Raw genomic sequence first — 288,358 nt, forward strand, 5'->3', positions numbered from 1 at the left:
GCATAACTGTGTTCCCATTTAGTTGATTCCAAACACCAAGCAGGCTGGGAACTCCAACGCGTGCCCATCAAACTCCTTGTGGCAATAACTAGAGGCTCATTGGCCATTTGCAAGTTCTCCAGTGTTCTGTCAATGTGTCATTTTGGTTAGCGCTGTAAAATTCTCTTGGAATCAGAACTTGAGAGAGTAAAAGTTGAGAGGTGATTTTAATATGTTTGATTACTACATTCAGTGCTCAAAATTTGATCTTCCCCTGCTCTGGAGAAATCAAATGCAGATCGGGCTAGCATGATAGAGAATACCTCCTTTATTCTGCAAGAGTGCTGCCAGACCTGCAGTTGCCTGTCACTTTAATTCTCCAGCCCATGGCCCCTTTGTCTCTGCCTCTTGCACTGTTCAAATGAAGTCGAAGATAAAGTCAACAACCCGCACTGCAGGCCTCCAGGACTCAACACTGAATTAATTTCAAATAGCCATCCTTTCCAGTTTATACCAGAAGTGTCCTGTTCCGATCAAGGGTTATCACCCTGCGATATTCCCTTCTCCACAGATGCTGTTGCCCTACTGTGAACTGTAGTTACTGGAAAGTGGAAGTAAAATGCAATACTTTGTCTCTTGCTCTACCAGTATTTTTTTCTGCTTTTGCCGCCTTCATTCATCTCCTATTTCTGTCTCTTCCAGAATGGATCAGCTGTGAGTAACAAGCCTTTACCTCTTCCTGTCAGTCAGCACCAGCACCATCTGTGTCATTCACCCTCTTTTAGTCTCTCTCTTTCCTACCTTGTCTGTGTTCTCTCCACCCTTCCATGTTTCCTCAACTTTGCAAATTAAAACCTGTTTAGTATCTAACTCTTGGTTAGTCTGAAGCGTTATCTTCGATCTGGTCAAGATGCTGCATTTTCTGCTTTTATTTCAGATTTCCGCTGTCTTCAATTTTCTCTTTGCCTGTTTTTCTCTCCCTCACAAAATGCCCTGATCCTCAGTCGACATCATTAAAACAGATTTATTGTCATCACAGTATGATTATGTGTGGATCTTCCCATGCCTCATTTAGTAGGCACATGTCTGCCATCTTCCATTTTGTATTTCAGATTTCCAACATCTACAGATTTTTTCTTCTTTGATAGACATCAATAAACATGTAAATTGAAGTTGCCAGGGAACAGGAACCTCAATGTCATGGCAGCTAGTGGAGTGGGTGTGGGAAAAGATTTTGTTAAGCCTACATAAAAAAAAAGCAGGACTCAAAAAGGTTGAACATGCTGGGAATAATACTCTGAACTGAGTCTATTTCAATGCAAGGAGTATTGTAGGTAAGGCGGAAAAGCTTAGACTATGGATCGGCATGTGGAATTATGCCAATTATAGCCTATAGTGGCAAAAATGGATCCAGAATCAAAATAAAACAATTGTTGCAAACCTGCAGCTCCAGACAGAGTTATTATACTTGCGTGACACCCACAGCTCCAATGATTACTCCGAAGAGTTGAACTCCCTATTCTGATCCTTTATTAGCAATTAGCAAACATACGGTTAAGCATTATGGAGCACTATCACAGCGGTCAGCAGAGATATGACCTCTGTCGGTCCCAAGCTACAAACTGCAATTAAATAAGCATGAAGATCGCTTTTACCACACCCCCACTAATGTGACTAGTTAGCATAATACATGTAATAAACATCAGCAGAGACTACATGGCTCCTGCATAGCCACTAGTGAGACTTGGCTGCAAGAGGGGCAGGACTGGCAGCTCATTGTTCCAGGGTTCTGTTGCTTTAGATCTGATAAGAGCGGGAGGGATTAAAGAGGGACGGGTGGCATTACTAGTCAGCGCTGGATGGGATAGAACTTGTCAAATGCATTCAGGAAAGTTTCCGTAATCAATATGTAGAGGTCCCAACTAGAGAGAGTGTGATCCTGGTCTCCTATTAGAAACAAAACCGGGAAGGTGACAGGAGTATGTTTAGGGAAACAACTTTGCATCTAGTGATCACATTAGTTTCAAGCAAATTATGGAGAAGGAAAGGTCTGGTCCAGAGGTTGAGATTCTGAGTTAGAGAAAGGACGATTTTGATGGTATCAGAAAGGTTCTGGCGAGAGTGGATTGGGGCGGTCGTTATCTGGCAAAGGTGTGCTTGGTAAGTGGGAGGCCTTCAAAAGTGAAAATTTGAGAGTACAAAGCTTGTGTGTTCCTGTCAGAATAAAAGGCAAGGCTAACAGGTTTAGGGGACTGGTTTTTTGAGAAATACTGAGGTTCTGGTTAAGAAAAAGAAGGAAGTACCTAGCAGACATAGGCAGGTAGGAATAAATGAGGTACTTTATGGAGTGTAAGAGAGCACTTAAAGGAAGAAATCTGGAGGGCAAAAAGAAGCCATGAGGGGTGTGTGTCTGTGTTTGTGTGAGAGTGTCTCAGGCACAGAAGGTCCCAACACCTAATCAGTATTTTAAAAGTTATTGGCGTTATGTTTTTCACAATAGACTGACGTCAGCTCTCTTTCCTTTGTGTACAGTGTACTCTGTGGTTTCATTTGGAAGGATTCCGTTAGAACTGTTCAGCTTGGAGAACATGCACTTTAACTGCTGAGGACATCTCCTCCTCCATCTTTTCGCCATTGAGTCTGAACACAGGAGTGTGTTGTTACTGAAAGGAAAAGGTTGCAGTCTGATCACCAAAGCTCATGTCAAGCACAGCCACAGACTCTCCTGCATTCCAGTCTGCCGATGAGAATACGAGACAATGTGACATCTCAAAATGGAATTGCGATCAGTAAATGGGGAACTAAATCTTAATTTCAGTTGATCCAGATTTGCTGATTAATCTCCTTAACCCATACTGTACTAATCTTCTTGTCTGCCTTCTCCCACACAAAATCTCTGAGCCATGAGGGGGAATCTCACTCCCAGAACATAAAAGGAAGAATCTAGGATAAGTAACCGATTTTGTTGGATTGACGTTGAGCAGGCAATGAGGATCGAGGACCTCAGTGCTAGGGCTATGACCTGAGACCCAGTAAGAGAAAGCTCCCAATAAACTGCTGGCAAGCAGCCGTTCCTGTGTCGAAGAGAGGGGGAAAGGGGCCCCAGTGAATTAAATGTTCTGCTCCAGGAGGAGAGACGGCAGGTGGTTGGTTAATGTGGCAGCGGCTGATATCCCATCCTTAAAGAGGCACGGGCACATGGATCACGATCTGACGTGCCACCCTTGCCAGGCGTTGGCTGTGATGCACGACATGAGGCGGGACAGGCAGCTGTGCGACGTGACGCTGCGCGTGACCCACAACGGGAAGGAGCAAGTATTTGCCGCTCACCGGCTGGTCCTGGCCGCCAGCAGCCCCGTCTTCCGGGCCATGTTCACCAGCGACCTGAAGGAGCACCAGGCCTCTGAGGTGGAGCTGGAGGGTATCGAGCCCAGGGTGATGGAGTCCCTGATCGAGTTTGCCTACACCTCCCTGATCTCAGTGGATGAGCAGTGCGTGCAGCAGCTGATGCTGGCCGGCAGCATGTACCAAGTGGAGGGTGTGATTAACGCTTGCTCCAACTTCCTGGTCAAGAACATGGACTCATCCAACGTCATTGGCATCTGCCAGTTTGCTGAGCAAATTGGCTGCACCAAGCTTCACCAGAAGGCCAAGCAGTACGTCAACATACATTTCACGGAGGTAAACCTGGCAAAAAGGGGTTTAGCTGTGGCCGTACAAGGTGCTGGTTTCCCTTGACCAGTTCAAGGGCATTCGGGGTTGGACAGTAAAATTGGTCCACCCGGAATGTCCGAGTCCTGAAAATAACATGAAAAGAATTCCTTGTTGAACCCGAGGTTAGGGTTAACTCACTAATTGTCGCCCCACTGTTCTGTCGCTGCTCCTCAAAGACCATACCAAAGGCATCAATCCTGATCAGCTTCCCAGTGTTTTCTCAACAGATTGCCCATTTCACCAGACATACCTTGAGTCCTTTTCCTCTGAATAATTATATTTGACTTCCATGTGCTCTTGCTTCTGCACTTAGTGGTTTGAATTTCAAGGAACCATAAACCAGAATCAGGTTCATTATCACCGGCATGTGTCGTGAAATTTGTCAACCAGTCGCCTAATAGGGTAGGTAATGGAATCCTTAGTCGAAGTTACAGTAGAGCAACATCTATAAATTGGAAATATATTAAAACTGATCGGTGGTTTATTTCAACTAGCAATGTACTTTCAGTGATCAGCTACTAGTGATGAGAGTTCTGCCCCGTCAGCTTCTGCATCCAACACCTCATCCTCTGCAACTTATGCCACCTCCAAAGGGATCCCACCATTAAACATATCTTTACCTCCCCTTCCCCTCTCCACTTTCCGCAAGGATCGCTCCCTCTCCGATTCCCTTGTCCATCCGTCCATCCCCGCTAATCTCCCTCCTGGCACTTATCCCTGCGAGTGGCCTGAAAGCTTCACCTCCTCCCTCACCTCCATTCAGGGCCCCAACCAGCCCTTCCAGGTGAGGCAGCAGTTCACCTGCAAACCTGCTGGGGTCGCCTATTGTGTCCAGTACTCCTGATGGGGCCTCTGCTATGTTGGTGAGACTCTTTGTGAATAGGCGACCGCTTCCTCAAGCTGCTCTACTCTATCCGCCACAAGTGGAACCTCCCAGTGGCCAAACGTTTTAATTCTGATTCCCCCTCCCATTCTGACACATCGGTCCATGGCCTCCTCTTGTGCCAAGATGAGGCCACCCTCCGGGTGGAGGAGCAACACCTTGTATTCTGCCAGGGTAGCCTCCAATCTGATGGCATGAATATCGATTTCTCCGTCTGGTGAAAATTTTTCCCTCCCCCTCCCCTCTTCTTCTATTCCCCACTCTGGTATTCTACTTCTTCTCACTTGTCCCTGGGTCCCCTCCTCCTTCCCTTTCTCCCATGGTCCACTCTCCTCTTCTATCAGATTCCTTCTGCTCCAGCCCTTCACCTTTCCCACCTATTTGGCTTCACCTATCACCCTCTAGCTAGCCTCCTTCCCCTCTCCCCACCTTCTTGTTCTGGTGGCTTCTCCTTTCCATCCCAGTCTGAAGAAGGATCTCTCGGCCCAAATCGTTTACTGCTTATTCATTTCCCTGGATGCTGCTTGACCTTCTGAGTTCATCCAGCATTTTGTGTGTGTGGCTTAGTGCTTGATCAGCCTCATTCCAAGATTTATGTAGGAAATAATTTACTTGAATTTCCAAAAAGCGTTTAAGGCACAAGAACTGAAAATCTTAAGGAGGATTATAACCCAGATAAGATGTAGAATGCGGAAAAGAAAACAAGGTCGGCATTTGTTACCTGGAGTGGCAAATGATGGCCACAGGGATGGGATCTGGAGTCACTTTGGTCCCTTACTTACATTAATAGTTTGAACTTGGGAGTTGGGACTGCAATTTCATAATTTCCAGATGATGTTGAATGGGGGATGTACCTGTATTGAGGAAGACATTGGGAAATTAATGTTGGAAATTGGTAGTACAGTTTATTATAGAATATAAGGGTGTAAATGATTGAAGGATCTGGGCACATACAACACAATCATGCAGGCTAACAATTAAAAAGACACCATAACACTGAGGTTCGAGAGGGATGGAGTTTAGCTGTTAAACCAGACTTCTGCAGTGTGTACATTTCTGGTTTCAAATGTTACAAAGAAAATGCAGTGACACTAGGGTACATGCAAGAAAAGATTCCGGAACTTGGAGATTGTACCTGTCTGAAGAATTGAACATGCTGTGGTTGCCTTCTCTACAGCAGAGAAGGCATTAACCAGCCCTGGCAGAGTCCAAAGATGTTCCCTCTTGTGACAAGAAACTGCAACTGGGGACATCAGTGCAAGGTACATTCTGCAGGAATATTTTTCCTTTGAGCGGTAACTCAACGCCAGAGACACAGAGTGAGGTGAAAAGCAGAAGTGTGATTAAAGGAAAGCTGGATAAATAAATGAGTTTTTTTAAATTAACAAGGATATGATGTTTTGGAGAGGATGTGGGAGATGGAGATGGATGCTTATGAAGTGCAGAAAAGTCAACATTGATCACATAGTCTATATCTTTGCTGCAAATACTTTGTATCACCTGCAGACTTTAAAACAGCGGTTCCCATCCTGGGGTTCATGAACACATTGCTTAATGGTAATGGTCAATGGCATAAAAGGAAGGTTGGGAACCCTGCTTTAAAATGATGTCCAGTTTGCTAATGTATATCCAAAAGGCATTGGTCCAAGTACATGCTTCCCTCCAGTCTCCGAAATAACTGTGTTAGTTATCCTCTACCAATAACTTGGTCCGTTCAGAGGCTACGGCCTCCTTTAAACCCTTGCCTTGCCTTTTGTTAAGCTGTATAATGTGCTGCTTTATCGATCAGAATGTTTTGCAAGTGCCAATACGCAACGTTTAATTCTCTCTCCTTTATTCTTGGCTGTCCTCTCTGCTTGTCTCATTTTCATTCTGACTATGTTCCATTTCTCCACTCTGCACCACACCCTCCTGTACCTCCTGTGAGCTCGTCATTCCCCACTCCCTCCCTGCCCCGACCGCGATACCGTCCCAGGCTCTGCCCTGAGCTATGCTTTGTCTTCATCAGGTGATCAAGGAGGAAGAATTTTTTAACCTGACGCACTGCCAGCTACTGGATCTCATCAGTCAGGATCAGCTGAATGTCCTATGCGAGACTGAAGTCTACAAGGCGTGCATGGAGTGGGTGCGCTGGGATCTGGAGGGACGAGCGCAGTACTTTCATGCCCTGCTTAATGCCCTGCAGATCTATGCCTTGCCCCTGCGCTTCCTCAAGCACCAGCTGCAAGTGTGCCCAATCCTGGACAAGCTGAACCTGTGCCGGGATTTCCTCTCCAAGATCTTCCAGGAGATGAATCTACGCAAACAGCTGCCCCCAGTCAGGCAGAGGGGGAACAAGCTGATCTACGTGGCTGGTGGCTATTGGCACCATTCTGTGGCCAACATGGAAGCATTCAGCCCCAGGACAGGACAGTGGCTGAAGTTGGCAGATATGCCAGTGCCAAGGAGCGGCACAGGCACCTGTGTGGTACTGGGGCTCTTTTACACAGTGGGTGGCAGGAACAACTCGCAGGGTGAGAATGTGGACATGGACGCGCTGGACTGCTACAACCCCTTGACCAACAAGTGGACCCAGAGGGCACCCATGAGTGTGCCCAGGAACCGGGTTGGAGTCGGGGTGATCGACGGAGTCATCTACGCTGTCGGTGGCTCCTGTGGCTCCTTGCACCACAGGAGCGCAGAGAAGTAAGTGACCATGAGAGCCATGGGCACACACTGGCAGTGGGCAGCGTCTTTGTGCAAATGACACGCTGGATGGGTTGAGGGACTGGGTGGGGAGGACCAAGTAAATTTCCACCTTCCTCCAGTGGTTTTTGACACAGCAGTGTAGATGCAACAGTATTGGTTAGAGACACTTATCTTTGAAACGGGCTCAATATCTATACCAACCATCAGGTTTCTAGCCTACTATGCCTTGTGATAAAATAATCCAATAATGAATATGAAAATGAGAGCCACAACGCTGATGTAGGAAATACAAAGACAATTATTTTATAGGAAGATATAAGACAATATATTTTATAGGGATCATGAGGTATTTGAATACATGAGTCATTAAACATGTAAATAGAAATATTCTGACGAGGCATCGACTCATCAGAATATTAACTGAGGCTCAGAGTAGGATATTTCTTTGAACACAATTTCTGCAAATGCCAGGACAGGTGTGAAGGAGCTCTGTCAGAGTCAGAATCAGGTTTCATATCACCGGCATATGTTGTGAATTTGTGGTCTTTGCAGCAGCACTACGATAAATACATATTGATAGAAAAAACTGAATTACAGTCAGTATATATACGACAGTTAAATAAGTTGTGCAAAAATAGAAATATAAAAAGTAATGAGATAGTGTTCACGGGTTCAATGTTCATTCAGAAATCGGATGGCAAAGGGGAAGTTGCTGTTCCTGAATCGTTGAGTGTGTGTCTTCAGGCTCCTGTACCTCCCTCCTGATGGCAGTAATGAGAAAAGGGCATGTCCTGGGTGATGGAGGTCATTAATGATGGACGCTGCCTTTCTGAGGCAACACTCCTGGGTACTCCAGAGGCTAGTGCTCATGATAAAGCTGACTAAGTTTACAAATCTCTGCAGCTTACTTCAATCCTGTGCAGCAGCCCCTCCACACCCCATACCCCATACCAGTCGGTGACACAGCCACTTAAAATGCTGTCCACGGTACATCTGTTAATATTAGTATTTACAAACTAGAGTTAAGAAAAGGGAATTAAGCAAACATATTCTGAAATATGAGAGTTAAAGTTTTCATAGATTCCCTTAAAGTGCAAAAGTTAATTTTCATCCTGCTGCAAAGCTACACAATATGTAAATACAAAACCAGCAGGTTGTCTATTGAGCTTAGTCCACAGAGCATTCTGTCTGAGTTAAGAGGTCAGGCTCTGGAGCTGCTGTGCAAACTGTGCCTTGTTTAGGTTAAGAAGTTGATCCTGTCAGTGGTCTGTTTAGAGTCAAGGGGCACACACTTAAACTTAGGGCAAAAGATAAGGGATTGTGAGGGAAAACAGTTTTTAATATGCCAAGAGCAGTAATGATCTGAAACTTGTAGAGGTGTTGGAAATAATATCAATCGATTGTTTCAGAAGACATTTAGTTAGACGCTTCAGAAAGAATAATTAACAGGGTAAGAGTAAGACCATAAGACATTGAAGCATAACTGGGGCATTCAGCCCATCTGCTGACCATTTATCAATGGAACTAGGATTGCAAACACACTACACAACTCATAATTAATCAAAGTTCACACTTTATTGGCTCTGCACAAACAACAATGAAACTTTGTTGACCCCGGGCCAACAACTTAGAACATAAATTCTACTGTTCTCTTTGTATCAATACTCACTCAGACCACTTCTCCAAGTTATAACACCAGAATTGGGTACAGTGGCATGCAAAAGTTTGGGCACCCCTGGTCAAAATTTCTGTTACTGTGAATAGCTAAGGGAGTAAAAGATGAACTGATTTCCAAAAGGCATAAAGTTAAAGATGACACATTTCTTTAATATCTTAAGCAAGAAAACTTTTTTATTTCCATCTTTTACAGTTTCAAAATAACAAAAAAGGAAAAGGGTCCGAGCAAAAGTTTGGGCACCCTGCATGACAGTACTTAGTAACACCCCCTTTGGCAAGTATCACAGCTTGTAAACGCTTTTTGTAGCCAGATAAGAGTCTTTCAATTCTTGTTTGGGGGATTTTCGCCCATTCTTCCTTGCAGAAGGCTTCTAGTTCTGTGAGATTCTTGGGCCGTCTTGCATGCACTGCTCTTTTGAGGTCTATCGACAGATTCTCGATGATGTTTAGGTCAGGGGACTGTGAGGGCCATGGCAAAACCTTTAGCTTGCGCCTCTTGAGGTAGTCCATTGTGGATTTTGAGGTGTGTTTAGGATCATTATCCTGTTGTAAAAACCATCCTGTTTTCATCTTCGGCTTTTTTACAGACGGTGTGATGTTTGCTTCCAGAATTTGCTGGTATTTAATTGAATTCATTCTTCCCTCTACCAGTGAAATGTTTCCCGTGCCACTGGCTGCAACACAAGCCCAAAGCATGATTGATCCACCCCCATGCTTAACAGTTGGAGAGGTGTTCTTTTCATGAAATTCTGCACCCTTTTTTCTCCAAACATACCTTTGCTCATTGCGGCCAAAAAGTTCTATTTTAACTTCATCAGTCCACAGGACTTGTTTCCAAAATGCATCAGGCTTGTTTAGATGTTCCTTTGAACCTTTTGAATAGAACTTTTGCTCCGGGCCCTTTTCCTTTTTTGTTATTTCGAAACTGTAAAAGATGGAAATAAGAAAGTTTTCTTGCTTAAAATATTAAAGAAATGTGTTGTCTTTAACTTTATGCCTTTTGGAAATCAGTTCATCTTTTACTCGCTTAGCTATTCACAGTAACAGAAATTTTGACCAGGGGTGCCCAAACTTTTGCATGCCACTATCCCCCACTGGCCAGATGATTGATCCTCCTCCCATCTCCTGGCATGGGGGTTCCTCCTTGTGATGGTGGGTCTCTGGAGAGAGTTATCGCTATCTGGTATCTGAAAACCTCTGCTTTTATATTCAATCCTTACCAGTTGTTGCATTTCAGTGTTATTCGTGATAGGTCATCTGACTGACCTTTATCACCTTCTCATTGGCTCTAGTCCAAGCCAGTGTCCATTTATTGACCTTCTTCCGCAAGTGACAACTGACAACTGGTAATTTACGGCTCTTTGTTTAAAATCAGTCACAAAACCAGCAACCAGCTTGAATCATTCAGGGCAGACCCAGACCCTACAGTCACAAACCTGCATGCTATATCCAACCAAAGAACACCTCACAAATATCTCCATATGTGGAAATGATCTCTGCTCCATCAGATTACCAGGAGCATCACTGTGTCCACTTTAAAACAGTAATCAAGCCAAGCAACTTCAGTCCACAAGATGGAGGATGTAGAGCCACTTTACAAAATGGCAGCCTCCATTCCTTCGACCTCATTTTAAGAACAAAGACAATTGGTTCCACTGTCTTCGACCCATTCAAATTAGACCTTTTCTTCCCTATTTTAATTCTGCCATGTCCAACACATTGAGTCTGCACTGCCTGTCTATTATCCCCCTCAACGCCATTCTCCTGCCTTCTCCTCATAACCTTTGAAGCCCTTACTGATCAAGAACCTATCAAACGCTGCTTTAAATATACCAAATGACTGGGCCTCCATAGCCATCTGTGGCTATGAATTCCACAGATCCACCACCCTCTGGCTGGGTAAATTCCTCTTCATCTCTGTTCTAAAGGGACGTGGCTCTATTCTGAGGCTGTGCTCTCTGGTCCCAGACTCCCCCAAAACAGACTCGAAGAGCAATGTGCAGTGGAAACAGGTTCTCCATCCCAGGATACTGATGGATCACAACATTAGGAACTTCTTATGTGCTGTGAGATTTTAATGAAAATTTGGAAAAATAACCAAAAGCTCCCGAATAATTACAACAACAAAAAAATATAATGGATGCTGATTTCCATTTCAAAGCAGATGGATGTCATGTTCTGTAGTGGAGTGATGAAAGTGTGTCTGTGTACTGAATTCTGCCTGGTTATTGCACCCAAAGGAGGTTAGGCTTAGATCAGGTGTAGGCCGGATACACTGGAGTGCATATAGGCTGGAAAGGTTGGATAATGAGGACAATTTGCAGAGACTGTATTTTATTTCTCCTAGATTAAGGGATGATTTCAGGTAAGGTGAGTAAGGTTGAGGCCTCGTATCTAAGAATGGTTGCACTGGCATTGGAGAGGTTCGAGAGGAGGTTTGTGAGAATGATCCCAGGAATAAACCAGTGTGTGGAGTGTTTGTTGGCTCTGGGACTGTGCTTGCTGGAGATTAAAAGAATGAAGGGGGGTGGATCTCATCGAAAGCTAGTGATTTCTGAACGACATAGATAAAAGTGGATACGGAGAGGATGTTTCCAATAGTGGGAGGGGCTAGGACCAGAGAGCACAACCTCAGTATACAAGAGCAGATAATTGGGAGGAATTTCTTTAGCCAGAGGATGATGAATCTGTGGCATTCATTACCACAGGTGGCTGTGGAAGCCAAATCATTGTGTATACTTAAAGCAGAGATTGATTGGTACTTGTTTAGTAAGGGCGTCAAAGGTTATGGGGAGACATCAGGGGAAAAGGATTGAGAAGGAAAATAAATCAGCCATGATCAAATAGCAAAGTAGTTTCGATGGGCTGAACGGCCTAATTCTTCCTGTGTCTTATGGTCTTATGATCAGTCAAGTTGCCTAGGTACAGAGAGAAGGTATCTATTGTGGTTGGGGATGGTGGATATCAGGAAGTTCTGCAAAAACTCGAGGCTGGGGTTGAATTGAAGTGTATTGAAACTGGGCTTGAAGTCTTGTTGGGTGAGAATAACAATTCTTCAGAACCATGAGTCACCAGTTTCTGCTTATGTGTTCCTGTATCACTTCGCTCTGATTCTGTCCCCATAGGGTTCAGCTAGACTTGCTTGTGAAGCATGAAAGGGCTAATCATTGCAATTGTGGGAATGTAAGAAATAGGAACCAATGTAGTAGGTTACGTGGTCCTTCGGGCTTTCTCTGCCATTGCCCGATATCATACTGATCTTCCTAAAATGGCATTTTCCTGCACCATCCCTAAACCCATGATTCCTTTGATATCCAGAAATCCATTGATTTGTTTCGAATGACCTTAGTGAATTAGCCTCCACGGCCCTCTGGTTTTGAGAATTTCAAAGACTCTCCACCCTCTGGGTGAAGAAATATTTCCCATATTAGTCCCAAGTGGCTTTCTCTTAATGCTGAGAATGTGGGTTCCATTCTGCAGTCCTCACTCAGAGAAAGCACATTCTTTGCATCCCACCTGTCACTTCTGTAGTAATTTTCTTCTAAAGAATTAGTGCATATATAGGACTTGTCCATTCAACCAGTCCTCACAGAGGAAACCCGTCACCCAGGGAATCATTTTATTATTCCCTGTATGTAAATACATCTTTTATGTAAGGTGATTAAAATTGTACACACTAGTCCCAGTATGATCTCAGCAGTGTCCTCCACAGATGCAGCAAGATTTCCTTACTCACATATTCAAGCCTTTTGTTAATAGCAATTTGCCTTCCAATTCGCTTATTGAACTTGTATGAAAGCTTTCTGCGATGTGTGTGTGGGAACACTTGGACACCAACATTCCCAATTTTCAGCATTTAAGTAATAAGTTTTTCTTTTTTTTTTGCACCAAAATAAATAATTTAACATCTTTCCATATGTCATTTGCATGTCTGTTCCCACCTTGAAGTTTCCTCGCTATTCACATTCCCACCTAGTGCAGGAAATCATAAACACAAGAGATTCTGCAGTTGCTGGAATCCAGAGTAACACACACAAAATGCTGGAGGAACTCAGCAGGTCAGGCAGCATCTATGGAGAGGAATAAAGAATTGATGTTTCGGGCCGAGACCCTTCATCAGGACTGGAAAGGAGAGGGGAAGAAGCCAGAATCACAAAGTGGGGGGAAGGAGAAGGGACACAAGCTGGAAGGTGATCGGTGAGACCAGAGGAAGGGGAAGGTGGGTGAGTGGGAGAGGGAGGATGAAGTGAGAAGCTGGGAGGTGATAGATGGAAAAGGTAGAAATTCTACACCTAGTTTAGTCAAGAAATGTGCCATTTGACCCTCTCGACTAAATCACTGAAATGGATGATATAAAGCAGGGGTCCAAGCACCAGCCCTTGACACACAGAGAAAGATTTGTTTCCCCCCACTGTTAGCTAGCTGTCCAATAACAAATTCTCAGTCTGCGTCAGTATATCAGCCCCAGCTCTTAGTGCTGTGACCTTGTTGATCAGCCTGCATAGACCTAACTTAAAGTTTGAAACTCCAAATACCATTATGCAGTTTATCTGTGCTCTCACCATTTATCTCAGCCACCTGGCTTTCATGGGCAATGAAGGATGCCAACTGCGTTAGGATTGCTCAGAAACGTTGCTGATGTACTTTGCTCCATTATTCGAAGCATAAACCTTTCAATTAACAATGTTTTCTTACTCTAATATTGTTTAGCCTTGCAGAATCGATGTGAAATGCAACAAACATAGATCAAGTGAATGAAAATTTAAAATTCTGCCGATGCTGGAAATAAAAACGGAAGATGCTGGAGAAACTCGTGTCAGACTGTATCTGTGAGAAGAGAATTAATGTTTCAAGTCAAAGATCTTCCAGCATGTTAACCCCTTCTCTTCCCACAGATGAGAATTTCCAGCACTTTCTGATTTTATTTTAAAATTGATTGAATACCCACATAAAATACCGAATCTTCAAAGATGCTCCTGCTAATCAAACAACAATTGCACTGCCCTAATGTATAGGCATACTGTAAATAAACCAGAAGTGCCTATTTGCACTTATTTTGCATAATCTCAAACAGGAAATTTTATTTCATTATTTTCATAAAATCAAACTTTCACTAGTCAGCTTAGAATTCTGGACGTGTGAGAGCTTGCTATAGTTATGGCCTCAGCCAACTCCAAAGTATTTGTCAAGAGTGATTTTCCATTCATAAATCCAAGTTAAGTCTGACCATTTTATTTCTCTATTCAAGGTGCTATGTTCCTTCATTCTATATTCCAGTATTTTCTCTTGTTAAGTTATCAGGTCGGTAATTCTCATTTACTTTCCTCCGCGTTGAGGTAGTGAAGTTACGTTTGCTATCTTCCAACTGCAGGAACTAAATTTTGACCAATGACAACCAGATCATTCACTATATTGACTTGCATTCAAAACTTGGGGAGCCGGTTATTTGGTCCTTGGAGTTCATTTGCTTTTGTTAGTGCCGCTAGAAATGTGTGAATGAGCTTTGGGTGAATAAGTTTCTGTGCTTCCTGTGAAGTTAACCAGTCCTAGCATCCAAAGGCCAACATTCACTTGGAGGAAGATGTCTTGGGCAAGTCCTGGTCAATTCGGCAGTCCGCTTGATTCCCAAACTCCCATTCACTGTAAGGAGAGAGGGGAGGAGCATTTACCACAAGGCACTGGGGTCAAAGTGAAAGTGTGGAGTCAGGAAATGTTACTGCCAAGATTATAGTGTGTGTACTTGCATTCATTCACTTATAGGTATGACCCAGAAACAAACCAATGGAAACACATAGCGCCAATGGGCACACGACGCATAGGAGCTGGTGTGGCAGTGTGGAATGGACTTCTCTACGTGGTGGGTGGATTTGATGGGAATAACCGATTGGACAGTGTGGAATGTTACTATCCTGAGAGGGACGAATGGAGGTCGGTCACCCCAATGGGATCTGTTCGTAGTGGAGCTGGTAAGGCTCATATTGGAATATACTGGGGAAACTCCGGTACCTTCTTTCATAATTACTTCGCTTACAATCACCAGCACTCCCCAGTGAATGGTTATCGACCTGAAACGTTAACTCTACTTCTCCCTCTGCAGATGCTGCCTGACCTGCTGAGAATTTCCATCATTTTCTGTTCTGATTTCAGATTTAAACCATCAATAGATTTTGACCACCAATTTCTTTCTTATTACCATCTTGTCAATAGTTTTTTTTACTATTTGTTGGATGCAAGTAACCCAAAAGAATAACAGAATCTGTTCACAAGGCTCACTTGTTTGGGGGTGTGGAAATTATACTTGTCACATAAAGCTCTTGTGTAGAGCCCCATCTGGGCTTACTGCATTGGATGTGGGAGCTCACACCTCAGGAAGGACACCTTAGCCAAGGCAATGATTCACCAATTGTTATACCTCTGATGAAAATGTTGAATTATGCAGTAGCCTTGCATTCCCTTCAGTTTCGAAGGTGACGGGACATGGTGGTGGTGGTTTATATACCATCTCTGTTTGACCTTTCTTCATTCCTTCTCAGGTGTTGTCACATTGGGCAATCATATCTACATTGCTGGTGGTTACGATGGTCGGGAGCAGATTTCATCGGTTGAACGTTACTGCACAGAGGATGATAGATGGGAGTGTGTTGCCAGTATGAAGCACAGTCGGAGTGCAATGGGAATAACTGCATTTCAGGGAAAGATTTACACGCTGGGTAAGAGCTTTGTTGATAAGCAATTGAAACGTCATGGGATTGCCTTGCTCTCTCTATAGCCCAGGAAGGAGGACACACTTGGCCTCTAACCCCTCTATACACTCACATCCACATACAGTTAATCAGTTAAAATTAGCCTGCACCTCTTAATCCTTTGTATTCTACAGCCTCTCCAGTTAATGAAACTTGCATTCACAAAATGCTGGAGGAACTCAGCAGGCCAGGCAGCATCGAGGAAAAGAGAACAGTCGACTTTTCGGGCTGAAACCCTTCTGCAGGACAGCGAAGGGTTTTGGCTGGAAACGTTGACTGTACTCTTTTCCTAGATGCTGCCTGGCCTGCTGAGTTCCTCCAGCATTTTGTGTGTGCCGCTCAGAGTCCCGGCATCTGCAGATGTTCTCTTGTACGTAACTTACACTCTTAGCTCTAGTAACTTGTTCCTTACATTAAATATTGCACATCGTATCAATATTTCCCCCATATGATGAAGTCTCTATTTTTTCACGAGGTACAATAAACCCCAAGGTGTCTAAGCCACATAAGGAGATATGAGGCAAGACTTCAGTATTGGTGTGCTCCATGCTCCTGAATTTTCTCCATAGCCTCTTGTTAACCACGTCCTTCTGGGGTTTGACTCCAAAAATACATCTCTTCAATAAGGACTCTTGCTGAGAACTTGGAAGTTGTACTACGGTTGCAATCAAATGGCTTGGACTTGTCTTCGAGGAATGCTTATGAAACAAAATTTGACACCAAGCACAGAGAGAGAGAGAGAGAGAGAGAGAGAGAATAGTACAAAGGCAAAACCTGAAGAGGCTGTGGAGAGGGAAACAGCAGGCGTTGCATTGGACATGAGAAGATAATCAGGGCAGGTGACCTTTTGTTTGGTTAAAGAAGTGGATTTTAAGGAATGGCTTAAAATAAAGCAGAAGCTGAGAAAATCCGGGAGAGAATTCCAGAGCTTAGGAGCAAAGGGCAGCAATGGTGCAGCCATTAGATTCAGGAACAAGCAACAAGCCAAACTTGGAGGGCTAGGTTCACAGAGGGTTGCAGTGATCTAACAGTGTTGACCTGGCTTGCTTCAGAACTGGATGTGGCGGAGATAAAGTTTAACTGAAGGAGCATGATAAGTGATGTACACACACAGGGCTGTCAGGTGAATGCACAACTCCCCGTGTGTGTGAAGACCGGTATCTAAAATCGGCATCAGAAATGATCACCAGGTATTGAGGCAGAATGTTACATATTCACAAAGCATCAGGCATGGTTGGTCTTTACAGTGCAATTATTGGCATGATGGCTTCAAGGAGAGTTGGGGGACTAGGAGGATTTTCGTGGGAGCAGACGTTTTTAAAACATCCTTGGAAATTCATTGTGATATAGAGTTTACTAATGAGAGAATAGAGTCATTTCTTCACACAGATTTTGCTCAGGGAGTGATTGAGGAGAAGGTTAATGTATGTGGGAATAATGAGATTAATATACAGGGGATTAGTTTCGGACTGGACCATCTAGAGAGAATAAGAGAAATTAGTTTTGGATTGTTCTAGGAGAGATGCACAGATACAATGGGCCAAATGGCTTCTCCACTGGCAGCATTATCTCCTGTGTCCCATTTGACCAGTTGAATCCCGCCATTGACATTTCTTCGACTTCATTTTCTTGACGTTAATATTTGAACTGTCATTTTCTCCCATGGCATAGGTGGTTTTAACCAGGAAGGGTTCCTGGACAGTGTTGAGTGTTACGACCCAGAGAAGAATGAATGGACCGAGGTGACCACCATGCCTACTGGGCGAAGCGGGGTGGGAGTCGCTGTCACCATGGAGCCCTGTCCGAGAAACCTGACTCCCACCCAGACGATGGAGACAGTTGCCCCCACCCTCATTCCCAGCTGATAGTGTGGGAAAATGACTGGGGTTGGCCATCTCCCCTTCCCTCCTCCGCCGTCCCGGCCCACTCACTGCTGCGGGGCCTCAGACTGTCTGGCGCAGTACGAAGCCCTGCAGAGAAGGAGGAGTGAAACCAGAAGAGATCCGTCCCCTGGGACTGAGGCTGTGCCGTAAACAGGAAAGCAGGAAGCTGAATTTGGCAGAGAATGAAACTCTGCTTAAAAGCACCAATCAGGATTGGAAATGACTGAAGTCTTGTTATTTTTGTCTTGCCATTTGAACAGGAGCTACAGGGATATCTGGCAATATACGAGGCAAGATTTCCAGGGCAGCTGCACAATATTGTTAGTAATTCGCCAGCATATCTTTACTTCATTTGTTAATATTTTGTACAGTAGTATAAAGGACTTTCACTAAACCCGGTGAGTGTGAAGAGTGTGGCAGACAGAACTGGCGAGTTTCAGCTTGAAACATTACAGGCTCCTCTGACGCCAGTTTTCGATGCACTCAGTCTCTGCTGCTATACTTGATCCCTGACCCACACTCCGCACTAAAGAGTGAGCCAGATGCTGAACTGTCAGGATTTCTGAATAATCAAGAGTCTCAACCTATTTGCCACTGCTATGCTGAGGAAATGGATCCCTCATTTCAGCCCCACGTGACCTGTCTCTCATTTTGAGACCTTTCAAATCAACGGCCAAGGGAGAAGTACTCCTTCCATCTCTCCTATTGACAATCTCATTGTAAATACTGTTGATAACTGTACATTACTTCAGAGATAAGTTATGTTTCTTGTAGAAAATTCTCAACACTTCAACAATAAACCATAATGTGGAATTTGCCTGTGCCCTGGTTCATGCCTTTACACTTCAGGACACCATGCCATCCCAGGAGAGATGTTTCCAATAGCGGGAGAGTCTCGGACCAGAGGGCACAGCCTCAGAATACAAGGGTGTCCCGTTAGAACAGAGGTGAGGAGGAATTTCTTAGCTGGAGGGTGGAAACTCAGTGAAATTCATTACCACGAATGGCTATGGAGGCCACGTTATTGGGTATACTTAAAGCAGAAGTTGATAGGTTCTTGATTAGTTGGGGTGTCAAAGGTTACTGGGAGAAAGCGGGAGAGCGGGGTTGGGAGGGATAATAAATCAGCCATGATGGAATGGCAGAGCAGGGTCGATGGGCAGAATGTCTTAATTCTGCTCCAGTGCCTTTTGAACACAAACCCTAGCAGGCATCTGGGTTCCTGTCCAATGGCAATTTCTTGTGTAGGAATGAGTTAATGTCATCAGTATTTAGGATCGCGAATGAACTTACAATTAAACGGGAGCCCATATCCTGGCAAGCTGGCCAGTACGTTTGGGACCGATTGCTCAGCAAAGTGCCGTTCCTTATATCATGAAGAGTGCGGTGTTTGGAGAGGGATGATTCTTTTTAGGTACATTGCCACTTTAAGTGTAATATGATAAGGAGCTGAGCCGATCCCTTTCCACTTTAAACAGTGAGGGTGCCTGGTGACTGCCAAGAACCTGGCAATGACAATGTGAGGAGTCCGTTTCAAGGATCCCCTACACAATGTTGTGGGCCCCACTGGAAAAGGTGAAGGATAATTGAACTGGCCCCATCAAACCTCGGTCAAGGCCAATCTCGTGATACCTTGCGCCCTCTCCCTCTCTTTCTACGCTGGTTTATCATCCCTCTGTCAGATTCTGTGATTCTGTCTGTGTAACCTCAGTATTTCACAAATCTTAAATCAAGGAATTACCAGACTGGGGGCTGAGATAAATCTCCCGAATTGTGAGTGGGTTAAGAAATATACTATATGCAGCAAGTCAGGCTCCTCAGTTAATGTACGGTATTTCAAAAATCGTTCTGTCTGTGTCCCAACTTGCCTTCAGCCTGATTACTGGTATGCTGCTTCCTGAATAAGCAAAGCCAATAATTTTCCCCTCCGTTTTAAATTTTCATGGTTGCCTTTCTTTTCTTAGGTGTTGGATGCACCTCCCATCCTGCACTCATCAATACCTCTGCTCCTTCGATTATCCCCAGTTTCCTTCGCTCCACCAGTGGCAGAGGGTTTAACCTCTGCAGCCCCAACCTGCCAACGCTCCCTCCCAGAAACGTGTTCCTTAAAACCTACATTTTTTTATCCCCAGGGTTCGGTCTCCTGTCCTGATATCTCCCTGTGCGGCTCAGTGTCCGGAATTACCTGATAGCCCGGGGAAACACCTTGGGATGTTGGCGATGTTATATCTCAGCAACCGTCCACTCTTTCCCGCTGCGAAACCTTTGATCTCTGAAGGGAGGCTTGGGAGTGGAGCTTGGGAACTTCAGGGTGGTCCCCGGAATGTGTCCAATAACATTAGCAGCCTGTAATTAGCCAATCTGCAGGAACAAAAACAATCTGTAAATATAATACAAGTTGGAAGGAGGCGTGGAGGATCGATGTGAGTGAGTGGAGGATTGGTGACGTGTGCAGGGCGAGTGTAACGTGAAAAGCGTGTGTGTAATGTACAAAGGGTGATGTTTATGGAGGCGTGGAGCCTATTTACCGTTCGGGCTGTGGGATACGGTCGGGGCTTGTCAGAGAAACCAGAGGGGGCTGCTGGTTTTGACCTCCCCGCCGGCATTCGGAACACCGAACACGGGATCACAGCCCCAATGCACGGGGAGGTAATACATTGCCGGAAGGAAGTGTCGAAGGAGTTCCCTGTGCTGCACTGTCAAAGGGAATGTCATGAAGTGATACAGTACTAAAACAGGCCCTTCGGCCCACCAGATCGGTGCTGACCAAGTCCCATTGATGCTAATCGCGTTTACTGGCACTTGGTCCACGTGCCTCGGTGACTCCAGTGTTTGTCAAGATGCTGCTTAAATGTGAGAGTACCTGCCTCCACCACCCACTCGGGCTGTGTGTTTCAACGTTTAGCCTCCCTCTCTTACTTGTGCCCTCGGGTTTAGGACAGCTCGCTCCCCTAGCACGGCTGTCATCATTTTGTATGCCCGTTGACTCATCCCCCGGCCAGAGTAACCTGCTGAGTTTCCCCTTACAGCCCCATCCCAGGCGACATACCAGTGAGTGTCAGTCCATGGCCTCCTCTGCTGCTGCGAGGAGGCCACACTCAGATCGGAGAAGCAACACCTTATATTCCGTCTGGGTGGCCTCCAACCTGATGGTATGAACATTGATTTCTCCAGCTTCCAGTAATAGCCCCCCTCCCCCTCACTATGCCCCATTCCCATTTCCCCCTCTCACCTCATCTCCTTACCTGTCCATCACCTCCCTCTGGTGCTCCTCCCCCTTGCCATTCTTCCATGGCCGCCTACCCTCTCCTGTCAGATTCGTCCTTCTCCAGCCCTTTATCTCTTTCATCCATCAGCTTCCCAGCTCTTTACTTCACCCCTCTCCCTCCTCCCAGTTTCATCTACAACCTACCGCCTTGTACATCTTCCTTCCCTCCCCCACTTCTTACTCTGACCTCTCATCTTTTTTTCCAGTCCTGACAGAAACATAGAAAACCTACAGCACAATACAGGCCCTTCGGCCCACAAAGTTGTGCCGAACATGTCCTTACCTTAGAAATTACCTAGGGTTACCCATAGCCCTCTATTTTTCTAAGCTCCATGTACCTATCCAAAAGTCTCTTAAAAGACCCTATCATATCTGCCTCCAACACCGTCGCCGGCAGCCCATTCCACGCACTCACCACTGTCTGTGTAAAAAAAAACTCACCTCCGACATCTCCTCTGTACCTACTTCCAAGCACCTTAAAACTGTGCCCTCTCGTGTTAGCCATTTCAGCCCTGGGAAAAAGCCTCTGACTATCCATACGATCAATGCCTCTCATTATCTTGTACACCTCTATCAGGTCACTTCTCATCCTCCGTCGCTCCAAGGAGAAAAGGCCGAGTTCACTCAACCTATTCTCATAAGGCATGTCCCCCGATCCAGGCAACATTCTTGTAAATCTCCTCTGCATCCTTTCTACGGTTTCCACATCCTTCCTGTAGTGAGGTGACCAGAACTGAGCACAGTACTCTCAAGTGGGGTCTGACCAGGGTCCTATATAGCTGTGACATTACCTCTCAGCTCCTAAACTCAATCCCACGATTGATGAAAGCCAATGCACTGAATGCCTTCTTAACCACAGAGTCAACCTGCGCAGCTGCTTTGAGTGTCCTATGGACTCGGACCCCAAGATCCCTCTGATCCTCCACACTGCCAAGAGTCTTACTATTAATACTATATTCTGCCATCATATTTGACCTACCAAAATGAACCACCTCACACTTATCTGGGTTGAACTCCATTGCCACATCTCAGCCCAGTTTTGCATCCTATCAATATCCTGCTGTAACCTCTGACAACCCTCCACACCATCCACAACACCCCCAACCTTTGTGTCAGTAGCAAATTTACTAACCCATCCCTCCACTTCCGGCCCAAAACATCGACTGTACCTCTTCCTATAGATGCTGCCTGGCCTGCTGCGTTCACCAGCATTTTTTGTGTGTGTTCCTCCACTTCCTCATCCAGGTCATTTATAAAAATCAAGAAGAGAAGGGGTCCCAGAACAGGTCCAAGGCCCAACCCTGGTCACCGACCTCCATGTAGAATATGACCCGTCTACAACCACTCTTTGCCTTCTGTGGGCAAGCCAGTTCTGGATCTACAAAGCAATTTCCCCTTGGATCCCATGCCTCCTTACTTTCTCAATAAGCCTTGCATGGGGTACCTTATCAAATGCCTTGCTGAAATCCAAATACACTACATCTACTGCTCTACCTTCAATGTGTTTAGTCACATCCTCAAAAAATTCAATCAGGCTCTTAAGGCACAACCTGCCTTTGACAAAGCCATGCTGACTATTCCTAATCATATTATGCCTCTCCAAATATTCATAAATCCTGCCTCTCAGGATCTTCTCCATCAACTTACCAACCACTGAAGTAAGACTCACTGGTCTATAATTTCCTGAGCTATTTCTACTCACTTTGTTGAATAAGAGAACAACATCCACAACCCTCCAATCGTCTGGAACCTCTCCCGTCCCCATTGATGATGCAAAGATCATTGCCAGTGACTCAGAAATTTCCTCCCTCGCCTCTCACAATAGCCTGGGGTACATCTCATCCGGTCCCAATGACTTATCCAACTTGATGCTTTCCAAAAGCTCCAGCACATCCTCTTTCTTAATATCTACATGCTCAAGCTTTTCAGTCCACTGTAAATCATCCCTACAATTGCAAGATCCTTTTTCGTACTGAATACTGAAGCAAAGTACTCATTAAGTATCTCTGCTATCTTCTCCGGTTCCATACATACTTCTCCACTGTCAGACTTGATTGGTCCTATTCTCTCATGTCTTATCCTCTTGCTCTTCACATACTTGTAGAATGCCTTGGGGTTTCCCTTAATCCTGTCCGGTAAGGCCTTCTCATTGCCCCTTCTGGCTCTCCTAATTTCATTCTTAAACTCCTTCCTGCTAGCCTTATAATCTTCTAGAGCTCTATCATTACCTAGTTTTTTGAACCTTTCATGAGCTTTTCTTCTTGGCTAGATTTACAACAGCCTTTGTACACCACGCTTCCTGTACCCTACCATCCTTTCCCTGTCTCATTGGAACATAACTATGCAGAACCCAACACAAATATCCCAAAACCTGTTCCCACTCTATGCTTCCAAGTTCCTGTCTGATAGCCTCATATTTCCCCTTACTCCATTTAAACGCTTTCCTAACTTGTCTGTTCCTATCCCTCTCCAATGCTATAGTAAAGGAGATAGAATTGTGATCACTATCTCCAAAATGCTCTCTCACTGAGAGATGAAGGGTCTCGGCCTGAAACATCAACTGTTTACTTTTTTCCATAGATGCTGCCTGACCTGCTGAGTTCTTCCAGCATTTTGTGTGGGTTGCTTGCATTTCCAGCATCTCCAGATTTTCTCATGTTTGTGATCCCAGTGAATCTCCTCTGTACAATCTCAATGCAATCAGATCCTTCCTATGGTTTGATGGCCAGTCTATAGTTTATAGTCTAGCCGATGTTCTATAAAATTGTACCGTAACCTCCCAGTTGTTATGGACTCTATCCCAATGAATGGAGGCAAGTATCCAAGATGCCACCTTCACCACTTTATGTGCTGATATCTGCAGGGACCCTTAGAATTTCCCACCAAAGTCCCTCTGATCTGACCACTCATCCTGTACTTATGTCCTACCCTTAATGGTCCCTCCAAAGTGTATCACCACATACCTATCAGGATTAAGCAACACACGCAAAATGCTGGAGGAACTCAGCAGGCCAGGCAGCATCTATGGAAAAAAGTACAGTCGACATTTCGGGACGAGACCCTTCCACAGGACTCTACTTTTTTCCATACAATACTGAGTTCTTCCAGCAGTTTGTGTGTGTTGCTTTGATTTCTAGCATCTGCAGATTCTCTCTATTTTCCTATCAGGATTAAATCCATCGGCCATTATTCTGTCCATTTTACCAACGGATCAATATCATCTGATAACCGGACTATGCCCCTCACTATCAATAGCATCATTTTTTGTCACCTGCACTCTTACATTTCATATCTAATATGTAATATTAGGAATTTACATATTTCCTACATTCCTGTCTAAACCATTAGTGTAGCTAGCAATCAGTAAGGGTACCAGCAATGACCCTCATAATGGACCATTGATTAAGATTAAGATTGGCTTTACTTGTCACATAAACATTGTAACACACGATGAATTGTGTTATTTGCATCAACAGATGTGCTGGCGATAGCCGGCAAGTGTCGCCATGCTTCCAGTACCAACATTACATGCAGACAACTTACTAGCCCTAACCTGTAAGCTTTTGGAATGTGGGAGGAAATCAGAGCACCCAGAAGAAACCCACGGGGTCATGGGGAGAAGTTTACAGACCCCTTACAGATAGCCACTTAATTGAATGCAGGTCGCTGGCGCTGTGGGAGCGTTAACACTATCCTGCTGCACTAGTCATGGGCTTCCAATTACAGAAACAACCCAACACAATCAGCAACAGTACTGCGGGCTGTCCCAGCACATCCATAGGCTGTGTGAGAGCTGACCGCACTGCTAGTGACACAGTGGTGAGGTAACTCTCACCGCCAGAGCGCATGCTCCACGGCCAGGGGAATAGAACTGCCAGTGTGTCTCGTGGTAAGAGCAGTAACTACTGTGTGAGTTCTGCATGGATGAAGTGGATGGCGATGCTGCGGAAGCACTATACTGTCAGAGATACTGTACCGAGGGAGTGGCACCCTGTTGGAGGCGCATCATGAAGGAGCACGGCACCAAAGGACCAACCAAATTTATTAATTGGCAACTCATGAAAACATGGTATTACAGGAAAGATACTAGCACAGACTGCCTGACTAGCAAGAGACAAACAGGGAATAAAGGGAGTCTTTTCTGGTTGGCTGCCGGTGACTAGTGGTGTTTCGCAGGGGTCAGTGTTGGGGCCGCTTCTTTTCACGTTATATGTCAATGATTTGGATGACAGACTTGATGGCGTTGTGGCCAGATTTGCAGACAATATGAAGATAGGCAGAGGGGCAGATAGAGTTGAGGAAGCAACAGAAGGACAGATTAGTAGAATGGGCACAGAAACGTCAGATGGAATAGGGTGTAGGGAAGTGCATGGTCATGCACTTTGGTGGAAAGAATAAAGGGGTAGACTATTTTCTAAGCATGGAGAAAATTCAGAACTCACACCTGCAGGCTGGTGGAAAGGAAGATAAACTCAATGTTATCATTCTTTTCAGAGAGGACTAGAATATAAAAGCAAGGATATAATGCTGAGTGTTTTTAAGGTATTGGTTAGACCACACTTGGAGAGTTGTGAGTGGTTTTGGGCACTTTATCTAAGAAAGGATGTGCTGACATTGGAGAAGTTTTGAGGACGCTCACAAGAAGTATTCTGAGGACTGTTTGATGGCTCAGGGCATGTCGACAAAAACTTCTATAGTTGTACTGTGGAGAGCATTCTGACAGGCTGCATCACTGTCTGGTATGGAGGGGCTACTGCACAGGACTGAAAGAAGCTGCAGAGGGATGTAAATCTAGTCAGCTCCATCTTGGGCACTGGCCTACAAAGTACCCAGGACATCTACAGGAAACGGTGTCTCAGAAAGGCAGCGTCCATTATTAAGGACCTCCAGCACCCAGGGCATGCCCTTTTCTCACTGTTACCATCAGGTAGGAGGTACAGAAGCCTGAAGGCACACACTCAGCGATTCAGGAACAGCTTCTTCCCCTCTGCCATCCAATTCCTAAATGGACATTGAATCTTTGGACACTACCTCACTTTTTTAATATACAGTATTTTCTGTTTTTGCACATTAAAAAAAATCTATTCAATATACATAATTGACTTACTTGTTTTTATTTTATTTATTATTTTTTTCTCTCTCTGTTAGATTATGTATTGCATTGAACTGCTGCTGCTAAGTTAAATTTCACATCACATGCCGGTGATAATAAACCTGATTCTGTTCTCACTGGAGTTTAGAAGAATGAGGGCACATCTCATTGAAACCTATTGAGCATTGAAAGACCTAGATAGAGCGGATGTTTCCAATAGTGGGGGAGTCTGGGACCAGAGGGCACAGCCTCAGAATAGAAGGACGTCCCTTTAAAAAAGAGTTGAAGAGAAATTTATTTAGCCAGAGGGTGATGAATCTGTGGAAGCCAAGTCATTGGGTATATTTAAAGCGGAGGGGATTGATTGGTAAGGGTGAGGGGAGAATGGGGTTAAGAGGGATAATAAATCAGCTACTATGGAATGGTGGAGCAGGCTCATTGGACCAACCGTCTAATTCTGCTCCTACATCTTACGGTCTTAAAGCTGTGCGTTCTAATTTTTTTACTTGTATACCTTGGGGAAAAGTTCCTGACTGTCTATGCTCCCTATGCCTCTGATATATTCCAGAGAAAACAGCCCGAGGTTGTCCGACCTCTTTTTGTAGTTAATACTGTCTCGTCTAGGCAGCGTCCTGGGGAATCTCCTCTGCACCTTCTCCAGACCCTTCCTGTAATGTAGCGAACAGAACACAGTCAAAAGACGGACTGACTGGTTAGTAGTTTGACTGATCGATGTAAATTGTTGGGGAGTCTTACAGAGGCAGTTTCCTTGGTGAGCAGAAGTCCAAGAGGTCACGAGGGGTCGGCCTCGATTTAATGACTGAACAACAGAATTGTCCCGTGATTAAACTGGATTTAAATCAGGGTGGTGCCGCTCCAAGGACTGGAGGGGTCTATTTCAAACTGCATCTGCAAATAAGTAGATGTTCCAAATGTGCTTATCAATGTTTTATACAAGTACCATGTCTTCCCCTTATGTCCAATGCCCGACCGATGAAGGCAAACATCCTTCTTTACCACCTATGTTTCTACTTTCAGGGAGCTTTGCACCCAAAGATCCCTCGGTATCTTAAATACTCCTACCATGTACTGACACATTTGATCTCCCAAAATGCAACACATTTCCTTTCCTGGAGGAATTCCTTGCTTAGGGTGTATTTCCCACATGGAGTACTTAACTGTTGAAAAGTCCCACCAACACGCCACGATCACCAGCGAGCGAGCGGCTTCTGCTCAAATTACTCACAATCTTACCTACCTGGTACTGACTCACAAGCTGCTGATTGATTCAAATATAGAATAAAAGCAGAAAATGCCGAAACCACTTCCCAGGAGTGGCAATGCTGAGGAAGCAATGTATGTAGAAGGAGAAATAAAGTTAAAGTTAACATTACACAGATCGGCAGACCGAATTCAGCCAGCAATGTGCATATGGGCACTTCGACTCATTGCCGCTAGAGGGAGCTCTGGGATCAATTATGGGTCTGCTCCACATACTCTGGCTGGGTGAAATGGGTGGGCCGCGGGGGGAGCCAGAGTAACATCAGATCAATGTTCTGAATTCAGTGTTTCAAACTTTCATAGAAACATAGAAAATAGGTGCAGGAGTAGGCCATTTGGCCCTTCGAGCCTGCACCACCATTCAGTATGATCATGGCTGATCATTCAACTCAGAACCCTGTACCAGCCTTCCCTCCATACCCCCTGATCCCTTTAGCCACAAGGGCCATATCTAACTCCCTCTTAAATATAGCCAATGAACTGGCCTCAACTGTTTCCTGTGGCAGAGAATTCCACAGATTCACCACTCTGTGTGATGAAGTTTTTCCTCAACTCGGTCCCAAAAGGCTTGCCCTTTATCCTTAAACTGTGACCCTTCGTTCTGGACTTCCCCGACATCAGGAACAATCTTCCTGCATCTAGCCTGTCCAATCCTTTTAGAATTTTATATGTTCCAATAAGATCCCCCCTCACTCTTCTAAATTCCAGCAAGTATAAGCCGAGTCGATCCAGTCTTTCTTCATATGAAAGTCCTGCCATCCCAGGAATCAATCTGGTGAACCTTCTTTGTAACTCCCTCTATGGCAAGAATGTCTTTCTTCAGATTAGGAGACCAAATCTCATTGTTAGTGTACCCCGAAGTATAGCCAAAGCCCCTTCCCACCACTGTATTCAGCCTGTTAATAATGAGCACATCCTGAACCTGTACCAACCTCTCAAATTAATCTTACCCTGTACAGGAGACCCAAAGACGGATCTTTTTGTCAACGCCTCCATCCTAAAAAATCTATCCCTCAACACTTGCTTCCCCACATGCAGCACTGAACAGGGACATAACAATGAAAGGAGGCCTTGCATCCCACTGCCATTTCCAAAATCCAGTTAGAAGATCAGAGTTTCCCTTTGCCTGTAAATCTCAATCCCTCTGGGTAACAAAAAAATCACCTCATATTGCTTTGGAAATTGAAAACTGCAGTTTGAATCATTTCCAGAATTCTACCTCTGTGTGGAGGGATGCTGCTGTGTCCTCAGCTGAAAGGCCGGGACCCAGGTAGAGTGATGGGAACAGTCGCAGGCCTTGCACCTCCCAATGGTCACCACAGTGTGTAATTCATTTTCTGAACTGCAGAAAGTTATGAGTACCATGTTGAAGACAGTTGGAGCGAAAGTAGGGCGAATGGACCCTGTTCGAGGAACAGTACTGAGGGAATGTTGGAGGGACAGTACTGAGGGAGACGTCACTGTTGGATGGACAGTAGGGGGGAGTGGACCCTATTTGAGGAACAGTACTGAGGGAATGATGGAGGCAGAGTACTGAGGGAGTGTTGGGGGGACAGTACTGAGGGAGGGGCCACTCTTTGAGGGACAGTACTGAGGGAATGTTGGGGGGACAGTACTGAGGGAGTGATCACTGTGGAAGGGACAGTACTGAGGGTGTGGTCACTGTTGGAGGGACAGTACTGAGGGAATGTTAGGGGGTGTCACAATAGGGTGCTGTAAACAGACCCAAATGCAAGACACAAACACTGAAGTACAAGGAACAGGACTTGACTAGAGTAGGGAGGTGACAGGATTCAGGCAAGAAACAGGGACAAGAACGCAGAGTTGGGGTAGGGAAAGCGGGACCAGGACTAGGAACCATGGACTAGGAGACAAGGCTTGGAGTCCGAGCCCGAGACTGGACAAGGACCCAGAACCTGCGTCTTGCCTCAGGCTCGGACCCCGGAACCAGGCAAGGACATGACATCGCTTCAGGACAGGACATGGCTGGGGTCTAGAGGCCTGAGCTTGGAGACAAGACAAGGCTTGGACTCCAAGCCCGAGACTGGACAAGGACCCAGAACCTGGGTCTTGCCTCGGGCTCAGACCCCAGAACGAGGCAGGGACATGACATGGCTTGAGGCTGGGGTCTTGGGTTTTGAGCTTGGCTTGGGATCCTCGAGGCTTGGGGTCTTGGGTCTTGAGCTTGGCTTGAGATCCTCGAGGCTTGGGGTCTTGGGTCTTGAGCTTGGCTTGAGATCCTCGAGGCTTGGGGTCTTGGGTCTTGAGCTTGGTTGGGATCCTGGAGGCTTGGGGTCTTGGGTCTTGAGCTTGGCTTGAGATCCTCGAGGCTTGGGGTCTTGGGTCTTGAGCTTGGTTGGGATCCTCGAGGCTTGGGGTCTTGGGTCTTGAGCTTGGCTTGGGATCCTTGAGGCTTGGGGTCTTGAGCTTGGCTTGATATCCTCGAGGATTGGGGTCTTGGGTTCTTGGAGCTTGGCTTGAGATCCTCGAGGGTTGGGGTCTTGGGTTCTTGGAGCTTGGCTTGAGATCCTCGAGGGTTGGAGTCTTGGGTTCTTGGAGCTTGGCTTGAGATCCTCGAGGGTTGGGGTCTTGGGTCTTGAGCTTGGTTGGGATCCTCAAGGCTTGGGGTCTTGGGTCTTGAGCTTGGGATCCTCGAGGCTTGGGGTCTTGGGTCTTGAGCTTGGCTTGGGATCCTCGAGGCTTGGCGTCTTGGGTCTTGAGCTTGGCTTGGGATCCTCGAGGCTTGGCATCTTAGGTCTTGAGCTTGGCTTGGGATCCTCGAGGCTTGGCATCTTGGGTCTTGAGCTTGGCTTGAGATCCTCGAGGATTGGGGTCTTGGGTTCTTGGAGCTTGGCTTGAGATCCTCGAGGCTTGGCGTTTTGGGTCTTGAGGTTGGCTTGGGATCCTCGAGGCTTGGTGTCTTGGGTCTTGAGCTTGGCTTGGGATCCTCGAGCCTTGGCATCTTGGGTCTTGAGCTTGGCTTGGGATCCTCGAGGATTGGCGTCTTGGGTCTTGAGCTTGGTTGGGATCCTCAAGGCTTGGGGTCTTGGGTCGAGCTTGGCTTGGGATCCTCGAGGCTTGGGGTCTTGGGTCTTGAGCTTGGCTTGGGATCCTCGAGGCTTGGCGTCTTGGGTCTTGAGCTTGGCTTGGGATCCTCGAGGCTTGGCATCTTGGGTCTTGAGCTTGGCTTGGGATCCTCGAGGCTTGGCATCTTGGGTCTTGAGCTTGGCTTGAGATCCTCGAGGATTGGGGTCTTGGGTTCTTGGAGCTTGGCTTGAGATCCTCGAGGCTTGGCGTTTTGGGTCTTGAGGTTGGCTTGGGATCCTCGAGGCTTGGTGTCTTGGGTCTTGAGCTTGGCTTGGGATCCTCGAGCCTTGGCATCTTGGGTCTTGAGCTTGGCTTGGGATCCTCGAGGATTGGCGTCTTGGGTCTTGAGCTTGGCTTGGGATCCTTGAGGCTTGGGATCTTGGAGCCTGGCTTGGGATCCTTGAGGCTTGGGATCTTCATCTTGAAATGCAGAGGCTAATAACTCGGAGAGTGGAGGTGAGAGACAGACTGGGAGCTGAACATCAACATAGAGCCAGGACTTATCCTTCGACAAGCTGGGACTCAACTTTAAAACAACACAAACATGAGATAGGACAGAACAGAACATAGACAGAGTCGGGACTCAACTTCATCTCCACACCAAGTTGGGAGATGTCTCTCCGTCAGGTAACGGCAGAACGGCTGGACTTACCCAACAGAGGCAAGGACAAGACAAGTCAGATCCCCCTGCAGGGCAACGGAAAAACAGCCTGGCTTACCCCACAGAGGCGAGGACAAGAAGAGACAAACACCAAAGAACGACAGACAGTTCCATCTCTGCTCCGGGGAAGTTCCGAGTCTCAGTTCGGCCATCAACCTTAGCTGGCTAAAGGAACAGCCAGATCCCTACCTAGCTTGGAGTGGCTGGCAGCCACTCAGCTGGCCCGGGAAATGGCCAAATCCATACCGCAAAGACCACTCCAACGAGTGGCCACAAGGCTCCATGAAGCGGTGGTCCTCCAACCAGGCCTAGAGATCACAAATGGTTTCACTAGCCTTCCATCAGCAGGTTGCTCCAAGGGGGACTGACAAGACAAACCAGCAGCCCATACTCAATCCCAAGACTACTTACATTGCAAGCCCAAAGATGGGAATCAGGTGCCTATGATTAATTTAAACAAGGTACAGCTGGAAGACCCGGAGTCCTGAGTCCACGGACCAGACCGTGAACCGGAATGCAGACTTCATGGACCGGACCATGACAGGGGACAGTACTGAGGGAGTGGTCACTGTTTGGGGGAAAGTACTGAGGGAGTGGTCACTGCTGGGGGGACAGTACTGAGGAAGCGGTCACTGTTGGGGGGGACAGTACTGAAGGAATGTTGGAGGGACAGTACTGAGGGAGAGGTCACTTTTGGAGGGACAGTACTGAGGGAATGTTGGAGGGTGTCACAATAGGGTGCTGTAAACAGACCCAAATGCAAGACACAGACACTAAAGTACAAAGAACAGGATTTGGCTAGAGTATGGACGTGACAGGATTCAGGCAAGAAACAGGGACAAGAACGCAGAGTTGGGGTAGGGAAAGCGGGACCAGGACTAGGAACCATGGACTAGGAGACAAGGCTTGGAGTCTGAGCCCGAGACTGGACAAGGACCCAGAACCTGGGTCTTGCCTCAGGCTCAGACCCCAGAACCAGGCAAGGACATGACATGGCTTCAGGACAGGACATGGTTGGGGTCTAGAGGCCTGAGCTTGGAGACAAGACAAGGCTTGGACTCCAAGCCCGAGACTGGACAAGGACCCAGAACCTGGGTCTTGCCTCGGGCTCAGACCCCAGAACGAGGCAGGGACATGACATGGCTTGAGGCTGGGGTCTTGGGTCTTGAGCTTGGCTTGCAATCGTCAAAGCTTGGGGTCTTGGGTTTTGAGCTTGGCTTGGGATCCTTGAGACTTGGGGTCTTGAGCTTGGCTTGAGATCCTCGAGGATTGGGGTCTTGGGTTCTTGGAGCTTGGCTTCAGATCCTCGAGGCTTGGGGTCTTGGGTTCTTGGAGCTTGGCTTGAGATCCTCGAGGGTTGGGCTTTTGGGTTCTTGGAGCTTGGCTTGAGATCCTCGAGGCTTGGGGTCTTGGGTCGAGCTTGGCTTGAGATCCTCGAGGCTTGGGGTCTTGGGTCTTGAGCTTGGTTGGGATCCTTGAGGCTTGGGTCTTGGGTCTTGAGCTTGGTTGGGATCCTCGAGGCTTGGGGTCTTGGGTCTTGAGCTTGGCTTGGAATCCTTGAGGCTTGGGGTCTTGAGCTTAGCTTGAGATCCTTGAGGATTGGGGTCTTGGGTTCTTGGAGCTTGGCTTGAGATCCTCGAGGGTTGGGGTCTTGGGTTCTTGGAGCTTGGCTTGAGATCCTCGAGGCTTGGGGTCTTGGGTTCTTGGAGCTTGGCTTGAGATCCTCAAGGGTTGGGCTTTTGGGTTCTTGGAGCTTGGCTTGAGATCCTCGAGGCTTGGCGTCTTGGGTCTTGAGCTTGGCTTGGGATCCTCAAAGCTTGGCGTCTTGGGTCTTGAGCTTGGCTTGGGATCCTCGAGGCTTGGCGTCTTGGGTCTTGAGCTCGGCTTGGAATCCTCGAGGCTTGGGGTCTTGGGTCTTGAGCTTGGCTTGGGATCCTCGAGGCTTGGCATCTTGGGTCTTGAGCTTGGCTTGGGATCCTCAAGGCTTGGGTTCTTGGAGCCCGGCTTGGGATCCTTGAGGCTTGGGATCTTGCAGCCTGGCTTGGGATCCTTGAGGCTTGGGATCTTCATCCTGAAATGCAGAGGCTAATAACTCGGAGACTGGAGGTGAGAGACAGACTGGGAGCTGAACATCAACATAGAGCCAGGACTTATCCTTCGACAAGCTGGGACTCAACTTTAAAACAACACAAACATGAGACAGGACAGAACATAGACAGAGCCAGGACTCAACTTCATCTCCACACCAGGTTGGGACAGGTCTCTCCGTCAGGTAACGGCAGAACGGCCGGTCTTACCCAACAGAGGCAAGGACAAGACAGGTCAGATCCTCCCGCAGGGCAACGGAAAAACAGCCTGGCTTACCCCACAGAGGCGAGGACAAGACAAGACAGATCCCCCTGCAGGGCAATGGCAAAATGGCCTGGCTTACCCCATAGAGGCAAGGACAAGAAGAGACAAACACCAAAGAACGACAGACAGTTCCATCTGTGCTCCGGGGAAGCTCCGAGTCTCAGTTTGGCCAGCAACCTCAGCTGGCTAGGGAAACAGCCAGATCCCTACCTAGCTTGGAGTGGCTGGCAGCCACTCAGCTGGCCCGGGAAATGGCCAAATCCATACCGCAAAGACCACTCCAACGAGTGGCAACAAGGCTCCATGAAGCAGTGGTCCTCCAACCAGGCCTAGAGACCACAAATGGTTTCGCTAGCCTTCCATCAGCAAATTGCTCCAAGAGGGATGGACAAGACAAACCAGCAGCCCACACTCAATCTCAAGGCTACTTATATTGCAAGCCCAAAGATGGGAATCAGGTGCCTATGATTAATTCAAACAAGGTACAGCTGGTAGACCGGACCGTGAACCAGAATGCAGACCATGGACTGGACCATGACAGAGGGACAGTACTGAGGGAATGGTCAATGTTGGAGGGGCAGGATTGTGGGAGTGGTCACTGTTGGAGGGAGATTACTGAGTGAGTGGTCACAGTTGGAGGGACAGTACTGAGGGAGTGATCACTGTTGAGGGACAGTACTGAGGGAGTGATCACTGTTGAGGGATAGTAGTGAGAGAGTGGTCACTATTGGAGGGAAAGTAGTGAGGGAGTGATCACTGTTGAGGGACAGTACTGAGGGAGTGATCATTGTGGGAGAGACAGTAGTGAGGGAGTGGTCACTGTTGGAGGGACAGTACTGAGGGAGTGGTCACTGTTGGAGGGACAGTACTGAGGGAGTGGTCACTGTGGGAGGGGCAGTAGTGAGGGAGTGGTCATTGTTGGAGGGACAGTACTGAGGGAGTGGTCACTGTGGGAGGGGCAGTAGTGAGGGAGTGGTCACTGTTAGAGGGACAGTAGTGTGGGAGTGGTCACTGGTGGAGGGACAGTAGTGAGGGAGTGGTCACTGTGGGAGGGACAGTAGTGTGGGAGTGGTCACTGGTGGAGGGACTGTACTGAGGGAGTGGTCACTGTTGGAGGGACAGTAGTGAGGGAGTGGTCACTGTTGGAGGGACAGTACTGAGGGAGTGGTCACTGTGGGAGGGGCAGTAGTGAGGGAGCGGTCACTGTTGGAGGGACAGTACTGAGGGAGTGGTCACTGTGGGAGGGGCAGTAGTGAGGGAGCGGTCACTGTTGGAGCGACTGTACTGAGGGAGTGGTCACTGTTGGAGGGACAGTAGTGAGGGAGTGATCACTGTGGGAGGGACAGTACTGAGGGAGGGGTCACTGGTGGAAGGACAGTAGTGAGGGAGGGGTCACTGGTGGAGGGACAGTAGTGAGGGAGGGGTCACTGTTGGAGGGACTGTACTGAGGGAGTGGTCACTGTTGGAGGGACAGTAGTGAGGGAGTGATCACTGTGGGAGGGATAGTACTGAGGGAGTGGTCACTGTGGGAGGGGCAGTAGTGAGGGAGTGGTCACTGGTGGAGGGACAGTACAGAGGGAGTGGCCACTGTTGTCGAGTCAGTACTGTGTGGGTGGTCACGGAGGGAGACCGGTCTGAGGGAGTGTTTTACTATTCAGTAATGAGGGAATACTTCATTATCAGATGTGCTTCCTCTCGGGGGAGAAACTGAACTGGCAACCTGCCTTCTTCTGTATGAGTGTGGTCAATATTGGAAAGGGAGGTGGGCTCTTCATCCTCCGCAGTAACTAGGAGCATGAGCCATAGGTATGACTTTCTACAGCCATAGTATCAGCTAACCTTTTATTGTCTTGCACCCCATGCCTCTGTCTGTGCTGACCAGCTAACTCTCCGATGTAAAAACCTCCAGTTTTGTTTTCGACCCTTTCATGACCCTTTAAGTCTGGTACTCCCTCAACTGTATTCACTCTGGAATCCACGCTCTTCAACTTCTTAAACATCTGCAGTTCTATTTGCTTCAGCACTAGTGCAGCTGCCTGGAATACAAGTTCTCGAATTGCCTCTCTAAAGTTCTCTTGGAGAGAGTCAGTAACTTTAAATTCCTCGGCGTTAACGTATCTGAGGACCTGTTTCGGGACTCACATATAAATGCCATCACGATGCAGGCACCATAATACCTCCGCTTTCTTGGAGGTTCACATAAATTCAGCATGTCTCCAAAAGCTTTGGCTCCTTCTACAGATGCGTGGTGCAGAGTATCCTCTGGCCTGGTATGGAAAAGGCTGCAGAGGGTGTTGGATATGGCCCAGTCCATAACTGGCAAAGCCTTCCCCACCACCGACACGGAGCGCTTCCACAAGGAAATGGCATCCATCGACAAGGACCACCGCACCCTGGCCATGCACTCTTGTCGACGCTACCATTGAGAGGGAGGTGCCTGAGGTCCCACCCCACCAGGTTCAGGATCAGAATCATGTAGAATATCACCAGCAATATGTGTTATGTAGCAGCAGAACATTGCAATACATTGTAATGAAAACTGTGTCAGTCTGTCTGTCTAGGAACCATATCCGATGCGGACGTTGGTGACCATGGTTTTCCATATAGATCTGTCCTTCATTTTTTGGATGACTTCCATTTCCTCGATGTGTAGCTACCTGGCTATGCTTTTGATCTACCTAAGCCAAGGTCTTCCTCTAGGTTTGCTCCCCTTGATCTTTCCAGAGTATGAGTTTTTCTAGTTCATCTTTCCGCATGATGTGTCCTAGGAGTCTGAGTTGTCTTTCTCGTATTGTTGGTATGAGTGATCGGACTGCTTGGGCTCTCCTGAGAACTTCTTCATTTGATGTGTGTGTGTATATATAATGGTTAAATTAAATTAGTGATAAAAGTAGAGCAGTGGTGTTCATGGGTTCATTGTCCACTCAGAAATCAGGTGGTGGAGAAGAAGCTGTTCCTGAAATGTTGAGTGTGCATCTTCAGGCTCCTGTACCTCCTCCCTGATGGTAGCAATGAGAAGATGGCAGGTCCTGGGTGTTTGGGGGTCCTTAATAATGGACGCTGCCTTTTGTGAAGCATCGCTCCTTGAAGGTGCCCTGGATGCTTGGGGGGGGGCAGCTAGAGCCTATGATGGGGCTGATTGAGTATCACCAGCTCCTGGACCAGCATGGGGAACAGCTTTCAGTGCAACTCCGAACTTATTCTACGATGTGCAGTCTCACCCTCCAGGACTGGTCTCGGTATCGCTCTTGTTTGCAGTTTTTACATGTTGTTTTTTTGTGTTTATGTAAAGGCGTTTATAAATTATATTAAATTTATTTTTCTATAACTATCAGCAAGAAAAATGAATCTCAAGGTAGTACATGGTAACATGTACGTACTTTGATTAAAAAAAATAATTTGAACCTTGAATTTTGCTCTCTTCACCCCAGGAGAAGCACATAATTTTAAGAGAGGCAGATCTGCACTCCTATAATGAAAATGATTACTGCGCTGACGGAGCGCATTGCCTCATCTGATCCATGCAGTTTCCTGGTGGAGTAACCCTGGCAGTCCCACAGTCTTGCAAATCATTCTCCCTCACAGCGCGACTATCAAATTCCCTTTCCAGAGCAGCCGTTGACTCTGCTTTCACCTCCCTCGCAGGCAATCAGCGCCAGGTTCTAACTATTCCCTCGGTATCTTTTTCCACACAGCCTCGTTGTTTCTTTTTGCAAAATAACTTAAATCTAGTCCTGACGAAGGGTCTCGGCCCGAAACGTCGACTGTACCTCTTCCTAGAGATGCTGCCTGGCCTGCTGAACTTTTATGTGTGTTGCTTAAATCTATGTCCCTGGTCTTCAACCATCCGCTTTGGGGGCAACTTCTTTCTGTTAACCCTGAATAAATCAATCGTAATCTTGCACACTCTTATCGAACAAATCACTTCTGGATCTCAGAATCTTACAGAGAATTCCTCCCCGAACCCCCCTCCCGCCACGATCTTCTCCAAGAGCGCCTATTAATTTCAACCTATTGGTGGAGAGAGGGGTCTTGCATGCATCCCCCCGACTCCATCTCCTGTAAATCTCTCCTGAAATGTTTATTCTTTGACCCAGCCTCGGCTGGCTCGCCGTCCTGTGGTTGGCCTCAGTGAGCTATCAAATCCAGTGAACGAACTTCCTGCTCCCGGGCTGCCGGCGCGGAGCGTTTCTCCCGACAGAGGGAGCTGGCAATCCGCTGCATGCGAGAGAGAGAGCGAGGGAGAGAGAGGGAGAAAAAACATTCACATATAGAGTTGGAAATCCTGCAGATCGAGTCGGTTTCAAGTTGCCCTTCACAGAATGTGGCTGTGCGTGCCCATTGGTCTGGGAGCTTTGCTCAGATGTATCTATGGAGATGGCAAGTCGCTGGTTCCTTTGACAGGTGTGTGTTTCAGCTTTAAGAGACAGACAGCGGCTATGTACAGCAAAGGGAAAGGATGTGCGGTTCCTTCGGACGGTCAGGCAAGGGAAAAGTAAGTGGCAGCGAAAGAGGGAGAGACAGAAGGAGAAATAGGAGAAAAAGAGAGAGAACATCTGTGGCTCTCGCTGGAAGCGCTGTTCAGGAGAAGGGAATTTTTCGGAAACGGGATTTACCCGGGGAATGCTGTAGGGGACGAGGAGGGAGGGATTTTCTTGTAAAGTTTCCATTTAAAATGTAAACATTTATTCTCCGTTGCATTTTAATTATTTCAATTTTACAACATTGCGGAATATAACGCGTTGCGAAGAAACACCTCGCTCGATGCGGTTTAATTCCGGTCAATGCTGATTTATTTCCCCATTTTATATATATACATATATATTAAAGCATCGTTCAGTTTCATGTGGGAATTTCATAGCATCCTATCCCGGGAAGGGAATCTTTCCGTAGTCCCGGGAATGTTTTGTTCCTGTAATGTATGTAAATATTTGGCGTGTGTTTGTGTTTTGCATCTCTCTTTCCGAAGCGTGATTTACATTTAATAGAAGTGCTTGTTGCAAAGAAAAAGTTAATTCCTTCTAATGTGGCGCGTTTGTTCTCTCTCTCTCTCTCTCTCTCTCTGTAGGTTGGCGTTGTATGTATACGAGTATCTGCTCCATATTGGGGCACAGAAATCTGCACAGACTTTCCTCTCAGAGGTGAACCCACTCTCCCGTGTTCTAAGGTTGAAATTTAGCATTATTGTTTATGACTCTTTGCAGTTTTCCTGATTTCCTTCCTTCTTCCTTATTTTCAGATCCGCTGGGAAAAGAATATTACTCTGGGAGAGCCTCCCGGCTTCCTCCACTCCTGGTGGTGGTAAGTTTTAGTTTCATTGGTATAGTTTTATTGGAAAGTGTTTTCCGATTTTGCAGAAGATCGGCTCCTCAAACAAAGGCAGCCTGTTTCCAGATGGTGAGGAGGGCGCTCCTCACCTCTGTATCCTGGTTGTTTACTTGCTGCTCCCCTCCACTCCACCCCGCTTCCCCCTTCCCTCTCCCCCCTCCCCCGTTCTCCCTCACCCTCCCCTCCCTCACTTTTGCTCTTGCGCCCTCCAGCTTGCCTTTGGCCCTCCCCTCCCCTATCTATTCTTGTCTCCACAACTCCCTCCCCACTGTCCCTCCTCTCCCCTCATTCATTCAAACCCTCCTTTTTTCTCTGTCATTCTTTTCCCCCTTTACCTCAGCTCCCCTCATCTTTGCCCTTCTCCTATTTCACTTCCTGCCCTCCTCACTTCTTCCCTTTCTCTCACACCTCCCCCCACCTTCTCCTCAATGTCCACACCTCTCTCCTCATTGCATTCTCTTCCTCACCTCTCCCACTCCTCCCCTTCCCTCCCAATCTCTCTATGGATCTCCACCCCCCCCACCCCTTCACTTTCCATTGCCTTATCTCTCCAATCACAATCTCAGACTCACTGGCATTGCCTGGGCTCTCCAGAACATTTATCAAAGTTGTGGTCCTTGCACATCAGCTACAGAGCAGGACACCACTGAGCTGCAGCCACTAGTGAAGGCTCCAGACCTCAGTTCACTGTGCTGTGGGGTGCTGATCGTGCTGGGATCCCAGACTCCACCCCCAAGCCGGTACAAGGTATCCAACTGGGACAGTCATAGAATCTTACAGCGTGGAAGTCCAGCTCATCCTTGCCCACTGTGTTGTCCAATTGGCCAGCATTTGATGCATAACCCCCGTAAACCTCCCCCGGTCCATGTACATACCTAGATGCAAACACGAGGAAATCTGCAGATGCTGGAAGTTCAACCAGCACGCACAAAGTGCTGGTGGAACACAGCAGGTCAGGCGGCATCTATTGGAAGAGGTACAGTTGACGTTTTGGGCCCGAAACATCGACTGTACCTCTTCCCATAGATGCTGCCTGACCTGCTGCGTTCCACCAGCATTTTGTGTGTGCTGCTTACATATCTAGATGGTTTGGTTTTTAAGTGTTGCTAATGAGCCACAATTTCTGCCAGCTCATTCCAAATACGCAACACTCTTTGTGTGAAGAAGCTGTCTCAATGTTCCTTTTAATTCACTTGCCTCTGATGTTAAGCCTTCTTGCTCTCAGTTCCTCCTCTCTGGGAAAAAGACTATGTGCTTTCACCCTCTCTATGCTTTCATGATCTTATATACCTCAGTCAGGTTCATCATTCAGTAACCTATATTCCAGGGAAGTAGGACAGTGATTAGTCTTAATCGAGCTTCCTCCTCCCCACAACACCCTTAGGCAGGCTTGAAACTCAGCCTGGGTTCTAGATGGTGAGGAAGACATTTGCTGTGCCCCCCTTCCCCACAATCCATCTCACTTCCCCTTTCCCCCCTCCCCTTCCATCTCCCCCCCACTTCCACTCTCCGCCCTTCAACTTCCCTCTGCCCCTACTATCCCCTGCCTCCCCAAAACCCACCGCACCACCCCTCCTCCTCTCCCCATTCTCTTCCTGGATTCATATGCCCACTGGGGAAGGGCAAGGTTGGCAAAGGTGCCAACACAGACAAATATCCCACTCCTTCTGGCTGGTATCAAACCAGGGCAACTTCTTACAACTAGAGGCGGTGCCTTTAAGAGAGGTGAGGAAGGTAAAGACAGAGCAAAGTTTGCCCAGTTAGTCTTGCCACCTCTCCCAGCCTGCGCCCCATCACCTCCCCCCAAACATCTGAGGGGACAGTAATTGCTGAGCTCATATGGAATTAACTGGAGTGCTTTCAAAGAGCTGACATCGGTATGCTGGGCTGAATGGCTTTTCGCATGTGTCATCTTAGGATTCTAATCATCCAGGTCATTTTTTTTTTGTTAAATTTCTTCCACTCGCCTCAGGAAACCCATTCCCTTTCAAAGCAGCTCACCATGTTAAAATGTTTTCATCCTCCAGTGGTTCTTTTGCCGTTCACCTTCACTCTATCTCCTGTATTTACTGATCTTCTGCCAGCGGAAACAGTCACTTCTCATTACGTTAAAATCCTCGGTGGTTTTGAAAAATACCTTTAGGTTCCCCTACTCCAGGGAGAATAACCCCAGCTTCTCCAGTCCCTCTGCCTTGCCCGAAGTTTCTCATCATAGTGTGACTGGTCAGAGGTTTTGTCCTTTTATCCTGGGCTACATAAAGTCGACCTGGGCCAACGTTCGGGTAACTGTTCCAGTTAGGCCCTGTCTTGCTCTCAGCCAGTGGGTTCATGGCCATGCTGAGTGGGGAAGTGGTCCATGGAACGGTGGAGTGCTGTGAGGCTTTATAAGGCAATGGTCAGAGCATAGCCGGAGTGTAGCCAACAGTTTTGTGCCCCGTATCCAAGAAAGGATGTGCTGGCATTGGAGAGGGTCCAGAGGAGCATTACGAGAATGATACTGGGAATGAAAGGGTTAATGTATGAGGGGTATTTAATGGCTCAGGACTTGTATTCACTGCAATTTAGAAGAATGGGGGGTGAGGAGTCTCATTGAAACTCACTGAATATAGATAGAGTAGACATGGCTTATCCGTGTAAGCGGAACAAGTGCTACACATGCCCTTACACTTCCTCCCTTACCACCATTCAGGGCCCCAAACAGTCCTTCCAGGTGAGGCATCACTTCACCTGTGAGTCGACTGGGGTGATATACTGTGTCCGGTGCTCCCGATGTGGCCTTTTATATATTAGTGAGACCCGACGCAGACTGGGAGACCGCTTTGCTGAACATCTACGCTCTGTCCGCCAGAGAAAGCAGGATCTCCCAGTGGCCACACATTTTAATTCCACATCCCATTCCCATTCTGACATGTCTATCCACGGCCTCCTCTACCATAAAGATGAAGCCACACTCAGGTTGGAGGAACAACACCTTATATTCCATCTGGGTAGCCTCCAACCTGATGGCATGAACATCGACTTCTCTAACTTCCGCTAAGGCCCCACCTCCCCCTCGTACCCCATCTGTTACTCATTTTTATGCACACATTCTTTCTCTCACTCTCCTTTTTCTCCCTCTGTCCCTCTGAATATACCTCTTGCCCATCCTCTGGGTCACCCCCCCCTTGTCTTTCTTCCCGGACCTCCTGTCCCATGATCCTCTCGTATCCCCTTTTGCCTATCACCTGTCCAACTCTCGGCTCTATCCCTCCCCTCCTGTCTTCTCCTATCATTTTGCATCTCCCCCTCCCCCTCCAGCTTTCAAATCCCTTACTCACTCTTCCTTCAGTTAGTCCTGACGAAGGGTCTCGGCCTGAAACGTCGACTGCACCTCTTCCTATAGATGCTGCTTGGCCTGCTGCGTTCACCAGCAACTTTGATGTATGTTGCTAGATATGGAGAGGATGTTTCCAATAGTGGGAGAGTGTAGGATTAAGAGGGCACAGACTCAGAATAGAAGGACATCTTTTTAGAATTCCTCCGTTTAGGAAGAATTTCTTTAGCCAGAGGGTGGTGAATCTGTGCGATCCACTACCATGGACGGCTGTGGAGGTCCAGTCATTGGATATATTTAAAGCAGAGGTTGGTAGGTTCCTGATGAGTAAGGATGTCAAAGGTTATGGGAAGAAGACATGAGAATGGGGCTGAGAAGGAAAATAATCACCAATGATCGAATTGTGGAGCAGAGTCGTTGGGCCGAATGGCCTAATTCTGCTCCTATGTCTCATGATAACAGGATCCTTGTTGTAAGTGGTCCTGAACACTGTGGGCTGTGGGAGTCTGGATGGAACCAGACTGCATGATCCTGGGACAGATTACCAGGCTGGGATTTGAACTGACAGGCAGTGGCTTCTGCAGTTCCAGGACAGGGGTTGGAATCTGAGATCAGAATCAGATTCCACTATACCCTCCTTATCAGCAGTTGGATTTTGATTAAACACCAGAGCCCATGGATTTGGATGGGAATTGAGATTGGGATTGAGGACCAGGGTTGTTTGAGAACCAAGGGCCCATTGTCTTCCCTGTGGAAACCAGTGGGATGTGAGATTTGTGGGGAACATGATATTCAGCTCGTTCCCTGTTTGTCAATTTTATCAAATATGTGACGATATGAGCTAAGAGAGCAAGATAAATGGGAGAATTTAATGATGGTCTTGTCTCCCCTCTCTAGTGTGTTTTGGGATCTGTATTGTGCTGCTCCTGACAGACGGGAAACCTGTGAACACTCCAGTGAAGCCAAAGCCTTTCACGATTATGTGAGTTTTATGCTAATTTTATTCATTATGGAAAGAGGTTCTCTGTCTTGTTGGAGGAAAATATCATTGCTGGCAGGAAAGACTGTGTGTGCGTGTTTCTCTGTATCTCTCTGTGCATGTGTGTCTGACTGTGTGCCTGTGTGCGTGTTAGTGTGGATGTGCATGTGTCTGTGTGTCGTTTCTCTCTCGGTTTGCTGTAGGTGTCGTGCCCTTTATGTCAATGTGCTGATGTAGGGCCACCTGTGACCGTGGCTCCATTCATGTTAAAGGGAAGATGGACCTTAATCAGAATTGGATTGTGCCTGAATTAGTCTTCATCAGAATATTGTAAATTTTGCTCTTCACTTAAGTGGTTTAATTAAACTTGTGATCATTTCCAGGTATTATAATTATTAACTGTTATAATTTTTCGAATTTACCATTTGGGGAGGAGGGCTGGTTTAAACCAGTGGTTTCCAAACTTTTTTGGGTTACCGCCTCTTTGGCTTTCAAACTACATCCCCAGTGCCCCCCTCTCCCTTTCCAGCCATTACATTAATAACTATAAAGAATTTTTGATTAATGATGCGCTCTGAAAGAAAATAGGAACTGCGAATTCAAAGCAGTGACAAATAATTGCAAAAATTAATCAGACCTATTTAAAGCTACGAATGAAGTTATTTCTTTATTTAATTTCAGCAAAGATAATTTTCAACAATTTTAGGGACTACATGAGTAGTCCAACTATTCACTACTTCAAAGCTTTGTCACCTTTCAATGAGATGGATGGGCTTGGTGCAGTGACACCAGCTCCTCAACATCTGGCTGATTGTCACTCAGGAGGAATCTCGGATATCTGCGCTCAGTAATTTGCAGTCTGTTTCACGCTTTGAAAGAAGTTGGACAACTGCACTGAAACCGGGCTCCACTAAATATGATATTGGAAAGGCAATGAAGAACATCTTGACCTTTTTCCACAGTTCAGAGATTTCTTTCTGCAGTCAAAAGTCTTGATATGATGTTTTGAACCTCAGCTTCAGCACAGTCATTTCACAGTGAAATCAGTTCTTCCTCCATCCTTCCTGTTAATTCCTCATGACAAGTGTCCAGGAATGGATTTATTACCCAATCTAGAATTTGGATCAAGAGAAGATCCTGAAATCTCTCTGACATGTCTTTATGCAGCTCACCCAGGTGGGCTCAGTAAATTTGAAGATCATCATCTGATATTCTTTCTTTCTCTTCCAACTCAGAGTGGCTCAGAAATTGGAAAAGGTCGCGACGGCCAAAATTGCACTTAAATAGGGTTAACTTGGACAGAAATGTGGAGACGACTGATCTGACTTTGATAAGATGCACATCATTTCTTTGCAATTGAAGATTGATTTCATTAAACTTTGTGAATAATTCTGACAAAATATCATAACTAATATTCTTGAGTTGATTGCAGAATGAAGCTTTTGAGTCTTCAAAGAATTTTATCGCAGTGTCAAAAACACATAAAAGCATCTCAGGCAGTTTCCTTTAGAGAGCCATCTGACTTCTGTGTGCAACAGCAAGTGTTCAAACTGTTTATCATTTTTTTATACAAATCTCTCAAAATAGTCTAGAATTGAGAGCATGGGGCTTGATTTTATTTGCCGCTGTGATAAAAATATTTAATGTTTGTGCAGCCGATCGCTTAGGTTTTTTGCAACAAGATGTTGTCTGTGAATTACACAGTGAATAGTAAATACATTAAGTACAACATTTTTAGAAGAAATTAATAACTCCAGAGTTGTGTGCTGTCAATGATGGTGCTCCAAGAGTGTTAGTGAGTGGAATGTCCTTCTCTTTGAAAAACTGCTCAATATTGACTCCCGCTTTCTAGCCCCCTTGCAAATAACAAGTCTTAAACCATGCTTCCATCTTTTATGAAGCAAAAATAATCAAGAAGCAAATATCTGTTGCCTGGCAAAGTTGATTCATCCAACTGCAGAGCAAATTCTGTACCCCCGAGTATATTGCAAAATGTGGCTTGGATGTTCTCGGACATTTCATCTACTCATCTTTGAACAGAGTTGTCGCTGAGTGTTATGTGGTTATATGGAATCACTTCAATTATTTGGTCTGGTAACTTATGTAAAACTGTAATCAGAACCACCCTTACTGCTGGCAGAATCAGTTCTACTCCAAAATTGTACGGGGCTTTCCAGATTTAGCAATTAGCAATGAAATGTTGTATGAAATACACAATCTGTTGTGAAGTGCTGGCAAAGATGTTTTGAAGTGTTTTCAGTTTCTGAAAGTTTTCACAAAGTGACAGAAAATAAGCCAAGTCTGTGCCTGCTTTATCAGAACTTATTCCCTTCAAATGTTCAAGGAGCCTGGACAGTTTCATTGCCTCATTTGACAAAACTTTTTCATACAACAGACACATTAGCTGCTGTTGTTTGCTTGGTGCTGGTATAAATTCATATTTCAGATACTTCACATTATACTGTCTACATTTCTCTTTTGTTTGGTCTGCTTCTGCCATTTTTGATATAGATTAATGACTACGGTCAATCAGCTATTGTTTAGGCCTGACCTCAGTAAAGGGGAAAGTTATGGCATCATCTTTGCTCAGGCAGAACCTGACTCTGGATGAAGGTGCATGAAGTGGGGCCGTGATGCCATGTTTGGGCTGTGGGGCTAGAGAGAGGCAGTCGAAACCATGCAAAAGGGTGGATTCCGAACTTTACCCCATTGAACACCGTAATCTAACTCACAGGAATTGCGTCACTGCATAATCAGACTGTGGGACGCATACAAGCTAACACTGCACTGCAGTAATGATGCCCGGGCTGGGTCCAGATTTCTCATGATATGCCAAATAAAGAAATGATGCATTGCTTTTCAACAACTATAATGCTCTTAGAGCAAAGTCTATGAGAACAGTGGCTTAGCAAGAGATGAGGTGATTATGTGATCATTGTAATCAATTATAAGGCACTGAGGATCAAATGCTTATAATAAGTAATTCATTTCTTAAATTATGCCTGTAATCCCTCAGCTGCCCCCCTTGCTACTGAGGCTCCAGCCACTACCCCTTTACCTTTATTGCCCCCTAAGAAACTCCCACCGCCCTGTGGGGGTGGGGGGATATCGCCCATTTTGGGAACCACTGGTTTAAATGGTGACTTCTTAATGACAAGTTTTGTTGCATTTGGAAAATAGATTGCATTTACAGTCTGATTTTCTCAGCCTTTTGATTGTAATTGAGGTCTGTATGTATTGTCACTGTTTGCCATGTGGTATAACCAACAGGGACAATTACTTTCCATTTGGTTTGTTCATAGTGTAAGTACTCAATTTTATTCTCACTGATGAAGTGTGCTCTCCTTCTATTATCAGTTTATGAGACTCTTAATCGTTATAGTTTCTATACAACGTGTTGCAATGTTTTAGTCTGTTTAAAGGCGCTACACAAAAGCAAGTTGTTGGTGCAGTTATCTTCTATATTCTCTGGTGCATATTGACTTGAAGCAAACTGTAAACTTGTATGTCAGTGCTGGCTCAAGGGATGACAGGTATGAATAGCAGCGCTGACAACTTTTCTTCTTTCACCTTTGATTACGGTTTCTCCAGCTCTTCTGGGAACTGCTGAATATTCTCTTCTTGTGGGTCCTGCGGCCACTTACACCTCCTGGGATATGGGATCCCACTAGGACATTGAGCCCACTGTTACTTATACTCACTGGGGTGTGGATCCACAGATGGTGACTCTCACTGGGTGTGGGTCAAATAGACATTCTCCATCATTGGGTTATAGCCCCAACACACTTGACGTTCCTTGTGGTGTGGGTAGCATGGACACCGATTCTCACTGGGGGAGAAGGGCGCACAGACTTGACGCCTACTGGTGGTACAGCTCCCATAGACATTGGCTCACACTGGGGGATGGGTTCCAAAAACCATGGCTCCCACTGGGGGACAGGTACCACAGACACTAGCTTCCACTGGGGTTCAGGTTCCACAGACACTAGCTCCCATTGGGGTCCAGGTCCATGGGTACTGGCTCCCACTGGAGTCCAGGTCCCATGGGTGCTGGCTCCTACTGGGGGATGGGTCACAAGGACACTGGCTCCTAGCAGACTCCAGGTCCCATGGACATTGACTCCTAATGGGGGAATGATTCTATTGACAATGATTGCCTCTGGGGGAACAGGACTCACTGGCACTGACTGAAGTTCTGGTCCCACAGACTCTTGACTTTCACTGGGGTACAAGTCCCACAGACACTGACTCCCAGTAGAGTTGATGCTTCCAGGTTCATAAATCACTCAGTTGTCTGTAATGATACATAAAAATTGAAGGAACTTTATGTCAGATACATAATAGTCCAAAGAACAAACCAGTCACTTCTCAGCTTGTGAGATGCCCCTGTCTGAGACTTGAATAAATGTCCTGTGTGCCAATGTTCTCAACCCATTGACGCTTATCTCCAAGGGCACCATAACGTGGTGTTGGTGGCTGGGGTGAAGTTATTCAGGGTCAAGTTTGTGCCAGTGAAAGAAAGGGATTTTACATTGTTATAACACCTTTGCTCCCTCAGAACATCCAGAATTGCTTTGTAGCTAATGAAGTGCTTCAGAAGGGTGGTTACTGCTGTAATATAGGAAATATCAAAGCCAGTGTGTGTCCAGGAAATTCCTACAAGCAACCTTTCCAGTAGTAACAAGGTGGTCTGTTCTGACTGTCTAATTTGAGAGGTTGCCGGTTCAGGAAACGAGAAGAATCCATCTGCCCTTCTGAGATTTAGTGCTGTGGATCCTTCTAAGCATCTTGTCTCATCCCAGAGACAGCTCCTCCAGCCAGTATTGCACTGAAACGTTGCAACTGGTTGTCTACTCCTGCCTGTAATTTTAAATGTTTTAGATGTGATGCTCCAGAAATGCTTCATGTCACCATCTAGAGGTTTAGTTGGTTTCACGTGTCCAGAAGATTCATCACTTTATGAACTTCCTGACCTCATTAAAGGAGGTCAAACAAGCACAGGGGCTGATGAAGAAAGCATTGGTCAGACTCTATTTGCATTAAGTGTGGATATAACCGGAGGAGAGACCGGCCAGGGACTGCTCAATGATTCCAGAAGGCTAAGAGCATTAAGTTATGAGGGGGATTGCCATGATGGTCCTTGGATTCTGAATCAGAATCAGAATCCGGTTTATTATCACCGGCATGTGACGTGAAATTTGTTAACTTAGCAGCAACTGTTCAATGCAATACATAATATAGAAGAGGAAAAAAAATAATAAAAATATAATAATAAGTAAATTACAGTATACAAATAATGAATAGATTTAAAAAGTGCAAAAAACTGAAATATGGTATATTAAAAAAAGTAAGGTAGCATCCAAGGGTTCCATGTCCATTTAGGAATCGGATGGCAGAGGGGAAGAAGCTGTTCCTGAATCACTGAGTGTGTGCCTTCAGGCTTCTGCACCTCCAACCTGATAGTAACAGTGAGAAAAGGGCATGCCCTGGGTGATGGGGTCCTTAATAATGGACACTGCCTTTCTGAGACACCACTCCCCGAAGATGCCCTGGGTACTTCGTAGTCTAGAACCCAAGATGGAGCCGACTAGATTTACAACCCTCTGCAGCTTCTTTCGGTCCTGTGCCGTAGCCTCCCGCCCCCCGATACCAGACAGTGATGCAGCCTGTCAGAATGCTCTCCATGGTACATCTATAGAAGTTTTTGAGTGTATTCATTCCAAACCTCTTCAAACTCCTAATGAAGTATAGCTGCTGTCTTGCCTTCTTTATAACTACATGGATATGTTGGACCAGGTTAGATCCTCAGTGATCTCGACACCCAAGAACTTGAAACTGCTCACTCTCTCCACTTCTGATCCCTCTATGAGGATTGGTATGTGTTCCTTCGTCTTACACTTCCTGAAATCCACAATCAGCTCTTTCGTTTTACTGACATTGAGTGCCAGGTTGTTGCTGCAGAACCATTCCACTAGTTGGCATATCTCACTCCTGTATGCTCTCTCTTCACTACCTGAGATCCTACCAACAATGGTTGTATCTTCAGCAAATTTATAGCTGGTATTTGAGCTATGCCCAGCCACACAGTCATGTGTATACGGAGAGTAGAGCAGTGGGCTAAGCACACACCCCTGAGGTGCACCAATGTTGTTCATCAGCGAGGAGGATATGTTATCACCAATCCGCACACATTGTGGAATTCCGGTTAGGAAGTCAAGGATCCAATTGCAGAGGGAGGTACAGAGGCCCAGGTTCTGCAACTTCTTAATCAGCATTGTGGGAATGATGGTATTAAATGTTGAGCTATAGTCGATGAACATAGATGTCCTGACATAGATGTTTGTGTTGTCCAGGTGGTCTAAAGCTGTGTGGAGAGCCATTGAGATTGCATCTGCTATTGACCTACTGTGGTGATAGGCAAATTGCAATGGGTCCAGGTCCTTGCTGAGGCAGGAGTTCCGTCTAGTCACGACCAACCTCTCAAAGCATTTCATCACTGTCGATGTGAGTCCTACTGGGATTCACAAAATAATAGTTACTGAGGTGTAGTTGAAGGGTGATGGAGAGAAGATGTTTCCTCTTCACTGTGTGAGATGGGACTTAGACACAGTAATAATAAAGTTCAAGCCAGTTCATTCCAGAGTGACACACAGTCAGGAATAAGTAGTTGATGTTACAGGCCAAGATGCTTCATCATTACTAGAAAGGAAGGGGGCAGAAGTGGGGGTGTGGAAGGAGTACAAGCTGCCATGTGATTGGTGCATATGGTCAAAAAGTTGGAGAACAGTAGAGATCACAGAATGGGGAGCAGTGAGAGAGGGTCTCACAGAACCCCATCGAAGAGAAGATTTAAACTTCTTCAGGATAGGCATTCCTCGAAGAAACTTCTGAGTGGAGCAGCAAATCATAAACACCGACAGATTCTGTAGTTGCTGGAAATCTCGAGCAAAACACACAATATGCTGGAGGAACTCAGCAAGTTGGGCAACATCTAGGTGAGGAAGCTCTTCTTCGTGCAAAGGGCAGTGAGAAGCCAGAACTCGGTCCCCTGAAAGGTGTGGACACCGAAGGTCAATGAGACCTTCCAAAGTCAATTTCTTTCTGGTGGTGAGAGTTTCAGGGCACATGTACCTAGAGTGGGCAACTAGAGCTGAATTGTGTATCAGTTAATAACATAGGGGCAATAGGACTGAGGGACTGAATGGCCCAATTCTTCCCCTGTAGTCCATACTGTATTAGTGCCTCTTCTTATTAATGGTGCACTTGTTTATAGCAGGTTATGTGTATGTGGTGCTTTAATGCTGAGAGAACATTACTAGTCCTGTAATTATTGAAACTACATCTGATTTCTTTCCCCGTCGCCCCTCATTGCCAGCCAATCCCTCCCTCCACACACACACCACACAATGATCAGCTGGGTTCAAGAGGAGGTGCCGAGAGGCTATTGACCAAGGATTGATGCTCTGTTCACCTGACCTCTGACCCTGACTTTGGGCCCGTTGCAGCAGATGGAAGGGCTGTTATTGATGGGATGTCCTGTAAAATGGTTCCCTGGGTTCCTGTGATATGTTAGCTCTGGGGACAAGCAACTCTTGCTATTTCCATGACAATGTAAACCCTTATATAAAATATCTTTGTTTGAACTAAAGAGTGCCGCAGGAAATATAAATAAGATTATTGAATATAATGTTCCTTTACCTTTCTGTAAATTATCTATTAGAATTACCCTGTTAAAGAAACAGACTCCATTTGTTGACACTGGGGCAACTCATTGACTCCTCATAATTAATTTAACAAAAATCCTAATTATCAAATCCAGCAGTATAATCTTTACCATGTTCAGACCTTGCCTTTCTCTGAGGTAATATTTTAATTTCTTTCCTCTCAATCTCTAATTCCCCTTCAGCTTAAGAAGAGAATGAGACCATTCAGCCCCTTGTCCAGGATACTATCCAATCTGAGCATGGCTGCTCTTGTGCCTTGCACTCTTTCACTTTGTTCTTTCTATCCAATAAATGTCTTATAGATCTTGGTTTTGAACCCTAATGCCAGTATCCAAGGCACTTTAGGGGCTGAATTCCAGATTCCTCTCCATTTGGGATGATGTGTTTCCTGACTGCAATGCCCAAGGGTTCCTCTCTGTACCACTTTTATTAAGGGAAGCAAATAGTATGGAGCCTCTAATCAAACATCCTTTATAGATGGTAAACAACGCCCAAGTAACAGCTGGGATGATAAAACAGTGTCACAGCACATGGTACACATTCAGTGTTAGATAGATCCAATATACTAGTCTGCCATCTCTCCATGTCCTTTCTTTTAAGACACCTTGTTCCAGGACTCCCATGCGAGAGCATATATCCATACCCAATCATCCGTTTAATCCACTTAAGCATCCAATAAGACCACCGCTACTCTTGAATTGAAAGAACACAAAGTTGCCTTTACACAATATTGTCACATATTAACCTTGAAACCATGGCAATATTCTCAGTGCTCTGTAGTTCCTCTGAGGCCAACGCCTCCTACCTGAGCTGTGATAGACCCAGAACTGTTTGCAGAGCACCCAGGCTCCCCCATGTATTTTAGACGTCTTGACCTAAAGACCAATGCGCCATTAGTCTGTTGGTCTGACCTTCTCCTGCCATTCAGAGGTTCACCCACACCTCTCTGGTTTGAAGCAATTTTCAGCCTTTGGCCACTAAGATAATCTTCCTCTGTCCTCATGCATATCCTTAAGACCAGAAGACATAGGAGAATAATTGGGCCATTTAGCCCATCCAGTGTGTTCCGTCTTTTGATCTTGTCTGATTTACTTTCACTCTCAGCTGCATTCTCCTGCCTTCTCTTCATAACCTCGAACACCCTTGCTAATCAAAAGTAGTCCTGGCTTTTACAGATGCTTGCTAAGCTTTGAGACCTTGCAATGCTCTCCACAACTTCCTCACTGGTGCAGTGGGGGAGGTTAAAGCAAAAGCTGGTAAAGATTGGAGGGTCAGCTAGTTGTTCCAAAGGTCAATAGTGGTGTTGTAAAAGGTTGATATACATCAGCAAGCATGGAATCTTCCTGCAGAGAAGGAGGAGACTTGACTCACTTTGCCAGTCCTTGGTAAATTAGGTCTGATCAACACATCCTTACAAATCAGGCTTTTTATTTTGCTACAGTACTGAGCAAAAGTCTTGGGCACACATATATATAGCTAGTGTTCCTGAGGTTTTTGTACAGTACGGTATTTGTCAATGTAGAGCGGAGTGCGAGTTTGTAAATCTGATGGGAGCAAAGGATATTGGGAATGGTGAGGGCAGAGCTCGGCATGACGGGTGTGGGACAGGTGGCAGAGATGGAGTTACAGGGCAGAGGGGTGGCGCAGGTGAAGACACACCCAGCCCTGAGACACCAGGCAAGGTCATTTGATTCCAAACAATTGGTCTATTGATCATTATAGAATGTCTCTCTGGTGCTTTTTGCTCTCTTCCCTCTCCCTTCCCTTTTTCCCAACCATGATTCCCCTCTCCCTGTCCCTGTTCCCACTCTTAGTTGACAAAAGAATTCCATATCGGAACCAGGTTATCATCACTCAGATGAGGGACCACCTCCCCTTCGTACCCTATCTGTTATTTATTTATTTATTTATTGATTGATTGATTGATTGATTGATTCTTTTTTCTCTCTCTCTCTCTCTCCTTTTTCTCCCTTTGTCCCTCTCACTATACTCCTTGCCCATCCTCTGGGCTTCCCAACTCCCCCTTTCTTTCTCCCTAGGCCTCCCGTCCCATGATCCTCTCATATCCCTTTTGCCAATCAACTTTCCAGCTCTTAGCTCCATCCCTCCCCCTCCTGTCTTCTCCTATCATCTTGGATCTCCCCCGTCCACTTTCAAATCTCTTACTATCTCTTCTTTCAGTTAGTCCTGACGAAGGGTCTCGGCCCGAAGCATCGACTGTACCTCTTCCTAGAGATGCTGCCTGGCCTGCTGCTTTCACCAGCAATTTTTATGTCCATCACTCAGATGAAATATGTTTGTTTTACGACAGCATTACAGTGCAACGCATAAAATTACTACAGTAGTTATATATATGTGCTGTATATGTGGCACAAGCTATGGATAGTAATAGATTAAATTACAATAGGAATTGACTGTACAGGTAGGGAGTACTGCTACAGCTATGAGGGGCATCAGTGATACCACACCTGGAATTCTGAGAGCAATTTAACTATCCTTAAGGAGGGATGTACTTGCTTTGGAGGCAGTTCAGAGAAGTTTCACAAGGTCATGTCTTGGGATAAAGAAGTTGTCCTATGAGGATCAATTGAGCAGTTTGCACCTGTACTGTTCCAGAAGGTGTGTTCTGGAGTGCTCTGAAAGGGCCAGCTTGATAGATACCAAGATGTTCCGCTACTTAGGAGAATCTAAAAGGGCCACGGTCTCAATCTGGGGAGCATTCCACGTTAGAAAGAGATGGGGTAGAATTTCTGCTGTCATAGAGTAGTGAATCTTCGGAATTCCTCACAGGAGACAGCTGTTAATGCAAGGCATATAGAAGATAAGTTGGGTAAATATTTGGAGTATGGGGAAATCAAGGGTAATGAAGAACAGGTGGAAAGCTGAAGTTGAGGCCAAGATAAGATCAGCCATCATCTAATTCAGTGGCAGAGTGTATATCTGATCCCTTATTTTTAATATATTGATGTTCAGGAGCAAATTCTCCACTCTCACTTTCTTGCATTTGCCAACTGATTATCATAAACCTGGACCACTGGAATCATTCGCTTACTTACTCAATGAAACCACTCTTAAGCATGTCTGCTGAATATTCTCTTAACCTTCCCAGCTCCAAGGGGAATAATCACTGCTCCAGTTTCCACGTTGCCTGTAATTCATCACTGGAACTGCTCCCATAAATCTCTCCACACCTTCACCACGTTTCCTAAAGTATCCAGTCAAAATTCCAACTGAGGGCTAACCAGTGATTTGTAAAAGTGTAACTTCTTTATTTCTTTATTTTCTGTTTCGTGCCCAGAAAGAGAGAGGATGTGGAGTACCAGGAATTTGCACTAGGTTTAAAACCTCGACCTATCCTTCCAGAATAGCTGAGTCAAGCCAAGTTCAGTCAGTTTGGAACCAGGCTGAGATACAAAAGATGGGATCTTAATGTCTCAGTCCATCCATGTGGTAAAGCCAGAGAATGTTAGAATGGGTTGGAATATTATTGCTTCCCTCCACACAATTGCAAAGGTGCTGATTGGACCTTACTGATTGCAAGACGGAGATAAAGAGACATTTAAACAACAAAGCAAGCTTTAGAATGATTCTTACAGCTGTGAGGGGGACCAATGGTTTTATACAGAGAGTGACAGGCACCTAGGAATGAGTTACAGGCTCGAATCTAATGGAGAGGGTGAGGATGGAGCAAGTTAGCAAGAATATAATCAAGGTTTTTGGGTGTTTATTTATAACAGATACCAGGTATTGGTTACAGGATGGAATCAAATTTAGTGGTATGGAGTAGAGGGGTGGAATGTAGAGCAGTTATACTGTAGCACGTATGTGCGTGCACGCACATGCACACACACACGCAGATTTGTGTGTGCACATGCACATAGGAACACATGACCGCAGTAAATAGGCAGTGCAATGCACCCTGAAATAGTTAATACTCTAGGACGGGGCCAGAGATTTCTCCAACTACAGGAATGGTGTAGCTGACCTACTTAATTCCTGTAGCACGATTGCTAGCTGGATCTCATGGGGATCTCTTCCATAATTCCAAGCAAAATCTTCCAACTGGCATGAGCATGCAATGGAAATTCAAATGTATTCTCCCCTGGCTAACTGGGAGAGTCTCTCCTGAATGAGTGACCTGAGCTTCTTGTGGTGGTCCGGGTGAAGTGGCTGGGCTAATAAAGCAAATATCTTCTCCCGCCCACCCTCTGCCCTCAGACAAAACCTTGTAATTTTTCAAACGCAAACAACAGGAATTCTGCAGATGCTGGATTAATTCAAGCAACACACATCAAAGTTGCTGGTGAACGCAGGAGGCCAGGCAGCATCTGTAGGAAGAGGTGCAGTCGATGTTTCAGGCCGAGACCCTTCGCCTGCTTATTGCACACAGGAGAGGCAAACCTATGGCGTGCATGCCAAAGATGATACGTACGAAAGTTTTGTTGGCATACGGCATGCAGGGCTGCCCCATATTCATGTTAGTCATTGTTTTCAGTGGTGAACTTGGTCAGGTCTAATTATAGGAGAAGGTTTACTGATGAAACTTGTTCTATATGCATAGCTCTCAAAAGAACCAGATACAAGCTGGATATAAAATATTTGTCATAATTAGTGCAGCAACAAAAGTCTCACTGAGAATAAATTGTATTTATTTAACTTTCCTTGATCTTTAATGAATATGCACCAAAGCTTATAGTTTCACATTTGCATTTCTTATGTTATATATGAGGTACAAAAACAATACTATTTACAAATGATGTTATTTTTCAATTGCTTTTTAAAATATTAACATTAATAATTTTGAACAGGTTTTCTAAAATGATTTGTTTATTTCAATTTGTCTCTGAAATACTTCAATAAAACAATGAATATACATAAATAAAGAAAAAGACGTCCTTTTTCCTTAAAAAAAAGTCCATAATTATTGTTACTAATTACTAATTCAATAATCAATGGTAATCTCTGTTTAAAATTACCATGACACACAAGAATTTTTTTTAGATTATCGCCAATTTAGGCACACACTCTCAAAAAGGTTCACCTCCTTTGACGCTGGAAAGGTAGTAATGGGGATCAAAGAAATAGTGGACAAACTTAATTATTTTGTGTCTGTCTTCACTGTGGAAGATGCTAGTAGCATGCCAGAAATTGTGAAAGTGTCAGGGAGCAGAAGTGAGTGTAGCTGCTAGTTCGAAGAAGTCCTGATAAAGGGTCTTGGTCCGAAACATCAACTGTGGACTCTTTTCATTAGAAGCTTCCTGGCCTGCTGAGTTCCTCCAGCATTTTGTATGTATTACTAAGAAGGTGCTTGGGAAGCTGAAGGTCTGAATATAGATAATTCACTTGGACTAGGTGGGCTACACACCAGGGTTCTGACAGAGGTAACTGAAGAGATTGTGGAGGCATTAGTAATGATCTTTCAAGAATCATTAGATTCTAGAATGGTTCTGGAGGACTGAAAAATTGCAAATGTCACTCTATTCTTTAAGAAGCGAGAGAGGCAAAAGATTTGAAATTATAGGCCAGTTAGCCTAACTTAAGTGGTTGGGAAGATGTTGGAGTCCATTATTAAGGATTAGGTTTCAGGGTACTTGGAGGTGCAGGATAAAGTAAGACAAGGTCAGCATGGTTTCCTTAAGGAAAAGTATTTCCTTTCAAATCTTTTGGAATTCTTTGAGGAAATAACAGTCAGGATAGATAAAGGAGAGCCAGTGGATGCTGCTTACTTGGACTTTCAGCAGGTCTTCGACATGCTGCTGCACATAAGGCTGCTTTAACAAGAGTGCATGGTATTACAGGAAAGATACTAACATGGATAGAAGATTGGCTGTTTGGCAGGAGGCATGTTTCATTGTGGTTGGTCATCCACCCATATATTTAGTCTTATTTTCCATTTTTTCAAGCAAATGGCTCATTGAATGAGTCACCTTCGTTACTGATAACTTTGAGGTCATCATTGCAGAAGCTTTTATCTTGGCTGCATTTTTTTATATAATTGTTCTGATCGTCGATGTAGCCAATTTTAAAGAGGCACCAACATCAACCTGGTGCTCACCAGCTTCCGAACGTCATATCTCTTGCAGTTTCACATCCATGCTAATGCCATTCCTAGGCATCCTAGGTGTACCACTCTCACTGGAATTTGCAGGCCGTTTTCCAGACATTATGGGTGAAAAAAAATGGAATAAATTGGCGAGGGAGCAAGAACGTTTACAGACACAGGGGAGGCAGAGTGTGAACTAATACATGATTGGCTGTGACTGGCTGAGAGCATACGTAAAGCGCTCTCATAGGCTGATTGAATGTTTACTGTAATAGTGGCCGCTCTTGAGAAGTTTTATGCATTGTTTAGAATGAATTTTTGTAACTTTAATAAAGAATTGAATAACAACATTGTTAACGAATCAGTGCCATGTGGGTTAGTGTTATGCGGGGTCTGAGTGTACTGGCATTGGGGAGGGTCCAGGGAAGGTTCATGAGAATGATTTGTTGAATTAAAACGGTTAGCATATGAAGATCATTTGATGGCTCTAGGCCTGTACTTGCTAGATTTTAGAAGAATGAGTGGGATGGGGGTGGTCTCATTGAAACCTTTCAAATATTGAAAGGCCTAGACAGAGTGGATATGGAGAAACTATTTCCGATACTTGCTGAACCTGGGACATCCATTTAGAATGGATTTCTTTAGCCAGAGGGTGGTAAATCTGTGGAATTCATTGTCACAGATAGTTTTGGAGGCTGTCGTTGAGTATATTTAAAGCAGAGTTTGATAGTTTCCTTCTTTGTCAGAGTGTCAAAGGTTACGGGGAGAAGGCAAGAGAATGGGGTTGAATCAGATTTGAGGAATGGCAGAGCGAACTCGATGGGCCAAGTGGCTTAAGTCTGCTTTAATGTCTTATGGTCACCCCTGCTGCAGAAGTCCTGAGATGTCTCTCCAGGCATGAAGTGCTGTATGTGAAGAGGGTTACCTCCTTTCTTTGTCTGTCTCAGCTCATAAGCTGCTAAAGCCACCTTTTTTTTCTGCCCCTCGACTTCGCATTTCCTTGCTGGTCTTTCTGTTCCACTCTTCATGAGCTCTCCTTAGCTCTCATCTCTATTGAGACTCAGCTCTGCCTGTGCCCTCATCACTCCTGTGTGTGCCAACCTCCCTGTCCAATATTGCCTTGATTTCCCATCCTTTGGTTGGCTCCTTGCCTGACAGCAGATTTCTGATCTTCATAACATTGCAACATCCTTCACAGCCAGTAAGGTACATGATAAGGATATTTGTGGGCACAGCTGATCCCACAAACAGCAACTGACTGTGCCCTTTGCGTTGATTCAGAGAGGAACATTGATTGGGGCACTGAGAAGAAATTTCTATTTAAGCGTTGTGGTCCTTTATGGACTAAGCTTGAACCCAGAGCAATCTTACTTGAAGCCAGAACGTTAACTACTCAGAGGCCCAATCAGAGTCTGCATTATCTTTCTTTGTGACAGTAATGCTGAGAAATTTATATTATCTGACCATTTAGTGGATACCAGGGAAGACTTGTGTGGTTTTGAAATTTGCATCCCAGTGCACATAGGGTTAATTCTCAAGGTTCTTGGTTTACTGTGGGGGTGTAGTTTTTATGCCGTGCTCCCTCATTTACAGGAGGTGTAGGCATGAGATTAATATTTAGGATTCCCTAATTTACTGAGGGAGTGCTGATGTGGTTAGCCCTCTGCGTTCTCTGGTGGGCTTGTTGGATGCTGTTAATGCTCTGGATTCCCTGATTTACTATGGCAAAGGAGTTAACAATCAGGCATTACTGGTCTACTGAGCGGGTGATATTGGGATTAATACTCTGGGTCCCCTGGATTACTGTGAAGGTAGGGTTAATACACTGGCTTTAGCAGTTTGCTAAGGGGGCTATATTGGAGTTAATATTCTGTGTTCCCTGTTTTACTGTGGGTGTAGAGTTAATACACGGGCTTTACCAGTTTACTGAGTGAATAGTGTTGGGGTTAATACTTTTGGTGCCGTGGTTTACTGTGGGGTGGGCTTAATATTCACGGATGCTGCTGTGCTCAGTATTTCCTGAGTAGTGTTTGTACTGGCTGGGTCTGCAAGTTGGTGGTCTTTGCAACATTTGCCTTGCGAAACTGATGGGATTCTGGCCTGAGGCCAGGCTCCCAACAATCCAGCAGCAGGGCTGGAGGGGGTGGAGCAGCTGCTGAGGGGTTCAGAGATGTCTGGGGATTGCAGAGCTGTAGAAAGGGGGAGTAGGGGAGGGGAAAAAAGGGGGGAGGTGTGGAAGAGGGGAGGATGGAGTAGGGTAAGGGTAAGTCAGTGGGGGCTGTATTAAGGTTTGTTACCAGCATTTGTGGATTTTTTGATATTTTCCTTCAGTGCAGCTTGCTTTACAAAGACTCGACTGAGCAGACTGTTCAGTTACAATCTGCTCATGTCCACTTGCATCATCAGACCTTGAACTGTTTTTGCTTCTTGCCTAATGCGAACCCCCACTGCTCCCTCTGAATCTCACCACAAGCCTGCATTCCTTGATTAAGAATTACTGTTATACAGCTCTTGTTTGGGCACAGAGAAAGGATTCAACAATAAATCACATTCATAAAGCACCTTAGACCAAGTTAAAGCATTCTGTGACACTATACAAGAGTGTTTTAAAAATTTGACCAAGCCACTTAAGATATTGAAGCAGTTGACCAAAAACCTAGTTAGAAATTGACTTGAAGGAACATCAAAGGTGGAGGGAGAGGTAGAGACTTAGAGAGGGAATTCCAGAGCTTTGGGCTCAACTAGCTGACTAATTCCAGGAGTAAGCAAGGAAATGGAATCACAGGAGTGCAGAGACCTCAGAAAGGAGTGGGAATCATAGGGGAAGGCTAGAGAGGGACTTAAAAGCACAGTGAAATCTTCAAAATTGGTTCCCTAAGTGGGGTGATGGGGGAGGGGCGGGTTTAATGAACTGAATGCAAGTTAGGTTAGGGATAACAGCCTGTGGAATAACCTCAAGTTTCCATCAGGTGATGGTTGAGAGGTCAGTCAACACTCACAATGCGCTGGAGGAACTCAGCAGGTCAGTCAGCATCAGTTGAAAAGATTAGTCGACATTTCGGGCTGAAACCCTTCGTCAGTACTGAAGGAAGAACTTTGGGGAGGGTTTGAAGAATGCTGGTAGTTGAAAAGATAGTTGAGAGGTCAGTCAGTTTGGTGTGGAGGTTACGGAGGCAAGGCACAGTATTTGTTTAGCGAATTCCAGAGGTTGGCCATTGGAGGCATGGCTGCAAATGGCTGAACAATTACGTTCATTGACTTGGAAGAGATGAGAATTGAATTGAATGAGAATAAGGTTAGAATGGACTGGATGGTGTGCATGTGAGTGTCATACCCAAGCAATTTTAATTCCTCTTTCCATTCCCACACTGACATGTCTGTCCATGGCCACCTCTACTGCCAAACTGAGGGTGGATGCAGTCTGGAGAAATACAGATCATATTCTGCTTTAGTAGTCAACATTTAGATGGTGTCAACATTAATTTATTTAACTTCTGGTAACCACTGCCCTCGATCCTCCCGTTTCTCTCTGGCCCCTTTATCCTTTCTCTTTCCCCTTCCCTGCCTTCAAAACTTGCCCTTCATCCACACTTTCTTCCCTCTACCAACCTCTTTCTCTTTATTCCCTGATCCACTGTCCTTTCTATCAGATTCTATCTTTTTCAGCCCTTTAAGATGTCACCTCCCTACTTCTCACATCATTGCCACTCTCCTGTCTCCCTCCCACACTTATCCATCTTCCCCACCCCTCACTGGGTCTCACCTATCATCAGACAGCTTGTGCCCCTCCCTCTCCCCCCAGCCTTTTATTCTGACTACATCCCTCCTCCTTTCCATTCTTGATGAAGGGTCTCGGCCTGAAATGTCGACTGTTCATTTCCCTCCATTGGTGCTGCCCAACCTGCTGAGTTCCTCCTGCATTTTCTGTGTGTTGAGTTAAAGCTGATCTCGTTGAATCCCTAGTGAGCAGCGGCACACTTATCACAAGATGCTCACTCTAACTTGTCACACATACTCGTTCTTACACATATGCATGATAATTTGTTCAAATGTGCTCTGGTATGACAACGTACATAAACCCTCTCCAGCTCACAAGCATACACTTGTTTATACAGACAGGGTCACGGGTAAACACATTTAAGCATACAACTCTGCGCCAGAGAGGGGACTGTGTCCATTTTAACATCAACCAGTGTCAGGGAATGAGCCTTTTTCGTTCTGGTTACACCAGCAATGTCTTTGCTTGCTGTGCCATGTGGGAGTTTGAGAAAATGTGATGGCATCTCCTGTGTCTGTTTGCTAGCTCTTTCCTTATGAGTTCTGCCTAATCGCTTGGCTGCTTTTGACTTCATGTCTCCCAGATGCTGTTCCATAAATACTTAAAGAGAGTGTTTAAAATATTCAGATTTTAAAAATACAAATGAAGTCTCCCAGAGTATTAGAGCTGCACAGAAATCTCTCAGTGACTGGGTTAGAGGTCAATCTTCTGGCTATCATAACCTGTAATTAGGTTTTATCTAAATAGTTCCTGATCGGTATGAAGCTATATTTCTCTATTTCTCTCTCTCTCTCTTATCTCCCCAGCACACACTCACTTTCTCTCTCCTCCCTCTCTCCCTCCCTCTCTCTGTCCCTCACATTCTCACTCCTCCCTCTCTCTCTCCCTCTCCCTTTCTCTTTCTCTCTCTCCTGTCTCCCCCAGCACGCACTCACTCTTTCTCTCTCCTCCCTCCCTCCCTTGCTTGCTCTCTCTCCCTCTCACACCAATTCTACCCTAATTTTTCCATATTGTTCATCCTGGCCTCTGGGGCTGAGCATGGTATGTGAGAGACTGTATATTGTTTATATGTATCTGTGTGTGGACTGCTACATATGTGCCCTTACTGTATCTAAGTATACGTTTATTCATAGGTGCCCGTATATCTGCACAGATCTGTCTCCCTAACTATCATATTCTATGCTGTTTTCTGCCAGTGATTCTCACCACTTCCACTGTCCCCCACTCTCTTTTTGTCTCACCAACACTTATTTGTTTTGATTCTTTTTCTCCTAGTCTGCCTCTTGGACTGGTTGATAGTGTTGCTCCACTACAAAGCTTTCAGCATTTAATCTAGGTTGGCGATTCCAGTGCATAATGAAGGGATTCATTTTGTCAGCGGGGCAATTTAAGGAACTCTTAAATTCACCTGGGAGGGCTGAAGGGCTTCGATTTAACATCTTTTTGGAAAGATGGCATCTCCAGAAGAGCTCAGCACCACAAATTTCCAGAGTCAAGGCTTCAAAACACTAACCCACTAATTTAGGGATGATACTGGTATCTGACAAACTAAGGAAAAACTATACCTTTCTAGCTCAATCTCTTGATACCTGCGCCCAGTTAAACAGTCCTTTCGGCTCAACGGTGTTAAAAGGAGATTATTTTGCTTATTGTCCGTATTCTCTAGGGATTTTTTTTCTCTCTGCAGGAGATTAATCTTCAATTGCAGAAAGCTCCAGGATGGTTCCCTGGTATACTCCCCTGAGCCCAAGCAGGAGACTCTCCATACAAAGGTTTCAGAGAGATCTCCACTGCCTGCATCTATTTTCAGAATGAGTCATAGCATTGACGGTCCGCTCGAGAAGCCGGGGGAGTGGGGCTAAACATGACATCAGTAACTTGGTCTCTATGTCTCTAGTTAGTGCCGGCTGGAGGGTGGTGGTGGGGGGGGGGGCGGGGGGGAGTGGGGTGGTAACAGCAAGGAAAGCTTATTTTGCTGTTTCTTTCAAAATATTTATGACGGGGCACTGCAAGTAATTTGCAGCTATTCTGAGCCTTCATAAATTCTGAATGTTTGGTTTAGGATCAGCTCAATATGCTTTGCAATTCGGGCTCCAAATGAAGTTTTTTTTATCTCTTTTGCTATTTTTTACTTTTTTTTGATGCCTTGCTTTTAATAAGAATATTTGTGTAAGTAGGTATCTATAGAATTTATTTGCATACATAAATCAGTCTGCAGTCGCTCCAAGTTAATGGGATTCAGTGAAGTACTAGCTGACTGTTTCAGAAGCTAGTCTGCCTCACAGGTCAACTTGCTGATTTAGGCCTCGTCTCCATGGCAACCCTGGCTTGCATATGTAAAGTCTGAGCACTTTGGGACTTCTGCAGACACTCGGCAGCCCCTCACCCACTCCGGGTTAGTCATCACAGGCACAAACAATAGACCAGAGGGGTTAACGTGGAGACTTGGCACATGGGCAAGTAACCTATTCCTTGCTGGATTGACTGTCTTGAAGATTATTGGAATGCTTTACACCTTCACAGCTCAGCCACTGGAGAGAAAAAAATGAGTAGTGTGGCTTCAGGTTTGCACCCACTTCTCACCTTCCCACTCCCAGCCCTTCCCCTCTCCCAACCTGGTCTCACCCCTGCACTAAGGTTTAGATTTCATCAGGCCAGCAATGGACTCTATCCTTTGGAGTGGACAGATACCACGATTAAGAGATGGGCAGGCATTACCTTTGGGGCCATCAGCATTCCAGGCGTATTCTGGAATCTCCAAGATTTAACGGTTAAACTCCTGGATGCTACAGGCACAGAATTTTGAGGGATCTTAAAAAAAAATCTGTTGAGCAATTCAGACCCGGGTGGTACCATTAAATAGACCATGCATTACTGACTGACTTCAGTGCAACTGAGCATGAGGAGTGGAAAAAACCAAAGGTAAGGCAGGGATATATTTCCAGGCAATTGTGCTATCCTGAATGGTCTTTTAACACTAATTTGTGTCGCTGTTGCCAGCATTCACTCTCATCTCTGTTAGGGATTTGAGGCCCACTCCAGAAACCTGAGCAAAAGTTGCAAATTGCTGTTCCCAGTGCAGCATGGTGGGAATGCTGCAACGCTGCACTGTTGAAGGTTTCTTGGATGAAACGTTAAACCAGGAGGCCCTCAGAAGGATGTAACAAATGTCATGGCCAATAAATGGAAAAAAGTTAAGATGTCCTCTCTGGGATCCTGAGCACTAGTAAACCCAGGAGCTCAAAGTTCAAAGTAAATTTATTATCAAAGTGCATATACGTCATCATATACAACCCTGAGATTCGTTTTCTTGCGGGCATGCACAGTGATCCAAAAAAATAGAATAGATTCAGTGAAGGACTACACCTACCTAACAGGATGGACAAACAACCAATGTGCAAAAGACAACAGTACTTTTTCTGGAATTTAGTAGAAGGAGGGGGTAGGGTATTTCATTGAAACCTATCGAATGTTGAAAGGCCTATACAGAGTGGATGTGGAGAGGATGTTTCCGATGGTGGGAGAATCCAGGACCAGAGGGCACAGCCCCAGAGTAAAGGGACGTCCATTTCGAACGGAAATGAGGATGAATCTTTTTAGCCGGGGTTGAAAGTTCAAAATAAAATTTATTATCACACGTCATCACATACAACACTGAGATTCTTTTTCCTGTGGGAATACTTGGCAAATCTGTAGAATTGTAACTGTAAACAGAATCAATGAAAAAACAAAAGCATAGGAAACAACAAACTGTGCAAATGCAAATATAAATAAGTAGCGAGAAACTAACAAGAGCATGAAATAACAAGATAAGGTGTCCTTAAAAGTAAGATCACTAGTTTTGGGAATATTTCAATAGATGACTACAGTTAATCCTCTTTTGTTCAAGAGCCTGATGATTGATAGGCAGTAACTGATCTTGAACCTGGTGGTGCGAGTCCTGAGGCTCCTGTACCTTCTACCTGATGGCAGCAGCGCAAAAAGAGCATGGTCTGGGTGGTGAGGATCTCTGATGATGGATGCTGTTTTCCTGTTAGTGTTTCATGTAGATGTGCTCAGTGGATGGGAGGGCTTTACCCGTGATATACTGGGCCGAATCCACTACTTTCTGTAGGATTTTCTGCTCATTGGCTTTGGTGTTCCCATTCCAGGCCATAATGCAGAGGGTAATGAACTGTGGAATTCATTGCCACAGGCAGCTGTGGAGGCAAGGTCATTGAGTGTATATAAAGTAGAGGCTGATAAACTCTTGTTAAGCCAGGGTGTGAAAGATGACGAGGAGAAGGCAGGAGAATGGGGTTGAGAGGGAAAAGGGTCAGCCACGATCAAATGGCAGAGCAAACTCGATGGGCTGAATGGCCTGATCCTTCTCCTATATCTTCAGGTGTTATGATCTGTGCAAATAAAAACAAAAAAAAGTAAATAAATAGTAATAAATTATCAAGAACATGAGATAAAAGTGAGTCCATAGGTTGTGGGAACAGTTCAGTGATGGGGCGAGTAAAGTTGAGTGAATTTATCTCCACTGGTTCAAGAGCTTGATGGTTTAGGGGTTATTACTGTTTCTGAGCCTGGTGTTGTGCTCCTGAGGCTCCTGTACCATATTCCTGATGACAGCAGTGAGAAGAGAGTATGGCCTGGGTTTTGGCGGTCCTTGATGATGGATGATGGATAATGGCTTCCTGCATCAGCGCTCCATGTAGATGTCCTCAATGGTGAGGAGGGCTTTACCCGTGATGGATTTTTGTAGGATTTTCTGTTCAAGGGCATTGGTGTTTCCATACCAGGCTGTGAGGGAACCGGTCAATAGACTCTCCACCACACAGCTATGGAAGTTGTCAAAGTTTTAAGTGTCATGCCGAATTTTCGCAAACCTCTAAGGAAGTAGGGATGCTGCTGTGCTTTCATCATAATTGCACTTATAGGCTCGGCCCAGGACAGATCCTCTGAAATGATAACACTAAGGAATTTAAAGTTGCTGTCCCTCTCCACCTCTGGCTCATGGACCTCCGGATTTCCTCTTCCTGATGTCCACGATTAATTCCTTGGTCTCGCAGACATTGAGTGAGAGGTTGTTGTTGTGGCATCACTCAACCAGATTTTCAATCTCCCTCCTATATGCTGTTTCGTCACCACCTTTGATTTGGCCAACAGCACTGGTGTCGTCAGCAAGCTCAAATATAGCATTGGGGCTATGTTTAGCCTCACAGTCATAAGTATAAATTGAGTAGAATAGGAAGCTAAGCACACCACATTGTGGTTCACCTGTGCTAATGGAGATCGTGGAGGAGATGTTGTTGCCAATCCAAACTGACTGGGGTCTTCAAGTGAGGAAATCAAGGATCCAATTGCACAAGGAGGTATTGAGGTCAAGGTTTTGAAATGCTTTGTTTACTTTTGAGAGGATGATGGTATTGAATGCTGAACTGTAGTCGATAAAGAGCATCCTGATATATGCATCTGTCCAGATGTTCCAGGCTTGAGTGAAGAGCCAAGGAAATAATATCTGCTATGTACCGGTAGACAAATTGTAGGCAAATTGGAGCAGATCCAAGTCGCTTCTCAGGCAGGAGTTGATATGTTTTATCATTAACCTCTCAAAGCACTTCATCACAGTAAGTGCTACTGGCCGATAGTCACTGAAGCAGGTTTACACATTCTTCTTAGGCACCGGTATAATTGAAGCTTGCTTGAAGCAGGAAGGGTACCTTCAGCTACCAAAGTGAGAGTTTAGAGTTACCAGTGAACACTCCGGCGCAGGTCTTTAATAGTCAGCCAGGTATCCCATCTGGGCAGGAGTGTTAATGCACCTGAGTAATTATACCTCCCCTAAACTATTGATACAGGCAGGCATTATCTACAATGAGTCCAGATGAAGAGCCTCAACCCTAAATGTAAACTCTCAATTTTCCTCCATAGGTGCTTCCTGACCTGCTGAGTTCCCACAACATTTTGTGTTGCTCCAAATTCCAACATCTGCAGTCTCTTGTGTCTCCTTTATTATATTTAAAAAAATATGGCAGTTGCTGGAACTCTGAAATAAAAACAGATTATTAAAAATGTATTCTAGTGGTGTTTTATAATTCAACTTTCAAGCTCTGGGTCCTCGGCTGGCCAACTTTCTCTGCAATATTCCCTGACATGTGGTTGGCTGTGTTCTCTGATGCGTGATGTACTGGCTACTGCCAGCCAACACTCCTTGGCATTGCTCTTGACCTCCAGTTCATGCATGATTTACCAACATCTTGCTTTGCTCAGCAAGATTTTTTTTTTGGGGAAACGTAGAACTTGGGAAAGAACAAAATTGAAAGGGTGATAATTCTAAGGTAAAATTTACAGCAAATGGTGACCTTGAGGTATCCTTACTGCTGTAATGTTGAAAATATGGCAGCCAGTTGGTTAAGAGATGAATATTCAGCAACTATGGGGAAGAACTTGCTTCCTTTTTATTAAAAATGCTGTTATGGTACTATTTTCACCCATGCTTTTGCTGCTCTTATCCTTCCAGCTGGTAGAGGTTATGCATTTGGAAGATGCCATCTAAGTAGCCTTAATGAGTTGCTGCGGTGTATCTTATAACATTGTATAAACTACTTTTACTGTACATTGGTGGTGGAATGAATGAATGAACGGTTGTGTATGGGCTACCTAGCTAGCTGGCTGCTATGTCCGGCTTCATGAGTGTTGAAACTTTCACTCATCCAGGCAAGTCAAGAGTATTCCATCACTCTCCTGACTTGAGCCTTTGAGATGGTGCATGGGTTGGAGATAGGGAGACAGAAGGTAGGAGGTGAGTTATTTGTCTCAGTTTTCCCAGCCCCAGGCCGGCTCTTTGTGCCACATTGATAGATTGGATGAAGCTTCAGTTGAAAAAAACCATCTCAAAGGCAGCACCCCTCAGTACCGCACTGTTTTTCAGTTCATTCAGGGAATGAATGTGGCTCGCCGGCTGTGGTTGGCAGCTCATCCAGGAGAAGGAAAACTCTGATCGCAAACCTCCTCTGCCTTGTGGCTATACACACTCCTGGGGAAGGCTTCGGGAGTAAATCCCGAGGGAAAAATCCAAAGCTGGAGTCCCTAAGGCAGTCCTACACTGAGTTCAACGCTGACTGGCAACTCCTGTGATGCTGCTGGTACCAATCTGTCTTGGTCTCTGCTGTTCCTTTGGGTTAATTAGATGCGTGGTGAAGGGGAGCTTGCTACATGGGCAATAGCTTGCTCTCAACATCATACTGCCCAGGCTTGCATATCTAGAAAGCTAGGACACCACATCCATGGTCGACCCCAACTGATGGAGGCCTCACTCAAGGAATGTAGCCAGCATTTAATTGTCCACTTCTAGCTATCCTTGAGAAGGTGACAGTGAACTACCTTTTGCGCTGCTGCAATCCTTAAAATGTGGGTATGCTCACAATGCTTTTAGGGAGAGAGTTCCCAAATTTGACCCAGTGATGGTGAAGAAACAACAATGTATTTACAGAACCACAAGAGATCCTGCAGATGCCAGAAATCCGGAGCAACACAAAAAGTGCTGGAGGAACTCAGCAGGTCAGACAGAATTCTTGAATCAAGTCAGGATGGAGTGCGGCTTGGAAGGAAACTTCAACGTGGTGATGTCCCCAGGCTTTTGTTGCCCTTATCCTTCCAGCTGGTAGAGGTTATGCATTTGGAAGGTGCCGTCTAAGTAGTCTTAATGAGTTGCTGCAGTGTATCTTATAGCATTGTATAAACTGCTTTTACCGTGCATTGGTGGTGGAATGAGTGAATGAATGGTTGTGTATGGGCTACCTAGCTAGCGGACTGCTATGTCCGGCTTCACGAGCATTGTTGAAACTTTCACTTATCCAGGCAAGTCAAGAGTATTCCATTACTCTCCTGACTTGAGCCTTTTAGATGGTGCACGGGATGGAGATAGGGAGATAGGGAGACAGAAAGTAGGAGGTGAGTTATGTGCCGCAGTATTCCCAGTCCCAGACCGGCTCTTTGTGCCACATTGTATTTATGGCAACTCCATTTATGTTTCTGGTGAATTTCTTTTTTTTTCCGATCAATTTGTTACCCCTCAGGATATTGATAGTGGGGGATTCACTGTAATGTTAATGTCAGGGTGATACACGGATCTTCCCTTGTTCCATATCGTCATTGTCTGGCACTTGTGTGACACGCATACTACTTGCCTCCTGTCAGCCAAGGCTTGGATATTGTCAGGGTCTTGCTGCACGTGGTTATCCCTGGACAGGGATTTGAACCCACAAACGTCTGAGGCAGGAGTATTGCCCACTGAACCACCGCTGACTGTAATAAAATGGGTCAACGCTTTGGCTGCATGCCCTTTGTCAGAACTGAAAGCTGTGCAGTGAGCAGTGGAGGCTGTGAAAGATACAAGAGGAGAAAAGCAGCCCAACAGGATACCCCATTCGCAGAGAGGCCATCAGTGAGCTAATTGCCAAGCAAATAACTTGATAGGAAATAGTGAGGTGATAACAAAGTTCCTGAGCGTGTGAAGGGTGGCAGTTTCAGATTGGAGATGAGGCATTATCAGTATTTTAAGATTCACTTCCATCAGTAACTAAATGTGAAGCAGTTTGAGATGATTTTCATGCATGTGCAAAATGATGTGTTTGTACTTTTTTGCTATTTTGCTCGTGAAATTTTTTTGGAATTACTCACTGATGTGTGTTTTGCAAGAGTTACAGTACTATTAAACTGGGTTGAAGGTCATACTTTATGTGTTGCAAACAAAACTCTTCAGTCTGCAGGTAACATCTGCTTTTCACTCTTCTTCGTTATTGAGAGACTGCAGATATTTCAGACCCAGTACTGAATGAAAAGTTCATAGGAGCCCGCAGGTCTGTGTCCTGGGCCCCCTCCTTTACTCCTTATACACCCACGACTGTGTTGCCACGTGCAGCTCCAATCTGCTGATCAAATTTGCAGATGACATGACATTGATAGCAAACAACAGGAATTCTGCAGATGCTGGAAATTCAAGCAACACACATCAAAGTTGCTGGTGAACGCAGCAGGCCAGGCAGCATCTGTAGGAAGAGGTACAGTCGACGTTTCAGGCCGAGACCCTTTGTCAGGACATTGATAGGCCTGATTTCCAACAATGATGAGACAGCCTACAGAGGAGAAGTCAGTGGTGCCAAGAAAACAGTCTCTCCCTCAATGTTGAGAAAACAAAGGAGTTGACCATGGATTACAGGAGGAATGGAGACAGGCTAGCCCCTGTTGACATTAGTGGAATTGTAGTTGAGAGGGTGAATAGTTTGAAGTTCCTCATTATGCACATCACCGAGGATCTCACCTGGACTGTACATACCGGCTGTGTGGTGCTTTTTTGCACAACAGTGCCTCTTTCACCTCAGAAGGCTGAAGAATTCGGTATGAGATCCCAAATCCTCAGGACTTTCCACAGTCGAGAGCATCCTAACTGGCTGTGTCACCACCTGGTAAGGGAACTGTACTGCCCTCAATTGCAGGACACTGCAGAGAGTGGTGCGGACAGCCCAACGCATCTGTGGATGTGAACTTTCCTCTATTCAGGACATTTACAGCAGCAGGTGTGTAAAAAGGGCCCAGAGGATCATCAGGGACACCAGTCACCCCAACCACCAACTGTTTCAGCTGCTACCATCTGGCAAACAGTACCACTGCAATTAGGCCAGGACCAATAGGCTCAGGGAAATTCACCAGGCTATCAGATTTATCAATACATATTGATCTGATTGCATATCTGACTGTATATACACATATACAGAACAATTGTGTGCACAATATGAGTGCTTGGGCAACATCCTCCCGCATTTCCCCTCTATTATTTATGCATTGTGATGGAGACGCAACATAAAGATTTTTACCCCCTTGGATGTAAGGATTATATAAAATTAATAAGGTCCATTTTCTCTGAAGGGATGTTTGTCATGTAATCAAAGCAGCAGCAGGAGAAAGGAAGGACAAACTTGCATTTCTGTAGTGCCTTTTGCAACATCAGGATGTCCAAAAGCATCCTATCTGGCTTGGTAGGTCAAAGATACTGCCTGACCTGCTGAATATTTCCAGCATTTCTGTTTCAAACAACTATTTGGGATTTCGCCTTTCCCACACTTCTCCCCTCCTTCCATTTGCACCCTCTTCTGTCCATCCTTTGGCGCTTTTTTAAGCAACCATTTGGGGCGTAGCACGTGTCCCACCATCATCCAGGGAACGAAGCAGCCCGTCCAGGTGAAGTAGTGATTCACGTACACCTCTCCCAACCTGGTCTATTGTTGTGCTTACCGTGTGGCCTCCTCTACCAAGCAGTGTCTAGCTTTGAAGAGCACTTGCACTCTTCTGCAGTGGCGATCTTGAGCTTTCAGTTGCATGTTATTTCAACACCAATCTGTCCATTCTCTTAGCCTCCTGTATTGTCAGAGTGTGACTAAACACAAACTAGAAGAATGTCACCTCATATTACAGTTGGATAGTCTGCAGCTCAATGGCAGAAATACTTGATTTTCCAAATTTTAATTAACACGCTTTCCCTGTTTTCCTTTCTAACTCCAGCACTTCATTCAGAGCCTTACTCCCTTTATTCACCTTTTCCATTGACAACCCCTCCCTGTATTATTTAGCTCATCGCCCTCCCCCACTGGGTTCCACCTGCCCATCATTTGCATGCCTCTTTACCTGGGCTTCTTCTCCTTCCCTCCTCATTTGATCTGCCCATCATCCTTCCACCTGGTTCTACCTATTTTCTACCAGCCTTTTGTCTCTACCCTGCCCCATTCCTACATCCTGCTGGATACACCTGCCTATATTTTTCCTTGTTGCTAATACTTCTCCCACCTACAATATCTCCTACCAACCCATGTCTCAACACTCTTCACCTCCCTCACCTGCAACCATCTGGTCACCCTGACTTATCCACCCCTCCCCTCATCTGGATCCACTCTTCACCTCTGTCTTACCCCTCCCTTTCATAGTAACACAGAAACATAGAAAAACTACAGCACAATATAGGCCCTTTGGCCCACAACATGCCGAACATGTACTTACTTTAGAAATTACCTAGGGTTACCCGTAGCCCTCTATTTTTCTAAGCTCCATAGACCTATCCAGGAGCTTCTTAAAAGACCCTATCATATGTGCCTCCACCACCGTCGCCAGCAGCCCATTCCACGTACTCACCACTCTCTGCATAAAAAACATACCCCTGACATCTCTTCTGTACCTACTCCCAAGCACCTTAAAACTGTGCCCTCTCGTGTTAGCCATTTCAGCCCTGGGAAAAGGCTCTGACTATCCACACAATCAATGCCTCTCATCATCTTATACACCTCTATCAGGTCACCCCTCATTCTCTCCAAGGAGAAAAGGCCGAGTTCACTCAACCTGTTCTCATAAGGAATGCTCCCCAATCCAGGCAACATCCTTGTAAATCTCCTCTGCACCCTTTCTATAGTTTCCACATCCTTCTTGTAGTGAGGTGATCAGAACTGAGCACAGTAATCCAAGTGGGGTCTGACCAGGGTCCTAGATAGTTCTGAAACTCAATCCCTCGGTTGATGAAGGCCAATACACCGTATGCCTTCTTAACCACACAGTCAACCTGTGCAGCAGCTTTAAGTGTCCTACGGACTCAGACCCCAAGATCTCTTACCATTAATACTATATTCTTCCATCATATTTGACCTACCAAAATGAACCACCTCACACTTATCTGGGTGAAACTCCATCTGCCACTTTTCAGCCCAGTTTTGCTTCCTATCAATGTCTCATTGTAACCTCTGACAGCCCTCCACACTATCCACAACACCCCCAACCTTTGTGTCATCAGCAAATTTACTAACACATCCCTCCACTTCCTCATCCAGGTCATTTATAAAAATCACAAAGAGCAGGGGTCCCAGAACAGATCCCTGAGGTACACTGGTGACCGACCTCCATGCAGAATATGACCCGTCTATAACCACTCTTTGCCTTCTGTGGGCAAGCCAGTTCTGGATCCACAAAGCAATGTCCCCTTGGATCACATGCCTCTTTACTTTCTCAACAAGTCTTCCATGGGGTACCTTGTCAAATGCCTTGCTGAAATCCATATACACTACATCTACTGCTCTACCTTCATCAATGTGTTTAGTCACATACTCAAAAAATTCAATCAGGCTCGTAAGGCACGACCTGCCTTTGACAAAGCCATGCTGACTATTCCTAATCATATTATGCTTCTCCAGATGTTCATAAATGCTACCTCCCAAGATCTTTTCCATCAACTTACCGACCACTGAAGTAAGTCTCATTGGTCTATAATTTCCTGGGCTACCTCTACTCCCTTTCTTGAATAATAACAACATCTGCAACCCTCCAATCTTCTAGAACCTCTCCGTCCCTATTGATGATGCAAAGATCATTGCCAGAGGCTCAGCAATCTCCTCCCTTGCCTCCCACAGTAGCCTTGGGTACATCAAGTCGGGGCCCGGAGACTTATCCAACTTGATACTTTCCAAAAACTCCCAACACATCTTCTTCCTTAATATCCAAATGCTCAAGCTTTTCAATCCGCTGTAAGTTATCCCCACAATCGCCAAGGTGCTTTTCTGTAGTGAATACTGAAACAAAGTATTTAAGTATCTTCTCTGGTTCCATACATACTTTTCCACTGTCACACTTGATTGGTCCTATTCTCTCATGTCTTATCCTCTTGCTCCTCACGTACTTGTAGAATGCCTTGGGGTTTTCTTTAATCCTACTTGCCAAAACCTTCTCATGGCCCCTTCTAGCTCTCCTAATTTCATTCTTAAGATCCTTCCTGCTAGCCTTATAATCTTCTTGATCTCTATTATTACCTAGTTTTTTGAACCTTTCATAAGCTTTTCTTCTTGACTAGATTTTCAACAGCCTTTGTACACTGTGGTTCCTGTACCCTATAGTACCATCCTTTCCCTGTCTCATTGGAACATACCTATGCAGAACACCACTTAAATATCCCCTGAACATTTGCCATATTTCTGCCGTATATTTCCCTGAGAACATCTGTTCCCAATTTATGCTTCCAAGTTCCTCCCTGATAGCTTCATATTTCCCCTTACTCCAATTAAACGCTTTCCTAACTTATCTGTTCCAGTCCCTCTCCCAATGCTATGGTAAAGGAGATAGAAGTGTGATCACTGTCTCCAAAATGCTCTCCCACTGAGAGATCTGACACCTGACCAGGTTCATTTCCCAATACCAGATCAAGTACAGCCTCTCCTCTTGTAGGCTTATCTACATATTGTGTCAGGAAACTTTCATGAAGACACCTAACAAACTCCACCCTATCTAAACCCCTTGATCTAGGGAGATGCCAACCAATATTTGGGAAATTTAAATCTCCCACCACGGCAACTCTGTTATTATTACACCTTTCCAGGATCTGTCTCCCTATTTGCTCCCTGCTACTACTGGGTGGTCTATAAAAAACACCCAGTAGAATTATTGACCCCTTTCTGTTTCTAACTTCCACCCACAGAGACTCAATAGGCAATCCCTCCATGACTTCCTCTTTTTCTGCAGCCGTGACACTATCTCTGATCAACAATGCCACGCCCCCACCTCTTGTGCCTCCCTCCCTGCCCTTTCTGAAACACCTAACGCCTGGCACTCTTAAGTAACCATTCCTGCCCCTGAGCCATCCAAGTCTCTGTAATGGCCACAACATCATAGCTCCAAGTACTGATCCACGCTCTAAGCTCATCCGCTTTGTTCATGATGCTTCATGCATTAAAATAGACACATCTCAAACTATTGGTCTGAGCGTATCCCTTCTCTATCACCTGCCTACCCTCCCTTTCACACTGTCTCCAAGCTTTCTCTATTTGTGAGCCAACCAGCCCTTCCTCCATCTCTTCAATTCAGTTCCCACCCCGCAGCAATTCTAGTTTAGTCTCTCCCCAATAGCCTTAGCAAACCTCCCTGCCAGGATATTGGTCTCCCTCTGATTCAAGTGCAACCCATCCTTTTTGTACAGGTCGCGCCTGGCCCAAAAGAGGTCCCAATGATCCAGAAATCTGAATCCCTGCCCCGGCTCCAATCCCTCAGCCACGCATTTATCCTCCACCTCACTCTATTCCTAAACTCACTGTCGCGTGGCATAGGCAGTAATCCCGAGATTACTACCTTTGAGGTCCTGCTTCTCAACTTCCTTCCTAACTCCTTGTAGTCTGTTTTCAGGACCTTCTCTCTTTTCCTACCTATGTCATTGGTACCAATATGTACCACAACCTCTGGCTGTTTTCTTTCCCACTTCAGGATATCGTGGATGTGATCAGAAACATCACGGACTCTGGCACCTGGGAGACAAAGTGCCATCCGTGTTTCTTTCCTGCGTCCACAGAATCGCCTGTCTGACCCCCTAACCATAGAGTTCCATATTACTGCTGCCTTCCTCCTTTTTCTACCCTTCTGAGCCACAGGGCCAGACTCTGTGCCAGAGGCGAGGCCACTGTTGTCCCTCGCCCCCCCAGCAGTACTTAAACAGGAGTACGTATTGCTAAGGGGGACAGCCACAGGGGTACTCTCTGGTATCTGACTCTTGCCCTTCCCTCTCCTGACTGTTACCCACTTATCTGTCTCTGGAGGCCCCGGTGTGATTACTCGCCTCTAGCTCCTTTGTATCACCTCCTCACTTACCCTGACTAGATGAAGGTTTCATTTGTATATATTCCCTATCTTCCTTCTGTGCTTTCAGTCCTGATACAGGATTCCTTTACCTCTACAGATGCTATTTAGTGCAAGACCATAAGACATAGGAACAAAATTAGGCCATTCAGCCCATTGAGTCTGCTCTGCCATTCTATCATGGCCGTTTTATTATTCCTCTCAACCCTGTTCTCCTGCCTTCTTCCCGTAACCTTTGATGCCCTGATTAATCAAGAACCTATCAACCTACGCTTTAAATATACTCAATGACCTGGCCTCCACTGCCACCTACTGCAGTGAATTCCACAAATTCACCATCCTCTGGTTAAAGAAATTCCTTTTCATCTCTGTTCTAAATGGGCATCTCCTCTATTCATGAACTCTGTCTTTGGAGTTTTCAGTATTGGATAGGTTTCAATGAGATCCCCCCCTCATTCTTCTGAACCTCAGCGAGTACAGCCCAGAGCCATTAAACACTCCTCATACGTTAACCCCTTTCATTCTCATGAACCTCCTCTAAACCCTCCCCAAAGCTAGTATATCTCCTCCCTGATAAGGGGCCCAAAACTGCTCACAATCCTTGATCCCCTGGGTCCATCCAGTGGTTTATTTTTGCTCCAGATTCCAGCACCTGCAGTCTGTTACGTTTCGATTCTTCTGTGCCCACTTTGGAGTGCATTTGTGTGTAGCTTCAGTGTCTTGACCAAAAGACGGCACCAGCAATTCGTTGTATTTTGTCACTAAGAGGGTGGAATATCAGTCTGGATTCTTGTGGTTAAATCTCTGTGGTTCGAGCTCAAAACAAAACCTCTAATGCAAAGGAAGGATAGCAACTCACTAAGGCAAAAGAAACAATCCTACTATTGGCAGATCTGTTCTTTGCATTGAGTTTTACTAAAAAATATCTTGGTGTGTGTTACATTTCAAACATCATTAAAATATTAATGATAATCATCAAAATATCAGTGCATTTAGCTCTTAGCTTGCATTTAAGAGTCATGAATACAGCATAAAATATTCATTATGAGTAATAATTTTGTGAGTATTTGGGTAAGTTTATATGGAGATGTATATTGGACTCTGTTTAGTACAATTGACAGCCAGTCATATTGGCTGATTCTGATCTCTTCAAGATAATTTTATTGGTTAGATGACAAGTTTGTAAACATAGTGGAACCAATCAGGTTTTGCCTGCACAACTTCTGGTTACACATTGATGGCTTCAAGATGACTGGGTAGTTTCTGAGAAGCACAGTTATTTTGTGTCTTTGCCTTAAAATGTTAGAGTAATTGAACTGCAGGTCAGCGTTATGGAGGGAAGTAAATGGGGGTTGAGAGTTAGTCAAAGCATCATGGATCCGCCAAAATCTTTAAGTTCATTAACGACAGATGCTTATGTTACATATATGCTATAAGCATGTGCTTAAAATGTCCTTCCAAAATCCATTGCTTTACTTCTTCACTTTATGCAGGAACTCAATGGTTTTAAATTCCCGATGAAGGGTCCTGGCCCAAAACATCGACTCTTTATTTCCGTTCATAGATGCTGCCTGACCTGCTGAAATCCTTGAGCATTTTGTGTGTGTTACTCTGGATTTCCAGCATCTACAGAATCTCTTGAGGTTTTAAATTCTATCAATATCCTCATTAAGATAGATTTTATATATTTAAAATATATGTAAATGAAACAGGATTCACCCGTCAAGCCTGCTGTGCCATTCGAAGATCCTGGCCAGAATTATGACTTGTCCTGTTTGCTACTTGATCCCCATCCCTCCAGGGGGCAGCACGGTAGTGTAGTGGTTAGCACAACGCTTTACAGTGCCAGCGAACTGGGTTCAATTCCTGCCTCTGCCTGTAAGAAGTTTGTACGTTCTCTCCGTGACTGCGTGGGTTTCCTCCGGGTGCTCCGGTTCCCTCCCACAGTCCAAAGACGTACGAGTTGATAGGTTAATAGGTCATTGTAAATTGTCCTGTAATTAGGATAGGATTAAAATCAGGTGATTGCATGCCTTGAAGGTCCAGAAGGGCCTATTCCATAAGATTATGTTATATTCCCAGTTGATGTGGTGAGATTTGAATGCACCTAGGTTACCCAATTTGCTATCTACCCAAAATGATGACCCAAAATGATGCACAACAGCTTTACTGGTGCCCTGGTCATTTTATCAGAGTAATTGCTTTCAAAAATTACTTTATTGCCTGTTGTACTGTTCTTGGTCACTGACAAACATTGGCTCCTTGTTTAGTTATGTCTGCATTTTATAATTCTCAATTTTGTTTACAATCCCTATATGGCCTCCTCCTCTCTACATCTCCACATCTCTGTAACCCTCTGAAATCTTGGCATTTCAACATTCTTGGACAATTGGTCAACACACTTCATGGCATTGTCTTCAGCTGCCAAGGCCCCAAGCTTTGGAATTCCAATTCGAAACTTCTCCGCCTCTCGTTCCTACCTCACTGATCAAACATTTGCTCCTCTGCCTGAACGGCTTTTTGTGTAACTGAATGCCAAATTTGTTCTGACCTTCTGAGAAATGTCGAGAGATAATTTACCATGTTAACTGTTGAATGTAAATTGAGGCCATTGTTCTAAATTGCTTTTGGATATCCTGAGTTTGCAAGAGACACTTTATGGACAGTATAACCTGATCAGTTTTGGTGTTAGTGCATCATAAGGGACTGTGTATATGTGTGTGGGAGAAGGAGAGAGATATGCTAGTGAGAATCAGTGCCCATAGGTCTCTACCATAGGCAGTGTCAGTGTTTGTGGGACTTACGTCCCAGTGATCTGTTGCTCAACAACTATCAGTGCAACTGGGATCAGTGTCAGTGAGACTTACTGAAAATCAGCACCTTCAGCAATTAAAATGGTGAAGATATTGGGGTAGATTTTCTGAAACTTTTATTCCTGATTAACAAATGAGGAGTTTTTGATAGCTCTGGGCCTGTACACGCTGGAGTTCAGGAGAATAACCATATAACCATGTAACAATTACAGCACAGAAACAGGCCATCTTGGCCCTTCTAGTCCGTGCCGAACACTTACTCCCACCTAATCCCACTGACCTGCACTCAGCTCCATTCCTTTCCTGTCCACATAGCTATCCAATTTAACTTTAAATGACAATATCGAACCTGCCTCTACCACTTCTGCTGGAAGCTCATTCCACACAGCTACCACTCTCTGAGTAAAGAAGTTCCCCCTCATGTTACCCCTAAACTTTTGCCCTTTAACTCTCAACTCATGTCCTCTTGTTTGAATCTCCCCTACTCTCAATGGAAAAAGCCTATCCACGTCAACTCTATCTATCCCCCTAATAATTTTAAATACCTCTATCAAGTCCCCCCTCAATCTTCTACGCTCCAAAGAATTAAAGACCCAACTTGTTCAACCTTTCTCTGTAACTTAGGTGATGAAACCCAGGTAACATTCTAGTAAATCTTCTCTGTACTCTCTCTGTTTTGTTGACATCTTTTCTATAATTTGGTGACCAGAACTGTACACAATACTCCAAATTTGGCCTTACCAATGCCTTCTACAATTTCAACATTACATTCCAACTCCTATACTCAATGCTCTGATTTATAAAGGCCAGCATACCAAAAGTTTTCTTCACCACCCTATCCACATGAGATTCCACCTTCAGGGAACTATGCACCATTATTCCTAGATCCCTTTGTTCTACTGCATTCTTCAATACCCTACCATTTACCATGTATGTCCTATTTTGATTAGTCCTACCAAAATGTAGCACCTCACACTTATCAGCATTAAACTCCATCTGCCATCTTTCAGCCCATTCTTCTAACTGGCCTAAATCTCTCTGCAAGCTTTGAAAACCTACTTCAATATCCACAACTCCACCTATCTTAGTATCATCTGCATACTTCCTAATCCAATTTACCACCCCATCATCCAGATCATTAATGCATATGACAAACAACATTGGACCCAGTACAGATCCCTGAGGCACACCACTAGTCACCGGCCTCCAATCTGACAAACAGTTATCCACCACTACTCTCTGGCGTCTCCCATCCAGCCACTGCTGAATCCATTTTACTACTTCAATACTAATACCTAACAATTGAACCTTCCTAACTAACCTTCCATGTGGAACCTTGTCAAAAGCCTTACTGAAGTCCATATGGACAACATCCACCGCTTTAACCTTGTCAACTTTCCTAGTAACCTCTTCAAAAAATTCAATAAGATTTGTCAAACATGACCTTCCATGCACAAATCCATGTTGACTGTGCCTGATCAGACCCTGTCTATCCAGATAGTTATATATACCATCAATAAGAATACTTTACCTCAATTTACCCACCACTGACATGAAACTCACAGGCCGATAATTCCAGGTTTACTCTTAGAACCCTTTTTAAACAATGGAACAACATGAGCAATACGCCAGTCCTCCGGCACCATCCCCGTTTCTAATGACATTTGAAATATTTCTGTCAGAGCCCCTGCTATTTCCACACTAACTTCCCTCAAGGTCCAAGGGAATATCTTGTCAGGACCCAGAGACTTATCCACTTTTATATTCCTTAAAAGCGCCAGTACTTCCTCTTCTTTAATCATCATAGTTTTCATAACTACCCTACTTGTTTCCCTTACCTTACACAATTCAATGTCCTTCTCCTTAGTGAATACTGAAGAAAAGAAATTGTTCAGAATCTCCCCTATCAGAATGAGGGGGAATCTCATTGAAACCTACCAAATATTGAAAAGCCTAGATAGAATGAATGTGGAGAGGATGATTCCTATAGTGGGAGAGTCTAGGACCGGACGGCACAGCCTCAGAATAGAAGGATGTCCCTTTAGAACAGAGAGGTGGGGGAATTTCTTATGCCAGGAGGTGGTGAATTTGTGGAATTCATTGTCACAGACAGCTGTGGAAGCCAATCATTGGATATATTTAAAGTGGAGGGTTGATAGGTTCTTGATGTCAAAGACTATGGGATAAGGAAAATGGGTTGAAAGGGAAAACAAATCGGGCACGATGCAATGGCAGAAAAGACCCTATGGGCCGAATGGCCCAATTGTGCTCTTTTGTCTTATGAATCTTTCCAGTTCCCCCCTCTCTGTGTCACTGTACTGGTGTTTCTGCAACTTCTTTCTCTCCTCTAGCCTTTACCCATACTCCCGCCGTCTCCATTCCCCACCATCTCCTTCCCCCTCCCCCTTCTCCCTGACCTCATTCCCATTCTCCAGCCTTCCCTTCAGATTCTGCCTCTCCCCCAGTGTTTCAGCACATCCCTGTACCATCTCCCCTTCAGCCCACTCCTCTTAGCCTCTCCCCTACTCCCCCAACTGCAACACCACCCCCCCCCACCATTCATTTTTCTTCAGCCTCTTGCCCACACCCCAGGCTTCTGTTACCTTCTACCCACTCCGCCCTCAGTCTCCCCCACTTCCTGGTCCTCTTACTTTCCACATCGTGATTGTAGATTGGGAGGCAAAGCTGTTCTTTTCATTGTCTGTGAAGCACTGAGGATTGTCTGAGAAGGAAAGAGTTAATGGAAGAGGCTGGTGTGGCTGCCTCACTCTGACCCCAAGCTCCCACCCTGGCAGGCCGCTGCAGCTCTCTGCAAAGTGCTGGCAGGGCGATGGGGGATATCCTGTTTGAAGGAGCTATGATTTGTTGCTGGATGGAGAGGAATCAGCCTCCAGGCGATATTTAGGGGGCCCTCTCTCAACAGCGTTAGTTACAAGATAGGATTTGGCAGGAGTCTGGCTCCCCTCCCCCCACCCTCTCACTTGCCTGAACCATTTCTCCACGAGGCACAACGGCAGCAACTCAGTCGCAGACCAACACTCAGACGCTGCAAACAGAAACATCCGTGGTGGATGCAGAGGCAGGCTTGTGCTTCCTCTTGGTGCCTTGGGACATCCCGGAGCAGCATGCAGCCTGCAAAGTGCAGTCACCGTTGTGATGTGCAAAAGGTGATGCACAGCCATATCCCACTAAACTGCAGCACGACAGTGACCAGACACACTGTTGGTGTTGGCGGTGTCAGTCGAATTTGAATTTAAATTGACTTTATTTTTTACATCCTTCACATTTATGAGGAGTAAAAATCTTTACGTTACGTCTCTATCTAAATGTGCAATGTGCAATCATAGTAATTTATAATAATTTATAATAAATAGAACAGTCAATGTAAGATAGAGTACACTCAAATCAGTGTAAGTTCATCAGTCTGATGGCTTGGTGGAAGAAGCTGTCCCGGAGTCTGTTGGTCCTGGCTTTTATGCTGCAGTACCGCTTCCCGGATGGTAGCAGCTGGAATAGATTGTGGTTGGGGTGACTCGGGTCCCCAATGTTCGTACGGGCCCTTTTTCCACACCTGTCCTTATAAATGTCCTGAATCATGGGGAAGTTCACAACTACAGATGCGCTGGGTTGTCCGCACCACTCTCTGCAGAATCCTGCGATTAAGGGAGGTACAGTTCCATACCAGGCAGTGATGCAGCCAGTCAGGATGCTCTCAATTGTCCTGTAGAAAGTTCTTAGGATTTGGGGGCCCATAACAAACGTACTCAACTGTCTGAAGTGAAAGAGGCACTGTTGTGCCTTTTTCACCACACAGCTGATGTGTACAGAGCACGTGAGGTCCTCGGTGATGTGGATGCCAAGGAACTTGAAGCTGTTCTCCCTCTCAACCCCAGATCCACTGATGTGGATAGGGGTTAGCCCGTCTCCATTCCTCCTGTAACCCACAACCAGCTCCTTTGTTTTTGTGACATTGAGGGAGAGGTTGTTTTCTTGACACCACTGTATCAGAGAGATTACTTCTGCCCTGCAGGCCACCTCGTTATTGGTACTAGCATCAGGATATCGGGGACAACTGCTCTGATATTACTCAAATTGGAGCCAAGTCATTCACCGCAAGGGGGTCAGTTTACCAAAAGGCAGAGCCATTGGCACCCAGTCTGTGGCCCCTCTGAGACAGTGCAGCCTCATTGGTGCTGGATGCCAGTCTGGTTTGAGGGATAGGCTTCAACCCCTGTGGCCCATTCACCCTCCACATCTCTGCTGAGCTCACAATTGCTCACATATTTATCAAAAGCTTTGCCTAATTGTTAATTCCAGCAACAGTCTGACACAGAGACCACCACACACAGCTGTTTACGCAGTGAAAGGGTGAGGAATTCCACTCAGTGTGAAGCAGCCATATGCATGTCACCCTGACTGTCCACACTACCGTCAGGGATGGGAGGGTGAAACTAAAGCAGCTTGCATTTACAGAGCCGCTCAGTTTATGATTTGACACGGAGCCACATAAGGAGATATACATGGCAGAGCACCAGAAGCTTAGTCAGAGTGGTATGTTTTAAAGCGATACTTAAAAGAGCAAAGAGAATGGGTGAGACATTTCGAGAATCTGTTTAATCAGCCCACCTTGTGGAGTGAGACCAGTAGGGGTGCTTTGTTGCAGATCTGGGGCTTGGGAATGGACAAAATACTTCGGAAAATTGGCTAATAAAAGATTTCATATCTCTCTCTCTCTCTCTCTCTCTCTCCTCTCTTTCTCTCTCTCCTCTCCTCTCTCTCCCCTCTCTCTCCTCTCTTCTCTCCTCTCTTCTCTCTCTCTTCTCTTCTCTCTCTCCCCTCTCTCTCTCTCTCTCTTTCTCTCTCTGTCTCCCCCCTCTCCCTCCCTCTGAGGCAAGGTCTCTGTTTCTGTAGATCCTTATCTCCCTCTCTCACTCCACCTTTCCCTTTGTTCCCCCTGACATGTTTTCTCAGGGCTCCCACTATCTCTCTGAATCTTAACTCACAATCAAATTCACTTGCTAAGATGCATTTCAATGGCATTTTACGTTCCCAATTTACATATATGCCTGCCCAATAAACCAAGAGAAATAACAGCTGAAATTCCTGAAGTTGTGTGTTTGTGTATGTGTGTGTGTTTCTGTTTGTGTGTATGAGCACATCTGTGTGGCCATGCATGCTCATGTTCACGTGTGTGTGTGTGTGTGTGCTCATGTTCACGTGTGTGTGTGTGTGTGTGTGTGTGTGTATGTACGTTTCTGTGTATGTGTTGGCACATTTGTGGGTGAGTCTCTGGGTGTGCACACGTCCACAGCTCGGAATATGCAACACTACCAGAAACCGGGCAGCTAATAGTGGATTCTATTCTTCTTGATATTGTGGATGGGCTACGTGAAGAGTAGAAAGAACTATTTGCATTGAAATTCTGTGTCTCAGGTTCCCTAATGCAGAGTTAATGTTGTGGAAACCGTGTTCACATTCTATTTGAATCGAGAAGCAGCCGTGCTTTCTCACCTTTAATTTCTCATTGCAGCAAGCAGATGCTGCAGCTGGCAGCAACTTCACCAGCCACACAGCTCATGAGTGTACTTGTACAGAGATGCACAACTGTGCCCACGTGAGTGTGCATGTTTGCCTGTACACCCACCCACTTGTTCATGTGTGGGAGAGATACTCGGCTGGATCTGTGGGTGATTCAGGTGGATACCCTACCCAGTGTGGTTGGTGTCTCAGTGAATGAAGGGCAGAGTCAAAAGGAAATCACTTCTAAGAACCATGGATTATTTATAGCTGCATGTTTCATGCACAGACTGAAACTGGACAGGCAAAATGTCCGCCTGAGCACGGAGGTAACATATGGGAAAAGTGGGCAAGGCCGAGAATGTGGGAGGAAAAATCTCTCAACATCCTGAGCTTCATGTCATCTCTACATAAAGAAAGAGCTTCTGCGCATTTCTACAGCCTCTGGGCATCCCAAAATGCTTTGCTGCCTACGAAATTCTTTTAGAAGTGTTAGCACTCTTTGTGATGTAGGAAGCATTGTGGCCGATTTAGGCACAGCAAGCTCCCACTAACTGCAATGTGGTAATGACCAGATAGACTGTTTCTAGTGACCTTGTTTGAAGGATAAATTTAATCTTAAATCCAGCCAGTGCGTCATTCAGTCCATGTTCTGCAAAAATCCATCTGTGGCAATCCCCTGCAGATCTTACCCTTTTAAATATTTATCCAGTTTTCTGTAAGCCTTGTCTTATTTCTGGTTACCAATCACCCAAAAATTGGCTTTTCCCTTTGTCCCACACAAGCAGTTGATGTCACATTATGGGAACGCCATTCCACAAGAATTGAGTATATTTCAAAGAGCACAAGGGGAGGGAAGGAGCGATGAGGGGTCAGACCTTTGCCCTACCAAACTGAGCTTTACTGGGAATTAGCAGGCCACAACCATGATTTAATCTCTGGCTCTGGCTGATCCCTTGGAACACGTACACAAAATGCTGGAGGATCTCAGCAGGCCAGGCAGCATCTATGGAAAAGAGTACAGTTGACGTTTCGGGCCAAGACCTTTCATCAGGACTGGAGAGAAAAAGAAGGATCCCTTGGACTGGCTAGGGTTAGTTTAATAGTGGTGGCACTGCTGTCTCACTGTTCTAGTGACCTGACCTCCTGTGCTGTTTGTGCAGAGCTTGCACATTCTCCCCATGGCACACACGTTTTCTCAGTCCTCAGGCTTCCTCCTAAGTCGTGAAGTCATAGGTTAATTATCTCTTGTAGACTACCCTTGGTGAAGTTGAGTGGGGAAAAAGGGAAAGTGTTGATGAGCAAGTGTGGGTGTATGGACTACAGGGAAATTCAATGGTTTATTATCGTCATATGTGCAGTGAAAAACTTACCATTCCTACAGATCAAATCATTACGATGGTGCATTGAGGTAGCACAATGTAAAACAATAACAGAATGCAGAACGCAGATGTAAAGAATGTTCAGTGCGGATAGATAGTAAGCTGGAAGGTCATAACATGGTAGATGGTGAGGCCACGAGTCCATCTTATTGTACTAGGGAATTGTTCAGTCGGTTTATACCAATGGGATAGAAGCTGTCCTTGAGCTTTTTGATATGCGCCTTCAAACTTTTGTAATTGCTGCTCGATGGGAGAGGGGAAATGAGAAACTAACGGGGTGGCTGGGGTCTTTGATTTTGCTGGCTGCTGTTCTGGGGGCAGTGAGAAGTATAGACGGGGGAGGGGAGGTTGATTTCCATGATGTGCACAACTGTGCAGTTTCTAGTGGTCACGGACAAAGCAGTTGCCGTGCCAAGTCATGATGCATCCTGATAGGATGGTGTGTTGATAAAAGTCAGAATCAGAATCAGGTTTAATATCACTGGCATTTGTGGTGTTGTATTGTGTATATGTAGGCAGAATTGGCAAGGGTTAACATTGTTGAGGTGTTGGTGAGCTTTCTTGGCCATGGCATTGATGTGGTTGGACCAAGACAGACTATTGATAATGTTCATTCCTAGGAAGCTCTCAATCCTCTCAACTTAAGCACCGTTGATAGAAAAGAGAAACATGCACATTGCTCCCCCTTCCCGAAGTCAATGACCAACTCTTTTGTTTTGCTGACCTTGAAGGAAAGGTTGTTGTCATGACACCACGTCACTCGGATCTCTAACTCTTTCATGCTCCGACTCCTTATTATTTGACATACGGCCCACTTGTTTCATCTGCAGACTTGTAGATGGAGTTAGGGCAGAATCTGGCCATGCAGTCATGAGCGTACAGGGAGTAGAGCAGGGGGCCAAGGATGCATCCCTGTGGGGCACCAGTGTTGAGAATAATCATGCTGGAGTTGTTGTTGCCTGTCTTACAGATTGTGGTCTGTTGGTCAGGAAGTCCAGGATCCATTTGCAAAAGGAGGTAATGAGTCCCAGGTCTAGGAGTTTGCAGATAACTTGCTTGGAATTATAATATTGAAGACAGGGCTGTAGTCAATAGACAATAGTCCAACATGGTTGCAGGGATGAAGCTCAGAACTGGATTAGACTCAAAGGGTGAATGGCCGCTTTCTGTGTTGTGCAAAAACACAAGAGCAGATAGGGTTGTGCTGTGGGATGCTCCCTTCCCACTCCATTCAGACACCCTTCGCATCTCCATGAGCCCGGAGAGCTGGATGACCGTTCAGCCATGAAGAACATTGTAGCTGACCTCACTCCCACTCTCTTGCCTCAAGCTGTACCCACCTGCAGATTTTTCACTGGAGCTGGAAATTCCTGTCCTCTCTTTGACACGCATCAGCACATTTCACACCCACACATCTAACAGTTCCTGGAGGGATCCTTGGCCATTCTCTCTCCCACTCTCAGCTCAAGGAGGCACTCAGTCATTGCAGTTCAGCCGGTCACATTTTCTCACCCCTGACTCAGAGGGATAGATTTAAAGATAAAGATTATCTTTATTTGTTATGTGTAGAACAGTGAAATATGTTGTTTACATCAAATCAAATCAGTGAGGATTGTGTTGGGTAGCCCACAAATGTCGCCTCTCTTCCAGCACCAATATAGCACTGTGGTGTAGGAGGTACAGGAGCCTGAAGGCACACACTCAACAATTCAGGAACAGCTTCATCCCCTCTGCCATCCAGTTCCTAAATGGACATTGAACCCATGAACACTACCTACTTTTTAATATATATTATTTCTATTTTTACACAATTTTAATCCATTCAATGTACATACACTGTATTTATTTTTCTTCTGTGTTATGTATTGCATTGAACCGCTGCTGCTAAGTTAACAAATTTCACAACACATGCCGGTGATAATAAACCTGATTCTGTTTCCGATGCTGCTGACAATTCTCCAACCTTAGCTGTACATCTCTGGAAGCTGGGAGGAAACCAGAGTACCTGTTGACCACATGGTGATGGGAGAACATACAGGCAGCAGTGGGAGTTGAATCCCAATCAGTGACTGCCGGCACTGTGATAGCATTACTCTAACCCCTACACTATCTTAAATCCAGCCAGTGCATCGTTTAGACCCAACCCAAGATTTGTGTATACAATTCAAGCTAACCCTCAAGCACGGTACTGAGGGAGAGTTGCTCTTCAGAGTCACAACACTCAGGGAGCATGGTATTGCTAGAGGGATGGGAATGAGGGAGCACTGCTCTGAGAGAGGGCCAGTATATGGGTATGCAATATATAGAGGAATGTGAGATCAATGTCACAGATGGGACTAGTTTAGATAGGAATCTTGGTCTGTTGCCGTGCTGTATGACTATGACAGGACCATGGTACTGTTGGAGAGACAACACTTGCAGTGATGTTCACTGTCCGAAGGGAGGTACTGAGATATAGGAATAAAGGAGTTCGGTTTTATTGAAGGGGTGATGCTCTATCAGAGGTGCAGTAGTGAGGGAACTCAGCTCTATCAGGGTTGTGGAGTATTTAAGGAGAGTACTGTACTGTTCAGGGACAGTGCTGAGTGCATACAACACTGTGGTGGAGTTTAACCCAATCAAGTGTGAGATTTTGCATTTTGGGAGATCATGTGCAAGAATAAAGTATACTGTAAATGGCAATGCCCAGAGGGATCTCAGGCTCCACACCCCCATCTCTCTGAAACTGGGAAAACAAGCTGTTCAAGTGGTAAAGAAGGCATACAACATGTTTGCCTGAGAGTATGATAGTAAGGCAGTCATATTGCAGCTGTATAAAGCTTTGGTTTGGTCACATTTGGAAGAAGGATTATGGAGGCTTTGCAGAAGAGGTTCGCCAGGGTGTTGCCCGGATTCGAGAACAATTAGCTGCAAGGAGAGATTGGGCAAAATTGGATTGTTTACTCTGGAGTTTCAGATGCTGAGGGGCGAACTGATAGAAATATATAAACTGATGAGAGGTGCAGATAGTCAGTCTTTTTCCCAGGGTTGAATGAAATGTCAGATACCAGAGGGCATAGCTTTAAGCTGAGAGGGGGCTTAAAGCATGAAATAAATTATTTACAAAGTATATTAAGTGCGTGGGACACACTGCCAGGGGAGGTAGTGAGAAAGGATCGGATAGTAACATTCATAGAGCATTTAGGCAGGCACACGAGCAGCCAGGGAATGGAGGGAATTGACCAATCATCAGGCAGATAGGATTAGCTTGGACATTGTTGGTTCAAAAATACATATTGGATGTTCAGAAATCTTGCTCTTTAGTACCTTATATATTTTGCCACCAAATAATCTCATTTTAATTTCTGATCTAAGAGACCAGTGAGTCTTACTTCAGTGGTTGGTAAGTTGATGGGAGAAGATCCTGAGAGGCAGGACTTATGAACATTTGAAGAGGCATAATATGATTATGAATAGTCCGCATGGTTTTGTCAAATGCAGGTTGCGCCTTACGAGCCTTATTGAATTTTTTGAGGATGTGACTAAACACATTGATGAAGGTAGAGCAGTAGATGTAGTGTATATGGATTTCAGCAAGGCATTCGACAAGGTACCCCGTGCAAGGCTTGTTGAGAAAGTAAGGAGGCATGGGATCCAAGGGGACATTGCTTTGTGGATCCAGAACTGGCTTGCCCACAGAAGGCAAAGAGTGGTTGTAGATGGGTCATATTCTGCATGGAGGTTGGTGACCAGTGGTGTACCTTAGGGATCTGTTCTGGGACCCCTGCTCTTTGTGATTTTTATAAATGACCTAGATGGGGAAGTGGAGGGATGGATTAGTAAATTTGCTGATGACACAAAGGTTGGCGGTGTTGTGGGCAGTGTGGAGGATCAGAAGGATCTTGGGGTCCAAGTCCACAGGACACTCAAAGCTACTGCACAGGTTGACTCTGTGGTTAAGAGAGCATACGTTGCATTGGCCTTTATCAATTGTGGGATTAAATTTAGGAGCCAAGAGGTAATGTTGCAGCTATATAGGACCCTGGTCAGACTCCACTTGGAGTACTGTGCTCAGTTCTGGTCACCTCACTATAGGAAGGATGTGGAAACCATAGAAAGGGTGCAGAGGAGATTTACAAGGATGTTGCCTGTATTGTGGAACATGCCTATAGGTTGAGTGAACTCGGCCTTTTGTCCTTGGAGGAGCGGAGGATGAGAGGTGACCTGATAAAGGTATATAAGATGATGAGAGGTATTGATCGTATGGATAGTCAGAGGCTTTTTCCCAGGGCTGAAATGGCTAGCACGAGAGGGCACAGTTTTAAGGTGCTTGGGAGTAGGTACAGAGAAGATGTCAGGGATAAGTTTTTTTACACAGAGAGTGGTGAGTGCGTGGAATGGGCTGCCGGTGACAGTGGTGGAGGTGGATACGATAGGGTCTTTTAAGAGACTCCTGGACAGGTACATGGAGCTCAAAAAATAGAGGGCTATGGGTAACTTCTATAGTAGGGACATGTTTGGTACAGGTTTGTGGGTCGAAGGGCCTGTATTGTGCTCTAGGTTTTCTATGTTTCTATGGTTGGCACAGGCATCATAAGGAAGTGTGTGTTCCCTTGCAGTGCTCTTTGTGTCCTATTGGGGGCAGTACTGAGAGAGTGCTGTATTATTAAGAGAAGCTGCCTTAATTTTTAATAGATGTTCACACCAACATCTCACTTACCCTTTCACATGGACGTATATGATCACACAGCCACTTCAAGAAGGACAGGAAAACATCCTAGATCCAAAAACAGGATTTGCCCCTCAACCTTTGCAGTAAATCTGATCCCTTCTTTACTGTTGCCTCTCTAATTGAGCCAGGATGCTGTAGGCAGGTTACCACAGACAACCCCATGTATAAATTTGCAGCAGTAATTCCATCCTGCAGGAACAAATCTTACCCTCACTGGTGAGCTATCCTAATTTCATTTTGTGAAAGAATGTGGTGCAGATTTTAAGTCTAAAGTGTTGTTCAGACGTCATTTGATTTTGTTTTGGGTCCTCCCTCTCCTGAGTTTCTTAAAACCCTGATACACAGTGCCCAAGATTGGGAAACTGTGTGGGCATAATAGGTTCGCCATGCCAGGAATTGGTTTGCTGCGCAGTATTAGTCATGACCTGCACCCCGAGGACTGAGAGAGGAAAAAAAAATTTACAATTTGCATGGTAAATGTTTTGGTGATAAAAGAGAGTAGGGGAGAGAGCAGGCAGACAGAGATGCCCCAGTAAAGAGAGACAGAGAGAAAGAGGGAGACAGGAACGAAAGGCAGAGCGGAAAAACAAAGCGAGAAAGGACAAGTATCACGGAGGCAGAAGAGGAAAAGAAATAGAGCCAGACTGAGAGGTAGCAGAGAGGGAGAGAAGTCAGAGACTATTTACATGTATGTGTGTGTATATGTGAGTGAGAGAGAAAAACACATTTACAGTAGTCAGAAACAGGGTGTGTGTGAGAGAGATGGAGAGATATACAGGCACATCAGGGACAGGGGGGGGGAGAGAGAGAGAGAGAGAGAGAGAGAGAGAGAGAGAGAGAGAGAGAGAGGGAAGACAGTACAAGACAAACAGACAGGAGAGTGTAGTTTTCTCTGTCATTGGAAGGGAATTTTACTATTTAAAATATTTTTCACTGAATTCTTGGCAACCAGCCCCTGGATTCACTGACCCTGCAGTGAGTGTGGGTCGCAGGCCGCTTGAACGTTACGGGCTGGTGGTGGTGGGCAGTCAGTGTGAGGGGCTGCCTCTCCCTCACAGCAGGGTATCGCTGCCCCTTGGACAGCTGCCATGGCAACGGCTTCTGTCCACCGCCCAGCATTGAGGATACCTGTGATTGACGGGCAATAAAGGACACGGAGTTTTGGCGGTGGGCCGGCCTCCCTCCTTTCGAGCACTGATGACTTGCAAATGTTCACCGTCTGCAATTTGCATAAGGAAACACTTAAGCCTATATCACAGACAGCACAGCATTCCCTGGGTCCCCGTATCCATCCTCTCTCAATATGCCAGTCTTATTTTTAACACAATCTTAAATTCACTAATATTTACTTCTTCTGAAGTGGTCCATTGGAATCAAGGGTGACTTCGACTCTGGTCCCGTGTGTTCTGAGATGAGTGATTAGGCCAGTATGGGATTCACAGACTGTCACAGAAGGACACAGGAGCTAATGGGATAAGGTGGTTTGTGAGATGGTGAACTTCTTTCATCACTTATGCTGAGCTTCCCAGCATACCCACAGCCTGGGCTCAAAATACTTGGTGCCATCTCAAATGCTGTCTCTCCATTTTGGACTATCAGTGCCCAAGGATTCTCCAGACTTGAACACACCCTTGACTCTTACTTCTTTTGTCATTCTGCTGATCTCTTCCCATGACAAAGTTTGAAATGGAGTCTCTGTTTGGGGATGTGACATCAGTGTTGTGATGCAATGTTTCCAACAAAACCGATAGAGTGTTACTAGGGCCTCAGGGCTGCAGATTTATTTATTTATTTAGTGATCGATCACAGAACAGGCCCTCACAGCCCAATGAACCAGCAACCCACCTATTTAACCCGAGCCTAATCACATTACAATTTACAATGACCAATTAACCTACTAACCAGTATATCTTTGGAATATGAGAGGATACTAGAGCACCCAGAGGAAACTCACGCATTGACGGGGAGGGACGTACAAGCTCTTTACAGACGGTCGGAATTGAGCGGCCCAAGCTGTAGTAGCATTATACTAACTGCTGCTCTACCGTGGTGCCATGTTGGTCTGGGAGGGGATACTACCATTGGTTTTCCTTTTCTCTCAGTAGATTCAGAAGATTTTGAGAGTTCAGCTTTGTTTACATGCCCTTCAGGTGTCTTACCTCACTAACCCAAGTGCCAGAGGCATATGGGAGGGTAGAGATCACTGTTGCTCATTCTATCATCTCAATCTTCAAATAACCTTTCTTCAATTGGTCAAAGGCTGTGAGGTTATGGGAAGAAGGTAGTGGAATTCGGAGGGATAATAAGTCAGCCATGACTAAATGGCAGAGCAGATTTGGAGGGATAAATGGCCTAATTCTGCTCCTATGTCTTGGGGTGCATTGAAGATGTTGCTGTATTTCATTATTGACCTCTGCCTCTGTTGGGATGTGGCTACTGAGATCTAGAAAGCAGTGTTGTTGCAGTGGTCTTCTGGTGTCTCACTGCAAACCAGCCAATGAGTTAGAAGTCATGCAAACAGAAGATAGTTTACCCAGAAAACAAGAGCAAAAGAGACGGCCTTCTGGACCATTTCTCAGTTGAAGAAGGCTAATTTCTCCAGCAATAAATGCACTGACTGGAATATAATTACATAAAAAGTGAGCACAATATGAGCATTCTCAACCACTCACAGCAGTGTGGTCACCAAGGTGGATTGCCAGGAGAATTACCAAACCATCAAAAGTCTGGCTGTACATATTTAAATAATTTACTCACAAACAAGAGAAAATCTGCAGATGCTGGAAATCCAAGCAACACACACAAAATGCTGGGGGGGACTCAGCTGGCCAGCCAGCATCTATGGAAAAGAGTAGATAGTTGACTTTTCGGACCGAGACACAAGGAGTAAAAATAACTTATTCCTTGGTTTTTTCTTACACAGCGCTCCTCAACTTCTCACCTCTTGACCACCTGATCGGAGTTGTTCCACTGTTGGCTTGTATATCTTCAACTAGCTGTACCCAAATTGTGGAATTGCCCCCCTAAACCTCTATATTACTCTTCTCTTTCACACAATAGCTGAAACCAATCTCTTTTAAATTTCTTTTTGCTGTTTGGTTACCTGAGCTTAATATCTCCCTCTGTGGTGTGGGGTCACGTTTTATTTGCTTACACTCCTATGATGATGCTTTGGGCATTTTGTATGTTAAAGGATATAAGCTGATGTCATCTGACTTCATAGTGAAGTCAATCCATGTTCTTCTATGCTGCTTTCCTTCTACACACTATCGTGACTTTGTCATCAGATTTCATCTTCTTCTAACCTTCTCTGCTCTAAGCAGAACAACATCCATATTTCTAACCCCTTGATGTAACTGAGGTCCCTCTTCCCTGGCACTGATGTAATAAGCATCCTCTGCAGTGTCTTCAAAGTCTTACCATCACTCTTACTGTGTGAAACACGATATTGGACACGGTACCCAATGTGGGATCTATTCGGTGATTTATACTGGTGTAGAATAACTTCCTGGCTATTGTATTCTCTGCCTCTGGTTACAAAGGCAATAATCCTGTGTTTTTAACAGTCTTCTTTACATGTGTTCCATCTTTGTGCATTCATGTCAACGTTGCTTGTCTTGCACTTCTCTAAGATTTGCCCTGTTTCGTTTATCGTGCCTCGTCTCGTTCTCATCGGAATGAACCACTTCACTTTACTCTGCATTACGTTTTGTCTGTCTTTGCCCATCCAGGCGCTATGGTAGTGTCGCGGTCAGCGCGACAGTTACCGCCCGGGGTGTTCCGGAGTTTGGAGTTCAATTCTTGCGCGATCCTGCGGGGAGTCTCTGTACGACCTCCCCGTGGAATGCCTGGGTTTTCTCAGGGTCCTCTGGTTTTCTCCCACAGTTCACAGAGGTTAATTAGTCATTGTAAATTGTCCTGTGATTAGGCTTGGGTTAATTGGGGGTTCCTGGGGCAGCAATTCTTGAAGGGCTACTCCGCGCTGTATAGCTAAATAAATAAATATATTACATCCTCCACTTCCACTCAGTAGAGGGGGGAGGGGTGGGCGGTTTTGGAAACTGAGAAGCTGTTTGAAGGAATTTTTCATGAGATATTAATTTGCTTAAAGCTGTTTCTTTCAGCGTTATGTAAATTCAGGTTACTTCCTGTCACTCAGGGCATTTTGGGTGAGAACGGGTGCCTGTTGGGACCTGTACCTCAGTGAAATTCAGTGTGTATGGAATCTGTCCCCAATGAGAGACAGTGACTGGTGCAATCCTTCTTATCCAGTGAGAGATTAGAGTCCCAGAGCACTGCTGCATAGAAACAGGACCTTCAGTCCATCTACTACAATTATACTGTCTAATTCCATCCATCCACACCTGAACCATAGTCCTCTGTATCCCTCCCATCCATGTGCATATCCAAACTTCTCTTAACTGTTATGTATGTGGGACACATACCCCAGTAACTATCACTGGCAATGGGACCTATAACCCAGTGAGAGTGGGAGTGCGTGGGATTTGTACCCCTTCGAGAGTTAGTGACTCCGTGAAAGTCAGTGTGTGAAGAATCTGTGCCCCAAATGAAGTTCAGTGACTGTGGGACCTGAACTCCAGTGAAAATCGGTGTCTGTGGGACTAGCTCCCCAAGTGAGAGTTCGTTACACTTTTTCCCCAGTGAAGGTCGATGCCTGTAGCATTTGCACCCTAGTGAGAGCCTGTTTGTGGGACTTCCTCGGTGAGAGCTGGAGTCTACTTGTAGCTGCAATTGCAGGGTTGAGAAATGCAGATCAGAAGCTACCAGCTGAAAATGCCATTATCATTAGTCAGCTGGTGTCCTTCCTGTCTGCTGCTTTTGGAAGTGGTCATAGAAATGTACTGCAGGCTACAGCAGTAATATTGAAAGGGTTAAGGTGATTCTCCTACAGTGGACGCTGCCATGTGGTTTCACATCAACACAGAGGCTGGGAGGTGACTGAAGAGGGTGGGATCGAGCTGAACATGGGGGTGACAATTGTGTCAAAGGTCTGAGGTTGGTAGAGGCTGCGGCTATGGGAAGGAATGATGATTCCAGGAATGAAAGGGTTATCATACGAAGAACATTTGATGTCTCTGGGTCTTGCTGGAATTCAGATGGATGAGGGGGGATCTCATTAAAACCTTTCGAATGTTGAAAGGCCTAGACAGAGTAGATATGGAAAGAATATTTCCCTTGGTGGGAGAGTCTAGGACAAGAGGGCACAGCCTCAAAATAGAGGGGCGCCCTTTCAAAACAGAGATGAGGAGAAATTTCTTTAGCCAAAGGTTGGTGAATTTGTGGAATTTGTTGCCACATGCATCTGTGGAGGCCAGGTCGTTGGGTGTATTTAAGGCAGAGATTGATAGAATCTTGATTGGACATGACATCAAAGGTTATGGGGAGAAGGCCAGGAACTGGGGTTGAGGAGGAGGAAAAAAAGGATCAGCCGTGATTGAATGTCGGAGCAGGCTGGATGGGCCAAATAACCTAATTCTGCTCCTATGTCTTATGGTCTTATGGAATGGATGGAGGAGAGAGGAAGGGAAGAGGATAGGTGAGAGCAGCTAGGGAGTGGGAAAGGACAGGGTGAAAAAGCTGAGAGCGTAGAGAGAGCTGGAAGAGCAGATGGGAGGGGCAAGAGGAAGTGGGTAAAGTGAGAGTGGCGAGGGAACTGGAAGGGAGGGGGGTGGGGTTATTGCAGCGGGGTCAATAGTGTCAGATGTTTGGGGTTCACAGATGCCCTCTCAGACTTCCTTCCATCCTTGGGATGTCCTTCCATTGAACTGTGTGGATAGAGTAACAGGTCTTATTGCACTGATTTCTTGTTCTCTGCAGACACCAGGGTTGTGTGTTGAGTGGGTGTGCAGCCCATACTCAAGTGTGAGGTATTAGACTGAGTCCATACGTATGACCCCTCGGGTAGATGCAAATGAACCCAGAGCCACTATTTCAAGCCCAAGCAATTTTCCCCAATATCTTGCCCAATACATATCTTTATCCTTCTACAAGCATCACTAACCAAGTTCTTTCACTTTGTTAGTGGGAGTTTAGTGCATATAAATTAGTTGCTCTGTTTCCTAAATTGCTGCAGTGACTGCCTTCCAAAGGCGCATCACTGGCTGTGGGACACTTTGAAATCTCCTGAGGTCATGAAGAACATGACAGAAATGGAATTCTTTTCATCTGGAAAATTTCTGATCTCCGTGTTACAAGCAAGTTATTAAATAGCTGAAGAAGGTCCAAAAAAATTTACAAGGATGTTATCAAAATTGAAGGGTTAGAATTATCAGAAAAGGCTGAACAATTTTGATCTTCTCTTATGTGGATGCTGTGCAGGAACCACTTAATCCTTTGGCAGATTTCTTGCCAATACACCTTTTATTAATGTAAATTCAAGAGTCATGGAATCATACAGCACGTGATCAGGCCCTTCAGCCCATTGTATCCAGACTAGTCATCAAGCATCCATTTACACTATCACTTTTTATTCTTCCCACAATTCCATTCTCTCTACAGGTTCTACCACTCTCTGGGGAGAGTGTGCAGTGGTTGACATACATTGAGCAAATATATGCAGGTTAAAACTGAACCAACATGGTCCTAGAGGCAACATACAAACTCTTCACAGTGCCAGAGGTGTGATCTGAACCAAGGTTGTTGGGACTATGAGGCAGCCCCTCTATTAGGGAAGAATGGAAGTGTCCCATTACAGGGAGAAATAAGATCCCGCTTCCAACATCTAGTTTGTAGAGTAAGAGAGAGGAGTCAGAGAGCTTTCTCATATTTCTATTTCTAACTCTTAATTTTTTACTGAGGAGGTGAAGGCTGAGAGAAGAACCAATATAGCTATCTAATATTAGACAAGCCTGAAAAAGGGTAGAAGATAATTTTGTTTCTGAGAGAGTCCATAACCAGGAGCCATCAAGAAAAACAGCCATAAATCCAAGAGGGAATTCAAGAGAGATCGCTTCCCCAGAGAGCAGATAGAATGTGAAACCACTCTGGTTACAGTAAGTAGCAGAGGCCGAGGTGGGTTGAATAAGCACAAGGAGGAGAAAGGAATTGAAGTAAAAGGGGATGGGGAGATTCAGAGGGCTGGGAGGCAGCAGAATCAAGGGCAGGGAACGGTAGATGCCAACTTCTGTAAAGCATCTTTTTCTTACAGAGTGTACTCCTTCCTGTCTGATGTTTTGTACCAAGAGATGGTGCATCATAAAGGGATTCCCCAAAGGATCATCTTGTCCTGATGCACGTGTCCAAGCGAAAAGGCGTCTTCATTCTAATTAACTCTATTTAATTGATTTCATTTTCAGGAGCCATTATTGGTTTCAGTGGTTTTCTTAAAACCTCAAGCCATCTCTCAGCAGGGTGTATGTTTGTTTATTTTTGTGATGGGGCATCACTGGAAAGACGACATTTATTACCCTTGAGTGGTAAAGAAAGGCTTTCACTGTAAGAGCTCTTGACTTGTCCCCAACACTAGAGCGAATAATGAGCCTCAAGTAGGGTACTTAATGAAGCAATGTAAGTTCATGCATGGTAAGATCCCATAAAAAGCCACGTTCTTCGGATGATCCTTTAATGACATTCATCAAGGAAGATGTTGAGAAGAAGTCTTCAGTCCTACTTTTACAGCAGTGGTGCGTCGACATGCCTACCAGAGCCGCTGCCTTAACTCGAGTGTCCTGGGTTCACTCCCGTCCACGGGTGCTGTATGTGTGGAGTTTGTACTATGCAGGTTTCCCCTTGGTGTTCCGGTTCCCCTCCAACATTGCCACGGCATGCCAGCTGGCAGGTTGATTGGCCACTATAAATTACAGCTAATGCACAGACAAGAGACGAGGGGTAGGATCTGGAAGGAGCTGATGTGAATATGGGGAGAGTTAAAATTGAAAAGTGGAAATATGTGCCTGATGCAGCAAGGGCTCAAAGGGCTCCGGGGCCTGTTTCCGTGTGGTGTGATTCTATGGCAACACACGCAAAATGCTGGAGCAACTCAGCAGGCCAGGCAGCATCTATGGGAATCATTGATTCTATATTCAAAGCTAATAGGACCATGATTTAACATATTATCTGATTATCAACCTCTCTAAAAATGAAACAATGCCTCATACAACACACATCAAAGTTGCTGGTGAACGCAGCAGGCCAGGCAGCATCTCTAGGAAGAGGTGCAGTCGACGTTTCAGGCCAAGACCCTTCGTCAGGACTAACTGAAGGAAGAGTTAGTAAGAGATTTGAAAGTGGGAGGGGGAGGGGGAGGGGGAGATGCCTCAGTTGCCACAACAATGTGTATCAGTATCTGTTTCAGTATCACTCCTCTGACAGTGTGAGATTCTGTCAGGACTGCTCCTCCAGCAATGTAGTTCTTCCTCAGTATCATCTCTCCCACAGTGCAGCACTCATTTGGTACTGCCCCTCGAACAGAGCAGCACCTCTTTAGTTTCTGTGATTTTATAATTCAGTCCCTCGAACATTGATAAGCACCCTCAGCTCGGTCTTTCTGATAGAACAACACCCCTTCAGCCCAGATCCTCTGACAGTGCAGCATTCCCTCAGCCCAGTTCTGACAGTGCAGCATTCCCTCAGCCCAGCTCTGACAGTGCAGCATTCCCTCAGCCCAGAACCTCTGACAGTGCAGCATTCCCTCAGCCCAGCTCTGACAGTGCAGCATTCCCTCAGCCCAGCTCTGACAGTGCAGCATTCCCTCAGCCCAGAACCTCTGACAGTGCAGCATTCCCTCAGCCCAGCTCTGACAGTGCAGCATTCCCTCAGCCCAGCTCTGACAATGCAGCATTCCCTCAGCCCAGCTCTGACAGTGCAGCATTCCCTCAGCCCAGATCCTCTGACAGTGCAGCATTCCCTCAGCCCAGATCCTCTGACTGTGCAGCATTCCCTCAGCCCAGCTCTGACAGTGCAGCATTCCCTCAGCCCAGATCCGCTGACAATGCAGAATTCCCTCAGCCCAGCTCTGACAGTGCAGCATTCCCTCAGCCCAGAACCTCTGACAGTGCAGCATTCCCTCAGCCCAGCTCTGACAGTGTAGCATTCCCTCAGCCCAGCTCTGACAGTGCAGCATTCCCTCAGCCCAGATCCTCTGACTGTGCAGCATTCCCTCAGCCCAGATCCTCTGACAGTGCAGCATTCCCTCAGCCCAGCTCTGACAGTGCAGCATTCCCTCAGCCCAGATCCTCTGACAGTGCAGCATTCCCTCAGCCCAGATCCTCTGACAGTGCAGCATTCCCTCAGCCCAGATCCTCTGACAATGCAGCATTCCCTCAGCCCAGCTCTGACAGTGCAGCATTCCCTCAGCCCAGCTCTGACAGTGCAGCATTCCCTCAGCCCAGATCCTCTGACAGTGCAGCATTCCCTCAGCCCAGATCCTCTGACAGTGCAGCATTCCCTCAGCCCAGATCCTCTGACAATGCAGCATTCCCTCAGCCCAGCTCTGACAGTGCAGCATTCCCTCAGCCCAGATCCGCTGACAATGCAGAATTCCCTCAGCCCAGCTCTGACAGTGCAGCATTCCCTCAGCCCAGCTCTGACAGTGCAGCATTCCCTCAGCCCAGCTCTGACAGTGCAGCATTCCCTCAGCCCAGCTCTGACAATGCAGCATTCCCTCAGCCCAGATCCTCTGACAATGCAGCATTCCCTCAGCCCAGATCCGCTGACGGCGCAGCATTCCCTCAGCCCAGCTCTGACAGTGCAGCATTCCCTCAGCCCAGCTCTGACAGTGCAGCATTCCCTCAGCCCAGCTCTGACAGTGCAGCATTCCCTCAGCCCAGATCCTCTGACAGTGCAGCATTCCCTCAGCCCAGGTCTGACAGTGCAGCATTCCCTCAGCCCAGGTCTGACAGTGCAGCATTCCCTCAGCCCAGGTCTGACAGTGCAGCATTCCCTCAGCCCAGATCCTCTGACAATGCAGCATTCCCTCAGCCCAGCTCTGACAGTGCAGCATTCCCTCAGCCCAGATCCTCTGACAATGCAGCATTCCCTCAGCCCAGATCCGCTGACGGTGCAGCATTCCCTCAGCCCAGATCCGCTGACAATGCAGCATTCCCTCAGCCCAGCTCTGACAGTGCAGCATTCCCTCAGCCCAGCTCTGACAGTGCAGCATTCCCTCAGCCCAGATCCTCTGACAGTGCAGAATTCCCTCAGCCCAGCTCTGACAGTGCAGCATTCCCTCAGCCCAGATCCTCTGACAGTGCAGCATTCCCTCAGCCCAGCTCTGACGGTGCAGCATTCCCTCAGCCCAGATCCTCTGACAATGCAGCATTCCCTCAGCCCAGATCTGCTGATGGTGCAGCATTCCCTCAGCCCAGCTCTGACAGTGCAGCATTCCCTCAGCCCAGCTCTGACAGTGCAGCATTCCCTCAGCCCAGATCCTCTGACAGTGCAGCACTCCCTCAGCCCAGATCCTCTGACAGTGCAGCATTCCCTCAGCCCAGCTCTGACTGTGCAGCATTCTCAGTTCAGCACCTTCCCCCTACAATTCAGTGGCAAGTTTGATCCAAAATTAGCTGTGTGTCAAGAAGCAAAAGGTGTTGCTTAATAGCTTTTGGTGACTGGAAGGCTGTTTTTAGAGAGGTTTGGCAGAGTTCTGTGATGGGACTTTTATGAAATTTGTATCAATGATTTAGAGTTTAATATAGAGCTATTCATAGATTGCCGATATAACGTAAATTGGCAGTGTGGTAAACAGTAAGGGAAAAAGCAATTCAAGTTATCAGAAGGTTGATCTGAATGGAATTGGATTTGGAATAGGTTTATTATTGTCACATGTAGTAAGGTACAGTGAAAAGCTTGTCTTGCATACTGTTCATACAGATCAATTCATTACATGGCGCATTGAGGTAGTACAAAGTAAAACAATAACAGAGTGCAGAATAAAGTACAGAGAAAGTGCAGGGCAGATAGACAATAGGGTGCAAGATCATAACGAGATAGATAGTGAGGTCAAGAGTCCATCTTATTGTACTAGGGAACCATATAATAGAGTAGTAAATGGAATTCAACCCACAGGGTGTGGAATTCTATATAGGGGAGGAAAACACTGTAAATGTTAGGATGCTGAGAAGCACGGAGAGGCAGTGGGACTTGAAATGCATGTCTTCACTGTCTCAAGCTTGACATCCAGTGTTGTTTGGGTAGGCTTCCTCCAGCTATTGGGTAGTTTAAAGCTCGTGTCTCTGTTTCTGACTATAGACTCCAACCCTCTCCATGGCAACAGCTTGGAACTGAGGTTTGAATCTCAAATCCATGACATTTCTAAGACCAGCCATTTCCTCTCTGTGCCAGTACCTTTCTAAGCCATTTGGGACTTTGTAATGCTCTTCTTAAATCTGAGGTCATCTGGCATTCTACTGCCCCAGGTCATCCCACTTGCTCATCTGTCCTGTGACCACTCGGCATGCAGCTCTCATTTAACTCTTCACTTTTAAAATGCTCATCTTCGTTCCCTGTCTGTGCCACAGGATCATGGAATTGTACTGCATGGAAATGAGCCTTTCAGCCCGACCCATCCACGTGGTCCTTTCTTTGAGCACCTTTCCGTATTAATCCCATTTGCCCAGCACTATGTCCATAGCGCTCTTTGCTTAGACTAGTTTAATGCTCATCTAGACATTTCTTAAGAAGTGGCCGGAGACCCAGCTTCAACACTTCCTAAGGCAGTACATTACAGACTCGAACCACTCTCTGGGTGAAGAAGATTCATTCCTATCCCTTCCAAATCTCTTTACTCTTATCTTAAACCTACATCCTCTACCCCGATAGAGAAATTTCTTGAGGTTTACCTTACCTAAACTCCTCATAATGCTATATTCCTCAATCATTGACCCCTCTTAACCTCTTCTACTCTAGGGTCTCTAGATCTACCTTCTCCATAATAATGGTACTGCTCCATCCTAGGCAATATCCTAGTGAATCTCCTTGGTACACTCTCCAGACCTATCACATCCTTCCTATGCCTTGGTAATTAGAATTGCATGCAGTAATCTGGCTGAGATCTGAACTAAGGTTTCATAAAATAGGAACATTATCTTTCTATTTGTGCAAATTGATCCTCGATTCCCTTACTTCCAGACCCCAGTCAGTTCAGATTGGCAGTAACCTCCATCAGCACAGGTGCACCACAAGGCTGTGTGCTTAGCCCCTTGTTTTATTCGCTTTATACTTATGACTATGAGGCTAAGCACAGCTCCAGTGCCATGTTTAAGTTGCTGATGACGCCACTGTTGTTGGCCAAATCAAAGGTGGTGCCGAATTGGCACGTGGGGGAGATTGAAAACTTGACTGAGTGGTGCCACAACAACGACCTCTCACCCAATGTCAGCAAGACCAAGGAATTGATTATTGATTTCAGGAGGAGGAAGCTGGAGGTTCCTGAGCCAATTTTCATCAATGGATCAGAGGTGGAGAGGGTCAGCAATTTTAAATTCATCATTGTTATCATTTCAGAGGGTCTGTCCTGGGCCTAGCATGTAAGTGCAATTACTTAGAAAGCATGGCAGCACCTTTACTTTCTTAGAAGTTTGGGAAGATTCAGCACGACATCTAAAACTTTAGCAAACTTCTGTAGATGTGTGATGAAGAGTATATTGACTGGTTGCATCACAGCCTGGTATGGAGACACCAATGCCCTTGGAATGGAAAATCCTACAAAAGGTAGTGGATATGGCCCAGTCCATCATGGGTAAAGCCCTCCCCACCATTGAGAAGATCTATCTACATGGAGGTCTGTCGCAGGAAAACAGCATCCATCATCAAGGACTCCCCACCACCCTGGCCATGCTCTCTTGTCACTGCTGCCATCAGGAAGAAAATACAGGAGTCTCAGGACCCTCACCACCTCAACCATCAGGCTTTTGAACCAGAATCAGGTTTAATATCACTGGCATTTGTTGTCTCTGTGGCAGCAATGCAATGCAATGCATAATAATAGAGAGAAAACATGAATTACAGTAAGTATATAAATATATTTGTTAAATAAGTAGTGCAAAAATAGAAATAAAGAAGTAGTGAGGTAGTATTTGTGGGTTCAATGTCCATTCAGAAATCGGATGGCAGAGGGGAAGCAGCTGTTCCTGAATCATTGAGTGTGAGCCTTCAGACTTCTCTATCTCCTTCCTGTTGGTAGCACTGAGAACAAGGCATACCCTGGGTGATGGGGGTCCTTAATGAGGCATCGCTCCTTGAAGCTATCCTGGAGGACATCTACGGATACTATGGAGGCTAGTGCCCATGATAGAGCTGACTTCCCTCTGCTGCTTATTTCGATCCTGTGCAGTAGCCCGTCCCCCCCATACCAGACGGTGATGCAGCCGGTTAGAATGCTCTTCACGGTACATCTGTAGAAGTTTGCGAGTATCTCAGGTGACAAACCAAATCTCCTCAATTTTCCAATGGAGTGTAGCTGCTGTCGAGACTTCTTTGTAGCTGCATCAATATGTTTGGTCCAGGATAGATCCTCAGAGATATTGACACCCAGGAATTTAAACTTGTTCACTCATTCCACTTCTGTTCCCTCTGTGACGACTCAGGTGTGTCCTCTTGCCTTATCCATTCTGAAGTCCACAATCATGTCTTTGGTCTTACTGACATTGAGTGCAAGGTTGTTGCTACAACACTACTCAACCAGCTGATTGATCTCATTCCTGTATGGCCTCTCGTCACCATCTGAAATTCTGCCAACAATATTTGTGTTGTCAGCAAATTTATAGATGGCGTTTGAGCTGTGCCCAGCCACACAGTCACTTGTGTAGAGAAAGTCGAGCAGAGGGCTAATCACACATCACTGTTGGTGCGCCAGTGTTGATTGTCAGTGAGAAGGAGATGGTATTTCTGATCTGCACAGATTGAAGTCTTCTGGTTAGGAAGTCAAGGATCCAGTTGCAGAGGGAGGTACAGAGGCCCAGGTTCTGGAGTTTTTCGATCAGAACTGTAGGAACAAATGTGTTAAATGCTGAGCTGTATTCTATAAACAGCATCCTGACATAGGTATCTGTATCGTCCAGGTTATCCAAGGCTGCGTGAAGAGCCAATGCAATCGCCTCCATCATAGAGCTATTGTGGCAACAGGTAAAATGCAGTGGGTTCAGCTCTTTCCTGAGGCAGGAGTTGATTCTAACCATAACCAACCTCTCAAAGCACTTCACCACGGTAGTTGTGAGTGTCACTGGACGATAGTTGTTAAGGCAGCTCACCCAGCTGTTCTTGGGCACTGGTATAATTGTCGCCCTTTTGAAGCAGCTGGGAACTTCCGACTGCAGTAACGAGAGATTGAAAATGTCTTTGAACACTCCTACCAGTTGGTTGGCACAAGTTTTCAGAGCCTTACCAGGTACTCCATCAGGGCCTGTCGCTTTGCGAGGGTTCACCCTCCTGAAAGACAGCCTTACATCGGCCTCCAAGATGGAGATCACAGGGTCACCAGGTACTACAGGGATCCTTATAGCTGTAGTTTTATTCTCCCTTTTTCAGAGCAGGCATAAAAGGCATTGAGCTTGTCTGGGAGTGAACCACCACTGCCATTTATGATGTCGGGTTTCGCTTTGTAAGACGTAATGGCCTGCAAACGCTGCCAGAGTTGACATGCATCTGATTCCATCTGCAACCCCATTCAAATTGTAACTTTGCTCTTGGAATAGCCCTCCACAAGTCATACCTGGTTTTCCTGTACAGACCTGGGTCGCCAGACTTGAGCGCCACAGATCGAGCCCTCAGCAGACGACGAACATTCTGGTTCATTTGCGGCATTTGACTTGGGTATATACAGTATATTCTCATAGGCACACACTCATCCACACAGGTTTTAATGAAGTCAGTGATGACTGTGGTGTACTCATTCAGACTTGAATATGAATCCCTGAATACTGTCCAGTCCACCAATAAGCACTCCTGTGCTTCCCTTGTCCTTACCTCCTTGGTCCTCACTACTGGTGCTGCAGTCTTTGGTTTCTGCCTATACTCAGGGAGAAGAAGTACACCCAGGTGATCAGATTTTCCAAAGTGTGGGTGTGGGATAGTATGGTAGGCAGTCTTGATGGTGGTGTAACAGTGGCCCAGTGTGTTGGTTTCTCTGGTAGCACAAGTGATTTGTTGATACGAGTCATTTGGAGACTTTTTCAAGCTGGCCTGGTTAAAATCCCCCAAAATAACGGGAAGCCATCAGGATGCGCTGGTTCTTGCCTGTTTATTACGTCGCTTAGTTCGTCTAGAGCCTGATTTTACACTGGTGTGAAGTGGGATGTATACCACTTCCAGAGGGAATAACTTCACTCACCCATCACTGAGTTGCTCCCACAACCTATGGACTCACTTTCAAGCACTCTTCATCTCATGTTCTTCTAACTTATTTATATATTTATTTATATTACTTTCTCCTCTGTATTTGCACAGCTTTTTGCCCTTTGCACATTGGCTGTGTGTTAGTCTTCTTGGTGCAGTCGTTCGTTGATTCCTTAGAGTTTCTTGGATTTTCTGTGTATGCCTGCAAGAAGACAGATCTCAGGGTGACATATATGTACTTTGAACTTCTGTGTTCAATGTCCCAACTATGTTCCATATGTCTTTCCCTGTACATTATTTACCTGTATATCCATCTACGTGGATCCTTAGACTGGCACTTCAAGGTCTATCTGTTCCTTAACTTATCATTTATGGTGTGTTCCCTGGCCTCGTTAGTGCTCCCAAAAATGCATTACCTTAGATCTGCCTGAATTGAGCCATCTGTCATTTTCAGCCCATTTCACCATTACATTGAAATCCCCAAGACTACTTTCCATATTCTCAAAAACTTGGCAGTCTTCATGTCACTTGAAAACTTACTGATCTTGCCTCCCACATCTACATCCAAGTAATTTATGAACATTACAAACAGCAGTGGTCCCAGCACTGATCGATGTAGGTCACCAATAGTTACAGGTATCAAATTACAAAGCAATCTGTCTACTGTTGCCCCCCCCCCCCCCCCGGTTCTCTTAATACCAAGCTTATTTTGGATCCAGCCTGCAACTTGCCCCAAATCACATGGGCTTTTTGAACCTGTTTCCCATGTGGGTGGGATTTTGTCAAGTTTTCACTAAAATCTTTCTGTAATTTTCTCCATATCTACAACCCTGGAGGTGTAGGATTTCTGTGCTTATTGAAATCTGAACTCTCGATCATTCTTAATTTTATTCACTGTGCTGTGAGCAACCATGCCTTTAGCTGCCAAGAGCATGAGCCTGAAGTTCCCTCACAAAACTCCTAGGGTGGCCCTTGATATCCCTTTGGCCTTTGGAATCACAACAATGATTTTTTTTTGATAATGGGAAAACACTTCTGTGAATGCTAGGATGTTCATTCCTACAGTCCTGATTGAAAAACTCCAGAACCTGGGCCTCTGTATTTCCCTCTGCAAATGGATCCTCGACTTCCTAACCGGAAAACCACAATCTGTGTGGATTGGAAATAGATATCTCCACCTCACTGACAATCAACACTGGCATTCTATGGGGATGTGTGCTTAGCCCACTGCTCTACTCTCTCTACACCCATGACCGTGTGGCTGGGCATAGCCTGAAACAGCATCTATAAATTTGCTGATGATACAACCATTGTTGGCAGAATTTCAGATGGTGACGAAAAGGCGTACAGGAGTGTGATACATATACCAATTAGTAGAGTGGTGTCGCAGCAACAGCCTAGCACTCAACATCAGCAAGACCAAAGAACTGATTGTGAACTTCTGGAAGGGTAAGACAGGGGAACACGAGCCAATCCTCATAAAGGGATCAGAAGTGGAGAGAGTGAGCAATTTTAAGTTTCTGGGTGTCAATATCTCTGAGGATCTGACCTGGTCCCAATATATTGATGCAGCTGTAAAGTAGGTAAGACAGTGGCTATACTTCATTCGGAGTTTGAGGAGATCAAAGGGACAGATTGGGTCATTAAGGGATATGGTGAGGGAGCAGGTGTATGGGGTTGAATGGGATCCAGGATCAGCCATGACGAAATGGCAGAGTGGACTTGATGGGCTGAATGGCCTAGTTCTGCTCCTATGTCTCATGGTCTTATGGAGATTTGATTTGTCAACTAAAACACTCAAAACTTCTACAAATGTACCATGGAGAACATTCTGACTGGCTGCATCGTTGTCTGGTATTGGCGGCGGGGTGGGGGTGGGGGGGGGTCGCTACTGCACAAGATTGAAATAAGTTGCTGAAACTTGTAAAATTATTCGGCTCCATCATGGGTACCAGCCTCCATAGTATCGAAGACATCTTCAAGGAGCGGTGCCTTATGAAGGCGGCGTCCATCGTTAAGGATCCTCACCACCCAGGACGTACCCTCTTCACACCATTACCATCGGGAAGGAGGTACCGAAGCCTGAAGGCACACACTCAGTGATTCAGGAACAGCTTCTTCCCCTCTGCCATCCGATTCCTAAATGGACATTGATCCCGTGAGCACTACCTCACTACATTGTTATTTCTGTTATTTTGCTCCACTTATTTTAATCTAACTATTTAATAGACATATTTATATATACACAATGTAACTCAGTTTTTTCTTTTATTTTATTTATCATGAATTTCATGGTACCGCTGCTGTAGAAGTTACGACATATGCCAGTGATACTAAATCTGATTCTGACTCTTCCACTGTTAAACATCAATCACCTCCCAGCTTCTTACTTCATCCCCCTCCACCACCCATTAACCTCAGCTATCACCTTCTAGCTTGTACTCCTTCCCCTTCTTACCCTGTCACGCCCCCACCCCACCGGCCTTCTCCCCCTCCCTTTCCAGTCCTGGTGAAGGGTCTTGGCCCAAAACGTCTGTCTGCTTATTCCTCTCCATAGATGCTGCCTGACCTGCTGAGTTCCTCTGGTGTTTTATGTGTGTTGCTCTGGATTTCCAGCATCTGCAGAATCTCCTGTGTTTATGTATTCCAAATGTTGTTATGCCCGCACATTTCTGAAGGCCAGGCCAAGTAACTAAGGGGGCTAAAAAGGCCTTTGGGAGACTTGCTTTACTCAGTCAAAGCACCAAACGTAAAGGTAAGGAGGTAGTTCTGGAACTGTTTTAAACTAATTAGGCCACAGCCGCACTGCAGGAACTACAGGGAAGATGTGATAACATTAGAGAGGGTACAAAGAGGGTTCAGAGGAAGTTTGCTGACACAGAGGAATTTTAGTAATAGGGATAGACTGATGGGTCAGGAATAAAAACACAAAGTTGTAAATGTTCAACAGGTCTGGCAGCACCCATGGAGAGACAAACAGAATAACCCTTTCAGGTCAGTCACCTTTCATCAGAACCATTTGAGACTGTTTTCCTTGGAACAAAGGAGACAAAAGGGAGATTTAATCAAAGTGTCTGAAATTGTGAAGAGCCTAAAAAGACCAAAAAGAAAGGGTCTAATTATTTTAGATGAGAGATTAAAAATTAGACCAGTTGATTTAAAATCATTAGTTGAAGGGTCAGGGGGAAGTTTCTGAACAATATTCGAACCTCGAGGTATACGGGTTGTATACACTCAATGGCCACTTGATGAGCTAACTCCTGTACATAATAAAGTGGCCACTGAGAGTATCTTTGTGGTCTTCTGCTGCTGTAGCCCATCCGTGTCAAGATTCAATGTGTTGTGTGTTCAGAGATGCTCTTCTGCACACCACTGTTGTAATATGTGGTTATTTGAGTTACTGTCACCTTCCTGTCAGCTTGAACCAGTCTGGCCATTCTCCTCCCACCTCTCTCACACACAGAACGGCCACACATACGGGATATCTTTTCTTTTTTGCACAGTTCTTTGTAAACTCTAGAGATTGTTGTGTATGAAAATCCTATGAGGTCAGCATTTTCTAAGATACTCAAACTACCAGTTTGGCAGCAACAATCATTCCACAGTCAAAGTCACTTAGATCACATTTCATCCCTGTTCTAATGTTTGGTCTGAAAAACAACTGAATCTCTTGACCATGTCTGCATCCTTTTATGCATTGAATTGCTTTCACATGATTGGCTGATTAGATACGTGCATTACCAGCAAGTGTACTTAATAAAGTGGCCACAGTGTATTTCTTTATTATCTTTTACTTCCTTCCTACTGGATCCTTAGTTCTCTATTTCCCTGTGTTTGTATCTTTTTCTATGAAGCCGGACAAAATCTATTTGTTCATTTCCTCTGCCATTTCCATATTCCCCAGTAAAAGTCCTTGCACCTCTGTCTGTCAGAAACCGACATTTGCATTTCACTTTTACTTCCTAGCTCTTAGAGTTCTTTTTTAGTGTGTCTTATTCGTTGATTCTCAAACTGTGTTTTCCTATTCCGTATCATTTTTTGTCCCTCTTGTTTTTGGTATTCTAAAACACTGAGTCCTCAGGCTTTAGTAATTTTCTTTTGGCAACTGTATAAACCTTTTTAGATTTAAGACATACTTCGATTTCTCCTGTAATCCACGGTTGAACCAATGTATGTTTTGTGCCTTAAAAGAATGTGTATTTGTTGCAAACTAGTGTTATTTCTTCAAATGTTAGCCATTACATGTACATTTTCATACCCCTCAATGTAGTTTCCCTATCTATCACAGACAACCCTCCCTTACACCTTCCCTCTACAAATGCTGTTGGACTTGATGAGCTCCTCCAGCATTTTGCTGCAGATTCCAGCATCTGCAGTCTCTTGTATCTCCTCTACTTCCTTAAGAGTCGGACGGAGATTTGACATGACATCAAAAACTTTGACAAACTTCTATAGATGTGTAGTGGAAAGGGTATTAACTGGCTGCATTGTGGCCTGTTATGGGAACACCAATGCCTTTGAGCAGAAAATCCCACAAAATGTAGAGGATTCAGCCCTGTACATCACAGGTAAAGCCCTCCCAACCATTAAGCACATCTACATGAAATGCTGTCATAGGAAAGCAGCATCCATCATCAAAGATCCTCACCACCCAGACCGTGCTCTTTTTTTGCTGCTGCCATAAGGTAGAAGGTACAGGACCCTCAGGACTCGCACCACCAGGTTCAAAAACAGTTACTACCCCTCAACCATCAGGCTCTTGAACAAAAGAGGATAATTACACTCATCTATTGAGATGTTCCCACAAGCAATGATCACATTTTAAGGACCCTTTATCCTGTTATTTCATGCTCTCTTTAGTTATTGCTGTTGATTTATTTTGCATTTGCACAGTTTGTAGTTAATTGATCCTGTTTACAGTTACTATTCTATAGATTTGCTGAGTATGCCTGCAGGAAAAAGAATCTCAGGGTTGTACGTGGTAACGTGTATGCACTCTGATAACAAATTTTACTTTGAACTTTGAACACCTTTATAGTTTCCTTTAAAGGGTTTGTAACTCAACTTTGGCTGAAATCTCAAGTTGTGACACTTTGTAACTCTACCGTGGAGGCGGAAAGTTACGGCTCTGGTTCCACTCCAGATACTTGAGCACGGAATCCATGCTGTAGGAGTGCGCTCCGCTGTTGCAAGTGTTGTTTTTCAGATGATATGTGAAGCCGAGCCACACCTTGTTCTCTGGGGTGGATGTAAGAGATCTGACCATTTTGGAGTTCAGGGTTCTCCTGTTCGGGGACATGGGTTAACTTACTACACGGTCTGGCCTGGAGCCTTCTCAGCATGGGGCTCACCATAGGGTTCAGTTTACTCTGTACAGGCCAAGCCAACTGCGATTGGTGGGTGTGTTAGAAGTCTGGGATTTGTGTGTCAGCATAATAATGTTTTACTTCTATAGAAGAGCACTATCAGTGAGGGGAGGGAGAGACGGAGACCAAGGAATGTGATTTATGTGCTTCACTATTAATGAGGCACCCGTTGCAGTGGGTACGAGACCACTGCAACAATGAAGTGAGAACTGCATACAGAACGGCTCCTTCTCAGCAAATGCAGTACAAAGCATTCACTATCGTCTCACAGGAAACCCATCCACCCAGTCAGATTGCACCTGACCCACCTATCCGTCCTGCGACTCAGAACTCACTGAAACAGACAGCAGGCAAGCCATTCCTGACCTCGAGGAACTGCCTGAAGTAGAATACAGTGAGGGGAGAAAGAGATAGCAGTCTGCTTATACACAGCAGTCTCTAGTGAACAAAGTGTGATTATCAACAGGTCGTTTATTTTTCGGTGATCTGGGTTAAGGAGTAATATTGTCTCCAGACATTAAAGACTCTTTGTCAGCCAATGCCATGAAGCCCGCAGATAGAGGTGAAGGAGACTTGTCGACTTGCCCAAGGCAGATGCAGCCATAATCTGATTAGATACCGTGAGGAGTGTAACGACCAAATGTCAGCCCCTGTATCAATCACTCCACCTGCCAAGATCCTCAGTCTCTGGAATTCCCTCCCTAAATATCTTTAGCTGTTTCTCCTTAAGATGCTCTTTAAAACCTACCCCCTTCAGGAAGCATCTCCGTAAGGAATAGGTGTCAAATTTTGTCTGATTATTCTCCTGAAAAGTACTTTGGGAATGTGGAACTCATAGAATGTACAACCTATTTGGGTCCTCTAGATTGTGCTGGTGTTTCTGCTCCACACAAGGTTGCTCCTATCCCTGTTCATTTTACCCAATACCACATCACATTCGTCTGTCCCTTTCTGCCTTGTTATTTATTCATTTTGGGCTTTGGACATTGATGAATGGGCCCATATTTACTGCCCATCCCTAACTGCTGAGGTGGTGTGGTGGTGTTGACCTGTCTTCGTGGAAAACTGCACCTCTTCTGGTGGAGGTGGTACTACTGTGCTCTACGGGAGGGAGTTCAATGACTTAGACCCAGCAACAATGAAAGAATGGTGATATATTTTCCCTTCCCCCTTCCCTCTTATTTCATTCACCCTCTTACCTCTTCTCCTCCTTCCCTTTCTCCATTGGACCACTCTCCCCTCCTATCAGTTTCCTTTTATTCAACTCTTTACCTTTTCCACCTATCACCCCCAGCTTCTCATTTCATCCCCCTCTCCCATGCTGCTGGCTTTATCTATTGTCTTCTCACTGTACTCCCTTCCACTCTCCCCCACCTTCTTATTCGGGCTTCTACCCTCTTCCTTTCCAGACCCGATGAATGTTGACTGTTTATTCCTTTCCCTAGATGCTGCCTGATCTGCTGAATTCCTCAGTGTTGTGTGTGTGTGTGTGTGTGTGTGTGTGTGTGTGTTGCTCTGGATTTCCAGCAGCTGCAGAATCTCTTGTGTTTATATATTTACAAAAGTTGGGATACTATGTGAGTTGAAGGGAAACCTTCTGGCAGTGCTACTTCTATTTATCCGACCTCCCTGTAAATGCTTTTCTGCTGCCTCGTTTCAACCATGAGAGGGAGTTGCAAATTCTCCAACTCTCTTGAATTCCCAATTGGTCTTTTAGTGACCAAAGTACATTTCCTCTTGCCAGCTTTGGTCTTCTGTACAGTTAGAAATGCTCTTGTCTAGCAAATGGACTTGTTTGTGTTGGTATTATTGTGGAATTTGTAAATAAGACATAGGAGTGGAATTATGTAATTAGGCTCATTGGGTCTGCTGTGCCCTTTGATCATGGCTGATTTATTTTCCATTTCATCCCCATTCTCCTGTCTTCTCCCCATAATTTTTGACACCCTGACTAATCAAAAATCTATCAACCTCTGCTTTAAATGTACCCAATGATGTGACCCCCACAGCCGCCTGTGGCAATGAATTCTGTAGGTTCACCAGCCTCTGGCTGAAGAAATTCCTCCTCATCTCTGTTATAAAGGCACATCCTTCTATTCTGAGGCTGTGCCCTCTCTTTCAAAAGAAGCTGTTTTGTGTACATTGGATCATGCTAGTAATGAATTCTGTACTGGGAGATTGCTGTGACATCCCAGGCATGATTCACCTTAGTGTTTCCAGCAACATCAGACATAAAGCTAACAGTGTCATCTTCTTCGCCATAGCCACTTCCTTGTTTACCGACATTTTGATTGGTAAAGGTGTGACCTACGACCTATGTTTTTGACTCACAGTAAACAAATTATCCGGAGGTGCAAATTAAAGGCTCCCAATAGGGACACTGATGTTTGTCCACAGCTTCTGCAGGAGTTGTTTTCCTGCTTTCCAGTTTAGTCCACAAGTTTTACCTATGACATTTGCACATCTCGACATTGTGCACCCCCCAGTGCAGCAAGCTGTGATCAATGGCCCCTCGATGAGCCTATGACATGTGGTGGCTTGGGACTGCCTGTAGCACAAGGGCACCTCATTTGGGGTTGCCCAGCTACACAGGAAATCACATGTTCTCTGATGATTCTCGTCCCCCATCCCCCACCCCCACCAAAGTCCCACCGGACCACATTCTCCCTCACCTCCAAGGCAACCTTTCCTGTGGCTGCTAAAGGAGCACGTCCCTTATGGTCTGACTTGCTTCCCAACAATCAGCGCAGCCATGACCCAGCAGTTGCAAGTCCTGCACGCAGCTGCTGTCAGGAACTATGCAGCTGAAGCTTTACCGCGGGGTTCAGTGTAAAAACCACTCTTCTTCCCTCAGGTTCCTCAGTGATTCTTCGCAGGTTACCTTGTTAAACATTAGCAATACCCACAGCATTGACGTAATACATGAAGAAAGGGAGAGATCAAATCTTTAGTTATCTCTTATCATCTACTTTTAAGCCTTGTTGTAATTTTAAGGACCTCTAATGAATTACACCATGTATTAACTTTTCAAAAGCTGTTTGGCCTAACCTCTATAGTTCTGTACCCACAGGTATAATCCCAAGTCTTTAGTTGTCATCCCAATGACTTTATTTACTTACAACATTACGTTGAATTGTTTGTGAATCTGTGCCTCTGGAGCACTCCTTCCCAGAGATTTTTTTTCACTCAGTGGCAGGATCCCTCCTTATTTTTCAAAATTAAAAAAAAATACACCTTGTACTTATCTGAGTTTCAGTTTATCTCTCAATTAGATGTGTGCTAAAGGGACCTGTAAAATTTCATCAGTGTTAATGTAGATGAACTGAGCACACTGATGAGGGAGAGGGAGAAGTGGAGAGTCCGTCATCATGCCCGACACTGGCCCCCTAGGCCTGAGTCCACCTAGTAGTAGTAGTTGCTGGTGAACACAGCAGGCCGGGCAGCATCTCTAGGAAGAGGTACAGTCAACGTTTCGGGCCGAGACCCTTTGTCAGGACTAACTGAAAGAAGAGCTAGTAAGGGATTTGAAAGTCTTCCTAGAGATGCTGCCTGGCCTGCTGTGTTCACCAGCAACTTTGATGTGTGTGGCTTGAATTTCCAGCATCTGCAGGTTTCCTCGTGTTTGCGTAGTAGTAGTTGCCTGTTTGTGGAATCTTGCAGTGTGCCCATTGCCTGCTTTGTTTCCTGACCGCCCTTCAATCAGAGATTTAAAATGCCCATTTCTGAGTTTCATTCGAAAGCTAGAAAAGCCTCAAGGGGCTGAATGGCCTTCTGCTTTACCTCAGCGAGGCTGAGACACCGGTTTTTGCCTGTAAGGCACGGAGGGTGCTGGGAAAAGCAATTCATGCAAACAGCAGGAATGCAAGCTGGGATTTTGGAGGTGTAATGGGAGGAGGGGGGATTGTGGCAGAGGGGTGGGTTTCCTCGGTGATTCTGGAGCCTGGGGCTGCTATACAGACTCCCCATTGTCTTGCAAATGATTTGTGCTGCAGACTGCACTGCCTTCCCCGCCCCCACTCCACCCCACTACAACTGCACTGATCGAGACCTGTGATAAACGAGCAGGGGGCCACAGGGCTGTCTGTAGCAGCCTCCAAAATTAAAGTGAGACTCCTCTGGGTCCAAGTACCCTCTGTGTTCAGTTACAGAGAGAAAGGCTTGGTTTTCTGTGGCACCTCCCTGCTCCAGGACACCACGCTTTGCTTCAACGCCAATGAAATACTTTGAAAGTGAAGACTGTTAAAAGTGTAGGAAACAGGCAGTCACTTTCAGGACAGGAAGATCCCACAAATACTAACGGGTTAAAATGTCCAGATCACTGATGTTGTTTGAAGACGTAAATATTTGTGTGAGGACTGCAGGAGGAACAGCCCTTATTGTTCTTGTAATTCTGGCTGTGCCATCTTTTATGTGCACAAGAGAGGCCATTCTGACAGTGTAGCATTCCTGCAGTACCTCCCCTCCGATGTTCCAGCATGTTCCGGCCACTGCTTCTCCAATAGTGCAGATGTACTGCTCTCCTTCAACAGTACACCCCATCTTCACTACTGTCCCTCCCACAGTGACCACTCCCTCAGTACTATCCCTCCAACAGCGACCACTCCCTCACTACTGTCCCTCCAACAGTGACCACTCCCTCAGTCCTGTCCCTCCAACTGTGGCCCCTCCCTCAGTACTGTCCCTCCAACAGTGACCACTCCCTCAGTATTGTCCCTCCCACAGTGACCACTCCCTCAGTACTGTCCCTCCAACTGTGGCCCCTCCCTCAGTCCTGTCCCTCCAACAGTGACCACTCCCTCTGTACTGTCCCTCCAACAGTGACCACTCCCTCAGTCCTGTCCCTCCAACAGTGACCACTCCCTCAGAACTGTCCCTCCAACTGTGGCCCCTCCCTCAGTACTGTCCCTCCAACAGTGACCACTCCCTCAGTATTGTCCCTCCCACAGTGACCACTCCCTCAGTACTGTCCCTCCAACTGTGGCCCCTACCTCAGTCCTGTCCCTCCAACAGTGACCACTCCCTCAGAACTGTCCCTCCAACTGTGGCCCCTCCCACAGTACTGTCCCTCCAACAGTGACCACTCCCTCAGTACTGTCCCTCCAACAGTGACCACTCCCTCAGAACTGTCCCTCCAACTGTGGCCCCTCCCACAGTACTGTCCCTCCAACAGTGACCACTCCCTCAGTCCTGTCCCTCCAACAGTGACCACTCCCTCAGAATTGTCCCTCCAACTGTGGCCCGTCCCTCAGTACTGTGCTTTCGACTGTGCAATGTTCTCTTAGTGTTGCTGCTTCAACAGTGAAGGTTTTACCTAATGAGCTTGATCTGGCTTTTTGCAACAGCCTCCATCGCTAACAGTCCCACAACTGTTTGATTTTGGATCCATCTCAGACATTGTTTCCCTGTCTCCTCTGTTTCTCTTCCCTTCCCCATAACTCAATTGAGGAAATACCATTAGCATGACTAGTCATGTCTGCCTGCAGTTTCCTAGTACTCAGGTAATTACAGCATGTTGTAGGGAGTGAATAGTTAGTATCCTTCCCACTCTTATTTCCCTCAAAAAACCACCTTCACTTCCAGCCAGGTTTTCATTGGTGATTCCAACAACAGGAAGATATCACATCAAGCACTGGTAACTGATGATATCATACATTATTAGGGGAGGTTGTTGTTATTCTGTGGGGCATTGGGCTGAAACCTGGCCGCATTTAGCTGATTTTTGCAAGGTTGAGCTCAACCCAGCATGGATGGGAAGCATGCAAGGAGCCGGCCAGATTCGAACCTAGGACCATCCACCTCGAAGTCTGGTGTGGGTGCCACTGTACCAGCCGCCGGTTAGAAGGATGGTACTATGGAGACGAGGCTGAAGGGACCAGAGGACACTGTAATGAACGGCATTGATCTGGCACCCTCATAACTACGTGGCTCAGTTTAAATGGCACGGTGCATTTGTTTGTTGAGCCTCTTCTCTTTCCTGTCTGTGCCATTTCTTACTGTGTCTCTTCTTCCAGTCAGCATTCGGCTGGCCAGCCCATCTCTGTCTCCAGACCTGCCTGACCGGTGAAAGTCAGTGAGCAGAGAGGACACAGACCCTCGTCTGCTTCTGCATGGCTCTGAGATCACAAAGGTGAAAGATCAGTGTTACGCCTGCATCGCCGGGGTTACTGCAGTCCCACTCGTTTAACACTTCCCACCCCAATCCCTGACAGTCCTTGATCCTGTATTGTTCCCAATCCCAATCCCCATTTATTGCCCCCATTCCCATTCTGAATGATCAGATCCTGATCCAGCACACGGCCAAGATAAAGAATTCATTTGTTATTGTTTAATGTCTGCCTTCTGTCACTGCCCTCCTATTCCCCGTCTCTCATTTCCTTTCCTGTCATCTCTCCTTCCTGTCACTACATCTGTCCGTGCCCTGCTGCCTCTCATTTTCTCTCAGTACACTCCTTGTTTCTCTTCCCTGTTTCTGTCTTCCTCATTTGCATTTCCCTGCTCTCTCTGCATTACTTTACGCTCTCTCCTATCTTAATCCCATCCCAGTCTATCCCAGTTATCCCATTCCTCACATTATTTCGTGAATGCCTTTTCCCCCATGCTCCACTGCTTTCCCTCTCCCTGCTGCCACATCCTGCTTTGCGAGCTCCCATTCCTTTCTATCTCCTTTCTAAGTCTCCCTCCATCACCTACTCGGAAGATGGTCAGAATGAATACATTCAGGAGTGAAATGGTAATATTTCTGAGTAAGCTGTGCCCAGTGTTGGGGGAGGGGAGGAAAGGGACACCCATCTGTTTCAGCTTAGATTCCATGCAAATGTTGATCTTTGTCGTGAGTACTCTCACTGGCCGCAGCCTTTCACACTGAATCTCCCACTCCCTCACTCTGTTTCTCCAAGTCCCCACCTTATACTTTGTTCCTTCTTTCTCCATATCTATTCCTCCCATTCCCATTTCTGTCTCTTTCCACACATAGGTATATGAGTATACGTTAGGATTATTGTATACATGTGTTCACACACACACACACGTGTCTGTCGTCTTCTGTCCAATATATCTTCCTGCTTTCTCTCTCATTTGCTTGACCATTTCTATTGCTGTTTCTGTTTTTACAGCCCTTTGTCTGTTGCTTTCTCCACCTCCATTCTTATGTTTCTGCTGCTCTCTTTGTCTATCGTTCTGCTTCTATTTGTCGTTGTCTTCTACTGATTTCTTCCCGTCTCTTTCTCTCCAGCTACCTTCGTCCATCTCTCAATCCTTCTGGCTCACCCTTTGCAATAGACTAGAGATGGGCAGCAGCCTCAAGAATTTATAGCAAGCGTGGGCGGCCTCTAGTGGTGGACCCAGGTGCTGCAGCAAGGTGGCTTTCGTACTCTGCCTCATTAATCCGTGACCAATTTTGGGTTAACTGACCAAGTTCTGTGTGCATGAATCAGACTTTAAAATGTTGCAGCAGAAGCAACAGGTTGAATTTGTATGTTATCCTCGCTTAGCATAGACACAAGTGGGTCTGCAGATGCTGGAAATCTAGAGCAATATACATAGTATGCTGAAGGAGCTCAGCAGGTCAGGCAGCATCTGTGGAGGGGAATAAACAGTCAACATTTCAGGCCGAGTCCGACTACTTATTCCCATCCGTAGATGCTGCCTGGCCTGCTGAGCTCCTCCTGCACATTGAGTGCATTGCTGTTTGCATCAACGGTACTGAGGTCAAGAGGGTTGAGAGTTTTAACTCAATCGCCTGTCCTGGTCCAGCCATGTAGACGCCACAGTCTAAGAGTGTTCACCAGTGCCTGTGCTTCCTCGGTGCTGAAGAAATGTGTGATGTTCCCTTTGAACCTCAGCAGTTTTTATTGATTCATCATAGAAAACAACCTGTAGGCTTGCACCAAGGCTTGGTATGGTAACTGCTCTGCCCATTGCTGCAAGGAACCACAGAGAACTGTGGTAACAGCTCTGCACATCACGGAAGCCAGTCTCCCCTCCCTGGGCTCTGCTACCTCAATAAAGCAGGCAGTTTAATCAAGGATGCCACCCGCCCTAGACATTATTCTCCCCCCTCCTATCAGACAGAAGATACAAAAGCCTAAAAGCACACACCACTATTTTAGAGTATTAAATGGTTCCCTAGTACCATAGGATGGACTCTGACCTCAAAAGCTACCTTTTTATAACTTAACCATCACTCCTACAGAGGCATACGCAGACGACAGCAGCTCACTACACTGTTCAGTTCAGGGACAGCCTTGCAAGTTGTTCCCTAGTTGTAGCTCATCTTAAGACCCTAACTCTCCCAGGGCTGAGGTCTTTGGAGCTCCTTACACAAAATGGTGCAGGAACTCAGCAGGCTAAGCAGCATCTAGGAAAAGAGTACAGTCGACGTTTCGGGCCGAAACCTTTCGGCTGTGCTGCGGAGGCGGGGAGTTCGGAGCACAGGGTCTTGGCAGTGGAAGACACTGGTGAGGTATTAAAACTGGGAATGAAGAGGATAGAATTGGAGGAGCTCAGATGTTTAAAGCTAATCATTCTCCAGTAACTTTGACACAAGTAGTAAATGCTAAGTACTGTCTTTGGAGTCAGCTGACCAACTAAGCAGTAAGACATTCTATCCTCATAAATTTGAATCTTAAGTTCCTATGTCAGAATTTCTTATGATAATTACCTAAGTAACTTTGTTGTGCTGTAATTGTACCTCCTGGCAGCAGGGGTGCTGCCTCTGGCAGAGATGGGTGTAGTTACAATGTGACAGATTTACAGCAGTGGTTTTCATTAGAAATGTTGACATATGAGTTTATAATGGAAAAGATGACTGGAATTGTGCGCAGTTGGCGGTCATTTTAATAGATTACACATGTTCCTTTTCAGTGAGTGGCAATGATGACAACAGCTTATCCGATCTGTGTGCCTCATCTTGTCTTTAGGATATGAATCACACTGTGCACCAACCAGCAATGTAGCGGTCAGGCTGTGTGGCAGTGATGTCAGGAAGCATTTCCTCCTGCAAAAGGGGATGTGGAAGTCTCTTCTCCAAAATTCTGTAGAGGTTCATTAAAATGTTCAACATTTGAGGCTAGTAGATGATTGTCAAACATAGTTTCTACAGGCAAGGGTAGGTCATAACTGATCTGACTATTAGCCTTGGCTCACCTTTTTCTGTCTGTTTCCTCTAACTCTGAGTCTTTCCACAGTCCAAAATCTATTCATCCTATCCTTGGATATTCTTAATGACCTGTCCCAGTCTTTTGGAATATATATGAACTCTAAACATTAATATCAGCATGGAGGGATACGGAACGGCATGGACAGTCATGGAATGAAGATGGGTAGTTGGAGCGAAGACATAGATCAGACATGGTGTGAATGAGTGGCAGAATGGACTGCTCATTTTTAAAAAAAGGTTAAAGATTAGTATTATTTGTCACATGTACATCAGGACATAGATACGCACAGACTGTAAAATGTATTATTTGCATCAACGGCTGACACAGTCCGAGGATGTGCTGGGGGCAGCCGGCTAATGTGGCCATGCTTGTAGACCCAACATAGCATCCCCACAGCTTTCAAATCCCTTACTCACTCTTCCTTCAGTTAGTCCTGACGAAGAGTCTCGGCCTGAAACGTCGACTGTACCTCTTCCTATAGATGCTGCTTGGCCTGCTGCGTTCACCAGCAACTTTGATGTATGTTGCTTGAATTTCCAGCATCTGCAGAATTCCTGTTGTATGCCCACAGCTTACATCTTTGGAATGTGGGAGGGGACCAAAGCACCTGAAGAAAACCCACACACAGTCATGGGGAGAATGAACAAACCCCTTACAGATTGCATCGGGAACTGAACCGGTGACGTGAAGTATTGCGCTATTCACTGTGCTACCACGCCATCCTAAGCACAAGGTGTACGGCGTGGCCCCTATCACCCAACTGTCCTCCTTTTCTTATGTTCCCAGTTTGATGGAAGAGAACTACTTGAGTTAAGGAGAACCATAGAGTCGTGGTGGGACACAAGACAGGTGAGAAAGTGTAGGTGGAAAATACTGAGCTTGCAAATTAGGAAAGATCTTGAAAGTCCAAATGGTGGTGCTTTTAGTAAGAGCAACACCAAGATTCAGGGTTTTATCATAAAGAGAAGAAAATAAAGAAGTTAAGTTATTTTTTAAAGTAAGAAGTACAATAGCCAATGGACACCTAGCAAGACCGAATAAGCAAAGCTGATGGCAGCTGTTCGCATTTTGTGATGGTGACTGGGGAAAATCTTGGCCAAAGTTCCCGTTCTCTTTGCAGTTGTAGTCATGGGATCTCTCAGGCAAAACCTTGGTTTAATTTCAGTTCTAAAACTCAGAACATGTAACAGTGAAGCCTTCCCTCCATAATGCTGGCTTATGTGGTCAGGTCTCAAATGGGGACTTGAATTCAGAACTATTTAACCTTAAGACAAAAGAATGGTACTGGCTGTGCATTTACTATTGACTACAATATGTGGCTGATGGTTTTGGCTCACCTGTGGGAACAGAGGTATATTAGGGACTGCAACTCTTTAAAGGCATATAGATATGGGCATCTCTGCCAAGGCTCACATTTATTATGCATCCCAAATTGCCTTTTAGAAGGTGGCAGTGTGCTGCCTTTTTGAACTAGTGCAATGGTTAGGGTCCTCCCACATGCTATAGGGTATAGAATTTCTGGGTTTAATCTCAGTGGTAAAGAAAGACCAGCATTTAATTTCGAAGTCAGGATGATCTGTAACCTGGAGGGACACCTGCATTTCACGGGTCTGTGGCTTGTGAGTCATTACCACCATTACCAGGACCCCGTGGCTTCTTAGTCATTTCTTTGTTGCTAGGCAGCCAGTTGGATATGTCCGTATGAAGAAGAAAGGCAAGGGAAGTTTTAAACTGTGGAGGTTCTTGTCTGAACTGCCCTAAAAGTGAGGTGCAGTAAAACGGGATGCTGGCAAAGGTCTCGGCCCAAAGCACTGACTGCTCCTTTCCACAGATGCTGCCTGACCAGCTGGGTTCTTCCAGCATATTGTGTGTGTTGTTGCAGTATTATTTGGCTTAACAACCTGAAGATCAATCACTGTCAGAGCAGTATGGTCATTCAAGAAAAAGACTTAGATGACCATGAGTCTTTTGGAAAAAAGGATGGGACTGCTAAACCTAGAGCCCCTGTGTGACAAAGTGTAATAGAAGGGAAACTGCTGTCAGACACTGGGAGTTCAATATGCAGCAGTTGTAGAAAATAAAGGGGCTAAAAATGAAAGGGACATGAGGTGGAACAAGTACTGCCATGTAAAATCAAAGAAAATTCAAAGATATTTTTAAGCACTTAAAGATTAAAGATTCACTTTATTTGTCACATGTACGTACAGTGAAATACTTCACTTGCCTCAACGACCAACGCAGTTCAAGGATGTGCTGGGGGAGGGGGGCAGCCCGCGAGTGTTGCCATGCTTCCCGCGCCATCTTAACATGCCCGCGACTCACTGAGCCGAATCCCATCCTCTGGAATGTGGGAGGGAACTGGAAAACCATGTGGTCACGGAGAGACCGTACAAACTCCACATGGACAGTGGCGGGAATCTAAAACCCGACTGCTGAACGCCGGTGCTATAAAGCGATTGCACTAGCCGCTTTGCTACTGAACTGCCCACATAAAGAGCAAAGGGGTAACCCATGAGGGGAGGGAGAGGGATGAATACTTTATGGTTATCTACATAGGAAAGTGGGATGATGCCAACATTGTAACTAAGGATGATGAGTATGAAATATTTGATGGAATGAAGGTAGTAGAAGAGGCAGTGTGAAGGACTTGACACTTTTGAAAGTAGATACATCACCAGACCTGAATGAAATATATTCCAAGCTGTTGAAAGAAATGAGGAAGGAAATAGTGGAGGCTCTTACCACCATTTTCCAGTCCTCCCCGGTAAGCTGGAGGATTGAACCATTTCCAGTGTTGCAATGCTGTTTAAAAAAAGGGAGGGAGGGATAAAATTGTGTAATTACAGGCCCATTAGCTTAGCTTCAGTGGTGGGTAAATTATTGCAGTCATTTCTGTGGTACAGTACCATATAAACTTTCATAAGGGCAGGAGAAATTGGAGTAGGAGTAAGGCATCTGGCCCTTTGAATCTGCTCTGTCATTCAGTGAGATCACGACTATCCAATCTTGAACTCAGTAATCTTTTTGTATGTTCTCCATAATCCTCAACTCCCATACAAACTAAAAACCCAGCTATCTCAGTCCTGAATATAGTCAATGATGTAGCCTCTACTACTTTGGAGTGGAGAATTCCATTGATTCACAGCCTGCTGAGAGAAGAATTCCTGCTCATTTCAGTCTCAAAGGATGACCCTTTCACTGAAACTAATCCCCCTCTGGTCTAGAGTCCTCCAAGAGGGAAACAAGCCCTCTCCTTTTCTACCTTGTCAAGCCCAGTCTGTACCCTGTATGTTTCAATCAGATCATCTGTCATTCCTCTAAACTCCAATGCTAGGCCTTTCCAGATAAATCTTTTCCTCAGAAGACAGCCTTTCATTTCTGGAGGCAATTGAGTAAATCCTCTGCCAGTTCCCTCTATCTCTCCTTAAGCAAAGAGACAAGAATGCCTCTGTGTAAATTTTCTCCAAATAGCCTCCTCAGCTGTTGTGATATTTCTCCATATTTTTACTCCATCCCCCTAGCAATAAATATTCCATTCACCTTCGTAATTATTTTTTCCAGCTACATTGTACCTTTCGGTTGTACATGAACAAGGACATCCAGATTCCTGTTAATTAGCAGTCTGAACGTTGAATGAATGCAGCCAATGCATCCACCATCTCTAAAGCCACTCCTCTTATGACCAAAAGATAAAGGTGATTAGCTCCAGACCTATTAGCCTTTGGTGCCAATTAGGCCGACTGGTGATATAGATAGTTTAAAGCTTCTCCTGTCCCCAGACTTCCTGAAATTATTGGGATGCTGTCATGTCTGCTCCCATGAAATTAGATATTATGCGTTCCATCTTTGCTGCTTCTTTAGTTCCTAGTATTAACTATCATTTATAAAGAGATAGGTTAATGAAGGCAGTCAACATGATTTTTTTTAGATTGTGACTGATTTACATGACTGAATTTTTGAGGAGGTAACAAGGGAACAGATGAGGGTAATTCCTTTAATTCAATTTAGATGGACTTTAGAAAGGCTTTTGACATGGTCCTGCACCAACTCCGAGTCAAAAAGGTAGAAGCCCATGGTATCCAAGTGAACGGGGGACATGGACCCAAATGGACTTGTTGACAGGTGTTTTAACAAGTTGAGGTATTTTCCAGGTTGGTTTCACAGTGATTTGTACCCATCCTTTGCTATTTATGCTATATATTAATGATTTAGATTTAAATATATACAGCATAATAAAAATGTTTAAACATATGCAAAGTCTGGTTCTGTGGTTGAAAATGAGGAGGAAGGTTTTACTGTGGGAAGATCTGGATAGTCTGTAAAGTGGCAAATGGAATTCAGTCTGGTGATGCATTAGGAATATGCAGTTAAAGGAATGATATGGAGAGGTGTAGAGGAGCAGAGAATCCTTCTAGTATGTGGCCTCAGATGCTCAATGGTAGCAGGACAGGTCAGTGAGGTACTTCCAATGTATAAAAGATTCTTCACTTTACTAGCAGAGACGCAATGTATGAAAGCAGGGAGATTTCGCTAGCATTGTATGCAACACCTGTGAAGACAAAGCTTGAGTATTATGTACACTCCAGTTGACTGTATTGCAGGAAAGATGTCGCTGTAATGTACTGGAGAAAGGTCATGGGAGTTTTACATAGATGTTGCCAGGCCTGTGAAATTTTAGCTACTAAGAATGATTGGATAAGTTGGAGTTATTATCCTAGACATGGAGGAGGAGGACAAGGAGAGATGTAATTGACGTGTGTAAAATTATGAGAGACCTAAAAGCAGTAAATAAGGACCTTAGCAGAGAGGTCACATACCAGGGAGCATAGATGTAATGAAAGCAGTTGCTAGAGGGATAAGAGGACAGATATGGAAAGGTATCTTTCTACATCCAGGGACCCTGGGGTTTGGAAGTGAACGCCTGAAAGGGGCAGAGACCCTTTGCCACATTTACAAAGGATTTGGAGGTGTTCTGGGAGAGCTGTGACCTGCAGGGCTATAGACCCAGAGCTGGAGGGTGAACTTAGGCTGGGGAGCTGTTTCTTGACTGGGACAGACATGATGGGCTGAATGGAACCTCTACCATAAATTTTCTGTAATTCTGTGACATTTTGAAAACTCTCCACACCTTCTGATTTTTTTTGAATTAGAATCCAAAATGTAATCCAGAAAGGAGTGTATATTGTTATTTCTTAAATATATTTAAAATCAACTCGCCGGTGAGAGAAAAAGAAACCTGTTTGATCCATGATAAACCTTTTGGGATGTAATGGAGTGACAGTAAGGTCATGGCCTACCTTCTGCGCACCTCCCCACCGCCCCCAGTTCTAGGTAATCATGTTGTGTGCAGTTCTGCGGTTAGAGAGAATACTTGTGGAGCTGATTTTAAAATTCACTTCATTGTTTTCAAATCCCTCCATGAGCTCACCCCTCCCTGGCTCTCTAATCTCCTCCAGCCCTGTAATCCTCTTGGATCTGCACGCCTCTCCATTTCTAACAAATTGCGTATCCCTGTACGAATCGCTCCACCACCGGCAGATGGATGTGCTGCTGCCGAGAGCCTCTTTGGAATTTTCTCCCTAAGCCTCGCCGCTCACTTGCTCCCTCTTCTCCTTTAAGATGTTCTTAAAACCAACCTCTTTGACAGGCTTTTGATCACCATCTCTAATATGTTCTAATGTGGCTCTGCTTCCTGACGTGCCCGTGAAAATGCCTCGGTGCGTTTTTGCTTCAATTAAATGTGCTACATAACTGGAAGCTGAGAAGGCCTGTTGGAATCAAGTTGCCATCATCGCTGATAGGAACCCAAAGCCCTTCCTGCAGGCTGCTCCACTTAAACGGACCTAGTTCTTGTTTACATACTGCCTGCTTCCCATCCCATAATACTCAACCCCGATAAACACCCCGATTGTCTCTCTGCCTCTGGGGCATGCATTCCATCTTCTTACTGCCCTTTGTGTTAATTTCCTGGTTTTCTTTCCAGCTGCTTCAGTTCAAACACAGAGGCTCCTCCTGGCCAACTGGATTCCTCCAGGGGATCTGTCCTGTCAAATCCATTCAGGACATTAAATCCTGCATCAGATCGTAAGCATGGTCGGAGGAATTGGGAGTCAGTGTCTGTGGAACTGGTACTCCGGAGACGATCTGTGTCCGTAGTGTCAGTGTTGGTGTGGTAGTGAGGGCATGTGTCTGTGCAGTGAGAATCAGTGTTTCTGGGAGCTGTAATTCATTACAAGTCAGTTCCTCTGGGACCCAGACCCCAGGGAGGCTCAGTGCCTCTGGGCACACACCACGTGTTTGTGTCCATTGTGTCTGTACCCCAGTGGGAGTATAAATGGGATCTATAATGCAGTGTTTACTTCATATCGCAGACAGTCTTTGTGCCTGTGCAGCCTCTACCCCAGCAAAATTCAACGTCAGTGCATCCTCTACCCTAGTCTGTGTCAAGATCATTGGGCTCCATAATGATCTTGATAGACCAAGTAGGGTCCTAGTCCACTGAGTCGACCATCCACCTCCCTGCATTAATTTCACATTCTCACCAACAACGCCCAGACTCTCCCGCTCACTAGCACACCAGTCACCAGTTATCCGACCAACCCACGTGTCTTTGGGATGTGGGAGGAACCTGGAGCACCAGGAGAAACCTGAGTAGCTACGGAGAGGGTGTGTGAACTCCACAAAGACAGCAGTTGGGGTCTCTGGCACTGTGAGGCTCAGCCACTGTGTGGGAAACTTTACGTAGTGACAGTAATTGTTTGCACATTACTGCAGAGTGAGTCAGTGTGCCTAGAACAGTGAGAACTGATGTTCTGAAGAGTCAGACAGCGGAACCTTTGTCTAGTTGGTGTAAATATCACTGAACTGTTCCTTAAAACTCAGCTTTTGAGATCCGGTCATTGATGGCACGGCCAAAGGCATTGACAAGGAGCTGGTGAGCCGTCTCTCTGCACTGCTGCAGCCCACCAAATGACAATAATATAGGAAAGAGTTTCCGTGCATAGACCCAGTAATGACAAGGAGCTGGTGCCACATTTCCAAGTGAGGGTGGTGTGGCTGAAGGTCTTCCAAGCTGGCTGCTGCTGTTGGTGGCAGAGCTCATGGGATTGGGAGGTGTGATCAGAGTAACGTTGTGGACTGATGTGACTGTTTACAGTGAAGGGTGGGGTTTGGCCTGGCTGATGCGGAGCTTAAGAGTTGATGGTGCTGACTTCTTCATTCAGCCAAATGGAGAGTACCCCATAGATGAATGTCAGGAGGTGAGAGGTTTACTACAGCATTCCGAGTCTCTGACCTCCTCTTGTAGCTAGGATATTTATGGACGGGTCCATTTGAGTTTGTGGCCTTTGGTAATCCTCAAGGTATGGATAGCGGGGATTGATGATGGTAATGCCATTAATTGTATAGGGTAGGTGATTAGGTTCTTTCATGTTGGGGATGGTCATTGTCTTACCCAGTTGTGGTGTGAACATTACTTTTGACATCTCAGCCCATGTCTGAATGTTGTCAAGGTCTTTCCTACTGCAGGCAGGCACAGGCTGCCTCATTTGTTGAGGAGTTGTATGTAGAACTGAACTTGTGAAATCTTTGGAGAACTTCCCCATTTCTGACCAAATGATAGAGGAAGGTCGTTGGCAAAGTAGCTGACAAGGCGTTTGACCAGGTCACGCATGGGAGGATGGTCATTAAGGTTCAGTCACGTAGCATTCAAGATGTGGTAGTAAATTGGATTAGACATTGGTTTTATGGGAGAAGCCAGAGATGGTTGCCTCTCTGACTGGAGGCCTGTGACTAGTGGAGTGCCATAGGGATCGGTGCTGGGTCTGTTGTTGTTTGTCAACTATGTCAATGATCTGGATGATAATGTAGTTAACTGGATCAGCGGGTGACACCAAGATTGGGGGTGTAGTGGACAGTGAGGAAGGCTATCATGGCTTGCAGAGGGATCTGGACCAGCTGGAAAAATGTGCTGAAAAATGGCAGATTGAATGTAATGCAGACAAGAGCGAAGTGTTGCACTTAGGTAGGACCATTCAGGGTAGGTCTTACACAGTGAATGGCAGGGCATTGAGGAATGTGGTAGAACAAAGGGATTTGGGAAAACAGGTCCATAAATCATTGACAGAGGTGTCACAGGAAGATAGGGTCATAAAGAAAGCTTTTGGCACATTGGCCTTCATAAATCAAAGTATTGAGTACAGGAACACACATCAAAGTTGCTGGTGAACGCAGCAGGCCAAGCAGCATCTGTAGGAAGAGGTGCAGTCGACGTTTCAGGCCGAGACCCTTCATCAGGACTAACTGAAGGAAGAGTGAGTAAGGGATTTGAAAGTTGGAGGAGGAGGGGGAAATCCAAATGATAGGAGAAGACAGGAGGGGGAGGGATAGAGCCAAGAGCTGGACAGGTGATAGGCAAAAGGGGATATGAGAGGATCATGGGACAGGAGGTCCGGGAAGAAAGACGGGTGGGGGGGACCCAGAGGATGGGCAAGAGGTATATTCAGAGGGACAGAGGGAGAAAAAGGAGAGTGAGAGAAAGAATGTATGCATAAAAATAAATAACAGATGGGGTATGAGGGGGAGGTGGGGCCTAGCGGAAGTTAGAGAAGTTGATGTTCATGCCATCAGGTTGGAGGCTACCCAGATGGAATATAAGGTGTTGTTCCTCCAACCTGAGTGTGGCTTCATCTTTACAGTAGAGGAGGCTGTGGATAGACATGTCAGAATGGGAATGGGATGTGGAATTAAAATGTGTGGCCACTGGGAGATCCTGCTTTCTCTGACGGACAGAGCGTAGATGTTCAGCAAAGCGGTCTCCCAGTCTGTGTCGGGTCTCGCCAATATATAAAAGGCCACATTGGGAGCACCGGACACAGTATATCACCCCAGTCGACTCACAGGTGAAGTGTTGCCTCACCCGGAAGGACTGTTTGGGGCCCTGAATGGTGGTAAGGGAGGAAGTGTAAGGGCATATGTAGCACTTGTTCTCCTTACACGGATAAGTGCCAGGAGGGAGATCAGTGGGGAGGGATGGGGGGGACGAATGGACAAGGAAGTTGTGTAGGGAGCGATCCCTGCGGAATGCAGGGGGGGGGGAAGGAAAGATGTACTTAGTGGTAGGATCCCGTTGGAGGTGGCGGAAGTTACGGAGAATAATATGTTGGACCCGGAGGCTGGTGGGGTGGTAGGTGAGGACCAGGGGAACCCTATTCCTAGTGGGGTGGCGGGAGGATGGAGTGAGAGCAGATGTACGTGAAATGGGGGAGATGTGTTTAAGAGCAGAGTTGATAGTGGAGGAAGGGAAACCCCTTTCTTTAAAAGAGGAAGACATCTCCCTCATCCTAGAATGAAAAGCCTCATCCTGAGAGCAGATGCGGCAGAGACGGAGGAATTGCGAGAAGGGGATGGCGTTTTTGCAAGCGACAGGGTGAGAAGAGGAATAGTCCAGATAGCTGTGAGAGTCAGTAGGCTTATAGTAGACATCAGTGGATAAGCTGTCTCCAGAGACAGAGACAGAAAGATCTAGAAAGGGGAGGGAGGTGTCGGAAATGGACCAGGTAAACTTGAGGGCAGGGTGAAAGTTGGAGGCAAAGTTAATAAAGTCAACGAGTTCTGCATGCGTGCAGGAAGCAGCGCCAATGCAGTCGTCGATGTAGCGAAGGAAAAGTGGGGGACAGATACCAGAATAGGCACGGAACATAGATTGTTCCACAAACCCAACAAAAAGGCAGGCATACGACCCATACGGGTGCCCATAGCTACACCTTTAATTTGGAGGAAGTGGGAGGAGCCAAAGGAGAAATTATTAAGAGTAAGGACTAATTCCGCTAGACGGAGCAGAGTGGTGGTAGAGGGGAACTGATTAGGTCCGGAATCCAAAAAGAAGCGTAGAGCTTTGAGACCTTCCTGATGGGGGATGGAAGTATATAGGGACTGGACATCCATGGTGAAAATAAAGCGGTGTGGGCCAGGGAACTTAAATTGAGTACAGGAGATGGGATGTTATGTTGAAGTTGTGTAAGACATTGGTGAGGCCTACTTTGAGTATTGTGTGCAGTTTTGGTCACCTGTCTACAGGAAAGATGTAACTAATGTTGAAGAATACAGAGAAAATTTACAAGGATATTGATGGGTCTGGAGGACCAGAGTTATATGGAAAGATTGAATAGGTTAGGACTTTATTCCTTGGAGTATAGAAGATTGAGAGAAGATTTGACAGAGGTATACAAAATCATAAGGAGTAAAGATGGGGTAAATGCAAGCAGGCTTTTACCACTGAGGTTGTGGGACTACAACTAGAGGTTATGGGTTAAGTTTAAAGGGAACATGAAGGAAACTCCTTCAGTCAAAGGATCGTGAGAGTGTGGAATGAGCTGCCAGTCCTGGTGGTGCATGTGAGCTCAATTTCAATGTTTAGGAGAAGTTTGGATAGGTATGTGGATAGTAGGGTTATGGAGGGCTATGGTCCTGGTGCAGGTTGATGGGAGTAGGCAGTTTAACTGGTTCAGCATAGACTAGATGGGCTGAAAGGCCTGTTTCTCTACTGTACTTGTCTATGACTATGACTCTATGAAGATGGTTGGGCCTAAAACACAGACCAGAAGAACTTGTGCAGTGATAGCTGGGGCTAGGATGTTTGACCTCTGACAACCACAGCCATCTTCCTTTACGGAAGGTATGATTTCAAACATGGCAGTGTTCCTATTGATGTGTATTGGCTACAGTTTTACCAAGGCATCTTAATGGCACATTCAGTCAAGTAGTGTCATAATTTCTAGGGCAGTCACTCTCTCCTCGCCCCTCCAATTAGGCAGTGTGGTACCAAGGTCAGGAGCTGAGGGGTCCAAGCAAAACCTAAGCTGGGTATCAGTTGGCGGGTGCTGCTTCATCGCACTGTTAATGAGACGGGTTTCCATTACTTTGCTGATTTGTGAGAGTAAAGTGACTAGGCAATAAATTTAGCTGGATGGATTTGTTCTGCCTTTTGCAAACAGGATATATTTAGACAATATTCCATATTGTCAGTTGGATGCCATTTTAGCTGTAACAGTGGGCAGCAAATCATAGCCAATGCAGGTGAGCTTGTCTTCCCGACTGTAGCTGAGCTGTTTCCTGGACTACTGGTTGTCCAGTGCTCTCAACTACTGTACTAGGACCAGAGGGCACAGCCTCAGTATAGAGGGACAGCCCTTTAGATCAGAGATGAGGAGGATTTTCTTTAGCCATAGGGTAGTGAATCTGTAGAACTCATTGCCACAGATGGTTGTAGAAGCCAAGTCATTGGGTATATTTAAAGCAGAGGTTGATAGGTTCTTGATTAGTCAGGGTGTCAAAGGTTACAGGAAGAAGGCAGGAGAATGGGACTGAGAGGAATAAGAATCAGCCATGATTGAATGGCAGAGCAGACCCGATGGGCCAAATAGCCTAATACAGCTTGTATGTCTTATGGTCTTATAGTCTTATGAAATCGCATCAAGTGAATCACTGACTTCTGTGGTGTTGGGAATCTTGGGAGTAGCCGAGACAGATCGTCTGTTTTGTACTTCTTGTTGAACATGGTTATAGCCCCAGGACAACATCCTGAGCACCATCAATCTACAGGCCTTAACCCTCAGGGACTTGGCTACACTTTTATTTTGGTGACTGTCTGTGATTCTTCTATCGTAATTATATGTGCTGTATGCACCTTGTGCTGTATGTGACTGTTGGGACTGTATTTTGCACCATGGCCCTGGAGGAATGCTGTTTCGTTTGGCTGAATTCATGGGTACGGTTGAATGACAATTAAACTTGAAGTTTATTACCTCAAGCGTTTTTTAGCACTCACATATTGGGTCTTACTGTTGAATATCCTCCATTAGCTCTTTATTTGACAACCAGCACCAATAGGTATATGTGGTGGGAGGGCAGAGCTTTGATCTGATCCACTGATTGTAAGATTGCTTAGCTCCTTCCATCACATGCTGTTTCTGTAGTCTCCATTTGGCCCATCGAGTCTATACCAACTCATAGAACAGCAACCTCACTAACTTTTCCAGTAATTTTCTCTTCCCACATTCCTATCAGTTCTACCACCCGCCAAAACTAGGGTCAATATACAATGTCCAATCAACCTACCTATCCATACACGGTTTGGATGGGAGAGAAAAGCTGGAGGAAACCCAAGTGTACACAGGGAGAAAGTGCAAATTTCGCATGGAGAGCAGTGGGGGACAGGATTGAACCTGTTTCACTGGGACTATAAAGCACCAACCCTCTCCCAGCTGCCCCACTCTCCCACATGTACAGACTTCTGTACTACACCTTCACCATGCTGGGAACTTTGTCACTAGCCCTTCTACACCACGCATTGAAGCACAGCCGATTGCCTGGCTTGTTATTAATAGTCGTGAGCGATATCCAGGTCATTAGGTTAAAAATTCTGAAGGTGTGTATGTCTGTTCCTGCTGACAGTCCCCAGCACCTCATAGACACCCAGTTTATAGGTGACGGATCTGTTCTGGGTCAGGTAGAGACAACAGGTGGCTGATGCTGAAATCTGGAGCAAGACACAAAATGCTGGAGGGACTCATGGGTCAGGCTTTCTCCCTGGATCCATAGATACGAGCTGACTTTCTCAAGTGTTTTGTGTGCTGTTCTGAGTCAATCTCATTTGCTGAGCCAGAATGAGGCAGGGTGCACTTGGTGTAAAGACAGGACATTGTCTCCACGAAGGCTACAAGTGGTCATTTCTTTCAGTGTTATCATGGACAGATGCCCAATGAAAACTACTGTCATGCAGTGAAAATCAGTGTTTAGGGGACCCCAAACTGCACTGAGTGAAAGCGTCTTGTAGAACTCTGAACCCATTGTTGGACGATGCCTGAGAGACCTTTAGTCAAGCTCGGCGTATGTGAGATACTTACTGAGAGAGTGCCTGTGGAATCTTTAATCCAGTGAGAAACATCACCTGTGAATCTGCACCCCAATGAGAGTTGGTGTCAGTGGATAGACAAGGTCTGTGGTACCCAGAACCCAAGTGAGTCGGTACCTGTGTGGGTTATCTGTCCCAGTAATGGTCAGCGTCTGTGGAGATTTGACCTCAGTGAGAGACACTCTCTGTGGACCCATATCCCAGTATGAGTCAGTCTATGGGACCTGTACTCCGGTGAGAATCTCTGGGGTGTGAAATTTCCTTCAATTTTTTGAAGCTATGTACTGTTCAGACTGGGCACAAGGACCTGTGGGATTCCTTTAATTGTGCAGCCATGCCCATCCCCCATAAGCTGTGTTCTCAGACTTGATCGCGGGGGATAGGTGGAGGAGGAGAAAGCCAATGTTGGAGCTTGATTCCTAGTTCCCAGGGCATGGTGATTAATTCTGTTAAACAGGAGAAGGGGTAGTAGGTTGGGATGAGCTGAGAAAGAGAAAGAAGGAATTCATATATCCACAGGCCACATATGCAGCAACCCAGCAAACATGTAGCAGTAACAGTTCCTCACTACATCCAGACTGTGGTGTCTCTGAGAGCGTGGTGGTCCCTCTGACAGTGTGGTATTCCCTCTGCACTGCCCCGCCTGCAGTAACCATAAAGGATGCAAAGGTTCTAGTTGGGGTTCATTCTGAGCAGCTGCCTATCAGAGTACTGTCTGATCTACAGGCTTCGCCAGAGATGCACGCTGAGACAGAAGTGAAAAGCTGCTAGAAGATCATCAACTTAGTGATGGGTGCACTTCGGTCTGCCTGAAACTTGTTCGTCTCCCAGTACAGTATTGTGTCCATAAGCGAGTGCTGCTGACAGGCAAATTCTGGTTGCAAAGTACGTGCTGAGGGACACATTGAAACTTGGAGCAGCCAATGCAAAGGTTCTGTGTGGAAGGACCACAGTCTAATGTCCGTCTATACTTTATACTTTATTGTCGCCAAACAATTGATGCTAGAGCGTACAATCATCACAGTGATATTTGATTCTGCGCATCGTGCTCCCTGGAGTACACATCGATAGTAAATATTAAAAATTTAAATTATAAATCATAAATAGAAAATAGAAAAGGGAAAGTAAGGTAGTGCAAAAAAACCGAGAGGCAGGTTGGGATATTTGGAGGGTACAGCCCAGATCCGGGTCAGGATCCGTTCAGCAGTCTTATCACAGTTGGAAAGAAGCTGTTCCCAAATCTGGCCTTACGAGTCTTCAAGCTCCTGAGCCTTCTCCCGTTGGGAAGAGGAACGAAAAGTGTGTTGGCTGGGTGGGTCATGTCCTTGACTATCCTGCCAGCACTGCTCCGACAGCGTGCGGTATAAAGTGAGTCCAAAGATCAAAGATTGGTTTGTGTGATGTGCTGCACTGTGTTCATGATCTTCTGCAGCTTCTTCCGGTCTTGGACAGGACAACTTCCATACGAGGTTGTGATACACCCTAGAAGAATGCTTTCTACGGTGCATCTAAAAAAATTAGTGAGGGTTTTAGGGGACAGGCCAAATTTCTTCAGCTTCCTCAGGAAGTAAAGGCCTCTCAAGCACTTGAAGTTGGTATCAGCCCAGGAGGCCACATGAGTGATAATGGTGCTCTGTACACAGAATGTGTTGACATTTAAAATATATAGAACCAATAATACTATGAATGTATAAACTGAATAACACTATAAATATAAAGACAGGCAAACACTTTTTTTGTATTTCAAATTTTTTATCCATAAGATTTATTTTTGAAATTAAAAATTTGGTGCAGTTCCTGTTTCCTCAACAATGCTCTCTGACAGTATCGCCCCTGAAACAGATTAGCACTGCTTCACACACCTTTCCAACTCTATGGTGCTTGCTCAAAATTACTCTCCTGTGGCACTCCTCAGAACCACCTCTCTAACAGTGCTGACTTCCTCAGAACCACCTCTCTAACAGTGCTGACTTCCTCAGAACCACCTCTCTAACAGTGCTGACTTCCTCAGAACCACCTCTCTAACAGTGCTGACTTCCTCAGAATCACCTCTCTAACAGTGTTGACTCCCTCAGAACCACCTCTCTAACAGTGCTGACTTCCTCAGAATCACCTCTCTAACAGTGCTGACTTCCTCAGAATCACCTCTCTAACAGTGCTGACTTCCTCAGAATCACCTCTCTAACAGTGCTGACTTCCTCAGAATCACCTAACAGTGTTGACTCCCTCAGAACCACCTCTCTAACAGTGCTGACTTCCTCAGAACCACCTCTCTAACAGTGCTGACTTCCTCAGAACCACCTCTCTAACAGTGCTGACTTCCTCAGAACCACCTCTCTAACAGTGTTGACTCCCTCAGAACCACCTCTCTAACAGTGCTGACTTCCTCAGAATCACCTCTCAACAGTGTTGACTTCCTCAGAATCACCTCTCTAACAGTGTTGACTCCCTCAGAATCACCTCTCTAACAGTGTTGACTTCCTCAGAACCACCTCTCTAACAGTGCTGACTTCCTCAGAATCACCTCTCTAACAGTGCTGACTTCCTCAGAATCACCTCTCTAACAGTGCTGACTTCCTCAGAACCACCTCTCTAACAGTGTTGACTCCCTCAGAATCACCTCTCTAACAGTGTTGACTCCCTCAGAACCACCTCTCTAACAGTGTTGACTCCCTCAGAATCACCTCTCTAACAGTGCTGACTTCCTCAGAACCACCTCTCTAACAGTGCTGACTTCCTCAGAATCACCTCTCTAACAGTGCTGACTCCCTCAGAACCACCTCTCTAACAGTGCTGACTTCCTCAGAATCACCTCTCTAACAGTGCTGACTTCCTCAGAATCACCTCGCTAACAGTGTTGTACTTCCTCAGTATTGCCCCTCTGCTGCTGTGATTCTGCTCAGCTCAGCTCCTTAAACAGTGCAGTGCTGTCCCTCTGACAATGTTAACACTCTCTCAGTACTGATCTTTCAGGCAGTGCAGGGCTCCCACAGCATTATACTCCAACTAACCCAGTTTAACCCTACCTCACTACTTTTCTTCCCTTTTTGCACTACTAATTTAATTTAATTTGTTTTATTATTGTAATTTATAGCTTTTTAATTATTATGCATCGCAATGGACTGCTGCTGCAAAACCACAAGTTTCCCGACTTATGCCAGTGATATTAAACCTGATTCCGATTCTGAAAATTCATTACTCCATCAGTACAATCCACTTCAAACTGCAGCTGTCCGTCAGATTACCCCTCCGACAATGCAGCACATTCTCAGTACAGTCCCTCTGACAGAACAGCCCTCACTGAGCCTGGCTTTTATGTTCAGGGACCATGAACTGACAATTTTCTGATTCAAAAGTTAGAAAACAGCATAGAACCACAATGCACAAGAATTTCTGCCCAGCTTACCTGTAGTTTTACCGCAAAATTACAGCAAAACTTCACAACAGGTGCCCTGTTGCCGTGCTGGGTTGGTATGCTTCCTGCTGTGGTCCCGAGCTACAGAGACCATGAGGATTCCTGACCCACAGTGGCTCCTAATCCAACAATACTTCATTTTAAAAAATTCTCATGTTCTTTTCAAATCTGCTTATTGCCTTCCCCTCCCTATCTCTCTGATCTCTTCCAGCCCTAGAACCCTCTGAGATTTGGACCAGTCCCTTCGGCTCTTGCTGCGTAAGTATTCCTGAATTAGATCATTCCACCATGTGCAGCCATGCCTTTGGCTGCTCTGGTCTTTAACTCTGGGAGTTCCTTCTCTTAGTCTCCCTGCTTTCCAGATGTGTTTTAAGATCCTCCTTCCAGCCTACCTCTTTGGACTGTTCCTCATCACCATTTTGATGACTTTCAGCGTGGCCGTGTGGTTGGCACCTCTGCCTCTGATCAGGGAATTGTGGCTTCAGATCCTCAGAAGTCCAGGCTGGCACAGCAGTTGGAGTGGCACCCTATCTTTCCCAACAGATACAACAGTACAGGCCCTTCAGCCCATAATGTTGTGCCGATCTTTTAACCTGCTCCAAGGTCCGTCTAATGCTTCCCTCACAAATAGTCATCCAATTTCCTTTCATCCACGTGCCAATCAAAGAGTTTCTTAAGTCGCCCTAATGTATCTGCCTCTATCACCACTCTGGCAGCATGTTTGATACACCCACCACTTTCTGCGTAAAATGCTTACCTCTGATATCTCCCAGTCACCTTAAAATTATGCCCTCATGTATTTAGCCATTTCCACCCTGGGAAAAGGTCTCAGCTGTCCACTTTGTCAATGCCTGTTATCATCTTATACACCTCTATCAAGCTACCTCACATCTCTAAAGAGATCATCTCTAGCTTGCTCAACCTTTCCTCATAAAACACTCTCTCTGTTCCAGCAACATACTGGTAAACCTTCTCTGCACCCTCTCTAGAGCTTCCACATCCTTCCTATAATAAGGTGACCAAAAGTTAATAAGAAGCCAAAGATGCTGTCTTGGGTGGTTGCAAAGCTCCCCACTGCTGTTGGAAGATGGTGAGCAGGGCAGATCACTCTAAACATGTTCTCTGTTGCTTGTCCCTTAACCAACATTATCAGGTCATTTTAAGAGTTTGTGGCATCTTGCTATGCAGAAATTGGCTCCCCAAGTCTCCTGGTCAACAGTGGCTGCACTTTGAAGAAAGCACCTCATTAACAGTGAGGTTGTGAAGAGCTCTGTAGAAAAGGGAGACTTCTCTTTATTTGCACTAGGCTGATTGAGTAAACCTTCGTTGTGATAGTGAATGTCACCAGTCTGCATCTAGCTCATTAGATTCTGAGTGTCAGCTCTTCACCAGAACTGAAATGCTGATTAATATTCCGTTCAAGTCTATTTGCAATTAGCACCATTACTTTCTTACTGCCCGTTACACCACAGGCGTTTGGGGCAGCTAGGGCAGTCTTCCATCACTGGCAGTGTTCAGGCCTTCCTTCATCATGCCAGTGGCTCCCTCTTGGTTTTCACTACTGTCAGCCGTACAAGTCCTGGGTGGAGACTCGGGAATACCGCCACACACAGATGTAGAGGGATTCTTCATTGCTGTTTCTGTGTGACCAGTCATGGTTGTTAGCCCTGAACTCAGAGGACCGGTGGACCACTCTTAGTCCTTTGACCTGTTTGGCATGAGTGACCCTACCGAGAGCCAAATTATAAAGCCCTGATTCCAGCCAGCATAATTCTGCTGGTCTTTGAGGCACATAAGCCTCCAAACCACAAGATTGTGGTCCTTCTGGAGGAATTAGCACTGTTAATTGGGGGCAATTAGATGCACACTTGTTTGGTCAAAGCCATCCCTGCCCTGTTCTTAACTCATACTCTTGGTTATTGTGGACATAACCTTGCAAGATCTAGTCATTCATCAGTCATTGGTGTCAATTTAATTGTCTTGTCACTGAGCTTCAAACAGCACAGATTGTATCACCTGTCACTGGTCTCTGTAGCCTGTTTAGAGTAATGTGATTTAGAGTCAGTTTGTTTGTAGAGTTAGATTAAAATTTGGAGTATTTGCCAGGACCTCTCCCAACTTCCAGTTTTAACTAAATAAAATGTGATTCATGAAGTTTGATTAAATGTTGAATATGGCCTGTTTCCTTATCACTATCTCACCACTTCCCCGTTATTTCAAGCTCAGGTTATTTCAGCTGCACTGGAGCTACCTTAAGAGCACTGCCTTTCACTGGAGGTGGGTGTTACATACACTGATTCTCATTAGGGTACTGGTACAGACACTGGCTCAGTTGTGGTGTAGAGGCCACAGAGACTGATACCCTCTAGGTACATGTCAAACAAACATCAGCTCTCACTGTAATATGAATCCCACAAACACTGATTCCCACTGGGGTACAGACATATACTGATATCGTTGGAGGCATGGTGTTCCTGAAAGTTGTGTGTTCTTGGATAACTGCACAGGTTTTTGAATTATCCTATAAAGTGGGTCTTTTTCTATTCATTTTACAGTATTTAGCAACAATAGCAAAGCAGAAACTGCATTCGTACTCATGACGAGCTGTCCCATGTTGTCTTTCTCAGGGAAGATTTCCCTACAATGTGAACAGGGAGTGATTGTACTGATTTGGTCCCTATTACATTGACAGAATAGTGTGGTGCTTCCAGGTTGGAGTAGTGTGGGACACAGAGACGGATCTACAAGGGGTATTGTTCCCCTGCAACTGCTGATCTTGTCTTTCTTGATCTAGAAATCGAAAGTTTTGGTGGGGAGCTCTCGAAGTACCTTAGACGGGTAATTGTGGCATCTTTTGTGGATGGTACAGCTGAGCCACAATGTACAATGATGTACAGAGCATGTCAGGTGAAATAGTTGGTTAAGGTGGATGTTGGAAATGGGTTAAATGCCACCTGAAGACATCCCTGTTATAGACTGTCTTATTGCAAACTTATACAAAACTTATGCAATGATACTGTGGTTTACAACATGAGTGTGGTCAGTTCTGTCATTGCTGAACACGGATCAAGAAAGTTAGAAGAGGCCCACGTATGATCTTTGGAAAGCCATCTCACGGGTGAAGTAGCAACTCCAGACCAAACTTGAATCAGCGAAGGATGCTCAACAGTTGTGGCAGGGCTTGAAAACTATCATCCTTTATAAAGTAAAGTCAAGTGATGTAGGCGACAGCAGGGCTTCGCTTCCAGATGAGTTCAATGCCTTATTTGTTCACTTTGACCATCACAAACACCCACAGCTCCCGATGACCCTGTGATTTCAGCCTCTGAGGCCGAGGTGCGAGCAGCCTTCAGGAGGGTGAACCCATGAAAAGCATCCGGCCCCATTGTCGGCCTGGCCAAGTACTAAAGCCCCGTGCTAACCAACTGGCTGGAGTGTTCACTGAGACCTTTAACAGTCTAGCAGTCTGAAGTACCCACCTGCTTTGAGTGGGCTTCAGTTATACCAGTGCCCAAGGACGTGGGGACTTGCCTCAATGACTATCGTCCAGTAGCACTTACATCCACAGTGATGAAGTGTTTAGAGAGGTTGGTGATGAAACATATCAACTCCTATCTAGGAAGTGATTTGGATCGACTCCACTTTGTCTACCAGAGCAACAGGTCCACAGCAGATGCCATCTCACTGGCTCTTCACTCAACCCTGGAATATCTGCAAAGCAAAGAGCAAGAATGCTCTTTATCGGCTACAGCTAAGCATTCAAGACCATCATCTCCTCAAAAGTAATCAATAATTTTTAGACTTTTGTCTCAATACCACCTTGTGCAATTGGATCCTTGATTTCCTCACCTGCAGAACCCAGTCAGTTCAGATTGGGAACAACATCTCCTCCACAATCTCCAGTAGCACAGGTGTATCATAAGGCTGAGCGCTTAGCCCCCTGCTCTACTCGCTTTACACTCATGACTGTGAGGCTAAGCACAGCTCCAATACCATATTCACGACGCAGGTCATGCTCACTTCTCACTGCTGCCATGAGGCAGAAGATACAGGAGCCTCGGGACTCACACTACCAGGCTCAGGGACAGTTACTACCCCTCAACCATCAAGCTCTTGAACCAAAGGGGACAACTTCTCTCCACTTCACTTGCCTCATCATTGAAATGTTCCACAATCGATGGACTAATTTTCAAGGACTCTTCATCTCATGTTCTCAATATTTACTGCGTATTTATTATTATTATGAATATTATTTATTTATTTTTTGTATTTGCAGATTATTGTCTTTTGCAGACTGGTTGAATGCCCAAGTTGGTGTGGTCTGTCGTTGATTCTGTTACAGTTATTATGCATGGACTTATTGAGTATGCCCACAAGAAAATGAATCTCAGGATTGTTTATAGTGACATATATGTACTTTGATAATAAATTTACTTTGAACATTGCTGCAGTATTGCAGGATGCAGACTGTCATTGTGGAAAGCTGTTGTACAAATCCAGTGATGCAGCTCTGTCACTGTATAAAACCTTGATGCAGTCTGAGTGGTACCATGTTCCTCTCAGGTTCATATCTCTCACTGTATAATACCAAGGCCAAGAGCACGTTTATTCTCAGTACTTGTAATACTGGCACACAATGTTGGTGGAGATCTGTCACTGAGTAACTTTACTTTATGTGTATGCACATCTGCTGCTGTGACACATTGGTTTACCATACTGCTGAGTGCAGGTCTGTCTCTGTATCACACTGGGGTACAGTGCTAATGGGACACACATCAAAGTTGCTGGTGAACGCAGCAGGCCAGGCAGTATCTCTAGGAAGAGGTACAGTCGACATTTCAGGCCGAGACCCTTCATCAGGCCTGAAATGTCGACATACCTCTTCCTAGAGATGCTGCCTGGCCTGCTGTGTTCACCAGCAACTTTGATGTGTGTTGCTTGAATTTCCAGCATCTGCAGAATTCCTCGCGTTTGTGACAGTGCTAATGGGGACAGGTTTTGTCTCTGTCTAATACTGGGAAACAGTGCTGGTGGGAACAGGTTTGTCAGTGTGTCATACTGGGGTACAGTACTGGTGTGGACAGATTTGTCAGTGTGTAATACTGGGGTACAGTACTGGTGTGGACAGATTTGTCAGTGTGTAATACTGGGGTACAGTACTGGTGTGGACAGATTTGTCAGTGTGTAATACTGGGGTACAGTACTGGTGTGGACAGATTTGTCAGTGTGTAATACTGGGGTACAGTACTGGTGTGGACAGATTTGTCAGTGTGTAATACTGGGGTTCAGTGCTGGTGTGGACAGATTTGTCAGTGTGTAATACTGGGGTACAGTACTGGTGTGGACAGATTTGTCAGTGTGTAATACTGGGGTACAGTACTGGTGTGGACAGATTTGTCAGTGTGTAATACTGGGGTACAGTGCTGGTGTGGACAGATTTGTCAGTGTGTAATACTGGGGTACAGTGCTGGTGTGGACAGATTTGTCAGTGTGTAATACTGGGGTACAGTACTGGTGTGGACAGATTTGTCAGTGTGTAATACTGGGGTACAGTCCTGGTGTGGACAGATTTGTCAGTGTGTAATACTGGGGTTCAGTGCTGCTGCGGACAGATTTGTCAGTGTGTAATACTGGGGTTCAGTGCTGGTGTGGACAGATTTGTCAGTGTGTGATACTGGGGTACAGTACTGGTGTGGACAGATTTGTCAGTGTGTAATACTGGGGTTCAGTGCTGGTGTGGACAGATTTGTCAGTGTGTAATACTGGGGTTCAGTGCTGGTGTGGACAGATTTGTCATTGTGTAATACTGGGGTACAGTACTGGTGTGGACAGATTTGTCAGTGAGTCATACTGGGGTACAGTACTGGTGTGGCCAGATTTGTCAGTGTGTAATACTGGGGTACAGTGCTGGTCTGGACAGGTTTAACCGGTGTAACACTGGGGAAAAGGTCTGCTTCCAGCCCAGTACTGTACCTGCTGTAAATGATGAGTTTGAGAATGGTTAAAATTGACTTAGATCTGCTTTTGTGTACTTGAAAGCAAATGGTTTCGGCCTGCTGTTTGCCACTTACTGAGAGTGGGCAGGGTGCCCAGTGGTCTGCTTGTTGTGCAGTGCTGGGAATCCATGTCTTTCCCCAACACATTTGCTTAGCGGGAACTAATCAGGCGATTGATGCTGCAGCTGGCAGGGAGAGCAGGCTATGTCACCGACTTGTCCAGCGATGGCTATGCTGGTAGCAGCCACCCAGGCAACACCACACAGAACCACCCGCAACCCCAGAGCCCTCCGTGTACACACACAGCCCTGACAGTACTCACACGCAGCCCTGTCAACACAAGGGCACACACACACACACACACACACACACACACACACACACACCCCTGACAACACACACACACACCCCCCTGACAACACACACACACACAGCCCTGACAACACAACACACACACACACACACACACACACGCACACAGCCCTGACAACACAGACACACAGCCCTGACAACACAACACACACACACACACGCACACAGCCCTGACAACACACACACACACACCCCTGACAACACACACACACACACACACGCACACAGCCCTGACAACACAACACACACACACACACACACACACACACACATACACACACACACACACACATACACACACACACACAGCCCTGACAACACACACACACACAGCCCTGACAGCACACACACACACACACACACACACACACACACACACACACAGCTCAAATGTGTACCCCTGCACACACTAACACTGTGTGCATCTCTCCTGACAGCTACACACAAATGGACACATTAAACACACCCAGATGTGTATGCATACTCACACACCCATGCATACTGTAAATACACATATAGTAGTGGAAAGTTGTTTGTACTTGGCAACTGTACAGTGGGACTTCCTTGAGGTCACCATCAGGACCACACCTATTTTTAATATTACTGACTGAACTTGGATGTACTGGACATGTTTTCCGAATTTGGTCAAAACATGAAGACACTGTGGATTGTAAAGAGCAATGCACTTCAAGGACATGTAGGCAGTCTGGTGGAAGGTGGAAGGTTGCAGATTAAGTCGCAAATGAAATCTAATACTGAGAAATGCAGCCAGTCACAGAAGAATTGCAAAAAGCAATGCAAGCCAGACCTCTACAGGGGACGCAAAAACAGAAATCTTGGAGTTTATTTACCTTCATTGAAAGAGCTGGGCATTTAAAAAATTTATTTATTTATTCAGGTACAGTGTGGAATAGGCCCTTCTGGCCCTTTGAGCTGTGCTGCCCAGTCCTAGCCTAATCACAGGACAATTTAGAATGACCAATTAATCTGCAAACCAGTATGTCCAAACTGTGGGAGGAAACCAGAGCACCCGGAGGAAACCCATGCAGTCACAGGGAGAATGTACAAACTCCTTAGAGGCAGCGGTAGGAATGTTGAAAATGATGATGATGTTGACTCAGACCTGAGGGGCCAGCATCGGGCAGTTTCATGCCTTACAAGGCGCAGTTCGAAAGGCTGTGTGGGGCACCACTCCTTGCACAGACATTTTAAGACCATAAGACAAAGGAGCAGAAATAGGCCATTCGGCCCATTGAGTCTGCTCTGCCATTTTATCATGAGCTGATCCATTCTCCTATTTAGTCCCACTCCCCCGCTTTCTCACCATAACCTTTGATGCCCTGGCTACTCAGATACCTATCAATCTCTGCCTTAAATACTCCCAATGACTTGGCCTCGACTGCTGCCCGTGGCGACAAATTCCATAGATTCACCACCCTCTGACTAAAAAAATTTCTTCGCATTTCTGTTCTGAATGGGCGCCCTTCAATCCTTAAGTCATGCCCTCTCGTACTAGACTCAAAAAATTGTAATAGGTTTGTCAGGCAGGATTTTCCTTTAAGGAATCCATGCTGAGTTCTGCCTAACTTGTCATATGCCTCCAGGTACTCTGTAACCTCACCCTTGACAATCGACTCCAACAACTTCCTAACCACCGATGTCAAGCTAACAGGTCTATAATTTCCTTTTCGCTTCCTTGCCCCCTTCTTAAATAGCGGAGTGACATTTGCAATCTTCCAGTCTTCCGGAACCATGCCAGAATCTATCGACTTTTGAAAGATCATCGCTAATGCCTCCGCAATCTCCACAGCTACTTCCTTCAGAACACGAAGGTGCATTCCATCTGGTCCAGGAGATTTATCTACCTTTAGCCTATTCAGCTTCCTGAGTACTTTCTCTGTCGTGATTGTGACTGTGCACACTTCTCTTCCCTGCCACCCTTGAGTGTCCGGTATACTGCTGATGTCTTCCTCAGTGAAGACTGATGCAAAATACTCATTCAGTTCCTCTGCCATCTCCTTATCTCCCATTACAATTTCTCCAGCATCATTTTCTATCGGTCCTATATCTACTCTCACCTGTCTTTTACTCTTTATATACTTGAAAAAGCTTTTAGTATCTTCTTTGATATTATTTGCTAGCTTCCTTTCATAGTTAATCTTTTCTCTCTTAATGACCTTCTTGGTTTCCTTTTGTAAAGTTTTAAAAACTTCCCAATCCTCTGTTTTCCCACTAATTTTTGCTTCCTTGTATGCCCTCTCCTTTGCTTTAACTTTGGCTTTGACTTCTCTTGTCAACCACGGTTGCAACCTTTTTCCACTCGAAAATTTCTTCTTTTTTGGAATATACCTGTCTTGCACATTCCTCATTTCTCGCATAAACTCCAGTCACTGCTGCTCTGCTGTCTTTCCCGCTAGTGTCCCTTTCCAGTCAACTTTGGCCAGTTCCTCTCTCATGCCACTGTAATTTCCTTTACTCCACTGAAATACCGACACATCAGATTTCAGCTTCTCTTTTTCTAATTTCACAGTGAATTCAATCATGTTATGATCACTGCCTCCTAAGGGTTCCTTCACCTCAATCTCTCTAATCACCTCCAGTTCATTACACAATACCCAATCCAGTACAGCCGATCCCCTAGTGGGCTCAACAACAAGCTGTTCTAAAAAGCCATCTCACAGACATTCTACAAATTCTCTCTCTTGAGATCCAGTGCTGACCTGATTTTTCCAATCTACTCGCATGTTAAGATCCCCCACAATTACCATAACACTGCCCATCTGACAAGCCTTTTCTATTTCTAGTTGTACTTTGTAGTCCACATCCCTGCAGCTATCTGGAGGCCTATAAATAACTGCCATCAGGGTCCTTTTACCCCTGCTATTTCTTAGCTCAACCCATAAAGATCCTGCACCTTCCGATCCTATATCACCTCTTTCTAATGATTTAATATCATTTCTTACCAATAAAGCCACGCCTCCCCCTCTGCCTACCTTCCTATCCTTCCGATACACCGTGTATCCTTGGACGTTCAGCTCCCAGAGACATGCATCCTTTAGCCAGGTCTCAGTGATGGCCACAATATCATACCTGCCAATCTGTAGCTGTACAACAAGATCATCCACCTTATTCCTTATGCTGCGTCCATTTAAGTACAACACCTTAAGACCAGTATTTGATACTTTTTGCTTAGATTTCACTGCAACTTTATTGCACTGCAACTTATCCCAATGGCTACAAATTTGCCCCATCACCTGCCTGTCTTTCCTGACATCTTTACTGCTCACTATCTTAGATTTATTTCTGTTTTCCCCTTCCTCCGCTCTATCATTCCGGTTCCCATCCCCCTGCCAAATTAGTTTAAACTCTCCCTAACAGCTCTATTAAACTTTCCCGCCAGGATATTGGTCCCCTTCGGGTTCAGGTGTAACCTGTCCTTTTTGAACAGGTCATACTTCCCCCAGAAGAGATCCCAATTATCCAAGAATCTGAAGCCCTGCCCCCTGCACCAGTCTCTCAGCCACGCATTCATCTGCCTGATCCGACTATTCTTGCCCTCGCTAGCACGTGGCACAGGTAGCAATCCCGAGATTACTACCCTGGAGGTCCTGCTTCTCAGCTTCCTTCCTAACTCCTGGAAATCTCTCTTCAGGACCTCCTCCTTTGTCCTATCTATGTCATTGGTACCAACATGTACGAAGACAACTGGCTGCTCACCCTTCCCCTTTAGAATATTCAGGATCGGATCCGAGACATCCCATACCCTGGCACCTGGGAGGCAACACACCATGTGGGTATCTCTGTCAGGCTCACAGAATCTCCTGTCTGTTCCCCTGACTATGGAATCCCCTACGACTACCGCATTTCTCTTCTCCCTCCTTCTCTCCTGCACAACAGCGCCAGGCTCAATGCCAGAGACCGGGTCACCGTGGGTGTCCCCTGTCAGGTCATCCCCCTCAACAGCATCCAGGACAAGATATTTGTTGCTGAGGGGGACAACCACAGGTGTGCTCTCCACTATCCGGGCATTTCCCTTCCCTCTCTTAACAGTGACCCAGTTTTCTGACCCCTGTAGCCTAGGGATGACTACCTCCCTGTAGCTCCTGTCTATCACCTCTTCACTTTCCCTGATAAGCAGTAGGTTATCAAGCTGCAACTCCAGATCCCTAACACAGTCTCTGAGGAGCTGCAACTCGGTACACTTGGCGCAGATGTGGCCATCAGGGAGGCTGGAGGTCTCCCAGGATTCCCACATCTGACACTCTGAACAAAGCACTAACCCTGCAGGCATGCTACCTAATTCTACAGGAATGAAACAGGAAAAATAAGTCTACTCACCCACTTACCTCACCAAACAGACGAACTTTTAAAACCATTAGCTCGTACCGTTAGCTGTGAGAGCCCTGCTGTTCCTGTCTGTCTGGGCCGATTCGCGAAAGGGGTGGGGGGGGTGAGAAAAAAAGAGTTGGTGCCTCGCTCTCGCCTCTTCCCGTTTACCGCCGAAGCCCATTGAAGCCAAAGCCCTACACTCTGCTCCCACTCACTCCGCTGCCCGCTCCGACAGCTGCCCACTGTATAGGGTGGTCTCCTTTTTAAACTCTCCACGCGGTCCTGTTGACGTCACGCGCCTGTGCGTCTCGCCCTTCTTGCACTCGAAGAAGTTTTTAAAAAAAACTGCCTTCCTTCAGAATTCAGCTCCCACCACGCTCTGTAGTCCTGATCCAAAGGAGAGCCGTTGGTAGCAACCTGCCTTTTTAAACTCTCCGCGCGGTCCTGTTGACGTCACGCGCCTGCGCAGTCTCGCCCTTCTTGCACTCAAAGAAGTTTCTTAAAAAAGTTTTTTGCAGTATTATATTTTACAAGGCTGAGTTGCGAGCTCGACATCAACCCGGCGCAGATGGAGAGCGCGCACGGGGTCTGTCTGTCACTGGATCGAACTCGGGAACCTCCGTTCTCGAGTCCGGCGCTGATCTCACTGCGCCACCAGCCGACCTAAGTGATTTAAAAAAGTACATGGTGTACCAGACCTATTTTTTATCCATAATCTTTATTCATGATATATTTATTTATAAATTAGTATATATTTGTATATCATAAAGGCTATATATATATGGTTTCATGGGACTCCTATATATAGGAGTCCCATGAAAGCATTGGTTGTCGTAAAAACCCATCTGCTTCAACGATGTCTTTCAAGGAAGAAAACCTGCCACCTTTATCCAATACGGTTTCTTTGTGATCCTAGCTGACCAACCTGCTTTAAAGGCATCCGTTAGCCTTGCAAGACCATGGGTCTGCACCTGGAAAGTCTTCACTCTCCAGGGCACAGGCCTGGGCAAGGTTGTATGGAAGACCAGCAGTTGCCCATGCTGCAAGTCTCCCCTCTCCACGACACTGATGTTGTCCAAGGGAAGGGCATTAGGACCCATACAGCTTGGCACCAGTGTCATCGCAGAGCAATGTGTGATTAAGTGCCTTGCTCAAAGACACAACACGCTGCCTTGGCTGGGGCTCAAACTCACGACCTTCAGGTTGCTAGTCCAATGCCTTAACCACTTGGCCATGTGCCCATGTGCCAACCTGCTTAACTCATCCCTATCTCCTCAGCTGAGGATGGGCTACAAATGCCAGTCTGTGGTGATGTCCCCATCCTGTAACAAGTGAATGTGTTCATTGGCTTTCTGGAGGCAGCCCCTCTACTCTTCTTCAATATCGCACCTCAGATTGGTAATGATTAGAGACCAGATTTAACATATCATCCAAGGGGCCGCACTTCCAACGCCAGTCAGTCCTGATGCATCATCCTGAATTTTTGACCTGCTCAAAACTCTGGATTGGGATTCAAACCCATCACCCTTCGGTTTCGAGATGAGGGCGCTGCAAGAGAACCTGACATTGTGTCCACCTCCGTCTTCGAGTCGCCTCCTGCTTTTAGGAACATTAATTTCATCTGATCATCGGCCAACACCCAGGAATTGCTACACTGTCTTTTGGAGGAGCTGGCAAATCAAGGTTCTCTCTAGTCGACATAAATCAGGAGTTTCCAACCGAGGGGCCACGGACCCCTCAGTTAATGATAAGGCTCATTGGCATAAAAAAAAAGTTTGGGAACCCCTGGAAAAAGAATTTAATGGTATTTTTTTCTAAGGAAATATTAGTCATATCTTTAGACAAGATGACGGTCAAAGAGGGAGGTTCTAAGAAATGTTTTGAAGGAGATAGAGAATGGGGGAGGGGGAGGAGAGAAAAAGAGAACAGATATTCCAGGGTTTAGTGGTAATGAGGCACAGCTGACAACAGTGCAGTGAGTAAATCTGGGAATGATCCCAGAGGGATGTGGCTGCTGGAGGTTACAGAGACAGAGTAGCAAGAGAAGCAGGGACATGGTAAGGGTGTGAAATTGAAGCATATTTCAGTGGGAGCCATTCTGAGTCAGAGCGACCAGAGTGAGTGGGTGAATAGGACCTGGTACAAGTTCAGACACCGACGTAAGAGTTTTAGATGAGCTCAAGTTTGCAAAGGGAACATTGAGGAAAGTCAACAGCAGTGTGTTGGAATAAATACAGTTGGAATGTAACACAGGAAAATAGAGGTAGGTCCATTCGGCACCTCAAGTATGCCTGACTATTCAATATGATCAATGCTCATCTGTTGCAGGTCTCATCTCTTCTCTGTACCAGTTTCCGATTGTCTTCAATTCCCCAATCCTTCCACGTACTTCATCTTTAAATACTCCTGTAATCCAGCCTCCATGACATGACCACATGAGTATCCCCCAGGTGCTTTAGTTTCTTCCCATATTTTAAGTTCAGTAGGTTAACTGGTTACAAGCAACTTGCACAAAATGGTGGAGGAATTCAACAGGCCAGGCAGCGTCGATGGAAAAGAGAATAGTATCATTTCAGGTCGAGGCACTTCATCAGGACTGAAGAACAATCCTGATGAAGGGTCTCGGCCCTAACATCAACTGTTTACCCTTTCCATCAATGCTGCCTGGCCTGCTGAGTTCCTCCCGCATTTTGTGTGTGTTGCTCGGATTTCCAGCATCTGCAGATTTTAACTCTTGTTTGTAACTGGTCACAAGGGTGTGATTGGCTGGCTTAGGCTGATTAGGCCAGAAGGGCCTGTCACAGTGCTGCATCCCGACATTATTAAATAAACATTCCGAGGTGGAGAATTCCAGAGGTTCCTGAGCACCTCGGTGTTATCCCAGCCCCCTCATACAGACTGTCTCACTAGCGAAAACACCACAGTGTCTACTCTGCCTTGCCCCAAGGGATCTACAGTATTTCAATAAGATCACCCTTCATTCTTCTAAACTCCAACACGTAAAGGTGAAGGGTAGAGATAAATAGGGTGCAGATGAGGGTTTTCTAAAAGATAAGATTAGCTCTATTTGTCACATATATATGGAAACATACTGTGAAATGCGTTATTTGCATCAAATCAAATCAGTGAGGATTGTGCCGAGGCAGCCTGCAAGTGGCGCCATGCTTCCAGCACCAACATAGCATGCCCACGGCTCGCTAACCCTAACTGTACGTCCTTGAGGTGTGGGAGGAAACGGAGCACCCGGAGGGAGAATGTTCAAGCTCCTTACAGACAGCAGTGGAATCAAACCCCGATCAGTGATCACCTGGCGCTATAAAGCGGTTGAGCTAACTGTTACGCGACTGTGGCGCCCTAGCACGCCCAGATTCAGCAGTAGCTGAGCTGATAGTAAATCGGGTAGATCTGAGTAGTTCTGTGATTTAATAGCTGATTGGACCAGTGGATGGAAAGCAAGCATCAAGATGAAGCATTGGACTCTGTGGATGAGCAAGTCTCATTTGTTCCCCACACTGTTCCAGTTCACATCAAAATGCCATGAGACCTCTGAATGTTGTCCGTGTTGGTATTTTTGGTAAACCAAGAACTGAATGGAATGAACTAGCAGTCATTTTTGGTTACAAATGAGGGAAGATTCCGGCCACAAATACCAAGAGAATAAATCAAGCTGCTCTCCACCAGCCTTCAACATCTCTGGGAACTGGCTCGAAGGACGTCATTTTTATGGCGGTGCAGTCACTCTCCAGCAGCACAGCATTCAGTCAGGACCAGTTTTCTGAGAGTGTCAACCGGCCCACAGAACTATTCCTTCAACTCTCCTGCACTCCCTCAGCACTGGTCTTCCATTACCACAACACCCTCCCAGTACTGCCTCACCAACCAGAGTTCCCCTGTTACTCAATGCAACGCTCCCCCACCACTGTGTGGCATTCTCTCACCGCAGCACTCTCAGAGTGCACGCCCTCCAGTAGAGCAGAACCCTCGGTGCTCCCCACTCAACAGGACAGTACTTCTTTCTGACAGCACTGCACACCCAACATCACAGCACTCCCACAGCATTGCTGCTGCAGCAGTCCCTGACACCCTCGGCACTGTTCTACAGTCTGCAACACCCCCTCAGTGTTCGTCCTCCTGTTCATGACCCCAAACACTGCAGCAACCATAGTTCTCTCAGCACTGTTTCCCAAAGGTGCAGTCTTGCCTTACCAACAGTGCGACACTCCCTCAGTGCAGCCCCTTTGTCAGGGCAGTGGTCCTTGCTACTGCCCCTCCAACAGTGTGACACGTCCTTGGTATGGATCCTCCAACAATGTGACACTCCCTTGGTATAGACCTGCATAGTCCCCCCAACAGTGTGACACTCCCTCGGTATGGATCCTCCAACAGTGTGACACTCCCTTGGTATAGACCTGCATAGTCCCCCCAACAGTGTGACACTCCCTCGGTATGGACCTTCCAACAGTGTGACACTCCCTTAGTATGGACCTGCATAGTCCCTCCAACAGTGTGACACTCCCTTGGTATGGACCTTCCAACAGTGTGACACTCCCTCGGTATGGGCTGTCCAACAGTATGACACTCCCTTGGTACAGACCTTCCAACAGTGTGACACTCCCTCAGTATGGACCTGCATAGTCCCTCCAACAGTGTGACACTCCGTCGGTATGGACCTTCCAACAGTGTGACACTCCCTCAATATGGACCTGCATAGTCCCTCCAACAGTGTGACACTCCCTCAGTATGGACCTTCCAACAGTGTGACACTCCCTCAGTATGGGCTCTCCAACAGTGTGACACTCCCTCGGTATGGACCTGCATAGTCCCTCCAACAGTGTGACACTCCCTCAGTATAGACCTTCCAACAGTGTGACACTCCCTCAGTATGGGCTCTCCAACAGTGTGACATTCCCTCGGTATAGACCCTCCAACAGTGTGACACTCCCTCCGTATGGATCCTCCAACAGTGTGACACTCCCTCGGTATGGGCTCTCCAACAGTGTGACACTCCCTCGGTATAGATCCTCCAACAGTGTGACACTCCCTCGGTATGGATCCTCCAACAGTGTGACACTCTCTCGGTATGCACCTTCCAACAGTGTGACACTCCCTCGGTATGGGCTGTCCAACAGTGTGACACTCCCTTGGTACAAACCTTCCAACAGTGTGACACTCCCTCAGTATGGACCTGCATAGTCCCTCCAACAGTGTGACACTCCCTCAGTATGGGCTCTCCAACAGTGTGACACTCCCTCGGTATTGACCCTCCAACAGTGTGACACTCCCTCAGTATGGACTCTCCAACAGTGTGACACTCCCTCGGTATAGACCCTCCAACAGTGTGACGCTCCCTCAGTATGGGCCCTCCAACAGTGTGACACTCCCTCGGTATAGACCCTCCAACAGTGTGACACTCCCTCGGTATGGACCCTCCAACAGTGTGACACTCCCTCAGTATGGACCTGCATAGTCCCTCCAACAGTGTGACACTCCCTCGGTATAGACCCTCCAATAGTGTGACACTCCCTCAGTATGGACCTGCATAGTCCCTCCAACAGTGTGACACTCCCTCAGTATGGGCCCTCCAACAGTGTGACACTCCCTCGGTATGGGCTCTCCAACAGTATGACACTCCCTTGGTATGGATCCTCCAACAGTGTGACACTCTCTCGGTATAGACCCTCCAACAGTATGACACTCCCTTGGTATGGATCCTCCAACAGTGTGACACTCCCTCCGTATAGACCCTCCAACAGTGTGATACTTCCTCAGTTCCTCCACTCAGATGCTCCACACTCCCTCAGTACTGGTCCTGTGACATCTCCCTTATCCTGAATAAGCTTTCACTCCATTGTTACCCGATGACCAAGTTGGTCAATGATCCCAATTTCGTTGGGATTCCACAGAGGACAGTGGGAAAGTAGATCGCACTGTTACCTTGGCAACACACAGGCCAACCCACATCTAACCTGCCCACAGCATCTCAGACAAGATGCTGGAGGGACTCTGCAGGTCAGGCAGCATCCATGGAGGGAAAAGAAACAGTTGATGTTTCGGGTGAAGACCCTTCTTGTGGTCTGTAAAGGAAGGGGGCAGAAGCCAGGATAAGAAGGCGGGAGGGTGGGGAAGGAATATAAACTGGCAGGGGATAGTTGAGACCAGGTGAGGAGGAAGGTAGGTGGTTGAAGGAGGGGTAGGAAGAAAGAAGCTGGGAGGAGGTGGGTGGAGGAGGTAAAGGTAGAGGTATCCCTGCTGAACTGTCACGTCCAGGAGGGTGAGACTCTGACACTGAAGTGAGGTTATCTGATTCAGATGGGAATAGGATTGGCCTCAGTACCCATTCCTGGAGGGGAAGACACCGTTGCGTTGTGTTACATTTATTTCTGTGAGGGACGCGGGCATTGCTGACCACGCTGGTATTTTATGCCCATCATTAATTGTCCCTGAACTGAGGAGGTTTACGTCGGACTGGTTAAGGACAACAGATTCCCTCCCTGAAGAGACTCAGTGAATCAGTTGGGATTTTGTGAAAACCCAGTCGTTTCACAGTTACAGTTACTGAGATTGGATTTTTAATTCCAGAGATATTGAATTACTTGGATTTAAATTCCCCTGCAGTTGAGGTGGGATTTGTACTCTCGTTTCTGGATCACCGGTCCAGAACTCAGCTACTAGTCGAATAACTTAACTGCTACATTACTGAACCTGCCCGCCTTGGCCGTGAGGCGGTCTGCGGTTGACCACGCTGTCAGCAGCTGCTGCTGTGGATGAGCAGGGCTCATGAGTGACTCCCAAGGAGGTTGGGATGGACGAGTGGGTCAGGTGGTGGATATCCTGCAGTAAGTGACCCACCTCCTAATATCCCAAAGTCTTTATATCGTCACCATCAGGAGTGTGATGGAACTCTTCACATCCACACACTGAGAAGATCAACACCACCCAGGACAAAGCAGCCTGCTTGATTGACGACCCCACCTCCGCTATCTTGACCATTTATCCCCCTTTACCACAGGACTATGCAGCAGTCCATGCCATCTATGAGACACCCTCCAGTTGATGATCTCTCCGAGTAGGTCACCCTGGCAAACCCCCTGCCCCACCAAAGCCGTGCCACCATAAAGGACAAGGATGGTAGACACATGGGTGGGGCACTTGGAGGTGATGGTGTTCTCAGCTTCCTTCACCGCCACTGGGTCTAATCCTGAAACCTCCCACACACAGCACCACAGGAGTACCTTCTCCAGAAGGACTGTTGTGGTTCAAGGTGGGCAGATAGCCGCAGCCTTCTCAAGGACCGTTAAATGCTGGCTTGCCCAACGCAAAAACATAGGCAGAGCTAAGATTCTTGGTTCAATGGAGGAATCATTTCCTGCTTTAAAAAAATAGTGTATGTATGAGCTGTAAGTAGAATTGTGTTTTTTTTATACCTGCAGGGTTCGCTAAGCTAATGATACAGACCCAACTCTCAGAGGCATTGAGTGATTGCCAGGTGGAGGGTTTTAATGGGGACTCGAGAGGCATTGGAAGCATGGGTTTCCATGGTTACTGGTAGTGTAGAGCCCGTTCACCTGACCAAGGGATGGATTTTACTCGAGTCAGGAGCGGCGTCTCCTGATCTGCCTCCGAACCGATTAATTTTTAATAGTTTTGAATCCACCACAGGTTGTTGAAGTGGAGAGTTCACTGCGCGGAGCTGCGAGAGGAACTGTCGAGCACAGCAACAGCTCTCCTCTCTGCCCTCATTTAAAATTCAGATCATCGCCTGAAAAGCTTCAGATATTTTTTTCCTTGTAAACCTATGGCGTGTTTATTTTCTTTAACCCTTTCAGTCCCGGATTTACGGTGAATGGCTAGGTCAGGACCGGGCTGCCTCGTTCAAGACATCAGAGTGGCTCCAGGAGGGCAGGTTCATCCATTTAATGTGCAGAGCAGAGGCACAGAAGGGCAATGAGACTGCGGTGCTAAGGAAGGGGTATAGAGGGAACGGCGATGGCTTGGGCAGGCAGGAACAGGAGGAGGATAAACCAAGGGAGGGAGGGGACTCTGGTGTGTGTGTCTGTCTGCTTTTTGTCTAATTGAAGTGTGTGTGTGTCTTGTGTCTAATTGAAGTGTGTGTGTTGTGTATGTTTGTCTGCTTCCCAATACCTGCTCGTGTGTGTGTGTGTGTTAGACTCTGCGTATGTGTATGTTGCACTTTCTCTGTGTGTGTGTGCGCGCGCGCGCGTGTCTGTGCTGGTGTGTGTGTGTGTCACACTTTGACACTGTGTGTGTATGTGTGTGTTGCACTTTCTGTCTGTGTGTGGTGTGTGAGAGACACTTTGTGTTTGTGTCTGTGTGTGCTTCCCTCTGTGACACTTAAGTTTGCCTGTGATACCGGTCATGGCTGAACGGCCAGTGCTGACTAACTCCACCCCGCATCCTGTAATGAATAACCCCTCTGCTGATAGAGCTGGAGCAGCCTGGGTGGGGAGTACAGGTCGCTGGGAGTGGATGGAGTGTCTGCCCCTGTGGGGAGGATGCACGGTGCTATGCCCACCCCCCCAGCCCCTGGGTTTCGGGGGAGCCCTGGGCCCGTGCAGGCTGCTCCTGCAGCCGCTCGTCGGATTAGTATGCATGGCCGGACCTCAATAAACCACTCTCTGATCAGGTGGGGGAAGGCACAGAATGCTGTGCTGGGATAACCTGGGGTAAGGCTGGGGGCGGGGAGGGGGAGGGAGCGATTGGTGCCAGCCCCGCTGTAGGGTGATTGGCGGTGAGAGGCAGCGGATTCTGGTGTGATCCTGCCCTGTGTGTAACACAGCCACCGACCCCAGCCCTGTCCGCAGGCAAGTCAGTATGATTATCCACAACCCCACACTCCATTCAGAGCCTCCCCACCCTACCCAGCTGCAGCAGGAACAGTAGGGGTAAATAAGATTAAACGTTGAAATATATCTGATTAAACCCTAAATTATATCAGAAATTGAAAGGCACTGCTTAAAATATTAGAGCTGCATAAATGATTCACACTCCTTCACACTTGGTTAACTATTATTCTCTATATAAACCCCCTGTGAACATTCAATCACATTCCACTGTTGGGTATCTGTGATTCAATGTATATAAACCCCTTGAATCCCTGTATCTAACTCCCAGTATCTGTTACTCTCTGCATAAACTCCACCTCCCTGAACCTCTTGGATCAGATTCTATCCAGGGGCTTTGTTATTCCGAATGTGAATCCATCCCATTCTGACCCGTAGCTCAGTCGGATTTTTTTTTTGATTTCTGGTCTTGGTACCGAGATACAGTGAAAAGCTCGTCTTGTATGCTGTTTGGGCAGATCAGATCGTTACACAGTGCATTGAGATAGAATAAGGTAAAACGCTAGCAAGGCAGATTGAAGTGTAGAAGCTAGTGAAGGGAACAGTCCAGGTAGACAATGAAGTGCAAGATCATAACGAGGTAGATTGGGAGGCCGTCTTATCATACAAGAGGTCCGTTCAAAAGTCTGACGACAGTGGGATAGAAGCTACCCTTAAGCCTGGTAGTACTTGTTTTCAGGCTTCTGCCTAATGGGACAGGGAAATGCTCAGCCCCAGCCCCAGCGTGAACCTGTTGTTCTACATATAACCCTCCCCCAGAATGCAGTCTGTAAATCAGTCCCAGTATCTGTTGTTCTATACGTCAACAACCAAACCTTTCAATTGACGCAAAACTGTATCTCAAACCTGGATAACCTGCTTTATATATAAAACCACAGAACCCCATGATCAGAATGCAGTCTGTAACTTACTCCAAGGTATTTGTTATTCTATGTACGATTTCAGCCACCCCCCCCCCCGTCCTTCGGGCAGATTCCAATATACAACACGCACCTGGTTGTTCTTTATTCTCTATATAAATCCCCTGACTGGGTTCTAGCCTGTATCTCACTCCCGTGTTACTCCCTCATCTATTATTCTATAAACCACCTGATGGATTCCAGCTTGGAACTCATTCCCAAGGATCTATTTATATTTGAACCCCTGAACCCTGACAATAATCCAGCCCGTAACTCACTCCACAATGTGCACCTACTGCTTTGATGCTGGCTGTTTGCCTCCCTTACTCTCAACCTCTGTCAATGAGCCTTGAGATGTGGTGGGTCCAGCGGCCCTCCCTTGTGCTTGTGTGTGGGTGACTGTGATGGGCAGCACTGACTTCTCAGACTCTGAGTCTGATCTCTTCCTGGGTATTCTTCGACCCGGGAGCCTTGCTTTGATTCACTGAAGAAGGGTCCAGGGCCCTTTGCGCTGGGAGAGTGTGCCTTCAGTGGGGGTGGTTACGGATAGTTATGATGGGCAGGGAGTGTGCTGGCTCTCTCTCTGGCTGAGTGTGACCTCTTACCCCACATTCTAACCCATTGCTTCTTGCGTCTTTTCGCAGAGTGCGGCAGCAGCTCCAAGCCCCGTGCTTGGCAATGTGACTCCCGGCGAGGGGGCTGCGGGAGTCCCCCTGCCACCCGGCTTCTTCCAGGTACTCACGGCTTAAACACTGTGGTGGTGGTGGTGTGGCTCCACACGGTGGGGCAGAGGAGGACTACATCGGGGCTTGGGTCCAACACTCTGGTTTAAAAGCTGCACCAGATGCAGCAACAAGCACTTGCATTACATAGCACCCGGAGTGAAGGGGTAGTCTGATGAGGAAGGGCTGAGGAGGTTCATTGTTCGGTAGAATTACAGACGATCTTAGAAAGGTGGGGGAGGGCACGGTTATACAAGATGTTTCCCCTGGTGGGGTTATCTAGAGCTTGAGGGTGTGGTTCAGATTAAGATTGATAAATTGGTTTATTATTGTCAAAAACTTTGCCTTGCATACCATCTGTACAGGACATTTCATCAGTATATTGAGGCAGTAGAAGGGAAAACAACAGAATGCTGAATGAAGTGTAATAGTTACAGAGAAGGTGCAGGGCAGGCAGCCAATAAGGTGCAAGGCCACAATGAGCTAGATTGTGAGGTCAGGAATCCATCTTATCATACTGGGGAGCAATCAGTCATCTTATAACAGTGGGATTAGTTAGCCCTTTGAGTGGAGATGAGGAAGGATTTCTTTCTCAGAGGGCTGTGACTATGGAGTTCTCTGGCACAAGTGCTGTAAGGCAAAGTTGCTGGATATGTTCAGGTGGAGACAGATTCTTTGTCTAAAGTTGTTGGTTATGGGGACTGGCAGGAAAGTGTTGTGGCCCGGATCGTATCTGCTGGGATATTATTGAATGGCCGAGCTGTTGGCTGGCTCGATGTTTCTCGGCTTTTAACGTGGTCCAGGAGCCCCTCCACAGCCAGGTTTGCACAAATGATCAGTTACCCTCCTTGCACTCCTTGTGGTGGGTGAGATCCTGAATCCCAAAATGTGGAGGGGAATGCATTCAATTCCCTGCTCTTCGCTGTGTCATCCAGTGAGATTCCAACATCCCTAAACAAAGGCTTTCTGCTCTCCATCACATCAGTCAGAACACATCCAAGGAAAATTCGTTTAAGGCTGTTTGGTGACGCCTGCTGTGGTTCAATATCCCATTGATAGCACCCTATATTTGGGTTGGGCTGAAAATGAGACCCTAGGGTAACACACTGGAGAGCATTTTTTTTCTTGTCTGGTTCTCTCAGTCTTTGCCTCTGCAATCTCCCTATGTCAGCCCATCTTTTCCGTACCCTCTCTTTACTCTTTGTTTTCTCTCCATACATCTTCCACTCAGTCTGCTGCCTCTGTGTCACGCTATCAACTCACTGCATCCTCTCTCCAGTTTGTGTTTTACTTTACTCCTTCTTATCTTGTCTCTTTCTTCCCTCTCTTCACTCTCCTTTCTAGTTCCTCTCACCAGCCTGTATATCTCTCTCCGAGTCCATCGGCTAATTCCCTGATACCTCTTCCATTATCTCTCCACGTTCTCTGTTTCCTCACTGGTTCCCTGCCTTCTGAATCTCTCAGCATGACCTCACTGAAACCCTAGAGTATTCCTTAGACCCTCAAAGCAATGTAGTCAACATGTCGTAAACACGTCCTGCAGTACCTGACCAGCATTTTTACAATGCCGTCTTTTGGATTTGAGATCCCAAAGGGAATCACAACCATAGAGTAGGAACCATTACTCCAGAGTCTAGCTTACCCACCTTGCCACTCTCTCTACACACATTCTCTGCTGTCTCTGTGTTCTCTTTGTTTTCTGCTCTCTATTTCATGCCCTCTGAATCTCCCCGACATTTTGCTGTCTGTTTTGTGAACATTCTCCGATATTTCATTCTTCCCAATTTTCTCTCTAATCTTGTGCAACGTTTTTGGCTATTAAAAAAAGTGGGAAAAATGTAGATGCTTGAAACCAGAAATAAAAATGGAAAATGCAGAAAATACTCGGCATCTGTGAAGAGAGGAAAAAAGTCAACATTTCAGGTTAAGGATTATTTTTCTGTCTCTGCAGATGCTACCTAACCTGAGTAATTCCAATATTTTCTGCTTTATCATTTAATTGGCTGTTCTTTCATTCGTTGAACAACACTGCCATCATGTGGCAATATCTGTTTCCTGCCTTCTACACCAGCAAGCACTTCTTTCTGATAGTCTGCAAACATTCAAAGAGCTAAAATACTTGGATCCCTGCTCCCGCACTTTCAACCTTGCCTAAACTGAAAAATAAACTCCAGTTATATCTACACATTAATTCGATACATTTTGCTTCATACTACAAAGTAATTGCTGGTTAAAATCAGCGGTTATTGTGACTAGTTATTCCACCGCATTGTAAAAGGGGTGAGGATCATATTCAGTTCAGAACTGCAATTCAGTTAACATTACATGTAAAGAACTAAAGAAGACCATTCTGCGAGCTGATTCCACACAAGCCTCCTCTCAGACCTCTCCATTTCACCTATCACCAAATCCTTATATTCCAGTTTTCTTTTCTTCGGGTAAGGGCCAGACTTACAATCAGAATTGACTTTGATCTTCACTCACATGAATCATTTTTTTCTTAGTTGTATATAACAGGTCCTGACATCTTCAGCCATGTTCATGATAACACAAAGTTTATTCTGTATGGTCAGCCTTCTAGTAAACAGGAACTAACTAGGAACAAACTGTGTTTAATACAGTAAGCTCTTCCAGGGGATTTCATGTTTGAGAGCTTGAAATAATTTTTAAACATTATCAGTTCTATGCCAGTACAATTTTTGAATCCCACCTCCTCAGATGTTTTTAAATATTTACCGTTTTAACTGTTAAACATGCAATAAAGTTGGCAATGTTTGCACACAGATTTAAAATTTCTTTCCATTTTCTCTTTTTACCTCCTTTATAAGTATTGTCCACTTATTGTACATTTTTTTTTGCTAAATAGTCATCTCTTCAACAAGAATGAGAGTAAGAGTTCGGCATGGACTAGAAGGGTCGAGGTGGCCTGTTTCCGTGCTGTAATTGTTATATGTTATATGGTTAAGAGTCTGCAGATGCTGGAAATCTAGATCAACACACACAAAATGCTGGAGGAACTTGGCAGATCAGGCAGCAGCTATGGAAACAAATAAACAGTTGACATTTCAGGCCAGGACGCTTCATTGGGACTGGAAAGGAAGTGGGTAGATGCCAGAATGAAAGATAGAGGTGGGAGGACAGACTAGAACTGATCGGTGAAGCCAGGTGGGTGGGAAAGGTAAATGGCTGGAGAAGAAGGAATCTGATAAGAAAGGAGAGAAGACCATGGGAGAAAGGGACAAAGGAGGGGACCCAGGGGAAGGTGATAGGCATGTAAGGAGAAGAGGTAAGAGTCCAGAGTAGTGAATTGAGGAAGAGGGAAGGGGAAAGGGAATTAAAGAAAAAGTACCAGAAGGAGAAATCAATTTTAATGCCAACAGGTTGGAGGCTACTTTTATGGAATATGAGGTGTTTCTCCTCCACGCTGAGGCTGGTCTCACTGTGGCTGAAGCCATGGATCAACATGTTGGACCAGGAATGGGGAGAGGAACGAAAATAGTTGGCCACCAGGAAATTATGTTTTTGGTGACTGGAGCGGGGGTGTTCAACAATTTAAGATGGGTCTCACCAATGTGGAGGAGGTCGCATCGGGAGCACCGGACACAATGGACGACCTCAGCAGTTTCACGGGTGAAGTGTTGCCTCACCTGGAAGGACTGTTTGGAACCTAAGTGGAGGTAAGGGAGGAGGTGCATGGGCGGATGCAGCACTTCTGTCGCTTTCAGGGGGAAGTATCAGGAGGGAGGTTAGTGGGGAGGGACAAATGAACTAGGAATCACGGAGGAGGCGATCCCTGTAGAAAGCAGGGAGTTGGGGGGGGGAATGGGGAGTAAAGATGTGTTTGGTGGAAGTTGCGAAGAATGATGTGTTGGATGTGGAGGCTCATGGGATGGTAAGTGAGGACAAGAGGTACTCTGTTCCTGTTAGGGCGACAGGAAAATGGGGTGAGCATGGATACCTCAGAAATGGAGGAAATGTGGCTGAGAGCAGCATCAATTGTGGAGGAAGGTAAACCCCATTCTTTGAAGAAGGAGGACATCAGAGATGTCTTTCTTCAAAGAACAGGGTTTCCCTTCTTCCACCATTGTTGCTGCCCTCACCCACATCTCCTCCATTTCACAGACATTTGCATTCACCCCATCTTCCCGCTTCCTTAACAGGGATAGAGTTCCTTTTGGCCTCTCCTACCACCCCATGAGCTGCCACGTCCAACAGACCATTCACACAACTTCCGCCATCTTCAATGCGATCCTACCACCAAACACATCTTTACTTCCCCCCATTCCCTACTTTCCACAGATTCCCTTGTCCTTTCATTTTGTGTGTGTTGCTCAAGGTAACATTAATTACTGTGTACACAAACTTGGACTGTGTATTTACAGTTAAAAATTAGAAAACAAAGTTTTAATCTTCCTTTGTGCCTGTGGAATTTTAATATTCCAAAGAGAAAAACTAATAGCATTTATTTAATTTTTTACTGCAAGGATTTATCTGCGGTGAAAATTGTTTACAGACAGTATTTCTGAGGGTAAATATGAAATAAAATACTAAATGAAATATTTAAATTTCCATCTCTGCATCCTTATCCTCTACTCTGACCATTTCTCCCAGGCAGAACAAAGGCCATTCCCCTCGTCCCCAGCTTCCATTTTCAATAGATTTTCTGCTGCCTTTAATATGATGTCACCATCAGATACATCTTCCCATCCCTTCCTCTTTCAGCATTCCGAGGGAACCATTCCCTCCATAACTGCTTCACTCTTTCATCTCCATTCACTTTCCTCTCAGCACTTTTCCACACAACATAGGAAATACACATTTGTCCTTTGACCACTTCTCTTCCCAACAGTCCAAGAGCACAAACAGTCCTTCGAAGTAATCAGCAGCACAATTGCACTTCTTCCAATCTGGTAGAGAGCCTGCAGTGCTCACAATGTGGTCTCCTTTACAGTGAGGGGTCACAATGTGGTCTCCTTTACAATGAGGGGTCACAATGTGGTCTCCTTTACAGTGAGGGGTCACAATGTGGTCTCCTTTACAATGAGGGTGCCAGTGCTAATTAGGTGATGCTTTGCAGATCACTACAAGAGTGACCAGGAGCTTCCAGTTCCCTCGCACAGTAACTCACTTGAGACCTGTCTTTGATCTGCCATGTCGATCCGTCAATTCCAGTGTAAGCTGAAGGGATTGTTTAAGCAAATTGTAAACCTTGGGGCTCAGTAGTGAATTCAACAGTTTCGGCTAGAGCCTTACAGAGTCTTACAGCATTGAGGCAGGCTCTGTACCCCAACCCATCCATGCTGTGTTGCCAGGGTTAGTCCCATCTGCTTGCATTTAGCCCAGAGCCCTCTGAACCATCTACAAGGAGCACTGCCACAAAAAAAGCAGCATCCATCATCAAGGATCTCCACCACCTAGGCTATGCTCTGTTTCTGCTGCCATCGGGAAGGAGGAACACGAGCTTTAGCTTCCACACCACCAGGTTCAGGGACAGATATTACCCTTTAACCATCAGGCTCCTGAACCAGTGTGGAGAACTTCACTCACCTTAACACTGATCTGACTCCACAAACTAAGGACTCACTTTCAAGGACTCTATAACTCATGTTCTCAGTATTATCTATCTATCCATCTATCTATCTATTGGTCTATTTTTGTATTTGCACAGTTTGTCTTTTGTTCACTAGTTGTTTGTCAGTCTTTTATTTGTATGTATTTTTTCATTGCTTCTATTGTATTTCTTTGTTCTACTGTGAATGTCTGCAAGAAAATCAGGAAAGGGTGCTTAATATCCCAGGGTTTTGATGTTTTAGAAAAGATAACGGGGGGGGGGAATTGGGATGGGGGGTAGAGGAAGCTGCACTACTGATCAGGGACAGTATCATAGCTGCACTCAGAGAGGACATAATGGAGGGCTCGGCCACTGAGTTTATATGGGTAGAATCTAAAAATAGGAAGGGTGCAACCATTCTGATGGGATTGTAACTGGGTGCCCTCCTGTAGCCACCGGGACAGTGAGGAACAGGTATGCAGCATGTTGATATGCTAGGGCTTTTTGAGGTAAAGGAGGACGTAGTGTTGGGTCTCTCAGAGAGTATTAAGGTAGATCAGTCCCCAGGGTCTGACGAGATATACCCCAGGTTATTGAGAGAGGCAAGAGCTCGCTGGGGCCTTGAGGAATATCTTAGTGTCCTCTCCAGCCACAGGAGAGGTCCCGGAGGACTGGCAAGTAGCTAATGTTGTTCCATTCAAGAAGGGATCCAAAGAAGATCCAGGAAACTACAGTCTCACATCAGTGGTAGGGAAATTACTGAGAGAATTCTCAGGGATAGGATTCATGAGCATTTGGAAAACCATGGCCAAATTAGGGAGAGGCAGCATGGCTTTGTGCAGGGCAAGTCCTGTCTTACTAATGTGATTGAGTTTTTTGATGAGGTGACGAGGGTGATTGATGAAGGCAGAGCTATGGATGTTGGCTGCAAGGATTTTAGAATGGCGTTTGACAAGGTCTCTCATGGGAGGCTCATTCAGAAGATTAATATTTGGCCATTTGGATTCAGAACTGGCTTGCCCCAATGAAGACAGGGTGGTGGTCGAAGGGATTTATTCTAGCTGGAGGTCTGTGATTAGTGGTGTTCTACAGGGATCTGTACTGGAAACTCCGCTGTTGGTGATGTATATAAATGGCTCGGATGACAATTTAGCTGGATGGGTTAGTAAGTAAGTTTGTCAATGATATGAAGATTGATGATGCTGTGAATAGCATAGAAGACAGGCAAAGAGTACATTGGGATATACATAGATCAGTTGCAGATATGGGCAACAAAATGGCAGATGGAGTTTAGTCTGGCCAAATCTGAAGCATTAGGTCAAATGTAAAGAGACAGTACGCTGTTCAGGGCAAGACTCTTAACAGTGTTGATGAGCAGAGGGATCTTGGGGTCCAAGTTCATAGCTCCCCAAAAGTGGCTACCCAGGTTGTTTGGGAGATTAAGAGGGCATATGGCACACTTTCCTTTATTAGTCAAGGCAATGAGTCCAAAATGTTGCAGCTTCGGCTGTTCTGCTGAAGGGTTTCGGCCCGGAATGTCAGCTGTGCTTTTTTTCCATGGGTGCGGCCTGGCCTGCTGAGTTCCTCCAGCATCTTGCGTGTGTTGCATGGATTTCCAGCATTTGCAGATTTTCTCTTGTTTGCAGCTTTATAAAACTCTAGTTCGGCCGCATCTGGAGTAATGCATACAGTTCTGGTTGCCCCATTATAGCAAGGACATCGAGGCTTTGGAGAGGGTGCAGAAGAGGCTTATAAGGATGCTGCCTGGATTAGAGGGCATGTGGTGTAACAAGAGGAAAACTTGGGCTGTTTTCTCTGGAGCTGTGGAGGCTGAGGGGAGATCTGATGGAGGTTTATAAGATTATGAGAGATATAGATAGAGTAGACAGACAGTGTCTTTCTCCCAGGGTTGAAATGCCTAATTTCAGAGAGCAGGCATTTAAGGTGAGAAGGGTTAATTTCAAAGGAGACGTGAGGAGGCAAGTTGTTTTTTTGTTACACAGAGAAGTGGGTGCCTGGAATGCGCTGCCTGAAAGGATGATAGAGGCAAAAACTCTAGAGACTTTTGGATAAGCACATGAATGTGAGGAACATAGAAGGACATGGACATTGTGTAGACAGGTATATGGAGGAAATTAAGGTGGGGGCTTATATGGGAGGTAGGGTTTGAGGGTCGGCACAACATTGTGGGCCGAAGGGCCTGTACTGTGCTGTACTATTCTATTCTATTCTATTCAGAAGACATTGTGTTGGCCATTTGATTACTAATTTAATTGGCTTGGCACAACATTTTAAGCTGAAGAATCTGTGCTGGACTGTTCTATGTTCCAGAATGAATCTTAAGGTAATGTATGGTGACATATACGTACTTTGATAATAAATTTACTTTGAAATTTAAACCTCTCCTATCCATATACCTATCTAATGGCTAACGTGCCTGCCTCAGTCAATATTTCCTGGAAGCCCATTCCAAGTATTCACCCCTTTAGTGTCAAGAAGGTGCCACGTGTCCCTTTTAAATCACTTGCCTCTGATTTTAACTCTTAAAAAGAGTATGTACTTTCATCCTGTCTATGACCCTCATGATTTTTATGTACCTCTGCCAGGTCACCCCTGATCTCGTATGTTCTAGGGAATAGAGACCTAGTCCACGCAACCTCTCCTTGTAACTCATGCCCCCCAAGTCCAGGCAACGTCCTGGTAATTCGTTTCTGCATTCCGAGTTTAGTAACATCTTTCCTAAACCAGGATAAGCCGCCTTCTCCCTTTGTGTCAAAGTTGGCCAGTTCCACTGCACCCGCTTACTGTGTACATCATTATCTCAGTTATTCTCTCTCTGTGGATGCTACCTGATTTGCAAGTATTTCCAACATTTCTCTTTTATTTCAGATTTCTAGCAAGTACTTTTTGTTGCTTTTTTTTCCCTCTCTCTTGAACTTCCTCATTGATCTACAGCTGGACAGCAGTGAAAGCATTGGGTCAACTCTTGATTTCCTACCCAGCACAGACATGCACTTTCTTCTCTCCACCCTCGCTCTCGCTGCAGCGTAAAACGTATTTGTTTCCTCCATTTTCCTCCTGGATGAAGAGTCAGCCAGGACTCTGAAAGGGTTAACCCTGTCTCCCTCTCTGCAGATATTGCCTGACCTGCTGACCGTGCCTAGTGTATCATGTATAGTCTAATGGAGTCTAGTGAGTTTGTAGACTGATAGCAGAGTTCAAGGCCATCCTGTGCACGTTAAAACCCGACAAAGCAAGAGTAAGCTCCCCATTTGTTAAGCAGTAGACCATCTCTCTGCTGCCCTTCTTGCCATCTTGCCACTGATTTGTGACAGCTATAATTAAACAGGGATTTTGCCCATTGCTGTCCCCTTTCTCTCTCATGTGCTCTTCCAGCTTCCTGATAAGAGCAGCACCATCATTCCCATCACAACCATTGTCAGTAGGAGCCAGCGACACGTTCTGGAGAAAGAAGCTGCTCACAATTTGCTGCCTTATATTTGCACTCAGCAGTTTTCGAACCCCCACACGTGGGAATAACCTCTCTTCACAACCACTGCCTTGTCCTTTCACAGAATCAAGGACCTCTGGGCATCCTCAGCCTTGCTGTTGCAGTGAACGGATCTTTCAAAGTTTAATTTATTATCAAAGTACACGTATGTCACCATATACTACCTTGAGATTCATTTTCTTGCAGCATTGACAGTGGAACAGAGAAGCAATAGAATTAATGAAAATCTATACGCAAACAAAGACAGTCAAACAACCAATGTGCAAAAGAAGACAAACTCTGCACATTTAAAAATGAATAAATAAATGGATGGATGGATGAATAAATGGATGGGTGGATGAATAAATGGATGGATGGATGAATAAATGGATGGGTGGATGAATAAATGGATGGGTGGATGAATAAATAAATACTGAGGACATGAGTGGCAGAATCCTTGAAAGTGAGTCCATAGGTTGTGGAATCAGTTCAGAGTTGAGTTGAGTGCTGTGATCCCTGCTAGTTCAGGAGCCTGATGGTTGAAGGGTAGTACTTCAAATATTCCTGAACCTGGTGGTGTGGGACCTAAGGCTCCTGTACCTCCTTTCCGATGGCAGCAGTGAGAAGAGAGCATGGCCTGGATTGTAGGAGTCCTTGACAATGTTCCCTCTACAGTGCGTGCGTGCGTGTGTGTCTGCGCGCGCACATCTTTTGCTACCAGCGCACAAAGGAGTTCAAACTGCACAAAAGGTTGTCACCCTCTGCCTCGTTAGCACGTTAAGTATATTTCAAAATCATACACAATCACATTTCCCTTTCTGGTTTCTGATGTGGACGGTGTTGACATCATGGAGTTTGCAATGATTTGTCTGCAGATTTTAGAACTGGCTTATTTATACTGTTTTTATTGGGAAAAAAATTATTCATCGCACATTTCTTGTTGTCACTGGGCAAAAAATTGCACAGCAAAAGATCTTTGCGTGCACTGGTCATCACAAATTAGAGGGAACAGTGCTCCGTGATGATGGAGGCTGCTTTATTGTGGCAATGCTCCTTGTAGGTGTGTTTCTTTTTCAATATTTTTATTGATATTATATAAACTACATGAATACAAATACAAAATTCTTAAGGATGCAAGTAAATAATATGAATTACATTACAATTAAATCACAGTAATATGATCACAGTATCCCATATTCCAAATCAATCATGTAGAAAAAAGATTGAATTAAGAAGTGAAATAGAATAAAATAATTGTATTTTATTTTTAAAAATCTACCCCCACTACCAAAATGAGCTGGTTGGTAAAAAAAAAAGAAGAATACCTTACCATAAGATATTATAATAATAATGGCTCAGATCCATACTTTAATAACAGTTCAAACATTGTGAAAGTAATTCAGAAAGGGTCCCCATAACATTAGAAAGTCATGTTTAGAATCAGAAATCGAACAATGAATCTTCTCTAGATCAAGACACAACATAACGTCAGATAGCCATTGAACATGAGTGGGCGGGGCAGCCTCCTTCCACTTGAGCAAGGTCGCCCTCCTGGCCATAAGAGACATAAAGGCCAATACCCACAAATTAGATGGCTTCAATTTTGTACAACTATCCTCAACAATACCAAACATGGCAGTCAAAGGATTGGGCTTAAAGCTGACATTGAAAAGTGCAGAAAAAGTTTGAAATACATCTTTCCAGAATTCTTCAAGACTCAGACATGTCCAAAACATATGAATTAGTGTGGCCACTCCATTAGTACATCTATCACAGTAAGGGGAAATATCTGCGTAGAAACGGGAAAGCTTGTCTTTAGACATATGAACTCTATGTACCACTTTGAATTGTAATTAAGAATGACGAGCACATAATGATGAAGAATTAATCAATGTTAAAATAATCTTCCAGCTCTCATCAGATATGAAAATCTGTAAATCCTTTTCCCAATGTCCTTTAATTTTATCTAAAGAGGCCTTTTTCAGTCCCAACAGTAGACCATAAATGTAAGATATTGAACCGTTATCAAAGGGTTTCAGATTAAAAATTGTATCAATTGTATTCTTATCTGGACTTGTAGGAAAAGTAAGTAATTGCGATCTTAAAAAATCTCTAATCTGTAAGTATCGAAAAAAGAGTGTTAGAAAGGTTAAATTTTGTTGAAAGTTGCACAAAAGAAGAGAGATTCCCTCCATCAAACAAATCCTGAAATCGTTTAATACCCAATCTATCACATTCTTTAAAAGATAAGTCAATTAAAGATGGTTTAAAAAAAACAATTAGAAAATATGGGACTTGAGAGGGAGAATCTCAATAAACCAAAATGTTTTCTAAACTATAACCAAATCCTCAATGTATGTTTAACCACCACATTGTCAATTAGTTTAAAGATAAAGGAAGCGAGGATCCAAGTAAAGAAATAATGGAAAATTTTATAACAGAGTTAACTTCCAGAGAAACCCATGTAGGGCAATTCTCATGGTTAATGTAATATATCCAGAACGTAATATTATGTATATTAACTGCCCAATAATATAACCTAAAATTGAGTAAGACAAATCCTCCGTTCTGTTTGTTTTTTTGAAGGTGAGCTTTATTTATACTACGTTTTTTATTCTTCCATATATAGGAAGAAAGAATTGAATCCAAAGAGTCAAAAAAGATTTAGGAATAAAAACAGGCACAGTTTGAAAAAAGTATATAAATTTAGGTAAGATATTCATTTTAATACAATTGATTCGGCCAATCAGTGATAAAGAGAGAGGCGACCAATTAGAAAGTGTTTTTTTAACGTAATTCAATAAAGTTTAAAAATTTTCCTTAAATAAATCTTTATAATTCGTAGTAATTGTTACTCCTAAATACGTAAATTGTTTTCTTAAAATTTTAAGAGGAAGGTTAATGTCAGTTGGTATTAAATTGTTTAAAGGAAACAGTTCACTCTTCTGTAGATTTAATTTATATCCTGAGAACTGACTAAAATTAGTCTGTAAATGGAACACAAATGGTAAGGAGGTTGTAACTTTAGATATAAAAAGCAATAAGTCATCAGTATAGAGCGACACGTTATGAATAGTACCTCTCCTTAAAATACCAGTGATCTCTTTAGACTCTCGAAAAGCAATTGCTAAGGGTTCCAATACCAAATCAAAAAGCAGAGGGCTCAAAGAACAACCTTGTCTAGTTCCACGTTGGAGTTTAAAGGGTTTAGGATTCTGAAAATTAGTAAGAACCCGAGCAGAGGGAGTTAAATAAAGTAATTTACTCCAATGAATAAAATTAGGTCCAAACTTTAATTTTTCTAAGGATGTAAATAGAAAGTTCCATTCAATTCTGTCAAAAGCCTTCTCCGCATCCAAAGATATCACACATTCCGATATTTCCTTAGATGGAGAGTACATAACAAACATCATATATTAAAATGGGAATATCGATTTTTAATAAATCCTGCCTGATCATCCAAAACTATAGAAGGTACAATATTTTCAAGTCTGCGAACCAACACTTTAGATAAAATTTTAGTATCATAATTGAGTAAAGAGATAGGTCTATATGAAGAACATTCAGTAGGATTCTTATTCTTTTTGAGAATAAGCGAAATGGAAGCTTTGTAAAAAAACTGCGGTAACCTTCCTACCTTAAAGGAATCTGTGAGGGTAGAACATAAATGTGGTATAAGCAAGGAGGAGAAAGCCTTATGAAACTCTCCAGAGAATCCGTCGGGTCCTGGGGATTTCCCAGAATGCAATTCTCGAATAGCCTGAGCAATTTCCTTCTGGGAAATAGGTTGATCCAATTGCCTACGATCATCTATCGAAAGATTAGGAATATTTAATTGATCTAAAAATTATTCATTGCAATATTATCATTAACAGAGTCAGAACTATACAATTTAGAATAAAGTTCCCTAAAAGTGTCATTAATTTCAAGGTGGTCAGTTGTCATGTCTCCATTAATTTTACATATTTCTTTAATTTGCCACTTGGCTGTAAACGGCTTCAATTGATTTGCCAGTAGCTTACCAATTTTAACTCAATGAATATAAAATTGACTTCTATCTTTTAAAAGTTGGCTTTCAATTGGATACATTAAAAGAAGATCATATTTCGTTTTAGTTTCAATGCTTCTCTTATATGCTTCAGGATCAGGTACCAAAACATATTTATGGTCCAGTTGTTTTAACTGATTGGCTAGTTCATTTCTCTCTTTGTTAGCTTTTTTATTGATGTTTGCGGTATAAGAAATAATTTGACCCCGGATGTATGCTTTAAAAGTATCCCATATAATAAGACTAGACATCTCTTCCAACGTATTTTCTTCAAAAAAAAGAGTAATTTGATTCTCCATAAATTTTTTAAAGTCCTCATCGGGTAACAGAGTTAAATTGAATCGCCAAAATCTACTCATAAGGATAGGACCAGGGAAATTTAAAGATAGAAGCACAGGAGAGTGGTCAGAAATAACAATCTCTTTATATTCGATCGATCGAATTAATGGAATCATTTGACTATCAATAAAAAAAAATCAATACTGGTATAAGAACGATGAACATGAGAGAAAAAAGAATACTCCCTGAGTGTCAGATGGAGAAAAAGCCAAGCATCAACTATACCACATTTAGTTAAAAAGGATTGGATAAACAAAGCTGATTTATTAAATGTGGCTGGTTTAATAGATGAGCGATCTAGTACTGGATCTAACCAGCAGTTAAAATCTCCTCCCATCACGAGAGTAAATACACAAATCTGTCAAAAATGAAAGTAGACGTTCAAAAAATCCTGGATCGTCTACGTTGGGGGCATATACATTAGCAAAAGCAATCAATTTACTGTCTAAACTCCCTGATACAATAACAAATCGACCATTGGGGTACGAAACAACTTTATGCTGAACAAAGGAAACTGTATTATCTACAAAAATTGAAACTCCACATGATTTTGCATTAATGGAATTGCATATCCTTCCACCGAGTACAAAAACGTAAGCTATCACAGCTACGTATGTGTGTTTCTTGTAAGAAAATAATGGGTGCTTTTAATTTTTTAATATAAGCATACACTTTGTTCCTTTTGATGGGGTGATTCGGCCCTTTCACATTCAAACTAAATAAGTTAATATTTCGAACCATTTTAAATACCAATCAACATGTAATTAGAAGATCTGGCCATAAGTTATTAAAACTAGAAAGCAAACCGTAAGGTAAAGTACTCAAACAAACAAACATATATTCAACCCAGCACAGCTCCCAGAGAAAAATAGGCCCTACCCCCCCGACCCAAAATGAGAAAGCTGACCAATAGACAGTCAGCGAGCTAAGAACTAAGTTCCCTCCCCAAAAAATCCTGTTGACAGAAAAAACTCCAGTCCTTCAAGGCCATTATGTCCCTACCAAGACACAACATAAAAAGAAAAATAACTCAGTATTCGAAAATATGAAAGGATCAGTTTAAACAAATTCAAAGAAAGCTGTATTAAAATAAAGCCCCAAAAAGGGATAAAATAAAAAAGTATCAAAAAAAATATAACAAAGGACAATATATGAACAGCCAAAACGTAAGCTTAATGAAACCTTATTTCAAATTCATATTAACAGAAGAAAAAAATTGATCAAATGACAAATATAACAGTTTAAGACAGCATCCTTCAGAAACTCTTTTGCTTCTTCAACCGACTTTATTCTTTTTCACAATCCGTTCTTCAAAACAATACTCAGATGGGCGGGGAACCGAAAGGATGGTTTATATCCTTTATTGTAGAATTTCGACATAACTTCTTTATACTTCATGCGATCAGCCATAACTTCAGGCGAATAGTCTTCCACAAATCTAACCTTGTAATTTTGGAAATCGATCATTCCTTGTCGATGGGTATGGGGAATTAAAAAGTCCTTAATACGAAATTCATGAAAGCTCAGTGACCTATCTGGGTCTCGCTGCCGACGACAATGGCTTCAAAGTCGGAGAGCGATATGCTCAATCGAGCTTCAGCTCGGAAGTGAATAAAGTAGGGAAAAGCTGTTTCAGAAAGTTTTCAAAAAACTTTGTAGGGTCAGCGCCTTCAATTGATTCTTCAAGACCCAGAATTCACAAGTTATTTCTCCTGTTTCTATTTTCGAGACTGATGATCCTTTTCAGCATTTTATCATTGGATAAAGATAATTCTTTGCAGAGTTTAATTGTATCGTTAATGTTCTCTTCAAGTATCACCAGCTTCGCAGTATTTTCCTGAATTCAGTTCTCATGCTCAGATAAAGTTTGTTGAATTGTATCCAATTTGTGGTTAAGTTGTTGAAACTCCTCAGAAAATTCTGATTTTTGCCGTTTAAGGAAGTCACTGATTGATTCCAAAGTGACTGGGGCTTCATCTTCTGTTTCCCTTTCTTTTGCAGACGCTTTGGTTCTTTTCCCAGTCATAGTAAAGCAGTATTAAAGTATTGTAATAAGGTTACGAGAAAAAGACTGGTAGGAGACAATTAAGTAAACGGGGTAGGAGCAATCTAAAACGATGCTACTCCATCAGCTGCCAACAGGGCTCTGTAGATGTGTTTAATGGTGGGAGGGCTGTGCCTGTGTAGGAATGGACTGCATCCACTTACTATAATTTTTTCCATTCCCGGGCATTGGTGTTTCCATACCAGCCTGTGTTGCAGCCAGTCGAGATACTCTCCACTGTGCATCTGTAGAGTTTGTCAAAGTTTTAGATGACACACCTGATCTGTGCTAAGCTCTAAGAAAGCAGAGGCACTGTCGTGCATTCTTTGTGATGGTACTTTGGTACTGGTCCCAGGACAGATCGTCTGAAATGATAACACCAAAGAATTTTAAGGTTATCTCATCACCTCCGATTCCCTAATGAGGACTGGATCATGGAACTCTGGTTTTTTCTCATGTAGTCAATAATCAGTTCTTTGGTTTCACTGATGTTGAGTGGGAGGTCGTTGTTGTGGCACGATTCAACCAGATTTTCAATCTCCCTCCCAGGTGACGATTCATCACCACCTTTGATTTTGTCAACCACAGTGGTGTGATCAGCGAACTCAAATATAGTATTGAATTTGTACTTTGCAACACAGTAATAAGTGTAAAGCAGCTAGAGCAGGGGGTTAAGCACACAGCCTTGTGGTGCACCCGTGCTGATGGAGATTGTGGAGGAGATGTTGCCGATCTGAACTAATTGGGGTTTGCAAGTGAGGAAATCAATGATCCAATTGCACTGGGAGGCATCAAGGCCTATGTTTTGGAGCTGGGTGATTCGTTTTGAGGGGATGATACTGTTGACCTGTAGTCAATGAAGAGCATCGTGATTTATAGGTCTTCATTGTCCCAATGTCCAGAGCTGAGTGAAGAGCCAATGAAATGGCATCTGCTGTTGAACTGTTGTGACAGGAAGCAAACTGAGCTGCATACAAATCATTCCTCAGGCAGGAGTTGATATGCTTCATGATCAACCTCTCAAAGCACTTAACCACGGTGGATGTAAGTACTTACTGAGGCAAGTTTCCATATTCTGCTTGAGCACTTGTACAATTGAAGCCTGATTGAAGCAGGTGGGTGCCTTGGACGGTTCAGCAAACTCTGCAAATTAAAAGTAAATAAGTAAATAAATAACTCTGAGAACGTGAGTTGCAGAGTCCTTGAAAGTGAGTCCGTACGTTGTGGAATCAGTTCAAAGTTGTGGTTAGTGTAGCTACCCTTGCAGCCTGATGGTGACCCAGCAAAGGAGAAGACTCACAGAGATCAAATTTATAAGCATTTGAAAAACGATGGCCTAATTAAGGAGAATCAGCATGTGTGGGGCAAGTCGTGTCTTACTAACTTGGTTGTGTTTTTTGATGAGATGAAGATAGAGCTGTGGATGTTGTCTACATGGATTTTTAGTAAGGTGTTTGACAAGGTTCCTAGTGGGGGGCTCATCCGGAAGATTAAGGTGCATGCGATCAATGGTGAATTGGCTGTTTGGATTCAGAACTGACTTGTCCACGGAAGACAGAGGGTGGTGTTCGAAGGGACTTATTCTAGTTGGATATCTGTGATTATTGGTGTTCCACAAGGATCTGTACAGGGACCTCTGCTGCTTTTGATGTATATAAATGACCCAGATGAAATTTCAGATAGTTAGGTTAAGTTTGCAGATGATGCGAAGAATGGTGACGTTCCACCGGGCCACAAAGCATGTGCTACTGGGCCGCGAGGAAACGATATGACTTGGTGATATGAGTCAGCTGCACCTTTCCTCATTCCCGTCACACCCACTGTTGAACTTGAACGCACACGAGGTCATTACCCACGCGTCATCCATGTCAGTGCAGGAAGAAGATCAACTCCTCGAGCTTGCAAATGACGGCGGGATGAAAAGTATGTTGGACATAACATCTCTGCCGGCATTCTGGATCAAAGTCAAGGCTAAATATCCTGAGAAAGCCACGAAAGCACTGAAAACATTGCTTCCATTTCCAACATATCTCTGCGAAGCGGGGTTTTCTGCAATGAATGCAATGAAAACTAAATCGCGGAATAGACTGGACATAAGGAACCCCCTTCGAGTATCGCTGTCTCCCATCACCCCTCGATAGGACCGTCTTGTTGCAGGAAAACAAGCCCAGGGCTCCCACTGATTCAGCGATATTGGTGTGTTGCAATGATGTTATATGTTCGTACGAGAAAATATGCACTGTGTGTTTAATATCCAAACGTTTCTTAAAATGTTATGATGTTATTGACTTATAAGTGACTTATAATTGACTTATCACTATATTCATGCGAGGAAAATATGTGCTGTGCGTTTAATATTAAATTCGTTAGATAAACTTTTAGAAACAAAATTGAGTGTATTAGCCACTTATAAATGACTTATAGTTGACTTATATTCCGGTCGTGATTAATACCTCCCCCCCGCCCCCCCCAACTAGGGTCGCCAACTGTCCCGTATTTGCCGGGACATCCCGTATATTGGGCTAAATTGGTTTGTCCCATACGGGACTGCCCTTGTCCCGTATTTCCCCCTCTAAGGTAGAGCGTTCCTATGAAACCTTTCGTGCCGAAATGGCGTAAAGCGAAGAAGCAATTACCATTAATTTATATGGGAAAAATTTTTGAGCGTTCCCAGACCCCAAAAAATAAAATAACCTAACAAATCATACCAAATAACACATAAACCTAAAATAACACTAACATATAGTAAAAGCAGGAATGATATGATAAATACACAGCCTATATAAAGTAGAAATAATGTATGTACAGTGTAGTTTCACTGAACAGAAACGCCAAAAACGATTTGTAGAAAAAAATCTGCACATAGGGTATGTATGCGCATGCCCTGCATGCACACAGGTGCCCGTGCAAGACTTCATGGTCATGGTAGTCTTTCTCGCGGTAAACACAGTTAGAAAGTTGGCAACCCTACCTGCACCCCCCCCCCCCCCGGTCAGCTGGTCCGCAAGAAAATTGTCAATATTAAACCGGTCCGCAGTGCAGAAAAGGTTGGGGACCCCTGGCGTAGATGACTGGCAAAGAATACAGCAGGATATAGATCAGTTGCAAATATGGGCAGTGAAATGATAGATGGAGTTTAACCCGGTTAAGTGTTGTACTTTGGTAGGTCAAAAGTAAAGAGGCAGTACAGGAGGAGGAGGAGGAGAGGGGACTTGTGGTCCAAGTTCTTTGCTCAAAGTAGCTACACAGGTTGATAGGGTATTTACGAAGGCCACTGGCATCTGTCGTGAAATTTATTAACCAGTTTAGTAGGCAATTTGATTACTAATTTGTTTGGTTTGGCACAACACTGTGGGCCAGAGAGCCTGTTCCTGTGCTGTACTGTACTATGTTCTGTGTCCTATCTTCTATGTAAAGATGTCCAGATGTTTGACCTGGAATGCCATCTCACTTATGAAGCAGTGATTCCGGATCAAACTGGAATCGCAGAAGGATTTCGTTGATAGCTCCAACTGTGTTATGCATGTACTTTAAGTAAAATTGACAATCTGGACACAAATTGTTGTAATATTGTCCATGTAATAATTGGGCAATGTTGTGGAACAATAACACAAACTTTTCCAAAAGTTTCATCGGCAACGTACCTGACTTTGTCATTTACATCAGCTTGCACCAGTTCACTGAAGTCCAAAGAGAAAATTCAGTCCATAGTTTATCTTTTCCCCATGCCCACATCATTTGTGAATTTAAACCTCAAGGTCAGCAATGCCACATATCTCCGAGGCACTGATTCAAAGATAGAATACTTTTCTGCAGTCTCAGCATATCCAGGCTTAGCTGCACATGCAGACATCCTCCAGCAGATGTCAGTAGACAACAATTAATAACCATCAGCAACAGGAGATTCTGCAGTGCTGGAAATCCTGAACAGCACACTCAAAATACTGGAGGAAGTCAGCGAGTCAAGCAACATCTATGGAGGGAGATAAGCCATCAACATTTTGGCCAAGATGTTGATTATTTATTCCCTTCCATCAACAAGGAGAATCAAGCTTGATACTTCAACTGCTTACAGTTGGTTTGTTCCAGATCCTCAATTTGTAAAAATGGGATTTGAAAACACATTCCTGCGATAATCAATTAAATAACAAAGCCAGTTTATGCCGGGTCCCTAAAAGATAAGTTTTACCACCCTTCCAATCTGTCTCACTAGTCAATAGGATAGTGACTAATCCTCTTCTTCATCTGTTTTACCACCTATTCCCTGTATATTTAGATTGCATTACATCATTCCTGATTTTGAGCACACTCAACAGCACAGCCCTCTATTACAGAAAGTTCCAGAAGTTTCCCCGAGTCTTCTGGCCTCGGGAGAACAGATCCCACTGCATCTATACATCTATAGTCAAACTCAGACTATTCAGGATGGCCTTGGATCATGCAAAGTCCCACTCGGAAGAAGGCCATTCAGCCCATTGTACCTCTGTGAGGGTGCCCTCTAGTTAGTCCTTCTCCCCTGTCCTTTGTCCATGTCCTTGCCCATTGTAAACTTCATGTGATGTTGGTATCAGCTAACTAAAGTCAGGTTGGTGTGGTTCCCTGGACCGAATGCAGTGAACAGGGATATAATGCAATTTAACCCAGGTCTGTCCCAATTGTGACTAATTTCTTTTCAACTTTGTTCTGTTGAAGGGTCCCCCTGGATCACAACCAACACAACACAGTCAGGCACCTCGACACAATCCCAACAACCCCATCATGGGACCCCATGGTCAGGTGAGTGCTGTCCGACGTCATAAGGAAGGGGACAGTGGGAAGGAACTTCACTCTCTATTTAACCCATGCTGGGGAGAATGTTTGACGGGACAGTGTAGAGGGGACTTTCCTCTGTATCTGACCTGCAGTATTCTTGCCCTGAGATATTTGTAGGGATGAGATAGACCAAAGAGTTTTCCTCTAGATCTAATTGTGCTGTTTCTGCCTAGGGAGAACTTGATACAAGAGTGTAGAAACAACTTTTCCTGTGCATTGAACCCCAATTAACCCTACCTAGGAATGTTTGATGGGACAGTGTAGAAGAAATCTGTGGTATTCCCACCCTGAGAATGTTTGTTGGATTAGGGTCTGGGAATGTTTGGTGGGACAGTGCAGAGGGATTTTGCCTCCAGATCCGATCTAATTTCATCTGCGCAGACATTTTCTGCTGCGGAGGCGCATGGCTTGGGAAATGCACCAAGTCCTCTGCGGGGCTCTTCCACATAGCTTCTCAAAGGCACGGGGAGTAGCTGGGAGTTTCTGGAACATCTGGAGTAACAGTGAATCCTCCCTAGTGACAGAACTGTGTTTCTCACCCAACAGTCCTTCATGTCTCCTCGGTACCCAGGTGGCCCCCGGAACTCACTCCGGATATCAGCACAGGTGAGTGCCGCCAGATTTATGGCCCTGACTTCTCGATAGGGTACAGGATACACTCAGGCGTTCTGCAGGGAGAGTTGTAACTGACTGCATCTGTGAGGGATCAGTGCACAGGGTAGGAAAGAACTGCGGAAGGTTGTAAACTCAGCCAGCTCCATCAGGACACAAGCCTCCCAACGTCGAGGACACCTTCAAAAGGCGATGCCTCAAACAACAACATCTGCCATTAATTTCCGCATCATCATGTGGAAATCAGGAACTCACCTCGGCGAGAGAGGTTGAGAACTTGCCGGATTGTTGCAAACCAGCCATTCCCCTGCCTGGGTCTGGGCCTATATGATATTCCAGGTCTCACCTTTCACTTCAAACTGCACCCCCTCCCCCAGAGCCCTGATTTTCGGGTCTCATATCTGAGAAAGGATGTGCTGGCAGTGGAGAAGGGCCAGAGAAGGTTTGCGAGAATGATCCTGAAAATGAAACGGTTAGCATATGAGGAGCATTGGATGCCTCTGGACCTGAACTCACTAGAGAATAGAAGAATGAAGGGGGGGGGGGGTGGAAATCTCATTGAAATATACCAAATATTAAAAAATGTAGATAGGGTAGAAGTGATGAGGATGTTTCCATTAGTGGGGAATCCAGGACCAAAGGGCACAGTTTAAGAATAGACAGACAGTGTAGGAATTTCTTTAGCCAGAGGGTGATGAATTTGTGTGGAATTCATTGGGACAGACGCCTATGGAGACCAAACCATTGGGTATATTTAAAGCAGAGGTTGACAAGTTCTTAGTTAGTAAGGGCATCAGAAGTTACAGGGAGAAAGCAAGAAAATGGGACTGAGGGGGAAAATAAGTCAGCTGTGATCAAATGGCAGAGCTGACATGATGGGCCAAATGGCCTTATTCTAGTCCTATGCCTTATGGTCTTGTGAACTAAGCCATGCTGGGCATCAGAAGTAAGAGCCAGCCTGTCAGGTAACCGGGGAGGACAACAAGTATCAGATCGACCCGTGGGTCCCCATCTAGAAATAAGTGTCTGTTCAATCTGTGAGGTTAAGGCGAGGGGATGATGAGGAGTGGGAGCAGAAAGAGCTGCAGCACCTGCAAAGCCACTGGTCCTGAGCTCAGTACTGGAACACTGGATATGTCACCACCACCAGTGCCCGCTGAGCTGGCCCCTTTGCAAGAAGACAGACAAACGCTTGGGAGAGTGTGGGGTGGGTGAGCCTGGGAGCCCAGGAGGTAGCGGCAGAGCCTGGGCATGCAGAGATTGGGCCAATGTGGAGGGGAGTGGAAATGGGAATCCTGCCCTGTGTGTTAACCCTTCCTTCCTTTCCTGTAGCCTCCTATTGGAGTCCCGGGATCTCAGCCACTGTTACCAAATGCAATGGACCCCACAAGACAGCAAGGTGGGTATGGCGGAACCATGCTGTGCACTGAGCCCAAGGGCTGCACCAACACTGTCCACAGATACCTGCCCTGCAGATGTTGGAGGCTTTGATTGAATCACAATCAGGTTTAATATCACTTTGTATGTGTCGTGAAATTTGTTGTTTTGCAGCAGCAGTACAATGCAATACATAATAATAAAACCTAAATTACATTAAGAAGTATATAAAATAGATAAAAATAACTAATGCAAAAAGAGGGGAAATGTACTTCTGAACCATTCCTCAGCACCATGAGCTGTTTGAACCATTTCTTGACTTGTCCTCTTTGCATCCCCACCCCCCTCACCAAAAGCACTCCCTTGTCCAACACGAGGGATAGCAGAAAATTTTTAACAGGCTGAGTAAATGGTGAATTTCAGTATGAGATTGATGAGGAGATAGGTTTGAAACAAGAGAATCAGCTGTATTTGAATGGCAGAGTAGACTCAATGGGCCGAATGGCCTAATTCTGCTCATGTATCTTGTGTTCTTATAGAGTATCCAACTTCTCCTTATTAACCTGTAAATACCTGCTGATTAGTTAGTCATCCCATTTGATCTATAGTAGCATGTGATGGTTTTGTTCTCGGACATAAACAGGATAGAATGGAATCTATTCAAAGTGCAATTATCTCTGTATACTATTCAGTAAGGAGATGATGCTTTACTCCAATGTCTCCTTCCTATAGCAATTCCATGACGTTTGATTCCTTTAATAGCCAAAAATGTTCCCACTTTTGTCTTGAATGCACTCATCAAATGAACCTTTAATAAATCTGTTCAACAAATACAGATTGTTTCTCTCAGCTTACAAACACCTGAATTATGTACAACCTGTACAACTGAACAAGTGTTTGAGGACCATGGGATGAACTTGCTGGGGTCTGCAGGCTTTTCCTGTGTGGGAATTCAGTTTCCAAGTTGTGAACTGTCCTGTCTGGGTTATGAGCAGTTCACAGGAGCAGAACCCAGCTGTAACCTGGGAGGACCAGTAATTCCCAAGGTGGGTGAAGAACCCTTTTCACATCTCCCTGAATAGCTGACCCCCATGTCAAGACTGTAATTCTATTTACCCTAGTTTTTGCAAACATCATCACTCCAAATATCCCATCAAGTCCCAAGAGAATCTTGTGTGTTTCATGAAATCAGCTCTCATTCGAATGTAAAAGCCTCTGAAAAATACTTGGAAGTGGCACGTGTCGTAATGGTGCCTTGTACACAGAATGTGCTAACGCTGCGAATGTAGATACCCAGTAACACAATGAGTGTACAGACTGATTGCCACTATGAATGTAAAAAAAAACATGAACTGTTTTTTGTATTTCTGACGTAGACAGCATGTTTTATGATCAAAGATGAGCCTTGAACTAAAAATAGTTCACCTCCAACCACCAACTCGGTTCACCACTGAATTTTCAACATCCTCTTAAGGCGAGACCTAAGTGGGGCTTTGTAACACTCAATTGCCAAATACACAGACTCTGAGTCTGCTGGGTTTTACAGGGAGGTCTTTGAGAGTGTATCAGTACCCTGAAAGTGTGAAGCCTGGAGTGTATTAGTTTCCAGAAGCATATCAGCATTCACAGGAGATTCCTGGGAGACAGTGGGATATTTATCAGTAGATCCATAGTGGCTTCCTGTAAGTGCACCACTTTCACAGCAAGTTCCCAGGAGTGTTCTGTTAGAGTGTTGCCGCCCACATGGAGAACCTGGAAGGGATTCAGTATTGATAAGAAATGTCACTGAAATGTCAGTGTTTGCGGGGGGGAGGGGGTGGTTATAGGTGTGTGTCAGTACTCATGGGGGACTGCAGGACTGTGTCAGTATCTACGGGGATTCCATGGCTAAGAGACTACTTGACAGGTATATGGAGGAATTTAAGGTGGAGGCTTATATGGGAGGCAGGGTTTAAGGGTCGGCACAACATTGTGGGCCGAAGGGCCTGTACTGTGCTGTACTATTATTCTATGTTCCACGAATGGTCGGTACGGTGGTGTACACTTTGCAGCACCAGTGGTCAGGGTTAAGTTCCCACCGTTGTCTATAAGTTCTCCCTGTGACAAAGTGGGTTTCCTCCAGGTGCTCCAGTTTCCTCCTGTCCTGATGTGACCCAAGTGCGGAGACGAGAGAGACCCTGAAGTGAGTCAAAAGTTCACTGACTTTAATGAGAACTGTTGTGGATTTAGAGGAAAAGAAAAACAATAAACGCTAGGCCAACAGGCCCATTAACTGAAGCTCTCAGACTGAAAGTTACGTGGCAACACCGTGGCTGGAAGAAATAACTAGATACTAAATGAGTACCGTGGTCAAAACGGTAGTCCACTTTCCCAGGCAAGGACGAGGATAAGCAGGAGGTGTAAACGTTGCTGTGCTTTCAGTCAAGTCTCGACAAGACTAGAATGAAAAGAAGGGAGTTAAATACAACCAAGACGAAATGGTAGTTAGCTGGAACACGCACACTCATGAACGCACCTGCCGAACCCGTTCTACAGCCTGCTCGAGTGGGCGCATCGACTCTGCAGCACGGTCCATGGTTGTGACGCCTCCTGCATTCCTCACACTTAAGGGTTAGGGTTAGTAAATTGTGGGCGTGCTGTGTTGGTGCTGGCAGTGTGGCGACACTTGGGGCTGCCCAGTACATCCTTGGGCAGAATCCTCATTCACACGTTTGATGCATTTCACTCTGTGTTTCAATGTTTTGATGTACAAGTGACAGATGAAACTAATCCATAATGTCTTTAATCTCCGTATTTATGAATAATGCTGGAAATGGGTCTGTTTTTGAAATGTTTTGTAGTGTGTATTAGAACCTATAGGAGCGCCACGGGACTGTGACGGTGTTATGGGGTGTCCTAGGAATGGCCAGTATTTACGAAGGATCTTAGGGAATGTGAGAGTTTTTCTGATGAAGAATTGCTTTTGTGTTTCAGGTCATCCAGGAATGGCCGGTCCGATACAGCGAATGACTGCTCCTCGAGGACTAGCTGGGATGGGACCCCAGGTACAGTTCTAATCACTCCCCTAGGTAAAATTTTGCCCTTGAGGGCCACGCTGTTCCTCCACTGTCTATGATCTTGCTTTCTCATCCTTAATGGATGATCACCGGATTCACGGATTAACCCACGGTGTGTCAGGATTATTTCTCATCTTCCTTTCCAAGTCAGTCTTAGGCTTGCAAAGGTAGAAAGCAAAAATCTGCAACTGCTTTGAAATAAAAAAAACAAAGAATGCCGGAAGTTGTTCAACAAGTCTAAGGCTACATCCACACTAGACTGGATAATTTTGAAAACACCGGTTTCGAGTAAAAACGACAGGCGTCTACACTAGGCGTTTTTCAAAATATCTCTGTCCACATTAAAACAGATATTTGGGCGAATCTACTCCTACTGGGCATGCGCAGACACATCTACAGAAAACAAGCAAAGAGGAAACAGTGTAATATTTACGTTTCCGTGGTGGGGTTGTGCTATTTCCATTTGTCAAAAACTAGAGTACCAACAACAACAGCGAAAGAAAGTTTTCAACAATATCTTCAAGGAATACAAAGAAAACCTCTGCTGGAAGAAGCAGACCGGACTTCTTCATTTAGACAGACAATGAAGTTGAGCTGTTTCTGTGAGTTACAAATGACTACAAAGTCAGCAAAGCAGTGGAGAATGTGGAGATGTTTAACTCCAAACAAGCTATTAACGTAGACAATAAAGTAAACAACACACGCATGAAGCCGTCCTCTACCCAAGATCAACAAGAGAGTGGAATCTTCTGCTCCCAGAGCTGCGCAGTATTTCTGACATTAATATTTTTAAAGATAGACTCAATCAAATCAACTTAGGGGATCTAGTCAAAAAAGCTCACTTTACAATTTAACTCTCACGCCATTCACACCGACTGCGCGTTATAACAGCCGTCCGGCAGTGCTTGCGCAGTACCAAGCAGAAGCAGAAAAAGCATTATTGTTGTGGTGTTGTCATGACAGCATTTTAAAATCTCTCCGTTTACCCCGTCCACACTACAATGCGCAACAATCGTTTTCAAATTTACACACTCTGGAGAGTGTTTTAGAAAATCTCCATTTTCAGGGATGAAAACGCCGTTTCAGTGTGGACGGAGGGTCATAACGAAGAGAAAAAGCTTTGTTTTCAAAATTATCCGGCGTAGTGTGTATGTAGCCTAACTGTGTCTCTGAGGGAGGAACAAGGTAATGTACAGGGTCCTCAGCTTTGCAGAGATAAAGACAGACACAAAGAAAGTGGAGAGGGAGTGGGGGAGTGTGAGAGGATGGGAGTCTCCACTGACTCTGACTGCACACTGTCAAACTGAGCAACAGCAAGGACCTTCATAGCTGGAGTTAATGTAGAAGCTTGAATCTACCAGGAAATGAGTGGAGCCACCCTCAGGAGCTGTCTCTCAATTCCCACTGAAGTTTTACAGTTAATCTGTGCTGCAGAGAGAATCCTTATTTCCAGCAGATGTCCCACTTGTCAAACTTTCGCCTGTGTCGAACCGCCTGATCCCATCCTGTCACAGCGTCATACACAAGACCAGCCCCTTCAGCCCACCTGGCCCCTGCTGACCAAGGACCCATTTACACTAATCCCATTTTGTTCTCCCTACATTTGTATCAACCCACTCCAAACCCCCCCCCCAGTCATCCACCCACAAGGAGCAATTCGCAGTGGCCAATTAACCCACCAACAGTTTTCATCCGGAGAGCCCATGCAGAACGTGCAAGCACAGCCTCTTCCTCAGGGAAAGGAAATCAAAAACTAGAGGGCGTTGGTGCAAGGTGAGAGGGGAAAGGGTTAAAGAGGACCCAAGGGACAACTTTCCCACGCAGAGGGTGGGGAGTACATGGAATGAGCTGCCAGGGAAAGTAATTGAGGCAGGTATAGTGGTATCATTCCTTGCCATCCCTCACTCACTCCTGGATCTTTTGTCTTTTTCTCTTCCAGAATTACGGAGGCGCAATGCGGCCCCCACCTAACTCTTTAGGAGGCCCTGGAATGCCGGGAATGAATCTGTAAGATTTCCTAATGAATTGCAGTTTTTCGGTTGTGTGGTGATTTGGTCCTAGTCATTGGAGACAGAGACTATTGTAACATCAGTAGAAGATGCTGTGGGCCACCTCGAGGATAAAGGGAAGGTGTCATCAATTGACTACTATAGAAGATAATAAGGGTGGCCATTTGGTCCATGGCCTGTACCAGCATTTGACCAGCATTGTCTTGCTTCATTTCATTACCCCGTGAATATTACCCTTTGAAAAGTTCTTGTTGAATCTACTTCCACCCCTCTTTCCAAATCACTGCACAAAATATTCTCCGTTTGGCCCTTCTGGATCTTACTTCAATCACCTTATAAACTCCATCCCTAATGAAAACAGTTTCTTCCAATTCAATCTTTCATGTCCATCCCAAATAATGTGCCATCTTCAGATCTACTCTGAACCTGCTCACCTCTATAGTGAGCAGCCTCAGTCTTGGAGAACGATCCAGTTTAGGTTTTGGTTTGGATGCTGGTCCTGGTCGGAATGATCCAAATGGCCGCCTGCAGCCTCAGTGATTGCCCTGCGAGACCCTTCAGCACTGCCGCCAGCATCTCAGCCACATCAGCACAACTCAAAGCACCTTACTGCTAATGGGATACATCTGCAGTGCACTCGCTGTAAAGTAGGAAATGCAGCAGCCAACTGACACACAAGCAGCAAAGTAAAATGACCAAACAGATAGTTTCAGTTTTTTGGAAAAAATTTAGAAATTGTATGCTTGGTGTTAAAGGATGAATAAAGAGACTTCTCAGAAGCAAAGGCAACATTTGGGTCAGAAGAAATTGTGATCCAGATGTTGTTGTGGGTTCTCCAGTGATGGTCTCCAATGAAGGGTCTGTCTATGACGGTCTCCCATTTAAAACCTCCATATTGGGGAGTGCTGTCTGTTATCAGGAGCATTCACTTGTCTGAGTGATTGGCAAGAGTATTCCTCCTGTATGATATCTGTAACACAGGGATGTGTTTTGATTACAGGGGTCCAGGTGGTGGGAGATCATGGCCAAACCCACCCAATGCTAATTCGGTAAGTAACCAATGATTAGGTGTCAGAAGGAATCAGAGAAACCAAATAATCCTCCAACAATGATGTGATCGGTTCCCCTTTTCCAACCCCATCACAGTCAGTCTGTTGTTTTGGTGTCAATACTCCAAGCCCTATTCCTGCCAGTTATCCAATCTTATCACTGAGTTCTTCTTCTGGTTGGTTAATGGTTTTACAATAGGACTCGAGTTCATTCTGAAAACAATGTAAATTGGCAGTGACTGCGAAACAGCTCAGAAATGGAGATACCTAACGTTGCATACACTGACATTAGGATGAGATCAGCCATGAACTTACTGAAAGGTGACCTACTCCTATGTTCTTATAGATTGTATCTTCAGTTAAGCGGGTCCAACAATGGCTATAACGTAGGAGTGTTGCTAGACCTGAAGTCTCCAGTAATGGAGGTTCATTGCTAATGGTTTGCCTCTTTCTTCGCCCCAGATACCATATTCCTCATCATCACCGGGCAGCTATGTGGTGAGTTTATTGTCCTCAGAAAAATGCACGTCCTGCTAGATGGGCAAAGGCCTGCTCACACCACCCCTGCACCAAAGTCCACACCCTCCAGCCCATACCTGCCTTCACTAATCGTCCCTCCCTGCACACCCCACAGCCAGCTCCTCTCTCCTCCTCAAATTCCTCTCCTGCAGTTCTCCCCCACCCCGCGTTCCCCCCTCCTCATTCGCTTCCCATCACAGTTTACACCACTACCATCCCAATGCAAGCCCCTCCCTGGATGCACCCCTTCCCTTCTTTCTGCCCATTCCCTCTCCTGCACATTCTGTCTGATGCACCCGTACCCTGTAAGCCTCCCCAAGGCCATTAACCACACTGAGCCCTTCCCCTTCCAATGTCCACCCTTTCCTGACTGGTTTTGTTCCACTCCCACCACTGAACGGCAGATATTTCTGCAGCTTTTACTCCCTACCTCCCCCAGTCCTCCCTCAGTCACTCTAAGCTCCATTTCTCTCCCTCCTCCTCCCCTCCGCGACAGAGTAGGATTCCCCAATACCATTCGCACCCCTCCCATGTTGCCCTTTGTTAACCTGTTTTTTTTCCCATGTGATCTCTCTCTCAGGGTCCACCGGGCAGCGGACCCTCAGGAACGCCAATCATTCCCAGCCCTGGAGGTAATGAATCTCGTCCCTCTTTTGGTTCTTAAGGAAGCGACGGTGATGGAGGATAATGAAGTTATAGGGGTGTCGGAGTGGTGTTGGGTTGTGATTCATAACACTGTCGGGTCATTCAGTCCCACCTGTTGGAATGCATCAGTACCCAGGCCCTATCTCTGCCTACTTTGAACCCCGTGCACCAAGCATCCTCCCAGATGGCGCGTGCTGGTGTGTTACATGTTCTGCCATGACGCAGCCTTGAGACCTGTTTAAAGACTGGAAAATGGTCTCTTCCAGTTATTGTGCCTGCTGCTCTTGAAGGGCAGTCCGGAGGATGGGATGGGCAGACATGGCAACAAGCTGAACCACGTGGCCAACTCTTTGACACCGATTGTTTTGAGTGCTGAGACCTCAGCGGTGTTGGGCTGAGCCCTTTGAAGAAATTTCTCATTGAATTCATGTCCTTGCGGCTCAGTCGCCTGTCTTGAGCCATCTTCTGGAATTACCTTCCATGTCATTCCACACGGCACAGAGGGATTTACTGTATAGGCTGCCCCAGCAATACTCCGCTTCCTACCCCAGCCTGTGGTCTGCACATGCAGTGTTAGTCTATTCTGCCATGGGGGGCATCTTGCTGTGTTGGAATCTCCCCCTTTAATGTGAGGAGACAGAATGGAGAGCATTGCACAAATCCCACGTAATAGTTCAGAAGATGGTTCATGAATCCACACACTGTCTATAATTGGGTCTAGCCTTGGTTCTGGCCAAGGTGGGTCTAGTCCTGGATCTGGCCCAGCTGAGTTCAGGCAGTGGCCCATCAAAAAGTTCATCCAAGCCATCAATCTGATCCACTTCTAATGTTCTGTTCATATCTGGGTGTCCCGGCAGAGTGACCATACAATGTCCACAGGATTACTGGTGACCTTCCAGGATGGGTGAGTCCCACAGGGACTAGAGTGTGTCCTGGCAAGTGAGTGGGACATCTTAATGTCAGCTGTTCTGTTGATGTTTCCAATTATTTAAAAAATGAAAATTATAGCTTAAATACAGACTAAACCTGCCTCATCCTGTACCCCTGTAGTGCTGTGATATCTCCTCACATATTCTGTGTGTCAGGAGAAGATGTCTGTTTTTTCAAGGTTCAGGATTGCATAATATTTCCAGTACACAAGTGTAAAGAACAGAATAACTGATACTCTGGATCAAATGCAGCACAAAAAACACAATGACTATACATACATAAGATAGCTTCTATACATAGATTGATCGTACATTCATAAAGTGACACTAGGCACAGGAGTGTCTATACCTAAGGACAGGAAATTATAAAGTAGTGGTGGTGGGTTTGATTAGTGGGTGGAAGTGTTGATCAGCCTAACTGCTTGTGGAAAGTCTGGTGATCCTGGCATAGATGCTAAGTAGCCTCTCCCTGGTGAGAGCAGAACAGTGTATGAGCAGGGTGGGTGGGATCCTTCATGATGTTACTGGCCCTTTTCTGGCATCTTTCTCTATATATGTCCTTGATGGTGGGTAGGCTGGTGCCGATGATGCGTTGGGCAGTTTTGACTGTCGTTTGTGGAGCCTTCCTGTCTGCCACAGTACATTTTCCCTACCAAGCAGTGATGCAACATGATACGATGCTCTCTGCTATGTATCTGTAGAATGAAGTGAGTATGGATGTGCTAAGTCCAGCTCTCTTCAGCCTGCTCAGAGAGTAGAGACATTGGTGAGCTGTCCTGATTGTGTAGAATGCGTTTTGGGACCATGAGAGTTTGTGCTAGATGTGCACTCCCAGGGATATGAAAATGTTGGCAGTTTCCATTGCTGTGCTGCTGATGTAGAAGGGCGGAGGGATGTGAGTGGTACAAGTTCTCCTGAAGTCGATAGCTATCTCCCTTGTCTTGTTGACGCTGAGGGAGAGATTATTTGCCTGGCACCAGGCCTCCAGCACTTCCACCTCCTGTCTGTAAACTGTCTCATCATTGTTGGTGATGAGCCCCACCACTGTCGTGTCATCAGCAAACTTGACAACGTGATCACTCGGGTGTTCAGCCGTGCAGTCATGTGTTAGCAGAGCATACAGCAATGGGCTCAGCACACAGCCCCTGTGTTGAGGATGATGGAAAGGGAGGAGCGGTTGTACAGTACATCCTGACTATCTGAGCTCTACTGGTTAGGAAGTCCAACACCCAGTTGCATAGTGGTGTATTCAGACCGACATTAGGAGTTTATTCGCCAGGTTCTGTGGGACAGTAGTGTTGCCGGCTGAACTGAAATCCAGAAACAGAATTCTGACATAAGTGCCCTTGTTTTCTAAGTGTGTTAGGGCCAGGTGCATGACAGATGCTATGGCATCTGTCGTGGAGCATTTCTGTTGGTAAGCATATTGATGATTGTCTGATGTGGCAGGAATGGAGCTTTTGATGTGTCCCATTACCAGCCATTTAAAGCACTTTACGATGATTGGTGTCAATGCCACCAGGAAGGAGTCGTTTAGTTCTGAAGGTGTAGAGTTCTTTGGTACAGGGATGATGGTGGTTGATTTGAAGCACGTGGGGACAGCAGTCTGGAGGAGTGGAGTGTTGAAGATGTCAGTGAGCTGGTGTGCACGCTCCCCAAGTACTCGGCTGGCTGCCCTACAGGAGTTGATTCTTATTGTGTTTAAATGTGTTTTGATTCCTGGTCAATGTAGCAATGAAACCGTTCAAAGTTCCGTCACACAGATCAGAAAGGAGCATTTTGTTCTGAGCCATGCTGGGACAGAGTGTGCTAAAGAGTTTGTCTCTGCTCACTGCTTCTTCTGGGTATGAGGTGAGGATCAGAAATGTGGATCATTCCAATAGGAATGCTGCTTGATTGTGGCTTGAAAGGATTGAGTTTAAGAGCCAAGAGGTAATGTTACAGCTATATAGGACCCTGGTCAGACCCCACTTGGAGTACTGTGCTCAGTTCCAGTCACCTCACTGCAGGAAGGATATGGAAACTATAGAAAGGGTGCAGAGGAGATTTACAAGGATGTTGCCTGGGTTGGGAGCATGCCTTATGAGAATAGGTTGAGTGAATGAACTTGGCCTTTTTTCCTCGGAGCGATGGAGGATGAGGGGTGACCTGACAGAGGTGTATAAGATGATAAGAGGCATTGATCGTGTGGATAGTCAGAGGCTTTTTCCCAGGGCTGAAATGGCTATCACGAGAGGGCACAGTTTTAAGGTGCTTGGAAGTAGGTACAGAGGAGATGTCAGGGGTAAGTTTTTTACACAGAGAGTGGTGAGTGCGTGGAATGGGCTGCCAGCGACAGTGGTGGAGGTGGATATGATAGGGTCTTTTAAGAGACTCCTGGACAGGTATATGGAGCTTAGAAAAATAGAGGGCTATGGGTAACCTTAGGTAATTTCAAAAGTAAGTACATGTACAGCATAGCATTGTGGGCTGAAGGGCCTGTATTGTGCTGTAGTTTTTTCTGTTTCTATGAAACTCCAGCAATCTCCAAGTCCTGCCTTTAACCTTTGTCTTTTGTTATTTTTTATCAGATTCTACCAACTCCAGTGAGAACATGTACACGATGATGAATCCCATTGGGCCTGGAGGGAATCGACCGGGTGTAAGTCTGAGGGAAGTGGCTCTGTGGGGCAGTCTACCTGTGATTCTGAGAGCTCTGGATCTCTGGTCCGTGCTCAGGGTCAGATTTGCAAGGAGGATTGTGTCAGGTTGTGCTTTCTGCAGTCAAACAACTGATAGATATAGACTGTCCAGATTTATTTAAGAGTTCTGAGTGGGGCAAACAAAGGGGTGTTTGCACCCAATGTAACTCAGCAGCTTCAGGAGGGGAAGATAACTCCAACCCTTTAATGTCATCTCTGCTCATCTCATTCCATCAGCTGCTGAACCCTGGTGCACACCATTGTTACCCTTGGATTTGTCTGCTTCCCATCTCACCATGAATATCTTCCTGATTGTGTAGAATGTGTTTTGGGACCATGAGAGTTTGTGCACTCCCAGGAGTTTGAAAATGTTCGCAGTTTCCACTGCTGTGTCCCTGATATAGAAGGGTGCAGAGGTTGTGAGTGGGGCAAGTTCTCCTGAAGTCAATACCTTGTTGAAATTGAGGAAGTGGTTATCTGCCTGGCACCTGGCCTCGAGCACTTCCACCTCCTCTCTGTGAGCTGTCTCAATGTTGTTGGTGATGAGCCCCACCACTGTCCTGTCATCGGCAAACTTGACAGTGTGATCACTGGGGTGTTTGGCCTTGCAGTCATGATTTAGCGGAGTGTATAGCAATGGGCTCAGCACACAGCCCCGGGGGGGGAGGGGGTTGGCACCCATGTTGTGGATGATGGGGTAGGGAGGAGCAGGTGGTGCATCCTGACTATCTGAAGTCTATTGGTTAGGAAGTCCCAACACCCTGTTACACGATGGTGTATTTAGATCGGCATGTAGGAGCTTGTTCACCACGGTCTGTGTGACAACAGTTTTGAATGCTGAACTGTGTGTCGTGTGAATAAAATTGAGCTCATCCAAAAGTCCGCTGTTCCTGTGCTCTGTCCGCGAGCTTATTGATCAACATTTCAGTCCCCTCAGTCATCCCCAGATTGAACCATGGGCGCCTGTGCTTTGACCCCTTCTTTCTAGATCCTCCTTAAATCCTACACCCACAACCGTGCTTTTGGTCACTAATTTTATTCGATTTGAAGTTTCTTGGACCATTTTGTTAAAAGTGCTGCATAACCATGATGTCTAGGAAAGCAGGCAAAAAATCTTAGAACACTTCAAGCATAGAAGGAGGCTGTTTGATCCACCTTTCCTACTGTGGAAATCCCATCCATATTATTCTTTCACTCTGAAAATTATCCTTTCTTAATGCCTAGCCTAATCCTTCTTTGAAAGCACCAATTGATTCCTTCCATTTTCCTCACAAAATTAGCTCCAAATCAACGGTCAACCTTCTGAATTCTTTTGCTGAAAATTTTTGATCAGTGCCCCCCAGTCCTTGGAACAGCTTCCACATATTTAGGACCAAGCGCTGGCTGCTTGTGTCCTCGAACAGGAAATGATCAGGAAGCTCATTCCCAAAAATACAATACTGCAGATGCTGGAAATCCAAAATAAAACCAGAAAGATGGAAATAGTCAGCAGGTTAGGCAGCACCTGTGGGGAGAGAAACAGAATTAGCATTTCTGGGTGATATCAGTTTTGATCATATAATTGAGGCCCTCATTGGTTAGGGTGGACCATGGATGTGGCATCTCAGCTGTCTATATGATACACAAGCCTGGGTAATATGATACAGAGAGCGAGCTGTCGCCCATGCAGCAGGTGCCCCCTCTCCACTCAGCTGATGAATGAATCCAAAGGAATGGCAGAGACCAATATAGTTTGTCACCAGTGGCATTGCAGGAGTTGCCAGTCAGCGTTGGACTGCCCTAGGGACTCCAGCTCTGGAACTTTCCCCATCAGTGGGTATAGCCGCAAGGCAGCAGAGATTTGAGATCAGAGTTTTCCTTCTGCTAGATGAGATGCCAACCACAGCCAACAAGACCCATCTGCCTGAAATGACTGGTTTTAATGCACCAGTAAGCTGCCTTTGCCCCTTCTCCTGAGAGTAGAAAAGGTTCTGCTGGGCTTAGTAGCTAAGCCACACAAGAAGGCTAGGAGTTGGACTTGGTTGTCAGAGGCTATTTGAGATATATGCCACTGGGAGCATTTAATAGACAGTGGGAGCTTATCCCCAACACCACTCCAGCTATAGAAATCTTAAGGATCCAATCATATAATTATTATAATAATATATGTTGCAGTACTACTGATATCTCATAAGGGGTAAGAGCAGAACTCAATGTCCTTCTTTAAACCCTGGCAGCAAGCAGGGTGGTTGGTTTAATACCCGTGCATCAATAGGTCTATGCAACAGTGCAGCATTATTCAATATTACTGAGGAAATCTTCAAAAGGTGGTGCCTCAAAAAGGTGGCAGGCATCATTAAGGACCCCCATCACCTCTTCTCATTGCTACCATCAGGGAGGAGGTACTGGAGGCTGATGACGCATACTTAACAATTTAGGAACAAGTAAACTCCTCTAGTTTTATTTCGAAGGCTTCCTTCACCAGGCGGTCCCAAAAGCCATTGGCACGACACAGTAGTTCTGTGCCGTCAAAGTCAATCCTATGGCCGTGGCGAATGCAATGTTCTGCTACTGCCAATGAAATAAAATTAGAAGAAAAGAATTTTAACAAAGATGAAGGTCTTGCTCAAACTAAGCACTAAAATTCTAGGCGTTGTCTGGAACCGGACTAGACATGCCAGGGCATCGTCCCTGATGAAGGTGCCGGAGTTCGTCATTGATACAAGGTAGGAGGTGGAAACCTGATTGGATGAGGACAAACCAATCAGGAGGGACGGACGATGGGGGTATAAATACCACCGGACTAGACATGCCCAGGCACCATCCCTGATGAAGATGGCAGAGTTTGTCATCGAAACGTCGGTTAAAATCGAGATACCTGTACCCGGCTGGAAGCCCAAGAAGAGTTTATTTGTCATAGATGCTGGGAAAACACTAGATCCCTTTTCAATTTAGGAACAGCTTCTTCCCCTCCGCCATCATATCTCTGAAGTCCATGATCCTATGAACACTACCTCATCATTTTGCACTGTTTATGTCCTTATTTATATTTCTTATTTGTAACATTTTATACATTGCACTGTACTGCTGCCGTAAGACAACACATTTCATGACATATGTCAGTGATGATAAACCTGATTCTAATCCTGCTTCACTGGTATCAGCTTGAGTTTGTGGATTGGGCTCAAGCCTATTATTATTTAAGGAGATCTGTGCTTCCCACTGAGCAGAAAAAACTAACATGCCTTGTGGTCCCTACACACAGACCCCTGCATTGAGTGGCATGGAGTAGCAGGTAACTTGTCTCTTCCTTATCTCTCTTTCAGTTCCCAATGGGTCCTGGAGCTGAGGGTCCTCTTGGTGGAATGGCAGGCATGGAGCCTCATCACATGAACGGAACGCTAGGTAATGGCCGGTGATGTAAAGTGAGCCTGTAGTAATGTAGAGTAGTGGGCCTGGAGTAAAAGTAATTCAGGCTGGCAACACATAGCCTGAAGGCCTGGAGTAACAAAATAAGGAAAACTTGGGCTTGGAGTAGAACAAAGTAATGTAGACAAGACCCTGGAATAAAACAAGTAACGTAGGCTTGGACCCGAATTAGCAGACATGAGCCTGGAGCGACACAGAATAATATAGATTAAAAACCCAATTAACATTCATAGAGTCATAGCGAAGTACAGCACAGAAACAGGCCCTTTGGCCCATCTAGTCTGTGTCAAACCATTTAAGCTGCCTACTCCCATTGACCTGTACCAGGACCATACCCCTCCATACCCCTACCATCCATGTACCTATCCGAACTTCTCTTAAACATTGAAATTGAGCTTGTATGCACCACTTGCACTGGCAGCTCGTTCCACACTCTCTTGACCCTCTGTCTGAGTGAAGAAATTTCCCCTCATGTTCCCCTTAAACTTTTCACCTTTCACCCTTAACCCATGACCTCCAGTTGTTGTCTCACCCAACCTCAGTGGAAAAAGCCTACTTTCATTTATCCTATCTGTACCCCTCATTATTTTTTTATATCTCTATCAAATCTCCTCTCAACCTTCTACGTTTCAGGAAATAAAGTCCTAAACTATTCAATCTTTCAGTAACCATAGATTATGGAACTGAATAACATGCAGTTGGGCTTGGAGTAACAAGTGGAATTTATTGTCATATGCAGAAGTACTGTGAGGTACAGGTAGAGTACAATGAAAAGCTTGCTTGCATCAGTGTGTAGTAACATGGGCATACAGCTATAACAATGTAATGCAGCCCAGAACTGCCTTATGTTCGGTGGTTTCCAGAGTAACATTATCATGGACATATGTACAATGCAATTCATCAAGATCAGGGGGCAGAGGGAATGAAGATCCAATAGTGGTGGCATTGGAATGAAAAGTGTTAGAGCCTTTCTCCCCTCCTTTGGGCTCCATGGTGCCTTGCCACCTCCATTTGGGAACTAGATGATCATTACACCCTTTTCTGTTCACTCTTGGTGTTGGGGCCAAGGATCTGAGCTTTTAAATGAGCCAAGGTGAGAGGGAGCAACTAACAGTCTTTCTGTGTCTTTCAGGTTCTGGTGATATCGATGGATTGTCAAAGGTATGTTGGTGCCTGAAGGCTATAGGTCACATGTTGCAGATCACACAGACTTTGTTGGCCTTCTTGTTATATAAATTCTAAATTCAGAAACAGACCTTCTGCTCTGAGCTCGTGTTTCTGCCCCACAGTGGTCTTCTCCCATCCATTTCCATTTCACCCCACCACATCTCCTCTCACCCTTGTATGTTTAGCCAGCTCCCCCTTAAACCCTACTCTGCTGCTCACATTATGCCTCTCAGTAAGAGCGAGATCCACATTCTGCCAACTCTCCAGGCAATAGAGCTTTCTCTTGAGTTCCAGACTAGGTGGATCAATCACCGTCTTATTGAAGTTGCTGAGTATAGAATTAGAAGCACCTCCTTGTTTACTGAACTCTGTCATCACTTAAAGTTTTTTTTAGCTGTCCTCCCTCCACCTGTTTACTTGACCAGTTAAAGAGAAGAACCCCACCTAACCAGTTCCGTCATTCCTGCTAGTCGCAGCTCAGACTTTCAGAATACGTCCCAGAAGGCTCTTTCTCCAGTGGTGGCGAGTGATACCCTCATTGTGGGACAGTGCAACATTTCTGAATGTGTGGGCCCGATCAACTGTAAGAGTTATCCCTCAACTCTGATCCAGAATAATGCTCCTGCTGTCAAATTTTCCTTCATAATCCGCCGCCTTCTATGATCAGAAATATCTCGTGAGTCTTTTTACGTCTTCAGCACATCCCAAAGTGCCTCACAGCCACTGAAGTACGTCTTGAAATTTAGTCACTGCTGTAATTTAGTTAGAAAGTACAACAAATAAATAATTATTCATGGCAGGCTTCCATACAGCAGTAATAATGACCAGATAATCTGCTTTAGCTGTTGATGGAGAAGTGAGTCATGTCCAGGAAATTGAGAGCTCCACTCATGTTCTACTTGGAATAGTAGCTGTGGGACTTTGGATTCTAATGATCTGAATAACACTGGCTTTCCAAGCATAGTCTACAGTCTCCTCTGGGTCAATTAGAGAATCAGGTCGTCAGCCTTACAGCTCTGATGCTAATCTACGTACAGGCCACCCTGGGTAACACTTTGACAGAAGTCCTTTAGTCTACTTTTGTCCCTTAGTAAATGCACTTAAAAATCACTCAATGTGGTAACCATACCTTCACAGAATGGTAATGAATGGTATCAGACACACAGAAAACTGATAAAAACAATAACAATTACTAAAAATGGAAAGAGGCAGGAAACTGCATGCTGCTATTATTTGTAAGAACAAATGCAATTGTGTACATCGGACTAGAATTGAATCATTTTATGGGAGCTCATGCACATGCAGGAGTGTCCATAAGTCAGGCATTCTTAATCCAGAGACGGCTTGAAGCAGCCTTCCTGTAAGAGGTCTAAGAATGGGAGAATCCCTGTTTAAACATAACCTCTAGTATCATTTCCAAAACTTAATGTAAAACTGTGTTCAGACTCCATCTAGTGACTGTTTGCTGCAACTACATCCACAGCCGCTTTCCATATATAAAAATATTTGATTCTCCATTCAAGATTCAAGATTGTTTAGTGACATTTCCTGTGCACAACTGTAAAGGAGAATAAAATAATTGCTACTCCGGATCTGATGGTCACAGAAAAAACTCAAAAGATAGAGAAAACAATAACAATTTTTGTAAAAACACTATAAATATAAATACATAAATTGATTGTATGTCCGTAAGGTGATGCGAGGCTGTACTTAAGGTGACTGACATGAAATAAAGTAATGGTGGAGTTAGTGGATGGAGGCATTGATCAGTCTTACTGCTTCGGGAAGGTAACTGTTTTCGAGTCTGGTGGTCCTGGCAGGGATGCTACATAGCCTCCTCCCTGATGGACAGGTTGGCTGGGTTCCTTCATGATGTTACTGGCTCTTTCTAGGCACCTTTCTGTATATATGTCCTTGCTGGCAGGTAGGCAGGCGCTTGGTGATGTGATGGGTAGTTGTAATGCCTTCATGGCCACTGCAGTGGAGTTTCTATACCAAGCAGCAATGTAACTTGTCAGGATGCTTTCCACTTCACATCTGTAGAAGGACGTTAATATGGATGTGCAGTCCAGCTCTCATCAGCCTCCTCAGAAAGTAGAGGCATTGATAAGCTTTCTTGACTGTGTAGGATGTGTTCTGGGACCAAGAGAGGTTGTGTGTGATGTGCACTCCCAGGAGTTTGAGACTGCTCGCAGTTTCCACTGCTGTGTCACTGATATAGAGACCGGTATGAGTTGTGCCAGTTCTCCTGAAGTCGATAACCATCTCCTATGTCCTTTTGGCATTAAGGAAGAGGTTATTTGCCTGGCACCATGCCTCCAGCTCTTCCATCTCTTCTTGTTAAGCCTTCTCAACATCGTTGATGACAAGCCGCACCACTGTCGTGTCATCGGCGAGTGATGATGTGATTGCTCAGGTGTTTGGCCGTGAAGTCGTGGATGAATTATTCCCTTATACCTGTAATTCGTAATGGTTTGCAGTGAATGTGATTCAGACATTGATGTAGGAAAACAGAGTTAATGATGAGATTGCTTGATAATCACCGTGTCTGTCATCCCTTTCAATTTAGAATTCCCCGAACAATATGACAGGGATCAGCAATCCTCCTGGAACTCCACGTGATGATGGCGAGATGGCAGGAAACTTTTTAAACCCTTTCCAAAATGAAAGTGTAAGTTAAGCCACAGATTGTCTGTCTATCTACTCTCCCCCTCTCTCTCCCCGCCTCTCTTACTCATTTTCTCTCTGACTCTGACTCTCTCTCTTTCCCCTCTGTCTCTTCCTCTCTCACTCTCTTTCTCTCTGTCTCTGTCTCTCTCTCTCTCTCTCTCTCTCCACCTCTCTCTCTTTCTCTCTCTCCCCCTCCCCCTCTTTCCCTTTCCCTCTCCCTCTCTCTCGCTCTATCCCCCTCTCCCTCTCTCTATCCCCCTCTCCCTCTCTCTCCCTCCCTCACCCTCTCTCTCCCTGTGTCTAGGTCTCTTTCTCCTTTTCTCTGTCTGCCACTTTGCTCAGCACTTTGGTAGAAGAAATAAAAGGGTAGACTATTCAAAATTCAAAAATGAGGTGCAAAGGTCTTGGGAGTCTTCATGCAAGATTCCCTAAAGGTTAGTTTGTAAGTTGAGTTGGTGGTAAGGAAGGCAAATGCGATGTTAGGATTCATTTTGAGAGGTCTAGAACATAAAAGCAAGGATGTAATGTTGAGACTTTATAAAGCACTGGTGAGGCCTCACTTGGAGTATTGTGAGCAGTTTTGGGCCCCTTATCTTAGAAAGAATGTGTTGACATCAGAGAGGGTTCAAAGGAGGTTCACAAAAATGATTCCAGGATATGATGGCTCTGGGCCTGTATTCACTGGAATTCAGAAGAGTGAGGGGTGACCTCACTGAAACCTATTGAACAGAGAAAAGCTTTGATGGAGTGGATGTGGAGAGGATATTTCATATGGTGGGGGAGTCTAAGACTAGAGGACCCAGCCTCAGAATAGGGAGGTGTCCTAGAACAGAGATGAGGAGGAATTTCTTTAGCCAGAGAGTGGTGAATCTGTGGAATTCGTTGCCTCAGGCGGCTGTGGAGGCCACGTCTTTGGGTTTATTTAAGGCAGACGTTGATAGATTCTTGATTGATCAGAGTATGAAGGGATACAGGGAGACAGCAGGAGATTGGGGCTGAGAGAGAAAATGGATCAGCCATGATGAAATAGCAGAGTACACTCCTTGGGACAAATGGCCTAATTCTGCTCCTATATCTTATGGTCTTATGACTATTTTGCAAATTCCATTTTTCATCACTTCCACTGGCCATGTCTTACTGCTCTACATTTCACAACTTCCATAATCTTTTGCCCATGTCTTCACTCTCTAGCTCATTAGCAGATGACCTTGTTTTCAGCTTATTCCCCCGCTCACCCCAGTTTTACCCTCCCTCCCCCATACTCCCTGCTTTCTCTCGTCTCCTTCCCGATTCTGACCAAGCATCTTCAACCTGAAAGGTTGATTCTATTTCTCTTCCTGCTGCTGAGTATCTCCTACATTTTCCACTTTTGATTAAGATTTCCACTGTCTGCGGTTATTTCTGATTGTCACTTAACTTATGTCTCCAACAGTAACCTCTTCTAAACCTAGAGGTTATTGGGCTGAAATCAGGAACAAGAACAGTGATATCTCAACTGTGTTTCCTTCCCTAAAGCTAATTAATGAACCTGACCAGGTTTACAGCAATCCATCAGCTCAGTAATCATACATACCCACGGATATTTAAAAAACTAAATGTCCAAGAAAGCCACAGTTTGAACTTGAGGGCTTATTTCCATGTGGTTTTGTTAAAAAAATAAACTTTGCATGCTAATTTTCTAAGGCATTTGTTGGGAAAAGTGTGGAGGAGATTTACAGGAATAATTCTAGTATAAAGCTGTCAGGAGATGTGGAAAAACTGAGGCTGTTCTCCTTAAGGCAAGATCTGATGACATTTCTTTGGCGAAGGAGGAGAAGCTGTTTCTAATGACGGTGTTTTCTTTCCCCAGTACTCCCCAAGTATGACGATGAGCGTGTGAGCAAGTCGTACACACTCTCTCTTCTGATCCTCGTGCAATCCCACTAGAAATGAGAAGAAAGCGTGGATGGCCATTTGCTATTGAAACTAAACAATATTTAATGGACAATTACCTGCGCAGTTGTGTCTGCTGCACTGTGCTGTAGTTAAGTTGGAAGGAAGTCTGAGGCCTGTTGGAGGAATGGAAGATGTTATATTTAAGCATGGGGCTGAGGGGGGAGGGGAGGGGAGGGGATGGCATGGGGAGGGCGATCAAAGATATTTTACTGTTTTAATACTTTCTTTTGTATAAAAAATGTTGTTCATTCAGATGACAAAGATGCATAAAGGCCTTGGTCCTGGGGCAGGCCCAAGCCGGCACAGTATGTGGGTATTTCAGTTACATGGTGCTGTGATAACCAAGCAACACCATTCTGTCTTTATCTTGACCTAGGGAAGGGGCAATGGAGGGATGATAGGCATTTCATGTTTTACTGGAACATCCAGTGGTCTCCAGTCCAGTAGAGTCCTCTCAGGTTTTGGTGGCAGAAGGACCTCTTTCCACAGAATATCACTTTGAGAGGTCTGGGTACAGCCAAAGAGTTGAGTCTTCTGACTGTAGGCTTGGCCTCTGCAGTTGGAAGCTCTTTCTGCATGCTTTAGCAGTTTTTGGGCTGTGCAGCAAAGGTCACAATTCGGACAGAGGCCCTCGCTCCTCAACACGCCACCCCTGAGAGCTCCTCTCCATCTTTTCTGTATCTGCATCTTTGCCCATGAAGAATTCCTTCAAACTTCACCTCAAATCCAAGCTTCTTGGAAGTTAAAATTCTTCCTGCTGTTTAGATGCATGTGAATGAATATTTATAATTTTAAGTGTTCATTGTCCCTGGGCTCAGGTCTATAAAGCACCGAATCTGCACTGATCTTTTGAACTTTTCCCATTGTCTCCACGGTGAAAACATCACAGCACAGATCCGAAGGTTCTTAGTTCTGCTCCTTGATCAGCCATTAACCAAGGGAAAGCCCAGCAAACTTGTCTTTATGGACAAATACGACCGTGTGGGAGATGAAAATGCCTATGGTGCTGTTCAACCCTTGCTCACCAGCACATGAACCAGACCCCAGATTCACCTGAAAGCTAACTACTGTTTTGATCAGAAGGGGCTTCCTTGTAAATATTGTAATCACTTACTGTCAAATGGCTTCTTTCAAAAATTCTGGAATAGATTTGGTACTTGGAGCTCGTACTGACATGAATTATGTATGCCCTGAGTCCCTGCTGCCCACTGGATTCAACAAAAGACCTTGGCCTCACTAACCAACTTCACACTGGAGCAACCACAACTGCCATATGTGTGGCACTTATCTTGTGGATTGCTAAAAGTCTTCAATTGCAAAATGACCAGTTGTCTGATAGCATGGCTTCGGTTGTTAGTGTTGGCTCAGATTCTAGGAGGTACTCCAGGGTTTCTGAGGGGTTGTCAGCATCTACCAAAGAGGTTTGAGCAGGGGGACTTGGCCCTTAGTCTAAATGACAATAGATTATGTTCATCTCAAGTGTATCAACCATAGAAGGAGATGGATGTGTGGACCTTACTGGGGCATCCAAAAACATCAACAAAGCAGAATATGGTGAAATAGCTGAATGGTTGTCCACAAATGGGGCTATTGAGTGAAAGACCTTGGTGCAATTTAAGCATAAGTTTGTTGAGTATTGATGGGTAGAGACATTAGACTTTTAAGATTAGGTGAGCTAAACGGTTCTCCTTGCCCAGCTAAAACAAAAACCTTGCAAGTTCCCCAAATGAACCAGAGTTTTCCTGTTCTGAATGTTCCATATCACAGTTAAATCGGCTCCACCTCTGGGGATCTCCCTCTCTGCTATCTGCCTTCCTTCACAAACCTTATGTCCAACAGAACTGAATACTTCCTGCAGTTCACTGACTGTCACCCCCACAACATAACCAGCAACCTCCAGCTTAGTTCACATTCACCTGTTTCCTCACTTAGAAGGGCCTTTGCAAAATTTTCACTACTACAGTCTAGGTAAGATGCAGGCCTGCTGCCGGTGTATCTATCATCCATTTCTTGATCATTGTACAGTCTCAGAGGAGGTTGTTCCTCATCTCTCTCTCTCTCTCTCTCTCTATATATATATATATATATATGTATATATATATATATATGCACACACTGCAGATGCATGCTCTCTATCAACGTAGTAAAGTCTTCACATTTTTCTTTGCAAACACATTGCCATGACACTTGCTCGCTCACTGTCTCTGTTCACACATATTTCCTGCCCCCCTGAAGATCCATTCCCTCTCACTTCAGGTCTGTGATGTCTCACCTAAGGACCTATTCACCATGAAGTCACAGTGACCACAATATGCTAAAGTTTGCTTCCATCTTTAAATTTTATGGTGTTGAATCCCCGTTTTTCTGTTTGATTCTGTTGCTGCTTGTACTTTGACACCAGCCTTTGCTTTGTGTGACCGTAGCTGGAAGAGGAAGATTCCCACAGACCGACATTCCAGAGTGGACGTTACTGAGAATATCAATAAGAAGGGACAATTGTGGGGTTGCAAAATGGCAGAGTTTCATGGGGAGCGTCATGTTGCTGAGAGGCTTTGTGTTGAAATCTCCACCAGGATGCCATGAATTAGCAAGGAGAGGGTTCAGAATAAGAGCAGAGCCAAGATTTGTCTGTACAAACCCTGGAGATATTCAGAACTGAGCAAAATTGTTAAGGGAGGAGGGCAGCTTCAGTGGTCTAGCCCCTCATTATCAGAGTCAGCCTGATAACCCAACTAGGTTATCATGACATCCTCTCCCTTTGAGAGGGATCCTGCATGATAGAATCCAAGAGCCTGCTAGCCTCCATTTAATATCCTCTGGGTCCTGCACATCCTGTTCACCTGGATTCAATGCCCCCCCCCCCACCCCAGTTTCTACATAGTAGATTACAGAAACCCCTGGGTCCTTTGCCTTTGATCCCATACCTATGGGTCCTGCACACTTGGGCATTGCAGTCCCCTCGACCCTGCTCCTGCCAAGGTCCTGAACACACTTGGATTCCCCCTTCCTGAATCACTTCCGGGATCCCACACTCTTGACGGGAACAGAGAAAATCAAGCTTGAACTCAGAGCTGATAACATTTTAGCCGAATTGAAATCATAGTTATTACTTAAACTACACAGCGCACTGCTGGGTACCAGCAGGGACCTCAGCCAATCTTGAACCCATGTTTTTTTAAATATATATTTTTAATATCTATCATTTATGACTGTACAGTCCTGTATTCCTGCTGCCTGCCAATTGTGTTTGATGTATAATTGCATTAAACTTTTATGTTACGTCTTAACTGTATTGAACACAAATGTTGGCAGTTTGCTGACCCTCTCAGCCCCAAGTTTGCTATAGCGTTTTGTGTAGTTATATATATTATGTCACCTGTATGTTCTTTATATATTGTAAAGATTCTTTAGATGTTCAGTTGCGTATTATACTGCATCAATAAATGTCATGGATGCTTTTCTTATTTCCTGCCTACGTTGTGGCTTTCTGTTATAACAACATAACATAATTGGAGCAGGAGAAGGCCATTTGGCCCCTCAAGCCTGCGTCACCATTCAACAAAATCGTTACTGACCTTTTATATTACTTTCCTCTCCCATCTGTATCTCCTTTGATCCTTTTGTAGCAGGGAAATATTGTTCTGATTTAAATGCAATCTATGACTGAGCCTCCACAGCTTTAGAGACCAAAGATTCACCATCCTCTGAGTAAACAGGTTTCTCTTCATTTTAGAACTAACTCATCGGATCCTTAATGTTGAACACACGTTCCCTGATTTCAGACTCAGCCAGTAAAAGTATCCTCACCTTAACTATCCTGTTTTAAGTATGTGTTTCATTTCAATTTCTCATTCTTTGACACCTTGGGGAATAGGGGCCCAGCCTGATCAATTTCTCCTTGTATTAAAGACCAGCCGTGTCAGGAAAAAGGTCAAGTGAATCTTTGCTGCATTTCCTATATAACAAATATATTTTTTATAATTGTAAACAATATCCAGGCATTTCACGGAAGCTGTATAATTGTAGTAAGACACCTTTACCATATCCTCATTAATTTTGCCTTCCTAATTGCCTGCAGCATGTCAGACAGGGTTGGGACATAGCCCAAGTGCGGAGTGAGAATCACTGAACCGGGTTGATAGTTCAGACTTTAATGCGAACAGTGTTAAAGGGAAAAGAAAACAATAAACACTAGGCCAAACAGGACTGTTAACTAAAACTCTCAACTGGAAAATGAAGCCTACACTGCGGCTGAAAAGAACAACTAAGAATAAAACAAACACCAGTAGTCTTCAGAGTCACTTGACTGTCCAATTTCTCAGGCAAGGTGCAATGCAAGCAGGCAGCGAAGCGTTGCTGTGTCCAAGTCTCGACAAATACTACGACGGAATGAATGGAGTTAAATACTATCACATTGAAATAATAAATTAGCTGACATGTGCATATTCACGAGCGCAGTTGACGTATCTGCTGCGCTGCCGAACCTGCGGTTGTGACACTGCATCCTTCAGTGACCTGTGTACAGGGACATCCAGGTCCCCAGTCTTTGAAAAACTACTCAGCAATTTGTACCAAAGTGGACAACTTCACGTTGTACTCTTAAATGTATGCTTGTTCGTATCTTAGAATCCACTTTGCACCACCGTCCTCACATTTCCACTCGTGTTACCAGCAAAGGGATGGGGTTCCCTGAAAGGGACAGGAGTAGGTAGGTGTGCAGGTGAATAGAGGATAAACAGTGACAAGGAGAGCAGTGAAGAACACCTTCACACAGAATGGGGAGTAAAATCAGCACAGATGGAGGGCAGAGGTAATTCGGGATATCCGAGGATTGATTTATAGTAACCCTAATGGAAGCTAGGGTTGGCTGGTGGTGTAGTGGTATCAGCACTGGACTTCCAGACAGATGATCCTGAGTTCAGACCCAGCCGGGTCCCAACCTGGACAGCAGCAGTATCTGTGCGGAAGAAAGGCCTGGCAATCTACTTCTGTGTCTTACCATGAAAACGCTAAGAACCCAATACTTGACTTAAGAACAACAAAATGGAAGCAAAATTGTTGGACATTAAATTAAAGCAAGATCCTGTAGTGAAGGTAAGACATAATCAGAGGGACGTTAGTCTTCATACAGACTCAGCAAATTAAATTGGCAAAAGTACGAGGGGTGATTGATAAGTTCGTGTCCTAGGGTAGAAGTAGTTGAGTTAAACAGCTCTCATTAAATGCACATGAAGTTCAACTCTTTGAGTGATTATGCAGAAAGTTTGAAGTTAGTAACTCAACTCCTACCTTAGGCCACGAACTTGCTGTGGACCACTTGCTGGAGGTCCAAGACACCGACTTCTACAAAGAAGGGATCGGTATGCTCCACGACCGCTGGACTAAGTGTGTACATGTAGGAGGGGACTATGTTGAAAAATAAATGTGCTAGGTTTTCTAAGATTGACTCCTACCTTAGATCACAAACTTATTAATCACCCCTCGTAGTTTGAAAGATGAAATCATAAAATGCACTTAGGATAGTTTCCTGAAGCACTATATATTATGGAAGCAACTCAGAAAGAGGGTATATTATCTTGTATAATGGTGCAATTTTAGTTAGCAATCAATAATCTTATAGAAGAGGATTATCCTGGGAAAATAGATCAATATGATACCTTTTGTATTCAGGTGAATGAACTAACTTGGAAACCAGTGTCCTTACTTCATTCCAGGATGAAGGAGATGTCTTCCTTTTTCAAAGAAAGGGGCTTCCCTCACTCCTCCCTCAACTCTGCCCTCATACGCATCTCTCCCATTTCACGCACGTCTGCTCTCACCCCATCCTCCCGCCACCCCGCTAGGAATAGGGGTTCCTCTTGTCCTCACCTACCACCCACCAGCCTCCGGGTCCAACACATAATTCTCCATAACTTCCACCATCTCCGACGGGATCCCACCACTAAGCACATCTTTCCCTCCCCACCTCTCTCTGCTTTCCGCAGGGATCGCTCCCTACACAACTTCCTTGTCCATTCGTCCCCCCCATCCCTTCCCACTGATCTCCTTCCTGGCACTTATCCTTGTAAGCGGAACAAGTGCTACACATGCCCTTACGCTTCCTCCCTCACCACCTTTCAGGGCCCCAGACAGTCCTTCCAGGTGAGGTGACACTTCACCTGTGAGTCGGCTGGGGTGATATACCGTGTCTGGTGCTCCCGATGTGGCCTTCTATAAATTGGTGACACCCGACGCAGATTGGGAGATCGTTTTGCTGAACACCTAAGCTCTGTCCGCCAGAGAAAGCAGGATCTCCCAGTGGCCGCACATTTTAATTCCACATCCCATTCCCATTCTGATATGTCTATCCACGGCCTCATCTACTGTCAAGATGAAGCCACACTCAGGTTACAACACCTTATATTCTGTCTGGGTAGCCTCCAACCTGATGGCATGAACATAGATTTCTCTAACTTCCGTTAATGCTCCTCCTCCCCTTCTTACCCCATCCCTATCTATCTATCTATCTATCTATCTATCTATCTATCTATCTATCTATCTATCTATCTATCTATCTATCTATCTATCTATCTATCTATCTATCTATCTATCTATCTATCTATCTATCTATCTTCTCTCTTTCCCTCTCACAATAACTTCTTGCCTGTTCTCCATCTTCCTCTGGTGCTCTCCTTCCCTTTTCTTTCTTCCAAGACCTTCCATCCCATGATACTGCCCCTTCTCCAGCCTTGTTTCCCTTTTGCCAATCAACTTCCCAGCTCTTGGCTTCTTCCCTCCCCCTCCTGTCTTCTCCTATCATTTCAGATCTCCCCCTCCCCCTCCCACTTTCAAATCTCTTACTATCCCTTTTTCCCGTTAGTCCTGACGAAGGCGCTCGACTGAATTGTCGACTGTACCTTTTCCTATAGATGCTGCCTGGCCTGCTGCGTTCACCAGCATTTTGTGTGTGTTGCTTAATTAAAGCTAACCGTGTAAAGATGAGAATCAAATTAGTTTAAATGGATTAGAACTTAAATTTAATAGATAAAAATAACAAATATCAATTGATTTTGTTTGGTTTTCAATGAATTTACAATCCATTGAGAAATAGAAATTCCATGAGGTGGGTGTAATGAAAATTATTTCATGAATCAGCTCAGGTTATTTGTATATGTATTTGCAAACAAAAGGAGTCAGCACACGTGTTCAAGGCCACAAGAAAACACTTTATTACAACTAGCAGAAATGCAATAAAAAAGTAAACAAAACAAATCTCTACAGCTCTAAGTAGTAGTAGTACAGAAATCAAAATAATATTTATCATCCTCTAAATGAGCAGGTCCATGGAATGCTTCCACGCACCATGTCCCTCCCAGACCCCCACCTCTCTCTTTCTGTCTAACTCTGATATGACATACTCTGAATCTCTCAATGTACTGCTCCCTGTCTCAGTACTAGTCACCAGCTGTGACCAAGCCCCGGACAAAACTCTCTCCTTGCACCAAGAAGATGCCCCTTTTATACCCTTCAAAACCCCTTACACTGGTACTTTTCCATGTATTTGGTACCCATACTTGTACAATGACCTCGCCTTCCTGTGAAAAACGTGTTCACCATTATTCACTGTTATGGCTGTAGACTTATACTCCCTTAAATTTCTCAAAACTTTGCTGTGGACATTTGTACTTTCCAAAACAATCCCTCTCCAAGCTAACAGCATTTTGTCTCTGCAAACACGAGGAAATCTGCAGATGCTGGAATTTCAAGCAAAACACATCAAAGTTGCTGGTGAACGCAGCAGGCCAGGCAGCATCTCTAGGAAGAGGTACAGTCGACGTTTTGGGCCTCGACCCTTTGTCAGGATTAACTGAAAGAAGAGCTAGTAAGAGATTTGAAAGTGGGAGGGGGAGGGGGAGATCCAAAATGATAGGAGAAGACAGGAGGGGGAGGGATGGAGCCAAGAGCTGAGCAGGTGATTGGCAAAAGGGATATGAAGGGATCATGAGACAGGAGGCCCAGGGAGAAAGAAAGGGAGAGGGAGGGAAACCCAGAAGATGGGCAAGAGGTATAGTGAGAGGGACAGAGGGGGAAAAAGGAGAGAGAGAAAAAGAATGTGTGTAAATAAATAAATAACGGATGGGGTACAAGGGGGAGGTGGGGCATTAGCAGAAGTTTGAGAAGTCAATGTTCATGCCATCAGGTTAGAGGCTACCCAGACAGAATATAAGGTGTTGTTCCTCCACCCTGAGTGTGGCTTCATCTTTACAGTAGAGGAGGCCGTGGATAGACATGTCAGAATGGGAATGGGATGTGGAATTAAAATGTGTGGCCACTGGGAGATCCTGCTTTCTCTGGCGGACAGAGCGTAGGTGTTCAGCGAAACGATCTCCCAATCTGCGTCGGGTCTCACCAATATATAGGAGGCCACATCGGGAGCACCGGACGCAGTATATCACCCCAGCCAACTCACAGGTGAAGTGTCGCCTCACCTGGAAGGACTGTCTGGGGCCCTGAATGGTGGTAAGGGAGGAAGTGTAAGGGCATGTGTAGCACATGTTCCGCTTACAAGGATAAGTGCCGGGAGGGAGATCAGTGGGGAGGGATGGGGGGATGAATGGACAAGGGAGTCGCGTAGGGAGTGATCCCTGCGGAAAGCGGGGGGGGGGGAGGGAAAGATGTGCTTAGTGGTGGGATCCCGTTGGAGGTGGTGGAAGTTACGGAGAATTATATGTTGGACCCGGAGGCTGGTGGGGTGCTAGGTGAGGACGAGGGGAGCCCTATTCCTAGTGGGGTGGCGGGAGGATGGAGTGAGAGCAGATGTGCCTTAATGAAATATATAATACAGAAGAAGAAAAATAAAAACAATAATCATAATAAATAAATAAATTACAGTATATGCATATTGAATAGATTTTAAATCACGCAAAAAGCAGAAATAATATATATTTTTAAAAAGTGGGTTAGTGTCCAAGGGTTCAATGTCCATTTAGGAATCAGATGGCAGAGGGGAAGAAGCTGTTCCTGAATCACTGAGTGTGTGCCTTCAGGCTTCTGTACCTCCTACCTGATGGTAACAGTGAGAAAAGGGCACGTCCTGGGTGCTGGAGGTCCTTAATAATGGACGCTGCCTTTCTGAGACACTGCTCCTTGAAGATGTCCTGGGTAGTTTGTAGGCTTTTACCCAAGATGGAGCTGACTAAATTTACAACCCTTTGCAGCTTCTTTTGGTCCTGTGCAGTAGCCCCTCCATACCAGACAGTGATGCAGCCTGTCAGAATGCTCTCCATGGTATATCTATTGAAGTTTTTGAGTGTATTTATTGACATACCAAAATCTCTTCAAACTTCTAATAAAGTATAGTTGCTGTCTTGCCTTCTTTGTAACTATATCGATATGTTGGGACCAGGTTTGATCCTCAGAGATCTTGACACCCAGGAACTTGAAGCTGCTCACTCTCTCCACTTCTGATCCCTCTATGAGGATTGGTATGTGTTCCTTCGTCTTACCCTTCCTGAAGTCCACAATCAGCTCTTTCGTCTTAGTGCCAGGTTGTTGCAGCGACACCATTCCACTAGTTGGCATATCTCTAGCATTTGATATAAAAATATAAGTATTCAAATGATCAAATAAAACAGTGATTTGAAGATCTTCTAAAACTGTTTTTTGAAAAATGCTGAAAAGGTTAGAGAGGAGAATACAAATCTGACTGAGGGCATTAATTAGAAACATTTTGGATACTTTACTATAAAAGATGCATAAGTAGAGAAAAATTAGTGGGGAAGCATAAGTAACAGCAAGAATAGAATCAGGAAATATGAAGCACGCACACCATTCAGCCCAGTCAAGGAAGAACTACACAAATTAATCCCATCTTCTAATCATAGCTTACAGCTCGGCAGGTCATATTTCATTTCATATATTCTCACAGCCTAGAACATGGCTGATCCATTTTCCTTCTCAGCCCCAATCTCTTGCCTTCTTCCCGTATCCCTTCATGCCCTGACTAATCAACAATCTATCAACCTTTGCCTTAAATACACCCACTTGGCCTTCACAGACGCCTGTGGCAATGAATTCCACAGATTCGCCACTCGCTGGCTAAAGAAATTCCTTCTCATCTCCTTTCTAAAAGGACAGCCCTCTATTCTGAGGCTGCATCCTCTGATTGTGGACTTTCCAACCATAGGAAACATCTTCTCCACATCCACTCCATCAAGACCTTTCAACATTTGATAGGTTTCAATGAGGTCACCCTTCATTCTTCTGAATTCTTGTGAATACAGGCACAGAGCCATCAAATGCTCCTCATATGACAAGCCATTCAATCCCAGAATCATTTTTGTGAACCTCCTTTGAAACCCCTCTAGTGTCAGCGCACCTTTTCTAAGATAACAGGCCCAAAACTGCTCACAATACTCCATGTGAGGCCTCACCAGTCCTATATAAAGTCTCAACATTACATCCTTGCTTTTATATTCTAGTCCTCTTGAAATGACTGCTAACATCGCATTCGCCTTCCTCACCACTCTCAACTTTCAAATTTACCTTTAGGGAATCCTGCACAAGGACTCTCAAGTCTCTTTGCACCTCAGCTTTTGTATTTTCGCTCCATTTAGAAAATAGTCCATTTCTTCTACCAAAGAACATGACCATACATTTCCCAACATTGTATTCCATCTGCCATTTCTTTGTCCGTTTTCCTAATCTGTCTAAGTCCTTCTGCAGCCTCTTATTTCTTCTAAACTTCCTGCCCCTCCACCTATCTTCATATCGTCCACAAGCTTTGCAACAAAGCCATCAATTCCATCATCCAAGTCATTGAGATATAATGTAAAAAGAAGTGGTCTCGACACAGACCCCCTGTGGTCACCCGCAGCCAATTAAAAAAGGCTCCCTTTATTCCCACTCTTCACCTACTGCCAATCAGCCACTGCTTTACCCATACTAGTATCTTTCCTGTTATAGTATTGTCCCTTAACTTGTTAAGCAGCCTCATGTGTGGCACCTTGTCAAAGGCCTTCTGAAAATCCAAGTTCACAACATCAACCGATTCTCCTTTGTCTGTCTTGCCTGCTATTTTTCAAAGATTTCTGACAGATTTGTCAGGCAAGATTTTCCCTTGAGGAAACCATGCTGATGACAGTCTATTTTATCGGGGCCTCCAAGTAGCCCAATCAATTGTCTAGTGAAGCTTTACAGGTGGAAATGAGGAATAAGAAAGGTGTGACCATGTTAATGGGGCTATATTATAGACCACCCAACAGTCTGTGTGACTTTGAGGAACAAATTTGTAGAGAGATCACAGACTGTTGCAAGAAACATAAGGTTATTATAGTAGGTGATTGTAACTTTCCACATATTGACTGGGACTCCCATACTGTAAAAGGACTAGATGGCATAGAGTTTGTCAAAAGTTTCACGAATGTTTTCTCATTCAGTGCTTCGAAATCCCAATGAAATAGTGTTCGATACTTGATCCACTATTAAGGGCTGAGGTAGGTAGGGAACACTATTCATCTAGTGATCATAATGCCATTAGTTTCAAAGTAAATATGGAAAAGGATAGGTCTGGTCCTTGGGTTGAGATTCTAAATTAGAGAAAAGCCAATTTTGATGGTATCAGAAAAGACCTCCTTCTCAAATTTCAGGGTGATTTCTATCACTTGACCCAATGGTTCCTTTACCTTAAAACAACCTTAACTTATCTGACTTTTGGTCTGAGATAAACTTTATCTCCTTTGTACTGAAGAACTTGAAGTAATTTATATCACTGAAGCAACAGTCTCAGCAGATTGGAATGTTATGTTTGGCACCTTCTTATTCAAGAAAGGAGGGAGGGACAGAATAGCCTGGAGTCAAAAGAGTTAGGGGAGCTCCTTAATAAATACTTTACTTCAGTATTCATCAGCAGGACGGGTTGATGAATGTCAGGACAGCGTAAAACAGGTTGATATGCTAGAATACATTGAAATTAAGAAAGAGGATCTGCTTGAGCATTTGAAAAACTTTAGGATAGATGAATCCCTAGGGCCAGGTGGGATATATCCCAGATTACTACAGAAGTGAGGGAAGAGGCTTCTGTGATGACCTTTATGTCCTCACTGGCTACAGTAGTACCAGAATGTTGGAGGGCGGCAAATGTTCTTCCTTTGTTCAATATAGGGAATAGCGATAACTCTAGGAATTGTAGACTAGTCTTCCATCAGTTGTGGGCAAATTATTGGAGAAGGGTCTTAAAGACAGGATTTATGAGCATTTAGAGAAGCATAGTCTGATTAGGAATAGTCACATGGTTTTGTGAGGGACAGGTTATGTCACACGAGTCTCATTGACTTCTTTGAGGAAGTGTCAAAACAAATAATTGAATTTGTTTTTGAGCAGAGCCCAATCAGCGATCGGAAGCATGCAAAGACGTGGCTCACTCAGGTTTGCCAAATAAGATCATAAGGCATCAATTCGTGGCACTTTGGTATTTAGAGCAGTGGCTAATCAGCGATTGGAAGCAATCAGCAAGAACGAATAAAAATAAGACAGGGGCCAGAGGAGCAGCCACAGTAGGAGTGGTTATTTGAGGCTTGAACTCTTTGAGGATCCAGCAAGGAGAGACTTGAGTGAGAGAAGGCAAAAAAAAACCTCTTGGTAGATTTTCCCCCCAGTTTATTTATGGTTTTCCTTCTTTATATTTGCACAGTTAGAACAGAAGGGATGTCAGGCCAGATAGTTGACTGCTCCTCTTGCAGGATTTGGGAAGGCAGGGAGATCTCCCATGTCCCATGACTTCACCTGTGGGAAGAGTATCCGGCTGCAGTTTCTAACACTCTGTGTTAGGGAGCTGGAGCTGGAACTGGGTGAACTCTGGATCATCCAGGAGGCTGAGGTGGGTGGTAGATAGGACATATGGAGAGGTAGTTACACCCATGGTGCAGAGCATGGGAAACCGGGTGACAGTCAGGAAGGGGAAAGGTGCTAAACAGCCAGTGCAGTGTAGCCCTGTGGCCACCCCCCTCAACAACAGGCATATCACGTCAGATACTGCTGGGGGTGGGGGTGGGATAACCAAGCAAAAGAAAGTCACAGTGGTCAGGTCTCTGGCACCGAGTCTGACTCGAGTCTCAGTAGGGAAGTGGGCAGAAGAGGCGAGCTGTAATGGTAGGGGATCCATTGGTTAAGTGGACAGAAAGGAGGTTCTGTGAACGAGAGCAGAATTCCTGGATGATATGTTGCCTTCCGGGTGCCAGAGTCCAGGACATCTCAGATCAAGTCCTAAGCATACTTAAGTGGGAGGGTGAGCAGCCAGAGGTTGTGCTCCACGAAGGTAGCAATGGCACAGGTAGACGTGTGACGAGGTTCTGCACTGTGAGTTCAGGGAGTTAAATGCTAAGTGAAATGACAGGACCCTCAGGGATGTGATCTCAGGTCTGCTACCTATGCCATGTGTGAGTGAGGGCAGACGTAGGAAGGTCATACAGTTTAACACATGGCTAAGGAGTTGGTGTAGGAGGGAGGGCATCAGATTTTGGGATCATTGCGCTTTCTTTCAGGGAAGGTGGGACCTGTACAGAAGAGACGGTTTGGATCTGAACTGGAAGGGTACTAATATTCTAGCAGGAAGGTTTGCTAACGCTTCATGGAAGCATCTAAACTAGAGCTGCAGAGGGATGGGAACCAGAGTGCCAGAACACTTAGTGGAGAGGTTGTGGAGACAGACTTCAGACAATGTCAGGAATCAAAAGGTTGATTCTGGCCTGACTCATGTTCCGGGCTGCATATATTTCAATACAAGAAGTATTGTAGGAAAGGCAGATGAGCTCAGGGCATGGATCAATACATGGAATTATGATTAGTAGCTATTAATGAGACCTCGTTACAGGAGGGTCAGGGTGGCAATATTCCAGTGTTCCGTTGTTATATACGTGATGGAGCGGGAGGGATTAAAGGGGGAGGGGTGGCGTTACTAGTCAGGAAAAATGTCAAGACAGACTGGAGAACTTACTTAGTGAGGCTTTATGGGTGAAAATGAGGAATAAGAAGGGTACGACCACATTAATGGGGCTGTATTATAGACCACCCAACAGTCCTCAGGATATTGAACAAATTTGTAGAGAGATCACAGACTGTTGCAAGAAACATAAGATTCACCCCGCCTTATTGCTCTGACTTCTCATAATCTGTTTTTCCATAGATGCTGCCTGGCCTGCTGAGTTCCAGCATTGTGTGTAGGTTGTTATAGTAGGTGATTTTAATTTTTCACGTATTGACTGGGACTCCCATACTGTAAAAGTACTAGATGGAATAGAGTTTGTCAAATGTGTTCAAGAAAGTTTCCTTAATCAGCACGTAGAAGTCCCAATGAGAGAGCATGCGATACTTGATCTGCTATTAAAGAATGAGACAGAGCAGGTGGGGAACACTAGCTGAGATTCTAAATTGGAGAAAAGCCAATTTTGATGGGATCAGTTAGGATTTGACACATGTGGATTGGGACAGGCTGTGTTCTGACAAAGTTGTACTTGGTGAGTGAGAGGCCGTCAAAAGAGGAATTTTGAGAGTACAAATCTTGTATGTGCCTGTCAGTACAACAGGTGAAGAATGAAATGCTTTCAGCAGCTGGTCATGGAGTTCATTAAAACTTTACTCCCGGCTACATTGGACCCTTTCCAGTTTGTTTTTTGCTCAAGTCAATCCACTAAGAATGCTATACCTCTGCCCTCCACTCTGTCCTGTCCTGTCCCACATGGAAAATGGGGTCTCGTGTGCTAGGTTGCTATTTATAGACCAGTTCAGTGTTCAACACCATCATTCCGCAGAAACTGGTGGGGAAACAGTCCTCGCTGGGTCACTTAACAGAAAGGCCACACAGTCAGTTCATGAGGGCAGCAATGTCTCCAGTCCCATTACACTGAGGACTGGCTCCAACCACCCCACCCCCATGACTGTGTGTTCAGCCCGCTGCTGTGACACACGACTGTCGCAGGATTCGGCTCAAACTGTATCATCAAGTTAGCAGATGAAGTTATCAAAAATGAAGATGAGACAGAGTACAGAGGGGAGGTGGAGTGTTGGTGGATTGGTATGAGAAAATAACCCAAGTCTGAACGTGGAGAACACCAAGGGGAGTCATTGTGGACTTCAGGAGGGTGCAGATAAATCATCCCCCTCTGCGAATACATGGCCCCTCCATAGACAGAGTTAAGTGCACCAAGAGAGCAGGACGATGCGCGTGCACAGCCCTCCGGTGAAAATGATATTGTATCCGTTAAATAGGGGCCGTGGACAATTCTGATTTGATGGAGACGGATGTGAAAGCACAGAGGAACATCTGGAGAAATTACTGAAATGCTCGTTCGCTGCTGTCATTACTGCGCAGTCAGGAATCTTCCGGAGGGAAGGCCTCAAAATCCCTGGCTTTGCCTGTTGTTGGCCACCGAGATTGAGGTCGAATCGTTCGGACAGAGATAGCGCTCAGTACTCGGTGTTGGAGAGCTGATTCAAGGTTCAAAGTTTTCCAGTGACTCAGAGTCGGACTGTGGTCAGCATGGCAGGGAGAGTTTTTCTTCCTTCTCCCGTCTGCGTGAGATGTGGGACATTTGAGAGACTTTGAACTTTTTACTGTGCTCATGGACTGTTCTTCATCAAGTTATGGTATTGTCACACCATTGTAACTATATGTTATAATTATGTGGTTTTGTCAGTTTTTTCAGTCTTGGTCTGTCCTGTGTTTTGTGATATCACACCAGAGGAACTATTGTATCATTTCTTAATGCATGCATTACTAAATGAGAATAAGAGAGGACTGCGTGTCCTCATAATCTAAAAAAAAGTTCCTGGGAGCTCACATTGTAGGATAACATAATTGGGAGAAATGTACGTAATTAACAACCCCCGACAATGAGTTGGGGTTTTACTTTAAGAGGCTGGTCTGACGTGATGACATTGTAATGTAAAGATTTTTAGCGTGATTTTGTGTTTTGGTTGTGGAGTTCAATAAACTGTTACTACGGGTTTCATTAAACATAAAATGCCTCACTTCATTTTATTTGCGGATACCTAAGTTGGTGACCCTGATGCCCCGGACGATTCCAGAGTTATTGAACATGTTGGCCAATGCAGTAACTTTGAAACTGCTGGAGTTTTGGGAGCAAAATGCCGTCAGTTGGTTCTTACAGGCCGATGCCCCGTTTGTTCTGTGAGAAATCTCTGTTGACAACACCAAATATTTCTATGTGGTAGCATCACACAGCAACTCCACAGCTGTGAGAGAGGCGAGTCCACTAGGACATCTGCCTGAACATGATAAATATCGATCACTGAAAACTCACCTTTTACAGACTTTTGGACTATCGGAGTCTGAGCATGCCAAACCGTTGCTGTCCTTACCCGGCCTTGGCGATGCTAAGCCATCAGAGCTAATGGACCACATGCTGTCTCTCCTGGGAAATCACCATCCTTGTTTTATTTTTAAAGAACTCCCCATGCAATAAATGCCTGATCAAGTTTGTATAGCCCTCGCTAATGCACCCATGAAGGACTACAGGGAGCTTGCTAAAATGGCTGACAATCTACACTTAGATAGGCAGCAGTGCAGTATCCTCCTCCTTTCTTTACCCCAATAAGCCCAGTCAGCAAGGCCCCCAACATAAGGACACCTGCGGCTGCAAAACAGACAATGAAAGGCTTGTGTGTTTTTACCACGCTTACTTTGGGATGAATGCTAGGAAGTGCTGGCCACCTTGCAGCTTTGACAGTCCCAGCACCATTGGGACATCAGAGGCCTGCTGCCAAGGTTGTCTATTGTTCATTCTGGACACCTGTGTGACACGGGTGCTCAGGTGAGTGTGCTGCCAGCATAGCCTATTGATGAGAAGGCAAAGAGTGACAAAACCTCGCTGGAGGCAGCCAACAGCAGCAGGATCCAGACTTACAGGACGTGGCAGGTGACACTCTGCTTCAGTGGGTGACATTACACGTGGGACTGCGTCCTGGCTAGAGTGGCTAGATCTCCGCTCGGTGCAGATTTCCTGTGTGCCCAAGGACTGTAACTTGGTTTTAGGAACTGCCGGTTTGTGGATGTCAAGGACTTTGGGTTGGTACCCTGCTCTCCCGGTAAGTTTCCCACAACAATTCCGTCAAGTGCAGGCACCGCCACATGTGAGCTTACTCGACTGCCGGGCAAATTCCCAAACCTCACCAAGCCCACATTCTCCACTACAGTCACAAAACATGGGGTTGAGCATCACGTTCCCACAGCTGGCCCCCCGGTCCATGCCTGTGCGCATAGACTGGACCCAGAAAAGATGGCAACTGCGAAGGCTGAATTTGCCAACATGGAAAGACTCAGGAAAGTCCCTCATGGGAGGCTAATCCAGAAGATTAAGATGCATTGGTGCTAGTGGCGAATTGGATGCAGACATCCCACCTCTCTCCCGGAAGCTCCGGGAGTCTCGTGCATATCGATAGTGGCTCCCTGACGCCCGGAAATTATATACAATATCCCGGAAATAGATCTTTTTGAGAGGGAGAGCAAGCATCCTGATTGGTCTCTCTTCGTGCTAAAAGTGGTCCCCAACCTCCAGGCCGCGAGGAAACAATATGATTTGGCGATATGAAACGATACGAGTCAGCTGCACTTTTCCTCATTCTCTGTCACGCACTGTTGAATTTTAATACATGCGAGGTCATCAGTGACCCAAGACGTGCAAAGGAATGGGTCCGTGACCCATTTGTGAATGTCCCCAGTGAATCATCCATGTCAGCGCGGGAAAAAGATCAACTCCTCGATCTTGCAAATGACGGTGGGCTAAAAAGTATGTTTGACATAACATCTCTGCCGGCATTCTGGATCAAAGTCAAGGCTGAATACCCTGAGATAGTCAGGAAAGCACTGAAAACGTTGCTTCCATTTCCAACATCATATCGCTGCGAAGCGGGGTTTCCTGCAATGAATGCAAAGAAAACTAAATCGCGGAATAGACTGGACACAAGGAACCCCCTTCGAGTATCGCTGTCTCCCATCACCCCTCGATAGGACCGTCTTGTTGCAGGAAAACAAGCCCAGGGCTCCCACTGATTCAGTGATATTGGTGTGTTGCAATGATTTTATATGTTCATACGAGGAAAATATGCACTGTGAGTTTAATATCCAAATGTTACTTAAAATGATATGATGCTATTGACTTATAAGTGACTTATAAGTGACTTATAATTCAGTGGTCCCCAACCTCCGGGCCGCGAAGAATACTGTACAGCAGTGGCCGGAACGCACCCAGCACGTCTTTAAGAAAAAAGCCGAAATAAACAAGCTAATTAATTAGGTAACACACATAAAAGTTGCTGGTGAACGCAGCAGGCCAGGCAGCATCTCTAGGAAGCAGTACAGTCGACGTTTTGGGCGAGACCCTTCGTCAGGACCCTAAACATCGACTGTACCTCTTCCTAGAGATGCTGCCTGGACTGCTGCCTTCACCAGCAACTTTTATGTGTGTTGCTTGAAATTTCAGCATCTGCAGATTTCCTTGTGTTTGCGTAATTAATTAGGTGCCACCCAGCACGTAAATGTCGGCCAAGATCAGAGGCGATTGCCAATTGCATCTGGGCCGACATTTACGTGCCGGGCGGCACCTAATCAATTAGCTTGTTTATTTTGGCTTTTTTCTTAAAGATGTGCTGGGTGCGTTCCGGCCACCACTTTACCGCTGCATGCTTCGCGGCCCGGAGGTTTGAGACCACCATTATAATTGACTTATCACTACATTCATGTGAGGAAAATATGCGCTGTGTGTTTAATATTAAATTCGTTAGATAAACCCCTTTAGAAACGAAATTGAGTGTATTAGCCACTTATAAGTGACTTATAGTTGACTAATCACCTATATTCCGGTCGCGTTTAACACCCCCCTCTCCCCGGGTTGGCCAGTCCGCGGCTGGGAACCCCTGATTTAAACTAGCTGGCTAGCTGCCAAGGAGCTACGCTATTGATGTCCTACGTGATGAGGCCAAACTCCCTGTAGACTTGCTTGAAGTTGTAATAGAATAAACATGATAATATAAGTACATATTTTAATGTCACATTTGCTGCATATACCAAACTTGGTTTACAGATGAGACAGAATCACTAACAAAGTATTACATACACTCTTGGAGGTCAACTGGGGTGGGGGGGGGATATGAGGTTGCAGGGGGCGGGGGTGCTACCTCCCTGAAATGAGATTTTGCAGGGTGGGATGTCTGTGGATGTTTGGATTCTGAACTAGCATGTGCGTAGAAGAAAGAGGGTAGTGGTTAAATGGAAGGTATTCGAGCTGGAGGTCTGTAACTAGTGGTGTTCCGTGGGGATCGGTGCTGGGGTCTCTGCTGTTTGTGATGTATATAAATTACCTGGATGGAAATGTAGCTGGGTGGGTTAGTAAATTTGTAGATACCAAGAATAGGTGAGCAAAGGCGAAGTGAATTCGAGGGATGAACCGAGCTAGTACATGGCCAAAACAATGCAGATGGAGTGAACAATTCGGAGAGGAGAAGTTGGGGCAGAGGAGATCCAATGCCTATACAAATGGCCTGGGTACGAGGGTGGATTGCTCTGGGTGCCGAGCAGATTTGGAGAAATCGAGAGCGGCTTCGGGCTGGGCAGCGAAATCTGTGTCCGGAGCGAGTCACTGGGTGCCGTGTTCTATGTCCAGAGGATTTCGAGGCAGTGGTGCCCAGGTTCTTCTGCGAGGTACAATATGCTGTTTAGACAATTTAAACGACAGGGCATCGAGATCAAAGGTGAGAGCCAATTTCACTCGCTCTCCAACGATGGTGACTGCTCTCTCCATGGAGCTGAGGCTACGAAGGCAGCCCCCGGCTGCTGTGCTCCAGGCCTGCTAATATGATGGACTGATATTGAGGCTTGGGCCTACTCCATGCTGCCCTGGGGTTTGGATGTAAAGACTCACTTTAGTTCGGAAAATGTTGCTTGCTTCTATTGTTTGCATGATTGGTGCTATTTTTTCCCTTTCTCTGCACATCGTGTGTTGGTCTTTCATTTTTTAAAATTGGGTTTTGTCGGGTTTCTTGCTTTGCGTCTGCCTGTAAGCAAACAAATCTCAAAATTGTATCATTTATATATTCTTTGATAATAAATGTACTTTGATTTGATTTGAAGATCGGTGAAGTTGAGGATAGTGTAGTAGACCAGCATAGAATACAGCATGACATAGATCCAGACATCCCACCCTGCAAAAACTCATTTCAGGGAGGTAGCACCCCCCTGCCCTCTGCAACCCCAAATCCCCCCCCCCCACCCCCGGTTGACCTCCAAGGGTGTACGCAATACTTTGTTTAGTGATTTTGTCTAATCTGTAAACCAAGTTGGGTATATGCTGCAAATGTGACATTAATATATGTACTTATATTGTATTATATTATATTATCATGTTTATTCTATCACAACTTTAGGCAAGTCTACAGGGAGTTTGGCCTCATCACGTAGGACATCAATAGCGTAGCTCCCTGGCAGCTAGCCAGCTAGTTTAAATCAGGGGTCCCCAACCTTTTTTGCACTGTGGACCGGTTTAATATTGACAATATTCTTGCAGACCGGCCGACCGGGGGGGCGGGGGGGAGGTGTTATACACGACCGGAATATAGGTGATAAGTCAACTATAAGTGGTAAATAAACTCAATTTCATTTCTAAAGGGGTTTATCTAACGAATTTAATATTAAACACTCAGCGCATATTTTCCTCGCATGAATATAGTGATAAGTCAATTATAACGGTGGTCCCAAACCTCCGGGCCACAGATCGGTACATTGCCGCAAAGTATGCAGCAGTGTAGCAGTGGCTGGAACGCACCCAGCACATCTTTAAGAAAAAAGCCGAAATAAACAAGCTAATTGATTAGGTGCTGCCTGGCACGTAAATGTCAGCTCAGATCAGAGGCGATGCATCAGAGGCGAGGCATCAAGGAGCCGATATCAATATCCGGGAGAGGGGGGATGTCTGTAGATCAGTTGCAGATATGGGCAGAGACATGGCAGATGGAGTTTAACTCAGATAAATGTGAGGTGTTGCACCCCAGAAAGGCAAATACAAGGGGAGACTGTTAAGGGCAAGATCCTTTAGCAGTGTTGCTGAGTAGAGATCTTGGTGGGGTAGAGGCAAATACATTAGAGGCTTCCGAGAGACATTCAGATAGGCACATGGATGTGAGGAAGATGGAGGGATACGGACATGGTGTTGGTAGGAGGGATTAGTGTTTGGGTGTTTTTGATTGCTTTTTAGCTGGTTCAGCACAACATTGAGGGCCAAATGGCCTGTTCACGTGCTTATCTGTTCTAGGATTCTAAGATAGAGTGGTGGGTGTGGTGTATATGGATTTTAGTGAGGCATCTACTATGGTAGGCTCATTTGAAGGTCAGGAGGCATGGGATTCATGGAAACCCAACTGCACAGATTCAGGATTGGCTTTCCCATAGAAGGCAGGCGTTGGTATAGAATGAAGCACATTCCACCTGGAGGTCAGTGTTTGGCAGGGATCTGTCCTGGGACCTCTGCTCTTTGTGATTTTTATTAGAAGTGGAAGGGTGGGTAGTAAGTTTGCAGATGAAGTGAAAGCTGGCAGTGCTGTGGATAGCGTAGAACACTGTCACAGGTTACAGTGGGATATTGATAGTATGCAGAGCTGGGCAGAGAAATGGCAGATGCAGTTCAATGTGGAAAATTGTTAAGTGATTTACTTTGGAAGGTTGAACTTAAAGCCAGAATACAGTGTTAATGGCAGCATTCTTAGCTGTTTGAAGCTACAGAGGCATGTTGAAGTCTGCATCCAAGTTGCTATGCCATTTGATAGGGTGGCTAAGAAAGTGTATGGTGGCTTGGCCTTCATTAGTTAGGGGATTGAGCACAAGAGCCATGGGGTAATGTTGTAAAGCTCCTAAAATCCTGGTTAGACCACACTTAGAATATTGTGTTCATTTCTGGTCACCTCATCAACAAGAGATTGTTAGCTTTAGTGGGAATAGGCGATTTACAAGGATGCTGCCTAGATTAGAGAGTATGCTTTATGAGGATAGGTGAGAAAGCTGGGGCTCATTTCTCTTTGAAACAAAGGAACACGAGAGGTGACGCTAGAGATGCACAAGAGGCATAGATCAAATGGACAGCCAGTCAATTTTTCCCCAGGACAGAAATAGCTAATACAAGGGGGCATAATTTTAAGGTGACTGAAGAAAAGTTAATGGGAGGGGGGGAAGAAAAGGGGTAATGTCAGGCACAATTTAAAAAAAGTGTGATAGGTGTGTGGAACATGCTGCTGGGGTTAGTGGTAGGAGCAGAGGCAGATAACATTAGTGACATTTACTAGACTCTTAGGCACAGGGATAAGTGGGAGGGAAGGGAGGAGTTAGATTTACATCGTGGACCGCTGAGCCTATACTGTTGTACATCTTCTATGCACGGTGACATAGGAGGACTCAAGCTCTTGATAGCAAAGCAGGTTAATTGGTTTAGATTTCATTAAATTTTCACTTCAAAGAATGTGTAATCAGTTAAAATTATAGTTTATAAAAGATGTAATCCATGTCTTTCACCTTTACATGTTTTAAAGTATTCTCAGTTAGTAGAACAAACTTCAGCTCCAGAATTTAGTCCATGGAAAATGAAACCCTTCTGATAGGCTGCCAAGCCACAGTGGCTTCCCATATGATTACATGTGACAACATACACCCAGTTCCTATTAATCAGATGACCATCCTACTCCTAGTAGCCCAGTTTTGTATGCCTGCTTTACATCAATGACTATAAAAATTATAGGTTCTGAGGCTTCAAAAAGGAATCTAATAATACAAGCCCGAATTTTAAGATTTAAAAAAAAGGATTTTAAAATATTATTCAAAAGTAGTTTGCTTGAAATCATGAGGAAATACAGAAACCCAACCCACGAAATCAAAACCAAAAATATCCACTTAGACTCACTAAACAATGCAGCAAAGCACTAGACCCAAAATAAATTCACAGTAATCAAAGTCAAGATGAAGGATTTTATTTTAGAATTCCTAGCATCTGGTTAACTCTTTAGATTGTGCTCTTAGTAGAAAATAACTTGTGACAAATCGGTTATCAATAGTCAAAATTAAAAGGTTTATATCCCATATCCTGCACTTCAATAAACTAGATTTATAAACAGCCCCATATCTTGGATGGTTGTAATATGTAACAATATCCATTTTTCAGTTAAAAGGAGCACATTAAATACAGATGTAAAATAGTTCAGATCCATTATCCAAAAGCTTAGTAGATCAGAAATAACCTGACAATGTTTCAATGTTATCTGTAAAGTTAATTAACATAGCCGTTTGTATAACCACTTATGACATGGTTCTTGTTGAGGATGTTGTTAAGCTTCGCGGTTTTGTGAGGTACAGGCTGAGCTGCTGAATGGTCATTTAACTGGGTACTCATGAAACTTCTTTGCATCTTGTGTTCCAGGAGCATGTGGTTCTGAGGAGGAAGAGCCAGACAGGCCCTATAAAAAGAAGTGAAATCCACATTACTCATTAACTCCGTACCAGCTCGACCCAATGACAGCTAGTTCTGATGGCGCATCTTTCCAGTCCACCCCCATTGATCAGCTGCTTGTGTGTAATGGAGACTTCAGCCCTGTCCTCGTTAGCACAATCAAAGCACTTTCCCCTCGCACCAAGGGCCTAATGCTTTGATCCAATACTGAACAAGACATCACTGAGTCACATAGGTGATAAATAAACTTCTCCATTAAACGTCGACTGTACTTCTTCCTAGAGATGCTGCCTGGCCTGCTGCATTCACCAGCAACTTCTATGTGTTGCTTGAAACTCCAGCATCTGCAGAATTCCTCGTGTTTGTGTTCTCCATTAAAACTTTGGAGAACCTTGATATTCCTCCTTCCAAACAAGCCATCCAGTCCACTTTCTTTGATCCATAATGATGCTCTCCCTGGCCCACCCCCACCTCAGACTACTTTTAATGACACATCTTCAAAGTGTGAATCGATTTGGAGTTCACTAGTCCGTTCCCAACCGCACCCCCCCATACCCCCCTTCACTTGATTACAGAAGGAATTAGATTGTTCCAAGCACATACCTCAAAATATTTTCAATGCATGTCCTTTGCCTGAAAAGAGAATTAACGACTGGTGTTCCATTTGGCACCACTGGTGCCTTGCAGAGGTAGCTGAGAATTGAGAGAACGCTGTGGAATGTTTGGAATTCGGTGTCTGATTCAGTTCGGAATGTTATCCTTTGGCAGAGCTCAGTTAGGATTACCAGATCCAGAATAAGAGGACTGGCAAGCAGGGAATCCTGAACAGAATAAAAAATTCATAGATAAGTGAATTCCAACTTAGAAAAATGATTATAGTTAATGTATAAACCATAAACAAAAAAGCTGAAAGAAAGAACAAAAAAAAAGTGGAATTAACAAGCAAAAATATCACCAAGGCCCGATGACCCAAATCCTACAGTTTATGGTAGCTACACACCATGGTTGGACAGACCATCTGCTTCCAGTATTCTGCAGAACAGTTCCCACAGTCGGGAGCTTTTCATTAATAGGAGGCATGCTGGAATTAAGTGGTAATAGAACCCTTGGAAAATAAAAGACTAGGTGGACTCACACAATTTGAAAGAGAAATTATGTTTAACAAATCTGCAGTATTATGCAAGGTTTTAATCAGCAGAAATTTAAAGGGCAAACTAATCCATGTAATATGCATAGACTTTTATTATATCCTTGAACAAGGGTGCAGAAAGATCATTAAACATCGTAAGTGACGATGGTATTGGCAATATGATGTACAATGAACTGAAGGAAGAATCATTTGGGTTTGAGAGCTAGTACACTGAAGAGATAGGTGACTGGACACCAGCTATTCACTATTTACATAACTTATACAAGGGCAATAAGAGCATTACATCCAAGTTTACCGATGATACAAAGCCATGCGGTGGTGTGGGATATTAGGAGAAGGTAGAGAGGCCAAGTGAATGAGCAAGGACTTAGAAGAGAAACACAATGGAAAAAAAAGGGAAAAACGCTCAAATTTCACAATGCTTGAAGAGGATACTTTTCACTCGTTCTTCTAACAGTATAAAAATCTACCCTGCAGCCTCTTCAAAAGAGGAAATATTCCCCACTTGACACGAACCTCACAGGTGTTATGGAGGACAATGGTGTTGGTGCCACCCATCATGATCTCAGATGTATACTCGTCCATCGCACGCTTACTGTCTCCAACGTATGGGACATATTTAATCACAACCTAAAAAGTGTGGATAAACAAACAATAAGAAAAACCATGAGGATAATTAGTCCACTAATGCCTTTTTCAAGTTTATAAGCTTCACATTCAAGGATTGCCTGGTAAATTGTGCCTTGTTAGGAATTTATATTGCTATCATATCAAAATTTAAATGAAGTTAGCTTAAATCCCCAGGTCCTACGTCAACTTCATGTTGCAATCATAAATATTTTTCACAAAATTGGGGGGAAAATAAAAAGAAAGAACTTAAATTAATAATGAGGCCCCAAGCTCAAGCTTGTTAGATTCACAACTATTTCCTGCAGCTTTGAAGACTAGAGTGGAATTTCCATCTCCAGTTGAGGAGCTCATTTGGACCACTGAGTCTATGGCAACCCATAACAATCCCATTTCCGCCCCAATTTTCCCTCTAATCCAGGAGTTCCCAACCTGGGGTCCACAGACACTTTGCTTAATGGTATTGGTCCATGGCATGAAGACAGTTGGGTAACCCCTCTCAAATCTATTCTTCCTACATTTCAATCAGACTAGGGGCAATTTACGATGGCCAATTAATCCACCAACTTCATTCAGGTCATGGCATGTGCAGGACACCCTGTTACCTGTGATGGGTTTCCAGAGGTCAACACTGACCCACATCACTGGAGCTACAAGGCAGCAGCTCTCCTAGCTGTTCATTGACATCACCCTTCATTTCTCAAGTGCAGTTTGATAAGCAGCAGCAACTGGCAAATCGACAGGTTTCAATTCAAAATAAACCAGCGATTTTGCAGAAAGAGCAAAAGCTCTTTTGGTACTTACACAATGGTCTGGCTTTTCGGATGGCTTATACAGAATAGGATTGGATTGAACCATGTCATCTACGACGTTGCTCTTTGAGATCTCCTTTGACCTGAACTGCTCTGGGGCAGAAAGATTCTTCCCATCATTGTTGCCCAAATGGTTATAACTGACAATTGAGACAGTCTGCAAGGAAAATAAAAGGACTTTAGCACTGACATGACTCGTCAGCTAATCAGCTTCTATTCTCATCCATATTGGAAAAACCTTTGTTATTCCTGTACCAAACAACTGAAATCAGAGCCATAATCATCAGCACAATCTACTAAGCAATGAAGTCTGCTGAAAACTTCCAAGAAAAAAAAACAATAACCATCTATGATTTTAAGCAGCAAGGCTTTGCTAATAAATGATACAACACTTGACATTAAACTCTACACCATATGGGGGCAATGTATAAAATGTAGTCAGCCTATTTTGTCAGACAATACATTAAGTTCCCCTTGATCTAAAATAATCCCACAACAGCCTGCCTAAATTCTGGGACCAATGTTTCCTCTAGTGGTGACAGCCACCAAAAAAAAAACTGACACTGACAGCTTAAATCTTTCTATAAGTAGAAGCATAATATACAATTACACAGTTCAGATGCAAAGCATCGGTGTTTCTGTTTTGCAGCCTAATTCCAGAACAAGTTACAGCTTCATTATTGATTATAAAATAGATCAATGTTGCCCCCACTTTCACCTTTTGTTTTAGAAGTGAAGGCTTTATATATTATATAAAACAACAGCAACTCCCCAGCAGCTAATTCATACCAGTCCACTCATCACAACCAAGCTGTATCCTGCTTGCACTGATAACACAGGTACGCCCATACACAAAGTAAAAAATGGTAAACAGGACCAAACACTTTCCTCTACGCTGTGCGGGTGTGTGGCCGCACAGTAGCTGAAATGCTCCCGTGCACATGGCCTTCGTTGCTGTGCAGCTGGAAATCGAACGCAGCTAGAAAAGGTTTACACTGCTGGAAAGATTTTCTTTGTTGTACTATATTTCATTATCTCCTTTAATTAATAAATATCCAAAGTGTGTAAATTTTCAAATTTCATTCTAAATATTCACAGTAGGCAAATATTACAAAAAAAAAGTTTAAAGTGCCACACCGTGTTCAAGCTGTGTAAAAATTTCCCACTCAAAGCAATGCTTGGTCCACACAGCTGTAAAAACAAAAAAAAGAGGGAATGTTGGAAACAAAGCAATTATTTCCAACTGCCTTCGAGCTAACATGAGAAACATGCTATTCAGTTCTCATTTCAAATTTGTAGCATGTTAAGATTTGCTGATTCAGTACAAGTAAAAATTTATTGCTCTTGCAGTACTGAATTTAATAGGCAAAAAAAACCACAAAATACACGAGAGAGCGTATAGTACACTTGTCAGAACACAGCTTCTCACCTTTAGTCCAGCACTGACCAGAAAATCCACCAGAACAGATTTGATTTTAGTCTGGCCAGATTTGAAGTCATCACCCCCAATAAACACCTTGTGTTTGATGGCAAGATCAATGACTCCTGGCACAAAGGTGTTCTGTGGAGAACCATTGATGTAGGCACAGCCCTCCAAAATGCTGGCCACAGCAAACATAGATGATGGTGATACCTCTCCTCCACACTGCAGAAGACAAGAAGAGAGGAAGCAACCAAGTTATAATTACCATTGCAAGCTTTTAGACATTCTGACAAGCTCAGCTAATAACCTCATGACCTTGAGGCAGCTTGGCAATGTGAACAGAAACCTATTCTGAAGGGTCTTGAATCTGAAGCATTAACTCCGGCCACTTGCCATAGACGTTGGACCCATTGAGTGTTTCCAGCATTCTTTTATTTGCTCATCATGAATCTTCAGCAAAATGTTTATTCATGAATTGTAAAAAGTTGACTTGCAGGTACAACAGGTTATTAAGGTGGCAAACAGAATGTTTTTCATTGCTCGAGGGATTGAATTCAAGAGCAGGGAGGTCATACTGCAACTATACAGGGTACTGGTGAGGCCGCACATGGAGTACTGTGTGCGGTTCTGATCTCCATACTTGAGGAAGGATATACTGGCTTTGGAGGCAGTGCAGAGGAGATTCACCAGGTTGATTCCAGGGATGAAGGGGTTAACCTATGAGGACAGATTGAGTCGCCTGGGACTATACTCTCTGGAGTTCAGAAGAATGAGAGGGGATCTTATAGAAACATACAAAATTTTGAAAGGGATAGATAAGATAGAAGTAGGAAAGTGGTTTCCATTGGTAGGTGAGACTAGAACTAGGGGACATTGCCTCAAGATTCAGGGGAGAAGATCTAGGGCAGAGTTGAGGAGAAACTGTTTTTCCCAGAGAGTGGTGAATCTGTAGAATTCTCTGCCCAGGGAAGCAGTTGAGGCTTCTTCACTAAATATATTTAAGATACAGTTAGATAGGTTTTTACATAGTATGGGAATTAAGGGTTATGGGGAAAAAAGGCAGGTAGATGAAGCTGAGTTTACAGACACATCAGTCATGATCTTATTGAATGGCGGGGCAGGCTCGATGGGCTGGATGGCCTACTCCTGCTCCTATTTCTTATGTTCCTGTTCTTATTCAGTTATACTAGATTTAGAAAAATGTGCTTTTTTAAAAAAGTGTTTACCTCAATTGTCTTCATTAAATTTCCTGCTGTATCATTTACTCCACGAGAGACATCACAGAAGCGCTCAGTATTTGCTGTCCATAGAACAATCACTTTGTTAACACCGCTCTTTGCCTTGAAGTCCCTGATGTCTTTCCTAATTTGCTCCACCTTTGAAAAACAAGTTACGAATTCTGCTATCAAGACACCCTATGGCCAAAGACACCCTATGGTTTCAATCTTGCAATTGAAACCAATTGCATGCATACATACATACATAATTTCCTCTGTGACACCAGTTGTTTTCAATTGAGATATGGTTCAAAAGAAACAGGGTATCTATTCTCATTCCTCATATCACTAGCCCTCTTGTGCTCTCAGTTCTTGAGAGAAGAATAACCTAATCAGGATATTTACCCATTAGCGGGTACAGGACTACGGCAAAGAAACCCAGTAATGCTGCCACTACCCTTATTCACAGGCACCAAAGTACCATATGAACCTTGGCAGTGACAGCCAATGTTACTTGTTCTGTAAGGATTACCATTAAAGAATACAATCTGTGGCATATACTTCATGTCCCATTACTGTAACATCTTAACCAGCTACAAGTATTTCTGTACCTGCTCCTTTTTGGAACCGTGAATTACATTATCTGCCCGTGCTCCCTGATTAGCAGCAATGAATTCTGGAAAGTAAACAGAAGGTCGAGGTTGGAACTTTCTCATGTGAGGCCTCAGCTGCTCTTGAAGTTGCCAGTCCAGGACCTGAGCTCTCTCCATGGCATCACAAAGATTCATTGATGAGATATCCCAGCCTAGAAAATAGAGTTCAAGTTTTGTAGTATCTGTATCAATAAAGCAGCGTTCACATCTTCAGACCACCAAGCACTCCAGAGCCAATACATTGATTCTGATGTCCCGTTTACATAAATCAAATCAATACATGCAAATAAGTTAATCATTTTAATATTAGTGCAATGGTGAATTCCGCTTGAGACACTGAATATTACTTAAATAAGGCCAAAATATGTTTTATATCTATGCATTTAGACAGCAATCATACAGAGCTGGAAAGCTGCACACCACAACAAGGTCAAAGCCATCAAGTTCAAAGTTACGTTCAAGTCCTGGGTTAATTCTATCTCCAGACTCACAAGCAGATATACTATATGTACTGTTGGACAAAAATGATAAATTTCTAATACATGACACCATTTACCATCATCCTGCCAATATTCAAACTAAAACACATGAAAAACTAAGTTAAATCACCGTTCTCTTCTATTAGATTCCCTCTTCAGCCTTTTACCTCTGACCATTCCCTCCCAGCTTCAGTTCAAGCTCCCCAACCCAGCCCACCTTATCACCTACCAGTTTCCCCTCCTCCCACCACCTCATTCTGGCTTCTATCCCCTTCCTTTCCAGTCCTGATGCAACGTCTCAGCCTGAATCATCCACTGTGTTTTCCCCTCCATGCTCCCTGACTTGCTGAGTTCCTCCAGCACTGTGTGTTGCTTCAGATTTCCAGCATCTGCAGAACCTCTTGTGTTTAAACCTATGTAGGCAGCAAACATCAGTCATTATTGGAATGGGACACAACAGAAATTATTCTGCCAAGCAACTCTGTGTGCTTTGAATGTTCTGATACATCCATCAGTCTCGTCTTTGCTCCTAATGGACCTCACACCCCTACTCTGGGCAAAATATGCCATTCATACAATGGATACTTATAGGAGGTAGCACCCACCATCAAAAACTATATCATTTGGATTCACTGTAGGCAGCAGGTCTTTGAAAGGCATGTAGATATCCCCAGCAGGACCAGCTCCAAGGCATACCGTTGAGGCTTGAAACAGGGATCCATAGTAGTTAGCAACCTGTTTGTTAGCAAACAAAGGTGAGAGGAGAGAAAAAGATTAAGATGTCAAGCCAAAGCAAATCAGCTTTCATAAACAAAACACTTGAATGTGGTATCCAAATAAGGACTTAGTATAGTGGGATACACTGTATGAAGTAACAGCTATGTAGAATTTCTGTCACCTTGGGATTGGGGAAAAGGGGAAAAGAAACCCAGGATTTCCTCCCTTATTTACGTAGAGTCATAGCGTCAAGAGCTATACAGGACAGAAAAAGACCCAACAATGAAATCTAGAGCGCAACACTCTGAAAGCCTGACGGTATTTCACACTATCAGTTCTAAACAAAGAATTGCTGCCCATTACACCGCTGGCATTTACGGCAGCAATGGAGGTCCTCCATCTCTGGTGGTATTCAGAGCATCTTTCATCATGTCACTAGCTTCCTCGTGGTTTTCATTACTGTCAGCCATGCAAGTCCTGGGTGGAGACTTGAGAATACAATGATAAGGAATCTTCATTGCTGTTTGTTAGTTTTGTTTGACCAGTCAGGGTTGTTAGTCCTGAACCTAAAGGACTGGGGAAACACTCTTAGTCTGGCCTCTGCCCTTCGACCTGTGTGGCATGGGTAACCCTACCAAAAGCCAAAGCACAAAGCCCTGACTCCAGCCGTTACAGTTCTCTGTGTCACTGAGGCACACAAGCCTCCAAACCACGACAGGGTTGTGGTCCACTTGGGGCCTAAACAAACAGCTGATGTGATACAGGATTGTGGCATTTATATCTTGATGGCTTTAATACTTCTGGAAAAAAAAAGGATTAACAAAATATTCATATACCATAATAGAGCTTAATTAGGTAAACTATGACTCTTGGCATCAGTTAAGTTTACATGGTGTAATGGGAAAATGCTCAGTATATACTCTAGAGCACAGATTTGCAAGTTTAGAACCTCAGGAAAACAGCTTATTTGAAAATTGAACACACTAAAGATGTCTCAAATATTCCCATCCCTTTAAGTTCTATCTGAAGTCCTAGAAGAGAAATTCAGCAAGGTTAAGTGTTGCAAGACTAACCTTCTTTCCTGTCTTGGTCATCCAGTGAAGTCCCAACTTGTTGGCCAGAACCGCTGCCGTAACGGTAGTGCCATTATTACCGCCCCATCCGACCAGCATCACACCAAGTTTTGGCACCTTTCTCTCTGTGCGGAAGGTGAATTTGGTTGAACATGGCTTCACCTAGTCAGAGCCCAAACACAAACAGATCATTTAAAATAAAATCCAAACTCAATTTCCATCAAGGCAAGTAGGCTTGTCAAGCTTTGGTAATGGATTTCAGAGTTAGCATTCGCCCCTTCTGGCAACAAGTCAACTCCAAAAGCCACAACAAGGCTGAAGCAGCAGCTATATGCAAGCTTTCTCCACTATTTGCCTTGATGAGCAGGAATGAAATTATGGCAACACAGACAAAAATTGCTGGTGAACCCGGCAGGCCAAGCAGCATCTATAGGAAGAGGTACAGTCGACGTTTCAGGCCTAGACCCTTCGACTGTACCTCTTCCTATAGATGCTGCCTGGCCTGCTGCGTTCACCAGCATTTTTTGTGTGTGTTGCTTGAATTTCTAGCATCTGCAGATTTCCTCGTGTCTGCATATGAAAATATGGCCTTGGATGAAGAGACACAATACTAAAATGGGAATTGAGAAATCCCAAGTTGAACTGTATTCAAGCAGGTATAAGAAAAAGGCAGAGGGAAACCTAGATTAACATCTCACAAAGAAAGGATTGTTTGTGAAACCAGGTCCCAAGGTACATTGAAGAGATACAAAACATGTTTACATGTGTGAAAGTAAACTGCATTTGTGAGAGAGAAAGAAAGAGGGAGAAATCTAACAAACCCAGACAAAATGTAAACCCACAAAACTAAAGTTTGATGAAATGGGAGTCTTTATCAGGCCCAACCAGTATTACCCAAATTATATTTGACTTGCTAATGAAATCACAATATTTCTCTAGCAAAATGCATTCAACTGATGAATATTGAAATGTTCTTACAAGGGCTCCCTAGCAATGCTTAAAACTAGAAATATTGCAGAAAAAATCTCACCCATTGCTACCAAAACATAGTCAGACACGATTTATGATCCTGTCACCTTAACGTTCGGGATCAAACGACTTTATTTTACCTAGAAATGTCACAAGCAGCATTAACCACAACAGGACATGTGCTTAATAAGTTAAATGTAGCCAAAGTATAACAGGAAAATAAAACAACCATATTTGGTTTGCAGATTATTATGGAGAAGAAATACTGGCATTCAGGTTGCTCCAAGTGGCTGTTCACGACTGACCATTTTCTGTTTGAATGGGTCCAGAATTTAGATCACTGAAAGATAGCTTATAATCTAACTGGAATCTTCTGACCAAGGAAGCAGTGCTCTTTGTTTTTAAATAAAATGTAATAACCTATAATGGTTTTAGGGCTGACCAATATGGGAATTTATTTATATTTTCCTGTTTGGAAATACACAAAAGGCTTGCAATTATACTGCATCTTTCATGATCTCAGTACATTTACAAAGTGCATTATAACCAATGAAGTTCTTTTTTTTAAAAAGTGTATTCGCTGATGTAATATAGTTAATACAACAAGTGCCAGTGTTCAATAATGACCAGATAACTTTTTACAAAAAGGCATTTGTTGAGGGATAAATATTGACCTGGATACCGGGATTAATTTCCCTGCTCTTCTTCAAAATAGCGTCGTGGGATCTTTTAATCCACCTGAGAGCAGAACAGATAAACATCAACACAATGTGCTTTATCTATTCAGTTTGGAAGGAACCAGCTTCTCAGAGGAAAGCAATTTAACATATTGTACACAACTTCAAAACATCAAGTATTAAACACATTTGTAGATGCAGTGTTCAGAGTTCTGCTTCGAACAGGCAACTGATACGCCATCAAAACCAATGGACGCCCAAGTAGTCATTCCTAAGTGATTGAATGAAAAGGCAGCTGTGATCTGGCCATTCAAACAAAGAAGCTGATATGAAGCAATTTCAAGCATGTTATTCCTTCACTGTATAAGAGAATTAAAGTACCATGGTACATTCTAAAGGCTCGGTTAAAAATATTCAAAACACACACTTAACATGTTGGATTATTTTTGTAAAACCATTCTGTACTAACCAGGGTTTCCACTGTTGTTCTGCTGTGAATTTGGTCAGAGATTAAAAATTAAGCTTTTAAAGGTTCTGACTGGCTGGTGGGCCTCCATTTTACTGACCTACAGCATGGGAAACAACTTCTGACATATCATGACAAAAGGTGATGGTTAATCTTTCAGCTAATTACTCTTTACATATTGCAGCCTTGTGCATCTGTAAAGGCTGCATGGGTAGTAAATGAAGTTTGCAACAATTCCTATTGTGAAAACAAAGTTATTGGGGATGCACTCAAATTTTAGTGGTCTGGGCTATTACAGCAATTACTGCTTCAAATAACACTGGACAACAAAGATTTTGCTCCCTGAATACTTTTGGGTGTATTTTATGAATTTTATGCTGCTGATCATGAAAAAAAACCACTATGAAATTTCCCTATCAGAGACCCTTTTTTAAAAAAAAATCCTACACATTCGTAATTTCAATTCATAATCCAAGTCAATTAAAATGCTGCCCGCAATGCAAGCTAAAAAGTTTTCTATCTTGTCCTGGCATGCTTAGGCAGGGCGGATACTGCATGCATGACACAAATGGTTTTAGAAAGGCCATAAATTTCCATGAAGGATTCCAATACTTGAGACAGGTGATTACCAGAATAACTGGTGCCAAGGTAAAGGAAGGCATTTCCTTGATCAAAGGAAACAAGTCATCAATGACAGGCAATTCAAAGAACTTTAGTGGGACCTGAGAAAAATCACATGGAAGGCATTCAAGAAGAAAGAAAATCATTGAAAATTTTCCTGGCAACGAATGGCACCAAACTACGTGCAGCTGGTTTACAACATACTTCAAGCATACAAAACCATGAAGTGCAACATATCACCGAAGATTAATTTTTTGCATTCCCATTTAGACTTCTTCCCTGCAAATCTTGGCACTGTCAGTGACGAGCATGGCGAGAAGTTTCACCAGAACATTGCGGTCGTGGAGAAACTGCATCAGGGCAACTGGAATCCATCAATGCTGGCTGATTATTGTTGGGCACTTAAGCGAGAAGCCTCAGACTTAGAGTATAAATGAAAATAATCAACTACTCATTTAGTTTCATTGAACTATCGCAAAGCTTCAGCACCATTGTACAATTAAACGCATTACTTTCAATTAAAGTTAATTTCTTGTTTCGCCAAATTCATACGTGATACAAGTAGTCTGAAATTATATTTTTGTTCGGCTTCAAGTGGTCTATCATAAACAAAAAAAAAAATCCGAGGAAGCAGCACTTTCAAAAATATTTGTTGTCCAGTGTAATTAGAAATTGAGTTTGCTTCTTTGTGTCACTTTTTCCCTCTCAAGTAAGAGAGAAACAGCTGTTTGGATCAAAAGCTCTTTTTCTCTGCCATATTCTGAAATCAGACACTTGACCCCTGTAATAAGCCTTTTTTTTTTGAGAGGACTGTAGCTAAGCCACTGGGAAATGGGAATGGATACTATTGAAGATCCAAGCAGAGGCTCAATGGGCAAAATGACCTTATCCTTTGCATTAAGATTCTGCTCCAAAACAGAATGCTGCTAATTCAAAACTCCAGCTAGGTAATGTTTAACACCCTCACCCAGCAACACACTGGTTTTCCAGTAATTCTTCCACTTGAGATCACCAGGATCACACTGAAAAAGAAAAGCGCATCTGATCCGCAAACTAGTATCAGCATTATCAGTGATAAACAGACAATATCCACACCACACTTCCCATGATGAATTCTTTGTCTGGTTTTGGCTCAAGCTGTCATGGTCAAATAGGTATCTGATTAAAGCCAAAATATTATATTGCCTAATATTCACGCCCCTTCTTCCCCACCACCCCCAGCACTGAGTGAGCAAATAACCGTTCCATCATTTCGTTTACAAGTCAATTTTAGTTTTACTAAAATGTGCACAAACAGCTTCTTCGATTCCATGGGCTGGAATTTCTGCTGTTCTTGATAGAGCATAGTTTAAGAGGTGTCTGTGTAGATTTATAGCATTTTAATTAACTAATCATTCTTAATGTACAAACCTCAACAATAAACAGTCTGGAGTTTCATTTGTAGGATCAGCCAGCATCCACAGGGAAATTTGGGTGTGAAGTTCAGAGGATACGAGGAAAGGAAGAAGGAAAAAAAGATAATTATCAGAAGCTTGGGCTAACTTGGTTTTCCTTTGATTCACGGAGAGAGGCAGAATTGGGCAGCCAGCAGTGCCACTGTCTCACAGTTCCAGCAACCTGACATTTGATGACTTTGACTGCTGAATGCATGGAATTTGCATGCATTTCCCATGACCACACAAATTGCACCTTGGTGCTGCAGTTTCCCCCCCCCCCCCACATTAAGATATGTTAATTGCCTACTGTAAATGATCTTTAGTGTAGGTGAGTAGAATGAAAGATAGGAAGACGGGATTGCTCCGAGAGGGCGTAGACTTACTGAGCTAAGTGACCATCTACACTGCAAATAAATTAAGAGCTTCAATCACTTGATTATATACATTTGTAACCTGCAGTTAGGAAAACTGTCTAAAACAAATCACTTCATAGATTCCAACCAAAAATAATGACAGAAAACCTTCATCTAGTCACCCTTATCCTTGCTGTTTGTTCAGCCAATAAAAGCAACTCTTAATATCATTCCTCACAGCATTTTAAGTAGTAGGTTAGGTTTCTTAAGTTAAGATGAGCAATTGGATTGGAATTCAGAAACAAAGTAGGGGTGCTTTGAAAGTAGACAACGAAACTCAAAACCCCAACTCTTTGGGCCAAGGAGTAGAAGTCAAAAGGCAAAACCCATTTTTTTTTTTAAAAAAAAGAACGAGAAGAATGAATAAGCAGCAGAGTTCCTTCACGTCCCACACAACCAAATCTTAAGATATTGAACGCTATTGCAGCTAGTCTTGTGCACAAGATGAAATGTGGCACTCAAAAGATCTAGAAATTAGTCCTGTTCAGGACAAGGATCTGTTATCAATTGAATCCCATGTACAAGTTTAAAGAGACTGGGATGTCACCACAATACTCACCTTGCTGACAATCCAGCTCACAGCAACAACAGTCAGAAAACAGATGCCTTACCTTAATTGTTCCATTCTCTTCGTAGACTTGTGTGGTCTGATAGGGATATTCTGCCTCAATGTAATCATTGGTGTAAGTCAGGTCTGGGCTATCAACAATAAATTTCTCCGCCATCATCAGTTGGGAAAGCTCCTTAAAAAGGAATTTGTAAGTCAAGAGTGGTTTTGAAAACACAGTGAAGCACCAGAATTCAACAGCAACCAATTTGTCAACTGAAGGTCAAGGCTGGGAGTAGATCAAATTTTTTAAAAGTAAGGCAGTCAGAGACAAGGCACTATCTTGCAAAACAGGAATCTAAGTTGTGATGTCCTATCAACTGGAGTAAAGAATCCCCAAGTTTTAATCAAATGAATCTTGATTAAATGCCTAGCCCCGAGTTCCCCATAACATGCAAATCCTTAATATTAGTATATGTTGCTAAAAGGCTCCAGATTGAGAACTTAATGGAGATTACCGAAAAGTAAGCAGATCACCTCCCTTCCCACAACTAGCGTTTTCCTGAAAGACAAACGAGGTTGGAAATAAAGAAATAAAGAAAATGTTTTCCAGACCTTTCATTTTCCTCATCATCAGTTCAGACCATAGATCAATTTTTCTGCTCTTTCATTCCTGGAGAAATGTCTCTTTTTTTAAAAATCAGATCTGGTTTTATTCAATAGCTACACAAACAGAAAACTCGCCCAGAGTCCCAATGAGGAGCACAGAATAACATGTTCATTCAGCACAGAAGCTCAGTGAAAGGGTAATGGAAGTCAGTACAATACCGGCTTTGAAAAAGAGAAATTTGCCTCCCTCCAGTAGGGGTGCCCTTTGTTCTATAAGCACTATACCCCATTTTTTTTCCCCGAGATGACTCAAGGTAGCACGGCTGGTAGATTACCCTGCCCAACCCCTCAAGCATCTCACAGCGCCGCTTTGACCATACCCCCTGTCCGGGCTGCGGTGCGGGCCGGGCCGCCGAGCCCCCTCTCGGCCCCCACACTCCAACTCCCTTCCCCTCGCCAACAAGCATCGCCCACGACCGGGCTGCCCTCAGGAACCTGCCATTGGAGACCTGCTGAGGGAATATACTATTCCCCCTCCCCCCCTTCCCACGTTGTAGGAACCAGACATTACCGGTTCTCTCAGGGTGTAGATTACTGCTACTGCTGCCGTCGGCTGGTCCGCTCTACTTTGCCTTTGGATAAACGGAATATATATTTAGCCTCCGGACTTTGTAGATCCGATCCTCGCCTCTGACAAACCGATGCTGGCGGCTTCCTTAATATAGAGTGTCAGTCTTCCTTTCCATGGTTACCTCATCCACACTGGGCGGAGCAAACGGGCAGGAAGACCTTGCGGGTCGATCACTTGAAGGGCCGCTGACCTCGCTCTTTTCTGCTAGGCAAGCAAATAACCCATTCCTATCGCAACTGCTCTTTGGAAAGGAGGTCGTGTCTCACCAAAAAGCAAACAATCTTGCTTTAAAGGGTCGGGCAGAGCTAGTTGTATTTTTCCAAGCCCATCCTCTGTGCCCGTAATCTGATCTATGAAAACTTCTTATGTTATCAGATTGGTGTTTAATCTATAACTCTTCAGGCAATGCAAAGGCTCATGCAAATTCATAGAGAAAAAAATAGAACATTCTGGAAAATCTGTATTTTTCCATGACCTGGTTTATACAAGTAATATGCCCTATGAGGGCAACTTCCTATGATTTAGCAACATTATATTAATTTTTGAAGTAAATAATCATTGTACATCTAATTTTAGAAGTAAGAAAGTTGTTATTGTTGAAACCCTTTCGTTAAGAATGCCAAGAAACAAATCGGAACATTTAATATATACCATTTCCTTTGTTTTAAAGTTACTTGAATATGTGGCAGACCTGTGATGGCGAATGTTTGATCAGGTGGTTAGAATTTGGCATGAAGAGGCTTTATCAATTAGGATTAGGGGTCAGAGATACGGTTGGGTCTGGAGTTGTGATTGCCGTGGAGAAAGTGCAGAAGAGATTCATCAGGATGTTGCCTGGATTGAAGGACTTTGGTTATAAGGAGAGATTGAGTGGGCTGCACTTGTTTTCCCTTGGAGCAAAGGAGGCTTAGAAGAAAAAGACTATGAGAAGAGATGTTAAGCAACAAGCTTAAGGTGAGGGAAGATGCTTTAAGAGGATCTCAGGGAAAAGCTTATCACACAGAGTTGCTGAAATCTATGAATGCATGACCAGTGGAAGTGGAGGCTAACACGATCACAATGTTTAAGAGGCATTTAGATGGGCACTTGAACAGGCCAGGTATAGCAGGATGTAGATCGAATGCAGGAAATGGGATCAGTATAGCTAGGTACAGTGGTTGGCACGGAAGGGTATTTCTGTGCTGTGTACTTCTTATAATTCTTTGACTGCTTAGGAATTAGCTGAATTTTATTTTGGCCACCTCTATAATTAACAAAAACCATTAATGTCAACCGTTAGAATTAATAGATAGCTTCTGTCCATCATCACCAAAGCTACAATTGTCATTGAGCACAATTGTCCAGTGGACAGTGGTGTCTAAGAGAGGGGAATGAATATTGCTGACCACTCGTCAACAGAACTAGGTCAGGAAATTCACTGTGCAACTCGAATTTAATCGAAGCTCGCACTTTATTGTCTTTGCACAAACAACAACTTAACTTTGTTGACCCCTGGCCAACAGCTTAGAACATGAATTCTACCATTCCCTCTGTACCAACACTCGCTCAGACCACTTTTCCAATTTACACCGAAATAGGGGATCTCTGCTGGTCAGGCGATCAATCCTTTCTTCTCCCAGCCCCTGGCGTGGGGGTTCTTCCTCACCATGGTGGGTCTTGGGAGTTATTGCTGATAGCACACTCGAAGTGTCCACTTTTATACTTTTTCCTTACCAATTCAAATATTGCATTCCAGTGGCATTGGCTGTATGTCATCTGATTGACTTTCAACACCTTTTTATTGGCTCCGCTCCAGGCTAGCATCCATTTATTGCCCTCTTCCTGTCAAGTGACAATCAGTAATTTATGGCTCTTTCAACAGGAATTCTGCAGATGCTGGAAATTCAAGCAACACACATAAAAGTTGCTGGTGAACGCAGCAGGCCAGGCAGTATCTCTAGGAAGAGGTGCAGTCGACGTTTCAGGCCGAGACCCTGAAGTTAGTCCTGACGAAGGGTCTCGGCCTGAAACATCAACTGCACCTCTTCCTAGAGATGCTGCCTGGCCTGCTGCGTTCACCAGCAACTCTTATTTATGGCTCTTTGTTCTCTTCAGTAACCGGCTCAAATCACTCCAGGCAGGCACCAACCCCAACATTCACAACCCTACACGTTATGTCCAACCAAAGTACACCTCACAAATAACTTCTTATTTGGAAATGATTTCTAGTCCCGCAGATTACCTGAAGTATCAGTGAGTCCTCTTTAAAACACTGAAAGCAAAGCAATTTCATCTCACAAAATGGAGGAGGTAAAACCATTCCACAAAATGGCAGCCTCCATCTCCAAGCACATGGCAGAAACAAAGACAATTGATCTGTCAGCTTCCACTGTCCTTGACCCATTCGAGTTCCATGTTTTCTTCCATATTTTGAATCCACCATGCCAACAGATAGCTTCTAATATTATCTAATCTGACTGAGGAAATATGGACAGATGAAGATAGGGGTGGGAGAGTGAAACACTGACACTGCTTCACAGAATTTGTAGGAATTCTGAAATAAAAGAGAAGAATGGAGATACCCAGCAGTTCATGTAGGTAAAGAAAAAGTGAATTAATATTGCTTAGAAGAGTACAGCATGGGACAGGCCATTTGGCCCACAGTGTTGTGCTGGTGTCGATGCTAATATGTATTAAATATCCTTCACTTGCGTTTCAACCCCATCCCTCCATTGCCTTCATACCCATGTATCTATCAAAAAGGCTCTTAAATTCCATCAAACTGTCTACTTCCACTACTACCTTTGATAAAGCATTCCAGGCAACTACCACTCCCTGTGTAAAAAAAATACTTGCCCGCCCCCCCCCCCGCCCATGCCACCTTTAAATTTCCCTCCTCTAAACTTAAAAGCATGTCCTCTAGTGTTTGATATTACTACCCTGGGGAAAGATCCTGACTATACCGTCTCTGTATCTCTCATTATTTTCAAATCCTCTATCAGGTCTCCGCTCAGACTCTGATGCTCCAGGGAGATAACCCAAGTTAGTCCAACTCTCCCCTGTAGCTCATCCCCTTAGCATGACGCTATTACAGCCTGAGACTTTAGACTTCAATTCTGGCGCCGTTCTGTAAGGAGTCTTTGGACGTCTTACCCATGGAATGCGTGTTATTTTCCCCAGTTTCTTCCCATAGTCCAAAGAGGTACCGGGTAGGTTAACTGGTCATTGTAAATTGTCCCATGATTAGGTTAGGGTTAATTGGGGTTGTGTGGTTGCTGGGTCACCGTGGATTGAAGGGCTGGAAGAGCTTACTCCACGCTGTGTTGCCATCCTCTCCACATCCTTCCTATAATGGGGCAATCAGAGCTATACACAATACTCCAAGTATGGTCTGATTGAGGTTTTCTACAGCGACAGCATACCTTACTTACTATTGCACCAAACACCCCTACCAATGAAGGCATACCATACACCTTCTCTACAACCTTGTTCACTCGGATAGTGATTTCCAGTGAACAATGGACCCGAACACCACAATCCCTCTGCACCTCAATGCTATTAAGGGTTCTACCACTAATTGTATGCTTTCTCCTTCCACTGGACTTTCCAAAATGCAACAGCTCACAGTTTCTCAGATCAAGCTCCACCTGCCACTTCTCTGCCGATATCTGCGACCTATATCGCACTATACTCTTTGGCAGTTCTTTACACTGTCCACAAGTCTTCCAGTTTTAATATTAGAGTCAGAGAGTCACAGAAGAGTACAGCACAGAAACAGATTCTTTGGCCCATCTAGTCTGTGCCAAACCATTTAAGCTGCCTACTCCCACTGGCCTGCGTGAACCATAGCCCTCTATATACCTACCATCCATGCACCTATCCAAAGTTCTCTTAAACGTTGAAATGGAGCTCGCATGCACCACTAGTGCTAGCAGCTCATGCCACACTCATCTCCCTCTGAGTGAAGAAGCTTCCCCTCATGTTCCCCTTAAACATTTCATCTTTTACCCTTAACACATGACCTCTGGTTGTAGTCGCACACAATCTCAGTGGAAAAAGTCTGCTTGCTTTACCCAATCTATACCCCTCATAATTTTGTATACCTTTATCAAATCTCCTCTTAAACTTCTAAGTTCCAAAGAATAAAGTCCTAACCTATTCAATTGTTCCTTATAGCTCAGGTCCTCCAGCATCCGTGTAAATTTTCAACCTTATTCGGATCTTTCCAGTAGGTAAGAGACCTAAACTGCCCACAATACTCAAAGTGGCCTCACCAATATCTGATACAACTTCAACATAACAGCCCATCTCCTGTACTCAATACTTTGATTTATGAAGGCCAATGTGCCAAAAGCTTTCTTTATGACTCTATCTGTCTGTGACACCACTTTCAAAGACTCATGGCCCTGTATTCCCAGATCCGTTTATTCCACTGAGCTCCTCAGTGAACTATCATTCAATGTGTAAGACCTTGGTCTTATCATGGTTAGTCCTACCAAAGCTCAACACCTTGATCTTGTCTGCATTAAGATCTATCTGCTATTTTTCAGCCCATTTTCCTGCTGGTCCAGCTTTCACTGCAAACTCTGATAATCTTTCTTGCTGTCCATTACATGCCTAATCTTGTTGTCATCCACAAACTTGCTAATCCAGTTAACTACTTTATCATCCAGATTGCTGATATAGATGACAAACAACAATGGACACAGCACCGATCCCTGCTGCACTCCACTAGTCACAGGCCTCCAGTAAGAGAGGGAATCATCTACTACCACTCCCTGGCTTTTCTCACAAAGCCAGTGTCTATTCCAATTTACTACCTCATCTTGAATGCCAAGTGAACATTCTTGACCAACCTCCCACATGGGACTTTGTCGAATACCTTGCTAAAGTCCATATAGAAGACATCCACTGCCTTGCCTTCATCAACTTTCCTGGTAACTTCGTCAGAAAACTCTACAAGATTGGTTAGACATGACCTACCATGCACAATGGCATATTGACAATCCTTAATCAGTCCATGTCTATCCAAATACTTACACATCCAGTCCCTTAGAATACCTTTCCAATAATTTTCCCACCACTGATGTCAGGCTTACTGGGCTATAATAATTTTTAGAGCCTTTTTAAACAGCGGAACAACATTAGCTATCCTCCAATGCTCTGGTACCTCACCTGCCACTAAGGATGATATAAATATCTCTGCTAGGCCTCGACCATTTCTGCACTTGCCTCCTGCAGGATCCGGAGGAACACCTTGTCAGACCCTAGGGATGATCCACCCTAATTTTCCTCAAGACAGTAAACACCTCCTCCTCATTATTCATCTGAATAATGTCCATGAAGTTGCTGCCGCTTTGCCTCATCTCTACAGGTTCTGTGTCCGTCCCTGAATAAATACAGATGTCAAAAATTCATTTAAGATCTCTCCCATCTCCTTTGGCTCCACACATGGATTACCATTCTGACCTTCCAGAGGACAACCTTGTGCCTTCTTATTGCCCTCCAGATTTTTCCTTAACTGTCCTCTTGCATTTCTTGTACTGCATAAGCACCTCCCTTGGTTCTACCTGCCTATACCTGCTAATGCACTTCCTTTTTTTCTTAACCAAGGCCTCAGTATCTCTTGAAAACTAAGCTTTCCTAAACCTGTTATCTTTACCTTTTATTCTGACAGGCACATACAAGCTTTGTACTCTCAAAATTTCACTTTTGAAGGCCTCTCACTTACCAAGTACACTGTTGACAGAAAACAGCCTTTCTGATACATTCAAAATTGTCCTTTCTCCAATTTAGAATCTCAACCAGCGGACCAGACCTATCGTTTTCCATACTTATGTTGAAACTAATAGCATTATGATCATTAGCTGTAAAGTGTTCCCCTACTCCAAGTTCGCATGAAGTAAGTGAACCCTCTCGACCATCGGGGAGTATTTATTGCTCCTCGCATGTTTCCAAAGCAGCAGTGGCCCTGGGGACGTCAGCCAAGTTAGTAGGGTGGTTCCAGTGGTCGACTTTCTGGGAAATGAAAAGAGTCGCTCATGAGGGGTGGCATTGGTGGCTGTGCATAACAAGGACCTCCTGCCAGCGGGAGATCGGCAGTCCCTTTGACCTGAGGGCTAAGAGTGTGGCTTTCCACACTGTGCCATTCTCCTTCTCTACCTGTCCATTCCCCCGGGGATTATAGCTCGTGGTCCTACTAGTTGCAATTCCCCTAGCCAGTAGATATTGGCGCAGCTCGTCACTCAAAAACGAGGACCCTCTGTCACTGTGGATATAGCATGGGTATCTGAACAGAGTGAAGAGCTTGCGCAGGGCTTTTATAACTGATGTGGTAGTGGTGTCGGGGCAGGGGATGGCGAAGGGGAACCGCGAGTACTCGTCAATTACGTTAAGAAAGTACACAATGCGGTCGGTGGAGGGAAGGGGGCCCTTAAAGTCAACACTCAGTCGCTCAAAGGGGCGGGTGGCCTTGATGAGTTGAGCCTTTCCGGGTTGGTAGAAGTGCGGTTTGCACTCTGCGCAGACTTGGCAGTCCCTGGTCATCATCCTGATCTCCTCAAGGGAGTAAGGCAGGTTCCGGGCTTTTACGAAGTGGAAAAGCCGGGTGACCCCCTGGTGGCAAAGGTCTACATGTAGGGCGTATAGCCGGTCGATCTGCGCGCTGGCGCATGTTCCCTGGGATAGGGCATCGGAGGGCTCGTTGAGCTTCCCAGGCCTGTACATGATGTCATAGTTGTAGGTGGAGAGTTCGATTCTCCACCTCAGAATTTTATCATTTTTGATTTTGCTCCGCTGCTGATTATTAAACATGAACGCGACTGAGCGCTGGTCAGTCAGCGGGGTGAACCTTTTGCCGGCAAGATAGTGCCTCCAGTGCCTTATAGCTTCCACTATGGCCTGGGCCTCTTTCTCTACCGCAGAGTGCCGAATTTCAGGGCCTTGAAGGGTACGGGAGAAGAACGCCACTGGTCTTCCTGCCTGGTTGAGGGTAGCAGCCAGTGCAAAGTCGGAGGCGTCACGCTCTACTTGGAAGGGAATGGCCTCATCCACCGCATGCATTGCTGCTTTGGCAATGTCCCCTTTTATGCGGTTGAAGACCGTGTGGGCCTTGGCAGAGAGGGGGAATGTGGTGGACTTGACCGGGGGCGGGCCTTGTCTGCATAGTTAGAGACCCATTGGGCGTAATATGAAAAGAAGCCCAGGCACCTTTTGAGGGCTCTAAGGGTATTGGGAAGAGGGAGTTCCAACAGGGGGCGCATACGGTCGAGGTCAGGGCCAATGACTCCATTCTCCACGACACACTCAAGGATAGCAAGTCGGGTGGTCCCAGATACACACTTGTCCTTGTTATAGGTGAGGTTGAAAGATTTGGCCGCTTGGAGAAATTTTTGGAGGTTGTTGTCGTGATCCTGCTGGTCGTGACCGCAGATGGTGATGTTATCCAGATATGGGAACGTGGCCTTCAGTTGGCACTGGTCCACCATCCGGTCCATTGCCCTCTGGAAGACAGATACACCATTCGTGACACCAAAGGGGACGTGCAGGAAGTGATAAAGCCTGCCGTCCGCCTCGAAGGCAGTGTAAGGGCGGTCCTCCCGGTGGATGGGGAGCTGATGGTAAGCGGATTTTAGGTCTATGGTCGAGTACACCTTGTACTGTGCTATCTGACTGACCATATCCGCGATGCGGGGTAGAGGGTACCCGTCGAGCTACGTGAACCTATTGATGGTCTGGCTATAGTCCACGACCATCCTATTCTTCCCGTTCCGAACAACGACCACCTGCGCCCTCCAAGGACTTGTGCTTACCTCAATGACCCCCTCCCTGAGCAGCCGCTGCACCTCCGACTTAATGAAAGCTCTGTCCCCCGCGCTGTACCTCCTGCTTTTAGTTGCCACGGGTTTACAGTCGGGGGTCAGGTTGGCGAACAGCGGTGGGGGAGGGATCCTGAGGGTGGAGAGGCTGCAAGTGGTGTCGGTAGTGTGGCAGTTGGCATGATGTTGGGTGGGATGTGCGGGTCAGTGTGTGTGTGTGGTCAGTAGCGGGGTACGTGACATATCTCTACAAAACAGGGGATTTATGACAGTAATTGGCGGGAGGGGCCCATCATACTTCATTGTCACGCTTTTCAGGTGGCTCTGGAAGTCCAACCCCAACAGCACAGGGGCACACAGTTGAGGCCAGACCAGTAACTTAAAGTCCCGATATTCTGTGCCCTGCATCACTAGCGTCGCTACACAACCCCCCGGATGTCTGTTGTATGCGACCCGGAGGCCATGGTGACCCTCTGACTTACCGGCTGTATCATGAGTCCACAATGCTGCACCGTGGCCGGGTGGATAAAACTCTCCGTGTTGCCTGTGTCAAACAGGCAGCTTGTCCTGCGCCCCTCCACCAGGATGTCCATCATTGACTTTGCGAGCTGGTGGAGAGCGCTTTGGTCGAGGGTCACGGAAGCCAGGGTGGGGTCGCTGTCTTGGTCCGGCGCGGTGGGGTGGCCCGTGAGCACCCGTTGGTCGTCGGCGGTGGGAGGTGGCGCCAACCAAGATGGCCGCCCCCATGTCTCGCACGTGGTGGCGGCGTGCAGGGAAGGTGGCGGCCCCCATGTCTCGCACGTGGTGGCAGTGTGCAGGGAAGATGGCGACCCCCACGTCTCGCACGTGGCGCTGCTTGATCCCGCTCGCGGTTTTGACTTACAGACCTTGGCAAAGTGGCCCTTCTTTCCGCAGCTGGAGCAGGTAGCTTGTCGGGCCGCGCAGCGTTTCCGGGGGTGCTTCTCCAGTCCACAGAAGTAGCACTTCGCGGACTCGCGACTGGCTGCAGCCGAGGTCGATTCGCCGGCAGGTTGCGGGGTCTGCGGCACCCACGAGGCCATCGGGGGATCGCGTGCCTGGAGAGCCTCGGAGTTATGCACAGCGGCCTCCAACATATCAGCCAGCTGGATCGCCGAACTTAGGGTAAGATCGGCTTTTTCCAGCAGCCGCTGGCGCACGTACACTGACCTGGTCCCCGTGACGAAGGCGTCTCTCACTAGGAGTTCTGCATGCTGCGCTGCCGTCAGCTCCTGGCAATTGCAGACTCGCACGAGCATCCGTAGGGCCTGGACAAACTCAGCACTCAATTCCCCGGGGTGTTGTTGCCTTGTCGCTAAGCGATGCCAAGCATAGACGCTGTTTATCGGCTGCAGGTATTGTCTTTTGAGTGCGTTCATCGCGCCGCCGTAGTTCGGCTGGTCTCTGATCAGCGAATAAACCCGTGGACGGACCCTGGAGAGTAGAACTCTGCGCTTCGCTACGGGGTCGGTCGCTTTAATCTCCTCTAGATACGCTTCGAAGCAGGCCAGCCAGAGTTCGAAAGCGTTTCCAGCGTCAGGCATTTGCAGATCGAGGTCTAATTTGTCTGGTCTCAGAACCTGTTCCATGTTTTAAGATGTACAGCGAATAAAATTGAAGCACCTTCAATTACTCCAAAAGACTGAGGTTTGGTAAAATACTGAAAGGCTTTTATTCGCTGTACAATACGACCTCCACAGTGAGTGTCTGCCCCCGGACTGAGGGGGAGGGGCAAGGCGAACACCTTTATACAGGACTCTGTGGGAGGAGCCACAGGGGCAGTCAGCAGAGGTGTGTGTCCAGACAGGTAACCGAGTTACAACACATATACATGGTTTACAACAAAATGTTTGCATGATTTGTGTGTTTTTTTCCTTTCTGTTGCATTTTGGATGTTGGTCCTTTATGTTTTCTTTAATTGGGTTCTTTTGGGTTTCTTGCTTTGCAGCTGCCTGTAAGCAGACAAATCTCAAGGTTGTATAATTTATATATTCTTTGAAAATAAATGTACTTTGAATCTTTGAATAAAAGCCTTACATTTCTTGCAACAGTCTGCAATCTGTTGACTGAAAAAGGAGGGGTGAGAAGATGGTGGCGTGACGCAGCGCGCGCAGCTGTTCCGAATTGATATCGTATCTGTGAAGTAGGATGCTGTGCACAATCCTGATTTGATGGAGACAGATGTGAGAAGCATGGAGGAACATCTGGAGAAACTTCTGAAGTGCCTGCTTCGCTGCCGCTGCTACTGTGCGATCGAGAATCTCCGGAGGGGAAGGCCCCAAATCCTCGGCCTTGCCTATTGCCTGTTGCCGGGGTTGGGGTTGAAACGCTTGGCAGAGGTGGTGCTCAGTGCATCAGTGTCGGAGAGCTGGTTGGAGGCTCAGTTTTTGGACGGACTCGGAGTCAGACTGTGGTCGGATGCTTCCGGGATGCTGCATCGGCAAGTTTGCGGCGCTGGAGGTTCACCGTCTGTGTGAGATGATGGGACTTTCGAGAGACTTTGAGACTTTACCGTGCCCATGGCTGTTCTTATCAAATTACAGTATTGCTTTGCACTGTTGTAACTATATGTTATAATTATGTGGTTTTTATCAGTTTTTCAGGCTTGGTTTGTCCTGTGTTTCTGTGATATCATTCTGGAAAAACATTGTATCATTTCTTAATGCACGCATTACTAAATGACAAAAAAGAGGACTGTGTGTCCTTGTAATTGAATCTAATGTAATCTCTCTACAGATTTCTTCCCCTAAATCCTGCAGACTTTTGGGTGGTTTATTAGATAGACCCATTAACGTGTTTATACCTTTCCTATTCCTCAGTTCCACCCATAAAAATGCACTAGATGAATGCTCCTGACTGAGCACTGCTGTAACATTTTTCCTGACTAATAACACCCTCCTACCCCTTTAATCCCTCCTGCTCTGTCACAAATAACAGAGATCTCAGGACCAATTCCTGCAGAACACCACCATTTTTGGACCTCCAACCAGAATAACAGTCTTTCACTCCTACTCTCTGTTCTGGTTCAAACAAGTTCTGAATCCAATTTTTCAATTCACCCTGGATCACAAGCATCTTTATCTTCCGAATCACCCTACCATGAAGGAACTTACCTGGCAACAAAACCAGCCAGAAATGGGGGGAAAGGGGCTGGTTATCTGAAAAGTTTAGTCCCAAGGATTAAATTCTACAGTTCAGAACATGAATTGCTTTTTCTCAAGCTGACTTCTGGCTTAGAGTGTTTCGTTATCTTTGCAACTAATTTCCACACTACTGTCTCATTCACATGATCTGCTTCTTCTATTCCTATGCTGACTTCCCTATCTTCATCTCAGGGGACAGATTAGCAATCATTAATCTTCACCAATACCCACTCCTTTTTTTTACAGCGCCATACCATGCAGCTGTAGGAAAAGTAAAACAGTGGAGCAGACTGTGTGAGCCAAAGGCCTTGTTTCCATGCAGTAAATCTAAGACTCCATTCTGTCCATTTCTGAGCCCCACAGTTGAGGGAAAATATTAAAGCAGAGGAAATTAACTGGATTTCCAAGGAATTTAGTAATGCAGGGGATCCAGTCAGCTCCATCTTGGTCACTAGCCTACGAAGTACCCAGGACATCTTCAGGGAGCGGTGTCTCAGAAAGGCAGCGTCCATTATTAAGGACCTCCAGCACCCAGGGCATGCCCTTTTCTCACTGTTATCATCAGGTAGGAGGTACAGAAGCCTGAAGGTGCATACTCAGCGATTCAGGAACAGCTTCTTCCCCTCTGCCATCCGATTCCTAAATGGGCTTTGAATCTTTGGACACTACCTCACTTTTTTTTAAATGTACAATACTTCTGTTTTTGCATGTTTTTTAAAATCTATTTAATATACGTAATTGATTTACTTGTTTGTTTATTATTATTACTTAATTTATTATTATTATTTTTAAAATTTAATTTATTATTATTATTTTCTCTCTGCGAGATTATGTATTAGATTGAACTGCTGCTGCTAAGTTAACAAACAAAGTTCACGCCACACGCAGGTGATAATAAACCTGATTCTGATTCTGAGGAACGAGAACTTTCGTGATTGTGCCCTTTAGAGAAGTGAAAGAGGATACAAGGTCATTATATAATTTGTTGGGATTAATAGACGGCCCGTGGAGCAGTGGCACCTGCACTATCCACAGGGTCGCCATGATTCAGCGACCATTCGATGGCACTGAGCAACAAGAATAAATAGGGGAAACTCTTTCTTCAGGCAGATGTGATTGTGATGAGAGCCTACACATTTAAGATAATTTCCAAAAGAATCTAGGTTGTGAAAGAGAGAAACATTTGACACCCCAGTTATGGTGATCTCAGTCCAGTGCCTGATGGAAGATTCAATAGTAGCTCAGAAGGACAAACTCCAAGGCAGAGTACAAAGTAAATGGCAGGATACTTGGTAGTGTGGAGGAGCAGAGGGATCTGGGGGTACGTCCACAGATCCCTGAAAGTTGCCTCACAGGTAGATAGGGTAGTTAAGAAAGCTTATGGGGTGTTAGCTTTCATAAATCGAGGGATAGAGTTTAAGAGTCGCGAGGTAATGATGCAGCTCTATAAAACTCTGGTTAGACCACACTTGGAGTACAGTGTCCAGTTCTGGTTACCTCACTATAGGAAGGATGTGGAAGCATTGGAATGGGTACAGAGAAGATTTACCAGGATGCTGCCTGGTTTAGAGAGTATGCATTATGATCAGAGATTAAGGGAGCTAGGGGTTTACTCTTTGGAGAGAAGGAGGATGAGAGGAGACATAATAGAGGTGTACAAGATAATAAGAGGAATAGATAGAGTGGATAGCCAGCGCCTCTTCCCCAGGGTACCACTGCTCAATACAAGAGGACATGGCTTCAAGGTAAGGGGTGGGAAGTTCAAGGGGATATTAGAGGAAGGTTTTTTACTCAGAGAGTGGTTGGTGTGTGGAATGCACTGCCTGAGTCAGTGGTGGAGACAGATATACTAGTGAAATTTAAGAGACTACTAGACAGGTATATGGAGGAATTTAAGGTGAAGGGCTATACGGGAGGCAGGCTTTGAGGGTCGGCACAACATTGTGGGCCAAAGGGCCTGTACTGTGCTGTACTGTTCTATGTTCTATGTTCAAGAAGGAATTGGATAAAAAAATTTGAAACTAAAGGCAGAGAATGACAAAATATGGAAAGATCCATTAAAGATTTGACACCGGTGCCTTGGCTGCTCTTCCGTATGCTTTTTTGATTCTAATTCAGTATCTTAAAAAGAAACCCAAAATGCTTATTTTAGTAGTTGTGATAACATCAGTCTAAAACATATGTTCTGTTTTTGTCTCCCACACTAAGTTTTCCAGCATTTTCTATGTTTCTCTTTCTCGATCAATTTTAGTTGAACCTGGGATACGGACGACATGCGCCACGCAGTAGTTAATCCTTGCCTGGTGGTTCCCTGGGCATTGAGTATGAATTGATAATATAGGACTGACATCATATGAAGTCCTAGCCAAGTACAGGTGGAAAGTTCTAGCAGTTTTCATAGTTGTTTTCTGACTTTAACCCAGAAAACAACTAGAAATTCTGAAGCGGGTTATGCAACGTGAAATATTGATCTTTAGATCTGTGGGTGGATAAGAAGATATTGTTTGCATCGTGTCCTGTCTGTCACATACAAGCTAATCTATTAAAGAGAGAGAAATTGCGAGGCCTCTTTTTAGGGCATTGCCCTGCCTTATCTAAATAGCATGAAGGTCTTAACAGAGAAGTGACATGGTTTTCAGAATGTGTTTTCCAGATAGGTGCGCTCATGCACAATGTTTCATGGAGCTGAAGCTGGTTAAAGAGCTGAGCCCAATCAGAAGAGGTTTGAAGTAAGACTTACATTAGAAAATGGAGAATGAGTGAATGTACTCATTGCTATACATCATCATTCCTCTTTACAAACTCTGGTGCCGTTAAATGGCATGCATAAATAGGTAGGTTAAGCAGGAAACTAGTTACTTAGTTAATTGATAGAAGGTATACAGTTGTGAATCTGTCATGTTACTACTTACTAGTAGCAATTGCCTATTGGCCACAGAAGTTGAAGTTAGTACAAGTGAATGCCTTCAGATTCACTCAAGAAACTACACTTGAATCGTGCAATTGGTTTCTGCGGAACAGCGTTATCCCTTCAAAGTCAGATGATTGGGTTAACTTCTCAGGGAATGTCCCTGGAGACTGTACTCAGCGAAAGTATATTTCTTAGGTTTAGCAATAAATTTCCATAAGACCATAAGGTACAGGAGCAGGATTAGGCCATTTGGCCCATCGAGTCTGCTCCACCATTTCAACATACTGATCCACTTTCCCTCTCAGCCCCAATCTCCTACCTTCTCCCCATATCCCTTCATGCTCTGACTAATCGAGAATCTGCCTTAATATACCCAGTGACTTGGTCTCCACAGACGCTCGTGGCAGTGAATTCCACAGATTCACTATTCTCTGGCTAAAGAGATTCCTCATCTCCATTCTAAAAGGATGTCTCTCTATTCTGAGGCTGTGTCCTCTGGTCTTAGACTCCCCGACTATAGGAAACATCCTTTCCATATCAACTCTTATCGAGGCTTTTCAACACACGATAGGTTTCAATGAGGTCTCCCCCATTCTTCTGAATTCCAGTGAGTACAGGCCCAGAGCCATCAAACACTCCTCATATGACAATCCTTTCAATCCCAGAATCATTTCTGTGAACCTCCTTTGAACCGTCTCCACTGTCAGCTCATCCTTTCTTAGGTAAGGGGCCCAAAACTGTTCACAATACTCCAAGTGAGGCCTCACCAGCACTTTATAAAGTCTCAACATTACATCCTTGCTTTTATACTTTAGTCCCTTCCATTCCAGTCTCTTTATGCAAAGGACTGTCAGAGTATTATCTTTGATTTATCTGTCCAGATCTGCTTTCTCTCTCAGTTGTGCGTTCCCCTGGGTCAGAAGACTCTAAGATTGTGCATCTCATGCACATCATGCAGACTGGCCCTGCACTGAAATACTGAGGGTGTGCATTGTCACAGGGGCGGTATTCTGGGAAGGGCAATGTTGAGGGAGAAATTCACTGCAGGGGAGACATAAGCAAGAGAAAACTGCACTATTGGAGTGGCAGTACTAACATTCCCATTTCCCATGGGAGCTAACATTCCCGTTTCCAGGACATCTATCACTAAGACCCAAATGCATGAGGAAAGCCGCTAATACTAGAATTCACAGATCCCTTATAATTCTACTAGTTATAAGAAACCAAAATATTAAGACTGTACTGGTGATTGAAAGGTTGAGAAAAGGTGCATAAAATACTTGCTCCACAAATTAGCTGCATTAATGGCAGATTGCTGGAGAAAGGTAATTTATTTAAAATTTCATTTTCAGTGATCTGGAAATCAGTGCCAAGGCAAGTTTTTATTTTTCTTGAACTGTGGTAGTCCTTCTGGTGAAGGTGTTAGGTTTTCCAAGTCAATGAGGAGTCAGCAATCAAATCAAGATGATATGTGACTTGGAAGAAATAGTACAGGAGGTTGTGATCCCATGGGCCTGTAGTCCTTATCCTTCTTAGTGATAGGGATCATGGGTAATGGAGGTGCAGGCAGGATAACCTCAGTAAATAATGTCAATGCAGTTTGTAAGTGGTACACACGGCAGCCATTCTACAGAGCTACTTACAGAATTAAATGTTTAGTGTGGTTAAAATGGCACTAATCAACTAAGGTGCTTTCTCTTAAATGATGACAAGCTTCTAGGGAGTTGTTGGTGCTACATTCATTTAAGTACATGGAGAGTATTCCACCTCGCTCTTGATTTAGCTTACGGGAAAGCCCTTGGAGTTTCAGATGGTAAGTCATTCCCTGCTGGCTACCCAGCCTTGAGGAGATGACGTCTATGTTGCTGCTGTGGTCGAGTTTCTCGTCAATGGTGAACTGCAGGATAATGTCAGTGGAGGGCTCAGATTCAATCAAGAGTAGATGGCTAGATCATGACTTACTGGAAATGGTTAACATCACAAATGTTACCTGTCCCTTATCAGCTTATCCCTTTATGTCGTTGAGCTCCTGTTGCATGGATTACTTCATTTGTTGAAAGTTGCAAATCATCTGCGAATTTCTGCACTTCTGACACTAAGATGGAAAGAAGGCCATCAATGAAGTAGGCAAAAGTAGTCATGTTTTGTTTGCTTGAAGTCTAACAGGAGGCCGATCAAATGGCCTGCAGCTAACATGACTTCACTGTGGAAGCAGTTTGATGAAGATGTTAACCCATCGAGGGAGAGAGGAAGAGGAGAGCCATCCGCAGTACCACCGATGCGGCAGAGAGAGCCTCAAGATGGCTGTGGCTCAAAAGAGGGGAGCCATGGAGTGATAAGTAGCTAGCCATCTGGACATAAGCTGGGGTCTGATCAGCCCTGTCTGGGTCACCTGGAGGAGGTTGTATGATGTTGAAAGACCCGAAACACCTGATGATTCCAGGAATATCACTGAAGATGTGTTCAGAAGCATCAATAGATGTATGTACACAGCTTCAAAAGATTAAACTAATTCAAAAGAAGACATGAGAGTCTGAGATGCGAGTCTAACTTTGTGTTTTACTTAAGTGAGATGTGCATGTATTACATGGTAGCATGATGACACATTCAACTCACATAGTTTTACATATAACTTGTAATGAATTATTAAAATGAACAAGAATGCTTAATCAAGCAATATATACACACATACACACAAGATTACTCAAATATTACTAAAATTTTAAATATACAACAAAAATTATTCAGCTAAGAACACTTGCACACAAGACTTTTAGACCATAAGTCATAGGAGCGGAATTGGGCTGTTCAGTTATTCCATCATGTCTGGCTTATTATTCCTATCAATGCCATTTATTTATTTAGAGATACAAAACAGTAACAGGCTCTTCTAGCGCAATGAACCCACGCCACCCAAGTATACACAATGACCCAGGGCCTGACAGATGACACCAAGATGGGTGGTGTAATGCAGGGGTCCCCAACCTTTTTTGCACTGCGGACCGGTTTAATATTGACAATATTCTTGCGGACCGGCCGACCCGGTGGGGGGGGGGGGTGGTAGGGTTGCCAACGGACAAGAGTAGCAGTCAAATACGTAGGAAGAGGTGCAGTCGACGTTTCAGGCCGAGACCCTTCGTCAAGTCCTGACGAAGGGTCTCGGCCTGAAACGTCGACTGCACCTCTTCCTACAGATGCTGCTTGGCCTGCTGCGTTCACCAGCAACTTTGATGTGTGTTGCTTGAATTTCCAGCATCTGCAGAATTCCTGTTGTTAGCAGTCAAACAACAGGAATTCTGCAGATGCTGGAAATTCAAGCAACATACATCAAAGTTGCTGGTGAACGCAGCAGGCCAAGCAGCATCTATAGGAAGAGGCGCAGTTGACGTTTCAGGCCGAGACCCTTCGTCAGGACTAACTGAAGGAAGAGTGAGTAAGGGATTTGAAAGCTGGAGGGGGAGGGGGAGATGCAAAATGATAGGAGAAGACAGGAGGGGGAGGGATGGAGCCAAGAGCTGGACAGGTGATAGGCAAAAGGGGATACGAGAGGATCATGGGACAGGATGTCCAGGAAGAAAGACAAGGAGGGGGCGGGGGGGACCCAGAGGATGGGCAAGAGGTATATTCAGAGGGACAGAGGGAGAAAAAGGAGAGTGAGAGAAAGAATGTGTGCATAAAAATGAGTAACAGATGGGGTACGAGGGGGAGGTGGGGCCTTAGCGGAAGTTAGAGAAGTCAATGTTCATGCCATCAGGTTGGAGGCTACCCAGAGGGAATATAAGGTGTTGTTCCTCCAACCTGAGTGTGGCTTCATCTTTACAGTAGAGGAGGCCGTGGATAGACATGTCAGAATGGGAATGGGATGTGGAATTAAAATGTGTGGCCACTGGGAGATCCTGCTTTCTCTGGCGGACAGAGCGTAGGTGTTCAGCAAAGCGGTCTCCCAGTCTGCGTCGGGTCTCACCAATATATAAAAGGCCACATCGGGAGCACCGGACGCAGTATATCACCCCAAATACGTTGTTTATCCAGAAAAGACTACAATGACCACGAAGCCTTGCGCGGGCACCAGTGCGCATGCGTGTACCTGCCGATAATTTTCTCGGCAAATCGTTTTTGGTGATTCTGTTCGGGGGGAGGTGTTAATCACGACCGAAATATAGGTGATAAGTGGCTAATACACTCAATTTCGTTTCTAAAAGGGTTTATCTAACGAATTTAATATTAAACACACAGCGCATATTTTCCTCGCATGAATATAGCGATAAGTCTATAGTTGTTGTTGTTCGTCCTTCGTAGTCGAAGATGACCATGGCTTCAAAGTCAAATGGGAGATTGGTGGCTGTGGGTCCGGAGGTGACTGATGAGGCCAATCCGGGCCTTGAAGGCTCGCCCACATGTGGGACACAAGTGGGTGGGTGCTGTCATGGCAGTGGATGCTGCTCGGGCCTTGCGCACAGCACGCTTTCGTTGCGCCTCGATAATGCGCCTGACTTCAGTTGCACGGGTTCCTGTGGTGATCTTGCTGCGCCAAGCTGGACGGTCGAGGGCAAGCGTCTCCCATGTGTTGATGTCGACACCCAGGCCTCTGAGGGACGCTTTAAGGCAGTCTTTGTAACGTTTCTTCTGCCCCCCGACTGAGCGCTTGCCCTGACACAGTTCTCCGTACAGCATCTGCTTAGGCAATCGGCTGTCTGGCATTCTGACCACATGTCCAGTCCACCTGGCTCGGGCTTTCAGCAGGAGGGTATAGACGCTGCAGAGCCCAGCTCGTTCCAGGATTTCCGTGTCAGGGACTTTGTCCTGCCACCTGATGTGGAGGAGTCTGTGGAGACAGCTCGGGTGAAAGTGGTTGAGCTGTTTGGCGTGTCTGCTATAGACAGTCCAGGTCTCGCTGGCGTAAAGGAGGGTGGTAAGGACCACTGCACAGTAGACCTTCAGCTTGGTGGTAAGGCTGAGTCCACTCCGCTTCCAGACGTTCTCACGGAGTCTCCCAAAGGCGGCGCTGGCTTTGGCAATCCTGTTGTTGACCTTAGCGTCTATGTTCACTGCGTGAGAGAGTATGCTGCCCAGGTAGGTGAAGTTGTCGACTGCCTGGAGGTTCTGGCCCTTCACCGTGATGCGCGGCTCCTGGTATGGCTTTTCTGGGGCAGGCTGGTACATAACTTAGGTCTTTTTGGTGCTGATAGTGAGACCGAAGTTGTCGCAGGCTTGTGAGAAGCAGTCCATTTCACGCTGCATCTCCTGCTCTGTGCTGGCGTTGAGTGCGGAGTCATCAGCAAACAACAAGTCTCTGATGACAGTCTCTTGCACCTTTGTAACTACCTGCAGGCGCCTAAGGTTGAACAACCTGCCGTCAGTCCTGTACCTGACGTGGATTCCTTCTTCTTAGTTACGGAAGGCATCTGTCAGCATGGCAGAGAATACCATACTGAACAGAGTCGGGGCAAGAACGCAGCCTTGTTTGACGCCATTTGTCACTGGGAAGGCCTCCGACTCATCGCCGTCATCCAGAACTTTCACCATCATACCGTCGTGGAACTGCCGGACGATTGTGATGAACTTGCTGGGGCAGCCAAACTTCTCCATGATCTTCCACAAGCCTTCTCTGCTGACCGTATCGAAAGCCTTGGTTAGATCGACAAAGGTCACGAAGAGGTCGTTGTGTTGCTCCTGGCATTTTTCCTGGAGTTGGCGCGCAGCTAAAATCATGTCCGGGGTCCCACGTTCAGCACGGAAGCCGCACTGGCTTTCTGGGAGCAGATCTTGCTCAAGATGTTGTAGAAGGCGGTTGAGCAGGACGCGGGCCAGAATCTTCCCCGCAATGGACAAGAGGGAGATGCCTCGGTGGTTGTCGCAAGACTGGCGGTTGCCTTTCCTCTTGTAGATGTGGACTATGCTGGCATCTTTCCGCTGTTGCGGGACCTGTCCCTTTTTCCACATGGACTGGAAGAGTACAGTCAGCTTTTGCATCATGACAGGGGCTCCTGCTTTGTATACCTCAGCAGGGATTGCATCGGGTCCTGGTGCTTTGCCACAGGAGAGTTGCTTCACTGCCTTCCTGACTTCATCTACTGTGGGGAGGGTGTCGAGCTCCTTGTTGATCTCTACCTGGGGCAGGCGGGCAATGGCCTCGTCGTTGATGTCGGCAGGGCGGTTAAGGACGTTGTTAAAGTGCTCAGCCCACCGATCCAGAATCTGCTTCTTCTCTGTCAGCAGCTGCGTCTCATCTGCGTTGAGGAGGGGTGAGGAGCCGGAGGACTGGGGTCCGAATACAGCCTTAAGCACATCGTAGAAGCGCTTTATGTCGTGGCTGTCTGCATAGCCCTGGATTTCATCGGCCTTCTCGCTGAACCAGCTGTCCTGCATCTCGCGAAGTTTTTTCTGCACCTTTCTTCTTGCGCTGGTAAAGGCATCTTTCTTGGCTAGCGACGTGGGGTCGTTCTGATGCGCTCTGTAATGTTGATGTTTCTCCATTAGTAGTGCCTGTATTTCTTCATCATTCTCATCGAACCAGTCTTGGTTTCTTCGGGTTGCTGGTCCGAGATGTTCGAGGGCAGTAGTGTAGACAGTGTCTCTGAAGGCCGTCCACTGTTCCTCAATGCTGGTCCCGTCTTCCTGTGGTGTGTCTGGCAGTCTGCCTTCAAGGTCATTGACGAATTCTTCTGCAACCCTGCTGCTTTTCAGCTTGGAGACATTCAGCCTTTTTGCAGTCTTCTGCCCTTGGAGTCTTCTCATGGGCAGAATGCGAAGCCTGAACTTGGACACAATGAGGCGGTGGTCGGTCCAGCAGTCGGCACCACATATGGCTCCCGTCACTCTGACATCCATCCTGTCCCTCTTTCTGGTGATGATGTGGTCAATCAGATGCCAGTGCTTTGAGCGTGGGTGCATCCATGACGTCTTCTTACGGGTGGGTAGGCGGAACAGGGTGTTAGTGATGACAAGGTCGTGTGTGGCACACGTCTTGAGGAGCAGAAGGCCGTTGTTGTTACACTTGCCAGTGCCGTGTCTTCCAATGATCCCTTCCCAGGTTTGGTAGTCTGTCACTCTGGCATTGAAGTCCCTGAGAACGATGAGCTTCTCTGACTGTGGGATTGCTGAGATGAGGGCGTCGAGTTCTTCATAGAACTTGTCTCTAATGCCATCTGGGTTGGTCATGGTGGGAGCGTAGGCACTAATTAGCGTAGCACTCTTCTTGTTTGCAAGTGGGAGCTGAAGTGTCATCAGGCGGTCGTTGATGCTCTCTGGGTGCTTGGTGAGTTTACGAGCGAGGTTAGAATTGATGGCAAATCCCACGCCTGCTTCCCGTCGTTCAGCGCTGCTGCGACCGCTCCAGAAGAACGTGTATCCACCACTACGTTCTGTCAACTGGCCCTTGTCTGCTAGGCGCGTTTCGCTGAGAGCTGCTATGTCCACGTTGTAGCGAGCTAGCTCTTTTGCAACCAGTGCAGTTCTTCTCTCTGGTCTGTCTGCCTTGATGTTATCTCGCAGAGTTCTCACGTTCCATGTGCCAAGGTTGAGCACCATCACTTTCTTCTTCACTGTTGTAGGTCGACCGCTATGAAGGATCCCCACCGGCCGCGGTAAGCTGGCCAGGGTGAAGTGAAGCAGACCATGTTTGAGGCACCTTTTCCAGCCCCTTCCTCCATGGAGGTGAGCAGAGCGATCCGAAAGAGGGCTGCTCAGACACCCAGGGGGCTGCCGAACTCAACTGCTGCTTCAGTCCAGTAGAGAGGGACCCTATGCCCTGGGCCGCCTGGGTGCAGGTTTGTGACTACAGCTTCCAGTGTATCCGTACCTGCTGCTTCACCACTCCCCCATCGCCACAGGACTTCAGGTTGCGCCTTGGGTTTGAAGTCATGACTTGCGCTTGACTTGGAATAAAGTGAGGGAGAGTTGCGCAGGTCGTCAGCCTCACTGGTTCGTCCCGGCCTATCTGGACCCAGTGGCGAGACATAGTCGAGACGGCTGGAGATAGGTCAGGATGCAGTGGATGGCCAGCAGTGTTCTGTGTGTCTCACTGTGCCCTCTTAGCGCTCCACGACGCATTGCTGAGAATAGCCTTTCCGCCCGTTGAACCAGTGATGGTTTCTTCCGCGCAGTCAGCCGAATCCAGGCTTCACACGCTAGGTAGACAAGCCCTGAGTGTTGTGGGTCTACGGCAGTTCTTGCGGCGTACTCGCAAGCCTCCCTACCCATTACTGGGCATCCTCGTCAGCCTTTGCAGCTGTTGGGAGATGTCTCCTCTTCCGCCTGCTCCGCCGTTGGGATGATCACCTAGTGGTGTAGTAATGACACCACCCCCTCACTTGTTTTCGCCCGCTAGCTGAAGCGGTTTCCAGGGTGTGGCAAACGTCTACAGTGATAGTATAAGGAACCTCATGAGTCACTGTGTGCAGCTGACCTACGGTAAGCTGAGGGATTCAGATGCTGCTCTACAAACCACTACTCCTCGGGGTGTCACTTGTAAATGAAGTGTTGACGCAGTTTTATCTTCATGAACTTTTAAAGGGTCCAACCTTTAGATTAGGATCCATTTTTCCTTCATTTTTAATTTATGTTATGGATATGAATATTGCTGGCAATTCCAATATTCATTGCCCATCCTGATTGCTCTTGAATTAGGAACAGCTGAAGGTAAGTGAAATTGATGGACATACAGGCTAGAGGTTCCTAAGGTTGTCTTGGGGGGGGGGGTGGTCGTGGCTCTAAGCTCCCACTACCTATAAAGTGCTCCAAATGGCGTGCCTCTCTCACAGCCTCTGACAACCAAGTCCAACTCTTGGCCTTCACGTGTGGCTAAGCTACTAGGCCCGGCGGAACTGTCTCTACTGACAAGAGAAAGGGGCAAAGATGGACCACTGGTGCCTCAAAACCAGTTGCTTCGGGCAGGTGGGGGCTCGTCAGCCTTGGACGGCAGCCCGTCTCGGAGAAGGAAAACTCTGATTTTAAACCCTGTGGCCATACCCACCCATGGGAAAGGCTTCCGGAGTAAACCCCGAGGAAGAAATCCGGAGCCAGGGCCCCTATGCCAGTTTGATGTTGTTTACAACTTCACTCTGGCAACCTCTGTGACGACACTGGTGCCAAGCTGTATCGGCACTTGCCCTTCCCTTGCACTATGTCAGTGACGTGGAGAGGGGGAACCCGCGGCATGCGCAACAACCGGTTCTTCAAATCTTCCTGCCCAGGCTTGCGCCCTGGAGAGGACACGGTCCACCGGAGGCACAAACCCATGATCTCCTGGGATCGCCTACTACAGGCTAGATCAGGGCAAGCAGGCATGATTAACATTTTGAAAGGGTTCCTATAGTCTTTTGGGAGTATGAGATTGGCTTTGCTAACCAGGTAGATCTTTGCAATCGTCTTGGATGTTTATAGCCTCCATTACTGGCATTAGAATTTGTTTTAAATTCTATATTTATTTAATTTCCATGCTGAATTCAAACTCACATCACTAAATCAATGATCCAGACCACTGGCAGTTAGTCTGTAACCTCTAGCTATATCACGGATCTACATCAAGGGATAGCAGGTGGGTAGCTGAGCTTGAGGTCCTAGCAGGACTGTGGTGGGTGAACTATAGATAGTGTTGGAGCCCTTGTTCAAAGGTGGAATTCTCAAGTATGTAGTATTGCCCAATTCTTGTCCATGACTCCCAGTTGAAAGTGTTTTTGTGTGTGTGGAGCAGGATTAGACTTTGATATATTTGAGAAAAAAATATACTGAACTTTCTTTAATAATATTAAATAGGTAAGGTGCCTGGTCTCAGAAATGATCAGATGAAGAAGCAGGTTTGATGAGTTGAAAAGAATTTCCCTAGTATTTAGAGGTCAAAATTCCATGTTGTTAATCAGAGCTCAGGGTTCATTCTCCCTCAGCAGTACAACTTTTACGCCTTTGTTTTTTGATTATTTTTTGCTGTTTTTTGTTTTTGAAGTTACACAATACAAACAACACAAGGGATGATTAGAATCAGTTTCGCAACAACATAAACCATTTCAGTTACCGACCGTCCTTTAACCCTCCTGGACCACGAGATATTAGACATTAGGATTGTAAGTAATGCCAGAATAGACAAACCTAAAAGCAATGCCAGTAAAAGTTATGTTCAGAGTTTAGAACATTTATTTATTGCTGAAAGAAAAGAAATGCAAAGAGGTGACAACAGGCCCAATCTTAAAGTCTCAGTATAAGTAGAAAAATTAACTAAAAAAATTGTTGTAACTGTGAATAAAGTCACCAGAAAGATGCTGCTGGTAGATATAAAATTCTTTATTTGGGACACACACAAGCTGACAGCCTTTGGAGGAGAGAGAGAGAGAGAGAGAGACTCCCTGACCTAACATTACAGCACATTTTCATATATTAAAGGACAAAGGTTACAAGATATTTCTAAAGTTACAATGCCCCTGTAATGCTTCTTTTGAGTTACATGGAATTTTTCAAATTCCTGGGTCTTCCCACCGATGCACCCAGAATGAAAGTTAATTACTGCGGTCTCTGAGTCATATTCATACAATAGGGTGTTGACTGCATTCATTCATATGCAGACATATATCAAACAGTTGGATGTTTCCTGGTCTGCAATTTACTGTTCCGACCTGCATTTTAAATTCAATCTACAATCTATATTCAGATTCAGATTTGAAGGTTGGTTGCTGATGAGGTTAATATTTGCTGTATCTCACTTACTTAAAGAATGATGTTCACACCAAATCTCTCACCCACTCAAAGAATGTCTCAAACAAATTTGTAACAATCAGATTTACCAGAATTCCCCATTTAAAAAGAAACGTACACATTCATAATCTCACACAGATTTAGAATCTCTCACTTACTCATTTAGTTAATCTGACGCATTCAAAATCTCTCTCTCTCACATGGAACATCTCTGACATAATCAAAATCTCATACTCACTCAAAATTCTACATGTATCTAAACCCTCTGGCATATATTCAGAATCTCTCACATTTACTCAATGAATCTCTTATGCATACTCTGAATCTTACACCAATTCAGAATCACACAATCCCTCACAAGCAAAATCTCTCCCACTCAAAATTTTTCCAACTTGAATACTTTGAACCTCTCACTTACCCAGAATCCCAAACACACTTGTTCAAAGTGCTACAGTACTCAGAATCTCTTACATACAGTACACTTTTACTATCCAAAATCTCACCTGAAACTGCACGTTCAAAAGCTATCTCACTCAGAGTCTTACACAATTCAGTTTCCTGTGGTTTAAAAGTCACATTTTTAAAAAAATTGATGATTCATTTTTGGTTTATTCAGAATGTTTCTCACATTCAGAATCTCTAATACTCAGTCAAAGCTACAGATTTACTATGCCTCACACACTGGTGCAAAACTTCACAATAGCCGTGTTCTGATGAATAAACATTGACTCAGAACAAAGCAATGCACACAAAATGTTGGAGGAGCTCAGCAGGTCAGACAGAATCCACAGAAATGGATAGATTGTCGACGTTTCAGGCCTGAGAAGGAAGGTGTGGGGGCTGGGGGAAGACACCTGAATAAAAAGGTGGAGGGAGGGGAAGGAGGCTAGCTGGAAGGTGATAGGTGAAGCCAGTGTGGTGGGAAAGGTCGAGAAAGAATACGATAGGAGAGGAGTGTGGACCACAGCAGAAAGGGAAGGAGGAGGGGACCCAGGGGGAAGTTGGGAAGAGGTGGAAGGTCGGAGTGGGGAACAGAGGAGGGGAAGGGGCAAAATTTGTTAACCAGAAGGAGAAATTGATATTCATGTCATCAGGTTGGTGGGTGTCCAGACAGAAATAAGGTGTTGTTCCTCCACACAAGGATGGCCTCACCTGGGCCACCGGGAAGTCCTGCTTGAGGTGGATGGAGCTGTGGTGATCAGCGGAGCAGTCCCCAGTTTATGATGGGTCTCACCAATGCAGAGGAGGCTGCATCAGGAGCATCAGACACAATAGGTAACTCAGTGGGTTCGCAGGTGAAGTGTTGCCTCAGCTGGAAGGACAGTTTGGGGTCATGAATGGAGGTGAGGGAGGAGGAGGTGTACGGGCAGGTGTATTACTTAGGCTGTTTGCGGGGATAAGTGCCAGGAGGGAGATTAATAGGCAAGGAAGGTGTGACCCCTGCAGAAAGCAGGGTGGGGGCAGAGGTAAAGCTAGGTTTGGTGGTGGGATCCCTTTGGAGATGGTGGAAGTTGCAAGAGGAAGATGTGTTGGATGAGGAGGCTGATAGGGTGGTAGGTAAGGACAAGAGGAACTCTAACACTATTAAGGTGGCGAGAAGAAGGCGTGAGCATGGATTACGGGAAATGGAGGAGATGCGGGTGAGAGCAGCATCAATAGTTGAGAAAGGAAAATGCATTCTTTGAAGAAGGAGGACATCTCTGATGTCCCGGAACAGAAATCCGCGCCCTGAGAACAAGTACAGCAGAGGCAAAGAGACTGAGAAAAAGACAGAAGTCCTTTCTCCTCAGAGGCTAATCTTCTTCCTTGCCAAACACCCATAAGTAAAGCAGATGGACTTTTACTGTAGCTCAACAATTTCCTGGTCATTGTTACTGAGGTTGAATTTAAAACTGTTCAACTTATCAGTGCATGCAATGAGTTTTGAGTCCGTGTTCTCTGGATAATTATTCTGTAGCCCTAAACTTAACAGATGTGTTTGCCAATTCTAGTAATAAAAGAGTAAATTGCTAGTGTCTTTTAATCAAGCAACACACATCAAAGTTGCTGGTGAATGCAGCAGGCCAGGCAGCATCTCTAGGAAGAGGTACAGTCGACGTTTCAGGCCGAGATCCTTCGTCAGGACTAACTGAAGGAAGAGTTAGTAAGAGTGAGAACAACGCCTTATATTCCGTCTGGGTAGCCTCCAACCTGATGGCATGAACATCGACTTCTCTAACTTCCGCTAATGCCCCACCTCCCCCTCGTACCCCATCCATTATTTATTTTTATACACACATTCTTTCTCTCACTCTCCTTTTTCTCCCTCTGTCCCTCTGACTATACCCCTTGCCCATCCTCTGGGTTCCCCCCCCTTTGTCTTTCTCCCTGGGCCTCCTGTCCCATGATCCTCTCATATCCCCTTTGCCAATCACCTGTCCAGCTCTTGGCTCCATCCCTCCCCCTCCTGTCTTCTCCTATCATTTTGGATCTCCCCCTCTCCCTCCCACTTTCAAATCTCTCACTAACTCTTCCTTCAGATAGTCCTGACGAAGGGTCTCGGCCCGAAACGTCGACTGTACCTCTTCCTAGAGATGCTGCCTGGCCTGCTGCGTTCACCAGCAACTTTGATGTGTGTTGCTTGAATTTCCAGCATCTGCAGAATTCCTGTTGTTTGCGTCTTTTAATCAAGCTGGTTTGATATGCTGTCAAGCTGAACCATCCTGAGAGAGAGATGCAGCTTTGTACTCTGTAAACCTCTGAAACTTCAAGGTGTGGTACCTTAACAATACTAACAAAAGACAGATTCGTTCCTTTATTCATGCAGACACTACTGACAATTCCAAAATGTACTGCTTGTTTTTATTATTCTGAGCTAAGAATCAACTCCACTGGTAGTTCTAGATTCAAATATAGGCCAGACTGCCCTTTAAAATATCAATGAACCACAGAAATTACCATCACTGGGACTTCAGTTTTTTTTTAAATTTCAGATTTATTTCATTACTTGAAATTAAATACTATAACTGTCATGATGAGATTTCAAATTCATGTCTCTGGATCCGTGGTCCAGAAGATGCAAATTCCTTTTTAGTGACTTAATTAGTAGCATATCATTAGCTTCGATAGATAGAATGCTGTGGGACCCTACCAGACCCTTTGCATGATGCATGATGGAAAGAATCTGAGTTATCAGTCTAGCGGACATAGTCAACAATTTCAGCATCTCCACTAGCCGTGACTGCAGCAACATCCCAGTGGTGGCCAGCATAGTCGCATGCAGGTGAGGACCTGCAGCTATACTTATTTTCTTCTGGTTGTTGGAAGCTGGATTTAGTTACGTGACTGTGTCCTGCAGCTGAGAGGGAAGTGGATCAATTAGTGTTTTGGAATATGCCCGGGCGGCGTCACTGTTGGGATTGAAAACCTTGCTTCGTAAACACGGTAATGTGTGGGCGTGAGGATAGCAGAAGTGCTAATTATTCAGGCATTTAAACAATATGCATCACTCTCACAAGTCAAGTTGTGGGTCAAATAGAAGTATATCTGTTCAATTGGACCTTCAACTTGCGGGAGCGAGAGGCCTGACCTTCCTGCTAGTGCAATGTCATGCACAGATAGTCTCTGTTCAAAGCATGGTATGCTATACACATTTAGAGTCCAATACAAACGTTCAGTTGTCAATTCTTGTTCAACACAAAATGAGAAGGTATGTATAATCAGTTGCTTCTTAACTCACCTCCTTGAATGATCATCTTGTGCCAGAAAGCCTCCTACCTTTGATCAGAGACTGATGGTGTTATCCCAGGGCATCGTTCCTTTGTTCAGGTAGGACATTGGTAACTATAATGATAATGTCCATTATTCAACATTTTTCCAGCTGGATCGTCTCTTGTAACACGTGCTCTTTTGGTAAATCATCTCCATTATTTGTTTTCCACAAGCCAAAACTTATCTAGCATTGGCCCCCAGTATTTCACATACATCTATGTGGTTCTGTCCTAACCCAGTCCTTTGCCTACCGTTGTCTCAATACATTTGTTACTCTGGTCTCGTAGGCGCTCAGCATCGTCTTGCAGGTGAGCCTCTCAGTCTAACTACATAACCAGGCATAAGCAGGGTTTTTTCCTAAATCCTAAGACATGCATTATAATAGACTGAGCATGTTAACCCTATGTCCTAGAACTTCAGCTATGAGCCCTGGTTTTGGCTGGTTACCGATGGTGTGGAGAATCGAGTTGTGGGGTTAGGACTAAAAGTACTGTTGGTAGATAGGTATGGTATTTTAATTTTCATCCGTGAATTTTGACCAGATCTATGAGATTGTTGCAGAACTCTTTCTCGGTCCATGTCTTCTGCGCGTGTGTTTGCGGAGGTTCCTCTTATCCTATATCAACTGACCAATGTTTATACCTTGCACCTTCTCAACCAATGTCTTGTAGAGTGATATGTAACACAGGTGTAAACTGGTCTTCATGGTCATTCTGACTAAGAATAAGTTCTTCAGAAAATAGTAAAAAAAAGAAAATCCCAATTATTGGGATGTATAGGATCCTGCTACACATTCCTTAAATGACATGACATGATATTGAAAAACCTATCTTCTGACACAATAACTGAAAACATCTGATTATTTCACTTTCTTACATTATAAACAATAACCATCACACAATCCTGATTGAGAAGTTTCAGAACCTGGCCCTCTGTACTTCCCTCTGCAATTGGATCCTCAACTTCTTAACCAGAAGACCACAATCTGTGCATATTGGTGATAACATATCCTCCTTGCTGACGATCAACACTGGTGCACCTCAGGGGTGTGTACTCAGGGGTGTGAACTCTCTATATACACATGACTGTGTACCTAGGCATAGTTCAAATACCATCTTTTAATTTGCTGACAATACAACCATTGTTGGTAGAATCTCAGGTGGTGACGATGGGGCGTAAGTGAGTGAGATATGCCAACTAGTGGACTGGTGTCATAGCAACAACCTGGCACTCATCGTCAGTATGAGGAAAGAGCTGATTGTGGACTTCAGGAAGGGTAAGACGAAGGAACACATACCAATCCTCATAGAGGGATCAGAAATGGAGAGAGTGAGCAGTTTCAAGTTCCTGGGTGTCAAGATTTCTGGGGATCTAATCTGGTCCCAACATAGCGATGTAGTTATAAAGAAGGCAAGACAGCAGCTATACTTCATTAGGAGTTTGAAAAGATTTGGCATGTCAACGAACAAATTTCACGTCATATACTGGTGATAATAAACGTGATTCTGATTCTGAAATACACTCAAAAATTTCTATAGTTGTACTGTGGAGAGCATTCTGACAGGCTGCATCGCTGTCTGGTATGGAGGGGCTACTGCACAGGACTGAAAGAAGCTGCAGAAGATTGTAAATCTAGTCAGCTCCATCTTGGTTACTAGCCTACAAATTACCCAGGACATCTTCAGGGAGCGGTGTCTCAGAAAGGCTGTTTCCATTATTAAGGACCTCCAGCACCCAGGGCATGCCCTTTTCTCACTGTTACCATCAGGTAGGAGATACAGAAGCCCGAAGGCACACACTCAGTGATTCAGGAACAGCTTCTTCCCCTCTGCCATCCAAATCCTAAACAGACATTGAATATTTGGACACTACCTCACTTTTTTAAATATACAGTATTTCTGTTTTTGCATGTTTTTAAAAGCTATTCAACATACGTATACTGTAATTGATTTACTTATTCATTATTACTTCTTAAATTTTATTATTATTATTATTATTTTTCTCTCTGCTAGATTATGTATTGCATTGAACTGCTGCTGCTAAGTTAACAAAGTTCATGTCACATGCTGGTGATAATAAACCTGATTCTGATTCTGATTCAGTATCATTGGTCTTAAAGGTTCCTGTGGCTACCTGAGATCATGAAATGCACAATAAAATGAAATTGTTCTTTTCCTAACAGTCCTACTGTTTCTGATGACTAAGTGCCCGACTGAATATTCAGTTTTGAGCTGCCAGATCTGTTCTGTCTTAATCACGTTCAGTGTGACAGTAGTGCACAGAATATAATGACGACTGTTTGCTTTGTGAGACTTTATTTCCACAATGACTGCATAGTGGTCACTTTTGCTAATATCATGGACAGATATAGCTGAAATAAGCAAGATTCATGAAATATGGTCAAGTAGGCCTATCCTTCCATGAAGTCTCATGACATCAAAGTATTAGATTATGAAGACACGCAGTCCTCTTTTATTGTCATTTAGTAATGCATGCATTAAGAAATGATACAATATTTCCTCCGGTGTGATATCACAAAACACAGGACAGACCAAGACTGAAAAAACTAACAAATCCACATAATTATAACATATAGTTACAACAGTGCAACAATACCATAACTTGATGAAGAAGTCCATGAGCACAGTAAAAAGTTCAAAGTCTCTCAAATGTCCCACATCTCACGCAGATGGGAGAAGGAAGAAAAACTCTCCCTGCCATGCCTGACCACAGTCCGACTCGTGAGTCGTCCGAAAACTTCGAGCCTCCGATCAGCTCTGTGACACCGAGTACCAAGCACCATCTCTATCTGAACGATTTGACCTCAATCTTGGTCGCCAACAGCAGGCAAAGCCGGGGATTTTGAGGCCTTCCCTCCGGAAGATTCTCGATCGCGCAGTAACAACAGCAGCCGAACCTGCGTTTCAGAAATTTCTCCAGATGTTCCCCTGTGCTTTCACATCTGTCTCCATCAAATCAGAATTGTCCACGGCCCCTATTTAACGGATACGATATCATTTTCACCGGAGGGCTGCACACACGCGGTGTGCTGCTATCTCTTCCTCCCGCCATATATATCCTATATCCCAGTAATTGAGAAACATTCTCCTGATTATGGGACATAGAGCACACAGTATCACGGTACAGCACGATACAGATCCTTCATCTCAAAATGTTGTCCTGACCCTTAAACCTACTCTAAGATCAATCTAACCCTTCCCTCCCACACGGCCTTCCATTTATTTTCCATCCATACGCCTGTCTAAGAGCCTCTTAAACAACCATGATGTATCTGCCTTTACTACCACCCCAGCAGTGCATTGCTCTGCCTTCATCAGTTTGTCTTCTTACTTCCTAAAAGGATTCTACCTGCCCATTATAAAGCCATGTTGACTATCACTAACCAGACTATGCTTCCCCAAATGCTCATAAACCATGTTTCTAAGAATCCTCTCCAATAGACTGCCCACCACTGATGTAAGATTCACTGGTCAATAAATCCCAGGAGTATCCCTAATACTTTTCTTGAACAAAGGAATAACATTTTCCACCCCCTAGTCTCCTGATACTACTGCTGTGGGCAGGACACAAAGATTATCGCCAGAGGGTAGCAATCTCTTCCTTTGCTTCCCAAAGTAGCCTAGGGTATATCTCGTCCAGCCCATGGGATTTATCTATCCTAATGTTTTTCAAAAGTTCCAGCACATCCTTTTTCTTATTGTCGACATGTCCCAGCGTACCACTTGTTCTACACTGACCTCACATTCATCAAGGTCCCTCACACTGGTGAATCCTCAAAGACCTGCCCTACCTCCTCCAACTCCAGCCATGTGTCCTCATTTATCCATGATCAATCCTACCCTCTATGATGTCCTTAGCTTCATTTATCTATTACATTCAAGTTTTATGTATACCTTATATTCATTATTATTAGAAAAACGTATTAAGGTGTTTGGATTTAGATCACAGATTGGCTGTTACCTCACTGACAGTGAGGAGGTTCGTGTGTGTCAGTAGACTAATTGTATGGACTCAGTCTTGATACTTTCCGTTGATACGTTGAAGTAGTTCACATGATAATGAAAAAGTACTGACATCTTACTTTCTCATAGTTAGGCTGAGTATTCAATGTTCTGAACCTAGAGTACCGGATGCATGCAACTCAATTCAAGAGAATACTTGCATGCCAGGAACTGGACCCTGGAACTACAAGCTTAGAACTGGACATTAGTGTTGGTCCCCATAGTACCTACCTTGGAGAATACTAACACTAGAAAGTCTGCAGATGCTAGAAATCCAAAGCCACACACGCAAAATGCTGGATGAACTCAGCAGGTGAGGCAGCATCTATGGAAAAGAATAACAGTCATTATCACAAGAAAATCTGCAAGGATTTTCTGGAGAGGAAGGGGGAAGATTCCAGAATAAAAAGTTGGGGAGTGGGGAAGGAGGCTAGGTGATAAAAGAAGCAAATGTTTATGGACTGCAAACCTTTCCTTTGATTAGATGACATCTGGGCATTTTTCAGGGCTGCCACAGCAAGGTCATTGAATTTGAAAAATAATGTAAGAAAGAGAGGACTGGCTGAAAGCAGGCTCTGGAATTAGGACTTCAAGAGATCTCAGTGATGAAAGGGAGAAGAAATTGGACTCAACCTGGAGACTGGATTAGTCTGCATCTCAATTAGCCCTGTTTTTTGATGGGTTTGTGTCTCCTTGGGAGTTGGCCCACTGCCCTGAAGCTATTTTTTGTTTGCACAAAACAAGCTGATGAAGGACCTCAGTGGGTCAGATGGCATCTGCTGTCTCTTGTGCCTCTATTTTCTGCTTACCCATTGTTGCTCTCCTGTCACATTGTCTTGGTGGTGAGTACAGTTCCAGTGAAATCTAGTTCCCCAAACAGTTTAATTTTTCTTAAAGTGTGGGCCTGTTAGGTTCTTTAAAATCTGGACTGTGATGGATATATACTGAAGCAGGCTGCTGGGTGGACTGAGAATATAAGGGGTGGAGAGGGGTGGGAGGTGTGAAGAGTGGACGGAGGGTAACGGTCAAGTAGTACGGACCATACAGAGGTGCTGGGTGTGCTACTTAGGCGCTGAAAGGCTGGGGCTGATAAAGTGGATGAAAGGCATGTTGCTCATTATTTAAGATAGTGAAAGGTTTTAGCTCTCTGGCTTTAGCATTTGGAACTATGCAAGCATCTAAATAGAACCATTTGTTCAGGAATGGAATGAGACCAGCAGGAGACCCTGAAGGGGAAACTTCTCCTGGTCCAAAGTGGGCTTGTAAAATCTGCAGAAAATTCATTAAGGACCTGTGGGTAACTGTTCCACAACGCTGGCCCCCGAGGAACCCTATGAACATTAATATCAGCTTACTGACCCAATTCCAGCAGCTGCTTGTAGCAGTTTGGACAGTGGGAAAAGCCTCCCTTGTGGCCCCCTCCACTCTCATTCTGGCGAAGTAAGTCTGGTATTGGTATAACTAAATAACCGTGTAAATTGGATGAAATACATATTTTAAGGCAGCTGAGGCAAGGCAGATAATATGCTACTGCGCTCGATTGTGAGAGATTATGGCTACTGCAGGAATCCATGACAAGTACATCTGCAGTCTGTCGCTCAAAGAGCTTTGGCTCAGATTTGATGAACTGGAGTCTGGATTCACGTTTGTAAGAGGAGGAGAGTCAAGAGGGAGAGGTGAGTGTGTATACAAGTGAGTAGGTAGTGTTGTCCAGTATCTGACATTCTTCCAACAGATAAAAATAATTTCTATTTTGCAGAAGTCAAATGCTGCCTCCTCAGACTCTGTAGACTGAGCATCCTGGCAGTAATGGACCTCATATCCTCAGGAGGTTGCCCTTCCACAACTTCCAGCCTCCTTTATCATGTAAGGAGACATCCTCGTATGTTCCTCCGGATCATGATTCCACCACAGAATATCTGTCCAGAAAGGACTTCATTTTCACAGGAGATATTCCTTCCATATCTTAGATAAGATTAGATTATGAGGACACGCAGTCCTCTTTTATTGTCATTTAGTAATGCATGCATTGAGAAATGATACAATGTTTTTCCAGAATGATATCACAGAAACACATGACAAACCAAGACTGAAAAACTGACAAAAACCACATAATTATAACATATAGTTACAACAGTGCAAAGCAATACCGTAATTTGATAAGAACAGACCATGGGCACGGTAAAGTCTCAAAGTCTCTTGAAAGTCCCATCATCTCACGCAGACGGTGAACCTCCAGCGCCGCAAACTTGCCGATGCAGCATCCCGGAAGCATCTGACCACAGTCCGACTCCGAGTCCGTCCGAAAACTCCGAGCCTCCGACCAGCTCCCCGACACCGAGCACCGAGCACCATCTCTGCCGAGCGCTTCGACCCCTGCCCCGGCAACAGGCAATAGGCAAGGCCGAGGATTTGGGGCCTTCCCTCCGGAGATTCTCGATCGCACAGTAGCAGCGGCAGTGAAGCAGGCATTTCAGAAGTTTCTCCAGATGTTCCTCCGTGCTTCTTCACGTCTGCCTCCATCAAATCAGGATTGTGCACTGCATCCTACTTCGCAGGTAGCTTCATACTTGATACTAACTTGTTTAACTCTTTCCAAGTTCTGACAGAGCATAAACACGAAGTCTTCAGGTGCTGGAAATTCAAAGCAACGCATACAAAATGCTGGGGGAACTCATCGGGTCAGGCAGCATCTATGGAAATGAACAAACGGTTGATGTTTCAGGCTGAGACCCTCTGGCAAGACCGGAAAGGAAGGAGAAAGATGCCAGAGTAAAAAGATGGGGGAGGGAAAGGAGGATAGCTAGAAGGTGATAGGTGGGTAGGAAAGATAAAGGGCTGGAGAGGAAGGAATCTGATAGGTGAGGAGAATGGACCATAGGAGAAAGGGAAGGAGGAAGGTCACCGGGGGAGGTGATAGGCAGGTGAGAGGAGTTGAGAGGCCAGAGTGGGGAAATAGAAGAAGAGCAGAGGGGAGGGTTTTTTTAGCGGAAGGAGAAATCGTTATTTATTCCATCAGGTTGGTGGCTGCTCAGATGGAATGTAAGGCGGTAAGAGGAGGCCATGGACTGAGATGTCGGAACAGGAATGGGAATGGGAATCAGAATGTTTGGTGACCAGGAAGTTCTGCTTTAGATGGACGGAGCGGCAGTAGTCAACGAAGCGGTCCCCCAGTTTACGACGGGTGTCATCAATGTAGAAGAGGTTGCATCGGGAGCACTGGGCACAATAGACAACCCCGGAAGATTCAGAGGTGAAGTGTTGCCTCACCTGGAAGGACTGTTTTGGGGCCCTGAATGGGGGTGAGGAAGGAGGTAAGTGGACAGGTGTAGCACTTAGACACTTGTAGAGATAAGTGCTGAGCGGGGGAGATTAGTGGGGAGGGCCAAATGGACGAGGGAACCGCGGAAGAAGCAACGCCTGCAGAGAGCTGGGTGGGGGGAGAGGTAAAGCTACGCTCGGCGTAGTTTGGAGATGGCAGGTTTTGGAGGATAATGTGTTGGATGAGGAGGCTGATGTGGTGGTAGTTAAGGACGAGAGGAACTTTATCATTGTTAAGTCATCGGAAAGATGGGGTGACCGTGGATGTTTTGGGAAATGGAGGAGATGCAGGTGAGGGCAGTGTCTGTGGTGGAGGCAGGGAAAGCCTATTCTTTGAACAAGGAGGACACCGTTGATGTGCTAGAAAGGAGTGCTGCATCCTGGGCAGAGATGAAGGAACTGAGAAAAGGGAATAGCATTTTTATATGAGACAGTGTGGGAAGAGGTATAGTCAAGATAACTGTGAGAATTAGGTCTATAAAAGATGTCGATCGATACTTTGTCTCCAGAGATGGAGACAGAGAGATCAAGAAAGGGGAGGGAGGTGTCAGAAATGGACCAAGTGAATTTAAGGGCAGGGTGGAAGTCAGATGCAAAGTTGATTAAATTGACAATTTCAGCATGGGTGCATGAAGCAGCACCAATGCAGTCGTCAGTGTAGCGGAGGAAGAGTTGGGGAGCATTACTGCGAAAGGCTTAGAACATGGACTGGTCTACATAGCCAGTGAGGAGGCAGGGGTAGCTGGGGCCCATGTGGGTGCCCATGACTATCTCCTGACATCTGGAGGAAGAGGGAGGAGCCAAAGGAAACATTGTTGAGGGTGAAGACCTATTCGACCAGATATTAGTGAAGGAGAACTGGCTGGTTCTTTTATTGAGAAAGAAATGGGGAGCTTTAAGGCCTTCTTGAATGGGGATAGAAGTGTACAGGACTGGAGATCCATGGTGAAAGTGAGGCGGTCAGGGCCAGGGAATTGAGGAGATCGAGAGCATGAGAAGTATCATGAATGTACATTGGAAGGGACTGAACCAAGTGGGATAGAATGGAGTCAAGGTACGAGGTCACCAGTTGAGTGGGGTAGGAGCAGGGTGAGACAATGGACCTACCCAGACAGTCAGACTTGAGGATCTACGCAACTTGTGGATCTTCCTTCTACACAAGCAGTGCAGGGCAAGGAAACTATGAGTGGCAGTGGATGGGAGTTCTCCAGAGCTGATGAAGCCGTGATGGTGTCAGAGACAGTTTTCTGATGGTTTGGATTGGGGTCCTCTTCCAGGGGTAAGTATGAGGTGCTGCCCGACCACAGCAAGGCAGAAGTCACTCTGCCACACTACAGCAACAGCCCTTTGCCTGCTGGTCTGATGGTAAGGTGGGGATTGGTGTGGAGAGAGTGGAGGGGGTTGTGTTCAGAAGGGTAAGGTTCAAGGAGAAGGGAGGAGTGCTAAAGTCGAGCCAGTTGGTGTCTCAATGCCAATTCGGGATGAAAAGATCCAGAGCAGACAGAGAGCCAGAGCGGGTTGTCCAAGAAGAGCATTCTGACAAATCATCTTTGATTTGAAACCTACATCGACAGTGCTGGAGCTGCTGAGTATTTCCTACATTTTCTGGTTTTATTGAGTGTGTAGGGACAGGAGCAGAAACCTCGAGGCTGATGAGCAAACTGATCACATAGCACCACACTACAGGAGGCCATTCACGTTGGGGGACTGTAAAAGAATTGCTGTGGTAATAAAAACAATAAAATTGGGGAGGGAGGATAATTGTTATTTTTAACCCAATCTCAAGCCCAAAAAGCTACATTGCTCACCTGGACATCTCCTTGGGCCTGTAGAAGAAACTGGAGCAAAGGAAATGATTGTGCCCTTGAGGAAGGTGCAGATGAACTATCCCCCTCTGAGCATACATGGCTCCTCTGTGGGGAGAGCCAAGTGCAGCAAGTTCCTGGGAGTTCACGTCACAGATGACCTCACCTGGTCCCTTAATATCACCCCCATGAATGAGAAGTCACAGCAGTGGCTCCATTTCCCAAGGAGATTGAGGTAAGTGAGGCTCCCCCCTCATCCCATCTTAACTGCGTTTTACAGGAGCACCATTGAGAGCATCCTGACAAGCTGCATTTCCATCTGGTACGGGAGCAGAGCGTCGGACCCAAAGATCCTACAAGGGACTGTGAGAGCAGCTGAGAGGATCATCAGGGTCTCCCACCATCCATCAGGGACATTTATCAGGAGCAGGGCCCCCTAGTATTATCAAGGGTCTCACTAGTCCATCCAGCATTCTCTTTGACTCTCTACCATCAGGCAGGAGACTCTGATGTATAAAGACAAGAACGGTCAGGGAGGGAGACAGTTTCTTCCCTCAGGCCATTAGACTTCTGAACGTCCTGCAGCATCGCACTTGACTTGACAAGAAAGATCCACTTAACATGATCCAAATGGAAACTAATGACATACAATAATAAAGGATATTGACATCATTGATGTGAAAATAAACAGTCCTGTTGGGACAAGCTTCATATGAAACAGGCTGGGATGAAGGTTTTGGTGAATTTAATAATTAGAATTGTAAGTAGGACATAAAGCTAAATTATGGAATGCTCAATTGTAATATTTTAACATGTTAGAACATAATTAAAAATTTGAAGTAATTTATTTCAATTTGAAGTGAGGATCTTAAATCTGAATGAAGTAAACTATAATGCCATAAGCTATGAGTTAGCAAAGGGAGAGTGTAAAATTTTTTGAAAGATATTATCATAAGAAAGAACTGGCTCTCACTTAAATAATTAATATTTAGTTAATAGAGATTCTTTTAAGGCAAAAAAATTGTGAACGTGGTCTGACGGTGGCTAGCAAGAGAAGTTAAAGACAGTATTAAATAAAAGGAAAAGGGCCCAAAAGAAATAAGCCCAAGATCTGGGAAATTTTAGTAAGGATGATCAAGGCATTGATAAAGGGAAGTTGAAGACAAGAAAGATAAAAACAGACTGCAAGAGATTCTTAGCAATGTAAAGAGGAAAAGATCACCTGCAGATTGAGAGAGGGGAAATTGGGAAGTAAGAAAAGTAACAGAAATTAAAGAAATACTTTTTGTTTCTCTCTGTGAAAGACAATACAGAAAATCTCCAGGAAATAGTGAGGAACTAAGTTTAGTGTGAAATAGGGGTTCAAGAAATCAGCATTTATTTAAATAAAACAGCTTTTGAAGAAATTAACTTCAAAAGTACAAAGTAAATTTATTGTCAAAGTATGTATCGGTAACCATATACTATGCTGAGATTCATTTTCTGGCAGGCATTCACAATCGAACAAAGAAATACAATAGAATCAATGAAAAATAGAATGAAATGAATAGAAATGAAAGGCAAAAATTCATCAGGACTTTATAAGCTGCTTTCTTGTTCTTTGAAGGTGGTGGTTATAGTGATGTTGACACTTTCCAAATTTCAAATTATTCATGAATTGGTCAAATGTCTTGAAAGGTAGCACATGTAATTCCACTACTTAAGAAAGGCATAAAAGAGAAATCAGGAAACCAAGACCAGTTATTCAACAACCAATAGTAGAGGAAATGCTGGAATCTATATTAGGGAAGTGGTAAATGGTGTATATCTAATATTAATGAGATTAGCCAAAGACAACATGGGATTTATGAAAGATCAACCATGTTTGATTAATCTATTGGAATTTTGAGGTTATAGTTTTGCAGAAGAGATAAGAATAATGCAGTTGAAATGGTGCATTTGGACTTTTGGAATGCTTTGCTGATGTACCTCACCAAGGATTATCAAACAACATTGATAATGGGTTACAAAGGGGTGTAGTCCGAGGACTGCTAAATGAGTCTTTTTTGAGTTGTCAAGTTATTAACTAGTTGGATATGATAGCGATCAGTGCTGGGGCTCCAGTGCACAATTTATATCAATTTATTTGCAAAGCGGGTGAACAGTAATATATCTACATTCTCAAAGCTGGCTGACAGGGTGGACTGTGAGAAGTATGATGAGGCTTCAGGGAGATGGAGGTTAAATGAATGTAACAAGGTAATGTTACAACTATATAAGACCTTGGTCAGACCCCACTTGGAGTACTGTGTTCAGTTCTGGTCACCTCACTACAGGAAAGATATAGATACTATAAAGAGAGTGCAGAGGAGATTTACAAGGATATTGCCTGGATTGGAGGGCGTACCTTATGAGAGAATAAGTTGAGTGAACTTGGCCTTTTCTGCTTGGAGCGACGGAGAATGAGAGGTGATCTGATAGAGGAGTGTAAGATGATAAGAGGCATTGATCGTGTGGATAGCCAGAAGCCTTTTCCCGGGGCTGAAATGGCTAACACAAGGAGGCATAGTTTTAAGGTGCTTGGAAATAGGTACCGAGGGGATGTCAGGGGTAAGTTTTTCACACAGAGAGTGGTGGTTGCATGGAATGCACTGCTGGTGGCGCTGGTGGAAGCGGATACAATAGGGTCTTTTAAGATACCTGGAGCTTAGAAAAATAGGGGGCTTTGCTCTAGGGAAATTCTAGGCAGTCTCTGGAGTAGGTTACATGGTCAGCACAACATTGTGGGCTGAAGGGCCTGTAACGTGCTGTAGCTTTCTTTGTCCTATGTTCTATGTATCATGGCAAATAAAATATAACATGGAACATTATGAGGTCATTCACAATATAGAAAGGCGGTGCTACTTAATATCTAAACGGGTCTCGGCCCGAAACGTCAACCATACTCTTTTCCATAGATGCTGTCTGGCCTGTGGAGATCCCCCAGCGTTTTGTGTGTGTTTCTTGGATTTCCAACATCTGCAGATTTTCTCTTGTTTATGAAAGTTTAAAAGTTGCTGGCCTCCAGAAGGACACGCATGCAAATCACTGTATGTTTTTACACAAGTACAGCAAGCAGCTGGCAAGACAGTGTATTTGGTTTCATTGTAGGAGGATCTGAATGTGAGAATGGAGCTATCTAGTTTCAGTTACACAGGGCTCTGGAGAAAGCAGATCTGGACTATTGAATACAGACAAGGCTGTGTTTAATGACTGATTCCTGGGATGGCAGATTTGTTGCGCAAGGGCGGGTTAAACAGCTGGAAACCTCATTAAAACATAAAAAATTCTTATAAGCAACAGATTAGTTGCAATGATGATTCTCTCTTTAACTTGGGAACCTCGACAATAGATTAATCTTAAAATTAAGGATTGGCCTTTCAAAAGGGGGTGGGGGAGGGGAGGAGAAGAAATTTCACCATCGATGGAATTCATTATCTAAGGGGGCAGAGCAGGATTGTTTGCTGAGTATATTCAAGCCAAAGACAGGTAAATATAATAAATTTTAAGAGAATCAAGAGATTATGAAATGTGCAGGAAAATGGCATTGGAGTAAAAAATGATCCATATTTTGTTTGAATGGCATTGGAGGTACAAGGAAGATCAATGGCCTATTCTTGCCTCTATTTCTTATGTTTTCTAAGATTCTCTTCCTCCTGCTGGATTCCCCCATCAGAGAAAATGGACCCTGTATCCTGTCCACTCCTTTATTAGCATAGGCATCACAATTAAATCATCCTTTAATCTAAATTAGGAGACTGTGCAATTTGTCCTAGTATGTTAACCCTTCCAGCCTTTAACATTGCTAAATCTCTCCTTTCCATGTTCAGAGCCCATAGGACAGTGACTGGTATGCTAGATGTGTTCTTAACCTTTAACTCCTTTGACTTAAAACGTTTATTTGTTTATTTCTGTTTAGTGATACAGCATGGTAACAGGCCTCTCTGGCTCAATGAGCCCATGTTGACTGTTGTTGCGTGAATGAAGTCACTGGAGAAAATTACTGGTAGATACAAAGCAGCTTCTTTATTCGCCAAAACAAGGTACAGCAGGCATCGTATGGAGACACCTTCGGTGGAAAGGTCTCCCTGGCCCAACGTGGGGCTCGATACTTTATGTGCCAAACATCAAGGGAGAACTCCATATTTACAATGTATGGACAATGCTTTCTTTGAAACTACCTACAACCTTCACACCTCCTGATTCACATGCACACCACAGACCTCCAAATGAATTTTAATCAGCATTGTCACAGCTTTTAGGAACCCATTGTTCAGAGCTGTACTCCAAATTAAATGCACAATATATATTCAGATGTGAAGACTGGGAGCCAAAGGCAATTGTTAAATGTATATGTCCTAAACCTAAAAGTCACTCTAACACTGACTAATTGCACCAATATGATCAATTTAACCTACTATTCCACACGTCTTTGCGATGTGCAAGGAAACTGGAGTACCTGGAGGAAACCCATGAGGTCACGGGGAGAAAGTACAAACTCCTTAGACAGCAGTGGAATTAAGCCCGAGCTGTGCTGCCCAATTAATCAATCATTTACTTATTATATCTGTCCATGTGATTTCAGGCCATTTCTGTAAATAGAGCCATATATCTTTGCCCTCCACTATTTTCTCACTAATACAATGACCATGTTACACTCACTTGATGGTTCTGTTATTAAAGTGCTGCACTGTCTCAGTATTGTCCCCGATGGTGTGGCTTCTTCTCAGTCCATCCCCCTGACGATGTGATGGTCCCAATTTGGTTAAGAATGTGCAAGGCTTTGATAGTAAATTTGTAGATGACGCTAGAAGAGGTGACATAATGGACAGTGACGAAGTTTATCAAAATTCCTGGTGGGTCTTGATTACTTGGGTCTGTGGACTGAGGAATGACAAATGGAGTTTAATTCAGACAAGTGTGATGTGTTACATTTTGGAAAGTCAATTTAAGGCAGGACTTTCACAGTGAATGGCAGGGCCCTAACGAGTGTTGTAGAACAGAGGGGTCTTGGACTTCAGGTATGTGATTCCTTGAAAATGGAGTCACAGCTAGACAAGGTGGTGAAGAAGATTTTTGACATGCTGGCTCTCATCAGTCAGGGCATGGAGTATTGAGGTTTGGAGGTCACGTTGTGTCTGCACAAGGTGTTGGGGAGGCTGCACTTAGAGTACCGTGTGGAGGATAGTAAAAGCTTCTTTAGGTATGTGAAAAGGAAAAAAAAAGTTAAGACCAAAATTGGGCCCTTGAAGACAGAAATGGGTGAATTTATTATGGGGAACAAGGAAATGGCAGACGAGTTGAACAAGTACTTTGGATCTGTCTTCACTAGGGCCAAAGGACCTAGGGTAATGGATGAAATGAAGGAAATTTATATTAGGCAGGAAATGGTGTTGGATAGACTGTTGGGTCTGGAGGCTGATAAGTTCCCGGGACCTGATGGTCTGCATCCCAGGGTACTTAAGGAGGTGGCTTTAGAAATCGTGGACGCATTGGTAATCATTTTCCAATGTTCTATAGATTCAGGATCAGTTCCTGTGGATTGGAGGGTGGCTAATGTTGTCCCTCTCTTCAAGAAGGGAGGAAGAGAGAAAACAGGGAATTATAGACCGGTTAGCCTGATGTCGGTGGTGGGAAAGATGCTGGAGTGAATTATAAAAGATGAAATTACGACACATCTGGATAGTAGTAACAGGATCGATCTGAGTCAGCATGGATTTATGAAGAGGAAATCGTGCTTGACTAATCTTCTGGAATTTTTTGAGGATGTAACTATGAAAATGGACAAGGGAGAGCCAGTGGATGTAGTGTACCTGGACTTTCAGAAAACCTTTGATAAAGTCCCACATAGGAGATTAGTGGGCAAAATTAGGGCACATGGTATTGGGGGCAGAGTACTGACTGGATTGAAAATTGGCTGGCTGACAGAAAACAAAGAGTAGTGATTAATGGGTCCCTTTCGGAATGGCAGGCGGCGACCATTGGGATACCGCAGGGTTCAGTGCTGGGACCGCAGCTGTTTACAATATATATTAATGATTTAGATGACAGAAATAAAAGTAACATTAGCAAATTTGCCAATGACACAAAGCTGGGTGCAGTGTGAAATGTGAGGACGATGTTATGAGAATGCAGGGTGACTTGGACAGGCTGGGTGAGTGGGCAGATGCATGGCAGATGCAGTTTAATGTGGATGAATGTGAGGTTATCCACTTTGGTGGTAAGAACAGGAAGGCAGATTATTTCTAAATGGAGTCAAGTTAGGAAAAGGGGATGTACAATGGGATCTAGGTGTTCTTGTTCACCAGTCACTGAAAGCAAGCATGCAAGTACAGCAGGCAGTGAAGAAAGCTAATGGCATGCTGGCCTTCATAACAAGGGGAACTGAGTATAAGAGCAAAGAGGTCCTTCTGCAGCTGTACAGGGCCCTGGTGAGACCATACCTGGAGTACTGTGTGCAGTTTTGGTCTCCAAATTTGAGGAAGGACATTCTTGCTATTGAGAGAGTACAGCGTAGGTTCACAAGGTTAATTCCTGGGATGGCAGGACTGTCATATGTCGAAAGATTGGAGCGACTGGGCTTGTATACTCTGGAATTTAGAAGGCTGAAAGGGGATTTTATTGAAACATATAAGATTATTAAGGGATTGGACACGCTAGAGGCAGGAAGCATGTTCCCGCTGATGGGTGAGTCCAGAACCAGAGGCCACAGTTTAAGAATTAGGGGTTGGCCATTTAGAATGGAGTTGAGAAAAAACTTTTTCACCCAGAGAGTGGTGGATGTATGGAACGCTCTGCCCCAGAAGGCTGTGGAGTCCAATTCTCTGGATGCTTTCAAGAAAGAGATGGATAGAGCTCTTAAAGATAGTGGAATCAAAGGTTATGGGGATAAGGCAGGAACTGGATACTGATTGTGGATGATGAATGGCGGTGCTGGCTCGAAGGGCCGAATGGCTTACTCCTGCACCTATTGTCTATTGTGTTCAGTTTTGATTACTCTGCTATAGGAAAGGTGCCATTAAACTGGAAAGGGTGAAGAAAGGGTGCAGAATGTCGCCGGGACTTGAGGGACTGAGTTACAGGGAGAGGTTCAACAGGTTCAATAAACCTTTTCACCTTAGAGCATAGGAGACCAAGTGGTGATCTTGTATTAAACAATCAGGGGGATAGGTAGGGTGAATATACTCAGTCTTTTTCCTAGGGTTGTGGAATCAAGAACTATGGGACATAGGTTTAAGATGAGAGGGGAAAGATTTAATAGAAACTCAAGGGGCAACTTTTGTTTTTACACAGAGGCTGATATGTATGTGGACTGAACTCCCAGAGGAAGTGGTTGAGTTAGGTAGAATAACAAATTAGAAAAGACATTTGGGTAGGCAGGTTGATAGGAAAGGCTTAGAAGGTTATGGGCCAAACTCGGACAAATGGGACTACTTGGAGGAGCATTTAGGTAAGCACTGGTCAGTTGGGTCTGTTTCCCTGTTGTATGACTCCATGAACGCATTTCTCAAACAGAGCATCTCCTCCCCAGTACACTCTCACCCCCATCTCTCTTGTAAAACTGCTCAGTATAACTCCTGACATTGATGATGGTGTTCCCCCTCCTGCGTACTGACTCTCTGACAGCGTGGCACTCCCCCACTATTGTCCCTTTACAGTTCAGCACTTCCGCAGTATGGTCTCTGATTCTGGAGCTATCCCTCAGCTTCATCTGCCTGGCAATTTAGCACTCTCTCAGTACAGCCTTTATGATCATCATTCATTCCCTGAGAATCGCACTTGTCAGACTGGATAAAAACAGAAGATCAGAGAAAACATTCTGAGAAAGGGTATTGAGCCTGATATGTTAATTCTGTTTCTCTTTCCTCAGAGGATGTCTGAACCGCTGAATATTCCCAGCATTTCTTTTGCATTTTGTTTCATATTTCCTATATTTGTGGTTTTTAATTTCTGTTCACCCATCACCCCACATTATGTCTCAAATCTCTTGAAAAGTAAAATACATTTTAACTCCATTGCATGAAGTTTATGGGAGCAGCCCAAAGTGCCCAACGCTTGCTTTTTCGAGAACTCTCTTTACTGTGTCAAAATGATGGCCAAACCGCGGCATCTGCTCTCAGGATGAGGCTTTTCATTCTAGGACGAGGGAGATGTCTTCCTTTTTTAAAGAAAGGGGCTTCCCTTCCTCCACTATCAACTCTGCTCTTAAACGCATCTCCCCCATTTCACGTACATCTGCTCTCACTCCATCCTCCCACCACCCCACTAGAGATAGGGTTCCCCTGGTCCTCACCTACCACCCCACCAGCCTCCGGGTCCAACATATTATTCTCCGTAACTTCCGCCACCTCCAACGGGATCCCACCACTCAGCACATCTTTCTCTCCCCACCTCTCTCTGCATTCCGCAGGGATCGCTCCCTACACAACTCCCTTGTCCATTCGTCCCCCCCATCCCTCCCCACTGATCTCCCTCCTGGCACTTATCCGTGTAAGCGGAACAAGTGCTACACATGCCCTTACACTTCCTCCCTTACCACCATTCAGGGCCCCAAACAGTCCTTCCAGGTGAGGCATCACTTCACCTGTGAGTCGACTGGGGTGATATACTGTGTCCGGTGCTCCCGATGTGGCCTTTTATATATTGGTGAGACCCAACGCAGACTGGGAGACCGCTTTGCTGAACATCTACGCTCTGTCCGCCAGAGAAAGCAGGATCTCCCAGTGGCCACACATTTTAATTCCACATCCCATTCCCATTCTGACATGTCTATCCACGGCCTCCTCTACTGTAAAGATGAAGCCACACTCAGGTTGGAGGAACAACACCTTATATTCCGTCTGGGTAGCCTCCAACCTGATGGCATGAACATTGACTTCTCTAACTTCCGCTAGGCCCCACCTCCCCCTCGTACCCCAGCTGTTACTCCTTTTTATGCACACATTCTTTCTCTCACTCTCCTTTTTCTCCCTCTGTCCCTCTGAATATACCTCTTGCCCATCCTCTGGGTCCCCCCCCCCCGTCTTTCTCCCTAGGCCTCCTGTCCCATGATCCTCTCGTATCCCCTTTTGCCTATCACCTGTCCAACTCTCGGCTCTATCCCTCCCCCTCCTGTCTTCTCCTATCATTTTGCATCTCCCCCTCCCCCTCCAGCTTTCAAATCCCTTACTCACTCTTCCTTCAGTTAGTCCTGACGAAGGGTCTCGGCCTGAAACGTCGACTGCACCTCTTCCTATAGATGCTGCCTGGCCTGCTGCGTTCACCAGCAACTTTGATGTATGTTGCTTGAATTTCCAGCATCTGCAGAATTCCTGTTGTTTACGGCCAAATTGGAGACTGTTGGCAACCTCCCAACACAAAGGGCAACAGCCTTATCTCTGCTTACAGGACCAATTAAATATTAATCAGGATAAGTCTAAGTGTCATTAAGTGCAGTAAGCTTGCAAAGTGTAAATATGAGAAGCACTATTTTATCACTGACCCAGTATTAGATAACAGTCTCTGACCTCACTAGGCTTACCTGAATGCTCTGAAAACATCCCTGCAGTTCCAAGAAAAATATGCAAACAGCTGAGCAAGCACCATGTTATCAGTACCACATAATCAAAGGAGACCTTAAATCAGAGGTTAAACACACGTATTCATGTTAGCCTGCTTGTCACAACAACCCATTCCAAGTTTTTAACTTTGGGTCATCTCTCTCTTTTCAGAATGTAGCCTCTCTTTCCCTTCTTTCCTAAATATCAGAATGCACCTGTATTGCCTTTGATGAAAACTCAAAAAGGCTTACAGCAGAAACTTCCTATGTAAATAAAAGCAGAAGATACTGGCGATCCGGGATAGAGAGGGAACGAGGGAGTGTGAGGGATTCCATTTTAAGCCAATTACTATTTGTCGGAGCTGGGAAACTTTAGAGAAAAAGACATGTTTTATATTATAGAAAAGAAAGATGCATGTAAGACCAAAGGAAATGTCTGACATAAGATGGAGACAAAGAGAACGTGGACAACACAGAGCAGTGGGAGCAGGCTTGTTAATGGTAGCTCAGCTGTTTGGAGGGGCATAAATAGAAGCAAAGCAGAGGAGAGATCAGAAACGATAGAAACATCCTGAAATGATGAGATGCAGGACATGAAGATTGCTGGAAATCTAAAATAAAGGAGAAGGCTAAGAAAGCCCAGCAAATCAAGTAGAATTGTGGAGAGATACCAAGGATTGAAAAGCAAAACTAAAACCTACAGATGCTGGAATACTGCAATTAAAGGAGAAAATGCAACATAAGAGAGAGAGAGAAATAACATTGATGACCTCTCTAATCTCTATCATGAATAGTTATGGACCTGAAATTCCAACCCTACCTCCCAACCCTGTAAATATTACTCTGTAATACACTATTTTGTCAGTAGTGGTGGAATCACAAAATTATAAAAGGTATTTTCCATACAGTTAGAAAATGGTAGAAAGATACGTTAAGTTGCACAGAAGGGTAAGACTAACAATGGGGGAAATTATTCACTTTACTTTGCCTGACTTTCTCCCTATCTGTCACAAAAATGAAACAGAAAGATGGGACCTTTCATAATCTTTGTACCAATTGAGCATTAATCAGGAAAAGCATCCTTTACAGCCAATGTATTATTTAAAAAGTTACTGTAGTAAATGTAGCTCACATTCATGCAATCTAGATGTCCCACCTATCTCTTCCAAGTCCGCTGTCAAATCTGTGTTCAAAGCCAGTTTCCACTCAAGGTTCCAATGTCTGCTCATCAGGGACCTTCTGTGAAATGCAATAATGCATCACTGATAAATGTGGATTGTAATTCTTTGAATTTAGAACGTTGAGAAGCAACTTCAACTGATCAATAATAAGAGATTTGATATAGACCATTTGGCTTTCTTGCACAAAAGTAAGTGAAACTCTAGAAGCCACTCTTTGGATGGAAGTGATTGCTGAAGGTCAGTTGGAACCTACAAGACTGAGACTGATAGATCTTAGGAACAGCTTCTTCCCCTCTGCCATCTGATTTCTAAATGGACATCGAGCCCATGAACACCACCTCACTATTTTTTATTCCTGTTTTTTTGCACTGCTTATTTTAACTAAACTACTTAATTGTCATATGCACACGCTTAATGTCATTCATTTTTCCTCTATATTTATTTATTATGTATTTCATTGTACTGCTGCTGTAAAGTTAACAGATTTCACGACATATGCCGGTGACATTAAACCTGATTCTGATTTTTTGTCGAGTAAGGGAATTAAGAAAATGGAATTTAAAAACTAAGAGGGAGTTGAGAAACAAACTGGTCATGATATAATTAAATAGTTCAAATATTACACAAATAACAAATTCATTTCACAAAATTGTTAGAAATTCAAAACTCTGAAATTGGTTTAGTTGAAGTAAGACTATTAAATTGCTGCCATTGATGCCAATCATCTCAGCCATCTTGTTCAATCAATTCAGAGGATTACTGGTCTTCCCTACCATTGTAGTATCAAGATAGTTCTCAAGTGAGTCCACATTTTTTACTTCAACTAAACTGTGAATTAGTGCCACCCATAACTTAGTTTGCAAAGAAATTCCCAAAATCAAAAAAGTATTGTTTTCTAATTCAAACTCATGGTTCACAGCTATATCCTCACAGGGTTAGCTCCTTTGGTACCTGTAAACTCAAATGAGCCACTTGCGAGATTAGATTATTAGATTAGATTAGGTTAGATTATGAGGACACGCAGTCCTCTTTTATTGTCATTTAGTAATGCATGCATTAAGAAATGATACAATGTTTTTCCAGAATGATATCACAGAAACACATGACAAACCGACTTAAAAACTAACAAAAACCACATAATTATAACATATAGTTACAACAGTGCAAAGCAATACCGTAATTTGATAAGAACAGACCATGGGCACGGTAAAAGTCTCAAAGTCTCTTGAAAGTCCCATCATCTCACGCAGACGGTGAACCTCCAGTGCTGCCATCTTGCCGATGCAGCATACTGGAAGCATCCGACCACAGTCCGACTCTGAGTCCGTCCGAAAACTCCGAGCCTCTGACCAGCTCTCCGACACCGAGGACCATCTCTGCTGAGTGCTTCAACCTTGGCCCCAGCCCCGGCAATGGGCAATAGGCAAAGCCGAGGATTTGGGGCCTTCCCCTCCGGAGATTCTCGATCGCACAGTAGCAGTGGCAGCAAGATGGCATTACAGAGATGGTGAGGGGTTACACAGGAAAAGGAGTATGACCTTTTTCTTCCTGAGGTAGTTCAACCATTGTTCGAGACCATAGCTGACAGTTGGCCTTACTTTGTTTAAGTGCACCTAAGATCACTTAACAATAAAAGATGGATAAAGATTGGGGAAAGAGATTCAGATTTAGGGCTTCAAAGATAATGACTCCTGGATTACTTCTTTTACCACTACCGATCAATACAGGAATAGAAAGACTACATAGACAAAATCTTTTTTCTATGATATGTTTTAAAGGGAATTGGAAGGGCAAGGGTAATCGCTACCCTTCCAATTCATTGATATTTGATACAGTTACTACGTTACGAGGCATTTATACAGCCACATAAATAGGCAAGGCATAGAAGGATATGGTCCTACTGCATATCAAAATGGAGAAGGCTAATTACGACAGTGTTAGTCAGGAGCCGGGGACTGCAGATTGGGAGTAACTGTCATTTCAGTGAGAATACTTCTTACACGTAGGAGTTGTTCAAAGGCAAACAGGTCTGAAGTCAGGACTAAGATGATCCTATGAGGAAGAAAGACAAGGATGGCAAGGTTTGAGAATCTTGGATGATGAGAGATGTTACAAATTAAGTCAAAAAGGGAAGATATGCAAGGTTTAGAAAGCTGAAATTGGACAGGGCTTTTGAGGAAAATCAAGGAAACAGGAGGAAATCAGGCTGTTTCTGTTGAGTAGCATTAAAGAGAATCCCAAAGTATTTTTACATACATTAAAAACAAGGGACTAACTAAGGAGAGGGTAGGAAACATTTAAGAAAAAGAGGGAAGTTATGCCTGGAGCCAGAAGAAGTTGGCAATATACTAAATAAATACTGCTCATTGGTATTCACCAATTGCCTTAATAGTTTTTAAAAAATGTATTGCACTCTATTGCTGCTGCAAAACAAATTTCACGACATATGTCAGTGATATTAAACCTGATTCAGATTCCGATTCCAAGGAGAAGGGCATGGGGGATAACAAGGGCGGGAAGAAGTATGCTGATATTTTAGAGCACTTTGATATCAAAAAGATATCATGGCAGGGAGAGCTTCCCGCTTCTCCCTTCTACCATCTGCGTGAGATGTTGGGGTTATCGGGATTTTGAGACTTTTTTTTACCGTGCCCATGGTCTGCTCTTAACAAATTACAGTATTGCTTTGCACTGTTGTAACTATATGTTATAAATTATGTGTTTTTTTTGTCAGTTTTAGTCTTGGTCTGTCTTGTGTTTCTGTGATATCATACTGGAGGAACAGTGTATCATTTTTTAACACATGCATTTCTAAATGACAATAAACGAGGACTGAGTGTCCTCATAGTCTAATCTAATCTAATAATCTAATCTAATCTAATGTTGGGTTGAACAGGCCTCTTCCTCCGAAAGGGTCTCAACATGATGCCTGATGTGTCTCATTTTGTCGAATAAAAGACTACTTCAGATCTA

General features: G+C 44.9%; 4 protein-coding genes across 15 annotated transcripts in view; 3 read left to right on the forward strand and 1 right to left on the reverse strand.

Moving 5' to 3' along the window:
- Window positions 1-18,373, forward strand: part of LOC134337464 (kelch-like ECH-associated protein 1A) — a 24,497-nt gene extending 6,124 nt beyond the window's left edge. For all 7 annotated transcript variants that reach the window (XM_063032500.1, XM_063032497.1, XM_063032501.1 and 4 more), the window contains 5 exons: window positions 2,512-3,660; window positions 6,585-7,261; window positions 14,702-14,907; window positions 15,475-15,651; window positions 17,356-18,373. In XM_063032500.1, coding sequence (XP_062888570.1) covers window positions 3,094-3,660; window positions 6,585-7,261; window positions 14,702-14,907; window positions 15,475-15,651; window positions 17,356-17,549 — 1,821 coding nt within the window. In that variant the 5' untranslated portion in view covers window positions 2,512-3,093 and the 3' untranslated portion in view covers window positions 17,550-18,373. The remainder of the gene's footprint in view (window positions 1-2,511; window positions 3,661-6,584; window positions 7,262-14,701; window positions 14,908-15,474; window positions 15,652-17,355) is intronic.
- A 19,228-nt stretch (window positions 18,374-37,601) lies between these two features.
- On the forward strand, window positions 37,602-199,345 carry ssbp4 (single stranded DNA binding protein 4). 4 transcript variants are annotated; one of them, XM_063032774.1, is made up of 18 exons: window positions 37,602-37,712; window positions 38,377-38,449; window positions 38,548-38,609; window positions 42,847-42,931; window positions 156,781-156,870; window positions 177,023-177,106; window positions 177,689-177,748; window positions 179,087-179,153; window positions 182,105-182,175; window positions 184,127-184,194; window positions 185,197-185,245; window positions 185,708-185,743; window positions 186,345-186,396; window positions 189,909-189,979; window positions 193,325-193,403; window positions 194,560-194,588; window positions 197,164-197,265; window positions 199,114-199,345. In XM_063032774.1, exons 1-18 carry the CDS (start codon window positions 37,672-37,674, stop codon window positions 199,141-199,143), a joined length of 1,149 nt encoding a protein of 382 aa, XP_062888844.1. In that variant the 5' UTR covers window positions 37,602-37,671; the 3' UTR covers window positions 199,144-199,345. The 4 variants fall into 4 exon arrangements, with proteins under 4 accessions (XP_062888844.1, XP_062888843.1, XP_062888846.1 ...); XM_063032773.1 differs by having other exon boundaries at window positions 37,682-37,803; XM_063032776.1 differs by lacking the exon at window positions 156,781-156,870 and having other exon boundaries at window positions 37,682-37,803.
- Window positions 93,273-100,048, forward strand: LOC134337152 (uncharacterized). Its single transcript, XM_063031996.1, has 2 exons — window positions 93,273-93,362; window positions 98,252-100,048. Exons 1-2 carry the CDS (start codon window positions 93,273-93,275, stop codon window positions 100,046-100,048), a joined length of 1,887 nt encoding a protein of 628 aa, XP_062888066.1.
- Window positions 199,346-222,197: 22,852 nt separating the features above from the next.
- On the reverse strand, window positions 222,198-237,337 carry LOC134337235 (inositol-3-phosphate synthase 1-A-like). 3 transcript variants are annotated; one of them, XM_063032078.1, is made up of 11 exons: window positions 237,137-237,337; window positions 236,021-236,152; window positions 230,828-230,989; window positions 229,643-229,772; window positions 228,517-228,710; window positions 227,915-228,064; window positions 226,695-226,910; window positions 225,258-225,422; window positions 224,343-224,456; window positions 223,280-223,497; window positions 222,198-222,683 (listed from the first exon to the last, which is right to left on the reverse strand). In XM_063032078.1, exons 2-11 carry the CDS (start codon window positions 236,135-236,137, stop codon window positions 222,497-222,499), a joined length of 1,653 nt encoding a protein of 550 aa, XP_062888148.1. In that variant the 5' UTR covers window positions 236,138-236,152; window positions 237,137-237,337; the 3' UTR covers window positions 222,198-222,496. The 3 variants fall into 3 exon arrangements, with proteins under 3 accessions (XP_062888148.1, XP_062888152.1, XP_062888149.1); XM_063032082.1 differs by lacking the exon at window positions 237,137-237,337 and adding an exon at window positions 231,858-231,936 and having other exon boundaries at window positions 236,021-236,153; XM_063032079.1 differs by lacking the exons at window positions 236,021-236,152; window positions 237,137-237,337 and adding an exon at window positions 231,858-235,991.
- Between the last annotated feature and the right edge of the window lie 51,021 nt (window positions 237,338-288,358).

Source organism: Mobula hypostoma, chromosome 24, assembly GCF_963921235.1.
Source record: "Mobula hypostoma chromosome 24, sMobHyp1.1, whole genome shotgun sequence".
Taxonomy (NCBI): Eukaryota; Metazoa; Chordata; class Chondrichthyes; order Myliobatiformes; family Myliobatidae; genus Mobula; species Mobula hypostoma.

What these genes read in the sequence shown, in the direction of transcription:
- ssbp4 (XM_063032773.1), top strand. Translation starts at nt 37,748, where the DNA reads ATGTACAGCAAAGGGAAAGGATGTGCGGTTCCTTCGGACGGTCAGGCA. An exon ending in GACGGTCAGGCAAGGGAAAA is followed by an intron (nt 37,804 to 38,376) that starts GTAAGTGGCAGC and finishes CTCTCTCTGTAG; the next exon opens with GTTGGCGTTGTATGTATACG. An exon ending in CACTCCGGATATCAGCACAG is followed by an intron (nt 177,749 to 179,086) that starts GTGAGTGCCGCC and finishes CCTTTCCTGTAG; the next exon opens with CCTCCTATTGGAGTCCCGGG.
- LOC134337235 (XM_063032078.1), bottom strand. Translation starts at nt 236,137, where the DNA reads ATGATGGCGGAGAAATTTATTGTTGATAGCCCAGACCTGACTTACACC. An exon ending in AAGAGAATGGAACAATTAAG is followed by an intron (nt 230,990 to 236,020) that starts GTAAGGCATCTG and finishes GGCTCTGACTAG; the next exon opens with GTGAAGCCATGTTCAACCAA. An exon ending in ATTTAATGAAGACAATTGAG is followed by an intron (nt 226,911 to 227,914) that starts GTAAACACTTTT and finishes TGTCTTCTGCAG; the next exon opens with TGTGGAGGAGAGGTATCACC.
- LOC134337152 (XM_063031996.1), top strand. Translation starts at nt 93,273, where the DNA reads ATGGTAGTGTCGCGGTCAGCGCGACAGTTACCGCCCGGGGTGTTCCGG. An exon ending in CGATCCTGCGGGGAGTCTCT is followed by an intron (nt 93,363 to 98,251) that starts GTACGACCTCCC and finishes GCATTCCCTCAG; the next exon opens with CCCAGAACCTCTGACAGTGC.